The sequence below is a fragment of the Apodemus sylvaticus genome, chromosome 11 (genome assembly GCF_947179515.1).
Source record: "Apodemus sylvaticus chromosome 11, mApoSyl1.1, whole genome shotgun sequence".
In the NCBI taxonomy this organism is placed as follows: Eukaryota; Metazoa; Chordata; class Mammalia; order Rodentia; family Muridae; genus Apodemus; species Apodemus sylvaticus.
This window is the reverse complement of record NC_067482.1, coordinates 46495485-46783842: the sequence shown is the minus strand read 5'-3', so window position 1 is coordinate 46783842 and position 288358 is coordinate 46495485. Positions and strand designations below refer to the sequence as shown.

At 40.3% G+C, this 288358-nt stretch overlaps 2 protein-coding genes across 2 annotated transcripts; one reads left to right on the top strand and one right to left on the bottom strand.

The window, feature by feature from the left end:
• The first annotated feature begins 123612 nt into the window (after positions 1 to 123612).
• On the top strand, positions 123613 to 284584 carry Nwd2 (NACHT and WD repeat domain containing 2). Its single transcript, XM_052199248.1, has 7 exons — positions 123613 to 124621; positions 202545 to 202633; positions 225678 to 225794; positions 267770 to 267973; positions 270485 to 270629; positions 274890 to 275479; positions 279259 to 284584. Exons 1-7 carry the CDS (start codon positions 124471 to 124473, stop codon positions 283189 to 283191), a joined length of 5229 nt encoding a protein of 1742 aa, XP_052055208.1. The 5' UTR covers positions 123613 to 124470; the 3' UTR covers positions 283192 to 284584.
• Positions 284585 to 284774: 190 nt separating this feature from the next.
• LOC127696751 (glyceraldehyde-3-phosphate dehydrogenase-like) lies at positions 284775 to 285805 on the bottom strand. Its single transcript, XM_052199700.1, has 2 exons — positions 285646 to 285805; positions 284775 to 285250 (listed from the first exon to the last, which is right to left on the bottom strand). The coding sequence occupies exons 1-2, from the start codon at positions 285803 to 285805 to the stop codon at positions 284775 to 284777; spliced, it is 636 nt and encodes a 211-aa protein (XP_052055660.1).
• Between the last annotated feature and the right edge of the window lie 2553 nt (positions 285806 to 288358).

Genomic DNA, 288358 nt, shown 5'->3' with positions numbered 1-288358 from the left:
TGCCTGAAAGTTTATAGATGATTATAAAATATCTTCCTTAGAAAATGATGAGTTTCCCACAGCTTAGCCCTCCAAAATTAAGTCAGCATTGGTCCAAGTGAAAGATGTTGCCACCTGATGTGTTACACAAGCCCTCATTTATATCCACCAAAAGAGGTCTGATTTCAGTTATTGCTGAAGAGTTGGAAATGTCTAAGTCTTGAGAGTCAGGAACATGTGCTCCAAAGCTCTTTGTTCTCACATAATTTCTTCATTTTCCTCTCTCTAAATGTGTCTTGGTCCATATAAATCTATTCCTTCATACACATTCTGCAGCATGTCAACAGTTTCTCATAACTGCCAAAAATATTTTACAGTGAAATAAAGAAGTTATCAAATAGATAAATAAACAAATATTTCCCAGTGCAGACCTATCAATCAAACCAAGGCATTTTCACTGATGATCATTTTCTGTGTCAACCATTTATCAAGAAAACTGACCAGCACATGTTGGGTGACTTTTATTTTCCGTGTCAGTATTCACAGACTGAACATTCTCAATGGAAAAAAGCAAGAAGCATGTTCAGCAAAAGAAAATTCTTTAAGATATATCACTTTAGTCTCTCACTTTTTAAAATCTGATTTTTTCCATTACCTAATATGTGATACTCTAGGCTATCCCAATGGTTTGTCAAAAATATTTCTAGTGCAAATGACCCTGAAATGCATATTTTTCCAAAACAGAAATTATGTGACATATCTTCTGAGTGTCATGACTCCTTCCATTTCTACTGGAAAAACAAAGGAATAGCACAGTAACAAGGACAAGCATTTCATGTTCTTTACTAATTTCAGGATAAAGAAGTCATGAGTTACCCTGTAATGTCCCTTGCTCACTGTAGAAAATATATGACACAACAATGCTGTTCCTCAGTAATAGACAAGCCAATATGAATGCTATGTGCTGTCAGGGATAATTTGACACAAGTAAGAAGGAAGAGGAAACTGCTAAATACATCAATCAAAACAAATAAGCAAGCAAAACAAAGGCAAGAGACTGTTTGTCTCCAGAAAAAAATATAAACAGAATCCTGCCTTGCTAGCACCTGCTTGAGGTGTAAACAAGAACTATCAGAACTATCTTTATTTCGTGCATGATAATCTGAGTCCACTGCTTCCTTGCAGTATACACTACAAGGTATTTCTTCAACATTTATTCACCTAGGCTGTATTATACATGCCTAACATTGTGGGGTGGGTGCTAAGCATAGAACTGAATATAAGCATCTTCAAAGATCTTTTGTTTTGACAAAATAGAAAATCACTGCAAAGGTAATTATACCAAAAATACACAGTAAAAAAAAAAAAGAAGTCATTTGTATCATGGAAGGGTGTAATTTGAATAGGACAGGTTAGAGGAGTAAATGGTGACTGGCTAAGAAAGATCTCTTAGAGAAAAATAACATTATCAACCCAGACCTAAAGAATAAAAGAAAACTGACTAGGCAAAGATACAGAGTCAAATGAAAATATCCTAAGAAAAATAAGAACTATATAAGATCTCAAGATAAATTGGCACTACTAATAACATAAGAAAATCAAACACAAATGAATGCAGATAAAAAAGAATGGAAGTTTGATGGTGCTTCAAAGAAATGTGGAAGTTGTTCTAAAGTCCGAGTGTTTAAATACAGCATTTTACAAAGATATTGACATAATTTACTTTGTATTTCATATTATATATGATGAATTGAACTTGTTTAATTAGTTTGTAAGATGACTGCGGGAATGCATTGGTGTAAAAGTAACTTTTATTCACCTGATTTGCTTGTCATCTTGGATGCTTACTGCTGAATAAGCTTACTCTTTATAGCTCTTTCTAAACTCTGGCTGGCTGGTGCAACTTAGCTATTCCGGTTCAAACTCCTTTCTGAGTTGACTGATTCAATATGGCTTCTCTCAGCTTCTCACTGAGTTGCTCTACATGGCCAAATGTTCAACATCCTTAGTCATCAGGGAAATGCAAATTCAAACAACCCTGAGATTTCACCTCACACCAGTCAGAATGGCTAAGATCAAAAACCCAGGAGAAAACAGTTGCTGGCAAAGATGTGGAGAAAGAGGAACACTTCTCCACTGCTGGTGGGGTTACAAGTTAGTACAACCACTGTGGAAATCAGTCTGGCATTTCCTTAGAAAACTGGACATGATATTACCAGAGGACCCCGCTATACCACTCCTGGGCATAAACCCAGAGTATTCCCCAGCATGTAAAAAGGACACATGCTCCACTATGTTCATAGCATCCCTATTTATGATAGCCAGAATCTGGAAAGAACCCAGATGTCTCTCAATGGAGGAATAGATACAGAAAATGTGGTATATTTACACTATGGGATACTACTCAGCTATTAAAAACAATGACTTCATGAAATTCTTAGATAGTGGAACTGGAGAATGCCATCTAAGTGAGGTGACCCAATCACAAAAGAACACACATGATATGCACTCACTGATAAGCAGATATTAGCCCAGAAGCTCAGAATACCCAAGACACAATTCACATATCAAATGATGCCCAAGAAGAAGGAAGGAGAGGCCCCTGGTCCTGGAAAGGCTCAGTGCAGCAGTGTAGGGGAATACCAGGACAGGGAAACAGGAAGGGGTGATTGGGGAACAGGGGGAGGGAAGAGGGCTCATGGGACTTTCAGGGAGGGGGAATCCAGGAAAAGAGAAATCATTTGAAATGTAAATAATGATATATCTAATAGAAAAAAAGAATGAAAGTGTACTCCCTAAAAATATTTGACCAGAGGAAAATCTGAGCCTGGTTGTCTTTGCCACGGCTGAATAACCACTATTTTTTCTTTTATTCATCTTGATATTTCATGCTTTGTAAAAGAAACACAAAAAAGAAAACTCTAAAGCAAGGATGGTATCATTGAGCTGCTTTGCATTTGGAAGAGCACAAGCAGGTGAACACATGATACCTCATTTCTGCAAAACTATAGGCAGAGTCACTTCTTAGCCTGGACATCCTGTGACAGAAGATGAATTCCATCAACCCAGTGGCTCAGCTCTCTTCCAGTGGTACCAACCCAGCTCTTGCTCCTGTGAAGGCCCTATGAAGTAATTTCAAAAATACGTTAAGCAGGAGAAACCCACCTGCCCTGTTGATGTCTTCTGTTCCAATGTAATTGATATTTATGTAGTTGATGAATCTAAAAACTATTGCTTTTGCAAATCAGGAATCTTAAAAGTGAAGAAGAGCTTTGGAAATTATAGGAGAAATCCAAAATATGACTAAAAATATGACTATACAAAATGGAGTTCAAAACTATTCTATCATCCCAAAGTTCAGTTCACAAGAGCCCATGTTGAGAACAGCTATCAAAAAATTCAAAATTCAAAAAGATTGAAACTCAGAATGGCTCTAAAATTGGAAAATTCTACAGCTCTGATAATGTGATGAGTTATAAACACATCATGGACACACTAAAAATCAAGAATTAAATTATGCAAGCTATGTGCATAAAGCCTAGGCCTATAATGAACATAAATTAATTTACTATTGAAAGCTATTTCACAACCCTAAGCTATAACTATAACTATATATATATATACATATATATATGTACATATACCACTATAAAAACTGTGATATTTTTCCTACTAAACATTATGAATACAGGCTTCTCATTTGTAGTTTATTACTTTAAAATAATATGAATAGATGCTTCTCAGTTGGTCATGTATGTAGAAATGTACATGCATACTGGGCTTTATTGAAATGTAGACCCCAAGGCTTGGAATGAGGTCAGAAACTCTGATTACTCACAACTAACTGAATTCAAGGTCATGTCATCATGCTAAATTCAATGTTCATTTCTAATGATCTATCTCACTATTGCCTAATGGCATGAATACTTTGCAACTTTAGATATAGATATAGTTTTAATACACCAGAATTATCAAAAAAGTAATTTTTACAGTACATTATTAATCTGTGAATGTTCAATTATACATGTATTTATCTAAGAATTATCAAAAAAGCAATTTTTACAGCACAATATTAATCTGTGAATATTCAATTATACATGTATTTTATGTAGCATTTCCCATAAAGCCAATTTTATAGTACAAAAACGTTTATTGGGTTGCATCACTATGGTGTCCATAAATGTTTTATTTGATATTCAGCTTGATTTTTTTCAAAGATAAATTCTTAAATTACAAAGTAAAATTTGGTGCTTTTTATATTACTGAATTAATATTTTTATTGTGAATTCATATAAGAAGTATCTTAAATAATAATATGCCCTTGGATTGATAATAAAGGACATAGATAAGCCAGAGGAGACCCGAGACAGAAATATTACAGCTATATAAGAGAAATCACTTTAATAATTGGAAAACACTACTGAAAGCCTCTTCCTTCTGTAAATTGTTGCAGCCACACTCAGTCTGCACTGTGTTTTTGACCTTCTGCCATCCCCAAAACAGCTTTCCAGCAGAAAACCCAACAATCTGTCTTCTCAGTGCCTGCATGCAAGCAGCTGCCCTCCTCCTGAGTAAATCACATCAACAGATTGATTGATGGCACCCTCTATTTATAATTCCCAGTCTCAACTGAGGTCTTGACATCCCTTAAGATCTGGATACATTGTGCAATCACCCCGCCCTTCACACCTCTCAGATGGCTGCTCCTTACTAGTCCTTATTCTCCCTAGTCGATGGCCTTCATTGAGCAAGGCCATGTATTCTGAAGGTAAATAGTCTGCATGTATTTCTTGGCTGTTGTGTGATGTGATTTCTTAATGGTAAAACAGTATTGCCTGTGGAACAAACAGTAAATGAATTAGTACATGCAAATCTTCTAAAATAATACAAGCCATTAATAAGCCATCAATAGAAAATGGCTAGCATTCAATTTATGTTTTCACTATAAAATAGAAGCTATTGAATGAAAATTTCCTTAGCTCCCCAACTGCATATCAACAACTCTGTATTTATATTTCAATCTTTGATTTCAGTCTGCTACACTGTTCTTGGGAAGAGTTCACCTTTCCACATGTGCTCTAGCAGGTGTCAGCAAAGTACGACCCACAGGTCTACTCCCACATGTTTTGTACAGGGTTGATGTAACAGCAACTCTTTCTTGTTTGTACACCTAATATGTACAATTTTCAATGTATATAAATAGTTTTATTAAAATACAGTCACATTTATTCCTTTTTTGAGACAGTGTTTAAGTCCAAGACAGTCTCAAACTTTCAATCCTCCTTCCTCAGCCTTTTTAGTACTGGAATTATAAGTGAGCACCACCATGCATCTACTATATCTCTTGCATTGTACTTGAAGATTACCTAGGAACTACTAAAACTGCAGGCTCATTAAGCAAAATCTATACTGATTCTTCATTCTAGGCAGGGTTCAAGAACAGTCTATTCCATCTTTCTTATAAATATTCAAATTTGCCCAATTTTCCAAAAAGAGAAAGAAAAAAGGAAGGAAGAAAAAAGGAAGCTAGGAGGGAGAGAGAGACAGAGGGAAGGTGAGAGGAAGGGAGGTAAAAAGAAAGGAAAAAAGAGAAGGAAGGAAAGAAAAAGAGCGAGAGGGGAGGAAGGGAGGAAGAGAGGGAGGAAAGGAAGGAAGGAAGGAAGGAAGGAAGGAAGGAAGGAAGGAAGGAAGGAAGGAAGGAAGGAAGGAAGGAAGGAAGGAAGGAAGGAAGGAGGGAAGAAGGAAGACATGGAGGGAGGGAAGGAAGGAAGCAAGCAGGCAAGCAAGCAGACTGTCTCTCCCATTTATGAAGCATGCCTTCAGTCCCAAATCCGAGAAGCAGAAGGTACTCTACAAATGAGGTCAACCTGAGCTACATTGTGAGTTCCAGGCTATCCTAGGCTATATAGCAAGACCACCCCTCAAAAAAGAAAAAGAAAAAAAACAATTAAAAACTTTCATTCTGTTACAACCTTTCTTTCTTGTTCTCTTTAGAAATACAACTCTCAAAGTAAGTTGTGAGGTAACCCAATCACAAAAGAACACACATGGTACGCACTCACTGATAAGTGGGTATTAGCTGAAAAGTTTGGAATACCCAAGATATAATTCACAGACCACATGAAGCTCAAGAAGAAGGAAGATCAAAGTGTCAATACTTCAGTCCTTCTTAGAAGGGGGAATCCATGGGAGGAGATACAGAGACAAAGTGTGGAGCAGAGACTGAAGGAAAGGCCATCCAGAGACTGCCCCACCTGGGGATCCATCCCATATACAGTTACTAAACCCAGACACTATTGTGGATGCCAAGAAGTGCTTACTGATAGGAGCCTGATGTAGCTGTTTCCTGAGAAGCTGCCAGTGCCTGACAAATACAGAGGTGGATCCTCTCAGCCAACTATTGAACTGAGCACAGGGTTTCCAATGGAAGAGCTAGAGAAACAACCCAGGGAGCTGAAGGGGTTTGCAGCCCCATAGAGGAGCAACAATATGAACCAACCAGTCCCCCAGAGCTCCCAGAGACTTAACCACCAACCAAAGAGTACACATGGAGGGACCTATGGCTTCAGCAATATGGGTAGCAGAGGATGGCCTGGTCAGACATCAGTGAGAGGAGAGGTCCCAGTAAAGGCTCTCTACCGCAGGGTAGGGGAATGGCAGGACAGGGAAGCAGGAGTGAGTGAGTTAGTGAGCAGAGGGAAGGGGGACAGGATAGGGGATTTTCAGAGGGGTAATGTGGAAAGGGGATAACATTTGAAATGCAAATAAAGAAAATATCTAATAAAAATAACTGAAAAAAGTTACAAACATGCATACACACACAAATTAGCAAAAGGGACAATATATCTTTAACATTATTAAATGTTCTATCTAGTGCCTTAAAGCAAAATAATAAATGCATAGAGTATTATTATAATTATGAATTTAGAAAAGCCAACCAAGTCAAAAAAGGTGAAAGTAAATGTTAGCTATACACAACACAATTACTTATGCATAAAATGCAATTGAGTCTATAAAAAAAAGATGGAATAAATCATTTTAGCAGAGTGGTAAGATTCAAGAGACATATATACAAAGTTACTAAAGCTAATAATGAATAATCAAAAAATGAAATTGATAAAATAGAATCACTTATAACATCACCTAAAATAGTTGGGGGGCAAATCTGGCAAAAGAGGTGTTAAGACCAAACACTGACACAAGAGACAATTAGAGTGACTTGAAATGTGACTGAAAGAGTAAATTACTTGTCATACAAGCATAAGGACCTGACTTTGGATACATAGAACTCATGTAAAAGTAAAAGCAAGGTTGTAAGTAACTATAATGCCAGGGCTAGGGGACTGGGATGGACCTATCTGGAGGACTTCCTGGACAACCACTCACGCACATGTGTGTGTATGAGAAATTAAAAATATATTCCAACCACACTGAGAAATAGACCACATTCTACTGATTAATATAGTCAACCCAGAGGCATATGTTTTATCAACTGGTTCTAAACCCAAATGAAAATTTATGGGACTAGGAACACTAAATTTTAGGAACATGATTTTAGAAAAAACATTGGAGTACTTATGATTTCAAACTTGATATAAAGACACAGTAATCAGAGAGCTAGTGAAAGCACCCCTGGATTCATGGGACAAAATGGAAACTGTGGATCTTGACAAGGGAATACAGGCAATTTACATATACTTTAAAGCAAATCATTCTGGGATTTGTTACTCCCACTTGTTTCTGATAATTGCATTATATTTTGTCAGTAAAAGTAAAGTGTTGTAGCACAGGGGGAAATTAGGGAAATTAGGTTAATAAACACTGTGGTTAGTTGATTTGATGGCACTATATCAGTGGTTTATATTAAAATAAAAGCCCAAAGCATCTTTAAATTAGAAGAGAGAAGATCAAAAAGAAGAAATATTTGATAAATGTGCAAATCCTCATCAAGAAGGCTGTAGGGGCTCATTTCTGTGTTTTGAGATTCAAAGATTACACGGAATATAGAAGAAGGTGCATGGAATATAGTGCCTGCCCTCAAGGAATGTGCAGTAGACTCAGAGATAGCAGCTAACACACTTTGGATAATAAACAAGCAGATGCAGCAATCTATTGTTGAGGGTGAACATGCTTATTGAAGTCATGTAAATGTGTTGTACTCCTTATTACGCCTATTTGGAGTTTAAGCATGTCTAGTGAATGCCAGTGTGTGTAAGCTACCATGCCACATGCTCTAACTGGTTATTAGTCCTTAATCTGAATTCAGGAGATATGAATTCAGTATTATTATAATCCACATTAAATGCAGTTTAGAAAGACTGAGAGATCATCTTGCCAAAGATCACCCATTTTATGAGTATACATCTTGAGGTCAAATCTCATGGTTTTACCACTTTTCCTGAAGTCTACAGGAAAAACTGATAACTAAAATCACTTTTAGAGTATGGTTATGAAAGAAAGGTTTTGAAGAAAGAAAGAGAATGAATCAAAGTATCTATATTCAATTGAGCTTTTTCTATTTTTTGAAAAATTCATGTGTGTGCATAAATAACGTCTTGATCAAATCCAACCCACTCTCTCTAACAAGCTCACCCATGCCTGCTCTAACTTATCTCCCTCCCAGTTTGTTATAATTCATAGAGTGGACTTTTTTATTATTATATATTTTTATTTTCTATATTCTTTGTTTACATTCCAAATGATTTCCCCTTTCCCAGTTCCCCCCTCCCCATATGTCCAATAAACCTTCTCTCCACCCATTCTCCAATCACCTCTCTCCTTTCTCTCTGTCCTGGTAATCCCCTCCAATGCTAGATCAGGACCCTCTCCTTACTTCTTCATGGGAATCATTTGTTATGCTAATTGTACCTTGGGTATTCAGAACCATTCTAGAATTCTTAACTGCCCTGATCTTTTGCGGATCTTATGAAGGTAACGACAGCTGCTGATGGGCACAAAAGAGCCAGGATAGGCAAGATTTGAGCAAAAAGTATACTGCAAATAAAAATGCCATTTAAATCTATACTAAAGAGTCATTGTAATACAAACAGCATGGTATTGGTACAAGAATAGACAAATAGATCAATGAAACCAAGTAGAAGATGAAGCTGTAGTTGGACACAACTACAGCCACCTGGTCACTGACACCTGGTCACTGACAAATATGTAAAATATATACATTGGAAAAATGACATCTTCGATAACAGGTGTGTGTGTGGATGTGGGGAAAGGAGGATAGATTGCTGGTGGCAATGCAGACTAGTACAGGTACCTTGGAAGAGCATATAGAGCATCTCAAAAAGAACCTAGAAACTGAGCTTTTAGATCTTTAGCACTTTACTGTGTATTTCAGCATTAAGTTGCCAACAACAATCTCTAAAATGAAAATAGTATAAAATGATTATAGTATTTTTCTTTAACCAGTTCAGATAATTTATATGAATTGGCTAAATACATATAGGAGAGTTCAGTCACAATTTAAAAGATATATGTACATAACACACACACACACGTATATATTTTTTCATACCTACATTGACTTCTCAATTAAAAACCACACACACACACACACACACACACACATACACACACACATACACACACACACACACACACATACACACATACACAATGGAGGGTATATGCTTCTTTTATCTGAATATGATTGTGGGTTTCTGTATGGTGTACACACACTATATGAGATAATATGTATAAGAAGTGGCTAGATCAAATTGTAGATGTGTCATGTATATAAAGCCCATGTTTCATAATTTGAAAAAGAGAAGTGAAATTTAAATATATTCTTGATAATTTCTCACAGATCATCTGTTCAAAGAATATTTTGAATATGCTGAGTTAATGCATTAAGGTTGATTTTACCTATTTTATTACATTCTCTAGTAACTACTTGAAAATTTTAAATTGCACATGCATATTATACCTATGACTCATTAGACATTTATTCCACAGTTTGAATGAGGACCATACACATTTTTATTCTTTTATGTGCTGTGCCTGAATTTTCACTCTCATAAACTCAAGATTATCATACATCCTCTATACTGTGGGTTCTCTTGATGTTCTTAGAATGTCTCCTGATGTACTATGAGAGATTTAATGGCTCAAGCCACAGTTTTTTATTAATGAATTTATCAGAAATTGGTCTCATCCCCTGAAAATAACCTGGGTGAATGGGAGTAAGACAGGATTATGTCTGATGAAGTAGAATTAAGCTTAGAGATAATGCAGATGGTGAGCTAATTTAGGGTTTGCTTCTATGGGATAGTACATTGGCAGGCTGCTGATAATAAATGGGATACAATTAAAAATATTAAAAGAAGTCGCAATATAAAACACGTATGGCGATCACAGGATGGCCATGATGAGAACATCCACACTCATGATTTCTATTTCAGAGAACACATTTTGTTCAGAAAAGGTTAGGATCTCTTAGCTCTTGGCATTACAGTCTGAACAATGGCTCTGGTGTCTCCCAGATACCAACCTTTGATTTCTGTGGGCGTTTGATAGAAGAGAGAACTATGGCTGTCACTTCTTTGTAGATGATTATCCAGGGAGATCAAAACTCTGGCCTTCAATATCTCAACACTGAGAGGGGAAGAGTACCAGCAGATGGTAGAACCTTCCGTCATGGTTTTCTTGAGGATAACTGGTAAGTGTCCTATCACTGAGCTACATCTCAAGATCAGTTTCTTATATTGTAAAGGTGAAGTGAACTGAATCCGTGAAACAATGGGGAAATCACTGGGAGAAATATCTCAGGCCACAGTTTATTTCAACAACTTCTATCAGTCCATTGGATTAGTTCATCACTCTCCTATAAATGGGAACAATTAAATTTCCAACTTGGGAGCAGAGTGAGCAAAGGGAAGTGATGACTCTAAAGTCACAGCATTGCCCACCCTCCAGGACAGAATAGATAAGGATCACCTCAGAGTCCTTTTCTCTGAGGAAGTGTAATAGGAATGTCCCTCTTCTCTCAGTTCTGTTCTACACTGGACAATCTTTCTCCCTGTCTTGCCTACCTAATAAAAATGAAAATCTTGGGGGCTGGAGAGATGGCTCAGCAGTTAAGAGCACTGACTGCTCTTCCAGAGGTCCTGAGTTCAATTCCCAGCAACCACATGGTGGCTCACGACGATCTGTAATGGGATCTGATGCTCTCTGCCCTCTTCTAGTCTGTCTGAAGACAGCTACAGTATATTCACATACATAAAATGAGTAAATCAATCTTTTAAAAAAAAGTTATAAAAAATTAACATCTAACAATGTTTTCTATCTCAGGTGATCTTCAAACTCTTACAGCATTTCCATTTTCATCTCACATAGAGTCCTTCCTTAGGAATTCCATCTTTATCACTGACTCCATACAGTAATTCATCCTTACAAAGCCATCTTTACTTTGCACTTGTGTCTGTAACTAGAGTCTTTCCAAAGCTTATACAGTGGCAGGACCAGAAATGGTGTCACCACCTCTAAAACTGTAGCAGTTTTCGTCCTTGGAAACTTACAGAATCATCTATTTTACCTCCTTAATCAAGAAGCTCACAAACAGGCAGAACCTTCCAAAAATGGATCTGTAGCCTCAGGGGGTAATAAGTTTTCCACCATTGGATGGGCTCAAGCAGACAACTACCCTATTCAGTGAGCAAATACTTAATGAGTCCCAACTTTATGCCTGGGGTGGGGTACTGATGGGAAAAAATGAATAAGGCAGGCAAAGTCCTTTAGTCAAGGTGCTGCCAGCCTAATCGAGAAGACGAACACAGAATCAGAGCAGCTTTTTCTCTTTTCCTTGCTACTTTTATTAGTGCTGCACAATCCACAGACAAAAGAGATTCTTCCCCATGTTCAGATAAAAGTCAAAACCTTTGCGTCTTAAAATCTTTTTTTTTCTTTTTTTTTTTTTATTTGATATAATTTATTTACATTTCAAATGATTTCCCCTTTTCTAGCCCCCCCCACTCCCCGAAAGTCCCGTAAGCCCCCTTCTCTTCCCCTGTCCTCCCTCCCACCCCTTCCCAGTTCCCCGTTCTGGTTTTGCCAAATACTGTTTCACTGAGTCTTTCCAGAACCAGGGACCACTCCTGCTTTCTTCTTGTATCTCATTTGATGTGTGGATTATGTTTTGGGTATTCCAGTTTTCTAGGTTAATAACCACTTATTAGTGAGTGCATACCATGATTCACCTTTTGAGTCTGGGTTACCTCACTTAGTATGATGTTCTCTAGCTCCATCCATTTGCCTAAGAATTTCATGAATTCATTGTTTCTAATGGCTGAATAGTACTCCATTGTGTAGATATACCACATTTTTTGTATCCACTCTTCTGTTGAGGGATACCTGGGTTCTTTCCAGCATCTGGCAATTATAAATAGGGCTGCTATGAACATAGTAGAGCATCCTTTGATGCAAATTTCAAATGCTGAGTTAGGTCAATTAGAAAAAAAAAAGATTGATGATACATGCAATCTTTTTTTTTCTAATTGACCTAACTCAGCATTTGAAATTTGCATCAAAGAAAAATGTATTTGCATCAAGTATCAAATAAATATACTGTAAAGATGTTCAGGAAATGCATACCTTATTTAGCCTGGCTTTTATAAAGTAGGCTGGAAGAGGCACCCTAGATAGAAACATTGGCTTTAGTTCCCTCCCTCACCTGCAGCTTAGCTACCCTACTAAATAGAAACACTTCTAGAAAATGAAATAATTTCCTTAGATCTCTAAAAGGCAATAGATCTTCCCAATGAAAAATATGCAAATGAAGCATCATCAGGACAAAAATCAAATTTACCGGGGACCTGCAAATTTGACCATCTAGGAGGCTAACTGGAAACCCAGGTTCTCCTGATTTTACAATCCAGTCCAGGAGAGGGCATGTCTTGCCATCTCAATGCTGGAAGTGCGGGACTATCAAGCAGGAAGTACAAGGTTTTTTTTTTAAATTTACCTACTCATGAGTTGTAGAAACCTAGGAATAGCATCTCACCAAGCAACTCCTGCATGGTACAAAGGACCAAGAGCATCCAGATGTTGAGAGGCCCATTGTGTGATTCTCAGTGAGTAGGGAATTAACTTCTCAAAAGATTTGTTGGCGCAACTTAGATAAGTTTATTACAAAACATAAGGAAAGGGCTGGCAAGATGGCCTAGCTAATATGTCAAGGTGTTTGCTAGAAGGAGATAACTAATTCCACAAATATTCATGTGGCTTCCACATGCATCACCCCCACAGCAATAATAATGAATAAAGATCATTAGGGAAATGCAAATCAAAACAACCCTGAGATTTCACCTTACACCAGTCAGAATGGCTAAGGTCAAAAACTCAGGAGACAGCAGGTATTTGCGAGGATGTGGAGAAAGAGGAACACTCCTCCACTGCTGGTGGGGCTGTAAGATGGTACAACCACTCTGGAAATCAGTCTGGCGGTTCCTCAGAAAACTGGACATGAGACTTCCAGAGGACCCTGCTATACCTTTCCTGGGCATATACCCAAAGGATTCCCTGGCATGCAATAAAGACACATGCTCCATTATGTTCAAAGCAGCCTTATTTATAATAGCCAGAAGCTGGAAAGAATCCAGATGCCCCTCAAAGAAGGAATGGATACAGAAAATGTGCTATATTTACACAATGGAATACTACTCAGCAATTAGAAACAATGAATTCACAAAACTTTTAGGCAAATGGTTTGATCTGGAAAATATCATCCTAAGTGAGGTAACCCAGTCACAAAAGAATACACATGGAATGCAATCTCTGATAAATGGATATTAATTAGCCCAGAAGCCCTGAATACACAAGGCACAAATCGCATAATAAATGACTCCCATGAAGAAGTATGGAGAAGGTCCTGATCCTGGAAAGGATTGATCTAGCATTGGAGGGGAATATAAGGACAGAGAAAAAGGAGGGAGGTGGTTGGAGAATGGATGGAGAGAAGAAGGTTTATGGGACATATGGGGAGGGGGGATCCAGGAAAGGGGAAATCATTTGGAATGTAAACAAAGAATATAGAAAATAAAAATATTTAAAAATAAAAAAATGAATAAAGATATTTAAGGGGGAAGGAATTAGAGAACATACAAAAACCTACCTTGAGGGAAATGATGTATCACTGACCTTCCTTAGAACAAGCTAATCCCCTTGCCACCTCCAGTAACTGAAGGATGAAAATGATGACACAGAGTAAGTGACTTGATCTGCTGTGTTCTAAACAACAGGCTTCTCCTTGGCACTGCCAATTAAGTCACAAGTCCCTGGGTCCAGATGTGGTGAGCACATCTGCATCAGCATTCCTCTTTTATAGAGCTCAAAGCAGAGGCTAACAAGGTAAGTCACTCTTCCTCCTCACACAGCTGATGATGATGACACCAGGAATCCAGACCTGAGTCCAGACAGCTGTGAGTGGCATCAAGAGGCAGCAGTCCTGAGACTGTTTCCACCAGTAGCCTCCAGAACCAGTATGAAGAATGCAGATGCATCCCTGTCCTGGCTCACAGGGCCAGAGTTCATGGCAGTAGACTTCAAGAATCACATTTGAGTTGGATACCTAACATCAATCATGGATATTGAAGGTGGAAAGCCACTCCATTCCCTGAAGATATTAATTGGTTGAAGTAACTGCCCAAGCCCTGTGGGAAGAAGTATGATCTAAAGAAAGAACATCAGCTTTTGTTCCCTTTGAATCAGATTGCTCAGCGCTTCAAAATTGTCAAACTGTTGGAGTTGAAATCTAACTGCTGTGTGCCCCAGAGCCGTTCTCATTAATGCTGGACAGCTCCAATTGCTGGCACCCTGAAGTACCCAGACTGCACCTAGGACAGACTTACAGGGCATGCAGGACTGGTATGGCATTATAATGAAATACAAGGAGAAATATCCATGGGAAAGATTCTGATTCTGCTCTGCACTAACTGCAAAAATGCATGAATCATTTCAAATTCTCTGAGCCTCAGTTTGGGCATTTGTGAACAGGGGTTATTCTTAATACGCAGTGTGTTAATAAAAAGTAGATTGGGATGTATATGAAAGTATACAGATTATGCTTCAGTGGTGCTCAAGAAATGTTGGTGAGGATTTTTACAAAAAGCCTACCAGCTCCCACTGTCTGCCTTGTTTCAGGATGTTAGATAAAGAACCTTGGAATGAAGGTTAGTATTATCTAGAGTGGACCTCTGAGCATGCCTGTGGGGATTATCAGAATTGCATAGAATGATTGCAGAAGACCTGTCTTAACTGTAAGTGGAACTACTGCCTGGGCAGGGAATCCTAGACTGTATAAAATGGAACAAGTGAGTAGATCACAGCTTCATATTCCTCCTTCTGACTGCAAACACCTGCAGGCAGCTGCTTCAAGTCCCTGTCACCGTAATTAATTTCTTACCCCGAAGGACTACCCTTTTAGCTGTAAGACCAAAATAAACACTCTTCCTTTATGTTGCTTCGGCCCAGGTGTTTTAACACAGGTACATGAAAAAGAATCAAAGACACTGGGTTTTACAGTTTATGGGTGCAGGCCCTGGCTGGTACTAGCCACATGACTTTAGGCAAGTCACTCAAGTTCCCTGGCTTCCAGCTCTCTGTTCCTGTGACAGAAAACCTCTACCAGTTTCTTTGAGATGATTTAAGAAACATCTTAAAATAAAGTTTGTAAAGTCCCTGGTACATGCTGCTATTGCTTTTGCTCTTGTTTTAAAGTCATATCACCTTCCTTTATCCACGACCTCAGGAAGCAGTTGTTCTAATATCAATATTAACGTATTCCAATGAATTCTAATTTCTCTCACATCAGTGATATATTTCATGATAATTTACTATATGGAAGAAGTATATTACCCAGAGACTAGATTAACATTTTTTACCAAACTACTTTTCAGTCTTTTCACCCTAAAATTCACTTGGTCAGAGCCCATTCCCTTAGTGACTATCCAGCTCAAGGTGCTTCTTCACCAGGAAAGATGCTGGCAGCCTAGAAAGGTGGCAGTGTTAACAACCAAAAAATCCAGCAGCAAGGAAGAAAAAGAAAGAGCTGGAAGAGGAGATTTGTGAGCAAAGCTATTTTTTTCTTTTTTTTTTAAATTAGGTTTTTTTTAATTGACATTTCAAATGTTATCTCCTTTCCCAGTTCCCCACCACCAGGATCTCTCTATCCCATCCCCCTCCCCCTGCTTCTGTGGGGGTGTTCCCCCACCCACCCACTCCCACCTCCCTACACTGGCATTGACCTACATTTGGCATTGAGCGTTCACAGGACCAAGGGCCTCTCCTCCCCTTTTAAAAATAAGAATTGTTCCTTCTAGAGATATCTGGGGGCAGCATTCATGCTGAACCCAGATGTCTCAGCTGCCAGGGTAGAAAATCTTCCACTACCCTCCATTTCCACAAAATTCAGGGACTCTGAGCCTAATCTCCCTGCAAAAGATTTAGAGTAAGTATAAGAAGGATGAAGGCAATAGCAGGTTTGGCAGATTTCTAAGACAAATTCTCTGTCATCTTTTATAGCTCTCCCTGAATCATGATTCAAGTACTTTCTCTATGTGTTGCACTTCTGTTGAATTCAGTCATTCACTCAAAGCAAAATTAGAGAGCACTTGGCTTCCCCAGACCATGCGCCTGGCCTAAGATAAACAATAAGCAAACTGGGATGGTCTCTGCCAGTCCAACAGAAGTGGATAGAGCATGCAGGATCTTTAGAAAGGGGGGCATGGAAGAATGTGATCATTTCCCTATATGAAAACTTTGGAACTTTTAAAAATACAGTGTGCACTAATGGTAATAAATTCAAAGTTCCCCAATAGGTCATTCACATCTCTTCAAATAGCTTATCTTCTCCAGTCTCCACTTTCAACCTTCTCCCAACTACATACAGTTCCCTAAATATGCCTTTGTCAAGAAGCAGTTCCACACCTTGTATTTTCACATGATTGTGAGATCATGTCGTTTCAACTATTTGGAATACTCAGCTCCTCAACATTGCTGAGTCTTAACAGGTAGGCCAGGCACTTCTGTGAATTAAGGGTGTATTAAAGTAGTTTCCAACGTCAGTATGCCTTATAGATTTTGAGCTCCAGCAAAATGAAAGTATGTCATATTATTGTGGTCTAGTTGGCTAGTAAATACTCACTCATACAATGTGATATATGTGTGTGCATTACCATTATAAGAGGAAAGGGAGGGAGGAGGAATGGGGGAGGGAAAGAGGGAGGAAGAGAAGGAGGAAGAGAGGGGAAGGGAGAGAAAAGGAAGGAGGGATGGAGGAAGGAAGGGGAAGGAGAGAAGGGAGAAACCGTGTTAATAAGATGTTTTTAAAGCCTTAGCAATGTTTCTTTCCCATGTCTCTTCCCATTCCAAGCACAGTCCACCCACCTCACCTCTACCTCCAGTTTGTAACCCGTGACAGAGATGGAAACAAAAATAAAATCTGCTTGAGTCAGGAAGATTCAGACAAACCAGAGATTGACTTTTATAATATCAGGTACTAGACAAATGGCCTGGGCTAAGTATATCAGTCAGCTTGAGCTGTCATAACAAAACACCACAGACAAGATGGATTAAATTGCAAAACTCTTCTTTCTTGTAGTTCAAGATGTCCACAGCCCAAGATGAAATCACTGACTTAGTTAGATTCTAATGAGGATCTCACTCTCAGCCAGCAGCCTTCTTGCTATGTGGCAGAGAAAGCCATGTTATCTCTTTCAATAGTAAGAATACCAGTTCCATCAAATTGGGACACCCCTTTATAACATAATTTAATCTTAATTACCTTTTACAGGACAACTTTCAAATACAGACAGCTTGGGCTCAAGCAAGTCAGGAAGCAGGATCTGATGCCGAGACCATGGAGAGATGTTACTTACTGGCTTGTTTCCCCTGGCTTGCTCAGCCTGCTTTCTCATAGAACCCAGAATTACCAAGCCAGGGATGGCACCATCCACAATGGGCTGGACCCTCCACCTTTGATCACTAATTGAGAAAATGCCTAACAGTTGGATTTCATGGAGGCATTTCCTCAAGGCAAGCTTCTTCGTCTGTGGTAACTCCAACTTTTGTCAAGTTGACATACAAAACCAGCCAGTGAGTGCAATTGACCCCTTGTCAACTTGACACGCAAACACAACACTAGTAAGCATCAACCCTTACTTTCTTATTTATCCCCAAGATCTAAATAACTTTTAAAGTCCCACAGTCTTTACAAATTCTTACATATTAAATTTTCAATCCTTTTAAAATATCCAGTCTCTTGAAATTCAAAGTCCTTTTACAATTCAGTCTCTTAACCGTGGTCTCCACTAAAATACTTTCTTGCTTCAAGATGGAAAAAATATCAGGGCACAATCACAATCAAAAGCAAAATGAAATTCTAACTGTCCAATATGTGGATACACTCATGGTCTTCTGAGCGCCTCCAAAGGGCTGGCATCACTTCTCCAGCTTTGCCCTTTTGTAGCACTCTAAGCTCAGGCTGGTCCATTGCACTGATGCTGCTGTTCTTGGTATCATCCCATGGTACTGGTATTTCCAATAGAGTGGGGTCTTCTCCTACAACTTGGCTTCACTAGCAGCTGCTCATAGACTCTCTTCATGGTGCCAAGTCTTAAATCCTTTGCATAACACCTTTAGTCCTGGGCTGTCAACTGGAACTGAGGCTGTACCTTCATCAATAGCCTTCCATGGCCTCTCACAGTGCTGAGCCTCAGCTGATCTTCATAACCCCTTCATGCCTTCAAAGCAAGTACCACCTGGGTCTTACACAATACCAAGTCCAGCTGCAGCATGAGGTATAACCCTGGCTATCTTTGGAACACAGAATCTTTGTGCTTTCACAAAACATTTCTCAGAAGATATCACCTCAGTGATGCTAGTCTCTCCTTAACCACTGCTAATTTCTTAGCTCCAGCTAACCGACATCAATAGTTCCAATAGCACAAAAGTTTTATTTTATCAAATGGTATCAAGTTAATCACAACTGATTCTTCAGCTGCAGCTAACCAAGACCATAGAAACTTTACAACCAAAAAAACCTATGGTCCTGATAAATGTCTTTAATCTTCCCTCTGAAATTTCATAAGCCAGGTCACTATCATTTGTGCTGTTCTCACCATTATCTTCCAAGCTTCTACTAGGCATCCCACAAAGCTCTTAACAACCAATGGATCTTCTAACCCAAAGTTCCAAAGTCCTTCCAAAGACCTCCCCAAAACACGGTCAGGTTGTCACACGAATACCCCACTTCTGGTACCAATTTGTCTTTGTCAGGGTTTCTATTTCTGCACAAAACAGACCAAGAAGCAAGTTGGGGAAGAAAGGATTTATTCAGCTTATACTCCCACATTGCTGTTCATCACCAGAAGGATTCAGGACTGGAGATTAAGCAGGTAAGGAGGCAGAAGCTGATGCAGAAACCATGAACAGGCATTACTTACTGGTTTGCTTCTCAAGGCTTCCTCAGCTTACTTTCTTATAGCATCTACGTCTACTAGCCCAGGTATGGTACCACCCACAACAGGCTGGGCCCTTCACCCTTGATCACTAATTGAGAAAATACCTTAGAGCTCAGTCTTATAATGGTATTTCCTCAAAGGAGGCTCCTTTCTCTATGATAACTCCAGCTCATGTCAAGTTGACACACAAAACCAGCCAGTACCAGTGCCTTGGTCAAGTAGATATGATATGATGACTTACTCTGAACAGTTTTTCCTTCAAGTGCTGAAATAGCACATACAAACCAATGTTTTTCAGAATGGAATTTTGGAGGCCAGAAGCTGTGCCGCAGTTCAGGAGCACTATGTCTGTTAAAGCACCAATCAGAGATGCGGCATCAGCAGATAACATAGATTATGGGTTACTTCTATGACATGAATAACATCATATGTGCACCATGCCTAACACGTCACAAGAGATATTACAAGTAATCGTAGGGACAAATTAAGCCATCTTTGTAAAGCTGCTGCCTCATAGTTTGCTGTTGGAGAGAAGTCCTCAAGACTAGCAACCAGGAAGGAAAGGGTTAAGCAAAAGTAAATACATGAGCAAAGCTGGAAAGTGCTGATTGACATAGCCTCTGACATACTTAACCAGAGCTTTCTATAGGAGAAGCTGGTCCCAAAGATGGAGAAGTTAAAAGAGCACTCTAGGAAAGAGGCTTCAACAGATCCTCAGAAAATTGGGCATAGTACTACCTTAGGACCCAGCTATAACACTCCTAGCATATACCCAAAAGATACTCCAACATATAACAAGGACACATGCTCCACTGTATTCATAGCAGCCTTATTTATAATAACCAGAAGCTGCAAAGAACCCAGATGTCCCTCAGTAGAGGAATGGATACAGAAAATGTGATACACAATGTTTACACAATGGAGTACACAATGGTTTACACAATGAAGTACACAATGGAGTACTACCCAGCTATTAAAAACAATGAATTGATGAAATTCTTAGGCAAATGGATGGAACTAGAAAATATCATACTGAGTGAGGTAGTCCAGTCACAAAAGAACACAGATGGTATGTACTCACTTATAAGTGGATATTAGGCACAAAGTTGAGAATAACCACAATACAACTCACAGACCATATGAAGCTCAAGAAAAAGGAAGATCAAAGTGTGGGTGCTTCAGTCCTACTTAGAATATTTACAGAGGTATAGGGAAGGAAGGACTTAGGAGGAAGAGAGAAGGGTGAGAAGAAAAAGGGGGCAGGATCAGGTATGGCAGAAGATGGGGAGATGTGCAAAGGGTCAGGAAATTGAACATAAGCGTGTAGCATTGGGGAATGGGGAACTGAAAGTAGCCACCAGAAAATCCCAGATGCCAGGAAAGCAAGAGGCTCCCAGGACTCAATGGGAATTATATTAGCTGAAATACCCAACAAAAGGGAGATAAAACCTGTAGAGACCAGATCCAGAAGTTAGGCATGGGCCCTAGTTGAAGGGTGGGGCCACCCACCCGTCTCAAAACTATTAACCCAGAATTGCTCCTGTCTAAAGGAAATACAGGAACAAGGAGTGGATCAGAGACTGAAGGAAACTCCATCAAGAGACTGCCACACCTGGGGATCCATCCCACATGCAGCCTCCAAACCCAGACACTATTGCTGATGCCAAGAGCCTGAATATTGCTGACAGGAGCCTAATACAGCTGTCTCCTGTGAGACTCTGCCAGAGCCTGACCAATGCAGATGAGGATGCTCTCAGCCAACCACCTGCCTTTGGGAGGGAATGAAGAGAAGGAGGGAGAAATAAAGATAGGGAGGGAAAAGAAAGGAGAGAAAGAAGAGAGGAAGAGGAAGGAAAGAGATCACTTTTTAAAAAATGAATTTGTCTGTGAAGATCTTTCAACAGTTAAAAAAATTTGCCCAGTATGCATGAGGGGCAACTTTCAAATTCCCAGAACACGTATGGGTTCCAATTGGGTTTATCAAACTGCCTGTGACCCAGAACAAGCTCTCTGGTAGACAAACTCTTGAGAGACCATCTGTGTCTCAAAGAATAAGGCAGATGGGTGATCAAGAACAATTCCCATTATCATTCTCAGGCCTCTACATGTTTGTTAATACACATCTGTGTGTACATCTGCACACACAAGTGCATCCACACACCCTCAAAAATGCATAAAGACACATACTATATGCATAATCTCTCTCTCTCTCTCTCTCTCTCTCTCTCTCTCTCTCTCTCTCTCTCTCTCTCTCTCTCTCATAAAAATGAAAAACAATCCAGTTGTTCAACTTTAAGCTAGAACTACACATGTCCTTAGAACAGCTTATTTTAGGGTTAGTAAATTTAATTGTAAAAAGTCATTGATTATGTATCAGTGTGACCTCATAAATCAACCTCAGAGAAATTCTGTTAAATTGTATTTATTTAAGATGTTGGCACTATGTAGAGAACTTTCTTTGGTTTATTGAACAACATAGGCAATCATTCCTTGAATTTAAGGAACAATCTGGAGATATTCAGACCTCCAAACATCCTTGCAGAAGTAATTCTAAATGTTATGATTGTCCTTCATACCATCAAATGCACAATAGGTGTAGTACAACTTCCCATAGAAGCAATCACCTCTAACTTACAGTTACTTATGTCAGAAATATTTAAACTAGGTAATTAGAATAACTAATTAATATATATAGCAGGGTGGTAATAATTAAGACCATGTGCTCTAGACCCAGGCATTGGGTGGATATTTCATTTTACCACCTACTGTCTCTATAGCACTGAGGAATTTGCTTCACTCTTTAGCCTCACTTTTCTTGGATTAAAGTGAGGAAGCTGATATTTCTTTCTATGCAAATCAATGAATATATAGTTTAATGTTTGCAAAGTGTTTTAATTAGTGCTTGCAATGCAATGAGAAGTGTGTGTGTGTGTGTGTGTGTGTGTGCACATATATGTGTAGATTCTTCTCTGTGGTAAGTGTTGTACATTTTTCACCTTATTTGGTCTTCACTGTAATCCCAGAAGGGCCTGTACTATTATCCCAATTTTGATATGATGGAGAAGTCAAATAGAGGTGAAGAATCAGCTCTCAGGTGGCACAGTCTGAAGCAGTGCCCAGAGAAAACCCTAGATGGCTCTGACTCCTAGGCAGATCTCAGTCCACAAGGCCATGGCACCTCCTAAACAGAATCTGAGGTCTCTCAGAGACTACATCTTGAAGGTCTCAAAAGATGAGATTAAATTGACTCAGTCCAGAAATGGAATTAGTCCCTCTCCCTGGGGTGCCAAAGTTCTTGCTGCCACTCATTCTTGACCTAGACCAGATATGAATGCAGAACTCAGAATGAAAGGCTCTGTGAGTTTATTTTGCCCTGAGCTTACACGGTCCCTAGAAACTTCTTTATATAGTTTCAATCAAGGGCTTAGAAAAATTTTTAAAAATAACCTTGCACATACAATTAGAAACTGGCATGTGGGGAATTAAATGTGAGATGAAATTGTCTATGATTATTATGGAGGACTTGAAGGAAGTGCTTTGAAGAAAATACTTTACAGGGGGGTCTGAAATGACTTGCTGATGACAGGATTCACATGCATCCAAGGACAGAGCCTCACAGCCAAAGACCCTCCACTCCCAGTGGGTTAGAGACAAAGACAAAGAACCTAGGCTGGAGAGTCTGAGAAGATGTGGTCGTGTTACAATAGCTATTGTGTTATAAAGATTAAAGTGATCTTACAGAGATCAAACTCAAGAATATTTTAAAGCAAGTATGAATCCTTTTTATATAAGCTATGCATATGAGTATCTATACATAATGGCATTATAATTTTTAAATAGACTTAAATGTATATATTCACTATATATTCAGAGCAGATATTCCTCTGTGTAAAAAGGAAAATGGAGAAAGCATGTGGTGAAGCATTATTCTCTTCAGTTACAAAGACGTAAGAGAAGCCATCTGTAAGTTTCTAAGGGTGTGTGTCTATGTATGTATTTTTATGTCTGCATATTTATGTAAATATTTACATAAATATGCAGACATAAAATACACTTTTCCTGCTGTGATAATTAACTTTAACTAATAATTTGACACAACCTGGAATCACCTGGGAAGAGAGAGTCAAAGAGAGACTGGCTGCCTTGGTTGGTTCATGGGCAATTGTAGAGACTTTTCCTGGTTGCTTTAACTGATGTGAGAAACCTGTCCTAAACTGCTGACACAGTCTACATGGAAAGACATGTCAGAGGGAGAGCATTAGAATTTTGTTCACTGGGACTTCACTCCCACTGGCAAGCACATCTACTCTGGTGTTACCACTGCTAGTTCCTGTGCTGAATCAGAACTCAGCTTCTTTGAGCTTTAACCTGGATTGAAGACCAATAGCTCTCTGATAATCCTCCAAGCCTTAGGTGCTAGATCAGGATTGATGAGGAACCTAACCTTGTGCAACTATCAGGTTCTCAGCCTCACTAGGGTGAGACAGACACTCTTGGACTACTAAGACCTTACCATACAAGCTAATTTACTCTGTCCTCTGAATATATATCCATTCTAATGGCTCAATTCTTCTGAGTAATCCCTGAGTAATTCATTTGACCTTTATGTAACTTTTGTTTCTCTCCATACAACAATCTCATAGTTTCATTTATAATTTGAATACATCAAATCAGAAAATATTATATAAGGCCAAATACATAAATGCCTATACAAGTATGTGGATGATAGGAGGTGAGGGTGTGTTATCCAGTCAATTAGCAGACACACTTTTAATCCTTGTCTATACAGACCTAAATCTGTGCTCATTCTACTACACCTGTGTTAGTAAAGAACTCTAAAATCACAGAACTACTGTTGTCACAGTCTTCCTTGGCAGTGCACTTCTGGCCAACTCAGCCTAAGCATCTCACTCACTCCAGCATGATAGCTATTTCTTTGCAATATTCCATCTGAAGGAGCTATGTGTTTCATGAGCAAGTAACTATGGACACTACAGATAGGGGTCAGGAATGTGGCAGATGCATTTTTCTTGTTCCCATTAGAACATGTTTTGATTATAATGGTTGCTTCAAACAAAAAGCAAACAAAGAAAATGTCATCCCAAAGGCAATGACTTTGGTGTCCGAATCAAGTTTTTGCTCTAAGAGAGATTTGATTTCTAACCAGGAATTCAGGGCCTGATAAGGGCTCATTCTCCTTTCTCCAGTCAATAGTAATGTTCCTGACAAATACTATCAGGAGTATTTCTAGTATACATGAGAGATGATACCCCGGTTTATGATTTATGCTTCAGTTACTTCTGAAAATGGAATCCTGCCACTGGTCTGCTATGTGTTTTCTAAAAGATAGAAGTCAGTTAAAGAAAAAGATATTTAAAGAGCCACAGTTTAGATGTATCTTTCCTAATCAGATATATTTAGATATAGAGGATCCAAAGCTTGCTAATCTCTTATCATCACTGTGGTTAGACTATTAAATTCCATGATCTATGAAGCATAAGAATTCATCATAGGACTCATGGAATTGTAAGAAAATATGGTAGAGGAGAGCTCTGCTTGCAAATGGAGAAACTAGAGACACAGCAAAGGTCATGGGAGCAATATGGGAGGGCTGACACAGTGGACAAAAAAGCATTACTGTATAGGATCAGTCCTCCAGCTTCCAGCCTGACTGCAGCATGGAGCCAACTGCTGCTCACATTGCTTGGAGGGAGGAATTCAAGGGTTCAAGCACTGCCCATAGACTTCAAACACAATGTGAGCCATGGGGCACCCACACTAAGGAAAGAGAGGGTCCTGTCCCCAGACCCATACCTAACCACAAGATCACCTTGACTCTGAGCAACAGCAGTATATCTGAGATGAGTCTCCATGATGGTGCTTCAGAAACCAGAACCCTTGAGCCAGATCAGTGACTCCTTCAAAGAGTATTTGCATGTAAGGCTGTTTGGGTTCTAAAATGCAGTTTTGCATGCACGGTAGTAAGAGGCAGAACTAGAGATGCTACATAGGTGACAGGTGTAAGAGAAGGCTATGATGGGCTGTGAATTTCTTGTTACTGAGTAGGGTTAACAGTGTGGTACGCAGGTTCTGCCTCTAAATGTGATGCCCAGCTGCAAAATCGCCCTGGCTCTGAGCAACAACAGAATGTTCAAGATGGAGAACAATTCATTTTTTTTTATTGAACTTCCTCAAAGAACTGCCACGGTCCATGCCTTGGCCAAAGCCCATGTTGAGGTTCATGATTCCTGCTGTTACAGAGGGCCATGATGATGTCCATGCTCCTGCTGTTGCCCGGGGCCATATTGATGTCTGGGCTCATGTTACCACCAAAGTCCATGCTGATGTTCATGATCTGTGTTGCCAATGAAGGTCATGTTGAGGTCTGTGGTCCATGCTACTGCTGGAAGCCTATGGATGTCCTTGGCCTGTGTTGCCACCAAGGGTCATGATGGTGTCCCTGATCAGGGCTGAGACTGAGAGCTGTGTTGCTGTCCAGGGTCTGCATTGCTGCCATGAGATGTGATCCTGTCCATGGTCTGTACTCTCACTGGAGTCCATATTGATATCTTTGATCCATATTACCACTAAAAACCATGTGGATTTTTGGAGGTCTGTGTTGCCTCCTGTAGCCATGTTCATGACTGTGGGCTGTGCTGCTGAAGGAGACCATAAGGATCTAAGGCCCATGCTGAGGATAATAATGTCCACGTACTATGCTACAGCCAAGGGCTTTTTGATATCTCTAGTCTGTGCTGCCACCAGAGACCAGGCTGGAGTCCTTGGTCTGTGCTGCTGCAGGAAGTGTTGTGGATTTAACAAGAAATCATGTGTAAGTCTATGATATGTCCTGCCATTAAACAACAGGCAAGGAAGCTTCTTTTGCAGTAGTATCGATGACTGCCGACTCACAGTTGAAAATAAGAGATATAGAAGGCTTTTGTGACAACCTCTCACCCCCAGCCCCAACCCTACAAATAAGAAACAGTCTAGACCATAAGCAATAGAAGAGAAGTCCTTTAAAATTGTGATAGGGAGGCTCAGGTGTACTTCTACACAGTTGATGGATTTTGGAGAGGGTGGAGGTGGAAAATGATTCAGTTTTCTTTAAGATGCTAGCCACTGGGAATTGAACCATGTTCCAATGAGTGTATAGACTTGGTATATTTTTTCAGGTTTTATTTTTCTTCTTTTTTATAAAGGAGGTCGCGGGGGTGGAGGGCAGGATCTGGGAGGACTTAGAAGTGAGTGTGATGGGGTACATTATGTGAATTTTTAAAATAATAACAATATTATGTTAGGGAGAAGAATAAGTCCTCAAAGATAAAATGTACATAATCCAACAGCTCATCTATCTAACCCTGCCTCATAGTCAGCCTGTCTAGAGCTTCATTCCCACCTCACTCACCATCATCTTCCTCTGGTCTTTTATTAGGAAATAAAGACAACAAAATATTCTATACTCTGAAATGCTTCACTGTAAATGAAGCCTGTTCAAGAAAGTTAATTGTAGCTTTCACAAAAAGAATGTACTTTAGAAATGTTTGGTGTCTCCAGTTGCCTCAAATAATGTAAAATATCTTGGGGTAGATCTAAGAAGCCAACGAAATAATTCTATGATTAAAAACTTCATGTCTTTGAAGAATATATCAGATAAATCTTCCTTGTTCATGAATCAGTATAATTAACATAGAAAAAAATGTCCGTCCTTTCAAAAGCAATCTACAGATTTGATGGAATCACCAACAAAATTCCAACATGATATTTTACATATGTTGAAAGGACAATTCTCAACTTCATATGGAAGAACAGGAAATCCAAGGTAGGGAAAACTATCCTGAACAATAGAAGAACTGCTGGAAGTCTCACCATTCACAATTTAAAGTTATACTATAGTGCTATATTAATAAAAACCACAAGACACTGGCAAAAACATTCACTTTGATAAATGTAAATGAATTGAACCCCCCCCACACACACACACACATTGGCCCTTAATTTTGTCATAAGAAACTAGAAACTCCATTGTGTAAATGTACCACATTTTCTGTATCCATTCCTCTACTGAGGGACATCTGAGTTCTTTCCAGATTCTGACAATTATAAATAAGACTACTATGAAAATAATGGAGCATGTGTCCTTATGACACATTGAAGCATCTTCTGGGTGTATTCCCAGGAGTGTTATAGCTGGGTCCTCCGGTAGTGGCATGTCCAATTTTCTGAGGAACTGCCATACTGATTTCCAGAGTGGTTTTACCAGTTTGCAATCCCACCAGCAATGGAGGAGTGTTCCTCTTTCTCCTCATCCTCTCCAGCATCTGCTGTTCCCTGAGTTTTTTACCTTAGCCTTTCTGACTGGTGTACTACTCAGCTATTAAAAACAATGATTCATGAAATTCTTAGGCAAATGGATGGAACTATAAAATATCATCCTGAGTGAGGTAACAGAGTCACAAAAGAATACATGTGGTATGCACTCACTGATAAGTGGATATTAGTCCAAAAGCTCAGAATACCCAAGATACAATTCACAGATCACATGAAGCTCAAGAAGAAAAAAAAGACCAAAGTGTAGATTTTTTGTCCTTCTTAAAGGGGAATCATGGCTCACAGCCAACCAATGGACTGAGCATAGGGTCCCCAATGGAGGAGCTAGAGAAAGGACCCAAGGAGCTGAAGAGGTTTGCAGCCCCATAGGAGGAACAATAATATATACCAACCAGCATCCCCAGAGCTCCCAGGAACTACACCATCAACCAAAGAGTACACATAGGAGGACCCATGGCTCCAGCTACAAATGTAGCAGAGGATAGCCTTTTCAGACATCAATGAGAGGAGAGGCCATTTGTCCTGTGAAGGATTAATGCCCTAGTGTAGGGGAATGCCAGGTTAGGAAAATGGGGGATTAGTAAACAGGGAGAGGGGGATGAAATTGGATTTTTGGAAGGGCAACAAGAAAAGGGGCTAACATTTGAAATGTTAATAAAGCAAATATCTAAATATGAAAAAAAGAAAAAAGAAAAAGAAACCAGAAATTCACAATGGAAAAATAGAAAGCACCTTCTTTAAAAAAGAAAGAAAGAAAGAAAGAAAGAAAGAAAGAAAGAAAGAAAGAAAGAAAGAAAGAAAGAAAGAAAGAAAGAAAGAAAGAAAGAAAGAAAGAAAGAAAAAGAACGGTACTGGTCAAACTGGATGTCTGTATATTGAAGAGAGATCCATCTTTACCAACCCCACATCTGACAGATGGCCAATATTTAAAATTTATAAAGAAGTTAAACACCAACAATCCAAAGAACCCAATTTAAAAACAGGGTACAGAGCTAAACATAGAATTCTCAACAGAGGAATCTCTAATGGCCAAGAAACACTTAAAGAAATGTTCAGTTTGCTTAGTCATAAAATGCAAATCAAAACAACTCTGAAGTTCCATCTTATACCCATTGGAATGGATAGGTTCAAAAACTTAAAAGACAGCATGTGCTGTCAAGAATGTTGAGCTAAGGACACTCCTCCATTCCTAGTGGGAATGAGCACTTGTACAATCACTCTAGAAATCAGTTCAGCAGTTTCTCAGAAAACTAGGAATAGTTGTGCCTGACCACCCAGCTATACCAATTCTGAGTACATATCTAAAAGATGCTCTACTATCTCACAATGACACTTGCTCACAGCAGCTTTATTCATAAACTGCTATAAACTATAGCTATAAACTAGAAACAACCTAAATATTCCTCAACTGAAGAATGGAGAAAGCAAATGTGGTTCATTTACAGAATGGAATACTAATCAGCCATTAAAGCAAGGATATCATGAATTTCACAGGCAAATGGATGGAACTAGAAAATATCTTCCTGAGTGAGGTAACTCAGACACAAAAGGATATGTATGGTATGTACACACTAATAAGAGGATATTAGCCATAACATATCAGGTAACCTCACTATAATCAGCAGACCAAAAGAAGCCAAATAACAAGAAGAGCCCAAAGGAAGGATGTTGGAATCTTTCTCAGAAGGGGAAACAAAACAGATATTGGAGGTCAATGGAAAAAGGGAACTGCGTGAGAGGAGTGACGGGGAGTTTAACTCGGTAGAAACAGAGAGTGACTGGATATAGAGAGAACAAGGAAGAAAGAAGAGAAATAGGCAGTTATGGGTAGATGGGGAAATCTCTTAGACTTGCCAGAGATCTGGGATGGGAGGAGGCACCAGATGGCATATGAAGCCAACTCTACCTGAGACTCTTAGCAGTCAAGGATGTAGATCCTGTAGTGACCACTTACTGAAGCCAAGCAGGATTCAAGGTGGAGGAATAAAGACAACAAACCACCCGCAAAACCTTCAACGCAAAATGTGTCCTACATACAAGATGCGCTGGGATAAAGACAGAGCAGAAGCTGAGAGAATAGCGAACCAATGACTGCCCCAAATTGAGGCCCATCCCATGTGCAAGAGCCAATCCCTGACATTATTAATGATACTGTTATGCTTGAAGACAGGAACCTAGCATAACTATTCTCTGAGAAGCTCTACCCAACAGCCAATGGAAAGAGATGCATATACTCATATCCAAACAGTAGTTAGAGATAGAGGCATCTTATGGAAAAGTTGGGAGGACTGAGGGACCTGTAGAGGGCAGGGACTCCACAGAAAGGCCAACAGAGTCAACTAACCTAGACCCTTGGTGGCTGCCAGAGACTGAATCAACAACCAAAGTGTGAATACAGGTTAGATCTAGGCCCTTGAACATGTGTGACAGATGTGTAGTTTGTTCCCCAACAACAGGAGCAGAGGCTGTCCCTAAATCTGTTGCCTACCTACTGTGGATCCTGTTCTCCTAAATAGACTGCCTTGTCTGACAGTGGGAAAGAAGGAGCCTATTCATGCATGGACCTGACATGTGTATTGGGGCAGGGAGTAGTGGAGGTTGTTACCTAGAGGGGACTTTCCTTTCTTAAAAGATAAGTGAAGGGAGAAATTGGAGGGGTCTGCTTGAGGAGGTACTAGGGGGAGAGGGGTGCTGATATTGGGATATAAAATGAATAAACAATCAATTAATCGATCAAGCAATAAATAAATGTATAAATAAAGAAGTCAAGAAACTAGACATCAAAAAGACAAATAACCCAACTAAAAAGTGGGGACAGATATAAACAGAAAAATCTCAATATAGGAAACTGAAGTAGCAGATAAATGCTTGAAGAAATGTTCAACATCTTTAGCCATCAGGGGAGTGAAAATTAAACTGTTTTAATATTCCTCTCAATGTGACTCAGTTAATAACACAAGTGATAACTCATGTTGGTTAAGATGTGAAGCAAGAGGAGCACTCCTCCATTGCAGGTGGGAATGTAAACTTGTACAGCTGCCATTGAAATCAATATGGCAGTTTTTCAGAAATTTGGGAATTGATCTACTTCAAGATCCAGATATACAACTCAGGTATATACCTAAAGGATGCTCACTCTTACCACAAGAACACTTTCTCAGCCATGTTCATTTGAGGCTTTATTCATAATAGCCAGAAACTGGAAACATCCTAGATGAACCTCAACAGAAGAATGGATAAACAAAATGTGGTACATTTATTTTTTTTAAAAAACTCAGCTGTTAAGAAATGAAACCATAAAATTTATTGGCTATCAAGAAAAAATCATCCAGGATGAGATAACCCAGAACCAGAAAGAACAGTATGTTATGTATTTGCTTATAAGTAGTGATTATCTATTAAATAAATGGTATTGATATTTTGTGTATGGTCAATTCATAGACACTGAGAAGTTAGGTGGAAAGGACAGGAATAGTGGGAATGCATGGATCTCCCTTGAAAGGAGAAATACAATAGATTTTTAGGGTATACTGAGGGTGGGTAGGTTCAGGAGTTAGGGGTCAGTAGGGTAGAGGAAGAGAATATGGGAAGAGATGGTTGAAATTAGGAACATTTGGATGATGGTGTAGAAACTTAATGCAAGGGAAACTTCCTGGAATATATGAAGGTGATCCTAATGAGGCCTCCTAGGAATGGCAGATATGGAGTCTCAACTGGTCATCTCTTCTCACTAGACAAGGCTCCCAGTGGTGAAAGCGGGTTGTATTTAATTGAGTTGTTGCCCAAGGGGATCCCATGAAAATCCCCCAAACAACCCAGACTGTTGCTAAGACACAGGATTACTCTCCTAAAAACTGATAGCCAGGCCCCATTGCTGAGGACCCACACAACTCATTGAACATGGAGAAGTTGATCTGATGCCTACAGGGAGCCTTTATCCACCCCCACCTCCAAAACTGTAGTCTCTTTGGTGAGGGGAAGGCACTCTACAGTCTACCTAGAGAGAAACATGACACCAACCCAGCCACTAAATCTTTGACCTACAATCTCTTCAGCCTACAATATATGCTGGAGAAATGGTGACACAAAACTTTGGGAAGTAGCCCATCATTGTCTGTGCCCATTCCGTGAGAAGAACTCCATACAGTAACCAAGAACCAGAGACTAGGTAGCCTAGACACCTAGGGCAAAACCAAATACTACTACTGGTCTAAAATAATAAAAAAGGTATCAAAAACTTATTTTTTCTAGAGCAACCCTGACTTCAGTCTTATTAAATCATTTTTTTATAAAACAGATATGAAGTTATTGGTAGCATCCAGAGAACTTCTTAAAAAAAAAAAAAAAAAAAAAAAAGAGCTTCTGCTTCAGACTCTGTGCTCTACACAAACTTGATTACATTTATAACCTCAGCCTCCTCCCTAACACAGTTCAAAATGATGATCGTTGTTTTTGTATTTTTTAGTTTGGTCTCAAAGCTCTTCTTTTTTGTTGCTTTTAATTTAATTTTCTTACTTATACACTTTCCATGCTGCTCACTGCCCCCATTCCTATCACCTCCTCCCACAATCCTTCTTCTCTAAGTGGGTGGGGCACTCCCTGGGTATTTCCCCAACCCTGACTCTTCAAGTTTCTGCTAGGCTAGGCACTTTGTTTCCCACTGGGGACAGACAAGGCAGCCCAGCTAATAGGACGTATCCCACCTACAGGCAACAGCTTTTGGGATAGCATCATTCCACCTGTTCAGGACCCACATGAAGGCCGAACTGCACATCTCTTACATATGAGCAGAGGAAAGCTTCTTTATAGAGTTTAAGTTCCCTTATTTTATTCAACACTGTATTAAGTAACTTCTGTTCCAGATTGTGCAGAGTTAATAGAAACAAAAATTTATTTATTTGTATTTAATGAAAGAAACATATATTAAGTTGATGGTTTAATTCTCTGAATATAAACACTGTAACTATCCTTTTATCAAGTAGGGACACACGAAATCATCTTTCTAGGCCTCTCTGGGTCCAACACAGAAACTAACAGTACCCAAACTTAAAGCTGGGTTCAGTACTGCCTTTACACTTACATCTGTGTCACCAGACATGCGACATCTCCCAGTGCTTGATCTGCAGTATCCTCTGTTGCTAAGTTCTGAAATTTTTGTCTTCCAAAATTCTTGTGTGGAAATACTAACTCTTTGGCCAGGTAGCAAAGACAAGAGAAAAGAACTCACAAAAGTGAAATTAGTGTCGTTCTATAAGAGACCGCAAAGGGTTCATTCTCCTTCCAATACTGGAAGTAATCAAAAATGTCCATCTTTAAAGCCTTTTACTAATAGCTCTCACCAAACCAATTCTCCAGGTTGTTTTGGGCTTTGACTATTCAGCCTACAGAACTCTGGAAAATACATTTCTATTGCTTGGATGCCATTTGCTCTGTGATGTTTTACTTCACCCACCCAAATGGACTATAATATATTAACAGAATAATGACTTTGATGAAAATATTTTACCTCCATTTGCTGAATGTCATCTCAGTTTTTGACAGACATTAAAAATAAATTTTCACACATGTCTATTATAGTTCAAGTAATTTGAAAGCTGCTTTCAGGACAAACTTATTCTGTCAAAATGAAAAAAAATCTAATACCAATGCCTCAGAGCTGTGATGAGAATGAACTTTGGTAATTATAAAAGCAGTTTCAGCCATGTGTGGCAAATAGTAAGGGCTTGATAAAAGAGCTCTCTGCACTTGTTCCTCTCATAAACCAGGGTACTTGGCTTACCTACTGGGAAATATAAGATCCAAAAAACTTGGAAATATCATCATAAAATAATTATAACATCAATGAAGTCAGAGGACTTCAAAACCAGGTATAAAATGAGTCTCAAAAAGGACTCCTGATTTGTGATACCTACTTTGTAGATTTAAGAACACATACACAGCTGTGAAGCCAATGGAGACTTCATCAGAACTATTTTATAAGTAGTAAAAATGCATTACTCACTCCTGTGGTTTGAATGTATCCTCAATATTCCTACTGGGAAATATCATAAAATCAAAAAAACTTGGAAATATCAATTTCAATGATAAAATCATTATGCCAAATAGGAGCCTTATAATCAATGCAATGGCCATTTGAAGGTCTCTGGTATAGTCTTGGGATGATACATTTCGAGGGTAGAAGGCCATGCCCCAGGCACTTTAAATAAACTACATTGACTCCTGTTTTTTATTAGTTACCAAGTATCCTATATGGAAATATATGAATCAGGAGGCCAAAGAGTAGTTTCATTAAACATTTTAGAGACTCTGTGATTCAGTCCAACATCATCATTAGCTTCTATATGTAGGAAGTATCTGGTTTCCAAAAAATTATGTATTTTCTATTTCCACTTTAAGCTCTTTAGGCCAAAGGTCCTAAGCTCTGAAGTAAATTCTTCTACTAGAAAAAAAGAATTAGGTTCCAGAGAAGCTTTGAGCTATGCTTTCCACCTGGTTCTTCAAAGTATTCCATGCCTAGAGACCTTCAGGCCAGGAAAGGAGTCATTAAATTAGCAGGGCTAGATGTGAACAGCAAGAATGCCATGGGGGCAGAACAGAACACATTGTGTGCATTGGTAAGGCATGGACATAAGAGCACTATCTATGATCTGAGGTAGGCATGGAAATCATGGAACAATGGAGATGTGTGAGAACTTAGAATGTGAGGCAGAAGATGCATACAAGGATGAGAGCCCTGACCTTGAGCCCCAGAGGCAGAAGGAAGAATTAAGTTTATTATACAAACCTTCTGGTAAGGATCCCAAGCCAAAGAGACTTCCTGGAATCTTGGTGGTGCTGATCTAAGAGAGCATAAACTTTCTCAGCAGAGCAAACAATACATCTAAGTAATACCAGGGTGGATAATGTGCTATGTTACCCAGTCCCCAGTCCACCAGGACTGACACTTGTTCGTTGTCACAGAGACTAGAAGAGATCATTGCTAACTTATGTCAGAGGTGACTGTCTTAGGGGATTATCCTTAACAGTGGAATCACCTCACTCAAAATTGCCCCTATTTGCTGTAGGAGCAAGCGGACTCCTGGCTTCAGTTCCATTGCACTATCAGAGCTCTGTGTGGGCGTCTCTCGAAGGCACACATTGAACCCTTCCATCTGCCTGGCTGCGACTACCTCTTTTTCTTATGGATGATATTCCTGAGATCATGTCCCAAACTCCTCCTCCACAAAAACGTTCATCTGGGTACCCGCTTTCCAAGGCTCCTTAATGAAACAATAGCTGGGATATTTGGAATGTCTCTGTGCTGAGTACTTAACACTTGATCGCTCACTAAATTGTCACAAAAAAAAAAATAAATTACCTCAGTATGACAGATAAGAACCTTTAGCTTTCAAGAAGTTAAACCCTTTTCTGTTAAAGTCAACCAATAAATAATAGGAAAAAAAGTTTTACATTACTGCCTACTGTAAACACAAATCAAGATATACAAGATAAACAAAAGCTCAAATATTACCTACCATACAATACGCATCACTATGCATCAGGCTTTTAGTATTTTCCAACCATTTGTATATTTCAAGCCAATTTTTCCAATTACAAAGATTTCTTACTAAATGATCACAGAAGTTGGCATGCATCTTCTAGTGCCAGGATGCTTTATATTTAAAAATTTAGAAATGCCATAACTTTGCAAAAAGCCATTCAGTCATCTCGTTTTTTAACAATGAGGCACATAAATTAATAGTTATCTTAAGAGACTACAACTCATAAATGAGAAACCTAGAATTTAAGTAGATCAAACTACTAAATTATTTTCTGTGCATCTCGATATCTAGATGTCTATGTGAAATGCTTTAGAAAAATATTAGAAATGGGAGGGGTGAAAGTGAAAGTGCTTTCTCCATCCATTCTTTCCTCTCATATAGCAGCTTTACCCTCAGTTATGGAAAATGTGTTCATCTGAAAACATTGGTCAAAATTCAGTGCAGAAACTGATAACGGAAGGCAAACCCTTATAGTAATTTGTGGAATTCAGTACATAGCTCAATAAAACCTTTCTTCTTATCTAGTTACTGCGCATCCTAATCTCTGAACAGCAAGGCAAGGATAGAGAGTAGCTTTTTGTTTTAGTTGTATTTCCTTCTCTCCTTGAAAAGCCAAGGAACTATCAGGTCAATCAATCCACCTTCTGACTGTTCCCTAAAAATCAATAAAAAGAACATTTGCTTGAGTGAAGTTTAGGAATTCATCTACTCTGGAATCTAACATAAATTTGAGTGTACTCTGATGGGCATGGACTGTATTTTGGTTTCCTTTCATGTTTGTGGGTTATATAATTTTCTTTAGTCAGTTCACCATTTCAACAGCAGCACAAGTGGCTGTTAATCCTCCTTCTCAAATGTCAGCCTTTGGAATAACTCAGATGACACAGCTCTGGGTATGCTTGGAGAATATTTCCAGAGGTCAGGAAGCCAAAGATGGAACAGACATCCCACAAGCCATGGTTCCTGAGTGAATTTAAAGGGGAAAAAGAGAAATTGAGTTGAAGAAAAGCAACCTCTCTTCCAGGTTGTAGACACAAAGACACTATATCTCAAACCACCCCAGCATGCTTCTCACACTGTGATGGACTCAGACCATGAACCCAAATAAATCTCTCCCTCAGAGAGGGCCTTTTATGAGATACTTGGAGAGAGCTTTGAGAAAATAATACAGTGATTCTTATAACCATGTTGATAACTCTCTGCTCTTAGAGCATCTCATCTTTTGTGAAATATGTCTTATTCCTACTATTAGTCAAATACATGTCTTACAATTAAAATACATTCATGAAGCTTATCGAACTTTCTCTACAGTTTATAACTTTTAGTTAACTTAATCAAGAAACTTGAAAGAAGAGTGGCAAGGTGCTGTTTGGTTAAAAGTGAAGTTATAAATAATGACTATCAACTATCTGAATTTCTTATTTGACTTATTTCAGATAAAATAGTACTTCCCAGATTCCCAGATGCATCCATGTTGTTGGACTAAGGACAGGAGAGAACAGGAGAGAAGGGGAAGGGAGGGGAGAGGAGAGAGGAAGTAATAGAGGGAGAGATGAGAGAGAGAGAGAGAGAGAAAGAGAGAGAGGGAGGGAGAGGGAGAGGGAGAGGGAGAGAGAGAGAGAAGAGTGGAGAGAGGAGGGAGAAAGCAGAAAAGAAAAAGGAAAGGAGAAGGAAGAGATAGTTGGTTGACAGGCTCATCCCAGAACAGGAGCAGTCAGGGTGTGAGGTAAGATACTTAGGAACTCACATTTTTCTTTCTTTTCCTTCTGTGAGAAGACAGATTAAAATAAGCCAAGGAAAAGAGCCAAAGACCCACCCTGGAATCAGGAATCTAATAACACTTATCAGTTATAATCTGCTAAGAATCCCCTGACCCACGTCAAAGGGGTCGCTGAAGGTACAGGCTGAGAATGTTCTTTAGACTTTGAGGAATGCTGATGGAGAATGACAAAAGTTAGCCCTACAACCCTGAACTCATCTGATGTACTGATTGACAGCTCTGTCTGAAGCCTAAAGAGCAAAAAGAAAGATGGACAGGAGTCATCAGACTGCAGAAAGCATGAAGCTGTCATAAAGAACAAATAAATGACTGACAGCTACCGAGAGAGGGGCTGAGAGCAAACCCTCTGGCTCCTGTGTCTTCTCACCCAAGCGTCACCACCTACAACCATCATTAGCATAGTAACCATCAAAGGATAGAACTGATTTTGTTCACAGAAACCAATCAGTCCCCAGAGCAGAACAGAGGTCGGGTGGAGGAATCACAAGCTATCCAGCAGACCACAGGTGTGGATGCAAACACAAGCAAGCAGGGGCTTAAGCCAGTGGGACTCAGTAATAACACTGATACTTTGTTGCTGATGCTCTTCTGCAAGGGAGATCCTGTCTGTAACGGTTTGGGGTTCCAAAAGGAAATGCAAGCCTATCAATTATAGGAGGCAATCTACTGGCAAAGAGTTTCTAAATTACTACAATTAAATGAGAGCAAGTGTTTCTGATAAATTTTTTATTACCCTAATGCTATATGTCTCCCTATACAATGTTTATGAGCATTATAAAATTCACAAGATGGCCATGGAAACAGATTTACTTTTCATGTGAAAGACATGATATAGAGAACACTTGCCTAGGGTTCATCTATATCCTTGTAAAGACAGGAGAGTTGCAGAGAGAAGTTACCTTTCACCTTGTAGAAGATGCTGGGACTATGAGTCATGGACCATGAAGGACCTGGAGTTTTTTCTAATTCAGTCTCAATAGAAGCAACTTTTCTTCTCAAAGAATACCAAGAACGTGTAGAAATCCCACTGACAAGTCTCATACCTACAATGTCCTCTCACCACCCCAGAACCTGGCTAAAAACTGACTTCAACAGACATTTTGTCATCATATACAATTTTCCTCTTCAAGGGATCTTTTTTCCAACACATCAATAGATGAACATTTTAGCCCAAAGGATTAAGAATAAGAGATCTATTGTCCCCAATGAAATCCTAACACATACTACCCCTGGGAAAGCATGAAGCAGTGAAACATCTTATATTGTGGTATCACAGTAGCTGCCTGGTGCTCCTCTGCACTTCCTGCTCCCCCATCCCTAGTTGTTCCTGCCAGCAGAGGATTGTCTCATTTCTAAAGGAGCAACGTGGAGTGCATTCATTCTGGAGTGACGTTCAAGTTGTTCATCTGGCATTTCTCATTCAGTGACCACAGAAGTTTTTTCCTAAGGTGTTGTGTATCTTTTGTTAATCCCTGAAAGGACATTCAATACTGTATAAAGATATCCACAGCAAAATCTACAGAACCTCAAAACCCAGCCAGAAGTCTTAAACAACTGTCATTCATTCAGGACTCACTGTGGTTTCTACAATATGCCAAACACAGCTCTGCTCCCAGTATGTACTGCGGTATATCACAGATTTAGTCTACCATGAGATAAATGGGTTTAGATAATTGGTGTATGCTATTGGCAAGAAAAAAATTGCAAAAAAACACTAGGCACCTACCTATTTTCAATGCCCTTTTTCTTTCTCAATTCTAATTACAGTAACAATGAATCTAGTAAAAAAAAATAATGCTTGATTTTCCAAATGTCTATGCCTACAGATCTGTGCAATGGGTAAATGATGTTAAGGCAGAGTTTACAGGATGATCACTGTTCTCTGTGTATCTATTTGTCTAGGCTACAGACCCAGCACATTGCCTTGTTATCCTTTCCCATGTCTTCTCAAGTCAAGGAGCACACCAGCATGCACACAACTTCCCTCAACTGATCACGGTGCCATTAAAGAGATAAAAATAATAATATTCTTAATAATATTCTTTTAATATTCAGTGTCTGATATGACACTGAAGAACCCAAGGTATAGTCCCATCACAGAACTTTAGTTCTATAAGGTAAACTGAGATCAATTTAAGTCAATTTGAACAAATACAAATTATGATAGAAGAATATTCCATGTTCTAAAAACCCAAGAGAGGAAGCAAAGAAGGTATTCATTAAGAGTACCAGCATTTAGAATTTGGGCATCTTGCATGTAGAAGGAAAGAAGCTTCAGTAGAGTCTCTACAGTGTGGGAGACTATGCTTCATGAACTTGCAGCACACTGAGTTACTACGGTGGATTTGCATCCATTCAGACATGACAAGTTTATCTCTCTATGCTTCATTTTCTTCTCTCAGAGAAGAAACAAGAAAGCTATTGTACCCACTTCATGACATAGTCATGATAGAGGCGTTATTCACTGGCAATGTGGTTGAATCAGGGCTAGGCATGTCTTGCAACAAATACATATAAGAGCAGAGACAGGACAGCTGTCCCAGTATCACACCCTCAAGGGCTTCAGCTGAACACTGTGCATACCAGCTGCCTTTTATCAAATTTTGAGATAGATCTCTACCGCCAATTAATTCTCTCAGCTTTAAGAAGATTAAAAGATGTCTTTGCTTGAGACTTAATATGTAGTTGAGGATTTCTGTCCCTGTCAGATATGACCATAGATGGATGTCTGAATAGACTGCATGGTCATTGTGGTAATTAATATCACCTATCTTCTGTTACTAGTATCCTTCTCTCAGGTCACTGGATTGATCCCTTTCTGTTCAGTTATTTAATGCACATTACCAAAGGGGTTGCTAACCAATTCAGATATATCACCACCTTCTGAGACTACCCTACTGATATGACCTTATTTGCAAAAAAAAAAAAAACCCAGGAATTTGTTTATATTCAGAGATGCTGAGGCCAAGAAATTAGGAGATAACTTCAATACATATATTTCTAAGAGTAGAGTTTACACACCATGTGCAGTAGATAGTTTTATATATCAACATGATTGGACTAAAGTATGCATAAAATGCTGATAGACACAATTTCTGATGTGAATGTGATGGAAAATATTAACATTCACAACAGTGGGCTATTAGGGTAAATGTCCCCCTCCATGTGGAGGGATCATTTAATCTGGTGAACACCTGATAAAAAGGCTTAAAAGAAAAAAGCGAATCTTGGAACTGGTTATATCTGCTTGAATTGAGATACTTACCATCACCTCCCCTCATCCAATCTGATGTTCTGGAGCCTTTAGAGCCCTGACCCAGTCTACACCACTGTTATCTTTGACCTTAGTATTTAACATATCCTGCTGACTTTTTGATTCTGTAGTTTGCAGACAATAGGTTTTAGACTTAGCTTTATAATTACATGGACCAGTATGGAGCCTTAGCATACTGATGATTGATAGATAGATGGAGAGAGAGAGAGAGAGAGAGAGAGAGAGAGAGAGAGAGAGAGAGAGAGAGATGGATGGATAGATAGATAGATAGATAGATAGATAGATAGATAGATGGATGGATGGATGGATGGATGGATAGATAGATAGATAGATAGATAGATAGATAGATAGATAGAGAAGATTGATAGCTTCTAATATAGTATGCTTCTCTGTATTACTTTGACTGATATGCCACACAGATTAATAATCATATCATGCAAGGCCACAAAAGGAAGCACCAGGCCCAGAGGGGAGGCAAAAGTAGCAAAGAGAAAGGCTGGATATGAGTATTATGTATTTTAATTTAAAGATGATTAAACAGTAAGTCATTTGGGTTTAGTTTTAATTCACATAATTTTGTAGGCTCTGGTTTGTAACAGTGGCCCCTAGTGATATAATTCATGGCGCTGGAAATATTAGGACAGAAAAACATTGTTTCATGCCTTATGAAAGGACGCTGGAGGAACTGGTTCACAGACTGACATCCAGATTAGCTGGTTGGACTAAATAGCATGTGTTCTCAGGCAAGTTGTTTACTAGCAAATAGCTAGTTCTGAGAAGAATATCTCCTCATGGTCAGTGTGACCCCAAGATGTTAAAATGTCACAAAAAAGAAAACATGGAGTTTTGTTGAATATGCTTTTTCTCTTATGTTTATGTGCACATTATACACGTTACATGCATGTATGTATGTGTATTTGCATGTGTATAGGTGCAGATATATGTGCAGTTATGAATGTATGTGTGTGTGTGTGTGTGTAGAACATGAAGTTGCCACATACGCTCTTCCACTATTCCCTACCTTGCTCATTGGGGCAGGATTTCTCAGCTGAACTTTGAGCTCTCCAACATGAGCTAATCCACCTAGTCAGCCATAGATCCTTTGGCTTCACCTTCCAATCACTGGAATCACATTTGGGAGGCAACACCCATGTATATACAGCTTCTGGGGACCCCTACTTTGCTTCTCATGCCTGTGTAGTAGCATGTACTGTAATCTTTGAGACATCTCCCCTGTCCTGATTAAGGTATCAATTGTGCCTGTTTTGAATTTTCTTCTAGGTCATGGTTTTCTTCTAGGTCATTTCTAATAGGCCACACACTATTAAAATATATTTTATTAAGTATAAAACTATTCAAGAATTCTAATGGTTTTGACTAGAATCTTTTGGGGTTCTATTTTCCAGGTAATTGCTGTGATTTTTCCATTCTCCCTGACTCATGAGGAAGAGTTAGTCAAGTATCTCGTTTACACTTAAGCTAAATTATAGTGCCTACATAGTTACTACAATTAGTCTGGTATATATAATTATTTTGTATCATGCCACTACACATTCAAATAGTGATTATCTCATTTCCTACAAATAATAGCATATTTCAAGTCATATTTTAGAGGAAAAATAAAGGTAATTCTAAGATAATCTTTTTTTCCAACAAAATATTGATTTTTAAATTCAATTTTATTTTTAATTTCTGTAAACATAAATATATTCTGTACACAGGAAATATCTCCACCCTATGTATTTATCATGCCCAGAAATTAACTCAAGGTTGGTAAAAGCTCAATAAATATTTTTAAAACAGTAAATAATATAAAACTTATGTGAATTATTGAAACATAAATGTGAATATTTTCCCCGTAAAGAAGAAATTTCTGAATAATTCTGCTACTCAATTAAGCCATTAGTATTTACGTAGCCATTTCCTGTAGTTATAGAAAGATATTTTTAAAAAGCTACATTTACCATATTTCTTATTCTATTATTGGGGTTGGAGGCAGGACCAAGCAGTCCACTGGCCAGCTACTCTATCCAAAACCATGAGCTCCAGATTAGACCATGTCTCAAACCACAAGCTGGAGAAACAACCCAAGTAGACACCTAGCTTTTGTTTCTGGCTTCTACATGACATCATGGGCAAACATATCTGTATAAATGTACATAACACATATGCACACATCAAACAGACAAAAAGAGAATAAAGAAGGAAAGAAAAAAGAAGAAGGAAGAAACAAAGAAACAAAGATAAAATCTGACTCATCTAAAAGTGTAATGGTTAATCTTAACTTTCATTTGGTCAAACCTTATTTTTAATGGTGGTTCTTAAATGATTTAACTTCCCTTTTAGCCCACCACCCACCAGAACTAGTGAGAAGGAAAGGATACAGGGGAAGTGGACCTGTTTAGAAAGGGTCCCTAGAGCAACTCCCAACTGTGTTGTCTGGGAGTCGGCAATTCAGTTCGCAGGTTAGTAGGCTGCAGTTCAATCCACTCACAAACAATTCACAGATATGCCAGCAGTCCAGTTTGGTAGAGTCTGAATAGCAAACAAGAATCAGCAGTAGTAGCACTACCTAGGAGAGACAGCCAGGCCTCAGCTTTAGCACAAGTCAGCAGGAACACCAGGAGAAGTTCTCAGCTACGCCTCTCTCAGGGAAGCAAGATCAGCAAAGATTGGAGACCCAAGCATTACACAGCTGGCTCTATAAGTAAACTGAGCACTCTCTGTCATTCTGTCCAGTCCTATTTATACCCTCCAAACAGCACGTATTCTTCTTGTGGCCTGCCTCAGCAGGAGTATTGCCTCAGCATGTGCATCCAATAAGCCAGAGTCCAAGGAGGCCAGTCAAATGGAGCTCAACTACACAATGTGAACCAATACAAGTGTGTTGTCAGCAAACAATCCTTCATCACATGTCCTTTCACATGCTTGCTTCACTAAAACATCCTCTCTCCTATGTCTGCTTCAGTGAAAATTTCCTTCAGGAGTCTTCCTTAGTCTTTCACCTGTGTCCACTTCAGAAAGACACTCCTTCATGTGTTTGCCCCAGCAAAACACCATCCAACACAATTGACTTTCCAAAGAACCCTTAAGTTTCAACTTCAGATAATATTAATTATCACTAATATAGAATCTAGAATTAATGGAGTGCATGCCTCTGGGCATAGCTGTGGGACATTATCATATTCATGTGAACTAAAATGTGAAGGCCTACCCGTGGTGGGTTCCACTGTTCATTCCCAAGGTGGATTGGGATCCTGGGCATCAGCGTGCATTTGTCTGTTTCTGCTTCTGGACCAAGGATGCAATGGGACCAGCTCCTTCAATCTCCTGCTACTGTAATTTCTCAAGCATGATGAACATTAACCCAAACGTTGGATCTAGAATAAACATCTTCTCCAAAAAGTTGATTTGGTCAAGGTATTTGAAGACAATAAACTAAAAAGAAACTAAGACGTGAAGTGATTAGAAGTTTGAAGTTCATCATTGGGTGACCCTTTATAATATCACACTTGTAAATGTAGTTTCAAAGATGGTATAGGCAGCTAAAATTATACCATGTAATTCATTTATTCTTGCAACCACAACAAAAAAAATGGTTAGGTACTTAAGGCGAAGCAGTCACCAAATGCTTGAATATGATCAGTATGAAACAAATATATATCCTGAACCTTCAGACTGTATCCCATAAAATGTACATAATTGAGTGTTAACTAAAATTAAAAGTAAATTTTCAATTAAGTGAAAAAATGTGATGATGAATCTTCACTGTCAACATGACCAATAAAGACACATCTGTGGGCATATCTGTGAGAGTATTTCTAGAGGGCTTTTTAACTGAGGAAGAAAGACCTTCTCTGAATCTGACATGGTCTAGGCCCCCGGAGGGAATAAAAATCCTTTAAAAATGCAGAGAACATGTGAGCAGTAGCATTGGGCTCCCTTTTCTCTTGAACAGTAGGCAGAGTACAAGCAGCTACCATACCTCCTTCACCATGGTGATCCCCCTGAAATGTGAGCCAAACTCAACTCTTCCTTCCTCCCTTAAGTTGCTTTATGCCAGGTATCTGATCACTTGAGAAAAGAAACTAATAGAAAGGGGAAGATGTTCTCTCTCTATTAAATAACTTCCAAAATGCAGCCAAAGCAGCTGTTCAAGTTCTAGCTGGCTGCCACTACTCAGCCCATTGGTTTGAAGGAAGCCTGTTGGAATTATCACTGCCACAATAGAATTTCTGATTTCAAAATCCTAGAAGTCATTGACATAATTATTTAGGTCTTTTGTGTCTCCACTCTGTCTTTTTAACCTTAAAAGATTCCATTAGCTTCTTTTTACCCTCCAGCTTTTTTGGAAAATAATCTAATAAACGAGATTGCTTCCAGACAGTCCTATGATGATAAATTATTTGGAACTGGCTTTCCAGTAATGACAGTCCTGTTCTGTGGCATTTGCCAGTTTCTGTGATATAAATAGTCCCACCCTGGGCAATTTTGAGGGTAGATGTCTTTAATAAAGGGATAAAATATTCTGGGAAAATACCAATCACTGACTAAATAATGGCCAAAGCTTCATTTATTACCCTCTGCAAGGTGTGAGCATTTACAAAAGCAGGGATGTGCGCAGTTGCTACTGTAAAAAGCATCACACCACCCAGAAGATTGAATCTGAAGATTAAATATACCTGTCTGAACGTATTTTACTGATAATCTCCATGGTACCCAAACCCAGCACATTAGGCAAACAGCTACACTGGAAATCCAATGCTAAGTATGGCTTCTTTCTCCAGCAATTTCAGGCACTGTGAGATATTCTGAAGAATTCATCTATGCCCAAAGAAAATATCAAGCAAATGCAGGAAGGTAGTATGTTCTCTGAGGTTTTTATGTAGTTGTTTCTATTCACTCAATTCTTAAAGTCTAATTTTGAAATACTGAATAATGTCTCTTAACTAAATTCATTGAAAGTTGCTGGGTACCACTTTGGGGACTTTAATCCTGAAGGAAAAACTCTTTAGACTTACACATACTGTATTATCAGTCTCACATTCTAAAATAGATTGGTGATGAGACTATATTCTTTTGCACTGTTTTCTCATTTTAAAATGAGGCTTATTTATTTTAGTTTATGTGTATCTGTGAATGTCTTCAAAGACCATAGAGGATGTCAAATCCTCTGGAGCTGAAGTTACAGGCAGTTGTGAGCTACCTGATGTGAGTGTTCAGAACCAAACAAAGGCCAGGTACAAGAGCAGTAGTAACTGCTGAACCATTTCTCCGAGCCCCATCATATATCTTAAATGTTTTAATTAGTGAGCATGTCTTGATCCTTTCACAGGTAGGATCAATGGAAAGAGTAATTTTTTATATTATTTACAAGGAAGACATGCATAAAAAGAATTCATTTTGTAATAAATTAAAGGCACAAACAGCAAATCTCACATTACAATCTCCAAATTTGTCAGACAGCTTCAAAGAAAAAAGCAACAACATCATAATTAGTAAAATGCCCTAGCAAAGCTCTGACATATCTCCTCTGATTAGGACTAGGATGCCACATGTATTTGATAACTAGATGTGACAGACAGTCTCCATGGCATATCAACTCCAAACTATTCAGATATACAAGGCAGAATAATTTCTCTTTCTGAGTTTAAGGCACTACATTTTCTAAACCAGAAAAAAAAATTAGCTTTCAGAGTCTCCATAAGAATTTCCCCAACAAGAGCAATAGCTCTGAGGTGGAAGTGATATTGATGTCCATACAGTTTCATCTCCTACTTAAATGGGAATTTTCTCTATGCCAACTCCCAAATGAGCTGTCACATTTTCTGCTTGCATGGTTCCTGGGCTGATTTTGCCTGATTCCACTAAGAACAATAGTAGTGAGGTTACTGACTCTCCAACAATCAAAAACAGGAGTCTCAGGCTCCATTTTCGGAATCTTTCACCTTTTACTTTTCTGAATTAAAAATAAAATCATCAAATATTTCTTGATGATCTTTTTGATATTCTTTTTATTGTCAATAACAAAACAGTCCTTTAGCAAGGGGGTTGCACCTCAATACCACATTTGTTTGATATGCACAAGGTTCTGGGATTGATCCCCAGCAACAGAAGGAGAAGAAGGTAAAAAAGAGGAGGAAGGACAGGAGGAGGAAGAAGAGGAAGAGAAGGAGACAGAAATGGAAGGGGAAAGAGAAAAGGGCATCCCAAAGTTGCCAGGGAGGGAAGAAGAGTTATGCAACAATTTAAAAGATAAAAAGTAAAACCCAACTTAACTTGAATGTATGTTGTTTCAGGTACCCTTTCCTCTTTCCTTCCATAATACACTGACTTTTTTATTTTAAAAATAATTCCAACCACTGTTTCTGTTCTAACTGCTCCTTCTCTGGCTATGTGTCACAGGTTGGTACTTTGCAGTAACCCCATTTTGACACGCCTTGCTTTTTGTCTGTTCCTTGGAACTTGGTCATGCTCCCCTCTCCACTGTCTTCTTACTTCTAAGGTGGAGGAGAAGAAGAAGAGGAAAAGCTCTACACTTCCTAAGAAACAAGAATCACAGATGTGATTGACCTCTGACCTCCACATGCACACAGACATGTGAACATATTGTTCTTTTTATGAAACTTTCCGGTACAGTATGCATCCCTGAGGATGATATGACTTGCTGATAATGGTTTATGCCCGAGTGTCTACCTAACCTCCTGATGATTTCACTTCCCCACCTTTACTCCTTTCTGTTTTGGAGAACAAGGGAGAACACTCCTGTGAGGATTTAAAGTGAGATCTGAAATATTTGTTCCTGAGTGGAAAGGGGGAAGAAATCTAGTGATGGGAGCAGCATGTAAATTGTCCTGAAGCAATCATCATAATAACAACATAGGTTTGAAGAAATTGAAGAAAGTTCATAACTCAGAATGTGAGAAACAGAGGGTCTACAATGAGCTACTACTATACAAAGGAAATTATGCTGATCAATATTATGTCAACCTCACCCAAGCTAGAGTCACTGGAGAGAAGGGAGCCTCAGTTGAGAAAATTTCTCCATAAGATCAGGCCATAGACAGACCTGTAGTGCATTTTATTAATTAGGGATTGCTGTGAGAGGATCAGCACATTGTTGATTGGGCCACCCTAGGCAAGGGTTCCAAAAGAAAGCAGGATAGGCAAGTCATAAGGAACAAGCACCATCTCCTGCCTCCAGGTTCCTCCCCTGTTTGAATTCCTGTATTGACTTCCTTTGATGATGAAGAGAGACATAGAAAGTTTAAGCCAAATAAACACTTTCCTCCCCAAAGTTGCTTTGGTTATGATGTTTTATCTCAGCAGTAGTAAACCTAACTATCACAGAGAAAAATGATACTGGGGTTTAAGAATTCTATTTATTAGTAAAACTTTGAATATTCATCATCATCATCGTCACAGCAAAATACCTGAGGTTACTGTGTTATTTATGGTTTCTATGATAAAACACCACCATCAAACACACCTTGTAAAGGAAAGGGTTTCTTTCAGGCTGTAACTCTCACACTTGATCACTGAGGAAATTAGGCACAAGAGCTCAAAACAGGAACCTGGAGGCAGGAACTGAAGCAAAGATCATGGAGAAATTCTGCCTACTGGCTTGCTCTTGATGGATTGTTTGACTTGCTTTCTTATTCCATTGAAGATTTAGAGCCAAGTAGTGGCCCCAGTGGGATATGCCCTCCCACATCAATCATTAATCAAGAAAGTGCCTCACAGAGTTGCCTACAGGCAAGTCTGAAAGAGGCATTTTCTCAATTAATGCTCTCTCTCCCCAAATAATTCAAACTTGCCTCATGCTGACATAAAACAACCAACACAACTGCTAAGTTTACAAAAATAAAAAGGGTTACTTAGCTCCTTCTTAAAGATTCAAGGACATGGCATTTTCCTAGGCCCAGTTCTGGTAATAGATGCCCTGGCTATAATCACATCATATTAAGAGTTTATGTATGTGTGTATGTGTCTGTGTGTGAATACATGAGTTTACATCCTTGAGTGGGAAAATCACACTGAAGCTCCACACTCCTCTTCATTACCACTGATGACCTCAAGACCTTCCCTTAGGCTCCACCTGTGCCCCACTACCCAACAAAATCACCATGGGAACCAAACCAGCAGTCAAAATGGGCACTTGCGGACACAAGCCATGTTCAATTCTGTCACCTGATAAGAATTTGTGCCTAACTCTAAAAACAAGTAGTCTTTAAAAGATTTGAAGTAGACTTTCTTACTTTTAATCAGTTTGATTTTTGATCACAAAATAGATAGGATGAACGGAAATGGGGAAACACAGGAAGAACTAGTGAAAACTAGTAGAGTAATTCAGACAAGATATGAGGATGAGTGTGCACCAGAAAAGTAGTTCTGCAGATGATAGCAAACAAAGAAGGAAATTGCCCAGAGGGAAACTGGAAGACTTGATGAGGACTTTAATGAGGATTCCATATATTATATATTATATATATTATATATAATATATATTATATATATATATTATATATATATAAAGACTTATATATTTATCTTGCACAATAAGGAGGGTAACTATGCATGTATTGAGTAAGTTCAGAGCTGATGCTTTGTAAACAGATGTGGAGGCTAAAAGTACGAAATTTTAAAGTGAAAGTAGAAAATGAAATCCATGCATAGAATTCCTACAGAATATAAAACAGGGAAATAATAACAGCAAACATCTGCCAATAACTTACAAATACACACACATACACACACACACACACACACAGGAAGGAAGGAAATGGTCCCATGTTGGAGCAGTGTTGGATGTCCTTGTGGTTTGGCAAAAGTCACCCTAACCCACCAGCCATTCTTTACCCTGTTTTTAAACCATATTCTTATATTCTCTAGTGGGACAAAAAGATAAAGCCTTTTCAGCTTTAAAAGTTATCTAAAATTTTTATTTTTCATCTTTAAAAGAGTTATTTAAAATGATAATTTTAAATAACTGCAGTATCTGCTAAAGTGTGCTTTCTAAGAGCTTACCCTCAGCTGTACGAGAAGTCTATATCTACACAGGCGATGATCAGTGAGACAAAGCTAGCTGACCTGTGCAACCCTGCAGTACTCTGGATGACTCTTGGCTCCATCTATTGTTCCATAAATAGGCTTACTGGAGATTTATGGAATGCTTATGGAAGAATCTGATGGTTCAGTTTTACTCAAAATCCCCTCACACTTGTTTGTACATGAAAATTTGAATATTGTCTAGAATACTTTTCTAACTTTTACTAAAATACAAGGCCCCATGGAACACACTGTAATTTACATTCTTCTCAGATGTTTTGACACAGACTTGCAATTGCTTCACAAATAGAATTGTCGTGCAGACATGGCATATGATTTTGTATTACATTAGCCTATTTCATGAATTTTCAAATATAAAAGCTTAAGATCAGGATCCTCAGAGTAACACTGTGATGTTAAAGAAGTGAGTAAAATTAGAATATTCAATCTCAAGCACATCCTTCAAAACTTGGAGTTTTGCATCAGCCCTTTCTTTGTGTTAAAAATGGAGAAGCCAGAGTGTAGCTCAGTTGGTAGAGTGTTCTTTTAACATGCTCAAGACCCACACATCTGTCCACAGCACCATATAAGCTTTCCTTGTGGTACTTACCATTAATCCCAGCACTAAGAAAGATATTGGAGAGCCCAGCTGTTAAGGTCATAGTCCATCAGGTCCAGATAGCTCTCTGAGTTATCTCTCAGTGGGCCCTCCTCTTCTCCACCTGTCCTTAACTGGAGAGTGTCTCTAAGTAGAGATGCATGACCTTATTTGGAAGATGACTCTATAGAAAGTTTCCTGCAGGCACTGCTCTACCCTCCCACCTGTATGATTAGGTTCCAGTGTAGGCACTGTATTAAGACCAATCAGCCCTTCCCACCCATATGATTAGGTTCTACCTGTAATCCTAAGAGCGCTTGTATACCTTACCCCTAGAACAATAAAATGGGATGTCTCTCTAAAGCTGACTCCTGGAAGTTCTTTCTATCATACTCATCGCTATCTGAACCATGTCCCCACTTCTGCTCCCTTTGTTCTTTGAGTGCTGGCTGCCAAAAACTCACAAGGAAAAGGGAGACCCACATAAGGGATGCAAGAAAATAGGAAGTTCAAGATAATTCTGGACTATGTAAGAGTCCAAACCCACACTAATCTAAAGATTCTGTCTCAGAAAGAATAAAAATAACATAAACAAAATTACAGAAATTAAAATTCAAGTGAAAATCATGAGATGAATTTATTCTTGTCATTATTATATGTTAAAATGGGTTAGGAAGCTCTTCAGAGGTACAAATACCCTTGTTGATTGCTTCTATAACTAGAAGACAGTGTATTTAAAGTTGGTCCTTCTGCAGAGCCAAGCACTGATAAGCAAAGTCGTTTCCTTGGAAACGTCTAAGCAACATCTGACATTTTGCTGAACATCTAAAATTCACAGTTGATCTTTAGTAGCCGGCACCTAGACAAGCTGACTTATGAGAAGCAAGCAGCAAGCCGAGATGAGGAGACAATTACGAATATTCACTAGCTAGAAAATCCATCCCTTTCAATCTCCCATTAAGACTGCTCTGGTTCATTTTATTATATTGGAATTTGTTCAGTGCCTGAAAGATAATATTTAATATTTATACTAATTTTTTATTTATAAAATTATATTATACTACAACGGATCTATAGTTCTTAACATTACAAATTGCTGGAATGTATTTTCTTTCTATTTCTGGAATAAAAGCCATGATCAAAATCAGCTTGCAGAGGTAAGCGTTTATTTAGCTCATGTGTTCTGATCATAGTCCATCATGAGGGAATATAATCAAGGCAGAAATGTGGAGGCAGGAACTGAAGAAGGGACTGTAAAGGAATGCTGGCTAACGAGTTCTTCTCCATGAGTTTATTTTGCTTTCTTATACTACCCAAGACCACTTGTCCAAGGGTGGCAGCACCAGTGGGCTGACCCCCATATCAATTATTAATCAAAACAGTGCTCCCACAATGTTGCGTACAGGCTGCTTTGATAGAGGCATTTTCTCAACTCAGATTTTCTCTTCCCATCTGACCCTGGCGTTTGTGTCAAGTTGGAAAAGCTAACCAGCTCAAGGCCTAATTCCTTTAAAATGTAGAAGCCAGTCAGAATCCAATCAGAAGAGATTTTGAATACGATTGAAATGGACATTTATCACTGTTACTTAATTTACCTTGTCTGGTTAAAACCAAAGAAACAAACAAACCCCTTAGGCCAGGGAAAGCAAATAAACTCAATATGTGCTGAGGTAAGCACTGTGTCAGCACAGTATTATAAGTAAGCAAAGATGTGTGCTTACCATGTTCATCAAGTGTTCCTCACATGATTTATAACCCACTGTCTATCTTGTCATCAATAATGCTAAGGCTGTGATGGCAAAGTATATCTGCCTTCAGATAGAGCAAAAACAAGACTGAGTGATGGCTTCATGTCTAGCCAAATGGTCAGACACTTGGAAGAGCGGGAGGAGTACTCAGACACTGAGAAACACAATATTATAAATCTTGTTCCAGACCTGTTAAGCCAGGGATTCAGAGGAAGCCTTGGCCATCACGGTTGAACAAGGCCTCTAGAAAATCAGAGACAGACTCAATTCTGAGAGTCCCTATTTTGTAAACAGAAGGTAGTCATTAGGCCTTCCTGAATGCCTTATAGTGATTGAGATTTGGAGCTATTGAGTATCATCTATAGGAGAAGTTGTTCTTCAAATTGGTCACAGTCATTACTGAGCCCTCAGTTCTCAGCATCTAGAAGGCAGGATTTTATGCTCCAATCAAGAGATTGGAGGATTTCACACAGGCAGTTCTAACTATCCAAAGAGAGAAGACTGGCAGTTGATTGAAGGATCCCCAGTGAAGTATCTTTCCCCAGCCAGACACCTCACAATGAAACTCCCCAGGCTGCAGGCACTGTCGTGGTTCCAGATTAGCACACCCCCTCAGTTATCGTGGCAAGGAAAACCATAAACAGTAAAAAATGTAAAACACATCTCTTTTCTTTTTTTAATTATTTTTATTTGTAAAAGTTTGTTTAGTGTTCCTGAAGGTATATTTTATTGTTAATTTTCTTTTTTCTTTTTTTTTTCTTTTTTTAATTAGATATTTTCTTTACATTTCAAATGTTATCCCCTTTCCTGTCCACCCCAAAATCTCCATCCCATCCCCCTCCCCTGCTTCTATGAGGGTGCCCCTCTACCCTCCAACCCACTTCTGCCTCCCTGACTCAAATTCCTCTACAATAGGGCATCAAGCCTTCACAGGACCAAGGGCCTTTCCTCCCATTGATAGCCAACAAGGCCACCCTCTGCTACATATGCGGCTGGAGCCATAAGTCCTTCGATGTGTATTCTTTGGTTGGTGGTTTAGTCTCTAGGAGTTCTGGGGAATCTGGTTGGTTGATATTGTTGTTCTTCCTAAGAGGTTGCAAACACCTTCAGCTCCTTCAGTCTTTTCTCTCTCTAACTCCTACATTGGGAACCAGTGATCAGTCCAATGGTTGGCTGCTAGCATCAACCTGTGTATTTGTCAGGCTCTGGCAGAGCCACTCAGAAGACAGCTATATCAGGCCCCTGTCAGCAAGCACTTGTCGGCATCCACAATAGTGTCTGCAATTGGTGACTGTATATGGAATAGATCCCGAGGTAGAGAAGTCTCTAGATGGCCATTCCTTCAGTCTCTGAGTCTCTGATCCATATATTGTCTCTGTATCTCCTTCCATTGGTATTTTGTTCCCCCTGTGTCTGTCTAGAAAATTGTTCATTTCATCCAGATCTCCCAGTTTTGTTGAGTATAGGCTTCTGTAGTAGGAACTGATGATTTTTTTTTTAATTTTCTTGATTTCTGTTGTTATCTCTCCCCCTTTTCCCCCCTGATTTTGTTAATTTGGATACTGTCTGTGCTCTTTGGTTAGTCTAGCTAAGGGTTTATGTATCTTGTTGATTTTCTCAAAGAACCAGCTCCTGGTTTGGTTGATTCTTTGTATAGTTCTTTTTTTTCTATTTGGTTGTTTGATTATTTGAAACTCCAGCTTGTTTCTTGGGACCATTTGCTTGGAATTGTTTTCCAACCTTTTACTCTAAGGTAGTGTCTGTCTTTGTCACTGAGGTGCTTTTCCTATATGCAGCAAAATGTAGCGTCCTGTTTATGCATCCAGTCTGTTAGTCTATGTCTTTTTATTGGGGAATTGAGTCCATTGATGTTAAGAGATATTAAGGAATAGTGATTGTTGCTTCATGTTATTTTTGTTGTTAGCGGTGGAATTATGTTTGTGTGGCAATCTTCTTTTGGGTTTGTTGAAAGATTACTTTCTTGCCTTTTCTAGGATGTAGTTTCCTTCTTTGTGTTGAAGTTTTCCATCTATCATCCTTTGTAGGGCTGGATTTGTGGAAAGATATTATGTAAATTTGGTTTGTCATGAAGAATCTTGGTTTCTCCATCTATGGTAATTGAGAGTTTTGTTGGGTATAGTAGTCTGGGCTGGCATTTATGTTCTCTTGGGGTCAGTATGAGATCTGCCCAGGATCTTCTCACTTTTATTGTCTCTGGTGAGAAATCTAGTGTAATTCTTATAAGTCTGCCTTTATATGTTACTTGACCTTTTCCCCTAACTACTTTTAATATTCTTTCTTTGTTTTCTACATTTGGTGCTTTGATTATTATGTGGCAGTAGGAATTTTTTTCTGGTCCAGTCTATTTGGGGTTCTGTGGGCTTCTTGTATGTTCATGGAAATCTCTTTCTTTAGGTTAGGGAAGTTTTCTTCTATATTTTGTTGAAGATATTTATTGGCCTTTTAAATTAGGAATCTTCTTTCTCTTCTATACCTATTATTGTTAGGTTTGGTCTTCTTATTGTGTCCTAGAGTTCCTGGTTGTTTTGTGTTAGGAGCTTTTTCCATTTTCTTTGACTGTTGTGTGAATGTTTTCTATAGTATCTTCTGCACCTGAGATTGTCTCTTCTATCTCTTGTATTCTGTTGTTGATGCTGGCATCTATGACTCCTGATTTCTCTCCTAGGTTTTCTTTTTTTTTTTATTCAATATATTCTTTATTTACATTTCAAGTGATTTTCCCTTTCCTGGATGCCCCCTCCCCAAAAGTCCCATAAGCCCTCTTCCCTACTCCTGTTCCCCAATCCACCCCTTCTCACTTCCTTGTCCTTGTATTCCCCTATACTGCTGAACTGAGCCTTTCCAAGACCAGAGGCCACTCCTTCCTTATTCTTGGGCATCATTTGATATGTGAATTGTATTTTGGGTATTCCAAGCTTCTAGGCTAATGTCCGTTTATCAGTGAGTCTATACCATGAGTGTTCTTTTGAAACTGGGTTACCTCACTTAGTATGATGTTCTCCAGTTCTATCCATTTGTCTAAGAATTTCATTAATTCATTGTTTTTAATGGCTGAATAGTACTCCATTGTGTATATATACCACATTTTCTGTATCCATTCTTCCATTGAGGGACATCTGGGTTCTTTTCAGCTTCTGGCTATCATAAATAGGGATGCTATGAACATAGTGGAGCATGTATCCTTATTACATGCTGGGGAATCCTCTGGGTATATGCCCAGGAGTGATATAACAGGGTCCTCTGAAAGTATCATTCCCAGTTTTCTGAGGAACCACCATACTGGTTTCCAGAGTGGTTGTACCAACTTGCAACCCCACCAGCAGTGAAGGAGTGTTCCTCTTTCTCCACATCCTTGCCAGCACCTGTTTTTGATCTTAGCCATTCTGACTGGTGTGAGGTGAAATCTCAGGGTTGTTTTGTTTGCATTTCCCTGATGACTAAGGATGTTGAACATTTCTTTAGGTGCTTCTCAGCCATTCGATATTCCTCAGGTGAAAATTCTTTGTTTAGCTCTGTACCCCATTTTTAAGGGGGATATTTGGCTCTCTGGAGTCTACCTTCTTGAGTTCTTTGTATACCTTGAATATAAGTCCTCTGTCAGATGTAGTGTTGGTAAAGATCTTTTCCTAATTTGTTGGTTGACATTTTATCCTTTTGACAATGTCCTTTGCCTTACAGAAACTTTGTAGTTTTATGAGGTCCCATTTGTCAATTCTTGATCTTAGGTTTATGTTTTCTAGCCCCAGGGTTGCCTCCCTTTGTGATTTCTTTATTGTTTCTATTTCTGTTTTTAGATCCTGGGTGGTTTTGTTCAATTCCTTCAGCTGTTTGGTTGTGTTTTCCTATAATTCTTAAGGGTTTTTTGTGTTTCTTCTTTAAGGGCTTCTACCTATTTACCTGTCTTCTCCTGTATCTCTTTAATCGAGTTATTCATGCCCTTCTGAAAGTCCTCTATCATCATCATGAAAAGGGATTATCAAGCTGAATCTTGCTTTTCCTTTGTGATGGTGTATCCAGAACTTGCTGTGGTGGGAAAACTGAGTTCTGATGATCCCACATAGTCTTGGTTTCTGTTGCTTATGTGCTTGCCTCTTGCCATTTGGTTATCTCTAGAGCTACCTGCCCTTGCTGTCTCTAATGGAGCCTGTCCCTCTTGCGATCCTGGTTGTGTCAGAACTCCTCAGGGTCCAGTTGTTTCTGCGATCTTGTGATTCAGAGATCCTGTGATCCTGAGAGCCTGGGTATGTCAGAGCTCCTGGGAGTCCAGATGCCTCTGGGGTTATGAAATCCTGTGATCCTGAATGTGTTAGAGCACCTGGGTATTGAATTTCCTCTGGATGTTATGGGATGGGATTCAGATCCAGCACCCAAGGTCTGCTCAGGGCACTGGCTCAGACCAGAAGGAACCCTAGATACTTTTCAGAAGAATATAATTCAATTGTTTCTTTTCATGTGATAATTTTCTAGATTTCTTTTTTTTTTTTTTTTTTTTTTTTGCTTGTGAGGAATAATTCACTGAATCACTTTGCCAGAACTTTGCTGATCATTAAGCCCTGTCTATACACATCCTCTAGATCCTTTTCCAAGATATAAACTACTAAATATCTACTTAAACATATACTTTAAATCATTTTTCATCATGTGTATTGTTGCAACATTAACATTTATTGAACAGTAATACTGTCCCCAAATTTTAATATTTACCTTTATCCTGCATTGTATAACAATCCTGCAGTAAGCAGTCCCTAATGTTCCTATTTTTTCTAGTTTTTAGCACAATGGCTGGTACTTACTAAGTTCAAATGAATAAGTGAGTAAAATGAATACAATGAATATTCAGACTTATTTAATCTTTACAGCTCCATAGATGAGTTGTATATTCTGCTAACATTTATTGAACTCTGCTGTAACATCTCATAACACCCTTAGGAGAGACAATGTTATTAGAATTTGTTTTACAAATAAGAATGCAGATGAAGAAAGGTAACATAATCTAAAAAAAAGAATGCAAGGAGTAAAAAGTGAACTGGAATGTGACTGTGACTATCTCCAACTGAAACCTAGAATAATCATGGTAACTCAAGATCTGGAATACTGGTGCCAATATATGAATAAAGATGCTTCTTGCAAAAGACAAAGATCTTTGAAAAACAACGGGTTTGTAACTAACAGACCATAAAATTTACCCCATTTAAAGTATAAAACTAAAGTAAGTAAAGTGTAAAAATGATATTTAACATATTGGTGATGCTGTTTAGCTACCATCTCTACAAAATTCCATAATATTTGTTCAAAATTAGTAAGAATTCTATGCTCAACATCAACCACTTCCCTAGTCCCTTGCAAACACTAATCTAATTCTGTTTTGTATGGATTTTCCAATATGAGTCACTTCATATAAATGGTATCATCCGGTGTGTGGTATTTTGTGCATGGCTTCTTTCACTTAGCAAAACATTTTTCAGGTTCATCTATGTTATAGCACTGCAATGGCTAATCTTGGTTGCCAAGTTGAAAAACTTGAAAGAAGGACCTTCAATTGAGGAATTGCCTCCAACAGACTGGCACATGGCAAAGACAGTGGGGAAATCTCTTGTTTGTTGATTGATGCAGGGGGTCTCAGCCCTCTATAGACAATCTTATTCCTGACTAGACAGACCTGCGCTGCATAAGAAAGGTAAATGAAGAAGCCAGATAAAGGGCTGGAGAGATGGCTCAGTGGTTAAGAGCACTGACTGCTCTTTCAGAGGTCCTAGGTTCAAATCCCAGCAACCATATGGTGGCTCACAACCATCTGATGACCTCTTCAGGTGTTTCTGGTGTGTACAGCTACAGTGTACTTATATAAATAAAGTATATAATAAATAATTCATATATAATAAAATCTTTTTTAAAAAGAAGCCAGATAAAGCAAGAAAGTAATCATCATTCCTCTATGGTCTCTGCTTCATTTTTTAATTCCAAAAGTTTCTGCTTTGAGTTACTATCTTAGTTTTTATGATGTACTATGACATAGAATTATGAGTCAAATAAGCCCTTCCCTTCCCAAGTGGGTTTTGATCTATGTCTGATCATAGCAACAGAAACCAAACTAGGACCACATATATCAATATTTCATGCCTTTTTAAATATAATTAATATCCCATTGTTTAGATATATTGTACCTTGTTTATCTATTTATTGTATATGGTTCTCATATATGGGAAATTATTAATAATTATGTGAAAATTCATGTATAAGACTTTATGTGAACCCACATTTTCAGCCCACTTGTTCATATACATAGAAGTGGAAGTATAGCTCTTATAGTAGCTTTATGCATAATATTGAGGAACTGTCAAATTATTTTCCAAAGCAAGAGTGTCATTTTAGAGCCCTCCCAGCAAGTTGTTATATGTCTTTATTGACAATTAGGATTGCCTATATGTTTTCTGTGGTCATCCCTATGGGTCACGTCACTTCTTTTTAAGCCCTAGTTTTCTCAATTATCATAGAACTATCTGCTTCCTAGATTGGTTGGAACATGCGTAAACATCTGCTATCACAATGCCTAGCAAAATAATGTTTTCAATCTGCCACTATTGTGCCTTTCTTCAGCATTAAAAACAGTTTACAGCAACTCTTAGAACAGATTTATGTCAGGCATGTTTTATTTCTGCTTAGACATAGGAAAATTGACAAAACAGAAATGACATTCCTGTGTAAGGAAATAACTATTGTAGGCAAGTGACTTAAAAGAGTAAAGACATGTTTTATCTGGTGTATTGATTGCTCTATGCCTAAGCTATCAGATTTTAAAGTTACAGAGACAACAATGGACATACATAATCTGCAAGCTCCTTAAGCAAATGAGTTACATTTACTAGAGAGATGCTAATCACCCAACCACAAGACTACTTATACTTTTGTCATTATGATAAACATCATACAAACCTAGAAACCTATAACCATGTGTTCCAAAAGATGGGAGTTGGGATGTAGGTAGCTACCAAGAAATTCAAAGAGAATGGAAATTTCTTTGCCTCAAATGAGTGTTTTTTAGTTAATGGTCTTTGCTATCTTTTTATTTTTTCCACTGCCCTATGTAAAACTGTATAGGCCAAAGATTTGGTCCCCTTCTAAATTACTTCCCCCTTATGCAAGTGATAAATGATTTCAAGAAATTCCATTGCCCCTGTAGCTTCTACAGTTGATTTTTTGCTTGATGAATGCTCTATAAGAGATCTCGCATACTCCTGCTACATTAATAAGACTACAGTTTCTTGATTGCCAAGAGTACTATTTTCTACCACTATACCTTGTTTCTGATCACTGACTATCCTAATCATGTCTTGTTATACCAGAAGCAGCTGACAGATAAAAGGAAATGGGTCCTCAAGAATCAGCATTCAGGCAATGCTTGCTTTGCCTCTCCATCCAAACATCATTTTCCACTCAGCGGGAAAAGAATGGGTCCCAGTGCCTCAGGCAGATGCCTTCACATACTCTCACCCGAAGTGATTTCTTTAAACATCTGGGCAAACCAGCTAGTAGCATAAGCCAACTGTCCCCGTGAGGAATTTCACAGGATGAGTCACTAACAACTATTATCTTCCCTATCATCTGTCCCTGTCATGAGATTCCTTAACTACTAGATAATAAATTCATACTGTTCCTAAAGGCATCTACTTCATTTTTATATAGACTTTATAAAAACTTGCAAATATAAAACTTCTAAACATCAGTTACAGGGGGCTGGAGAGATGGCTCAGCAGTTAAGAGTACTTGTTGTTCTTCCAGAAGACCTGAGTTGGATTCCCAGCATGTCCATAGCGTCTCACAACCACCTTATTTCCAGAAGATCCAATATTGATGTCAGATCTCCATTGATACCAAGAACTCCTTTAGTACATGGGCACACAGTAAGGCAAAGCATTTATGGACATATATTTTTTAACTTTTTGATGAATCTGCCTATTTCTCCACTCCAAAAGATTTTCTAGACATTTTTTAACAGTGTATATTCCTTATAGACTTATAAAATCCTATAATTATAATAAACAGTATCCACCTTCAATAATCTGCTGGCTTGGCATATCATCTCAAAACTGATGTCTACAAGTGTAGGAAGAAGAACTTCACAAATTGAAAAGAACTAGACCAGGCTTATGATAACCTTCCCCCTTGGTGTCCCTTCCTCAGTTCCTTCTCCTGCCTCTAAAGAGTATCACAAGAGAAGCTGACCGGCCCAACAGTTATCCAAGTCAGTATCTTTAATTGAGAGAAGCCAAGAGGGAAAATGGCAAAAGTGGTACTGTGCAAATTCCCACTGAGGTTCTGGGGTTAGCACTTTAGTGAGTGAAAGCAAACTCCTTCTCCAAAGCAAATGTCCATTAGTTACACAAGACTTTTGATAGTAGGAGTAGTACATGATCATTAGGAAAATGTTGAAAACATTGGTAAGAGGAAAAGAGGTCAAGGCAAACATGCAGAGATTCTGGAATAGATTCTTTTGGGGGAAAATGTGTCTACAAGCTTTTCGTTGCATGGAAATATAACTTAGGAATGTGACTTCACTGGTTTAATTCAGTACATAAGATTCTGATTTGTCATTTGTGGGTTTGATTGCTACTGCTGAAATGAATGTCTTTGGGAGTTATCCTTTACAACTCTATTTATTTCTTTATGACAGAATTCTACAAACAAAATGCCTGAATCATGCATAGAACATTTTTGTCTTCTTGATACAGATACACAAACTGCTTTTCAGATCACCTGGCTACCTACCGATCCAGTCAGCATCAAGATTTTCCTTTATAACACTGAATAAAACCAGTTTTAAACTTTTGCCAATTTGACAAATGTAAATATACCTTGCTTACATATTTGCTATCATGATAATTAGTAAATCAAGTATTTTTATAGTAATCCATGTATTATTTCAGCCATGCATTTTAACCTGTTTTAAAGAGTCTTTTTGGGGCCAGAGAGATTGCTCAGTGGTTAAGAGCTCTGTTCTTCCAGAAGTCCTGAGTTCAATTCCCAGCAACCACATGGTGCCTCACAACCATCTGCAATTGGATTGTACGCTTCTTCTGGTGTGTCTGAACACCAGTGTACTTATATAAAATAAAATATATAAATAAATATTAAAAACATTTTTAAAAGAGAGTCTTTTATAGTCTAGCTATTGATTAGCTAGAATTCTGCATATCAATATCAACAGCACTCACACTTATGTATCTCAGCTTATAATTTGTCTCAAATTTAGGTGTTTATGAAATCTGAAGTATCAGGTAACATTACATAAATAAACAAACACATTGATCTACTTAAATAAAATCTCTAATATTTTACAAATATCTTAATTTTAGTTTGGAGGTCTGTTTTTGTGGGGACCTTTTCTGTGTATAAGTTTCCTGAGTGTTGATTGGTTTTGTTTGTTAAAAGAGACAAAAAGAACAAACATAGAGTTGAGGGGGTGGGAAGATGGGAAGAAGCAGAGGATAGGCATGATATATTATATATTACATGGAATATCTTTTAGTGAAAAAGAAGAGAGAAATAAGTTATCATACTCTGTACACACCACTCTTTGGTCTGTTGAATGAGGATGTCTTGGTTATTTCATAAGATATTAATTTGTCATCCGATTAACATAATAAAGTTATCATACTAACTGAAATGTTTGCTTTCTTCATTTATGTTTTCCTTTTTGTGATTTCATGCTAATTTTTGAATAGTACTTCTTTCTGCTCCAATAACATAAAAGTCACCATATCCAAAGGATCTAAAACCATCCAGTGGGAAAAAAGACAGTATTTTCAACAAAAGGTGCTGGTTCAACTGGCAGGAAACATATAGAAGAATGAAAATTGATCCAATCAAAACAGACACATCTTTAAGACAGGCAGGACCTTGGAAGCAATCCAATTGTTATGTTCTAGGTCCCTAGGAGCTACAGATGGAAGAATTTGTAGGGATGGAGGTACTCAAGAGCACAGACACAGGTCCTAGTTAAAAACTGTACAGTGGTATTTCAATATATGGTTTAAAAGACCATGTGCTATGGCAACAGGATGGCTCTCTGTGTGCAGGAGAAAGGCAAGAAGTGGGTATAAGCTTCTTAGTCTATACAGCTTTCTCTGGAAGTGGCTCACTTTTCTTACACCTATTTTGTCACTGAGAATTTAGTAACACAGTTGCAGGTACACACAAATGAAGCTCTGGAATTGCATCTTTACTTGCCATCAATATGCCCCCAACATAATGTGAAGTATATTTTTATTAATGGGAAGAAATATAAATAATAAAGTGAAAGTAATAATAATAATATTATTATGCTTCATGTTTGATAAATTGATGTTTCAAACACAAAAGACAAAGTTCTCCATTTTGTCTATGTGCTATGCACAAAGGCAAAGGAATTATAAAGGAACTGTTGAATTACAGGTCAGAGTAAGTTTTCTGGTGTTTCTTGCATTATGTCCATTTATGCCTCCTTTATGATAACTATTATTGCATCAGTTCAACAAAATCAAGACTCTATGATCACAGTATGTCAGTCAACTTGCACTTTGTTGTTTTATAGGATCACCATGCTCTGGATTTATTTGTACCACCATGCCTTGGAGGGAAAATGAAGTCAACTTTATTTTCATTATTCCACTCCGATGTATAAAGCCGCTTCCCTGCCAAGAAGCCCCTCTTCTGTAAACACAGTTATCATATTCCTTTTCTGAATGTTGTGCATGGCACTAAAGTTCTCTGAAAGTTGTTTTTAGGTGATTTATAACTTTTCGCTGCTTGACTACATTTTTGAAAAATGACATTCTAAGCCTAAAGAGAAAAATACTGAAGTCCAAATGTGCATTCAATTTGTGAAACATCAATTGTATTTCTCAAACCCGGCTCTTCTGGGCAAAATAGTAAAGTGCCAAGCTTTTCATTTGGCCTCAAGTTAACAAATATTCTCCTGCACTGAAGATGACTTCAATAGTGCTAAGGTTAGGAAAGTGTAATGTGATGTGATTATGAACTCTAAGTGTTTGGCTTGAAGCAATTGCTCATTTTTGCATGAGTGAAAGAAACTTTTATTTATCCTGTTGGGAGTTTTCCTTTCTGGACTACTGAGTATGAATTACTTCTGGAGTCCACACATGTCCCTCAGTAAACATTCGTGCATGATTGAGGGCTGATTGGGCCAGCCTGCTCACATTAAGATTATTCTCTGGTGCAAAATTAAGTTTACACTAATAGCTTTTCATGACTCTCTGGATAATTCAAAAGTGAAGGCTTGCAAGTCAAAATAGCAGACTGCTCTCCTGTGCACCTGCAATGCCTACCACACTGGGTGTGGAGGCAGCTGCTCTATTCACCCTCATCAATTCATTCCAAATCCTACTGCCAGAGTCAGTGGTCAGCACATACTAAGGTGACAGGACAAAGTTTATCAATGCAATAGAGTTTTCTTGGCTTCTACCTTATGCAGCCTATGTAGACTACTCTATTTTGACCCTCTTTATCTATTTTGATCCTATACATTTCTGATAGTATAGCTTTGAGATGCAAGAAAATGGCTAAAAGGAAGATGAGTACATAGAGACTTAGGTTAGAAGACTTGGAGAGACTATGCACTATAATATATAGGATAAACTACATACACAAGGTAGTAGATGACACAGGAAACTGGAATTATATGGGACCCAGTGGGGATTCTAAGAATCATGACTCTTAGAAAAAATGTGAGAAGGTATATAAAAGACCTGGGATGCTCTAAAATTACTTTTTATTAGAATTTTGTTGTTGACTCTGATATTGTTCTGGCATTGAAGAGAATGAATTCAGCTTTATGAGTTTTACACCTGTTTTTCCGCAGCACTCTGTTTCAAAATGAAAGGATAGGGCCAATGTTGACATTGTATTTCTCCAATATTTTCAACTCCTAATCTCAGCTTCCATCACTTTTTAATGCACACTTATAAGTGCTTCAGAAAATGGCATGTCAGTTGGTTAATATTATACTTGGTGTTAAAAATCCTAGTCAACCAGTGTGGTCAAAATGGAATCAAAGAAATCTGAGCCCCCATGCTGATGAGCAGAACAGAGATGGCTAAGAAGCAATTCGATCTTGCATGAAATAGTTACGTTTCAATATCTCTGTTCCCCTTAACTATTCCAACTTCATCCTTTTGTTAATATCTGATATTTCTAAAAGCCAAAATGTTCAAGTTACCTTATTTACATAGAGACAGGGTAGCAAGAAAAAAGGTCAAGGGAGTGGGTAGAGAAACGAAATTTGTAGCCATGATGAGCTGAGTTCAAACTGTGTCTTGAGCATTTATTCACATGAACCATTTGACAGTCATGGGGGATAACTCTGAAGGTTAAAGGAGACAGCAGAGGAGAAGATTCAACATAACTCCTGTGTTGGGCAGTTTTTCACCAGTAAGAACATGATATCACAGAGAGTAAAACATTAAGAAAAGAGGTTTCTTTTGTCTTATGGTTCTAGTTAGATGTTGTGGGCAAGTATTTGGTGATGGCTTTATAGAGCCACATAGAAAAAAAAAACAGAAGTGTGCATAAATGCATCTTCTGGGCATGTATGTAGAGACCAGAGCTGCACAGCATGATGGCAGATGATTTCCTCTGTTGCTCTACCAACTATTACCTTAATAAAGAGTTTCCTACTGAGGGAAAAGCTTGGTATTTGGACTAGTGAACTCTGAGTTCTGCCTGTCTCTGTGTCTCCAATTGTAGGATTACAGTATACACAGCCATGCTCTGCTTTTTGAGTGGGTACTGAGGAACAGCTCAAGTAAAGATTCTTGCACAGAAAATGCCCTTACACACTGATCCATCAGGCCAGACCCCCTCTCTCTCATTACAAAGCCATCAGTATGCAATCCTAGGATTACCCAATTACTTCACCTTATCATATCTTACCTCCTGTGAAAAACTGCAGATTTAGCCACTATTGCCAAATGAAGCTTTCATCTTAATAGTTCACAGCAGGAATTAAATTTAACACAAGAAACTTTGTAATATACATTCACAGAACGTTTAAGCCATAGCAAACCCCAGCTTACTTACTTCACTCTTTAAAAATGTACTTAACAAAATAGCATTTTTAAGTGATAAATAAATACTAACCATTATTATGATCATTACCAGAGCCCAGAATTTATTGGGAACACTTATTGTCATAATACACTGTTATCCTCTAATCCTTCTTGCTCCTGTACCTTTACCTTTTAAAAAGCTATTGCAACCCAACCTACTGAGCCCACCATGAGATGCTGTATTTGCCTATGACCTGAACTTATATAACCTCACTTAAAGGCTTTTAAAAAGTTACCCATCTGTGGAGAAAGAGGAACACTCCTCCACTGCTGGTGGGGTTGCAAATTGGTACAACCACTCTGGAAATCAGTCTGGCGGTTCCTCCGAAAACTGGGCACCTCACTTCCAGAAGATCCTGCTATACCACTCCTGGGCATATACCCAGAGGATTCCCCACCATGTAATAAGGATACATGCTCTACTATGTTCATAGAAGCCCTATTTATAATTGCCAGATGCTGGAAAGAACCCAGGTATCCCTGAACAGAAGAGTGGATGCAAAAAATGTGGTATATCTACACAATGGAGTACTATTCAACCATTAGAAACAATGAATTCATGAAATTCTTAGGCAAATGGATGGAGCTAGAGAACATCATACTAAGTGAGGTAACCCTGACTCAAAAGGTGAATCATGGTATTCACTCACTAATAAGTGGATATTAACCTAGAAAACTGGAATACCCAAAACATAATCCACACATCAAATGAGGTACAAGAAGAAAGGAGGAGTGGCCCCTGGTTCTGGAAAGACTCAGTGAAACAGTATTCGGCAAAACCAGAACGGGGAAGTGGGAAGAGGTGGGTGGGAGGACAGGGGAAGAGAAGGGGACTTATGGGACTTTCGGGGAGTGGGGGGCTAGAAAAGGGGAAATCATTTGAAATGTAAATAAATTATATCGAATAAAAAATATAATAATAAAAAAAAAGCTACCCATCAAGTATATATTCTCCTTTACTGACAGATTTTTCCCCATACCATCCTGGAACCTCCATCTAAACTAAACTTGCAGCTCTTTTCTGACACCACTGAGCATCTAACAAACAGATAAAAATTCCAAAAACAAATCAAAGCATTTCCCTGAATACTAACCCAAAGAAACCTTTCCCCAAAGAGGAGGAATGAATTCAAATCCTGTCCTTTGTCCACATCATTTTCTAAGGATTCCTATAAAACCAAGAGTCAGATTTTTCAAGTCAAATATTTTAATGAAGGATCGTTCTGTTTAGAACTTATTTTTTAGAGAATAACTTCAAAAGAACTTTTGTACTCCTGAGAAATGTAGACTATCTTATCTACAGTTATTGTTACTGTTGAGAAAGAAGAAACTCACAAACACACAAGTTCATCACCATTGTCTACATACCCAGCAACCTTGTGAGGCAGATGCTATAATCACCTTTGCACAGATGGGGAAGATAGATTTAAAGAAAGAGGTCATTGGTCCATCCCATCAGAAAGTACTGGGGTACAACAGAAGTATCTGACATTAGAGATCAATGTGGAATAAAATGTGAATTTCAGCAATAGAGTTAACCCAAAGGTTTTTTTCCTTCCCTTACTTGTCCTAACTTCCATAGCACAGTCCCTAAGTATACATTATACCCCCAGAGTGCTATAGACAAAAAAACATTTTTCTTGGGTATTCTGAGTGCATACTGTGTGTATGATTTTGTGATTGGGTTACATCACTCAGGATGATATTTTCTAGTTCCATCTATTTGCCTAAAAATTTCATGACTTTATTCTTTTTAATAGTTGAAAAATACTCCATCATGTAAATGTACCACATTTTCTGTATCCATTCCTCTGTTGAGGGACATCTGGGTTCTTTCCAGCTTCTGACTATTATAAATAAGGCTGATATGAACATAGTGAAGCATGTGTCCTTTTATTACATGTTGGAGCATCTTCTGGGTATATGCCCGGGAGTGGTATACCTAGGTGTTCAAGTAGTACTATGTCTAATTTTCTGAGGAACACCAAGACTGGTTTCTAGAGTGGTTGTACCAGCTTGCAATCCCATCAGCAATGTAGGAGTGTTCCTGTTCCTCCACATCCTCGCCAGAATCTGCTGTTACCTGAGTTTTTGATCTTAGCCATTCTGACTGGTGTAAGGTGGAATCTCAGGGTTGCATTTCCCTGATGATTAAGGTTGTTGAACATTTCTTTAGGTGCTTCTCAGCCATTTGGTATTCCTCAATTGAGAATTCTTTGTTTAGCTCTGTACCCTATTTTTAATAGGTTATTTGGTTCTCTGGAGTCTAATGTCTTGAGTTTTTTGCATACAATTCACAGACTGCATGAAGCTCAAGAAGGAAGATCAAAGTGGGGATACTTTGGTCGATCTTAGAAGGGGCAGCAAAATACCCATGGGAGGAAACAAAGACAAAGTATGGGACAGAGACTGAAGGAAAGACCAATTAGAGACTGCCCCACCTGAGGATCCATCCTATATACAGTTACCAAACCTAGACACTATTGTGAATGCCAAAAAATGCTTGATGACAGGAGCCTGATATAGCTGTCACCTGAGAGGCTCTGCCAGTGCCTGATAAATACAGAGGGGGATGCTCTCAGCCAACTATTGAACTGAGCACAGGGTCCCCAATGGAGGAGCTAGAGGAAGGACCCAAGGAGCTGAAGAGGTTGGCAGCCCTGTAAGAGGAGCAACAATATGAACAAACTAGTACCCCCAGAGTTCCCAGGGACTAAACCACCAACCAAAGAGTACATATACATGGAGAACCAACGGCTCCAACCATATATGTAGCAGAGAATGGCCTCTTTGGACATCAATGAGAGGAGAGGCCCTTGTCCCTATGAAGGCTCGATGCCCCAGTGTAGGGGAATGCTAGGACAGAGAAGCAGGAGTGGGAGGGTTGGTGAGCAGGGAAAAGGGGGATAGGAGAGGGGATTTTTGGAGGAGAAATGAGGAAAGGGGGGAACATTTGAAATGTAAATAAATAAATGTCTGATTAAAAAATGAAAACCATATTTCATTGGATAAAACTGTCACAGTCAGAAGCATTTACCCACTAACATGCCAAAAGCTTTGACATGGAGTCTGCGCAAAAGCCCAGTAAAACCTGGGGTACTGGTTTGGCTCAATTCTATTTACCAAACTCCCAGAGACTTTTTTTAAATCGCTTTACTGGAGTTACAATCATGAGAAAACAAGTTCTACAGAAGGACCTGCTGAGAGGGCAGCTGGAGAGTGTCCTGAGCAATTACATGTCAGCAGCAGCGCTTCCTGTTGCATCTTTAGAATCACAGGAGGTTCAAAGTATGGGGAAAGAAAATCAGAGCTCTCACAGAAAGTAACAAGGGAGTCCATGAGCACTGTTCCAAGTTCCATTACGTCTTGTCTCCCGTGCATCTATCACACTGGCATCCAAATCAATTATTAGTAAAACTCTACTCTGTACCAATATCATATAGGAGAATGGGGAGGGGCAGTATTAGTCACCATGTAAGAACTGGAAAGTCTGAGCTATATATACATTTTATCCTACTCTTCAAAATCTTGCCTGGTCATTTCATCAGTTACATCTCCCCTTTAGTTTTTTAACTGACAGTAATGATCTCTGACGTATGAGACAAATGGGGTACAGAGCTAAACAAAGAATTTTCACCTGAAGAACTTTGGATGGCTGAGAAGCATCTTAAAAAATGCTCAACTTCATTAGTCATTAGGGAAATGCAAATCAAAACAACCCTGAGATTTCACCTTACACCAGTCAGAATGGCTAAGATTAAAAATTCAGGAGACAGCAGGGGTTGGCGAGGATGTGGAGAAACAGGAACACTCCTAAACTGCTAGTGGGATTGCAAACTGGTACAACCACTCTAGAAATCAGTCTGGCGGTTCCTCAGAAAACTGGGCACCTCACTTCTGGATGATCTTGCTATACCACTCCTGGGCATATACCCAGAGCATTCCCCAGCATGTAATAAGGATACGTGCTCCACTATGTTCACAGCAGCCCTATTTATAATAGCCAGAATCTGGAAAGAACCCAGGTATCCCTCAACAGAAGAATGGAATCAAAAAATGTGGTATATATACACAATGGAGTACTATTCAGCCATTAGAAACAATGAATTCATGAAATTCTAAGACAAATGGATGGAGTTGGAGAACATCATACTAAGTGAGGTAACCCAATCTCAAAAGATCAGTCATGGTATGTACTCACTAATAAGTGGATATTAGCCTAGAAAATTGGAATACCCAAAACATAATCCACACATCAAATGAGGTACAAGAAGAATAGAGGAATGGCCCCTGGTTCTGGAAAGACTCAGTGTAACAGTATAGGGCAAAACCAGAACAGGGAAGTAGAAAGGGGTGAATGGGAAAACAGGGGGAGAGAAGGGGCTTACGTGACTTTCGGGAAGTAGGGGGGGCTGAAAAGGGGAAATCATTTGAAATGTAAGTAAAAAATATATTGAATGGGGTGGATGGGAAAACAGGGGGAGGAAAGGGGGGCTTATGTGACTTTCGGGGAGTGGGAAACCAGAAAAGGGGAAATCATTTGAAATGTAAATAAAAAATATATCGAATAAAATTTAAAAAATAAGTTAAATATTTTAAAAAAGAAGTATATGACAATATGGAATTGTCATAAAAGCTTAGAAGCGGTTATGTTGAGCTACTTAAAAACATGTCAGCTCCCTAGAAGATGATCTGAAACCTGATCAGGACCAGCATGGGCAAGAAACAGATTTACTTCATGTGTAACCACTGAGGTTTCTAGGTTATTCATTTATTTTAGCATAAGCAGCCAGTCATCTTGCTACTTTTGGACTTATCTTTCAGCAAGGAGGAACAGTGAACTTCACTGTGATGACTTAAACAAGGGGCCTCTATGACTTGCATCCTATAAAAGCTCAAGGAAGGCAATCATGGGTTGGTAGGAAGACTTGGCAATTTATTCCAAGATCTAATCTCCTTTCATTTTCATTATTCTGCCACCTATGACTGGAGCATTGATTCTCCGGATATCACTGGTGTCTTCTTCAGGAGCTGTATTTATACACGAAGAGGAAGCCAAATTTTCCTGCTTTTCTAACAATGGGATGAGCAAATAGATGGGTTAGTTAGATGATAAAATATTTTTCTTCACAGTTTCACATGTGGAGAAGTCTGCAGAGATGGCGCTGACAGGTCCACTGACTACTGAAGTTCTTCCTGTTTTGCAGATGATTATCCCCATGTGTCAAGTGCAATTATCCTTTTCAGATTTTGTTCTCACAGGAGCATTATTGAGATCAATGAAGGTTCCACCCTCATGAACTAATCACCTCATAAAGATTCACTCCCTAAGGGTATCATATTTTGGATAGGATTTCCACATATGACTTTGGTGGAACACATAAACATTAAGTCTATAAGAAGATGGTCTTTGAAGAATTTTGCCATTATCTCAATAGGAGAATCTGGGGAGACATTTCATTTACTGTTCTCTCCCTCAGAGAATAACATGAAAAAGAATGTTTAAGGGTAGCCTAAATGCTGCTTCTTTAATGATATAATTATCAAGAAAATTGAATCTTTTTCATGTAGTACTTAAATGCAGATTGCTTATAAAAAGCTAGTAGCTCACTACAAACATCAAATACACTACTAATGAAATCATTTCCACTATAAAAATAGTGCATTATCAGGAGACCTGGTATGCACCCAGAGGCAGTCTGGGAGCTCACAGCACAGCTTGCTCCTGTGGCACGGAGCTTAGGTTCCAGTTCTGAGGCCTCTAGCAGGAGCCCTCATATCTCCCCACTTCCGGATCCAGATCAGCCTGGGCGGCAACACCACATCTCCAGGTCCTGCAAGAGGCAAGAGGGACTTCCGGGTGGCTAGTGGGGAGAAGTCAGTGTGCTCCAGTGAATCCAGCGGGCCCCAGCAGGAGCCTTCAGGTGCCTGCTTTGGGATCTGAGCAGCCTGGGCCACAGCACTCAGTCTCCAGTCCACCTGGGAAGGGGCAGCTTGCACTGGTGAGTCCAGCATTGACAAGACCAACTAACACCAGTGAGAACTAGATGGCAAAAGGCAAACACAGGAACGTCACTAACAGAAATCAAGGCAAGATGGCAACATCTGAACCCAATTCTCCTTTACCAGCATGTCCTGGATACCCCATCACACCAGTAAAACAAGATTTGGATTTAAAATCAGTGGTCATGATGCAGGTACAGGAACACATGAAGGACATACTTAAAGACATTCAGGAGAAAATGGATCAAAAGTTAGAAGCCCTTGCAAGGGAAACACAAAAATCATTGAAAGAAATCCAGGAGAATACAAAAGCCAATAATGAGTCAACACAAAAAACACTTAAAGAAATACAGGAGAATTTTGGTCAACAGATTGAGGTCATGAAAGAGGAAACACAAAAATCTCTAAAAGAATTACAGGAAAGCACAAACAAGCACGTGAAGGAGCTAAGCAAAACCATCCAGGATCTAAAATCAGAAGTAGAAACAACTAAGAAAACTCAAAGGGAGATAACTTTGGAGATAGAAAGCCTTGGGAAGAAATCAGGGACAGAGATGCAAATATCAACAACAGAATACAAGAGATAGAAGAAAGAATCTCAGATGCTGAAGATACCATAGAAACCATGGACTCAACAGTTAAAGAAAATGCAAAATGCAAAAAGCTTGTACACAATGAGAAGTCCAAACCTAAGAATTATAGGCATAGATGAGAGTGAAGATTTACAACTTAAAGGGCCAGCAAATATCTTCAATAAAATTATGGAAGAAAACTTCCCTAACCTAAAGAGAGAGATGCCCATGAATATACAAGAAGCCTACAGAACTCCAAACAGACTGGACCAGAACAGAAATACTTCCTGCCACATAATAATCAAAACACCAAATATACTAAACAAAGAAAGAATATTAAAGGCAGTAAGAGAAAAAGGCCAAGTAACATATAAAGGAAGACCTATCAGAATCACAGGAGACTTTACACCTGAGACTATGAAGGCTAGAAGGTCCTGGGAAGATCTCATGCAGACTCTAAGAGAACACAAATGCCAGCCAAAACTACTATATCCAGCAAAACTCTCAATCACCGTAGATGGAGAAACTAAGATATTCCATGACAAAACCAAGTTTACCCAATATCTATCCACAAACCCAGCCCTACAAAGGATAATAGGAGGAAAACACCAATACAAGGAGGGAAACTTCACCCTGGAAAAAGCAAGATAGTAACCTTTCATCAAACCCAAAAGAAGTTAACCAATCAAATTTAAAAAATAACGTCGAGAGGCAGTCTGGGAGCTCACAGCTCAGCTTGCTCTGTGGCGCGGAGCTTGGGTTCCAGTCGTGAGACCTCTGGAGAGAGCACTCAGATCTCTCTGCTCCCGGATACAGATCAGCCTGGGCAGCAACACCACATCTCCAGGCCCTGCAAGAGGCAAGAGGAGCTTCCGGGCGGCCAATGAGGAGAAGTCGGTGTGCTCCAGTGAATCCAGCTGGCCCCAGCAGGAGCCTTCAGGTGTCTGCTTCGGGATCTGAACAGCCTGGGCAACAGCACCCTGTCTCCAGGCAGTGCAGGAGGGAAGCTGTACACCAGAGGCCACTTGGGAAGGGGCAGCTTGCACAGGTGAGTCCAGCATTGACAAGACCAACTAACACCAGTGAGAACTAGATGGCAAAAGGCAAACGCAGGAACGTCACTAACAGAAATCAAGGCAAGATGGCAACATCTGAACCCAATTCTCCTTTACCAGCATGTCCTGGACACCCCATCACACCAGTAAAACAAGATTTGGATTTAAAATCAGTGGTCATGATGCAGGTACAGGAACACATGAAGGACATACTTAAAGACATTCAGGAGAAAATGGATCAAAAGTTAGAAGCCCTTGCAAGGGAAACACAAAAATCATTGAAAGAAATCCAGGAGAATACAAAAGCCAATAATGAGGAAACACAAAAAACACTTAAAGAAATACAGGATAACTTTGGTCAACAGACTGAGGTCATGAAAGAGGAAACACAAAAATCTCTTAAAGAATTACAGGAAAGCACAAACAAGCAAGTGAAGGAGCTAAGCAAAACCATCCAGGATCTAAAATCAGAAGTAGAAACAACCAAGAAATCTCAAAGGAAGACAACTTTGGAGATAGAAAGCCTTGGGAAGAAATCAGGGGACAGAGATGCAAATATCAACAACAGAATACAAGAGATAGACGAAAGAATCTCAGATGCTGAAGATTCCATAGAAACCATGGACTCAACAGTTAAAGAAAATGCAAAATTCAAAAAGCTTGTAACCCAAAATATCCAGGAAATCCAGGACACAATGAGAAGTCCAAACCTAAGGATTATAGGCATAGATGAGAGTGAAGATTTACAACTTAAAGGGCCAGCAAATATCTTCAATAAAATTATGGAAGAAAACTTCCCTAACCTAAAGAGAGAGATGCCCATGAATATACAAGAAGCCTACAGAACTCCAAACAGACTGGACCAGAACTTAATTACTTTAATTACTTTATTACTTCCCGTCACATAATAATCAAAACACCAAATGTACTAAACAAAGAAAGAATATTAAAGGCAGTAAGAGAAAAAGGCCAAGTAACATATAAAGGAAGACCTATCAGAATCACAGCAGACTTTTCACCTGAGACTATGAAGGCTAGAAGGTCCTGGGCAGATCTCATGCAGACTCTAAGAGAACACAAATGCCAGCCAAAACTACTATATCCAGAAAAACTCTCAATCACCGTAGATGGAGAAACTAAGATATTCCATGACAAAACCAAGTTTATCCAATATCTATCCACAAATCTAGCCCTACAAAGGATAATAGAAGGAAAACACCAATACAAGGAGGGAAACATCACCCTGGAAAAAGCAAGATAGTAACCTTTCATCAAACCCAAAAGAAGTTAACCAATCAAATTTTAAAAAATATCGTCAAAAATGACAGGAAGTAACAATCACTATTCCTTAATATCTCTTAACATCAATGGACTTAATGCCCTAATAAAAAGACATCGACTAACTAACTGGATACGTAAACAGGACCCTACATTTTGCTGCTTACAGGAAACACACCTCAGGATCAAAGACAAACACTACCTTACAGTAAACGCTGGAAGACAATTTTACAAGCAAATTGTCTCAGGAAACAAGCTGGAGTAGCAATTTTAATATCAAATAAAATTGACTTTCAACCCAAAGTCATGAAAAGAGACTCTGAGGGACACTTCTTGCTGGTCAAAGGAAAAATACAACAAGAAGAACTCTCAATCCTGAACATCTATGCTCCAAATGCAAGGGCACCCTCTTTTGTAAAAGAAACTTTATTAAAGCTCAAAGCACACATTGCACCTAACAGAATAATTGTGGGTGACTTCAACACTGCACTTTCTTCAATGGACCGATCATGAAAACAGAAACTAAATAGGGACACAATGAAACTAATTGAAGCTTTGGACCAATTAGATTTAACAGATATATATAGAACATTCTATCCTAAAGCAAAAGAATATACCTTTTTCTCAGCACTTCATGGTACCTTCTCCAAAATCGACCACATAATTTGTAACAAGACAGACCTCAACAAATATAAGAAGATCGAACTAATCCCATGCCTCCTATCAGATCATTTTGGAGTAAAAGTGGTCTTCAATAGCAACAAAAACAACAAAAAACCCACATACACGTGGAAACTGAACAATATTCTACTCAATGATACCTTAGTCAAGGAAGAAATAAAGAAAGAAATTAAAGACTTTTTAGAACACAATGAAAATGAAGACACAACATACCCAAACCTATGGGACACAATGAAAGCAGTGCTAAGAGGAAAACTCATAGCCCTGAGTGCCTCCAAAAAGAAAATGGAGAGAGCATATATTACCAGCTCAATGACACACCTGAAAGCCCTGGAACAAAAAGAAGCTATTTCACCCAGGAGGAGGAGAAGGCAGGAAATCATCAAACTCAGGGCCGAAATCAATCAAGTAGAAACAAAGAGAACCATACAAAGAATCGACAAAACCAGGAGCTGGTTCTTTGAGAAAATCAACAAGATAGATAAACCCTTAGCCAGACTGACCAAAGGGCACAGAGAAAGTATCCAAATTAACAAACTTAGAAATGAAAAGGGAGATATAAAAATGGAAACTGAGGAAATCCAAAAAATCATCAGATCCTACTACAAGAGCCTGTACTCAACACAACTGGAGAATCTGGAGGAAATGGACAATTTCCTTGACAGATACCAAATACCAAAATTAAATCAGGACCAAATAGATCATCTAAACAGTCCCATAATGCCTAAAGAAATAGAAGGAGTCATAGAATGTCTTCCAACCAAAAAAAGCACAGGACCAGATGGTTTCAGTGCAGAATTCTATCAGACCTTCAAAGAAGAGTTAACACCAATACTGTTCAAACTATTCCACAAAATAGAAACAGAAGGAACACTACCCAATTCCTTCTGCAAAGCCACAATTATGCTGATAACAAAACCACACAAAGATCCAACAAAGAAAGAGAACTTCAGACCAATTTCCCTTATGAACATCAATGCAAAAATACTCAATAAAATTCTTGCCAACCGAATCCAAGAACACAGGAAAACAATCATCCACCATGATCAAGTAGGCTTTATCCCGGGAATGCAGGGTTGGTTCAATATACGGAAATCCATCAATGTAATCCACTACATAAACAAACTCAAAGAAAAAAAAAAACACATGGTCATTTCATTGGATGCTGAAAAAGCATTTGACACAATTCAACATCCTTTCATGCTTAAAGTCTTGGAAAGAACAGGAATTCAAGGCCCATACCTAAACATAGTAAAAGCAATATACAACAAACCGGTAGCCAGCATCAAACTAAATGGAGAGAAACTTGAAGCAATCCCACTAAAATCAGGGAGTAGATAGGGCTGCCCCCTTTCTCCTTATCTTTTCAATATTGTACTTGAGGTACTAGCTGGAGCAATTCGACAGCATAAGGAGGTCATAGGGATACAAATTGGAAAGGAAGAAGTCAAACTATCATTATTTGCAGATGACATGATAGTCTACCTAAGTGACCCAAAAAACTCCACTAGAGAACTCCTACAGCTGATAAACAACTTCAGCAAAGTGGCAGGTTATAAAATCAACTCAAGCAAATCAGTTGCCTTCCTATACTCAAAGGATAAGCAGGCTGAGAAAGAAATTAGGGAAATGGCCCCCTTCACAATAGCCACAAACAGTATAAAGTATCTTGGTGTGACTCTTACCAAACATGTGAAAGATCTGTATGACAAGAACTTCAAGACTCTGAAGAAGGAAATGGAAGAAGACCTCAAAAATGGGAAAACCTCCCATGCTCATGGATCGGTAGAATCAATATAGTTAAAATGGCCATTTTGCCAAAAGCAATATACAGATTTAATGCAATACCCATCAAAATTCCAACTCAATTCTTCACAGAGTTAGAAAGAGCAATTATCAAATTCATCTGGAATAACAAAAAACCCAGGATAGCTAAAACAATTCTCAGCAACAAAAGAAAGTCTGGGGGAATCAGTATCCCTGACCTCAAGCAATACTACAGAGCAATAGTGTTAAAAACTGCATGGTATTGGTACAGTGACAGGCAGGAGGATCAATGGAACAGGATTGAAGATCCAGAAATGAACCCACACACCTATGGCCACTTGATCCTCGACAAAGAGGCTGAAAAAATCCAATGGAAAAAAGATAGCCTTTTCAACAAATGGTGCTGGTTCAACTGGAGGTCAGCATGCAGAAGAATGCGAATTGATCCATCCTTGTCTCCTTGTACTAAGCTCAACTCCAAATGGATCAAGGACCTCCACATAAAGCCAGACACTCTGAAGCTAATAGAAAAGAAACTGGGGAAGACCCTGGAGGACATCGGTACAGGGAGAAAGTTTCTGAACAGAACACCAATAGCGTATGCTCTAAGGTCAAGAATTGACAAATGGGACCTCATAAAATTACAAAGTTTCTGTAAGGCAAAGGACACCATCAAGAGGACAAATCGGCAACCAACAAATTGGGAAAAGATCTTCACCAATCCTACATCAGATAGAGGGCTAATATCCAATATATATAAAGAACTCAAGAAGTTCCAAACAACTCCAGAAAACCAAACAACCCTATTAAAAAATGGGGTGCAGAATTAAACAAAGAATTCTCACCTGAAGAACTTCGGATGGTGGAGAAGCATCTTAAAAAATGCTCAACTTCATTAGTCATTAGGGAAATGCAAATCAAAACAACCCTGAGATTTCACCTTACACCAGTCAGAATGGCTAAGATTAAAAATTCAGGAGACAGCAGGTGTTGGAGAGGGTGTGGAAAAAGAGGAACACTCCTCCACTGCTGGTGGGGTTGCAAATTGGTACAACCACTCTGGAAATCAGTCTGGCGGTTCCTCCGAAAACTGGGCACCTCACTTCCAGAAGATCCTGTTATACCACTCCTGGGCATATACCCAGAGGATTCCCCACCATGTAATAAGGATACATGCTCTACTATGTTCATAGAAGCCCTATTTATAATTGCCAGATGCTGGAAAGAACCCAGGTATCCCTCAACAGAAGAGTGGATGCAAAAAATGTGGTATATCTACACAATGGAGTACTATTCAGCCAATAGAAACAATGAATCCATGAAATTCTTAGGCAAATGGATGGAGCTAGAGAACATCAAACTAAGTGAGGTAACCCTGACTCAAAAGGGGAATCATGGTATGCATTCACTAATAAGTGGATATTAACCTAGAAAACTGGAATACCCAAAACATAATCCACACATCAAATGAGGTACAAGAAGAAAGGAAGAGTGGCGCCCTGTTCTGGAAAGACTCAGTGAAGCAGTATTCAGCAAAACAGAACAGGGAAGTGGGAAGGCGTGGGTGGGAGGACAGGGGGAGAGAAGGGGGCTTGCGGGACTTTCGGGGAGTGGGGGGCTAGAAAAGGGGAAATCATTTGAAATGTAAATAAAAAATATATCGAGTAAAAAAAAAAAAGAAACAATGAATTCATGAAATTCTTAGGCAAATGGATGGAGCTAGAGAACATCATACTAAGTGAGGTAACCCAGACTCAAAAGGTGAATCATGGTATGCATTCACTAATAAGTGGATATTAACCTAGAAAACTGGAATACCCAAAACATAATCCACACATCAAATGAGGTACAAGAAGAAAGGAGGAGTGGCCCCTTGTTCTGGAAAGACTCAGTGAAGCAGTATTCGGCAAAACCAGAATGGGGAAGTGGGAAGGGGTGGGTGGGAGGACAGGGGGAGAGAAGTGGGCTTACGGGACTTTCGGGGAGTGGGGGGCTAGAAAAGAGGAAATCATTTGAAATGTAAATAAAAAATATATCGAATAAAAAAAAGAAAGCAAAAAAAATAATGCATTATAGCAAAAATGTGTGTACTTTTGCATGGCACAAAATGTATTCACTGTTCTAGACTCAAAGATCATATCACAGAAAAAAAGATTTAACAAAAAAGACTAATTAAAAAAACCTCTGCCTCTCCATCAAGCCATCAACTGGAATTGTCATCGCATATAACTTGAACTTCCTTGAACCTCCAGACACACACTGTCTGATTTCTATGTTAGTTTGAAAGCTTGATATGTCCTTTGAAGGGTTAATATGTGTTCACTTAGCCCACAAATAATTTCTGAGACCTGGTTCTAGAAAGGCAGTTCACTCTGTACTCCTAGGTTTGTGAGAAGTGATGTGCTAAGTATCTATCAGGAACTCACAACCTGGAAACAAAGTAACATGGTACTTATAAAGAATACCTGTGTATCTGAGGATAAAAGACTCCACAAGTGCACAGAAGACAGAGGAAGATTGAAGAACATAGTATTAGAGCTAAGGGTCTAGTGATTGAGCAGAAGCTTCCCCAGCGAGAGTTGAATGAACACATTCTTTCAAGTGAAGAAACAAACATCCAGCATCTTTTACAGCATCACAGAACAGAAAGAGTTCTTGGCTCTATGTGTTTCATGGTGTTGATCTTATACATCTTAGAAACTATATCAGTCACTCAAGTGATGGAAATTTTTATATGCCTAATACAGCTGCATTTCCTTTCACAATAAATTATACAAAACGTCAAGGGAGAAAGAGCAAGTAGACTCTTTGCATGTAAGATACCTTCAAAATTCTCCCCTCTCAAGCATGCAATCAGAACTTGGAAATCTAACATATTTCTGCTGTTACATGTGAATCCATAAAAGAAAGAGAAGACTTCTCTACAGATGTAATAAACGCTTCTGTAGGAGCATGTGATGTCATTGGAAATGTTGATATTTCTTACATGCCTCAGTTTTAAAAGATTCTAACACAACTGAACTCACAACTAAGAACACCCTTTTACATTTTGATACTGATATCTGGAATATGGGGAAAGAAACAGCTACAGAAAATAAAGTGTCAATTTTTCAGCTATAGCAATGAAATCACAAATGATAGAGATGGATAATTTTCCAACAAATATTTAATTCATCCACATCAAATAAAGAGACCTTAATCCTTTTGATAAGCAAAAATATGCAATAAGACAATCTTTACCTCAGTGTCATGAGGACTTGCCATGTTTTATCAGTCAAGTTATCCTAACTAAAACAGTTCACAAATAGATGCGCCATAAAAATTGATGGGCTAGTTGATGAACTGGTTTATAAATGAAAAGACAGAGTATGGGATCCATGATGAAATATCAATGTCATTTATTTCAACTTTTTAATTATAATATATTACAGTTATTCATAAACAAAGAAAACATAACCTGTGCAACAATAGCAACACAGCATTTGTTAAATCAACACATTCCTTCCTTATGAGCTGTGTATGGACTAAGTCATTTATGGTTCTTAGCAAGCGCTCGGAAGTGTCTTTAATTTTAAGTTGAGATTAATTCACCCAAGCACATGTCCAGAAGGAGGAAACTTTAAATTGCCCATGGAAAAATGAGGTCTCTGAGTAATAGATGCTTGGGCAGAAGCCAAACACTGCCCACAGAATGAGTAACATATCCAAGCCTGAGCCTACATCTTCTGCCTCCACTCACTACAGCCTGCAATCCTCTTCCAAGAACAAAGGGCTGTATGATGAGTCACTAATCCAGTCACATGGATTCTCATTCATACAATTAATACTCCATTCAACTGATTTTGTATAGTGGGAATAACATTGTTTCTTTCCATACCTAACAATACAATAAGCAGACACATAGGTATATGGAAACAATAAAATATACACATGGGTCTTGTTGACATTACCCTACATGGCAGAGAGATTTAGGAAAGAATCATTTCACTCACTAGAAGCTTCTTTTCTCTAAGCAACACATGGCAGCTACTCTACTCTGTTAAATATATGTGTGGGAGTAGGTGTACCACAATACTATTGGAAGCATAAAAATATTCTCTTTTGTATTATAAATTGGGGGGAAATGTTTAGTTGTATATAACTACAGGGGCTTAGAAAGTCTCTGAGGAGAAAATCGGCCATGATCCTACATTAAAGCTATCAGAACAGCAGACAGATCACAAGGTATCCCACACAAAGGATTCATCACCAGTTCATCCATCGGACTACATCCTGTGGAGGAGGTAAGACACTCAGGATAAGTCAGCTACAAAGATTTCCTCTCAGCATCAGAAGAAGAGCAGTTCTGCCAGTAATCCTTCATGAGGCTTAGCATCTGCAGGAGAGCTGTCCTAAACTCTAGGAGCAGGAAGCATGGCCCTAGGCCTCCAGGTCTCTGTCCCTCTAGTCCTTAGAAGTTTCTCTCCATTACAAGTCTATTAAAAAAATTTCCTCTTGGTGGAACAAGAAAAAAGGAAAATTAAATTAACAGCCTGTTAGGTAAGCCTCACCTCTCTTTTAAATTTAGGCTCTGTCCCTTCCACAACTATTTTTCAAGGGTCTAGATGTGGGGGACATTTTCTAACACATGAACAAATCACACACACACACACACATTTCTGCCTTTCTAAGACCTATATTGTGGTAAATTTCATGTTCCCATCATATTAGAGAAATAGTAGCCAGAAGAAAAAAAATTGAGCATCTTTACTAAAGTTTTTGAGACACCAACTCAAATTGATAAATACGAGCCTTTATTTTGAGCTATCTTGAACAACTCTCCTACCTCCCCAACCCTGCTTCTCAGAACAGCAAATAACTATACCACAATGGTATTTTGAGAGGTGGAAAACAGCCTCTGACAGGTCTATAAGCATTTCTAAAGATGTTCCTTGAACGTCAGTAACTTCTGACTTGGTTGCGGGAAAAGTTGGAGAACAGAAGAGTACTTGGTCAACGCTATGCCAATGAAAATGAAAACACTTTAGTATAAAATAATTTAGTCACTAAATCTGACTCAAGGTGCTTCAAAGTGAGAAGGATGGGGTCAGAGATTCTCATAAAAATATACCTCCTCCTCCACTAAAGCAAAGTGAATCCCTAATTGTTTCATATAAAAGTAACATGATGGATTTAATATCAGGGCTCACCATCTGTCCATGCTCCTTTCCAGACCTTGTCTAGACGTGGAGAGCTGGTCAATTGTCCAGACCCAAAAGATTCATGCTCCTAATCTAAACAGATGCCTCATCATGCATGATAATTAAGCATAATCAAGGAAGGAACTAGCCAAATGATTCAGTCATTTACAATAAACAGAAGGGCTTTCTCTTGAAACACCTACACGCAGGACCTGAAATTTGGGCACAGTTGACTAATGACCACATTGATAATCACAAGAGGAAGGGAGAGAAATGATCCTTAATTCCTATAAAATCAAAGGATAAGGTCTACTATATGTCTTCAACAGAGCAACAACATGGTAGCACAAAATTTGCTTAGAAGAGTCATCCAGATAGAATAAGCAGTACAATTTATCCAAATAAGGAAAAATTGCCTCCATCCAAAAATAACCCATAAAGTAAGAAATGAAAGAAAACTCAACATTTACCAAGTGATTCTTTTTCAGAAACTTTATACTCAGTTCTCTGGTATCTAGCACCAAAAAGAGACTTGAGGCTCAGAGAGGGAAATGAACCTATGAAATTTACCCTTGGCCACAATGGGAAAGAGAGTGGATTGTATCTAAGATTAAATCAAATCTTAGTTCTCCATGTTCTACTATAAAGAAAACTGTTCCCTGATGTCAGGGCTACCCCAAAAGGATAACAGCTATAATCCTGTGTTTGATGGATTTATGGCTCCAGCAAAGAGACAGAACATTCAGATATACAAGATAATGTTATGGGACTATTCACAGATATATGCAATTATTGTTTCCAAGATGTACCTACTTATGTTTATATATATATACATATATGTGTGTGTGTGTGTGTGTGTGTGTGTGTGTGTGTTTACATATATACATGTATAATTTCAGGAAGGAAATAGTTCCATTCTTTGCTTAATATTTGATATTTGACAGAGATTGACCTTTTGACTTGACTACAATATATTATACAGTCTAAATTACCAACCTAGACAATTTGTTCCTAAGTACTGACAAAAGTAAGAACATACTAGATACACAGACTTTTCTGAAGACATCTATCAATGAATAAAATAAAATGATTAAATGGATATCATTTTATGAGTGTGCAGACAAATAACTTAAGGTTTGGAAAATTCTGAAGAGAAAAGTAGACTCAGAATGGATCTCCCAAAGCTTTCGGTTGACATTTCTGAAGATTTAAAAGTTTTCTCAATAGCAATAATCTACCTCCTAATGGTTCCATAACTTCCCCCAAAAAGTGCTATCAATTGGACATCAAGTATTTAAATACCCAAGCCTATAGAGTACATTTCTCATTCAAACCATCACAGATACCCAACCAAGACTGAAGAGAAAACAAGTGACAGAGTTGATGAGTATAAAAAAAATTTCAGGAAAGGCCAAAGTCTCAAGTTTTTTACAGTGGAAGCTATTGGAGTAGATGACAATATCCACTAAGGATTTCTGGTCTTACTCTGGATGAGACTTTTACCAAAAATCACCTATTTAGTTTCCAACAATAACCATATAAGGTTATTGGATAGAGAGGATTATTTTTTGGTTTTGTTTTTGTTTTATTCGATGTATTCTTTATTTACATTTCAAATGATTTCCCCTTTTCTGGGTCCCCAATCCCCGCAAGTCCCATAAGCCTGCTTCCCTACTCCCTGTTCCTCCATCTACTTCTTCCCATTTCCCTGTTCTGGTATTCCCCTATACTGTTGCATTGAGTCTTTCCAGAACCAGGGGCCACTCCTCTGTTCTTTTTGGACATCATTTAATATGTGGATTATTTCCTGGGTATTCCAAGTTTCTAGGTTAATATCCACTTATTAGTGATTGCATACCATGATTGATCTTTTGAGACTGGGTTACCTCACTTAGTATGATGTTCTCCAGCTCCATTTATTTGTCTATGAATTTCATGAATTCATTGTTTCTAATGGCTGAATAGTACTCCATTGTGTAAATATACCACATTTTTTGTATCCATTCCTCCATTGAGGGACACCTGGGTTGTTTCCACCTTCTGGCTACTACAAATAGGGCTGCTATGAACATAGTTGAGCATGTGTCCTTATTACATGCTGGGGAATCCTCTGGGTATATGCCCAGGAGTGGTAGAGCAGGGTCCTCCAGAAGTGCCATGCCCAGTTTTCTGAAAAACCTCCAGACTGATTTCCAAAGTGGTTGCACCATCTTACAATCCCACCAGCAGTGGAGAAGTGTTTCTCTTTCTCCACATCCTCGCCAGTATCTGCTGTCTCCTGAGTTTTTGACCTTAGCCATTCTGATTGGTGTGAGGTGAAATCTCAGGGTTGTTTTGATTTGCATTTCCCTAATGATTAATGATGTTGAACATTTCTTAAGGTGTTTCTCAGCCCGCTGAAGGTCTTCATGTGAAAAGTCTTTGTTTAGCTCGGTACCCCACTTTTTAATGGGGTTATTTGGCTCTCTAGGTTCTACCTTCTTGAGTTCTCTGTATATATTAGATATTAGCCCTCTGTCGGATTTAGGGTTGGTGAAGATCCTTTCCCAATCTGTTGGTTGACATTTTGTCCTTTTGACAGTGTCCTTTGCCTTACAGAAACTTTGTAGTTTAATGAGGTCCCATTTGTCAATTCTTGATCTTAGAGCATAAGCTATTGGTGTTCTATTCAGGAACTTTTCCCTTGTGCCCATGTCCTCAAGGGTCTTCCCCAGTTTCTTTTCTATTAGTTTCAGTGTGTCAGGTTTTATGTGGAGGCCCTTGATCCATTTGGAGTTGAGCTTAGTACAAGGAGATAAGAATGGATCGATTCTCATTCTTCTGCATGCTGACCTCCAATTGAACCAGCACCATTTGTTGAAAAGACTATCTTTTTTCCACTGGATGCTTTCAGCTCCTTTGTCGAAGATCAAGTGACCATAGGTGTGTGGGTTCATTTCTGGGTCTTCAATCCTATTCCATTGATCCGCTTGCCTGACATTGTACCAATACCATGCAGTTTTTATCACTATTGCTCTGTAGTAAAGTTTGAGGTCTGGGATGCTGAATCCCCCTGAAGTTCTTTTACTGTTGAGAATAGTTTTAGCTATCCTGAGTTTTTTTGCTATTCCAGATGAATTTGAGCATTGCTTTTTCTAGCTCTATGAAGAACTGTGTTGGAATTTTGATGGGCATTGCATTGAATCTGTAGATTGCCTTTGGCAAGATGGCCATTTTAACTATATTAATTCTGCCAATCCATGAGCATGGAAGATTTTTCCATTTTCTGAGATCTTCTTCGATTTCCTTCTTCAGAGATCTGAAGTTCTTGTCATATAGGTCTTTCACTTGTTTGGATAGAGTCACACCATGATACTTCATGCTGTTTGTTGCTATGGTGAAGGGTATCATTTCCCTAATTTCTTTCTCAGTCTGCTTATCCTTTGAGTATATAAAGTCTACTGATTTGCTTGCATTGATTTTGTAGCCAGCCACTTTGCTGAAGTTGTTTATCAGCTGTAGGAGTTCTCTAATAGAGTTTTTGGGGTCACTTAAGTATACTATCATATCATCTGCAAATAGTGATACTTTGACTTCTTCCTTTCCAATTTGTATCCCTTTGACCTCCTTATGTTGCCTAATTGTTCTAGCTAGGACTTCAAGAACTATATTGAAAAGATATGGAGAGAGGGGGCAGCCTTGTCTAGTCCCTGATTTAATGGGATTGCTTCAAGTGTCTCTCCATTTAGTTTTATGTTGGCTACCGGTTTGCTGTATATTGCTTTTACTCTGTTTAGATATGGGCCTTGAATTCCTGTCCTTTCCAAGACTTTTAGCATGAAAGGGTGCTGATACAGGCCCCACGACTGACTGGCTTGCAGATAAACCGCCTATGTTCTCAGGTCCTGAGCGCAGGCAGACCCCTGGAGATTTTCACCCCCAGAGATCTTAAGCTCAGGATAATACAGTACCTAGTGATGTTTTTCTGCCCTGGCAGGCCACAAAGATGGCCATTGGAGTTGCTCCTTCTGCTGTTCTCTGCGAAGGATACAGGCCGTAAGACCTCCCAGCTGGGAGATGAACCACCTGTGTGCTCAGGTCCTGGGCGCAGGCAGACCTCTGGAAGTTTGCACCCCCAGAGATCTAAAGCTCGTGGTGATACAGTACCTAGTGAAGCTCTTCTGCTCTTGAAGGCAGCAAATATGGCCTCAGGAATTCTCTCCCTCTGCTGGTCTCCAGGCAGAACACAGGCCCCATGCCCGGCGGACTGGCAGACAAACCGCCTATGTGCTCTGATCTTGGGTGCATGCAGACCCCTGGTGATTTGCACCCCCAGAGATCTAAAGCTTGGGGTGATACAGTACCTAGTGAAGCTCTTCTGCCCAGGCCAGCAGTGGCCGCGGAGATTCTCTCCCTGTGCTGGTCTCCAGGCAGGACACCAATAGAGAAGATTATTAATATTTTTATAGGCAGGCAGCCTTCAGCCTTCTGGTAGCAAAACTATGGCTTTATTCAAAGCACTGGAAGGTTGAAGAACCTATTCTCATCCCAAGAAAGAAGAAGATGAAAGAGAAGATTGAGGGTATTGTGTGTGTAGAAATCCAAAACCATTAGGCCATGAAATTGCTAATCAGGAATCTTGAGTTGTGACTCTACAGTGTCCTATTACATTTGAGAACATTTTAAACGTTTTCTTGACTTGATTTCAATATTTGTAAAATTAGATTACTGCTACTTCCTATTCTGGTTGATCACCTTTGCACCTTCAGGAGCAGACAGGCACACTGCCATCAATTATGACCAGAGGTACCTGCCTGGCTTTCAGGGGTAGAAAGAAGGGAGAATAATAGCTCCCTTTCATCTCTGCAAGTATTTCAGATATTGCTATTACTTGAAGAGGGATTTAATTGCTAGAAATCTTGAGCTCTCTAAAGACAAGACAGTTACTTGTCTTTAGACAGAAGTAGGCTGCTCTTCCTCCAGCTTCTAAACTTACTACAGCATTTCTCTCAAAGTTTGTATTATTGTCAAATACACTTTCCAACTTACATAAAAAGCAGCTTTGGGAAGGAAAAAAGCAGGCTCCTACAAACAAGGATAGGCATGTCAAAGAGAAGGTCTTTCTAATTGGCATTCAACCAGCTAGTATGTAGCTTGAATCTAGGTCTTCCCCAGAAATCAAAACAGTCCAAGTGAAATACAAATGGCCTTGCCTCGGAGAACATCAATTTAACACAATTTGTCTCCCCAGCATTGAACTTGATTATTTTAGTTGAAAGAAACATCTGTTGAGGCACTTGGCTTTGGTGAGAAAAATTAATCTAAAGATGTGGGAATCTTCAATTTCTCAGCAAACCATCTTTTAACTAAATTGACATGTATATACCTACTCAATAACTCCAACAATCCTGTACTAGCTAGGGACTCTTAAATCCAAGGAGAAAAATAAAAATTTAGACCATCAGTCTCAGGAAACATTGAAATTTTTTATTCTATGTGTACAACTACACTCCTTTCTTCTTCCTCTGCTCTGGTGGTCTAAAATTATCCCTCGGTGACTTACCGCTTTTTGTTCTAAACTTATTTGCTAGAACGAATTGCAATATATGCTGTGGCTTAGAGTAATATATCAACTTTGGGGAAGAAGCATATAATAGACATAGCAATTTCTGCTCTTGTTTTTGGAAGCATGGGTAATCTGTGGAAGGCCGATGTGGCCCACTCTGATATCCTATTAGACTTTTCTTTTCCATGGGTTGCTGTGTATAAAGAAATTTTAAAATTGGAAAAGCAATTTACAAACAGGTGGTGTTCACATCAGGGAGGGAAGGAAGGATCTTGGAGGGAAAGGGGATGTGGGAGGAGAGGGGAACCTGATCTGGTATTGGGTGGGGGAAAAGGACTGAAGCCCTGAGGGCCAGCAGAAAGAATATAAACAGGCAAATTCAGGACGTAGGAGGTTGAGGGGACCCTCAAGAATGTACCAGAGACCTGGGAGGTGAGAGACTCTCAGGACACAAAGGGAGGACCTTAGATGAAATGCCCTACAATGGTGAGATGGAACTTGTAGAGCCCACTTCCAGCAGAAAGAGACAGGGCATCAAGTGAGAGATGGGGTGGACATCCTACAGTCAAAACTCTGACCCATAATTGTTCCCGTCTGAAAAAAAAATGCAGTAATGAAAATGGAGAGGAAACTGAAGAAAAGAAGGTCCAGAGATAGGCCCAAAGTGGGATCCAGCTCAAGGGGAGGCCCCAAGACCTGACACTATTACTGAAGCTATGGAGCACTCACAAAAAGGGACCTATCATGACTGCCCTCAGAAAGACCCAACAAGCAACTCAAAGAGTCGGATTTGCACCCAATCAATGAACAGAAGCAGCTGAACCCTGTGGTTGAATTGGGGGAAAGCTGGAAGCTGAGGAGGAGGACGACCCTGTAGAAAGACCAGCTGTCTCAATTAACCTGGATCCCTGAGATCTCTCCAATATAACCAACCAGGCAGCATACACCAGCTGATATGATGCCCCCCAACAAATATACAGCAGAGGACTGCCAGGTTCACGTTTAGTCAGAGACAATGCACCTACCCCTCAAGAGACTGGATTCCCCAGGGAGTTTAGGGGTCTGGTGAGATGGGGGTGGGGTTAGGGGAGGTATGGGATGTGGAACAGTCAGAGAGTAGACTGGGAGAGGAATAAAATCTGGAGTTTAAAATAAATAAATAAATAAATAAATAAATAAATAAATAATTATTAAAAACAGTGAAAAATCATAAAAAATTGAATGACAGTTGAAAATTTGCTGCATTGTGTAATGTATTGATATAAATTATAAAAGCAAACAAATCTGAGCATTTTGACAAGAAGTTAAAAACATCAGGAGATGGGGAACACAATTTGTCATCGAAACATAATTGCTTGACTTAGTTCTAAAGGCTAAAGTAAACTACATCTAGCAAACATTAGTGAAATTGCTGTCTTTCACAGGCCAATTTTTATGACATGTTTTTTAAACGAGGGTTAAATTTACCTTTGAAAATCTGTTTATCATTACCTATATTCAAAACCATTTAAAACTGTCAAGTACACTCTGTCCCAATGCCCAACGGACTTGAGGCTATTAAAGCCAAAATATTCTACTTCATGACTTCAGTGGTTTGGTTCTGGTTGACTCTGGGACTGGGTTGTTGAAGGGCAAGTGAGAAGCTTAGCCTAGACTCCATAGGTAAAACCACTGGGGTCCATTAGTGATGTCTGCCTCAGATACTTTATCAGGAGGAAAAAGCGAAACAAACCAAACACTTCTCCCATCTTAACTTTCAAAAGCACTGTTAAGACATCAAGAAGTGAATAGTTATGGGAATTCTTGTGCCTGACTCTTAGCTTACATGGGAAACAATTGGTGGGTTGGAGAGAACACAGATGCTCAAAATGATTTGCACAGGTTGCAACGGTCTTTTCAAAAGTGCTCCCAAAGTGGCGGGCATGCATTTAGACACAGATGCATTGCCTTCACAAGCTGCTCCATTGGAAATTACTTGAGACAGAGAAATAGATGTTCATCCCAAATGGACGAAGGAAGAGAAACCTACTAAAGAGATGTTATGTAAAACTTGGTGTAATGGAGTAAAATTCTAGCTCTTTTTTTTTTCACTAAAATGGAAAGTTTATCTCACAGAAAGATTAGGAAGTCTAGATTTTATTTAAAAAAACAAAAACAAAAGACAAAAATAAACACTGAACTCTGCCCTCATTGGGATTAAATAAATGCAGCTTTAGATAACAAATTATATACCTAGTATATTAATCACTGGTTTCTGCATTTAGGATAATGACTTCAAACAAAGAAGATATATATATGCTTCAAAACTGTGTGGGTTCATATACATACAATGAACATTACACAAATTGAGAAGGATTTATTTACATGCTTAGAACTAACAACTAATGAAAAAAGAAGCCATAATTTTGAAAGAGAGCGTGGAAAATGTTATAAGAAAGTTTGGAGGGAGAAAAGGAAAGAAGAAAGTAATATAATAATAAAGAAAACATAGGTTTATTGAAATTAAAGAGTCCTAAAGAGGGGAAAGGAGTGTGAATTTATAAAACCCTGCAGTAAAGGATGCCTCTCAAGCCTAGTTTGAGTGCAGACACCAAGAGGAAGCCTCTGATGCAGCGTCTGGGTGGACAGTTACCCTCCTTCCATGGATAAACTAGCTGGTTTGATTCTAGCAACAGATGTGCTAGGTGTATAACAGGACAGATGTGCTAGGTGTATAACAGGTAAAGGAGGTGATAACAGCTGAACTGTTTTTGCTTGAAATATATTAATAGTAGACAAAACCAGATAGTATGGGTCAAATGAACTTCCTTTCATTGTTTGGTAACTTTATAAGTAAATTCTGTTGAGCTGAATTGGGACTTTGAAAATATTTTCATGGTCCCCAGATAGCCTCCAACTGCCCCAGTTTCTCATTCTTAGACTTGCCTGTAGTCTCAGAATAGCTGTAGAATGTGCTGGAAGTGCACTATCTTGAGATTAGAGACATGCTGCAGGAAGCATTCTAAGCCTTATTCCTGTCCCTCCTAAAAAATATGGCACCTTAAGTTAAAGGTCAGCAGGACAGCCCAGACTTCCTTCCACACCTCTCCTGGAAGCCGGCTATTCATCATTTTACCCCATGATCATTTTGTCCTTTGCTACACATCCCTGAAGTCTGATTTGTGGTCCCTTTCAGGAACTATAAAATGGGGGCACACATAGCCAATACTCCAACCACCTCCCACCTCAGGCAATTACCCTAAGCAGTGGAGGGGCAGCCCATAAAGACTTTAGGACTCTTGTTCAGTCTGCATCTCTATAAGTAATCTGTATCATGCAACTAGTTGCCAAGGAGTATGTCTATTCACCAGTCTCAGACAACTAGTCAAACTGTAGTCCTGGATGCGGTGGGTGAAAGTGTGTGAACTCTACTTCTGGCAGTTGGCATAGAGATGAGCTTTGCTCTTTCACACAGTAGAAAATGGCCCTTAGCACGCCTGCTCCCCACACTGTTCAAAAATAAAGGCAAATCTTATTTTCCAAACCACTTACTGCATGTAGCATCTTAGAGATTTTTTGTGTGTATGTTGACTTGACATTCTTTTTTAATATTATAGCATACAACATAAAATATAAAGTAATAAACCTAAAGTGTGTTCCCTTCTCAAATACACTCAGAGCTGCATTCTTACAGTGGGTTCTGCTTTTTGCAATTACATTGCCAGACTCGTTGTTCTTCTCGACCTTAAGGGGGCTTTTTGAAATCAATTACCTATTAGACTTATTAGATTTCACTTTTATTCTAAATGAAATTTAATTTCATGTTAGAATTTTATTTTACAGAGTATTGTGGAATTCGTAGTCTCTTGCAAAATCTCTGTTTTTAATTATCTATTATAAACAGGATGATGACCTTAAAATTAGTAAACACAGCATGAAATCTTTTAGCTTTTAGAAACAAAACTTATCTAAAATTTTCTGTTTAAAACTTGCCATCAGACAAAGCACTACTCTTAAATGCTTGTTTCTAGAAAAATCCTCAGTAATTCTGCTTTTGTGCTATCATAAATCCCTGAGGTTCTGCAAGTAACATGCTTCATCTTGTGCTGCACTTGAATTTTTGTGAGTAGTTTGGTTTGACCTGGTTTTGGTCCAACATTAATTTTACAGCCGGCTCCACAACTGCCCCTTATGTCCTTGATATTCACAAGTGGAGATGTGTGTGTTCATGTGTATATTTAGAGCTGTAAGCCTTTTTTTCATATGTCAACCAAATATCTAAAACAGTATCATCATCCACATATCCAAAAAGCTAACAAGACCCAAGGCTTGGATGCAGAGCTACAGGAGCTATGCTAAAGTAGGTCTTACATCACAAGCCATCAGTGCCCACCTCTCAACTTCCATTTATAACAGTGCAGCCTCTTCTCATACTCCCTTTGCCCAGACCCATCTGGCTCCTACTCCTTTAAGGTTACAGTTTAATCTGTTGTTAGCTTCAATTACTCACATACACAGGCTCTATAAGGTGCCTTACTTACTAAGTGTTTTCTCTTGTATATCCTTCACCACTACTCTAATTCCACTGACCTCACAGTATCTTCTCATCTGTTAGGAAAAGAGAGAGAAGACATTAATACCTATCAAACCCAAAATACAGAACCATTCAATAGGTTTGATCTTGAAACAAGCAACTTCCCACTCTAAAACCAATGATAAATAGCATGGGTTATCCAACGGGGATGTGGTCATTTATCATCACCCATTAGTAAACCTCTATTGTAAGAGTTATCGTGAAAGGTTCCAATAATGAGGAGAAGCAATTCTTCCCAGCTACTCTCTGCTGTGATTCTGAGCTACAAGGGGCTACTTACCAATTAGCAAAGCAAATCATGGTCTGGAATATGTGAGTGAACTATAAACTGGGCTGAATGCCCAGAAATAAAGCTTCTCTGACCTGCTATAACTAATGTTACCACTATTACCTCTTTCTTTCAATTATTTAGGCTTCCTTGGTGCACAGACGTGATTCCTGCCGACAGTGATGAGGAGCTCACTCATTAATCATTTTCCTGTCATTGTTCTCTGGAGGCCGTGGGGGAGGGAATGCTCACTACCAAGAATAGACTGTTCCTTCTCTCTCTGATAAATAGGAGGAAACTCTGTTATGAACATGTAAGCTTATCGTGGGCAATTCCTTCTGTGATTTTGAGAAGTAGTACTAATGTTGGTCATGTACCACTATACCTCAGAGGCTGAAGATTTAAATAAATGCTGAAGTAAAAATGTGTGCTTTAAATATAACTACCTTACCAAAATTCTTTGTTATGCTAATTATTGAGTCATGAGGCACTGAATTACGTAGGCAATAAGTGGAAGTCATTTTATGTGAAGACTGACACCTGAGTATCATGTATACAAATGAAAAAAAAAAACTAACAGGCAAATAATATCATTCACTTGCATGTATACACACAGGAAAAAAATATTTCCTTACATGTGCTTGCAAATGTTATCACTGCTGAATTGCAACTCTTACCGATTTCTCTAAGAATGGCATTGAGTCCAAATTTAAAACGGTGATAATGTCATGAAGCATCATTGAAGACTACTCAGCTTCCTGTCATTATTATATAACTATGTGTTTGATGCTCAAATATATTATCGAAGAGGCCAGAAGACCTTTCTGACCCATGCTGTAATGTGAGTTGTGTCTATCTCCCAGACCTTTGTGACGGTCTACCCATATTTCTAGCCTGCCTTGCTGCATGTATTCTGGGCTATGTGAGGAAGTAAGAGTAGTAAAGTGGCCATTTTAATTCCTGTTCTACTGTCCTAACACTTAGTGAAGGAGTGCTGTGTCGGGGAAGGAAATTAAAGAAGCCCAGTTAGCTGTGGAGATCACAAGCTAATGTTTAGAGACAATACGGTTTGCTGCAGGACATCTAACATCCTGAAGAAAGCAGCACTGTTATTCCTAAATGTCAAATGTAACTTCATTTCTCTCCTCTCACATTGACCAACTGTGCATTTGTTGTATATAGATGATGGTGTTCATCTTCATACAGATATCAGATAGGGCTGAAATGAAGAAGAGAACCAGGACTCTGACTAATTGATTTCCCCATTTAAAATACTATCCCAAATGTCCTGCAACATCTCCCTGGAGGTCCCAGAGAAGCTTTCTGGATCTCTAAGCATAGTGGGTGGACAATTCTACAAACATTCGCTTTTTCATTTCTCCAATCGCTACCTCTAAACTCTGCAAAATAATTCAATGAAAACAGCCCTTATGTTTTCCAGCATATCTATCTTCAGATCAAAGGCATCCATGTTTCAGTCATTTTATATATGCAAAGTGAAAATGGCTGCAGGGATACAGCCCCTGGACCAGTATCACACAAGAGAGTGATGACGGAAACATCAGACAAACACTTGGTACCAGCTCCTCTGCATGTTGGTTTCCTGCTGTGCTCCTACTTTCATTTATCCTTCCACTCATATTCTGTTAATACTTTTTTTCTGTCATCCAGTGTTCAATATAAGAAAGCCAAAAGCTAATTATTTCAATGAGTCTAAAATGGTGGCTCAGCAGTGAGGAATACATGCTGTTCTTGCAAAGGATCCAGGACCCAACACAGGCTTCCATATAAGGCAGCTCACAAACAAGACCTGGAGACTCATTGCCCTCTTCTTGACTTCCATGGGCAACTGTAAACACACACATACACAGAGAGAGAGAGACAGACAGACAGACAGACAGACAGACAGACAGACAGACATGCATAATATCAAAATAAATCTTCAAAACCTATTTTTTTAATTTCCCTTTCATACGGCCTAAGTGAACAATTCCCCAATAGATCCACAGGGCTGTGTCTAATATGTGGCTCTCCACAAAATAAGAAAGCTGTAGGCTACTGTATTAGTCAGGGTTCGCTAGAGAAACAGAACTGACAGAATGAATATATTTTGAGGATTTTTTTAAATTGGCTTACATGATAGTGTCCAAATAGTTCAGCAAAGGTGATCCGACATCAAAGTGGCCAAGAACTCTGTAGTTTCTCAGTCCACAGGGTTTGGACTCAAAAATCTCCTTCTGTCTCTGGAGGCCTGGTGGATTTCTTATGTGCCACTAGTCTTTGTTCTACATCAGAACTACAAAGAAGCCAGTTCTAATGTCAGAGAAGAAGTCAGAAAAAGCAGAAAAAGACAGGTGAGCCAAATAGTGAATATTTCTCTCCTCTGCATCCTTTAACCTAGGCTACTGTCAAATGGGGCTGCTAACATTTTTTGGTGGGTCTTTCCACATCAGTTAAGACAATCAAGACATAACCACAAGCCAACCCAATGTAGATTACTTTTCATTAAAACCTCCTTCTCAACTATTCAAGTTTCTATAAAATCAACAACTAAAGCTAAGCATCACAGATATACAGATTAACCAGTTCTCTGAGATGATTTATTCATTTATGAAGCATAATCATCATTATTGAGAGACACAAATTTGAAGGATCTTACAAAACTGGAAAGTTTCTTACAAATGTAATTCTTTTTAACATTATTAGATTTTAATTCACTTCCTTCCCTTTTTCCACATGACAAGATATGGTCAATAGCCATGGTTCTATTATGCAGCTATATGACTTGAATATTCAAACATCGTCCTTTAAGGTAACCCCATATAGGAAATTTTGCCAACGTAAGGAAAAATTTGACAAATTTGACACAAGGACCAAAATGTTAATAAAGCAAATCACCTCAATTTGTAACTCAATTCACATCTCAGCTAATCAGTATGGAAAGATAATCTGCTTGCAGAATGGAAGTGGAGATTAAGGAAAAAAATAGACCCAAGTGTAAAATGTGTTTAGAAAGTTTATCTACCATCCCACCCTATCTAAACTCTAAGTAAAATTCATAGCCCTCTAGGTTTTACCTGCCCATCAATATACCAAACCACACTGGATATCCTTATCTCTGTGTCTTTATCTGATTGACTATGGAGCAGAGTGAGAAATTATGTTCTACTTCCTGCTGTCCAATCTGCCTGAGCTCAGAAGATCTAGCCCTGGGCTGTCACCGGCAGTGAGTTCAGTCATTTGTCAAGATCAGAGTGTATTTACTGTGTAGAGTTTCCATGAAGTTTCTCTTGGCATCATCTTCAAGGCGTTTACAATCTTTTGATAAAAAAAAATACTTTGGAATAGGAGCATATCACGAAATGCAAAGGTGGCACATCTTTCTGAGAGAACAACAGGTGCAAGGTGAAACAGCAGAAGATGCAAACTGTGAATGCAGAGGGTAAGGCAGCACTTGAAAAGAGATGGGCAAGAATAATGAAGATAATGACACGTACTCCTAGAATGACTTTCATGATGAATTTTGGGAAATGTCTGTTTTTCAGTGGCATATTCTGACTCTCACAAGAAAGTTCAAATCCCTATGTAAAGTAAATCCCTGGGGAAAAGACAAGGAACAAATACTTTCTATATTTAGCTCCTTCTCCAGGCCTCTATACAAACCCACCCATCTAAAGTTCTTCCGCAGTTTTCCTCCTATGTCGCTTTACTCAGCCAGGAATGGCTTTCTCCATCCTTTGAAACCCTGCTCCAGAGCTTCTCACAATGGCCCTTTGCTGACCCTGGGGGGGGGGGGGGAAGAAACTACCAAGGCCCTTTGACTAATTTCTCATAACCATATAGATGACAATCAAAATGTCAAGGAATTCATTGAGTAGTATCCCATAAATGGATGTAAAGTGTGCTCTGCAGGCATACCCAACACCAAACAATAAAGTGTTTTACACTTCCAGTTATAGCTTCCAGTTAAAGGTACCCCCAAGGGTCATACACTGAGACTTAGTCACCAATCAGTGCTATTAATGAGAATAAAGAAAATTTTAGAGGTTAAATCTCCTAAAGGGAAATCAAATCATTAGGTGACTGTTCTTGAGGAGGCTATCAGGATATTTCTCTCTAGTTCCTGGATACTATGAGGTGAACAACCTTCTTATCTATACATCCACACTCCTTCATCATGAAAGCCTAGAAGCACCTGGACCAACCAACCTTATAATGGAAATTCCAAAACTACTATTCCCAAACTATCATTTTCTTTTGTAGCTTTAACTCAAGGACATGTTAGAAGAACACAAAGTTGAATTATACTATCTCTTTTGTGCCTAGGGTGCCTGTGTCACAGATGTGTCCTGATGGAGAGTTGAATCAGCAAAGCTAATGCCCATAGAGTTACCGACAGTGAAGGAGGGGGAAGAAATCACTGAAATGAGCACAAACGAATGAGCCTTGTGTTGTATTCACAATCTACACGTGAATCCACATGTAAAATGAGTGCTCCTTATTAATCAATGGATTGCTCAAAGTCTTCACACAGACAGCATTTTTTTGCTCTAGGGCACATCATTCCTCAGGCACAGCCCTAAGAGGAAGACATAGGTCAGTGCTAATCATTGGAACACATATCCCTTTCTTTGTGTGGCCTAAGGGAATCTACATCTTAAATTCCAAAGAGAAAGAACCCCATTAAAGAGACATTATCTGTCATGGATCGGCAGAATCAATATAGTTAAAATGGCCATTTTGCCTAAAGCACTATACAGATTCAATGCAATACCCATCAAAATCCCAACTCAATTCTTCACAGAGCTAGAAAGAGCAATTATCAAATTCATCTGGAACAACAAAAAACCCAGGATAGCTAAAACTATTCTCAGCAACAAAAGGAAATCTGGGGGAATCAGTATCCCTGACCTCAAGCAATACTACAGAGCAATAGTGTTAAAAACTGCATGGTATTGGTACAGTGACAGACAGGAGGATCAATGGAACAGGATTGAAGATCCAGAAATGAACCCACACACCTATGGCCACTTGATCCTCGACAAAGAGGCTGAAAACATCCAATGGAAAAAAGATAGCCTTTTCAACAAATGGTGCTGGTTCAACTGGAGGTCAGCATGCAGAAGAATGCGAATTGATCCATCCTTGTCTCCTTGTACTAAGCTCAAATCCAAATGGATCAAGGACCTCCACATAAAGCCAGACACTCTGAAGCTAATAGAAAAAAAACTGGGGAAGACCCTTGAGGACATCGGTACAGGGAGAAAGTTTCTGAACAGAACACCAATAGCGTATGCTCTAAGAGCAAGAATTGACAAATGGGACCTCATAAAATTACAAAGTTTCTGTAAGGCAAAGGACACCATCAAGAGGACAAATCGGCAACCAACAAATTGGGAAAAGATCTTCACCAATCCTACATCAGATAGAGGGCTAATATCCAATATATATAAAGAACTCAAGAAGTTAGACTCCAGAAAACCAAACAACCCTATTAAAAAATGGGGTACAGAGTTAAACAAAGAATTCTCACCTGAAGAACTTCGGATGGCGGAGAAGCATCTTAAAAAATGCTCAACTTCATTAGTCATTAGGGAAATGCAAATCAAAACAACCCTAAGATTTCATCTTACACCAGTCAGAATGGCTAAGATTAAAAATTCAGGAGACAGCAGGTGTTGGAGAGGGTGTGGAGAAAGAGGAACACTCCTCCACTGCTGGTGGGGTTGCAAATTGGTACAACCACTCTGGAAATCAGTCTGGCGGTTCCTCCGAAAACTGGGCTCCTTACTTCCAGAAGATCCTGCTATACCACTCCTGGGCATATACCCAGAAGACTCCCCACCATGTAATAAGGATACATGTTCTACTATGTTCATAGCAGCCCTATTTGTAATTGCCAGATGCTGGAAAGAACCCAGGTATCCCTCAACAGAAGAGTGGATGCAAAAAATGTGGTATATCTACACAATGGAGTACTATTCAGCCATTAGAAACAATGAATTCATGAAATTCTTAGGCAAATGGATGGAGCTAGAGAATATCATACTAAGTGAGGTAACCCAGACTCAAAAGGTGAATCATGGTATGCACTCACTAATAAGTGGATATTAACCTAGAAAACTGGAATACCCAAAACATAATCCACACATCAAATGAGGTACGAGAAGAAAGGAGGAGTGGCCCCTGGTTCTGGAAAGACTCAGTGAAACAGTATTCAGCAAAACCAGAACGGGGAAGTGGGAAGGGGTGGGTGGGAGGACAGGGGAAGAGAAGGGGGCTTGCGGGACTTTCGGGGAGTGGGGGGGCTAGAAAAGGGGAAATCATTTGAAATGTAAATAAATTATATCGAATAATAATAAAAAAAAAAAAAAAAAAAAAAAAAAAAAAAAAAAAAAAAAAAAAGAGACATTATCTGCATTTACGATTCAGATTTATTAGACTTTTTCAACTTGATCTTGAGAGGCATCTATTTTAAAACAATGAATAATTAAAATTCATATTCAAAGGATATGTCATGTTGGAGGACTGCCTCAATTTTCTACTCTAATATTTCCTTGTAATTTACAGCGTGTAGCTATTCTGAACCGTAGGAATTGAAATCCAATGGTAACATTAAGCTCTCATTACTTACTACACTTCCTAACAAGAGATAATTGGCAATGGGTTTTTCCCACTCAATTTTGTATGTGTGTGATTTCCAATTGTAGTGAGGAAAGTGCCTATAAATACTGCCAATGAGTCAGAAACTGCACAACCCAACTGAGGAGCCAAAAACTCAGTGATCATAACCATTTTCAAATTAAGTCTAAAACTGTGATTCCTGGTTTTCATTCTGAACTGCCCATTGGACCAGAAACCTGTTCAAACTCACTCACAGTTGATTTTTTTCCAGAAGAATTACATTAAGCATGTGGTTTGGATCTCGTGTTCTGTTTTATAATTTGATGTCTGTAGATAAGCCTGAAACAGAAATATTTTTAAAGCCACAACCCTCAACTTTGATGAGGTCTCTTCTCCCTTATATTATCAACCTTACAACAACATTTCATTGAAGAAGGGAGTGACTGGTGTGTAGGGTAGGTGACAAACGGATCTAGTCTTTTGGAAACAAAAAAGTTAACAATCATTAGTCACCTTTTGGCATCTGTGAAACATGGCACAGTGGATTAGAAGCTGTATGATGGCTAATAATCCAGAAACATATCCCACAAGAGCCCTTGTGTTGTATCTGGCTTTGGTACCTCTGAACCCTGGTTGTACTTTTGAAGCCACGTCTACTGGTTTTGGAATGCACATGTCTCTGGGGCTGTCCTCATTGCAATGGGCTCTTCTTGACATCTGCTGTGTTCTATTACTGCCTTCCAAATCTACAACTTACATGTGACTGTGTGATTGACAGTAGTTATAGTGCATATTTATGCCATAATTTCAAATAACTTCCATTGGAATATTCACAAACTTAAAGTAAGGAGCTCCTTGAAGTTCTAGACTGCCGGGGAAGATAGCAAATATGCCCCTACTAGGCCCTTGGCAGGGCTGGGCTGCTCATATGCTGACTAGGCTGCAGTGCCAGCTGATGTCGTAGTTCAGACAGAGAGAAGGGAGTCACGGAAATATCTGAGTGATCTCTTGCTCTTTGTTTTGCTTTAGAAGCTGAGTGTCCTGGAGCAGATTACTCAGTCTCTCCAGTTCAAAACATCAATCTGCCTGGAGTCCTTGATTCCCTTCCTGCTTGCCAATAACTCATGTCTACAGGTCAGCCAGCCTCTGCTTTTTTATAACACAAATTTGATGATGTAATCGGGGCTTTGAATCCCTCCAATAATTGCCAAAACAGGTTACCACAGCCAGCTTCAGCCTGTAGGATTTCCTCCTCGCCTGGATGCTTTTCACAGGCACCTCTAAGCCCGCCCTCCCCACTATTGGTTGTTCTTCATTTCAACAGGCACTCTAGCATAGTTAGGATTGTCTTGGCCCAGAACTCCAGCATTGACTGTCTGGAGTGTCCTTCCCCCAACCACATAAATTCTGAGTTCTTGTCAATAGTCTTGTTTCTGAACAGCAGTGACTTTCCCATACCTTCCCTGACCACCCTATCTAGATTAGACACTACTGAAAATCTTTTCATAATTATCCTCCTTTTAAAAACAATATCAGTCCTCATTAATGTCTAAATTACCTCATTGGTTTACCCACCAAGCTATTGTCTTCTGTCTGCTCCACTGAAAAATGGGGGATGCATGCTGACCTTTATACCCATGCAGAGTTTAGAGCTACTCCCAGACCATCCATCAGCTTCATAAGCTGGGAGCCAAACTCCTGAGCTTCTGGCTCAAGTCTTTCTGTCTTCTGCCTAATTCCAGGTTTCCCTTTGCCCCACTTCCTTGTAATTTGAGTTCCTTGTCATGTGTTTGAGCAGATGGGACCTCCCACTTCCCTGAAACAGATGGCATCTTGCACGTCTAGTGTAGGCAGAGCACGGCTACCCTGCAAGCTGAGCACAGGATCAGAGTCTCCAGAGCGATGAAGTGCAGGAGAAAGCGAGTGGGAGAATGGGCAGAGGAAAGGTCTGACACATCCAGTATGCAAGAAGTCAAGTGAAGAAAGATAGAACAAAGGTGGCTGTGGATGAAAACAAGCCAGTCAGTCAATCCTCTGTCTCCTGAGCAGCTCACCCCAGCTGCCACTTTGAGAGCATCCCCCAAAAAAGTCTTGTTACAATTGAGATTCCTTTTGACTTTTAGCTAAAATGACTTTATTCAGTCAAAGTGAGGATACCCTCAAATCCCTCAGCACAGCCCTTGAACTGAGCGCACTTATAGGGTAGGTAGTGATCTTCTGTCTACTTTGCCTCTAATTGCATAAACTATCTAGATTACATTTGGCATTTCACTCTGCTAATGGAGACACGGTTATGGTCCTGTGAGCTATGGTCTAGAATAGATTCAGTCCTTTATCCTCGAAGTACCTGTCACCATGGACTTTCTACTGACCACGCAAGAAAACTAACCCTCCTGACCTGGTTTATTTCAATCCTGATGTAGAGAAAAATATCTTTTTCTTGATTCAATAAAGAAGTATAGGTGACAGGTGACCTACCATCTTATCAAAGGACTCTGAAGGTCCCAGGACTGACTGATGAAGATCAGATGATGTCAGTGGGTGGGGAGGTGGTGGTGAACTCCATAATCCTTCCACTCTGCTCTTAAGTCTCTGTAATTGATGACCTGTACTCTTCTTTCTCCAAATCCCTCCCCTCTCTAACACACATACACACACACACACACACACACACACACACCACACAAACACTTCAGGTAGTGGTATATAATCTCTCCACCATGAGAACAGGAGAAATGTAATTCTTTTTTTCATGCAGGCCAAAGATTCAATTATTGTTCTGCTTTAAGATGAGCTGCTGGAGAGGGACAACCCCCACCCTCTCATAGATCAAGTGAGAGATAATGCTCAGAAATTACCAGATTACTGCTTGGAGATATGGCACTAATATAATTGCAAATAATAAAAATGTTCTGAGCTGCTTAAGCAAATAAGGAAGGTTCATTAGATAGAAAATAAATGTTTGTTTTTTTTATGAAGCCAACAGACATCAGAAAGAACCTGTAACTGGGGTAATATCTGGGCCTGACTGCTCCTGTTTCTTGTCTTATGTTAGCCATATCTAGATTTTCCTCATAGTGTCACTGGTTTGCAACTAGCTCTTTGTCTGCTTCTTAACCCAACTCAAACTTTCTTGGTAGATCAACTTCCTCTGTTTCTCATGTACATCTGAAAGAAACATGACCAATGAACGCCCAACTATTCATTATCCCAGAGCAAAAATTTGACAACTCCAGCTTTGAACTGAGCAGTGGAGGACAATTAGTCTGAAATTCAGATAACCAGCCCTGTAATGATACTCTGCTATATTTGCAGTCACCTAGCATAACTTCCCTCTGAAAGACTCCACCCAGTAACTGACTGAAACAGATCCAGAGAGCAGTGGATTGAGGGCTCCAAAAGGGACAGGAATTTCACAGTAAGTCTAACATAATTAACTAACTTGGACCCTTGGGAGCTCCCAGAATCTGAACAACCAACCAAAGAACAGACATGGACTGGACCTAGGCCTCCTGCACATATGTAGCAGATGTGTTGCTCAGTCTTCATGCACATCCTGACAACTGGAGTAGGAGCTATCCCAAAAGCTGTTGTTTGTCTGTGGAATACATTCTCCTAACTGGGCTGCCTTGTCTGGGAGGGAATGTGTCCAGCCCTGCAGAGACTTGGTTTGTCAGGATTGGAGGATACCCAAAGGGAGCCTCCATCCTCTCAGAGGAGAAGAGGATGGGGAGATGGTGGGAGGGTCTGTGTGAGGAGGGCTTGGGAGGGGTGGCAGTGATCAGGATGCAAAGTGAATAAACTAAAAAAAAGGGGTGGAGCTGTCATGAGGTGACTGAGCAAGAGACAAAAAATAAGTACCACTTGCGATCTTGATCTACTTAGAAGTCAGAACAAAATATCTTCTTAATTTATGAGTAAATTTATGTATATCATACCAGTTGCCTGGTGGGTTGCATCCCTTCTTGATAACAAAGAATAACATTAGTACCACAGAAATAGTTGAAACCCTTCTATCTATATAATAGAGACGTTGCTATGAGCTCTACTTAACTAAATACAGAAAATTGCTTGTACCATTTTACTTATGTGAAATATCTTGGTACTCAATGTGCTTACCCACGAGATTAAGTGTTTTGTTCTTCATTTTTAGCAGATAGGGAGTCCTTTTCATGTACTAGAACTCTGACGTCACCAAGCCAGATGGGAATAAAGGAATTAGAATAACAATACATAAAGTAAATATCAATTGCTAGTTAGCTAATTGCTTTCCAAGGCTATTTTTAGGATAAAAATCATAGTATTTTCTTGCTGACTCCCCATCTCTGCTCCCTCGGGTATTTGTTTCAATAATTCCCATCCTGTATCAACATGGATGATACTCACAGCACAAAGGGTGGACCACTGAAGGTGTTCTCACTAAAAGGAAGACACACTAGGGAAATGCATCTGCCTAAGAAGTAAAGAGCATGGAGCTCACCTTGCCAATTGTGTCTGGTGGAGCGAATGAATAGGAGGAGGTGAAACCTTAATTGTGTGTCAGTGCACATCAGAAGGCCTTTCTGAACAGTTCTCAAGTTTTGGTCATTATTGCATTTCCATTTCAGGGATCTGAACTTTTTCTTTCCTTTTTTTTTTAAGCATACTTTTTTTTTCCGGGACTAGCAATAGGTGTGGTTCCCTTAAGAAAAGCCCTAAAAAATTCTCTGTTCCATATATGGCAATCTTCCAGTCTTCTCTCTCTCTCTCTCTCTCTCTCTCTCTCTCTCTCTCTCTCTCTCTCTCTCTCTCTCTCTCTCTCTCTCTCTCTCCCTCCCTCTCTCCTCTCCTCTCCTCTCCTCTCCTCTCCTCTCCTCTCCTCTCCTCTCCTCTCCTCTCCTCTCCTCTCCTCTCCTCTCCTCACCTCCCCCTCTATGTCTGTGTCTGTGTGTTTACCACAAAAGCTTGAAAGTTATTCAGAACTTGTTCCAGGAATGTTCGAAGGGAGGTGGATCCTTTCTTTCTGCAAGTATCCTTAAGTGTCTTTTCAGGGTCAGCTATACAACTGTGATAAATAATAATATAAAGGAAATGTTCATGAAAAGGAATTTTTTCCTTTTCACTATTTGTAGACATACTATATGTTTTCAAAATAGTAATCATAATATAAATTTTAATTTCTGATCTGTTGGCTGTTCCTGTTTCTATGTTTCCCCTCTCTTTGTTAGTCTTATTCTCCTGTTTCTTCTGCAGGCTTGACAGCAGTTTGGAAAACTCCATGCCTTTGGAGTTTCTTCTCCCGAATGAGATTTTCATCTATTTGGGAATATGTGTCTACTATTTCTCTTTCTTTGCTGATGCTTCCATTCAAATCCTTACTGTTCTCTTCTGGTGATAGAAATAAATGAATGAGATTGACTGAAATTTCTAATGGCCTTCTTTTAATGGGGTGCTTTTATGCTAATTGGCTCACTGTTCTATGTTTACCATTGTCTGTAAAGCAGTAGTGACAGTGACGGGCTGTGCAGTTAATCTGATCACTCTCACAGCCACTACTGGAAATGGACACATAAAAGGTTTATTGAGGGAAAGTACTTTTCTGAAGAACTGAAATTGATAATGACATAGGTCAAAGAATATGACAGAAATTGAGGTTTTGATTTCTGCTAGCTCACACAGTGGGAAATCCTTGCTTTAAAGTCCACATAGAATGAATGAATTAGCTGGGCTTTGAAACCATTCTTAGATCTCTTTTTAATGTAAGAACCTTTCATGACATAATATAACTCTGTGTGTATAACCATTCCATCTAATGAGCTGCTGGAGAGAAGGGGGTCTCTATTAAATCACATCAATCAAACTCTGAATTCAGAAGAACATGGGGTTTATCTCCAGACTGCCTCTTACAGCCTTATGTTCAGCAGCTCCACACTATGGAGAAGCTTTTACTGCCTAACAGATTCTGAATACAAAGCGAGTCATGTCTTTCATCCTAGGGAATCTAACATATTTACACAGTTACATTTTACATTCTGGATTTACAAAGGGAAATTCAGCATGCTTAGATGATTCCAGGTCTTATTTTTTTTCTGCCCTCATTAAGCTTGCAAAGTTCTGCCCAAGCCATATCTGGAAGGAAAACAAACTGTGACACAGATCACACCATCCATCTGGGTCACTGCAGCAGTTCTCCGGGATCCATCTGTGCTGATATGAAACATAGGGGCTAGGGATGCCTGCTACCTTGCTGTTGACACTCCGGTTCACCTTGATCTCTTTTCTGAGCTCCCTGAACGCTTAGTTCGAATTCTAACCAGGCTCTCCATCATTCACTGCTCCATGCTCTGATTCCTTGTTGTTGTTGTTGTTGTTGTTGTTGTTGTTGTTGTTGTCGTTGTTGTTGTTGCTCACTTATTCCACTAGCTCACAATTCTGAAACATTTACTATGAGGCAAACACTAGCCTAGACCAGTGTAGGCATCTTTCCCTACTTTTGCATCAGCTCTTCCTCTTACTTGAAATAGAAAAGAACAAGAACCTGAAGCCATCTAATTGGACTTAGGGCCCATCCTATAGGATGGTATTTATGCCTGGAGCTGGACCTCTGGCCAACTACTTATGGTGTGGCCATGCACCCTAAAGGACAACCTATTACTGCCACCTATGCCTGCATAATTCCTAATTGCATTCTAACTACTCATCCTTGTGCCCAAAGATAAAGTATAGCTCTCACCTCTTATCAAAGAAGTTTCTGTTTGCAGTAGAGGGAAGCCACAACTGGTCAAAATGCAGAGAACACCTGATCATGACATGCCCAGACTCAATTAATACATCTACAACACAACCCCATACCTACCTAAGGTTTAGGGAACGTTGTGGAAGAGAAGTTGAAAAAGCTGTAAGATCCAGAGGACCGTGATGCCTGCAGTGAGATAGTGCCTTCTGCATATAACAGGGAAAAGTGCACCATGAAATCTTAATAATATGAATGACCTGGCCAGTGACAACACCTTTTGACATGCCAAAGTAAATGAGAAATCTGACAAAATCCCATTCCTAGGTGAAGCACTGTAAGGAATTAATGACTGCTGAGAGAGAAAGTATCAGTTTTCCCAAAGGATGAATGCCTTAGTGGATTATATAATATCAAGTGGTGATTGCTAAATGTACATACACACACACACATACACACACACACACACACACATATCTATCTATATATATGTTTATATAAATATATATAAACAGCACTGAATTGACTTAGTAGGTTGTATTTATATATTTATATGCATATGTATATAATAACCATAACTGAAGATATCAGTAATTTTAGAGGGGCTCATGGGAGGACCTAGAGGGAAAGGAGAAGGGGAAATGATGTAAATGTGTAACTCATGGATCAAACTCAAAAAAAATCAAATATGGGTGAATGAAATGTACTCGGTTTTCTGTTGCAGGAAAGAAATATGGAATTTCTACTCTGTGCAAGTGAAATCTAGAAGGCCAAATGTGCGGTATTTCTGGTGTGGTAGGCTTCAGTCCTACACATAGAATTATAGGCAATGGAGCAAAGCTGGGAGGAGTGGAAGAGGGCACCAATTGCTTATCTATTGCTAAATGACCAGCCCTAAAACATGCATAAAACTACATTACATGAAATCAATATATAAGAATATACATGAATATGAAAAAAACATATATGCATGCAATAACAATTTATGAAAAAAAAAAGAGGCCATGAATTTGAAGGAGAGTAGGGAGAGAATATTTGGAAGGCTTTTGAGAGAGGAAATGGAAAGGAGAAATACCGTGGTTAAATTCCAATCTCAAAAGGAAAAGAATTTCTTAAAAAAAATATATAGTATTTATTAGGATTCTACAACTATTCCAGTTCTTCTCCAGATAAATAGTAAATTTTGAATTATCCACATTCCCTGAGCTTGAATGTGGCCAGGACTTCTTTGGACCACTGAATATGAATTAAAGCTGTGTATACTGCTTTCATTGGAGTATTTTTTCAAAGTCAATAGGCAATTGGCCCATATACTTTTTGCCCTAAAAGTGATCATAACGTGTGTAACTAACATAGATCTTCTATCACCTGGGGCCACTGAGAACCCACTAGAAGCAAGGATCCTCTCCTACCCTTCACTGTATATGGATCTTGAGAAATAGACCTATTTACCACTGCAATTTTTAAATCATTACTGCCACCAATTCTCAATAAAGAATAAACACATAACATCTCTTGTTCAGCAAGCACATTTTGATGGACACAGCACTTAACAAAGTTAGGTAACAACCACCACAACCCAGTTTCAAACATCTTCTCCAGGACATCATTTAGTAGATTTTCATCAAAGAGAAATCTGTAGCCCTCAGCAGTCATTCTCTGTCCCACTCTTATGCCCCAGCCTCTAGCAAACACTGATATTCTTCTGTCTTTATTAATTTCTCAAGGCCAGATATTTCCCACAGAACTCACTCAATATGTGGTCCTGTGCAGCTGCCTTCTGTCACCAAACAGAGTGTTTGTGAAGTTATTCTTGCCACAGCATCCCTCACTGTATTCGCTCTTGCTTGAGGACTATGTCATGATAGGGACATTGCAGCATGTATAAATGACTTACCTAGCATAACTTTGGGATACCTATGAATATTGCTGACACAAATATTTGTGTCATGTTACAGCAGGAGTAAGGATTTTCCTTCTCCTTGGAATGGCTCTAGGAATAGAACTGCTGGATGTTTTGTTAGCTGCTTTAACAGTTTGGGGAGCTGGCAAACTATTTCCCAAAGTGACTAAATCATCTTGCATTCCCAATGTGTGAATGTAACAGTGTTAGGTGGTTTTAGTCTTTTTACATCCCCACTAACAATTTTCAAGAATTTTTTATTGTGTTTCATTTTTTTATAGTAGTCTTTCAAATGCATACAAAATAGTGTCTTACTGTGGTTTTAATTTGCATTTCCCTAATGGATTATGAATTATTCTTTCATGTAGTTATTTGTCATTTGTAAATACCTTAGAGAAATGTCTACTAAAATTCTTTGATCACTTTATGGCTGCATTGTTTGTCTTATTATTGAAATAAATATATATATATAGCCAGGCGTGGTGGCGCATGCCCGAAATCCCAGTACTTGGGAGGCAGAGGCAGGCAGATTTCTGAGTTCAAGGCCAGCCTGGTCTACAGAGTAAGTTCTAAGACAGCCAAGGCTACACAGAGAAACCCTGTCTCAAACCACCTCCCCCCATATATATATATATCAAGTATTTTCCCATTCTGAATACTATATTTTCACTTTACTAATACAATGAAAACTATTACTCTATTTTTTATGTGTTTGTGTGCATGTTGTGTGCATGGATAAAGGTATGTTTACACATCTATGGGTGCCCATGCACATATGTACAAGTGCTTGTGAGTGTGGAGGCCCAAATTTGATGGTGGTAATCTTCATTATTCACTTCCTAATTCATTGAAGTACAACCTCTAGATTGAACCCAGAGCTTTCCTCTACAGCTGGCCCTCCACACGAGCTTGCCCTGTGGATCCTCTGTCTCTGCCTCCTCGGAAATAGAATCACAAGCACACCAACACATCCACTCAGCATATCTCCTGGTTTGGGGCATCTGAACTCTGTTTGTCACACTTGTTGTCACACTTGTATGGCAAGCCCTTTCCCACTGACCACGCTCCCACCTTTACCCCCTAGCTTTGTTTTATACTTGTACTTTCAGTGCTAGAGTTAAGAAAGTATAGACTAAGGCATGATCCATAAGATCTACCTCTACAGCTTCTTCCAAGAGTGCTCAACTTTTGCTTACATTTGGGTCTCTCACCACTTCTCAGTACTTTTGCCATGTGGTGTTGTAGTTATCACTTACTATATTTTATCTAGGCTGCTCTTAATTCCAATTGGCCAGTCCTCAGGGCCACGGTTTGATGGCTCACTGCTTTAGGTTCATAGTGGCTCTCCTTCTTCTCCTGCCTTCTTTTTTTTTTTTTTTATGTCTACCATTTTATTTGTACAATTTTTTTGTGAAAAATTTGGATTTTTTTTAATTTTTTTTTATTTTCTATATTCTTTATTTACATTCTGAATGCTTTCCCTTTCCCGGTTCCCCTCTCCCCATCCATCTCATAAGCCCACTTCCCTCTGCCCATTTCCCAATCATCCCCCTCCCATTTCTCTGTTCTGGTACTCCCCTACAGTGCTAGATTAAGTCTTTTCAGAACCAGGGGCCTTTCCTTCCTTCTTCTTGGGTATCATTTGATATGCTAATTATGTCTTGAGAATTCAGAGCTTCCTGGCTAATATCCACTTATCAGTGATTGCATTCCATGTGTGTTCTTTTGTGATTGGGTTACCTCACTTAGGATGATATTTTTCCAGTTCCAACCATTTGCCTAAGAATTTCAGGAATTCGTTGTTTTTAATTGCTGAGTAGTATTCCACGTGGTTCCTTTCTCATCACCAAGCCTAGGAAACCTAAACCACACCTATGTCTCTTCTGCCCAACTATTGGCTGTTGGCATCTTTATTTATCAATCAGAAATAACTTAGGGCCAAGGTGTACATGTGGACTCTCTGGAACAAGCAGGTCTTGGGAGCCCACACTTAGCATTACAATAGATAACAAAAGACCAAACCTCAACCGTATGGTGTGAGCACAGCCCCCAAGTCAATTCTTTCTGGTTACTCCAGAAAAACTTGCAGAGAATATTCCTGGTTTTTCCTTTGAATTATGTTGGTGTCCCTGTACATAATCAGTGTAAGGTAAACACGAGTCTATTTCTGGGATTTTAATCCCATCCTCTCTATTTTTCCTACACATGCCTATCCACATGTTTGTGCCATACTGTATTAATAACTGTGGCTTTGTTGGAAGTTTGTAATCTGATAGTGCCAGCCTCCACATGGTCATTCTTCTTGCAATTTATTTGACCAGTCTGTGCTTTTGTGTTTCCAACTGAAATTTTATGGTCAATTGCTTAATTGATTTAATATTAATATGTCATTTCAATGAGGATGATGTGACCTCTGCTGCACAGTTTGAGGAGTGTAAGGAGTACCACACAACTCACAGAGGTTTCTACCCCTCTGGGATAAGAATCTTTTCCCTTTACTTAATTTTTTCCAACTTGAGGAGTGTAAGGAGTACCACACAACACACAGAGGTTTCTAACCCTCTGGGATAAGAATCTTTTCCCTTAATTTTTTTTCCAACTGCCCTTTACTTTGGGGTGTACAATACTTGTGACTTTCTACTGATGTTTTATCCCTAAGCCTAGTATTTCTGATACTACTGTGAATAAAATTTCCACCTTAATTTCTTGTCTGTGTTACTCACTTTCCAAATACAAAACTATAATTGATACACAATTTAATATAAAACTGCATCTCTGAAACTTGCATGTTGTGACACTGCCAAGATCTTTTATTATGTCTGGTAATTTTTCAGACTCATTGAGAATTTCTACATGGAAGCTTGTGTTTTCAAATAAACAGAGTTAACCAATCTAGTGCATTTGCTGTAGAAGGCCTTTATTTCTCTCCCTGTTTCCACCCCTGTTTCTTTAGCTGGAACCTAAAATGTAATGCCTAAAGGATGAACTCCTACAGCTCAAGCTGATATAAACCTACCTGTGTATCAGTCATTGAAATATTAAGAAAATTAAAGTGAAGATGGCTCCTATTTCTCTCACTGACAAAAATTAATTAAGAGTTTTGGGGGTGTAATATACACTGAGTAAGTATGAAATGTTAGAAATGAAGCCATTTAGTATGAAAACATACAATGTTGAATTACATATCCAGACTTCATCGAAGGAACTTTTAAAGAAGAGTAGAAGAGGAGATCAAAGTGTGATTCAGTGGTAAAGTACTTGTCAAACATGGGCAAACACAAAACAAAACAGAATAGAAAATAGAGTTCTAAATGGCCATTTCTAGTCACCAAAAGAAGCTTCCATTATTGGGACCAGGTTGCACTGAATTGACTAGTTGACCAAAGGGGTCTCATGGAAATCCTCAAACAATTCAGGCTCTTGTCAAGACAATACGTTGCTCTTCACAAAATGACAGCAAGACCACATTGCTGAAGATAACACACACAATCCAATGTACATGGAGAGATTGTCTGGTGCTTACAGAGAACCCTCATCCCCAAGTTCTGGTATCTTTGGCAGGTATTCCATAGAGGAAAAAACCATAAACATCAACCTAGCCACAAAACCTCTGATCTATAACACTGTCCTGCCTGAAAAATATGCTAGGGCAAAGCTTATAGAAGCTATCAACTGATATCTGATTTGCCTGAAGATTCACTCCATGAGATAGAACCCATACCTGACACTGCTTGAATAACCAATAACCAGAGACTAGGTAACCCAGGGACCTAGAGTAAAACCAAGTACCCACTGCCAGACATTATACAGAGGAGGGGCCTTAGAACACACATCTCTAAATGGGGTGTCTCCATCAAATCCCTCCTCTCAGAGCTCAGAGACCAAGGAAAAAGAAGCAGAAAGAGTTTAAGACCCATAGGGGACAGAGGACACAGGGAGAATAAGGCTCTCTAAATCAACTGAGAAAAGCTCATATGAATTCACAGAGACTTAATCAACAAGCACAATCAACAAGCAATAGCGGTCTGCATCAGGTCCTCTGAGTATATATTGTAGCTTTCAGTCTAGTGTTTTTATGGGACTGCTGAGTGTGTGAACTAGTGGGTCTCTGAATTCTTGTGCCTTCTCTGGCTCTTTTCTTTCTGTTGATTTGCCTTATCTAACTTCAATGTGATGCTTTTCACTTTATCTTATTATATTGTATTTTATTAGATTTTGTTGTTATCTCTTAGAAACCTGCTGTTTTCTAATAAGAGACAAAAGGGGCATGGATCCAAATTGGAGAGGAGGTAAGGAAAAACTGAGAGGAGTAGAAGGAAGGAAAACAATAATTGGGATATATTGTAAGAGAAAAGAATCTCTTTTCAATAAAAGTTAAAAAAGGAAAATAGAAGTTAGGAACGAACATTTGCAGACGGCATACTGGGGAGTTGAAATGGAGGTAGATCAATCAAGATGGTCTTGGAAGCACCTACAAAAGAAATAGCAAGTGGCAGAGCCTGGAAGGAACTGCTGTTGCTTGTTACCAGCCTCCTCCACTGTTTAGAGTTTCAACAATCCATATACTCCAGTGTCCAAGACTTCCAAAGCTTGGGCTCCAAGCCAGAAAGAATGTCCTCACTGCTGAGCACGAAGCTGTAAGCCTTCCTCGCAGCCTCACTTTGATCTTGGGCAGTGTGTTTCCCGGCTTTCCTTTTTAAGAGTGCCTTCAGTACTCTTCCATCTCTTCCTCTTTGCCATAACTCCAATTTGCTTCTCCCACCATTTCTGAACAGCTCTCAATTATTTAGTATTTACTGCTTACCCATTTCCCATTTTGGCTAAAAAGTCTACAAAACAAATGCCAGTATCCTCATCTCCTTCCAACAATCTATGACCACTGCTATCCTCAAATAAGCAGTCCTAGATCACTGAGTGGAACAGTGTGAGTGTGTGTGTGTGTGTGTGTGTCTGTGTGTGTGTGTCTGTGTGTCTGTGTGTGTGAGTGTTTGAGTGTATGTTTGGATGTGTATATGTCTGTGCTTGTGTGTCTTTGTTTACATGTGTGACTATGTGTATTTGTGTGTCTGGGTCTATGTGTGTGTATGTAGGTGACTATGTGTATGTGTGTCTGTGTGTGTATGTGACTGTATATAGGTGCCTGTGTGTATGTGTCTATGTATATGTGTGTGTCTGTGCCTATGTGTCTGTGTATGTATGTGTGTGTGTTTATGTATGTGTGAGTGTATGTATGAATGTGTGAGTCTTGCTGTGTGTATGTGTGTGTCTGTGTGTGGAGCTCTGCTCTCATGTTTCTTGAATCATTGCTGTAAGGAATTGTTTCTTATTTCTAGCAGCATAGTTCATAATAACAGCCTTTTACCCACTTTTAAATCAGTTTTTCAAATCAGTTGTCAACCGGAAAAGGCCAAGTTGTTTGAATTGTGTGCTCACACACAGAGGAGGTGGGTTTTTCCTGCCACCTGAGTCTGAAAGACACAGAGGTTCATTGTTTCTAACTTAGAATGCAAAAATAATTTAATTCATCTTTTTTATGGTATCAAATATTCTGGGAGGCATGAGAAAAAAGATAATGTGTTGTACGTTTGCTTGAAGCATGTGTGTGAGTCTTGATAGTTTAACGTTTACAATTGCTTCTCCTCTTAAGAAGATTCATGAACCATCTAACGCTTGGTGGATTAAGAGCTTCCACTTTCCCAGGTTTCCTGAGCCTGCAAACCACAGTTAAGGAATTACTGAGGCAACAGCACTGACCTTACTCTGTGTGTGCCCATGGCAATGGTGCCCAAGAGAGTATACAGCATGAGGTAGTTCCTGAGCACATTGTGGTGTTCAGGATTTATCAGTGGGTACAGGAAAGCTGCCCTGAGCTCTGTCTCCACCAAGTTATCTTGGCTGAGTTCAGTCTCTGACCCCTTTTGGTCCACTCACATTTTTCTAACCTCGGGTCTTCAGACCTCCCAATAATCCTGTTACAAACTGATAGTTTCCATTGCATTGTCTATCAACTTAAGTAACCAATCAAAACTAGACAAAACTCTGAGTAGACAGGCTCACGGTTGCTTATCTATTTCCTATTTGTTTTCAAAGAGTCTTTACTCACTCATTGAATTAATTTCATTTTCATCCTCATTATCACAATTGTTCAGAGAAAGTGAGAAACTGTTTTGACTTAGCACTTCCTGTGTATGCTTGCTACCTGTATTAGTAACTTTTCGGTTACTTTGATAAAGCACCATGATCAAAAGTAATTTGTGGAAGAAAGTTTATGTGGGCTTTATGGTTCCTGAGAGATTAGAGTTCATTAAGACCAAGAGGCATAGTCATAAGTGACAGGCAACATGGTGAAAAAAGGAAGCTGAGAGATTATATCCTCAACAACAAACTCTAAGCAGAATGGGAGAACCAGAAATGGGTAAGACTACAAACTCACAATCCCCACATTCATTGCCACATCCCCTCCTGCAAGGCCCCACCTCCTCAACTTCCACAAACAGCACCATTATCTGGGGACTGAGTGTTCAAATACAATAAGCCTATAAGGGGCATATTTTATCACTCAAACTACCGTACTACCTAAGCATTTTAAAACCTTGAAAGCCATTTAAATTGTTTTGAAATAAGCACTCAATACTGGTTACGTTTCATGTTCTTCTACCAGAATACAAAACCAGCTCAAGGAAGAAAAGGCTTCTTTAAGCATAGACTTTCTGTGATTTTCATCCACCATGGCAGAGTGCAATTCATGGCCACAATATTGTGTCTGGAATCTTGTGCCCTGTCACAGAGCAGTAGAGAAAACAGAGACATCAGGCCATTACATGAAATGAGTACCACCTTCAAAGGCCTGCCATTAGTGATCTTTGGACCATTAAGCCCCAATTTTAAAGATTTTTGTGGACATCAAAATAATACCCATTAAGCACCCACATTAAGTAGACTTCAAAACTTGAGCACAAACTTGGAGACGGGCATTGAAAACACACGCATATTGAGGGATTTTGGATTCAAATCATGACAGGTGTGATAATGAAAAATTTAAAGGAGTATTCCTAAGGCACAGCCAACTCAGAGGAACAAACCTTATGATGTTCTTAGTGATAGGAAGTTCACAGCAAGTATGTTTACATAAAAGGGAGGCAATTAGATAATTTTGTACTGCTGCCTAAAAAAAAAAAAAAGGCTATTGTAAATTTGACTTAAGTGTTTGTGTCCTGTGAAGGAGCTTCCCAGGAGTTTGGAAGAATACAAACATTTCTGCAATACTAACATAAAATATATTTATTCAATTACTTTACTGTGTACTAGAGCTGCTCAGTCTTTCCTTGTGGCCTGAGCTATTGTGTCTATTACATCATGAGTATTAAATATGAGAGACTAGAGAAAAATGGACCTCCAAGATGCTGGAACAGATCCAGAAGTGAGGAAATATAAAAATACAACTATCTCTTTTTCTGGAGGACATTCCCAGTTCCTGTCTCCAGCTTTTCTAAACACTCAGTTCCATTTTATATTCTTGGGTTTATAGACTCTTGAGCTCCTTTTTGGTTTTAGTGTTCTATGAATTAAAAATTTTGGCCTATGCAGAAGCAGATCAATATTTAGTGTCTTTAATAATGTTGTCCATGGTTTACCAAGATGACTCAGCTAGAAAAGGTGTTTGATCACAATGCTGACAACAAGAGTTCAATCTTTGGGTCCTACTTAATGGAAGGAAAGATCTGATTCAGCAAGCTGCCTTCTGCTCTCTACACATGCACACCAGGCATGCATATGCAACCTCTAAACACATACATACATACTACATACATATATACATGCATGCATACATACATACATACATACATACTGTATTAACAATATATACATTATATTTTATATTAAAACATAAAATAGTTCTTTTAGTATAGGCTTTTTATAATGAAAAGATATACTGTATTAATTTGGGAAGAGAAAAACAAATCTAAATTTTAGTTTGTCCCATGGAATAGTAGAATGACTTTTCCTATATTTATCAAATGACAAGAGTTGAAAATCTAAACACCCGATGTTTAATCATTTCATTATATTTCTTAACACTCCAAAGTAATTATAACTGGCTGCCTAGTCCCTTCTTCAAAGAGTAGATGTCCTAATAATTTTTGAGTTGGGTTTTCTAAATTTCGGCCATAGGATAATCTGCATTAATGAAAGCAGACCCAGGAATACACACCGCACCACCCCATCACTAATTCAGACTAAAACATATGATGGGCTTATTATTTTGAGAAGTCAATGTTATTAAATAATAAATATGAAACAGGATAAAAATATGGGAGAAAAAGAAGATGATTAACTGGTTTCTGTTTGTTTCTTTTCAGAAAATAGAACTCACAGAATTATAGTAAGAGAGATTTGCAGAATGGTCGCCCATATCCATCTTGTTAAAAAGACCAACGGTCCAGGTCAGCTCACACAGGTTTCAGTCCACAGTTGTGCCTCTGGCTTTGTAGCCTCCAGCGAGGCAGCACATCACGGTGAGCTTTTTATTCAGTAGCGTACATTGGAGGTATCTACTCAGATCCTGGCAGCACAGTAGTGGACATTGATGGAGTTCCTGCTTTTCATCCATAGCCTGCTGCTTAGATGAACTGCTCATTCCATACTTTGTTGTGACTTTCACAATTTTTGGAGAGACGATATTGTAGTAAGCTACGGCAGAAGAGATGAGGAAAGAGACAAAAACAGACTATATTGGGGAACAGCCAAGAAAAAACACTGTCCCGTCACAGTGGTTTTTGTACATAAAAGTAACTTCAGTGGATAGTGTAGGTGAACACGATTCTAATTACATACACAGAAGCATTTAAACATGAGAAAAAAAGAATGTGCATAGGTGACCTGAGCAATGTATTTCAAACACGTGGGGCTGTGCCAGTATGAATCCACTTAAAAGGAAGAGTTTCATGCATTTTCTTGTGGACTTGGCATTGCGTAATGAAAAGATAACATGTCCTGGAATGGTGAATTTAACCTGGACCACATTCCTGCCTTGAACTCACTAGTTATCTGCACTTAGACAAATCTTATTGACTCAACCTCTTGTACTCACTGTTCCTACTTCAGTTTTAAGAGTCTCACAAACAACTATGTGGTAAAGGTTTGGTCCCCACTTTCTTCAATGTGGTAAACACCTTAAGAGATGGAACCATGGTGGAGGAGCTGGTGGAAGGACTGAAGGAGTGGGGAAGGATTGCAGCCCCATAGGAAAAACAATGTTGGCTGGCCAGACCCAGTGTTCCCAGTGTTCCCAGGGACTAGACCGCCAAGCAAGGCATGTAGAGAGAAGGGTCCATGGCTCCAGATACACAGGTAGCAGAGGATGGCCTTGTCTGACATCAGTGGGAGTTGAGGTCCGGGGTCCTGTAGGAGTTTGATGCCCCAGTGCAGGGGGATGTTAGAATGGTAGGGTGGAAGTGTGTGTGTGTGTGTGTGTGTGTGTGTGTGTGTGTGTGTGTGTATGTGTGTAGGAACACCTTCATAGAGGCAAAGGGGAGGGGGAGAGAGGAGATGAGGGAAGGGGGTTGTGGAGGGGTAACCAGGAAGCAGGAAATCATTTGAGGCATAAACAAATAAAATAATTAATAAAAGAGGGGGTAGAGCCTGGGGAGGTTCTATTTCATCGGGGTGATGCCCTGGCAGGGGGTGCTATTTTCTTTTGTATCAGGTTATAAAGTGAGCATCTGTGCCCTGCTATATATTCCCCATGCCCTGCCATCTTGTACATGTTTCATCATGAGGCCTGAAACTTCCAAACTGAGTCAGACAAACTTTGCCATTCACTTCAGGTATTTGTCACACTAAAGGAAAGCTAAAACACTCTCCTACCAAAGCAAGTTCTTAGTAGGACCCAAGGATGTGGATCCTTAGAAGCTGTTTGTTTAATCATCTGACACCTATTTGGAGGACTTTCTTTCTTTAACTGACATCTGATCCATTAATAAAATAAAATAAAATAAAATAAAATAAAATAAAAGGCAGTGGTAGTATAAATAGATTATTAGTAAGCGCTGCCACCTAAGGAGAGCAATTTATACTCCATGTAGCTTAGTTTGAAGAATCATGTACATGAATTTCATACTGCCAACAAATGGATCTTATCAGTTGGTAACAAGGTAATACATTAACATTGATGTGTGGCTTGTGTCCATGAATCTGCCTATTAAATTGGTGACGCTGTTAATGTTTCCTGAGCTTTTTTTCCATACAAAAATTGAGATGTGAAATGGCTACTGTAGATCTTACCTCACTGGGGTTAGAAATACAGTGACTTGGCATATATAAAACAATTCAAGAAAGAAAGAAAGAAAGAAAGAAAGAAAGAAAGAAAGAAAGAAAGAAAGAAAGAAAGAAAGAAAGAAAGAAAGAAAGAAAGAAAGAAAGAAAGAAAGAAAGAAAGAGAGAGAGAGAAAGGAAGGAAGAAAAAGAAAGGAAGGAAGGGAGGAAGGAAGGAAGGAAGGAAGAAAGAAAGAAAGAAAGAAAGAAAGAAAGATCTCAAAATAGGTGTTAGATGATAAAATAAAGTTTCTAAGGTGCATATTTGAGATTGTTGTTGAGAAAACATAGCAGCTATAAAGTAAAAATAAAACTTTTAATTTAGAAATATGAAATAATGGATGTATTTTTATCTCAAAACTTACTTTCTTCCACTTTGGGTGGTATGTATAGTGCTCTTGTTGCAATGTGTTTAGAGGTTGTAAAGAGACTGATCAAAAAATATATTAAGCAGATTTGGAAGGGGTGGGTATAAAGTTAGAATTTCTGAGTCATGAAAACATCAGCTAGCGCTTCCTGAAAGGTGTAACTTTATTTAAAACTCAGCTGCTGCATTTTCTCTCATGCTGCAGACACCTCTGAATCAACCCTCTATGTTGACAAATTGTTATGCTGATGAATTCCCACATCTACTGAAAGTTTCCATTTTGTAAACAAGTAAGTGGATTCTTGATGGTCTAGCTCACATCCTGAGCTGGAACTCTGGGAGTTCTTGGCTAGAGTCTTGGCTTGAGTGACCATTTATTATTCATTTTTCACATTAGCAAAGACAATCAAATATTTATCACGGAATCAGAAAGCCATTGAGAGCATGAATGTAATATTGTATCTGAGATCTTGCCTCAGGCTTGGGAAACACGGTGTGTGTCTGGCTCCAATGGTTTGATTCCCTGAAAGGGACTGGAAATCTGTGTTTGTTTGGCTTTCTTCATCACATTGTGGGCATTAAAACTGCCCCCACCCATTAACAGCACAAACTCAAAACAGCAAACCTGTTTTCTGGTCAGGATATTTTATGTACACAGACATGAGTGTACAAGTAGACACGCATGTTGGGGTCAGAGCCAGCCATGTAAGCTCTGACTCTGGAATTTCCATGGTAGTTCTTATCAGAAATGCAAAAGAAATGTCTCTGTGAATACTACTCTGCTATTAAAAACAATGAATTCATGAAATCCTTAGGTAAATGGATGGAACTGGAAAATGTCATCCTGAGTGAGGGAACCCAATCACAAAAGAACACGCATGGTATTCACTCACTGATAAGTGGATATTAGCCCAGACGCTCAGAATACCCAAGACACAATTCACATATCAAATGATGCCCAAGAAGAAGGAAGGAGAGGTCTCTAGTCCTGGAAAGGCTAGATGCAGCAGTGTAGAGGAATACCAGGACAGAGAAATGGGAGAAGGTTGATTGGGGAACAGGGGTAGGGGAGAGGGTTTATGAGACTTTAGGGGAGGGAGGAACCAGGAAAGGGGAAATCATTTGAAATGTAAATAAAGAATATATCTAGAAGAAGAAAGAAAAGTCCCTGTGGCAAAGCCCAAAACTGGATGGAAACCACCAGCCATCGTCACATCAAAGGAAGTGGGTGAGGTATGTTTGTATATTACAGACTCCTCATAAGAATCATGGACAAAAAAAGTATCAAACACAAAAAACCCTTCTTTCTTTGGTCAGGGTAGTCCAAGTGACTCCCAAGATATAAACTATTACTGTTGCCTTTGGTTGCTTCTCGGTGACTGAGGATAAGCCCGTATTGCAGAAGACTCCATACATTAGCAATACAGGGCTTGTATTATTTAAGATGGATCTAGCCTGAAAACTCCCCATTCCACCCCACCCCTGCAGTCTAACATCCTTGGAATCAGAAAATACTACACAAACTGCCAATATAGGGAGCCAATCAACAGTCCATTTGTTTGTTTGTTTGTTTCTGAGACAGGGTTTCTCTGTGTAGCCCTAGCTGTCCTGGAACTCACTTTGTAGACCAGGCTGGCCTCAAACTCAGAAATCCGCCTCAGAAATCTACTTCCCAAGTGCTGGGATTAAAGGCATGCACCACCACCACCCCAATCAATAGTCCTACACAGCTGCAACACCTAATAACTACAACAATGTCCAGCATGTCAATCTCTCCCTAAATGTACAATAAGTGGCCCTCACATGTTGATGGTAAATAACAGCTGTGCAACTGGTCCACTCAACAGGAGGGAAATCTTGCCTAGTACTAGAAACCTCCCCAGCTTCCCAGGGCTAGCAAGGTCATGTATCTTAGAACAGAATACTATATCATTCTTAAGGACATTCTAAATCTTATGCTTATACCCAAAGTTAAGTATAGTTACAGCCCCCCGATCAAAGAAGCTTATCTTTACAGCAAAAGGAAACCATAACACATTTCTACAAGTAGATGCAGTGCAGAGATAACAGATGATGGGGAGCCCAGCCCCAGTGAACAGATCTTTATCATAACTCTTGTGTTTATGGCTCAGGGACTATGAGGGAAGAGGAGTGGAAAGACAAAGTCTCCTCTGAGACAGTTTCTCCTAAAAATGGCTGCCTAAGCAAGATCAGAACAAATGCCAACATCAGTAGACATGCTAATGGGACATAAAACATGGGAAATTTCATGGTGTCCCACCTACACAAAGAATGACAGGTGTCTTAGTCAGGGTTTCTATCCCTGCACCAATGTCATGACCAAGAAGCAAGTTGGGGAGGAAAGGGTTTATTCAGCTCACCCTTCCACACTGCTGTTCATCACCAAAGAAAGTTCTAGTCCTGACTAGAATTCAAGCAGGTCAGGAAGCAGGAGCTGATGCAGAGGACATGGAGGGACGTTTTTTTACTGGCTTGCTTCCCCTGTCTTGCTCAGCTTGCTTTTTTATAGAACCCAAGACTACCATCCCAGAAATGATACAACCCACAAGGGGTCCTCCCCCCCTTGATCACTGAGAAAATGCCTTACAGCTGGGAGCTTCTTTCTCTGTGATAACTCCAGCTTGTCTCAAGTTGACACAAAACCGCCAGTACAACAGGCAACGAATGTCTGCTGAGCCTATCCCAGGAATTAGGCCAATACAAAGTAGTCAGCCCTGAAATCATATACACAATGATAGGAAAAATGGACTCAGTGGGCTGTATTTAAATATTTATATATAATTAAACATACATTTATATGTAACAATAGTGAGAAAAAGGCTATCAGTTTGAGAGGGAGGGCATGGAAGAAGTTGACAGTGTGCTTAAAAGAGGTTGAAGAAAGGAAAGCGAGAGGGAAAGCAGTGTAATTATGTTTTAACTCTAAATGTATTAAAATAAAAAGTAACAATTTTAAAAAGGGTATACAGAGACGATAGTCTAAGATGGGATGCTAAACTGGAGATTGGACATGCTAGACCAAGACCCTTAATGCAATACAATTAAGTAAGATACTAATTAAAGCTTAAAACGGTGTGTATCAAACAGGGAATGCTCAGTAAAGCAGTATCACTTGATAATGGCTTAATGGAATTACGATTTATTTCAGGGTCATTAACTTCGCTATCAAGAAGAATAGAATCTATAAGCAAATGACTATTTCTAGCCCAGTGAGTGGAAGGACCCTAACAGTGATGTCGCCTTCCCACAGGTCAGTATTATAAAGGGTTGGCACCATTATTTACAAGGGCTTCTAGCCTGCTAGCTAGGGTGAGTGAGACAAGGAAAGGGAGTGGCTCAGAAGCATGGTCTTGGACCCGTTCCTCATGACTCCTCTCCCTTCCCATTTCTAGGTGCTTTAAATTCCCCTGCCTGTTACTGGAATGATATTGATTTCCCTATGGAATTGTAATGAAAAACCAAAAATATTAAAAAAAAACAACAACAAAAAAAAAAAAAAAAAAAAAAAAAAACAGAGGAAGGACCTATGTGATCTTTCCAGGAAGAAGAAGGGTCAGCCAGTTTTCCATATCTGTCCCCTAAGTCTGTGCAGCCATAGTCTTGGCTGTTAAAAATTTCAACCAAGACCAGATATAGATTTATTATGTTGCAAAAAATCTTTGACAGGAGCATTAATTCCTGGATCGTGGCTCTACTGTAGATTAGCTTTATGACCTTGTATTAGTAATTTCTGGTATATTTTTTTTCCAACCTTGTTCTCCCATATGCAAAAATGCAATAAAACTATTAAGTAAATAAAACTTCAATAAATACTGAAGAAGACAAAAAAATTTGAAACTAAGACAAAAAGTAAAGTAGCCTCCAAAATCTGAACTTTCTAGCTCTCTAGTGAGCAATCCGTAATCTAATTCATCAAGCTGGAAAAATCATAGGAATTGACACTAAAATCTTACCACGATGGGATGGGTGACCTTCTCTGTTGTGCTGTCTGCATGCTGAGAAATCAGTCTTTGTTTTCAGACTGTTAAAAAGAGATAGACTGGGAGAGTGTAAGGGAGGGGGCTGGGTGGAGGTAACTCTGTATCTTTAAGCAGATCCCTCCCCAATATTCAAATCATGCTTAGCTTTACCTCCAGCAAAGGTGGTGGTGCAGACTATGCTATGAACAGGGGCAAATCTCTCCTCTGCAGGCTTGGTCTGCAGTGACACAGGCAGATGCTAAACTTCAGGCTGTCTAGAAGTTAATTAGGTTACAAGGGCTGCCAAAAAACCCCAAAGTCATTCAAAGAAAATTCAACACCACACCGAAGCAAGATCTGAAGGAAAGGTCATAAAACACAAACACTAATCTTGAGTCTAAGAACAGAGATGTAAATAAGAGGGGGTAGGGAGAGTCAGGCAGGTGACAATCTGTAAACTTTTTATCCATATTTTATAACATCTGGGAGGTGAGGCATAATGTAGTCCTGACTCTTTCCCTGTGATAGATATTGTATCTTCATAAAGGCTGGAGCCTAGCCAACACTCTGATCCATTACCTGTTACAGAATTCTCAGTACATAACCAAGGGGCGTGGAGGGCGAGAATCTTTGGATTCCACTCCCGATTGTCTTCTCACTTGGAAATAATGATTTTGAAAAGCTGTTTCGCTAGAGTGAATTAATTGACTAGATGCCTGGGTTATCCGCAGGACTTCTTTCCGTGAAATCGTCACACACAGTAACAAGTGTTGTCTGCTTCAGGCTCTCAGGAGTAGCTGGAGCCTTAAAAACCTAGAGATCCAGTTCTTCCAAAGAGGTTAGCCCAGAATGCGCTAGGTTGGGTGTGGGGTGCTCTAAGACTGTAAACAGCACTACACAGGACTTCACTGCCACCCGCAGGACCCAGAGGAAGTGCAGGCGACGGGGATACCAGGAGATGCCCAGTAGAGGAGTCTTTAGGTGAGAAGGTAAACATGCCACCACGAAGCCACTATCTATCTTTTCCTTTTGTTTTATTTGAGACAGGGTCTCACACTGTAGTCCAGGCTGGCCTGTCCTGGCACTAGCAGTAATCCTACTACCTCAGTTTCTAGGAACTGGTTTATTAGAAACATGAGCCACCAACTAAGCTCTGTACCCACCCATCCTCTTCCCAGTCTTGAGAGCAGGGTGGGATGGACTGTATTTTCCTCTCTAAAAGATGGGTGGTCCAGCTCCAACCTCAAGAGTGAGAGATCTGAAGGTCAGGCTTCAATCAAATGTTCCCTTCTTTCCTACTTCCCCACTCAACAGAATCACACACCTATTTCCTCTCCCGGAGTTTGTAGGGTTTCAGAGGGTGACAGAAATTTTACAACTGGACTTCTTTGTATCTCATGCAGCTTGGGATCCGGCGAAGTTCAGACTCTGGCCCCAGTGTGCAAAGTCTGGGGCCAGCTGGATACCCCGCCCCCGCCCCCGCCCCACACCAAAGTAAGCGACTCAGACTCTGCCATCGACTTGGTTAAGCAGTTTAAGCCAGCCTACCAACAACCTTGAGCCAACTTTGCCACCTAGACCCCCAAACTAAGGCTCTTGCACTTTGCCAGAATTGGGGCGTGGCAGAGTCTCCTTCTCTGTAGTTGTATCCCTCCCTTGGGACCAGGGCTCACACCCACCACTGCATGGGGCGCCCAAAGCCCTGGAAGCTGCCTGGCTCCTGAGCCCGCAGGAGGGCGAACAGCCAGGAAAGGCATCTCGGCAGGAGCAGGGAGGCTCCCTGGGTCCTTTAAAGGTCTAGGGAGAACTGCCCGCAGAGATTCGCTTCCCGAGGGGGTCCGCGACCACGCGGGGAGGGCCACGTGAGCATCGTGGCATAGCTATAAAAATCCCCCGATTGCACGAGCTGCATGAGCGTGGGGAGAGAGCGCTGAGGCGAGACGCGGCCTCCCACGCCACGAGCGGCAGGGAGAATCTGGTACTCCCTTCTCAATGCCCGGAGCTCTGATGCTCCAGCCCCTCGCGTAGGGTGTGGAGGAGCGTTGAACTTTGGGGGACTTGGCAAAGGCTTGCAGACGCCCGCGCGGCTGGATTCCCGCAAACGCACAGAGCTGGTTTGACCTTTAGGGGAGTTGTAGGGAGGATAGCAGGAATCTCTGGCAGATCGATCTCCTGTCCTTCACTGAGGGAGCAGCCTGGGGTTCTGAAGCGTGTCCTCCTAGGAAACCAAGAGGTCCCCGAGCTGCCCCCAGCCCGCGCATCTGCACCGCAGCCGCCTCGCGAGGCGCGTTATTTCTGAGAGTCCCGACAGACTCCCGCCGCCTTCTCCTAAACTTTGACCTGCTCTGGTCCCCCGCCAGGTCTCCGACGCCCGGCTGCCCCCTCCTCCCTCGGTGGAGTCGGGTGGGGACATGGCTACAGGCTCCAGCAGTGGAGAGGGCTCTTCTCGGCGCAACCTGGCACCGCCCGCGTAGCACCCTCCTCGCTGACCTCCCGCGCTGCGGCGCCGAGCCTCCGGCGGGAGTCAAGGCAGTCCTCAGGGGTGTAGGAGGCGACAACAACTGGGGACCCGAGGGTCCCTATGGCCGCTGCTCGCGGGCGGCTGCTGAGCGCTGTGGAGCTCGCCGGCTGCGCTCAGAGATCCGAGCGACTCTGAGCTGCTTCGCCTGCGGACATCGCCCTCGCGGGACCGCGGAGGGTCAAGGACCCAAGGAGCAGAGACCGTGGTGGCGGTTGATCTTCCCTCCCACAGGGCGATGTGGCCGGCCGGCGCGGGCACCAAGCTGCCCTGTCCCCGGGACTCCGCGCTCCGGCGGGCGGCGTTCTCCGGCAATCTCACCGCCCTGCCTTCTCACCTCGTACCCGCCGGCCGCAGCGTCCGGGTCTTCATTAGTGCCAACCCTGAAGGTAAGACCCTTGGCCCTATAAATCGGTTCCTTCGATCAGCGCGGGTCCGAAAGTGTATGGGGCCCGCACAGCCCGGTACACCCTGCGTCCCCTGCGCTCCCTGCCTCCCGCTGCAGCCCCAAGCGCGTGGGAATTTTATTCCAATCCCTTAATTTTCTTGAACTCATCCGCTCCCCTGCTGACTACTAGGACACACTTGGCTTCCTGGAGTCAATCTAAGATTTAGCCAAGGCGTCCTTAGTAGGCTCTTTCTAAAAGATCCATGCCTCTACCACTCAGTCCCCTACACCTCTTTCATGGGTTTCTTTTGCCTAGTACACAAACAGTAGCTATCCTCTGGTGGCCTGTGACTGAAAGGAGGTTCCCTGCTGTCACTTGTTCTCACCCAGGTGCCAAATATGTTCCTTGAAACTCTGGTCCTGCAGGTAGGAAGGCCTCCAGGGAGCACAGGCTCTTGATAGGCCCAGGACAGAGAGAGCAGTCCCCAACCCAGAGCGGAATTATTAGTTCTGGACCACTCAGAGGAGCTCATCTTAGTTGGGTGCTGGGTGCTGGGACTTGGTCTCTTCCTGAGTAGGTCAAGCTCGGTTAAGCACCACCGGATAGATGCTCCATGGAGCAGATCTTGGTTCATGGTGGGAAAAGAGAGAGAGAAGAGAGAGAGAGAGAGAGAGAGAGAGAGAGAGAGAGAGAGAGAAGTTTATACATGCCTGTTGTGAAACATTCAAGAATTAACTTTTTCTGTACCTCAGCAAACCTCTGACCAATTGGAAAAAAAAAAAAAACAATAAGTTTGCATTCAAATAATCACTGAAGAGTTCCAACCATTAAACATTCAAGGCTCTATTTTGTTACTGCAGGACAGAAATGGTAACTTTCTGGAAGCAATCACTTCTAAAAGGAAGGGATGCACTACTGAAAGTTTCTAGTAAAGTGTGGTCACAATGGAATGGGGAAATAATCAAATAAACAACACACTGTAATTAAGGAGAGTTCTATGCCTGGAGAGAGGAGGGCCCTACTGCCCTCCCCTGGGCTTACAACTCACTTTCCCAGACCCTAATAAAGGTGTTTTTAGGAAGATCTGGTGACATTAAGAAACATTCCATATCAAGTATACCATCCAGGACTTGGACATGGAATACGCATAAATAAACATAAAAATGGGCAACCTTGTTAAAGTTAGGGTTCAGGAAATCTGAACCCTAACTTTCCATTCTCAGCATAATGACTGAAAGAATTATGCTAGATGATTTCTAGTCTTGCAATGTTCAATTATCCAAGGTTTTCTTAAATGCCACTCGAATTGTTTGCTCTGCTGTAAAGCTAACTAAAACTCTTATCTTGTCCTTTAAGAAAACTGCTTCTAAAATAGTGTGAGTGTTCTGTGTTAATTTGTTTCTTGCTTTAAATGTGCCTTTTAAGGGATTGCATGATAATGAATTGATGCTGCCAGCTTGTGTGGAAACTGAAACACAATATAATTTTTTGTTACACCTGCACCTGCATGGTATTCTTCAAACTCTCAACTTAGTTGCACTAAAAACTTAAACACACACACTAAGCAAAGGAAAGCAAAATCAAGCCACCCCTATTGGTCGACTGATTTTGCTGGATGACTTCCAAGCTGGTTTTAAAGGACCAGAAATGTGAAGCTTGCTTGAGAAGTTTTAGTAGAGACAGGACTCTGAATTTTATCCAGCTTGAAGAGCCAAGGGCACATTGAAAATAGGCAGAGATAGGCATTTTTAATGCTCTCAACCTGAAGCCTTAAAACTCCGGGAAATGCTCCATCCAAGCAGCACTTTACCACGGCATCTTTATGGATGCAATTTAGAAAGCGATGCTGTGATTCTGTAGCATCCAATATTAGATTCTTGGACAATACTAAAGATGAAGAGCCTTTCCACTGTCAAATTAAGACAAAGGACATTATCTCATGCTTCCTTTAGAAACAGAAACCCAATTTGTGCTCTGAATAAAAGCTGGTTTGTGTTGAAGACATAGTAGTTTTTGTTGTTTTTTTTCATTTTGGGAAAGCCAACAAGACTCTTGCTGAGGGGGTTGGTTTTTAATAGGTATTGCTTTATGAAACTAGTGTGGAATTGGAATTGTTCTCTCTGCGATGACGGCAATATGTGTCTTCAGAATGGATAATTAGTTTCCCATGCATTAGCTCAGTCAATTCTTATTTCATCCTCAAACAGCCCCTCTAAAAGTGGTGGATAAAGGAATTCTTCCTATTCTACAGGTGAGATAACTAAGGCTTTATGCGTGAAGCTACTTTTCCAGATTCATAAAGAAGAGTGAAATAAACAGATCCCATAGAAAACTGAAAATCCTTACATTGCTGTTCTTTGCCAGTCTAGGCAGCATCCAAATCTCTGTAAATGTCTCACATCTACATGGCCAAATAGGGGTTCGTGCTGCTCACAGTTGTCTAGCTCTAAGAATATGAACAACTAAAAGGGAACATAGCCGATCCAACCCACTTCTTCCCACAGAGAGGGAGTCATGGGACATGCAAGAGAATTTCGGATTGTAAAGGACTTGTACTTCTCCAAAAGTGTATTCACATCTTACCTGTCCCTTTACTTCATAGATGATTCTGGATCCTCCCTAGGGGGAGGCAATCACATTATCCAGACTTGATTGGTTGAATGGACTTCACCTAGTCTCACTCTCAGTCATCTGTGGCATATTTCTTAATTCTTAGAGTTTTCTTGTCATGGAGCCACTGCTTTTCTGCCGGAACAACATTTATACTTCTGTGAAAAAAATGTTTTCAAGACACAGACAAAATTATCTACTGTGATTAGCTTAACCAGCCCAAGCAGATGGAAAGGAAAGGATCCTGCATGAGCCTCCCAGAGATTAGAATATTCCGTGCATCTATACTGAACCATTCTAGGGTAAATTAAATAAAACCTTCATTCAGAAGATAAGACATTGTATTTATTATTGACAAAGGATGATTCAAGCCCATGGTCCTTTACCCTATGATCTCCTGGAATAAATATGAGTTGGTAATCTCTGCTGTCTCTCCCAATAAAATGAGTATTTTCTGTTCAATATGTGGACTCAGGACTGTTAGACATGCCACATGTGTCTATAAGAACACTTCGTTTTAGTAGATTTTGTGTAGAGCCTTCCCTAAATGCTAGAAATGTCTGTCTGATGGCATTAGTCATAGCTGATGGCTGAGTACTGAATAGTATGACTAAGAATTTCATTAATTTTGATAAATTTAATGATATAAACATTGCTTCACTTAATGAACTTAATTACATATACATGAGGCCACTGACTTGAAACTTTAAGTGGTTCTCAACCTGTGGTCATGACCCCTTTGAAAGTCATATATCAGATATCTGCATATCAGGTATTTACATTATAATTCATAACAATAGCAAAATTATAGTTATGTAGTAGCAACAAAATAATTCTTTGATTAGGAATCGGTCATCACAATGTAAGGAACTGTATTAAAAGGGCACAGCATTAGGAAGATTGAAAACTGCCACTCTAAATGAATAAAGGCAATAAGCAGTTTCATGTCAAATCAAGTTTCAGGCTATGTCATCACACAAACTGAGGCCAGTCTGTTGTTCACTAAGGCTTGGGGATTTTGATACTGCAGCTAATAGATATGGACTTTATTGGAGAATTCAATTTAGAGTATGCAAAGTCAGATTCCCAAAATCAAATCCGCAGCAACAGCTCCCAGCCAAGGAGCAGATAATTGAGTCTCTTCCCCAGGACAGAGTTGACCCTCTTCAAAGTAAAACATGGGTGAGAAGAGGAATTGAAGCGCTCCTGGAAATACTAAAATGCATTTCCAAGCTTCTGTGCTTAGATTTTCTTTCCAAATGAAGCCATCCAATGAGTACAGAGTAGATCATAGCATTGTGTGTTCAGGGCTACTATGCTAGTATGACTCACTATATATGTGAGAAGAAATCAGGAATGAAGAAAAAAGTGTCCATCGTTATATACTTTCACTTAGATTTTCAAGCTAGACATCTTTTAGTGTTGTATACTCACGCCTAGTTTTGATGACTCAGACCGTTCCCATTTACTTTTCTTCAGTCATGTGACTTTATATCTTCCCAGACTCTAATTCATGCCTTAAGATCTTCAGTTGGAAATTGTATTCTCCATTTTAATGGAAGCCACAAAAGAGATGACATCCTGTCTCATGACCCACACAGGTTCAGTGTCCAAAACCTCTGGCCACTTCCATTAATTTGCATTTCTACCTAATACAAAGAAAAATCTGCATCAAGATTCTCAAGATATCTAAAAAAAATTTATCCTTACCTTTCTATCACACTAAGCATCCATGGCTCCCTTTTCTACTATCTTTATGTATTCCCAAGGGGAAAAAAAACTATAGCCAATGCATATGTATGTACCCATGTGTATATATATATATATATATATATAATCAAGAATCTTAAAGAAGAATATGCCAACTTTGCCACTTCATCATAAGCATACACGAGGCATTCGTAATACACAGACACTAAGTCTATCAGTTGTGTCTCCTTGGTCCTTAGGAAGACATTACTGGAGAAAGTGAGAGTATTAGTTACCAATAGACTTAAATAGACTTTTGAGTCAAGCTTTCTGGGCTTGAATTTTCTATCTGCTATTTAATACTACTTTTGAATCAGTTCAGCTCCTTTGTTCCCAGTTTCCTAATGCATAAAAGAAGATAACAGCAGTAGCTGGCTAAGCTAAAAGACACAAACCACTTGCACAAGTGTTGGCCACATAGAAAACAATAAAGCCTGGTTTTTTTATCACTGTATTACTTTTCCATGATATCCAGGCACTGTGTAGTTGTATATCTATGACAGGAATGAGGAATCTATCAGTCATTAGTTAGAACTTGGCTACAAAAAAGAAACCTTTCTTCTCTAGGCATTTCATAGAATTGGACATATTCAAAATTCACTGCAAAGCTTTCAGAACAAAATCAGGATACCACTAAGCATTTAGGTCCCATTGCAAAAGCATCCACCCAGAAGACAGAAAGCTGTAGAAGTGCCCATGGATACCAAACAGCCAGCAGCCTCTGGAAAATGACATGTTTGCTAAAAATCACATGTCAGATGCTATAAGCAATAGGAGAAGAATTTCTCCATTGCCTTCCATTTAGATGCCATGCACCTCCAGGGAGGGATAGCATTCTGATCCAGGGCTACAGTTATCTGCACATTGTTCTCCAAATGTAGAGAGACATATGGATGGAGAAAATGATATTCATGATTTTTTCACTGTGTATTTTCACTTACAAAACTGTACTCATCATCTTCAAGAGTTATATTCTCATGCCTGGCTTGGATAGGCCAGAAATGCAAATGGGCCCTTGCAACTGATAAGTCTAAGAACTTCCATGCTTCCAGCCCATATTCTGCAATGGAGAGGAGGGGAAGAATTTGTAAGGGATCCTTAGCACCAAGAAACAATGTGGAGCCCAGAAGGAAGCAGACACATGAATTACTTCAACCAAGGGTGCTCCTGAACATTCAGTTCTAGGTGGATGCCATGCTGGTATGTAAAACACAGCAGTCACCATACAGACCACGTCTCTGCTCTGATGGAGCTTACCCATATCCCATAATGTATGTGATGTGTGTCATACCAAAGACATGATAAAGATAAAGATAAAGATAAAGATAAAGATAAAGATAAAGATAAAGGTAAAGGTAACGGTAACGGTAGCGGTAAAGGTAAAGACTAAAGGTAAAGAGTAAAGAGAGAGAGCAGAGGAGCGGCCAAGAAGCACCAGGGAGAGTTGTATACTCCAACTTGGGGTGGGGGTCAGAGTGAGGATCAGGGAACCTCCCCACAGGATGGAATAGAGCCAATGTATGGGACATGTTGTATATGATAACCAAATATGAGACAAGGTGATGATGAGATCCCCTCAGGGAGCAGAAAGAAACAGTCTTTGTTACTCAGCTTCCAGCTCTTTGACTGGGAGCAGAACTGATATCTCTGAGAACCCTTAAAAGCATGGCTTGGACCATAGAGGTACACTAGATACGCAGATGCCTATCCATCTGGCCTCATGGTTAACTGTACCAGCTACAAATCTCTCAACACTGTTTCTAGAGAATGGCATTGCCCTCTCATTTTCTCTTTTAGAAGATGTCTACAGGTTTGGAGTCTGTTTCAAATGTCTGTTGCTATTACCCAACCCACTCCAAGATGTAAATACTTAAAACAACAATTTACCACTTTTCCTACTTCTGTGATTGGGAACTCAGACAAGACTCGCTGTTCCATGCCTGTTAGCCTGTGGTCTGACCCATGAAATATTAGTTTGAAGAAGAAAGTAATATATGCTCCTGGGGCACAGGTCAGCTTCCAAAGGGCAGGAGTATGCTGGTGAGCCAGCTTGTCTGCATTACTCTTACCAGGGTTTGCAGTTAGTTGTGGAGAAGGGAAGTGAGGGAATGCAGAGAGCTGAGGAGACTTCTGCTCCAGAAGAGACCTTCCTTGGGTCACAGAACAGACTCCACTTCCCAAAGTCTTTATCTGTTTTCTTTTGAACTTTCACATATAGAGAAATCTATCAATTACCTAAGACAAATTATGATTAGAGCTACAGTTTTAAATGGTACAAATTAGACAATGTGGTAAGATGTATAGCAGAAGAGCTGGGGTATAGTTCGGTGGCATGGTACTTTCCTTGCAAAATGCATCCTAGAATTCAAGCCACAGCAGAGGAAAGTTAATATAATGACAATGAGCCATTAAAAATGTAAGGTAATAACACCAAGAACTACCAACATCAGAAGATGTCTATAAACTGGGAGCCAGGCATGGCCTTGAGAATAGCGCTACATCTCTTGAACTGAAAAATAAAATTTGTAAAATCTCACAAACTTCTTCTCAATGGTAAATGTGAGAAAGTCTACACAATAATAGGAATTAGTTTAATTTAGTACAGTAACCCTGAAGGCTCATTTGTTTTAAATCAAGATGAGAATATTAGTATTTATTGAAATGCTGGAAAATGCACTTTGTTAGGAAATTTCTAGCAAGAACTCACACAACAGTATGTATTTCACTGTCTCAATGAGAAGATGTTCACAAGTAATCATCTTTGTGTGTAACCATTGCATGAACTCAAATCCAAGTCATCCCAGAAGAACTGTTGTGTAGGCACTTGGACATCAAAGATTATCTATTATCAAGCATGGACCATGAATAATAAGTGATCCAGCTTTCTAATAAAATTCTCTTTTACATTTTTCTCATGTGATCATGTGACTTAAATAGATATGAAGCTTGTAGGTTTGTTCAAAAATCAAGAAAGTGCTACATTGTAAAATATGTCTATAAGAAACTGACATTTTGTATTGGTTCTCCAGACCTTTACCTGTCCTCACAGTTCTGTTGAAGCTGAAGATTAATTGTTCAGATTAAAATGTGTTGCGTGGCGCATAATTGGCTAAAGGAGTTTTGTGATAGAAACATAATAAAAAGATCAGAAACTACATCACAAAAGAACGATAATATTCCCTTCTAATTAAGTGCTTCCTTAAAGCCTCATTTGAAATCAAAACAATTTCAAAGACTCTGAGATGGACCCTCTAACCAGAGCAAAGCCAGGGTGACGGGATCTCACTCCTTTAGGGACCACAGGAACAAAACTACAAAGTAGAAGGAGTACCCTTCACAATGCTGCTATTACAACAGTGTCTTTCAGAGAGATTCTTGCCACAAAATCTATATCTTTATAATGTCCTTCCAAGTATCAGATACAATGTTTTCTAGATTCCTACTGGGTCCCTTGAACTCCTAATTAGCTGACATGGATGGGCACAAAGGAAGGAGGAGCTACAAACTGCTGCCTCCATTCTTTTTAGAGTCATACATCTCAGACACAGGGCAAGTGCAACTGTCCAAAATTCTAAACATTGCCAAAATTATAAACATGCCAGCGTGTTAAATACATGCTTCCATAAAGAGGCTGAGTAGCATGGCTGGACTTAAGTGGCTGCATCCCATGTCCTCATCAAACATGTGCCACTCAGACTGGCTCAAGAACTGGCTGAAGGCTAAAGAACGGACAGTGGGAAAATGTTATGAGAATGTGGCTGCAGGTTATGAGAACAAATCTAGATAAAGAAAGAAGAGTTTGAATACAAAGTATTTGGTATCACAAAGTCCAATAGAATCTAAAGGCCATCAGCGAGTGAGGAAGATACATGATAAAATGTGCTAATTTTCCTAAGTGTGAGAAGAGTAACCTCAGATTTTACTACGATCTCTAGGACTAGAAACTAGCTATCAGGGTTGCAGGTGAATGAGAATAACTTGAATAATATCTTCACTGTTATCATTGTTGTTGTTGTTGTTGTTGTTGTTGTTGTTGTTGCATACAATGGGCTTTGGGCATATATAAATTGTGAAGATCTTGGGACTCTGGTGCTCAACTCCCATGATGAAGTGAGGACAGCAGAAAGGAGCAAAATCAGTAGGAGCCCAGGCTGCAGTATCCTAGTAACAAAAGAGGACAATGGGGACCCACATCCATGAAGACCCTAACTGCTCCTGAGCAACGTGACCTGAGTGAGTCACAGAGAGCTGGGAATGAAACAGCACTAGGAACTTCCTGGCTAACTTTATGTTTGGAACAGTGTCCTAGGGTAGCCCCCATACACACTGGGGCTGGTTTCCAGGTATGTCAGGGTGGATGCAGAAGGTGCTCCTTGCGAGTTGTTACTCAGTAAAAACAATAAAATAAAATAAAATAATAAGAGATTAATGTGAAGAGAGATAAAAGAGAAATAAGAAGGGCCTAATTAATATCTATCTCTGAAAAGTAGGAAATATATATATATATATATATATACCCCAGAAGTGAGGTATGCTTCATTTCTGAGTCAACAAAGATATGGGTCCATATTAAAGATGAGTGAAAAATAAAGCAATGGGTTGATTAGTAATGCATGCTGTGAAATGAAGATTAGCATTTACTGCTATACTATACTATATAGTATATTTTTTAATATAAACACAGTGGAGTCAGGGGGAGGTGATAAGAGCAGGAGAGAGAGAGAGAGAGAGAGAGAGAGAGAGAGAGAGAGAGAGAGAGAGAGTTAGTTTAATTCTGTCCTCTGACCAAAGCAGAGAAAGCAGGCAGACAGCAGGAGAAATTATACTGGTGAAAATAACTGGGAAGGCATTCTAGCTCAAATGACAAAACTGATAGAATCACAGCTTTCAGATGGGAGAGAGATGTGTTGAAACTGTTAAATATGCTGAAAATACACTTGCGTCAAGCAGAACCTGCATGCCAGTCTGTTGCTAGGCAGAGTGGCTTCAGCAAAAGATCATACTTAGTGGATGGCATTGTAGAAAATGCTAACTAAAATAAGATCCAGAAGTTATTGAGGCCACTGTGTGATAAAAAGAAAAAGCTCCAAATGATGCAAAAAATCCTTTGTAAGAAAGAACTTCTAAGATAGCCTCAAAGCTATGAAAATATGGAGTCAATTTTTAAGGCCATATGCCCTACTCACAAACTGGAATAATCCATTATTTTAGTCCATTTTCTATCGATACAACAAAGTACCCCAGGCTAGGGAGTTTCAATTCATAGATCGGAAGACAAGTAAACATTTCATCCACATTTGTTTGGCTCAGGTGAGGGTCTTCTGTCCTCATCACTCATGACCAGTCCATTCATGGCAGAAACTTAAGCAAGATGGAGACATCACACAGCAAAATAAGAAAGCACGGTGGCCGGGTGGTGGTGGTGCACGCCTATAATCCCAGCACTCTGGGAGGCAGAGGCAGGCGGATTTCTGAGTTCAAGGCCAGTCTGGGCTACAGAGTGAGTTCCAGGACAGCCAGAGCTACACAGAGAAACCCTGTCTCGGAAAAAGAAAAAAAAGAAAAAAAAAAAAAGAAGTGATTCAGTTTGGGGGTTTGCTCACTTTATAATGACCTGTTCTCTCGCAACCCATTAATTTCTTCTGAGGGTGACATCGAAGTGACATAATTGCCTGCTGTAAGCGCCCACCTCTGCAGAGTACTGATGTCTCACCACTTTGTACAAAAGCAATTTCAATAATAATATTGGTATTACATAAGACAAAAGAACATGATACAGACCCATTTTCTCAGGAAAGTATTTTCTAGTTTTCTTCCCTGCTGCGATGAGAAGCATCATAATCAAAAGCATCTTGAGGAAGAAAGGATTTGTTTCTGCCTTTGGGTTACTTGAGCAAGAACATGGAGCAGAAACCCTGGAGCGCTGTGGTCACCTGGTTGCTTTCTTGCTCAGATTCATTTACATTTCATATAAGCTTAGACCCACCCAACTAGGGACAGCATTACCCACAGTGGCTGATTCTTGCTCCATCTAGCAAGAATATGTCCCATGCACATGCCCTCAGGCTGGTCTCATGGAGGCAGCTCTTCAGTTGAGGTTCATCTTCCCATATGGGTTGACAACCAAAATTAGCTCTCCGAAGTCCACCCTCGTCGACATAACATCCAAACACATTAAAATTAAACCGCACCATTTCCTTGCTTCAAGGTCTCCTGCTCACTTTAAAAGTCTCATAGTCTTTAAAAGTTCCACACTTTATAGCTCCAAGGTCTCCTTAAAGGTTAAGCCTTTCACCCATGGCCACCTGTAATAGCAAAACCAGTTCATGTCTTTTCTTGATCCAAGAGGGAAGGACCAGGGTATGATTGAAATCAGATCAAAGTAAAACTAAAATTCAAAAGTATCTATCAATGTCCAACATTTCCGACTTAATCATGATTGTCTGTCTCCAAAGTGCTTAGATTGTGCCTCTTCACCTTCTCTGCCCCTGGAAACACATGTAGCTTGTCCTAAGACTCAGGGTCACTCCACACCTGCAACATCCAGGGTGGACATGCCACGCTCCTGGCACCTCCAATATCTTGAGTCTCCAGCAATTGAGAGTGCATCTTCACTCAGGGCCCCTCTTTAGGGACTCTGACCCTGCCACATGGTGCCAGGCCTCAACTACTCTGCATGATCCCTCAATCTTCTCTCTCTCTCTCTCTCTCTCTCTCTCTCTCTCTCTCTCTCTCTCTCTCATGTCTTTAAAACCAGGTAGCTTAATATCTATGTAGCTTTGGTCCCTGCCAGCCTCCATGTGTTGACTTGATGGGAATTCTTCCCTAAATGATTTCACCTTGGTGATATTGATCTTTTATCAGTTACACCCTGGTAGTTCAACTGTAGCTGAAGAACATGCATTGCCCCAGGAAAGCTGGGAGGTTTCCCTTCCACAGCATCTTTTTCAAAATTATCCTACAAATGGCTCTTATAGAGGCTTTGCTTCTTCCCACCTGAAACTTTGCAAGCCAGGCCTCCAGGGTCTGAATATATCTCCACATTTTTGTTTACCAAACTCCTATAAAATAGCCCACTAAGCTCTGATGGCTTTTCTTGAAAAAATGCTATTGCAGGTGTGGAGTAAGCCTGAGCCTTAGGACAAGCTACGTGTGTTTCTGGTGGCAGAGAAGGTGAAGAGGCACAATCTAAGCACTTTGGAGCCAGACAGTCATGATTAAGTCCGAGATGTTGGACATTGATAGCTACTGTTGAATTTTAGTTTTACTTTGATCTGATTGCAATCATACCCTGGTCCTTCCCTCTCAGATCAAGAAAAGACATGAACTGGTTTCCATCCCCAAGATCTAAATGCTTCTATGAGCTTTCAAATTAATTGATTAATTAATTAATTAAGCCATTCATTCATTAATCATCATGATCAGGTTCATGAAGCAACAACCTCTTCCACTTTCTGTTGTAGTCTGTTTTGCTTATTTGTTTGAATAGTTGATTTTATTTATTTCATTTTGTTTTTCTGCTATAATTAAAAAAAAAAGCAACCTGGGGAAGAAATAATTTAATTCAGCTTGCAGGTAACAGTCAGAATAATTATGGGAAATGACCAGTGTTTAAAAGCCTAGCCCCAGATACTTGTTCTGTGCTTTTTCTATGTTCTAGCTGATGGTACAGTCAACAAAATCTGTATTCAAAAAAATTGAAGCAAGATTCATAGACTTCACCTCTTTTATATTTCTAGAGAAATCTGGTTAGGACCCTGCAGGAGAAACAAGGGAGGGAGGTTGCTTCCTGAGATGCTCTCTGGCTTTTTCCTGAGATTAATCTGTCTTTCCTATTCAGCCAGGCCCACCTGCCCACAGGGAGCTGCGCCCTTTAACATCAATTACCAGTCAAAAAAGTGCCCCCAATAGAAATACCAACAGGCCAATCCATCTGATACAGACGATTCTTCACTTGATGTGAAAAGTTGACAACCAAGACTAACTATCCAAGCCACCATTTTCAGACATCCTCTTCAAGGTCATGAGAGAAAGAGCAGTCTTAAATTAGGCAGATTTATAACTTGAAAACTGCCGCACACGACATTTTACAAACTGTCATGAGCTTTGCAAACAAGGCACATAAAGAGGTGAAGTCTATGAATCTTTTGATTCAGTTCTTTTGAATCTAGATTCCATTGACTCTTCTATCAGATCAGACATAGAAGAGGCACAAAGCCAGTACCTGACCATTTCCATGATTCTGAAACAACCATTCTTGGAATCCCAGACCCATGGTCTGTAACACACTACCCAGTGCAGAAACTTCAATAGAGAATCACTAATAACCAATCCCACCTCACTCACAAGAAGTATGTGCTATGGTTGGTAGTGGCTCTGGATCCCAAGGCACAATGACTGATGACATCTGGGGAAAAACTAGCCCTCCATCTCAGCCCTCTGCAAACTGCAGATTCAGGAAGAGAATGACAGTAATTGTTCTAGGCCGCTGATTTTAAGTTGTTACATTGTAGCATATAAATGAGAGTAATTAAAATAAATCAAATGCATGTACTGGCTAATAATAAAGAACTGGTGGGGAGACAAGGTCCTGGTTTAAAATTCTAGGTTTGTTACAAACTTGCGTATGGTGTTTGGTCTCTTCCTGTTGTACTTCTCTTCTGAAAATTGGAGACAGTAGTTAACCTTAAAAGGCTGTTGTAGGAAAGAAATGGATACTGTATACAGCATCTAAAGCAGTTCCCAAAACAAGGCAAGGACTCAGAAATTATATAGCAGAGTTTGTTAAGAGCCCTAGAAGACAGCTAAATGGACTGCAATTGAATGAAATTTATTTGAATAAATTCTTTTCCCAACTTCTTTTAAATTGCAGCATGAAAAAGGCTATTAACTCCAAGTTGCCTGGCCTCTGAAATCATGAATGCTTTTAGCTGGAAGAGACCACTTAAAGGCATCATACATTTGAAATATTGGTTTGAAACATAAATATGATGCCAGCTCTAACTGGGAGATATTAAGGTAATAAGTTACTTCTCTACTAGAGCAGAAATTACCAAGTCCTTTAAAAAAAACTGGCTCCTTTAAAAAAAAAGATATGAGTCTTTGAAATGATAGCAGACAGAGATCAATAGAACTGCATTCAAAGAGAATAAAAAGTTAGCACTGCTACTTTTTAAAGGAAGATGTGCTAATCTAAAAGTTATTATTTCTTTTACATGTAAAAAAGGTCCCTTTAATGTGGCTTTAAGTCTACATAAAGACTTTTCTGACTTTTGTTAAACTTTTAAACCTTACTGCACAGTTTGATTACCACAGATGTTTTAAAGCTATATTTCATGTGGGAACGGCTATGTCAAAGAAAGAGAGGAGAGAGAGAGAGAGAGAAAGAGAGAGAGAGAGAGAATAAGGAAGCCATGTTTTTCTGAGAAATTTTTATGCAAATCTAGTGCAATATTGAAAAGCTATAATATGGCTGTCCTCTGAAAGGCTCTACCTAGCAGCTGACTGAGACAGATGCAGATACAGCCAAGTATTGGATGGAAGTCAGGGATCCCTATGGAAGAGGAAGAGAAAGGATTGAAGGAGCTGACAGCATTGGTAATCCCACAGGAAGACCAACAGTGTCGACTAACCTGGAGCACTGGAAGTTCCCAGAGACTGAGCCATCAACCAAAGAGCACACATGGGTTGAACCAAGGACCCCCAGCACATATGTACCAGAGAGCTACCTTGTCTGGCCTCAGTGGGAAAGGATATAACTAATCCTATAGAGACTTGATGCCCCCAGAGGGGTGATACCCAGGGAGCTATCCTATCAGAGGAGGAGAGAGGGGCAGAATTCTGCAAGAGAGAATGGGGGTCAGCATTCAAGGTGTAAATAAAATAAATAATTTGAAAATGTAAAAAAAAAGAAAAGAAAAAAAAGAAAGAAAAGCTAAAAAATGCTCAACTTCATTAGTCATTAGGGAAATGCAAATCAAAACAACCCTGAGATTTCACCTTACACCAGTCAGAATGGCTAAGATTAAAAATTCAGGAGACAGCAGGTGTTGGCGAGGATGTGGAGAAAGAGGAACATTCCTCCACTGCTGGTGGGGTTGCAAATTGGTACAACCACTCTGGAAATCAGTCTGGCGGTTCCTCCGAAAACTGGGCACCTCACTTCCAGAAGATCCTGCTATACCACTCCTGGGCATATACCCAAAAGATTCCCCAGCATGTAATAAGGATACATGTTCCACTATGTTCATAGCAGCCCTATTTATAATTGCCAGAAGTTGGAAAGAACCCAGGTATCCCTCAACAGAAGAGTGGATGCAAAAAATGTGGTATATATACACAATGGAGTACTATTCAGCCATTAGAAACAATGAATTCATGAAATTCTTAGGCAAATGGATGGAGCTGGAGAACATCATACTAAGTGAGGTAACCCAGACTCAAAAGATGAATCATTGTATGCACTCACTAATATTTCACTAAAAAAAGATATTAACCTAGAAAACTGGAAGACCCAAAACATAATCCACACATCAAATGAGGTACAAGAAGAACGGAGGAGTGGCCCCTTGTTCTGGAAAGACTCAGTGAAGCAGTATAGAGCAAAATCAGAACAGGGAAGTGGGAAGGGTTGGGTGGGAAATCAGGGGGAGGGAAGGGGACTGATGGGACTTTCGGGGAGTGGGGGTCCATAAAAGGGGAAATCATTTGAAATGTAAATAAATATATCAATAAATTAAAAAAGAATAAATAAATAAACAAATAAATAAATAAAAATTTTAAAAAAAAGAAAAGCTAAGTTAATTCCAAGTAGTTACTATTTCAAACATAGCCTAGTCAGTTCTTAATGTAAATGGTATCCTATGCCTCTGATGGCTAATTTAAGCCCTTATTTTTGAAAAAAAAAAAAAAAGACGTCACTTTTGCCATGTTTGAGCGGGCATGAGCAGGTAATGGAGTGACAGTTGATAGTTGAATCTGGCAAGGTGCTCAAGCACCTGACCACAATTCTGCCTTGCAAAGCACTGGGTGAGTGGAATGAGGGAGACACAGGCATTCTGGCATTCGGAAGCATGGAGCGCTCTGGTTTCAGCTTTGGGACTCAGTGTATTTTCAAACACTAGAATTTGAAGTCATCTGGCTGTTCTTATAGGCAGGCAGTCACACCAATGGGTCATGAGATCAGTGCCCTGTGTATATATGGGATAGGCAAGGGAAAGGAAATTTAGACCTTAGCCAGGTGTGTTAGCTTTTACTGAGTTTCTTAAAGCTATTTGAAACTCATTAACTGGTTCTTTGTCCTGTTCTTTGTCATTCTGTAATGTCCTTATTCTTCACCTGCTTCCTTCTGGGACACGAATGAGTCTATCTCAACCGAGAAGACCTTGCCTTTTACTGATCACATAAGTGGGATAAGACAGACCCCTGCTCAGGAGGCAGCTGCAATGGTACAGACACAGGTGACCCTATGAATAAAATATGTGGATTTCCTCTCTGCTACTGCCCGCATGTAAAGAATGCCAGGGAATGGATTTCATCTGATATCAGAGTATCCTAAGGAGCCCTAAGAGTCTAGATTCAGTGTTTATCAGCTACATGGCCTAAAGCAGGTGCTACAATATTCCTCAACGGCAAAACCCAAACCAAGTACAACATCTTTCCTGTTGCTGTGTTCGAATGCCCAGACAAGAAGAGCTTACTGGACACTGAGTTTATTCTGGCTCACAGTCAGGTGTAGTCCTCTGTGCTGGCGAAGCTAAGGCTGCAGGAACTTGAAGTACTTAGCCACATTGCATCCGTGGTCAAAAAGAAGACGGCGATGAATGTGTGCACTCAGCTCACATTTCCCTATTTTAAAAAAATTTAAATACCTTTCAAGATATTAGATATCACTATGACATTTTCAAACAAAACATGCTATAGGATATTCCACTTACCCCTCATTTCCTTTTCATATTGTCCTAAGTTCAAACCCTGGGAATGGGACCACACATTAATAGGCATATTAATTGACTAATTAATTAGTTAATTCCCATTAACTAAGTAATCAAGATAAAACCCTACAGAAACTCCCAGAAGCTAACCTAACCTAGATAATCATTTATGGTTGATTCCTGGGTGGTCTAGATGTTTTCAGGTCGACAGTTACCACTAACCATCAAGTTTATGCTGGCTATCTGAGAGAATTCTGAAAAATAAAACTGAATATAATAATAGCTCTGAACATTAGATAGAAACAAAATAGGACCTTTTGCTTAACATTCTTCCAAATTCATAGTACTTAAACCCCTAAAAATAACCCTAACTAATTATCATGTAACTAATAAACTAATATCTATACACAAAATAGAAGCATAGAAGTGGTCAATGGATTTTGAGAACTTTAAAAAGTAAGAAGGAGGAAGAGGATGAAAACGCTTCCTTGGGACCTTCTTCGCAGGAATTCCTGCAGGCCTGGTGCATAGGACCAGCTCTAGCTAGAATATCAGCTCCCAACCACATTCATGCCTGAGAAGTTCCCCTGTCACTTTGCCTTAGGATGTTGAGCATTAGTGTTTGAAAGTTTCTGTAGATGTCATTTTTTGAAAGCCTGGTCCTTAACAGATGTTTCTGGAAATTTTAGGTGTCGATGCCTTATTAGAGGAAGTAGGTGTTTTTGAAGGGTTTCTATTTTTAAGGGTTTTGAAGGGTTTTCTATTGCTGTGACAAAACACCACGACCAAGGCAACTTAAAAAAGAAATGACTTAGTTGAGCTTATGGTTTCAGTGGATTAGAGTCCAGAAAGGCTAAAGGATAGTGTCAGGAACAACTGAGAGTCCACATCCTGATCCACATGAAGGAGGCAAAGAGAACACAATGAGAATGAGAGGCATCTTCTAAAACCTTAAATTCTGCCTCCAGCCATAAGGCTCCTCCCACAAGACCACACCTCCTGGTCCTTCCCAAAGAGTCCTACCAGCCAGGGACCAATTATTCAAACATGAGCAAATAGGGGTCATTCTCAGAACAAAGGGTCTCTTGTCTCAATCCCCTTGCTTCCTCTCTTTACTTCCTAGGTGTAATAAAATAGGCTACTTCTCTCTATCACACATTTTTGCCACTAGAAGGTTTTGCCCCCCAACCCAAGCCCACAGCCATCAAGCAAGCTGATGACTAAATCTCCGAAATGATGAGTAAGAATTAAATATGTGTGTGTGGTGTGTGAGTGTATGTATGTGTATATGTGTATATGTATATAAGTATACATATGTATGTATGTATGTATGTATGTATGTATGTATGTATCTCCCATTACTCTGTTCTCAGGTGTTTTTCACAAAGATTAAAAACAAATCTTATTAACTAGGTTCCTAAGAAATAACCAGGGATACTTAACCTGAGAATCTCATCTCTCTAACACAGAGATAATTATTCCCAGACAGACACATTCCATGGATGGAACTCTCCAGTGTTCTGGCATGGCCACAAGAAGAAGGGGACAATAGAAAACAAAGTATGTTTTTGTACCATCCAGGAAAGCAGAGACTGAGAAATGAAGTGCTTATAAAATTATGCAATCATAGTGAATATTAAATCCAATGAATTCCTCACCAAAACAGGGAGAATTCAAGAGCTTCTGGTAAGCAGCCTGATGACTTTGGGGACCAGTTGGGAACTTCACTGCTCCCTGTATCATTATTAGTAAGGAACACATCATTCTACATTCCATTTAAATCATGCACAATTGGGACAAAGTTGAAGAGACAATGGCAATTATTTTCTAGAAAGCTTTTCCCATCTTTTCTCATAGCACCTGTACAGGTTTTATCATATTTGAATCATGAAGTGGATGAGGCATGAAACAAATGACTTATGCTTCTGGCTTAAGCATTAGCTCTAAACCTATGGGCATTCTCTCTGCAATGGTTTTCTACATTTGCAGAATGGAAGGGTTGAAAAGTGGAATCTCTGGGGCATCTTCCAACGGCAATGTTGCATGACTCTGCTTCTGTGACAGCAGGGATGGCAGTTTTCTTTTATGTAGAGAAGAGGGGCAGCCTACCTAACTCTACAATACACTGCTACATTAGCTAAAGGTAGTACCAATATCACCTTCCCCCTCCTGCCTCAGATGTTCTGCCTGGTTCCAGGAGATACTACAGAGACTGCCCAACAATGCGAAGTAAGACTGAGTTAGTGGGAAACGTGGTGGGGGAGCTTTCTGAAATTTCCTGTGAAAACTTTAAAATTAAGAGTGGGGAACATATACACAGACAGTCCTTTCATTAGGCTGATGGCTGAGCCTTTCACTGGGACATGGAGTAAGTTAGTTCATTATAAACTCCAGGATAGAAGAGATTGTGAGATGTAATCCATTACGAGTGAGCATGCAATACTCAAGACATAAAGACTAGAGTATACAAGGGCTAGGGCCCAGACATGGGGTGGAAATGAGGTTGGAGATCTTGTTCCATGTCTTCTCTGATACTGGAGCCTAAGGAAAATCACTTACCTCCTTGAGTCCCCATGATCTTTATCCTCAAAACTGAAAATGTCATAGGCTTCCTGTGAAGTTTAAATGACTTGAAGCTTGTGACAGGGTGACCACAGTAAGATTCCCCTAAGCATTAACTAGATGACTAAGCATTAACAGATACAATGCTGCTGTGGGTCCCTTTCCTAGGACATGCTAAACTAAAGCTCAGGCAGAAAAAGATGCCAAGTTTAACCAAGCAATAGGCTTGACATAGCCAGGCATTGTCTAGAAGTATCTTTTTGCCCTGATCCATTAGAAAGAGAAAGGCACGTGGCATAATAACACTTCTACAGAATATTTCTATTTTGATTTTGCAACACAAAAGAATGTTTATTGTCAACTATCTGTCAAGGATGACATCTTTTTTTCATGACCTATTTTCTATTGGATATTTTATTTATTTACATTTCAAATGTTATCCCCTTTCCAAGTTTCCCCACAGCAAACCCCTTATCCCACTCCCCCTCCCCTGCTTCTATGAGGGTGCTCCCCTACCTACCCACCGTCCTGCCTCACCTCCCTAGCATTCCCCTATATTGGGGCATCAAGCCTTCACAGAGCCAATGATGCCAGATAAGGCCATCCTCTGCTACATATGCAGCTGGAGCCATGGGTCCCTCCATGTGTACTCTTTGGTTGGTGGTTTAGTCCCTAGGAGCTCTAGAGGGGTCTTGTTGGTTGATATTATTGTTCTTCCTATGGGTTTTCAGACCCTTCAGTCCTTTCTCTGACTCCTCCATTGGGGTCCCCATGCTCAGTCCGATGGTTAGATGCAAGCATCCTCATCTGTATTGGTCAGGCTTTGGCAGAGCCTCTCAGAAGACTTATCAGGCTCCTGTCAGCAAGCACTTCTTAGCATCAGAAACAGTCTCTGGGTTTGGTGGCTGCATATGGGAGGGAATCCCCATGTGGGGCAGTCTCTTGATGACCTTTCCTTCAGTCTCTGCTACACACTTTGCTCCCATATCCTTTAGACAGGACCAATTCTGGGTTAAAATTTTGTAGATGAGTGGGGTGGTCCCATGGTCAACCAGGGACCATGCCTATCCTCTGGATATGGTCCCTACAGATTCTCCCTCCCCTTTATTGGGCATTTCAGCTAATGTAAAAGGATGGCATCTTTAAGAAGCTTCTTTTATTTGTTTGTTTGTATGTTTGTTTATTCATTTGTTTTTATGTCTAGCATGCTTTGAAACATCACCAAAAGAAGTAAGTTATAAGCCACTGAAACACGTTATAAACCATGTTCTCTTCCTCCACATTAAGAACCAAATTTTAGCAAAACATTTGCAAGAGTCATTCAACAAGTATTTATTGAAGGCTTTCTACATGCAAATTACTACTCCAGACAGCTGGGGACTACCATTCATAACAGTTCTTTGTGTGTTTAAAAATGACTAAAAGAGTTTAATGGTTCACAGAGAGAACACGTGTTTAAGTGGATGGAAATGATTTCAGCATTAACACCAGGACCTTGATTTCAACATAGGTGTAAAACCATCGTGTTCTATCTTATAAATGCACAGTTGCTATGTGTAAGTTTTTAAGTGCCGCCATTAAAACACTTGGTGGTATAGAATGTTAGTGTGTAAATGGCTATGTCACTAAATCTGTCTAGCTCCTACCTTCACTGTGCTCACTGTTTGCTGAGTGATTAGTTTTTAATATTATCAAGAAATGTAGTGAATTGTGGAGCACTTTTAAAGTTTTTGGAAGCAGTGGTAAGCACAATAAAGAGAATTGGAATACAGGTAAGGGCAAATGGTGATGGGAAATTACTCTCCCCTCCTGTTAGGAAGTCAGAGAAGGTCTGTTTGATGAGATGAAATTTTAACAAAGAGGTTAACAGTGAGAAAAAGAGCAAGACAGAAGAAGCAAAAGGCAAACATTTCTACCAAGGGGACAAGTGAGTCCAAAGCAGAGTTTAAGAGCCATGTTTCAGAGTGTAGCCAAGGATGTTCAATGAACAGCCAGATCAAACAGAGTAGATGCTAAGTGGAGAGGTGGGTGGTTTTCAAAAACTTTAATATCCTCTAAGGGCAGACGTCAGCCAGCCATAAGAGATGCTATCTATGAGCGTCCGGGAAGCTCTATTTGTACACATCTGCCAGGTATCAGCTGAGATAGGAAATAAGATCAAGGGACTAGGGGAGGGCGGGTCATGTGAGGCCAGGATGCTATCTCACCATAATTATTGGACATAGGTCCAACAGCCAACTTTATTCACAAAGGATAAGGAGTCTTTCTTTTTATAGAAAATACATTCATTCACTAATTCAACTCAATTCTTTAAAGTGATTTTAAAGTGATTCTAAGACAATAACTAAACCAATTCTCCCTAATACTTATGTTTTCTAATAATGAAGCCATCCTAATAGATGTTCAGTGATAACCCACTGTCTTTTTGTCTTTTACTTATGATAAGCCCCAACAGATTGTGAATGTTCATGCACACACACACCAGAAGTTAAGCACTTCACTTCACTGGGTGGCCTTATAGCAGTTGCTATTTACCTTTTCCTGTAGATGTCAACCCTTATGAGCTCAAACAAAGCTGCATAAATTATATTGAGCTTTATTTTTTCAAGAAAGCAACAAGAAAGCTTCCCAAAACCTCAAGACCTATGCTGGAGTGATTGCTCAGTGGTTAAGAACACATAGTGCTATTGAACAGGACCCTGATTTGGTTCCCCACACTTATGTTGGATGGCTTACCATCATCAGTTTCTCATGATAATTAGTGAGATGTGAAAAGTTCCTAGCACTGTCCTGGCATACAGATAATTATTGTCATCTCAGAATTAATATTATTGAGGTTAAGAGAAAGAATAGAGTGATCTGGGAAATATCTTATTCTTTATAATCTTTAAAGCCAAAGATCTAATTTATAGTCAAGAGAACCATAGACTGGAATTGTCCCTTAATTATGGAAGGAAGGGAAATGATTAAATGCTATTAACACCATAACTACAGAGAACCAACTGAAGGGAACTGGCTGTTACCTTCTTTCTTGAGCACTGACATAGCACCTGTGATGCTGATGCAGAGCCTGCAAACAGTGAGGTGAATACTTCTTGCACATCTCTGATTCAAGATAGCAATTAGCAAAAGCACTAAGATGTGTGTGGTAGTTACTCAGATGCAGATTCCAGTCACTGGCAGTAAATAGATGCTCCATGCATTCTGTATTAAACCAGAAACTCACTTAAGCCAATGAAGACTTAGTACATAGAGTCTGTTAATTATTTGTTCAATCCCAATTGAACAGTTAAATGTCAGCTTAACTCAGTGCCTGGATGAACTCAAATGGATGGGTGATGTTTTAAAGTCAGATCCTTCCTATGCATTAGAAAGGTGTGAGAAAGTTGAGTGGATTTCTAAAGGCTTAATAAGAAGAATAGGCCTCTGTTTTAAAAGAGGTTGCCCTACTGCCAATGGGCATATCCTTTCCATCCCAGCATTCCCTTGGTGAGAGGATGTTTCTCTATTTCCTTCCAGCTGAAGTTGTTCTGCTTATGATTTGAATTTTTATAACCAGCTGACCTTTTTCCCTAAATAGGTCATTCTATTGCATAGCCAGTAAACTGGCTGTTCTGGAGATTTTTTTGCCTGAGGAAGTTAGATGTATTTATATCTGGATATGTCCATATGTCAAACAAATATCTCAATCTGTATTTGAAAGCCATTGAGGGTATAGAACTCTGTGAAATTCCCTGCTTCATAAAGTCAAATAAAGAACAATGGTCTTGACATGTCACTGGATATTTCCAAAAGATCAAAAGTTTAAAGCTGGAGTTTTTTCTTATAAATAAAATCAGACATAAAATATCAGCCAGAGTTTTTCATCAACTGCTTATATTACAGTAATTTGTTTATATTATAAATATAATACTTAATATATACATAATAATACATAAATATATAAATACTTTCCACTTAAGCTCTATAAAGAAATACTATCATATTTTAGGGAAATTTTATTTTTTAAAAATAGCTTAACACAATAGCATTTTCTTGTCAAAATGACAACAATAAACTAGACAAACAAAAATATAATATTTTCCCTTTGCAAACTTTTGCAATATTCAATTACGTTATTCAGATGTTCTGAAGAGTGCTTAGTTCTGAACATGGAGGGGCCTGACCATTTAATGCATAAATTGTCATAAATTTCAATATTGAAAATAGATCATAGGAAATTATTACTGTATATCAAACCCAACTCCAACCAGTGCTGTGACTTGATTGAGGACACGATCATATTGTGAGACAGGAATTCTGAGACAAGTCATTTTGAAAGAGTGCCACAATTGTAGAGGGAAAGAAATAATACTTCATGATGATAATGACAGCTGTGCATAATTATTTTAATAAAAAGCACCTGGAGATATAGATGTGATGATGTGCAGCCTTGTCAGTTAACAAGGATATGTTCTGACAGGATTAATGAGACAATTTTGTCATTGTATGAAAATGAGTGTGTGATTAATACAAGCTAAGATGGCTGAGTGCTGCTAAGCCATGCATTCTTACGGGACCAGCATCATCTATACATTCTATCACTGGAGAAACAGCCTTCCATTTGCATAGTTACAGTTAGTGTGATGAATAGCTGTAGACAAAGAAAAGTAGGTTATTTCGCTCACAGATTTGGAGACTCAAAGCTAGAATGCATTGTGCTGGCCCTGGGAACCCAATTACACCACTACATCACATGGAGGAGAAAAAATTAGGTGAGGACATAATTATATTGTGAGACAAAAATCACAAGATGACTCATTCTAGCAAGAGCTATCTCAGAGTCCTACAGGAACTACCTATCAAGGGCTAAACTCCCTTCAAGACCAGATGATCTCCCACAACACTGCATATCGGAAAGATCTTACCACCTTTTGACAAGGCCACACTAAAAACCAAGCTTCCAATACATGAACCACTGGTAGACAAATCATACCAAACTGTAGCAGGTATTACAGGACACATGATGGTAGCTTTAATGACATAACCCTAAATAAGCCAAAAAGCTGGTAGGATTCAGTAAGTTTGTACTACACAATCTTGATATAAAAACACATAGAAATATGAAAAATGAGATTTATGCCCAGGAGCCTGTAGTAGGATTGTTGACATTCACATCTGCAAGGTTACAAAGCTAATTAATGAAACTAATAATAAACCACAATGAATAATTTGCACTAGTTTCTGCTAACTATGACTGGTTGCTAAAAGTTCAGCAGTTTACAATATAAAGGTGTGTCCTTGGGGAGGCCAGCATTCTGTTGGACTGCTGCAAACTCAATGACTGAGCTGCATCATCTCTAGGAGATATAAACAGCTTGGTGCTGCTGCTTTGTCTGTCGTCTAGACTCTGTCTGCATGGCTTAGCTCATGACTGCTTCCTCTGCCTTCAAAGCCAGCAGCGTATCACCTGCCACATTCCTCCCTGTGACCTCTGTCCATGCTGTCAGTCTCCTCTGATTCTGCTTTCATGATTATACCTCATGCTCTCACTCTGACCATTTTACATCTGCCAGATAATTCCAAATAGTTTTTCTTCCATATATGCATCAAGTCTTAGTTGAGTCTGCCAAGTCACATAATATTCTGGAATTTTAGAAATGAGGTTTGGGCCAATAGTTAGGCTTCCAAAACGCTGGAGCCTTTAAGAAAAAAAATGAGAGAATTTTTTTCCGCTTCAGACTCAGGATCTTGTAAAGATGGCCCAGACTTTCTCCTGTTCACCTGCATTCCCTACCCGTCTTCTGAGTCCATTCTTTCTGGCAACAATGTCCCACTTTGCTGCCTCTGCTCATGAAACGTCACATTTCAGAATACTATCTCTCTTTTAAACCCAATCTCAAAGAATGTGTTCTCTAGTAAGTGAATTTCATGAATATTGGGATTAGTTAGCTTCCCTGTTTCTGTCTTAGTTAGGGTTTTTTATTTCTGTGACGCGGCACCATGATCATGACAACTCTTATAAAGGAAAATATTTAATTGGGGCTTGGTTACAGTGTCAGAGGTTTAGCCCATCGTTGTCATGATGGGAAAGATGACACCAAACACACAGACATGGTCTTGCAGAAGAAGCTGAGAATTCTTCAGCTTGATCCACAGGCAGCAAAAGGAGACCGCGTGTCAAACTGGGCACAGCCTGAACACAGGAAACCTTAAAGCCCTCTCCCTCCTACAGAGACACACTTCTTCCAACGAGGCCACACCTCCTAACAGTGCCACTCCTTATAAGCCAAGTATTCAAACACTGGAGTCTATGGGGGCCATAACTATTTAAAGTAGCACATACTCTGACCAAAAGCAACTAAAGAAGGAAGTTATTTGGCTTCTAGATATCGGCCCTTCACTGGGGGGATACCAAGCTCAGGCAGGAACTGGAGCATAAACACAGAGGAATGCTGCTTCTGGCTATCCCTGGCTTTCTCAGCTACCTTTCTTTCTCTTTTACTTTCTTTCTATCTATCTTTTAAAATTCTTTAAATTTTATTAGTGACTTTAAATTAGATGCAAATTTACCTATTGCTTAACCCATTACATTTGTGGTTTTAGTTATGTAAACAGGATGGGTTTTTTTTGATAGCAAACACATATTTCAAACACATGTTAAATAACCAAACCATTGAGCCTGTGCTGCTTTCCATGAGTTCAGTAGTCTACTAGTCTCCATCTCTTTTTTTCTTTCTTTCTTTCTTTATTCACTTTGCATCTCAATATCAGCCCCCTTTTCTTCCCAGTACCCCTCACATAGATCTTCCCCCCATTCCGCCTCCCCTTTTCATCTGAGAAGAGGGATTCCCTCTGGGTATCACCCCACACAGCACACTCCCACCCACCCCTGTCACACATACACACACACACACACACACACACACACATACACACCAGCATACATCAACTCACTGCAGGACTAGGCATGTCCTCTCCCGCTGTGGCCCAGTTAGAGGAGTGGGATCCACAGCCAGGCAATGGATTCAGGAACAGCCCCTGCTCCACTTGTTGTGGGACCTGCATGAAGATCAGCTGCACATCTGTTACATATATGGGGGTTGGTCCAGCCCTTGCTCACTCCTTAGCTGGTGGCTCAGTCTCTGGGAGCCCCATGAGATCAGATTATTGACACTGTTGGTTTTCCTGTGGAGTTCTTGTCCTCTCTAGGTAGCTGAATCCTCCCACCTCTTCCATAAGACTCCCAGAGCTTCATCTAATGTTTGGCTGCGGGGCTCTACATCTCTTTCCATTGGCTGCGGGGTGAGGCCTCTCAGAGGACAGTTATGTTTGTCTCCTGTCTGCAAACATAACAGAGTATCATTAATAGTTTCAGGTTGGTTCTTGCCTATGGGATGCATCTCAGTTTGGATCAGACATTGGTTGGTCATCCCCTCAGTCCCTGTGCTAGCTGGTAGGCAGGACATATTTTGAGTTGAAGGTTTTGTGGCTGGGTTGCTGTCCTTATTCCTCCACTGAGAGTCCTGCCTGGCTACAGGAAGTGGTCACTACAGGATCCATATCCCCCACTGCCAGGAGTCTCCACTAAAGTTTTCCCCATAGACACTGGGAAGACTACCCCCCATCCCAAGTCTCTGGCACATCCTAGAGGTTACCCCCCTACTGCCAATTTCTGTCCTCTCTTCCATGCTTTCTCTACACCTGATCCCCACTCAGTCCCACTCCCCTCCCCATACCCTCTCCCACTCAGTTCCCACCCTCCACCAACCTCCAATATGTTCTTTATTTCTCTGAGAAAGATTGAACCATTCTCCTGTGGGCCCTCCTTGTTATTTGGCTTGTGTCTGTAGATTATAGTGTCATCACTAACCTGGGACCCATGTGACTTTCAAGTCTCATGGTAGACATGCCTGCTTGGTTTCAGATGATGAAAACTCTAATATCACACACTTAGACAAAGAATTTGAGACTTTGTTAACTCAAGAGGTTCAATGGTAAAGGACAGACATGGCATCTGAAACAGCTTCAGTCAGAAACTTGAAGGGTCTCACTATTGTTTCTACTTTCTTGAGAAAACCTACCAAGGTCTCTCAGGCAGGCACTTAAGCAAAAGTGGATGTAGCCAGAGATCATTCCAAGGTCGCAGTTTTACAGATTTTAATGAAATATAAAGCTGGAACTTGAAGAAAATTCAGAAGAAAAAACTTTGGACTAGATCTATCCATTGGAACTCCATCAATCCGCTGATCTCTACATTGTATCTAGCTGTGGTTTTACGTGATGGCCTCAATTTTCTATAAAGAGTAGCATCTTTGATAAGGGATGGTAGTTATATTAAACTATTGGGCAAACGGTTAAGATTTATAATCTAGTAACGAATTGTACCAGTCTAACAAATTGGTAGTTGTAAATTATTTACTGATCTATGACATCACTAGCTTCTGGAAGTTGGCTAGGTTTCTAGTACAAGTCATGATTTCCATCCTTCTGAGTGGCCCTTGACTTCAATTAGACAGCTGTTGGTTACCACTGACCTCTGAGTGTCACTTCTTCTACCTTTATGCATTACAGCTCTTTCAGTCTCTGGCTCAGAGATCCACATGGAAGAGGAGACAGAGAGATGATAAGAGCCAGACTACAAGAAAATCTGCTGTGAGATTGTGTCTTTTAGAAATGCATGCATAAACAAAACCAGACCAATAGCAATATTGTTGGGATGATAACATGGAAGGGGAAATTTTAGGGGTCCCACCCTTGAAAAAAATCACAAGCAACTATTAACTAGTGGAAGGAGACGTAACCTCTCTCAGGTATGAGACCCTAAATCTTAGTCCAATGAAGAACCGTCAACATTGCAACCACAAACACATAAACAACAAAAACAGATTCAGCATGTTCTATTTTGTATATACACGAGTGTGTGTATCTGTGTGTGTGTGTGTGTTTTTGTAACAAATATTATCAATGAAAAAGAGGTTATCAATATCAATCTGAAAGCAAGGGGGATGAAAGTGTTTGAGGGAGGGTAACTGAAAGGGACTAAAGGGAGGAAAGGGAGGGGTGAAATGATAAAAAACCTATTTCAATTAAAATCATTAAAAAAAAAACAAAAGAACTTTAGCCAGCTGACTTCACATGTCCAAAGCATCATTCATCATGGCCAGATAATGATGTATAGTAGCTAGAGAAGAGAAATGGGAAGCAACATTTATTAGGAAGACAGGAGCTCTATGACATTAAAAAACCATCTGTAACTACCAACTGGTGTGACTTTTCAGAGGATCATCAAATTTATGGTGATCTTAATTTGTACCATCATTTACTATATCATATATATTTAATATTTTCTTTTTTTGATGACATTAGTTGTATTTCTCTTTGTTTCATTCTACTGACATTCTGAGTTCCTAAAAGATCTGCTTATATCTGTTTTCACTTTCCCACTTTTCCCATCCAGCACCTTGTACTGTGCTGCAAAGATAGTAAAAATACAGCAAATGTGTTAAATTAGGTTGAAAAGAATATTTTAGCCCAAGAGATATCTCAAGGCAGCGCAAGGTTAATTAAAGTAAGCGTTAAAAAATCAGAGGAATTAGATGCATTATGAAGTTTAATGAGTTGAGAAGATTTTATAGCTTAAGCTGGCACTTGAAAGATGAGTTGAATTTAGGTAGAAAGGAAAGAAAGCATAGGTAATGGTGTGCTATAAAACCCACGAGGCAATAAAGGAAACAGAAGGAACAGAAAAACTGTAGTCTTGGTTGAAGTGGCTTCCATTCTGGGATCTCTTCTATGACTCTATTACTAGAAGTCATAAATATTTCATGTTCACATTAATTAAAAATTGTCATAGCAGAATAGCCAATTTTCCATATTTTTCAGTGATTCATTCAGTCATTCATTCACTTATTGGGAGCTTACTGTGATTGTTCATGCAAATTAAGTTATATGACTCATGTTGGATAGCTGATTTAAAGAGGAAAAGGCAGAGAGATAAGAGAACAGAAAGCTGAGGCAGAAAGCAACACTACCCTAGCCATATAGTTACACCAGAACCAGCAGCTTTTAAGAATGCATAAGAGCCTAGAGCTTATCAGTCAGAACACAAGAAGCAGCTTCCACCTCTGGTGCAGACATTTAGGGCTATACTCATTATCTGAACTGCTCCTTGTCCAAGAAAAATAGCATCTGTATTACAAGTCCTTCAGTTAAGGACTTAAGGATGAAACTTGCAGCATTCTATATATTATTAAAATGATGGGCTATTATTTCAAAATGAAATTTTGAAATAATAAAAGTCCTATGATCAGGATGGGTCCTGCAATGTTTCTGGTACTTAAAGCAAACATAAGTGTGAGTGCGTGTGGAGTGCAAGAAGTTGATATTCATATTGTGATGACTGATTGTAGCTGATACAACCCTAGCAATATAAAAAAGACTCTATGTTCTGGGACCGCTTGTCTGATTAGGGAGACAAACACAGAAGCAGAACATTTCAACCAGAGGTGACTAATATTATAGAGCTTTGGTCCTGCTTATAGAGAACTCCTGGTACCACCTCCAGGCCTCATTCTTCAAACCTCGCCTGCTGCTTTCCCATCACTCTCCTTCCCAGTTCCAGCCACCTATTGACTGTCCATGGCCATTTCTCAATAGGAAAGATTGATTTGTATTTTTTTAAAGTTCATATTCTCCTTCTCAACCCAGAATATCTCAGTACCCTTATCACCTGAGGGATAAACTCAAGAGTCTGATGTGCCAAGCCCTTCATCATTTGGCTTTATCCAGCCAGATAGATGAGTTCTTTGTACCTGCCTCCAAATATTCATCAAATTAAGCCTTTATGTTTTCAGCCTCTGCTTATGTGTTCTCCCTACTCACTACTCATCAAAACCCGTGAATTTCTTTTTGCATTTCTAAGATCTACTTCCTGCCAGAAACCATCCTCATTTAGCTATGAAAATCACTGCATAAGTACTGATTCTTAAACATCAGCCTTTCACTCTATTTTTCCCTCTACATGCAATGTGTATGCCTTGTTTCCAAATTCAGTAACTAATAAAGAGCCAGGGCTCCACCACATTCATTTATAGATGATCAGCACCATGGATAGAGCCCTGCCAGCAATACTCCATAAATATGCAGTGCCTTTGGCAGCCAAGCCTGAATGTTGATGAGACAATTACACATACAGATTCAAATATGGCACCTTTGTGCAGTAAGATTACTTATTGGCATTTAGCGATGTGCTCTGTAATTACTGAGAACCTTAAAGGACAGTTTTTGCAATATTTACAGGAGAAAAAAAGCAAATAGTTTTCATGAACAAATTAATGCTTTAAGAATATTACTCTGGCACCCATGTATAGAGTGGGATGAGACCTTGAGTGAATGAAAAGGCTAGAAAATAAGACATAAGGCAGATACAGTGAATCAGACATGACAGGTAGGTGATTGAGTTGGGGCTCTCTTGAACACCTACATAGCCTATTGGCATCAGAAAATATTTAAGTATTGCTAAAGCTCATTTGACAAGTGGAAATAAATCATCAGGCCATGTTTCAGTAATTGATCACAGTTCAATACAATTAAGGAAGATTTCAAAGAAAGAATTTTAGATTCCTAGCCCTTAAGGAATCCCTTTGTTATTGTGAGTTTTGTTTTCATTAGTATTAGGTAGATGTGTTTAACAATTAAATGTACAAAATTAAATGTGATAGCCTGTATCCTTGTCTACAATAAAGAAGGCATAATTGAACTGCAATCACCAGAAAGTTTCTTAAATAAAAACCAAAATGATTAAAAATGGCACCAGTCACAACTGGTCTGATTCAGAATGTCCATATGTTTGTCTCTACCCATACTGCTTTCCATGGCTCCTTGTAATTTACTTCAGGTTGATGCAAGATTTATGTCTATATTAATGAATAATATAATGTTAATCCATAGCCTCATAACTAACAATCCTTTTATAAAAATAGAATAAGGATATGTATGATTTGTGACCTTTGAGAATATATTCACTTGAGTAATCAAACTCCATTAATGGTGTTGACTACTTCCATCATCCACTCACTGCCCAAGAAACCTACACTTGCCTGGTCATTTTCATGTAAGTTCCACTCTTCACATTTCTACTCACATTGCTAGCTGTGGCTTTAAACTTCATTAAACAGAATGTTGCAATCAATATTCTTGTCTCAATTCTGTCATAAAATTTTCAAGATTTACTTTTTATGCAATATGTTTCAAGGGTTCAATCTTTTCAACACTGTGTATTATTCCTTATAAACACACTGAAAACTTTATACATATCCTTTTAATTAAATTTTAGATTATTTCTAGTTTGAGTTTTCTGAACCTTTTCAAAAAAGTCAAATTTTTATTTTTGTTGATTAAATGATGTTGATTAAATGACTCTGAGTGAAATTGTTGGCTTAATTATTTAACCTTGAACCTGTCATTTTCCAAAACTCATTTGTCATCTGATAGTTCCATTGAGATATATAAGAAATTCCTAAGCTTTGCATCATAAAGTGACAACCAGTCTTCAAGTGGGCAATCCCCTAATTACCCACTACAATCTCTAAAAATGGTACAGATGTTATGTATCTTGTCAGGTGCTTATCAACCAATCATCTATGTTTTATGTGAGGCTATAGTCAATAATTTTAACTCATTTTGAATTAGATCAATTATCTGAATTACTAAATGGTAAATTTACTATGTTATTAATGGGTGGAGTGTTGGTCCATAGTCTCATAACTAACAATCTTTTATAAAACAATAAAAAGCATAAATGTGTGATTTGGTGAGTTTTGAGAATATACTATAGATATAAGTCCTGTGTCATACATGCATATCAATATGTTTATACCCTTTTCATTTTCTAAGTGATGTCTTTTGAGGAAAAGAAGAAAATTTTACCTTTGAAATATGACTTTGACTGGAGGCCCACTTCCACTTTGAAATAGAATTATTCTCTTCTACTGTCTCCTGACTTCACTTTTGCTTAGTTGATTAAGGTCTAAGGCAGAGATTGGGATTCACATTTCTTCATGTTAACCCATCTGTGTCCATGGGTTAACATGAAGAAATGTGAATACACCCCAAAACTGTTTTGATATCTTCATTGGAGGTCTCTTCACTGTGAATCTATGCTTTTTTTCTCTGGATTTCACCCTCTCCTTTGATAACCTTGTCTTTACTCGTGCCACACTGCCTTGATTACTACTGTTGTACTAGTTCATATTGACCTTAAAGAATTTTTGTATTTCTTAAGAAGATAGTTTTAATAGGATAGACTTCTTGATTTATAGGAGGTTTCTTTTTAATTGCTTTCTTTATTTTGCTGATAATATTCCACTGCCTTCTGTCCTCCATTGCCTCTAAAGAGAAGTCAGTAATAATATTGCTGTGATCTAGGAGATTACTGGCTTTTCCTTCTCTATTCAGTGTTTTCTTTCTTTGTTTTCTGACTTTTGCTATGATTAATCAAATTAATAATTTGTTTCCATTTATCTTACATCTTGTTAAATATCATGAATCCATAATTAGTATTTTTATCTGTTGTGGGAAATATTTTTTTTAAAAACTTGTACCTCTTCCCAGGCAGCCTGGCCAGCCATGCACTTACAGACAACTGCCAACCTGTATTTGTCTCATGGAGATTCTGACTCTGAAGGCTACAATCTCTCCACCCAGTGCACTAGGTTCCCACTGGCAGGTCGTTACCACACCAGCCCTGTGCTTCAAATCCTCCGTGGCCTTTATGGTGAACATCTGGCAAACCTACACTTTGCCACCTACCCTTCTCTCTTGAACCCAGACACAATACAAACTTAGTTCAGAAGCAATAGTAACTCAGTCTCTGGGTGCAACAACTAAAACCTAATCTTGTAAGCCTTGCTAAAAGCTGATTCCTCCAGTGGTGAATCCTTGTGGATCCACCATGATACCAGGAAACTCTAGCAGCTACATCTTATCCCTCTGCTGTCCCCATTCCAAAAGGACCTAACCCCTCAGGCTTCCTCTCTTCCTTCGTCCAACCCGGAAGTCCTGCCTACTCTCCCAGTGATTGGCTCTTTTATACATTAGGGGATTAGTTCACAAGAACAGCACCAGGCCCATCCACAACACTTCTCACTTTCTGTTCTAATTAAAAAACCTTCTATCAAATATAAATAAAGCATAACTATTACCATTTTGTAATAAGATAGACCTAACACCCAGTCCATTATTTATGTCATTAAGATAGATCATTGTCATCTATACCAAATTAAAAGACTTATGATTCTACCTTTACTTATGTCCTAGCTTTAGATAGTATGCCATCTGAAAATCATCCTCTCAAATCTATTCTCTCAAAGTAAATAGCCTTGGTTGGCTATGAGATTATAAGTAGTTTTTCAACCCTGTCAGAAATCTGAGAATGACCGACATTAAATGAAAATATATAGGAAGCCTAACACAACTTCCAGAACTGATACAAGTTGTAGAGACACATGCCTACCTGTACAGCTCCAGTAAGTCAGGAAGATGGCCCAGGATCATCTGATAGACCTAGAGAAATAAGATATTAAAAACTAGCCTACTCTGTCCCGGCAGAATCAAGCTGTCCTATACCTGTAATTGTGTCCTTTCTTTGGACAGCATTATGTTTGTACATGAAAAGAAGCAATTCTTGCCTAGTGGCTGTCTGACTACAAATGGAGTAGCTCATAGATACTCAGTTTCTTCTTTGAATCCAAGACAGGGAAAGTTGTCAGGAGCTGACTAGTCTCAACAACAAGTGAATAAATGACATTAAATGTCACATTCTGTGGATTTATGATGTGGAAAACCAACTATCTACATAAAGTAATCTGAACTGTTCTCCATTAATTACTCTCAACTATTTCCAATTAAAATCTCCGAAAACCTAACATAAACTCAGAGCTATTTGGCCCTTAACTCATAGGTTTAATCATCTCAGATCAGTTTATAATAACAGTTATAGAAGGACTGGGTCTAAGTTCTGTACTTGTAAAAATTTTTTGTATCAATAGAAAAAATTTATACTGATGAAAACCTTGATTTTTGCATCAAAATAAATTCTGTACCAAAATAAGAAATTATGACTTCAACTTAATAACATTAAAAAGATTTCTACCAAATGAAATTATGGCTATGAAGTCAATTCTAGCTATTCTTCTGTATTCCAATTATGACCATTTCCACATTCTCTAGAAAGGAAATCTATAATAACCACCCCCAGTCCCAAAGCCCAGAGAACTGTGGCGACAACTTTTCATAACTTCTTCAAGCTGAATATGGGCATTGAGATATTTTGAATCGGGGGAGGAGGGTAGGGAAAATAGGTGAGTTATTTGGACTTAAGAAGGCCACACCAGCAATTGATTTAGTGTCCTGACTAGATCCAGCTGAAAGTCCAAGACGTCGGGAATTCAAGCAGGTCAGTTCAGCATGTCTGATGATGAGACTCACCAACACTGTATATTCTGTAATATACAAATCTCAAGACAAAATTTTAGTATCATCAAGATAACCTTTTTGTTTGATTCTCTGGGATCTAGTTCTTCAGGGGGTCTCCCTCTTTCAAATCTGATCCATATTACTCTGGAAAGTGTATAGACACTAATCACCTTTTCTAAAAACACAAAGACAAAACCGTTCTCCCATATCCTTGAGCCAATAACCAGAAAAACCTTTATTTTGACCTCTCTCCCAAAGAAATAATATAACCACAAATCTCAGCATCACACCCATTTAAAAGTTAAAACAATCCAAAGCAAATGTAGTAAACTAAGATTCTGTATATGTCTATACTAGGCATTTCCTATCCTGCCAAACAAGACACTCAAGATTCCCGTGGAGCCCATGTTGTCAGAATATGAGCTTCCTGTGGCTGGTTAAACAATCTATATCATCTTTCCATTTGGCTCTCTGGCCAGAGTCACAAACATATTTTATTAATACCTGTCTGATATCTATGTCTGGAGCCACAGAGATAGATAATTAATACCTGCTCAAAGCAGGCAATGATTATCACTGCACTCTCTACTCTGGTGTCAGTGACTAATATTCCCTATCCTCATTCAAATTAAGACAATCCAAAACAAATGAAGTAAACTAAAATCTTGCATGTCCCTATACTTGGGCCTTTCCTATGTTACCAAGAGGATAAAAAACCCAGCATTCTCGTGGAGCCCACGTAGACAGAACATGAGTATCCTGTGAGGCAAGCAACCTTACACCATCTTATAGTTCAGCTCTCTGACTAGAGCACTCAACTTGTTATACCACCTGGAGCCAGACATTTACTTTATTAATACCTGTTCACTGCCCTCTCTACTTGAAATCACTGACTAATTTTCCCTATCTTAGTTCCGAACCACAGTCAAAATTTGCTTTATGGTTTCCTGGTTCCATATTCCTGTTGTGTTTCCTTTCTCTTTTAGCCATTAGTGCTTTTAGAAGCCAAAATAAACAGATGTGGAGCAGAGCTTTGTTTTTAAAATACTGCCTCACCAAATGGAAAGGTTGGTTCATGAACAACGATACAGTTCTGTGATGGTAAGTCTAGATGTGAAAAAAATAAAACAAAACCAACATGATAGCTCGCTATTTGCAATTATAAATCACAGTAACCTCTCAACAAATCAGAACTGAATTGTGAGTTTTGTAGTATAAGATCAGGAGTATAGTGCAAGAAATTTACTTAGGAGTAAATTTACTATATCAGGAGTGTTCAGTGCTCAAATGTAAAATTATCTCTATTTTATTGACATCATCCTGAAAATATATACAGTGTATATATCAGCAAGCACACACACACACACACACACACACACACACACACACACACACACATTGTAAACATAAGAATTCCTGAAGGAGAAGAATGAATAAAGGAGTCTTTATAGGTTCAAAATTCTAAGGGTTTTTAAGAACTTAAGGGAAAGCTTGTGGGGACTAAGTGGACAAAAGAGCAGGGGAAAATGTTCTGCATTCTCCCATGTGATTTCATGACCATTGGAAAGAAGGGACCCTCCATCATCACAGGTGATATACAGTGAGTCTCAGCATTGTTTCAAGCTAAAAGCAATGTAATTAAATAGCCCCAAAAGATACAAATTTAAAAGTATTTGCATTTCTTTATACAATTTTTTCAATTATAGCACATCTACTCATCGTGGTTATTATGAAAATACGTAATGAATTTATGGATATAAAAATTATAAATATTTTAAACACCATTTTACACAAATATATTATCATTCTAGTATCTAAAGCAAGGTAGGGCTGAGAAGACAGTCCAATGGACAAAGTGATTGCTGTAGAAGTAGGGGGACTAAAGTCAGCTCCCCAGAGATGACACAAAACCCTAGCAGGCATGGTTGCCTACTTGTATCCCCAGTGCTCAGGAGGAAGAGACAGTGAGACCCCACAGCAAGCTGGCTGGCTATGCTAGAGCTCCAGGCTCAGCAAGAAGCCCTGCCTTCATCAACAAAGTTGACAGCACTCAAAGTAGATGCCAACACACGTATGTACACACACGGACATACATGCCAGCATACATGTGAAAACACATAAACACATGTATATTCACTCACACACACACACACACACACACATACTTACACTGTAGAATAAGAATGAATAAGTAAAGGAATGTGCCCTAACTGAAATAAAATTCATAGAACCTCCAAGACCATTTTGACTCCCCAGAGAAGAAAGAACAAGGTGTTTTCAAAATGAACCTTGTCTTCCCTACAATGCATACAGTTTTGTTTATCTCAGCTAAAAATTTTTAGGAATTGTGCATTAATCCTCAATATTCGACAGTGGTGCTAACCTCATCATTTAAAATTACACCATCTTTTCATAAAAACAATTGTTCTTTCGATGGAAAGTTATTGAAAATTAAAAATCAAAACACATACTGACAATCTCTTAAGCATAGGGTGTATATTCTGGTACAATTAAAGAAAAAATCTTGTCAGAATGATTACATTATACCTGCATCTTATTTCCATGTAAAATATATATATTCCATGTAAAAATATATATATATGGTATAGAACAATTTGTTGTTGTCTTCTGAGTCTGTTTTCACTTCCCAACATTGGAAAAAATGAAGCTTCTTGAAAAGCATTTGGAACTGTTAACCTTCAGTTATATCATTTCTTCCACAATGAACACAACTTGTAGCTATTTAAAAAAAAAGTCTCCAGGTAAACACCAGTAAATCGTTAAGTCCAACCATTTACCTTCTAATTGATCACAATCTGCATAGAGTTGAAAAAATCTCAAGTTCAGCTCTGTGATTATTTTTGTTCATCGTTGGTATGGCACTGGGATCTGGCTGTTATAGTGGGGCATGTTCGTATAGCCTGTCACTGGTTTTGAGCCATTAGATTCTGAGGCTGTCCCCCATGGGTGTCCTTGGAGAGTTTACTCAGCCCCTCTCTATCCCCCTTTCCACAAATGTCAGTTACATTGTAGCTCTTCCCTCTAGAGTCATTGAGAGATGAATCGAAGCCATCTGTCACTTAGATACAGGATGCATCCTGAAGAATGAATAATTATGCAGTTCTATCATAGAGAGCACAATGACGTAAACAAACTTACACACAGTGGCATTAAATCACACAGCAGAAAACAATGCAATCAAGGCAGTTAATAGCAAGATGTCTGAGGCTGCGCCACATGACAGGGCATACTGCCTTGCAGCAAACTCTGCTGTGTGAAACATAAATATATAATTCAGTGACTTGAGCACTAATAGTCCTTATTAAGTGTTACGTACTGTACATAATTGTTTGCGGGCTTCTAAAGGAATATCCATGCTCTTTGAACATGCCAGCATCACCACAAACATGTGAGGAATGTGCTACCACAATAGCACATTGTCCCAATGTTCATAGTGCCAGCCAAATTCTTCAGCTTTGTTAGCATCCAGGGGACCACATAACAAAGCAGTGTGCGTGGATGACTGTAATTTATAGATGTGAATAATCTGTATTATTTAATATGCACCCAGGACCTTGTATAATTATTGCTATTCGTAGATTAGTCAGAATGCATAATTCTTAGCCTTGTTTTGCTGATGTGAGTACTGAAGCTTCTGGGTGTAGTGGTGCTGGGACTCACATTCTTTCTCTCCTGACATCCTGACACCCAGACACTAGAGCTCCCAGCCAACTCAAAGGTCCTGCAGCATTATCTCCTATCATTAGTGAGATGCTTCCTCCCACCCAAAATGGGGAAAAGGACAGTACCCACATTGGCAATATTTTATTATATTTTACCTAATTGTAGAGGAACAGTAGGCTCAATACATAATGGGTATAAAAGCAATCAAGCTTTTAGACACACAAATAATAATATTCTCTTCACTGTGAAAATTAGCTGGGAAGTCAAAGATAAAAGTACTCACAGATTTGGTGTCTGGTGACAGGCCCTGTTTTACTTCCTCCATGGCTGTCTTTATATTATACCCTCATATGATAAAGGGACAAGTGATCTCCTGAGGTCTCTAATATAAGGACAATCCCATGCAAAAGAATTCTATATTCATGCCTTAATAATCTCCTAAAGGTTCTAACTCCTAATACCATCACCTTCTGAGTTAGCATTTCTGCATATTAACTTCAGAAGAGCATGAACATTCAGACTTACATATCCGGTCTAAGTTCATAGCATCCCACTACTACCCTCAGGACCCCATATATCTGATTGTGCTGTCTACAGCCCATGTGCAAGAAACTTCTTTAGCATTAGTTACAAAAAAAAGCTGAGGGGAGAAGGAAGACAGTTCAGTTTGGATGAATAAAGCAAAGGTAGGGCCCCCAACCTCCATGCTGATCTGTAAGGGGATGATTCTAACAGGGTGGTGATTTGAATTAGAATGGCCACCATAGTCTCATAGATTTGAATTTTTGATCATTAGGAAGTGGTGCTACTTTACAGAGTAATCCTTGTTGGAGGAAGTGTGTCACTTTGGGGGTGGACTTTGGGGTTTCAAATGCTCAAACTAGGTGCAGAGTCTCTTTCTGTTGCAGATGTAGATGCAGATGTAGACCCAGAGGCAGAATTCTCAACCACCCCTCCATCACCATGTCTACCTGTGGACCACCATACTCCCCTCCATGATGATAATGGACTAAGCCTTGGAAGCTGTAGCCCAGCCCCAATTAAATGCTTCCCTTTATAAGAGTGGCTGTGGCTATGCTGTGTCCTCACAGCAGTCGGTCAATGACTAACACAGAGAGCATTACTGAAGCCATTTTGGATAGCTGTCCCCCTAAAGCCAAGGCTGCACTCCTGTACTGTTACAGCTACGTGTTATCATGTGTCCCTTCAGTGGAAGCTGGAAGTGATATCAGAGAGCTTCTGATACCACTTCTGGGATCATATCATAATCATAAATAATCATCATATCATAAATTCTGGGATAAGATGGAAGGGCCCATCACCTATTTGTCTTTGGAGAGGGCACTATCAGTATTATCTCACCAGTGAACTGCCCCTCTCAGCCTAACTCCACAGACACACATTAACCTCCATGTTGAAGGGTAGGTAGGACTGATCAAAATCTGAAAACTGTTAACAACTTTGAGTATCGGACAACTTTAACCCTCCTTTTTAAACTCCACCCTCCCCTAATTTTGTGGTGAGGGACTAAAGCCTACTAGACACAGTAGCTACTGTCAGAGCTTAAACTTGATTCACACAACCCTTACCCAGATGAACCCTTACCCAGCTTAGTATGTAATATTAATTGAAAGAGACTATTTTGCAAATTATCTCTGCCATGTGTTTCCCGGACTCAAACAACTTTTAGCTGTTTTCTCGTAACTCCTGAATTGTTAGAAGAAACAGTAAGCCTGAAAAACCATATTTGTAAATAATTATCCCAAATTTCATATATATTTTGAAGTTAAGTGATCCTGGTAAAATTTTACAAACATACATATATATATGTAAATATGTATATGTATATGATATGATATATATGATAAAAAGAATTTACTACTACTACCTGACCAATTATTTTTCTATTTATCCAATAATACCCACTAGGAATTGTTCTCAAGAATTATATTCTCGTTTTACTCAATTAAGTGCTTTCTATCAACATGAAAGATGAAGCCGTGCATGGTTGTGCACGCCTTTAATCCCAGCACTTGGGAGGCAGAGGCAGACGGATTTCTGAGTTCAAGGCCAGCCTGGTCTACAAAGTAAGTTCCAGGACAGCCAGGGCTACACAGAGAAACCCTGTCTTGAAAAAAACCAAAAAAATAAAATAAAATAAAATAAAATAAAATAAAATAAAAAAAGAAAGAAAGAAAGAAAGATACTAGTTCCTAATATTTACTTAATTTTCTTTGAGAAACCCTGTACATTTTTGTTCATTTGTAGTGATAATATATTCTCAGTGATCTTGGGTTAACAATGTATTTTTACTTCATTTGGGGTCCTGATTACAGTTCTGTATACTTTATCTTCACATGGTTATGTTGAAACTTTATATACAAAAGATTATAATAGCTAGACTTTTTGATTGTACATGTATTTCTGATTACTGGTATATATTTGTTATATAAAATAACAGAATTCATTATAACATTTTCATGCAGGTATATTATGTGCTTTAGTTGTATTCACCACTAATGCCTTCTCTTGCAACTCTCCCCATAAAGCAATCTTTCAGTGTCCCAAATAATCTCTCTCCTATTCAAATTTCTTATATATACGTATTTTATACACAATTTTATTCACAAATATTTTTAAATCTAGATTATGTATGTAGAAGAAAATTAGATATTTATGTTTCTGAATTGGGCTTATTTCACTTCACAGGATAATGTCCAGTTTAATTTGTTTTCCTGCAAATAATAAGTTGCTATTCTTGTGGCTGTATAAAACTCAATTTTATACAGACACCACATTTTCTTCATCTATACACTTGTTTATAAACATCTAGACTGAATTCATGACAGAACATGATCTTTTATATAAAACCATTTAGACTTCCCATTGCTGTGACAAAGTGTGTGAGGGGACAGCAGCTTGAGGGGGAAGGACACACACTGACCCACCATCTCAGATAAGTCAGTCTACAGTCCTCGGTTCCACTAACTCTGGGTCCTATAAGACAGAACATCACAGCAGGGAGAGCATGTGCTGGAGGCTATGAAATGATGATATCGTGATATGATTGTGATAGACAGGAAACAGAGAAAGGGCCCTGCCTGAGACAAGACATAACTATTTATAAGTTCTGAGTGACCATCTTCCTTAGTTAGACCTCACTCCCTGAAGTGTCCAGGATCTCCCACAGTAACACCTCCACGGGAGGAGGGTGGGCAGAAGGAGAGCGGAGTAAGGCCTGGTGGAGTTCATGGGGCAGCTTCATACCCAAACCATAAGACAACATAAAAGGTCTCCCTTTGATTTTTCATCTAGGAATCCTATTTAACATAGTAAGAGTTTATGCTATTCAATCATCCTTTAAACTGCTATAGTATCATATATAAGAGAATAATTTCACCCTGAATGTTTTTAAAGACTCATCAGAAACATGAGGCTGGGGAAGAAGCATCTTGGTTTCAAAATAGCAGCATTGACAAACTGTATGGATATAAGTACCTTGAAAGTTCCAACAATAGAAACCTACACAATTATCTTCTTAGTGGATAGCACAAATATTTTAACATTGCAGAGTATGGCCTTAACATGCATAATGGTTATTTTCAAATAAATTCCTATGGCCATCTGTAAAAAGAACTCAATTCTCTAGTGTGACTGGGTAGATGAGTCATTTTTATGTGACATCACATGTTGTCTACAATCATCCTTTTCTTTTTTCTTTTTTTTTTTTTTTTTTTTTTTTTTTTTTTTTTGGTTTATTCAAGACAGGGTTTCTCTGTATAGCCCTGGCTGTCCTGGAACTCACTCTGTAGACCAGGCTGGCCTCGAACTCAGAAATCTGCCTGCCTCTGCCTCCGAAGTACTGGGATTAAAGGCGTGCGCCACCACTGCCCTGCAATCTACCGTCATCCTTAGACACTATTTGGGACCATCAGAGTCAGCTCAAGACAACCCAAGACCGAGTTCTCAGCACAGAAGAGATTTATTTACCCCACAGGGACAAAGGGCAAATAAGAAGGGGACAATGGGGACAAGGGAGAGGGGATAAAGGAGTAAGAGATGGGGAGAGGTATTCGTACTAGGGCAAGCAGACTAAGGACTGCCTCTGGATAGAGAGGAGACAGAAGAGGAACACAGGCAAATGGTGGTTTATGGAGGTAAGTGGGGAAAGCCCTAGTTAAGATAAAATATTTCATTTTAATTGGACATGTTAGTTAGGTCAGCTAAAGAGGGCTTTTGATTGTTGGACTTCAATACTTTCATATCTGGATCTTGGTAGTCAACCTCAGAAAGAGGAAGCAGTCAAATAAGGGAATAAGCCTTGGTGACTAGCTTTAGGAATGTAATCTAATGGTTTTTAGCAAGGCAGAGGGATTGGTAGAAAACATAAGACCTGCCAAAGCCATGCCCACCGCTCTCCAGCTGGCCAGAGTCCCCTCAGTCATCTTTAGTTATCAGCCTTATTAATGATAATAGCGGTGATGGTGAGATTCCCAAGATAGCGTAGAGTGGAACGACACCCAAATTGCCCTTGTATTGTTGAGTCAGGATTCCCATAGCACCTGAATTGACTTGGAGAAGAACAATCACTGCTTTGCATCACTGCATTACAATGAATGGGGCATCTCCGTCCTAAAACTAAGACTACCTTCACAAGACACTGACTTTAGATACTCATCAGGCAGAGGTCCAGTGTTCACACACAGTACACAGGAACAAGGATAAATTACAGGAGGCAATAAAAGGGTAAAGAATTAAGATCACAGCAGAGAGTGGTAGAAAGATTGGGAGTACACCTCGCAGATTAAATCAAGAACAGAGTAGCAGCAACATTTGTAAGCTTGGACAAGCTACTGAGTCACCACTATTCCTCATGGGTAAAAGGAAGCACACTGGATCCCTTTCACACCACCATTGTAAGAGGTAGTGAGCCCGACAATGTGTGTGAAGATGCTTGGAAGAGCAGTAGATGAGGTTTTAAACATTAACTATGAATCTTTATACACAGACAAATGTTGAATATGGTCATTATTCTCACAAACCTTGACTTAGTGACCTTAAAAGAAAAAGAAAATCCATATGAGAAGGATAGACGGTGTTCTAGTGTGAAATGTTTTATGTGGAGCTTTTATGTCAACAGGAATAAAGCCAGAACAAGGAAAATGAATTTCACACTTTGGCCTTCTGCAAATGCCTCCTGTTCCAGGAGCACTTTAGCCGGTATCACTTAACCCCAAGGTGAAAATGAATATGGCAAGAGAGAGAGAAACAGTTGTTAAATTTATTACAGTAGCCAAGCTATCAAATTAAACTTGTTATTTATAGTGTTTCTAATTGTCAGCCTAATTTATGTATTAATATTTCAGGATAGTGTGTGCAGAAGTTTAATCAGCAGACCATCATTTCCTTTGAGGTTTAGAGGTTGTATTCTAGAATCTCTGCTGCCTGATCTCTCAGGGGTCACATGCACAAGGAGGGGAACTGTAAAGGGGGTGACACAACCTCAAGTTACCCATTTGCCTCCATTGTACTTCCTGAACAGAATAACTGAGTAGTCGGTAGCTGGTGGATTTTCAGTGAAGTGACTGCGTCCCAGTGTGTTTAATCACATGTAGAAATAAGCCATTTACCCTAAACAATCATTTGAAAACAATCAAAGCTAGAATTTAGAGCATTTACCTAGCAAGTTTAAGGCCCTGGGTTCCATTCTCAGCTCCAAGTAGCAGGGTGTGTGTGTGTGTGTGTGTGTGTGTGTGTGTGTGTGTGTGTTTGTGTGTGTGTGCAAGCATGCATGCCTGCATGTGTGTGTGCATGTGCACGTGCATGTGTGTGCATGCATGCGTGTGTGTGTGTGTGTGTGTGTGTGTGTGTGTGTGTGTGTGTGTGTGTTACTAACTCCAAAACCATGACAGGACACAAAGCTAAGCTCTAAGCAAAACAGCAGAAACCTTGTAATTTGTGAGGAATGACTTCTCTTTACTTTTCTTTATTAATTCCATAGATGGTTTACACAAACTATTTTAACTTTAACTTAGTTTCTTTTCGAGCCCTGGGTTATCTGTGATTTCACAGCCACTGTGACTTCTTACAGCTTAAATCCTGTTGGAGTTTGGGACAAATCTCCACCTTAGTGACAGTATTCAATGTTTACTACCCCAGATGTTTGTGTCATCTGGAATGCTGTAGGTTGGGAATTTCCACATAACTTCTGCATTTTCCCACAAGTCAACAGCAGCAGCTCTTTTGAAATGGACGCAGTCAACCTGTTTGCCCAGAGGCGTTATTTTGTCAAAAGTAAGCAATTTTGCTATTTAATAAAGCCAAAGTGTTACTCTGCGCCAGCACCTGTAGCACGGATAGATGAGCATTATTTCCAAATCTTCTCCACGGTATTGTTTAACATAAAGTAGTACATCAGTTTATTGGGTATATTTTTTTTATTTTTGATAACTCCTATCTCCTTTCATTGCCTGCCCTTAGGTGCATTTTAGAAGACTCTGTATTGTCTGTTGTGAATTAATGCCATTGGTACTCTCAAATTAATTTATTGGCTTTTTTTCTTTAGTTGTGTGAATTTTTAGTTTATAACCACTTTGAAAAATACACAGAAAAAGTCCACCACCTAAATTTGATAACTGTTTTGCCATAGTTGCTTTAGGGTTTGGGTTTTGCTTTATTTTTGGTTTTGTTTCTAAGAAGGCATTGTACACAATCCCAACTACCTCTCTCTCTCTCCTAGAGGGTGCAGGCATTGTGTACAGGGCATTCAGCTGCAACACAGAACTGCTCTGCTCCTTGCAGCTAGTACATTCTGCCAGGGCAAACTGAACCACTAGGTGAGAAAGCCAAAGATGTCGATTCTGCTTTGGAATGCACGTTAATATGAGATCACCAACTGAAAGCTGTCTCTGCTAAAGAGGCTATGCCAGAAATGATCATCCTTCATTCCAGTGCCCAGTGCCACCATTCACTAAGAGCTAACAAATGATATTATTCCCTCAGAAGAAAAGTCTTGAATCTTGAGACAAAATTTCAACCTTGTCTGTTGCTGATTCCTGCAACTTCTGATGCTAAGCCTGCCCACTGCCACTTTCCCATCCTTGAAATTATGATGAAAATCTACATTCCTAAAACATTAGTCTTGCTATAGTCTTTTGTTTCTGTTACTTTTTAAAGATTTGTTTTACATGTGTGTATGTGTATGTGTGTGGGTGTGTGGGTATGGGTGTGGGTGTGGGTGTGTTCCCACATGGGTGAAGTTGCCTTTGAAGGGTAGAAGAGAGGGCATCAGATAACACTGAAGATATATGTGGTTGTGAGCTGCCCAGTGTGGGTTTGGGAACTGAACTGGAGACCTCTGTAAAAGCAATAAAAGTTCTAAACCACACAGTCTCTCCAAGAGCTCATGCCTTTGAGACATGAGTTTACTTTGCAAATGTAAATGTAACCCTAAACTAGCCTTTAACCCATGATCTTCAGCCTCAGCCTCCTGAGTTCTGAAGGCTGTAGTCCTGCAACACCACACATGACTCTGGGCTAATGTGCTGAGAGCAGTTTCTATACATTCTAGTAATTCTATAAACATTTACTGAATTAATGAATTAACCCATCAATAATAGATAATAGGACTTTCCTTATTATTCTGACACTTTTAGAATCAGTTAATTGTATCCTTTCATTCATAATTGAAACTCCTGAGTGTAGCTGAGGAAGAAGAACTCAGCTCTTAGCCGTTGGGTGCTAATGTAGCTCCATCTAAATGAGGCCAGGCAATTGCTTTTTTATAACGTTTTGTGTTGAAGCTTTTCCAACATCCATTAATGTTGAAAGAAATTTCCAGAAAACACTTACATAACCTACTAACCAATTTGATAATTAACATTTTACATATTTGTTTTATCATACACTTTTCCCTCAATCCAATTTCTTTTTATTAATGCATTTCCAAGTAAATTGCAATTATCACTACCCACCACATTAACCTTTCCATAAGCTTATCAGTAGAATTTTAAGTGCATCCATGATTCTTTTTGTTTGTTAGGTCAAATTTACATACAATGAAGTCTGCAATTTCTAAATATAAAAGATTTTGCCAAATGCTTGCATCGGCATAACCCAAAAGAGAATAGCCCACAGCTAAGCATAGAACATTCTAATTGACCTCAAATTCCTTCTGGTTCATTTTTACCAATGTCTATTAGTTTCAAAATACTAGCTTTCGGTTAGTGATTTTTCCATGGAGTGGTTGATTGTATTGGTGCACTCTGAGAGTATCTTGCCTAAAGACAGAGCAAATAACCCATTTTGCTTTTTTATAGTTTAAAATTTTTTGTTTCATACATGAGCGCCATATTTATAACATTTGTACTTCTTCCTCTTCCCCTTGCAACTTTTCTCACATAGTCCTCAATACCTCTCCAACATATACTCTCTTAGTCTTTGATTATCACTGCTATATAAAACTATCTGTCTGTCTGTCTGTCTGTCTGTGTGTGTGTGTGTGTAAAACCAACTCACTCTACTTAGCGTTGCTCACAGGAAAGTTAGTCTAAGGATGACCGCTTGGGATTGAATAACCTATCAGAGGTCTTATTCTTGGAGAAAAGGGATTCTCTCTCTCTCTCTCTCTCTCTCTCTCTCTCTCTCTCTCTCTCTCTCTCTCTCTCTCTCTCTCTGTGTGTGTGTGTGTGTGTGTGTGTGTGTGTGTGTGTGTGTGTCTGTGTGTCTGTGTGTCTGTGTGTCTGTGTGTCTGTGTGTCTGTGTTTCTGTGTCTATGTGTGTTGCAGCCACTGATTGCCTGTTAGCTCTTCAATTTAAAAGTGGAACCTTGTGATATTTCTACCATCCATTTTGGGATATCAACTGGGTTTGTCATTATGACAGTCTTGTTAGCTAAACCAATTGTTAAGATTTCATGGGTGTGGCTTCCTGTTATGTCTAAAAGGCACTGTAGCATTGGGCAGGCATCCTGGACCTCTGCTACAATCTTTCAACTTCTTCCTCAATGTTTCTTCAATGTAGAAGTTACATTGTAAATGTATGGATTGGAGCTGGACACACCCTCATGATCATTTATTATCTATATTTTTGACAATTGTATATATCTGTAATAGTCTCATTCCATTGCAAAAAGAAATGTTGTTGATGATGAATGAGAGCTACGCATTCCTGTGAGTGTAAGGATAAGTATTTACAAATGTAGTTAGAAGTCATATCAGTTTAAGAAAACAGCAGGTCTTCAACACCAAGCATTAATTGCCTCCTATCATATAGGTCTTAAGTGCAATTAGGCAGTTGCCAGTTAACACCAAGATAAAAGTGACCCTACTGTCCCATTAGAGATAGATTGTCACATTCATCATTCCTGTGGTTCACAGGTTTTACAACTGGGTAGGGCCATTGATGGCTTTTATCCCCTTGGCAGCTTGCATAGCACCTTCAGACACAATGAGAGTTAGTCCTCAGGTAGGAGGCTTACAGATCAATTTCATCTCAATTCCTCCGCATCCTGTATTAGAAGTGTGTGGTGACACTCCTCCATTGCTGGAGGGACTAAAAGATGGTAAAACCACTCTGGAAATCAGTTTGGTGTTTCCTCAGAAAATTGGACCCAGCTATACCACTCCTGGGCATATACCCAGAAGATGCTTCCACATGTAATAAGGAGAGATGCTCTACTATGTTCATAGCAGCCTTATTTATAATAGCCAGAAGCTGGAAAGAATCCAGATGTCCTTCAACTGAAGAATGGATACAAAAATTGTGGTACATTTACACAACGGAGTACTACTCAGCTATTAAAAACAATGAATGGATGGAACTAGAAAATATCATCCTGAGTAAGGTAACCCAATCACAAAAGAACACACATGGTATGGATTTGCTGATAAGTGGATAGTAGCCCAAAAGCCCCCCTCCCCCAGAATACCCAAGATACAATTCACAAACCACATGAAGCTCAAGAAGAAGGAAGACCAAAGTATGGATTCTTTGGTCCTTCTTAGAAGGGGAATCAAAATACCCATGGCTCACAGCCAACCAATGTGCTGAATGAACATAGGGTCCCCAATGGAGCAGCTAGAGAAAGGACCCGAGGAGCTGCGGAGGTTTGCAGCCCCATAGGAGGAACAATAACATGTACCAACCAGCATCCTCAGTATTGGGGTACCCACCAACCAAAGAGTACACATGGAGGGAACCATGGCTCCAGCTACAAATGTAGCAGAGGATGGCCTTTTCAGACATCAATGAGAGGAGAGGCCATTGGTCCTGTGAAGGATCTATGCGCCCCAGTGTAGGGGAATGCCAGTCAGGAAATGGGGAGGGGAGGAGGTTGGTAAGCAGCAGAAGGGGATGGAATGGGGGGTTTTTGGAGGGGTAATGAGGAAAGGGCATAACATTTGAAATGTAAATAATGCAAATATCGGATTTAAAAGGGGGGGGGGGAAGAAGTATGTGATATATTCAGTAACAGGCTCTTACCTTCATTTCCTGGGAAGGCAATGGGAGTAGTTTATACTTTTTGGAAGTGTCTTGAACAATCCTGGACCAACAACTTGAATGTAGGTGTAAATGTCACTTTTATTCTCTCAGAGAAGGGATGAAATGAGAGCTGTGCTCAAGCTAAGAGAATACAGAGCTTGGGCTGAGGCCAAAGCACTTCTTCTCTGTTCTAAGTATTCCTGGGACTAGACCTGGGAGCCTCTGGACTCCGGACAACCTGCTCTTCCAAGATGACTTTCAATCAGCCTTCTCTTGGCTTCTGGCTGAATTTCTCTGCTTGGCCTTACACTAACTTAGACAATGTGTTCTAATATTCTGGCTTCTTCTCATTCTCTGGATCATTCTTTCTTCACCCATGTCCAGCTGGTTCTCTCTATAACCTGTCTTTGTAAAACTGTCCCAGGAAAATGCCATGCACACATACCACCAACTCACCTTTCTCTCCCACTGCTCTTAAGTAGCCTCTCTTCCTCTGCTGTTCTCATGTAAATTGGTTGTATCTTATATTTGACTCATTCTGTCAAATCTTTTTGTGATTTATCACTTTGTCTGCCCTTTAATTAAAGTTCACTTTCAGATTAGTTGCTTCCTTCTACAAACTAACTTTACCTTCATTGTTAGGGATTGTTAGGCATGTACTAAGGATGTCTCTGCATTCTGGCCAGATCATATATTTAGATGTGATCCCTTGTCAGAGTAGCCATGTTGCTGGATTAAAATTCCTCTACAAATAGGTTTTCCATGCCTACCACTGAAATTTGGAACATATAGTATATGGCCCTTTCAGGAAGCATTTTCACCTTATGTGTTAAAACTCCATTTAAACTATACACACACGCGTGCGTGCACACACACACATACACACATACACACACACACACACACACTAAAATCAAAGAAATATAAAATAAAGGTGGCCAAATTTATTCTTATCTTGAATCTCTTAATTTTTAAAATAATCTGTGATAAAATTCTTGAGTAACCCAAACAAAAATAATAGCCTGAAGAACTCTCCTGGGATTTATAAAATAGAAAACTTAAAAGTAAGTTGTGTTTATTCCAGATAGGATTATCTGAGGAAAATCCACAGTGATCCAGCCACAGCACCCACTGCTGACATAAGCGCCATTACTTTTTTGGAAACGTACATTTTAATTACATCAGTCTAGTGGTCTCCATGTAGATATTTACTTTTAGCATAATGGATTTTTAAGGAAAAAATGTTCCATGAAAGCATTGAGTGTTGAATATTTTATTTGAAAGCAAATGCTAAAAGTATTTTTATATCATTCAATATTGATACATTGGCGAAGGTAGGGTGAAAGTATCCTGTGATGGATTAAAAGGAGACCTTTGCAACCTTTAGCTGTGAGTAGAATTTAGAAGTTGACACTGATAATAATAATGTATTATTCATAAATGCATTAGAGCAGAGAGCTTTACCAAAAATTGTGTTTGCTTTCGCTATTTTCTTTTGGGCAGACCTGGACCAGTGTTCTTACATGATATGTGTTATGCATCGGGTGACTCGCTCTTTCTGGGTTGAAAACATCTATATGCATGAGAAAAAAGGACTTAAGCTTATCCTAAACATTGAAATTAAGACACCACAGCTTTATCTCATACCTTCCATACTAATTTTAAAAATAAAACAGTTTAAAAAAAAAACAATGTTAAGGCACCATTCTCTTGTCCCACTGGGGTAGGACACTCCTTGAGGTCTCCTGCAGTTTATGCCATCTGTGAAGACATGAATAAGATGGAAAGTGAGCAGACTCCTCAGACCAGAACAGTTCTCTGAGAGAAAAGAATTTGATTGGCTAAATGTCTGAGTTATCACATAGATTTCGGGCTTTGTTTTTAATGGTGCTAAAGCCAAATTTAGTGATCCTTAGATATGATTGGCTCGCCTTCGACTTCAATGAAGCTCCACATAGTCCCACCTGCGAGCATCTTCCCTCAGTAGATAACACCACCAGGAACTGCCAGCCCTCAACTCCCGTGCAGGAATTAAAGCCGGTGACTCTAGTGTGACTGTTAAATGCCCCAAATCCACACACTGAGACTTAAATCACCACTATGACAGTGACAAAAGGTAGGATATGAATAAGACATAAAGCCACTAGTAACCTTATAAAAGTTTTAAGAAAGTGCTTGGCCTCACCGACCTCATCTGTGTGATCATGTAAAGGCAGCTTAAGTGTGAAACAGAGAACGGGTCCTTACTGGTCGCTAAGTCTATTGTCACTTTGATGATGGACTTCCTAGTCTTCAGACTATGAGAAGTAACTTTCTAAAACTAGGGATACGGTCCCGTGTGCAAAAAGCATTTGTCATTCAAGCTTGAGGCCCTGAGTTTGCATTCCCAGTATCCTCATGAAAGCTAGGTGCATCTGTCAGTAATCCCAGTACTCTTGGGGGAGGTGGAAGGCAGAGACAGAAAGATCCCTGGATGCATACAGCCTATCTATCCTGGCATAAACAGCAGTAAACAGAGAGACCCTGTCCCAAACAAGGGGGGAGACAAGGACTGATACCTTCGGTTGTCCTCTGCCCTTCACACGTGTGTCATGGCACACATACATCTGCACTCACACACATGAACCTGTCTGTACTTGCATGCACACACACCTACACACACACACACACACACACATGCTATATATTAGCAAGTTATTTATTTTTCAGAATAGTGTGTGTGTGCATGCATGCACACATGCAAGTGTGATGCAGTGTGGTGTGTAGGAGGTGTGCATGGAAGTGTGCAGATGTTAGTGTTGTGTAGGCCCATGCATAAGCCAGAGCAGGACACTGAGTGCATTCCTACATTGCTGTTCACCTTATTCTCTCAAGACAGAATCCCTCACTGGGGAAGCTCACAGTTTCCGCGTCACCAAGATGGTTTCTTTCTTACTCCTGCACCCGGCTTATGGACACTTGCAGCCGTGCTTGGCTTTCTAGTGGATGCCGTGGATTTAAACTCAGATCCTTAAGCTTGCTTCATGCCCTCACTCACAGATCATCTTCCCAGCCCCTACAGTTCAAATTTTACTAAAGGGGATTTTTTTCCCATTAAATTTTTCCATTGAGTCAGTTTCAACCTGTCTCTCTCCATTAAAAAACAAAACAAACACACAACTTTTGACACGGTGTGCTTCCTACCATTATACCCATGTGTTGTTGTCTGCCTGCACGTGAGATGCTTCTCAGACTGGCTCTAATGATGAGGCAGATCTCTTGCACCTCAGCTCTGCTGGCCAGGACTCTGGATGTGCTAAGCATGAAAACAACAATTGCTAATAATCTTATCTGACAAATTAAAGCCATAGTTGTTCCCCAAAGCAGTTGTTATAGAAACTAGTTCAATGTCTATTTGTATCTTCTTCAGAACTAATTTTTTTTTCGGAACAGGAATGCCAAGTTTCATATAATCTCATTTGCCAATTTGTTAAAAAGCATTAACTGTGACATATGGACATCTACTATGTCAGAATGCATATTGCCAAAATGAATTAATTTCCTTTCCTCTAACTAGTGCAATGTTTTACATAAATTTCTTTAAAGTGCATCTCAAAGTGATCTACACGCTCAGATTTCTTTGTAACTGATGGTGGGTGAATTGTTTAATTGGATGATTGTATTGCCAGTGTGTAGTGAAATGAATTTATATAGAAAATGAATATTTGCCTTCAATAATGTTAATGTTTTAAAGTGCTTTCTTATTTTGTGTGGAAAAGTCATCCAACTTTTATTATTCCTACAAGCTACTGTAAACCATTTAGTATTCTAAAGAAATGTTAATAAACTCAAGAGATAGTCTATATGTTAAGCAAAATTGGGCCTCAGCTCATTCCTCCCTATTGTTGAATATGTACTGAGCATTCTTTCCTGTTCTGAACTCAGAAAAAAGCAATGCATTTTAGAAAAATGATAGAAAACAAATCAAAACTATTGCACAAAGTTTGTAGGTTGCTCCAGCCCCACCCACACACCTTCGGAAGAGGATGCTTTCTGGATGTCGAATGGCAGAAGACAAACAGAGTCGATGCGGTGTGACAGATGTGAGCATTCCCAATGTAGTGGTAGCTGTCTCTATTGTCACTTGGGCTTCCCACCACCACCACCAGAAAAGCATTTGTGCAATGGCTTGAGGATTGACATTTGTTCCCTTAACAATGTTGTCTTCTGGTATGCCACTAATCACCAGTGGAAGCTGGCTTCGTTTAACAAAATCATTACAACAAGGCCAAGCAACACAGTTCAGCACCTTCTGTACATGCCTGGAAACCTGGTGAGCCCTATCACCTGTGCACATGTGCACAGGCACACATGTACATACACACCAACAACAGCAATAATAATACTAGTAGTAATAGTACTAGTAATTATAGCAATAATTTACTTTAATTCCTAGAACAAAGAACATAGTCTACTAGGGAGTTCTACAATTAGGTTTTTCAAAAATTCCATCCTAAAGCTCCAGTTGCTTACTTATAGAAGTTGTCCTTATAGAACTGGATGCAGCTCCCACTGGAGTCGCTGAGGAGTCATAGTCCTAAGTGTCCATCCACCTCCCACCTCTTGCCCACCAATGGGATACTAGGAGGAGAAGGGTGGGGCACATTGCAGCTCTGGTCTTCTTTTGTTCCAGACACTGTAGTAGAATTAACTTTGGTTTTTGTCTAGATAAATTTTAGATAGAAACTACAGGATTTTAATAATCTTGACTATTATCTCATTCTTTATTTTGTTTGTGTTTTGCATGCATGCATGTCTGTGCACCACATACATGTAGTGACTATGGAGTCTAAAAAGGTTACTAGATCTCCTGGGCCTGGTGTTAACCGACAGTGGTGAGCGGCCATGTAGGTGCCGGGAATAGATTTCAAGTCCTCTGGAAAAGCAGCTAGTACTCTTAACTGCTAAGCCATCTTGCCAGCACTAGTCCTAACTTTTTAAAGGACAACTTGAAAAGTGCTTCTACAGAGATGAACTATATCAGAAGAATTTGTTAAGGCACCCAAGTAAAGGGTCATTAAAAATTAAACAAATGTCAGAACGATCATGAAGCTAAATATTCCTTAAATGCTTAGATTCCAGCAAAGAACCTTATACCCCACAACATAATGCCTTTCTGGGCAACAGAGTCACACAAAGGGACGCAACTATCTGAAAAGCTTTTACTGTGGCACATTTTCCTCCCATTTCAGTTGGGGTTACCTCATGGAGAACCATGTGATATTGCCCCTCAGCTCCACACAAGTGCTTCTACTCCACATCAAGATGGAGGTAGGTCATCCTGTGATCTGTGCCCGGTTTATTAGCTTTGACTCTGCCCTTCTTCCTTGACCTAAACCTTGTTTGTATTATGGGTTGGACATAACATCCAGATTTCCCTGCACCCTGTTCATGAATCAGTGAGCTGCATCATTACCAGTAAACCCAGCAACTTCTATTATACTGGCTTGGTCTTCCCCAACTCCAAAACTTTCAGATAATCTCCAAGGCCCTTCTGGGGCAAACTTTCAAATCTATAACTTTATTTCAATAGTATAGTTTTTCCTCCCAGGACAACCCCTGTGCTCAGAGATTAAATTTTATTATACTATTAAGTTTTTAGTCTTCCAGGTTGAAAAAATATGTTCTTAAGCTTTTAATCATAAAGTTAATCTTCACAATTCATGGATTTTATACTTGTGAATTTGTATCTGTAAAGAAAAGTAACAGAGGATTGAAGAGATGGCTCAGTGGGTAAGAGAGTTTGTTGCTCTTATGAGAGAGGACCCGCACTTCAGTTTCTAGTACCCCTGTCAAGCAGCTGACAAAAACCTAGCCCTTCAACTCTTTGAGACACAGAAGGTATCCACACATGCACATGTAGACACACATACTCAGAGGTGTAAAGTGAATTTTTCTGTGTGCATTTGTAACACCCAAATCAATATTGAACAAATACTTCAGTATCAATGCTGATGCTTTCCTAGTTAGCCACAAGCCTGCTCCAGAGCACTGGAGAATGTTGGCCTCCTGGCATGTGAGTCCCCAGCTGCCATGGGGATGTGGCTCTGCTGTGCTTGATGTTCTTCGTGTCATTTTTAAAATATTTTCATGCTGGCAAGTCTGTGGTTTGCACACTGTGCTACAGGCTTACGTAGTGTCTCTAAATGAGAGAAGGCTTCGGTATTCCTTTAGGAGGAAACCAATTATTAAATACATTTTATTTCAGACATCAATTACAAGCGACAATGGTTATGTGAAGCAGCACCCCTCCATGGCCTTTGCATCAGCTCCTGCAACCAGGTCCTTTCCCTGTTTGAGTTTCTGTCCTGACTCCCTTGGATAATGAACTGTGATGTGGAAGCATAAGTCAAATAAACCCTTTCCTCCCCAGCTTGATTTGATGACTGTCAGTACCAGGACCTCTGAAACCTGAGACATCACATAGGCGACAGTGCGACCTATACACCTGTTGCCAAGGCAACAGCCACCATATTCCCAGATCCATTGGACTTACCTTTACTGGCAACCAAGTCACCATCCTTGCATATATAAGAGGAGCATCACCCCTCCCTCTTCCCCTCTTCTCTTTCCACCATCATCTTTGGCCTTTCCCCTCTCAATAAACCTCACATGGAACTGTTTGGCCTGATGTGGTCTTTCTGGAGCCACCACTGCTGGACAACCCCAACAATGACCATATTTTATCACAGCAATAGTAAAACTGACTAAGACATCTCACCAGCCACATCACACCATCTCTTTCTTCTGTCTCTGATCTAACACTGTTGTGGATAGCCCTGGGTTTGTATTTTGATGCTAATTTCACTCCTGGGAGGGGCTGCAGACAAGGAGTTAATCAGTATACAGGTGCCTTGTGAACCTTCTCCCCACCCTAACTTTTCAAATAAAGGCTATAGCCAATGACTGGGCAGAGGGAGGGAAGGAGGAGCTGAGAGGTTTTGAGGGGAGAAGAAAGGATCAAAGGAGGAGAGAGGATCAAAGATCAAGGGAGGAGGTAGAAGGAGGATGCAGAGAGGCACATGGCCTGGAACAAGGCTGCATGGATTGACATAGATGGGAGGAGAGTGGTGTGGTGGGACGCCTGCCCGTGTAGCTTGTATTGATATTGATTGAGTTGTGAGTTCTTTTACCAAGTAATTGGGTTAGAAATTTATACCACAGAAATGTATATCACTCTTTCAACTTTGAACTCAGTTTGCTTTCTTTTTAATACCTCCCAAGATGTACACCTACATTACTGATTCTACATTTTATATTTCTGGTATAGTCCAAAGTTCTAATATTTATTTTCTGACCATCATTTTCTCTGTCTTTCATAACTTTTGATGCATACTTCCATTTCACCAAGTTCAAAATGTGGAGCTTATCTCTTGCATCTCTCTTTGACGTGTGGATAATAACATTATTTTTCAAGTTTATTGGCATATAAATATAAGAAGTGTTTCTGATTTCCAACTTCCAAGAGTCGGAACTGTTAATTTCTTATGTAATTATGCTTGGAGGATGTGCTTTCTGTGATTTCAGTACTGTTACACTGGTGAGGCTTGTTTGTGCTGTAGCATATGGCCCTCGTGGGAATGATCGGTGCGTGCCAGACAGGAATACTCTGTCTTTGAGCATCTTCTGGGTCACATGAGTGCCAGTTGCTTCATGCGTGTCTACAGATGTCAGGTCACATTTCTGGATAGAATGACATTAATCTTCTCTAGCCATGTTGATTTTTAATTCAGCTTGTTTCACCAAGTATTAAGAGTCAGCCATTGTTCTTAGCAAGATAACAGGCTGTTATCAGAACACTTATTTCTTCTTTTAATTCTTCAAATTTTTTGCTTTATACTTTTAATAGTTTTAATTCATGTTTAGTATACACACAAACACACATACAAATACATATGTTCCCACCACAGCATGTGTGTGTGGAGATCAGAGGTCAACTCTACAGAGTCAATTTCCTTCCTATATTAGAATATCAACTTCAGGTCAGCTGACTTGGCCGCAAGCCCCTTTACCTACTGAGCCTAGTTTCTACAGTTAATATTTTTTAGAATTCTCTCTTTGAATGTATATAAACAATGATTGCTATGTCAGAGACACTTTTATCTCTAGTAGTATTTATCAAAGACTGTTTTAATGGTCCATGCAGGCTTAGATTTTTTCAAAACTTACTTTATTTGGGGGAGCAGTATTTCATTTATTTACATTTTGAATATTATCCCCCTCCCAAGTTTCCCTTCCTCAAACCCCCTATCCCATTTCCCCTCTCCCCTTCTTCCATGAGGGTGCTCCCTCACCCACCCACTCCCATCTCACCACCCTACCATTCCCCCATGCTGGGGCAGTGAGCCTACACAGGACCAAGGTCCTCCTCTCCCACTGATGCCAGATAGGGCAATCCTCTACAACTTTAATAAGGATTCTTAAATGCTTCAACTTCACTTCTAGCCCTCCAACCAAAGGTAGGTGAGAAAGATAGTTAATATGATAAAGGGGATGTGGATCTATTTATAAGTGGTTCTTTGGGGCAATTATAATCTTCATTGTCAGGATATCAACAGTTTAGTACAAAGCATCAAACACAAATCAGTAGTGGCAGTCCAGTCCAACTGGCAAACACCAAACATGAATCAGCAGTGGCACTCCAGTCCAATTGGCAAACACCAAACATGAATCAGTAGCAGGAACTCAAGCCAGCAGAAACCATGAGGCTCCGCCAAATTGTCACACATCCACAGAAGCCACAAAAAGCAGTTGGAATTCCTCGGGAAGTTCTTTGGTGCATCTCTCTAACAAAGTCACAACAAGTGAAGATCAGTGAAGACCAGAAAAACACTGCAAGGCAAACCAATGCAAGAGCATTGACAGAAAAGACCAGCAAAGCATTGAGTTCTACTTTTACTCTTTCCAAACATCACACACCCTCTCAAGTGTCTACCTAAGCAAAACATACACAAGACAGCTTCCAGAAAAATATCACAGGATACAACTGAGTCTCCAAGGAAACTAGAGATTTCCACATCAGGTCCAGATATCCAGTCTGCTTTTTAGATACTGAATATTGCATCTTTTCCATTTAGCTTTATTTTGAACTTGTGTATTTGAACCAAAAATGTATCTCTTATAGACATCAAGAAGTTGTAAGTTATATTAATAAGTTTTCAGTTGGGAACCAAACCAACTTTTACACATGAAACTGTGTTAAAATACTGCCTAAAACACAGCAATTCTAAATTCATTAAAACATAGAAGCTTACTTCATCTGAATTCTTTTTTTTTTATTCGATATAATTTATTTACATTTCAAATGATTTCCCCTTTTCTAGCCCCCCCCACTCCCCGAAAGTCCCGTAAGCCCCCTTCTCTTCCCCTGTCCTCCCTCCCACCCCTTCCCAGTTCCCCGTTCTGGTTTTGCCAAATACTGTTTCACTGAGTCTTTCCAGAACCAGGGACCACTCCTGCTTTCTTCTTGTATCTCATTTGATGTGTGGATTATGTTTTGGGTATTCCAGTTTTCTAGGTTAATAACCACTTATTAGTGAGTGCATACCATGATTCACCTTTTGAGTCTGGGTTACCTCACTTAGTATGATGTTCTCTAGCTCCATCCATTTGCCTAAGAATTTCATGAATTCATTGTTTCTAATGGCTGAATAGTACTCCATTGTGTAGATATACCACATTTTTTGTATCCACTCTTCTGTTGAGGGATACCTGGGTTCTTTCCAGCATCTGGCAATTATAAATAGGGCTGCTATGAACATAGTAGAGCATGTATCCTTATTACATGGTGGGGAATCCTCTGGGTATATGCCCAGGAGTGGTATAGCAGGATCTTCTGGAAGTGAGGTGCCCAGTTTTCGGAGGAACCGCCAGACTGATTTCCAGAGTGGTTGTACCAATTTGCAACCCCACCAGCAGTGGAGGAGTGTTCCTCTTTCTCCGCACCCTCTCCAACACCTGCTGTCTCCTGAATTTTTAATCTTAGCCATTCTGACTGGTGTAAGATGAAATCTTAGGGTTGTTTTGATTTGCATTTCCCTAATGACTAATGAAGTTGAGCATTTTTTAAGATGCTTCTCCGCCATCCGAAGTTCTTCAGGTGAGAATTCTTTGTTTAACTCTGTACCCCATTTTTTAATAGGGTTGTTCGGTTTTCTGGAGTCTAACTTCTTGAGTTCTTTATATATATTGGATATTAGCCCTCTATCTGATGTAGGATTGGTGAAGATCTTTTCCCAATTTGTTGGTTGCCGATCTGTCCTCTTGATGGTGTCCTTTGCCTTACAGAAACTCTGTAACCTTATGAGGTCCCATTTGTCAATTCTTGCTCTTAGAGCATACGCTATTGGTGTTCTGTTCAGAAACTTTCTCCCTGTACCGATGTCCTCAAGAGTCTTCCCCAGTTTCTTTTCTATTAGCTTCAGAGTGTCTGGCTTTATGTGGAGGTCCTTGATCCATTTGGATTTGAGCTTAGTACAAGGAGACAAGGATGGATCAATTCGCATTCTTCTGCATGCTGACCTCCAGTTGAACCAGCACCATTTGTTGAAAAGGCTATCTTTTTTCCATTGGATGTTTTCGGCCTCTTTGTCGAGGATCAAGTGGCCATTGGTGTGTGGGTTCATTTCTGGATCTTCAATCCTGTTCCATTGATCCTCCTGCCTGTCACTGTACCAATACCATGCAGTTTTTAACACTATTGCTCTGTAGTATTGCTTGAGGTCAGGGATACTGATTCCCCCAGATTTTCTTTTGTTGCTGAGAATAGTTTTAGCTATCCTGGGTTTTTTGTTGTTCCAGATGAATTTGATAATTGCTCTTTCTAACTCTGTGAAAAATTGAGTTGGGATTTTGATGGGTATTGCATTGAATCTGTATAGTGCTTTAGGCAAAATGGCCATTTTAACTATATTGATTCTACCGATCCATGAGCATGGGAGGTTTTCCCATTTTTTGAGGTCTTCTTCCATTTCCTTCTTCAGAGTCTTGAAGTTCTTGTCATACAGATCTTTCGCATGTTTGGTAAGAGTCACCCCAAGATACTTTATACTGTTTGTGGCTATTGTGAAGGGGGTCATTTCCCTAATTTCTTTCTCAGCCTGCTTATCCTTTGAGTATAGGAAGGCCACTGATTTGCTTGAGTTGATTTTGTAACCTGCCACTTTGCTGAAGTTGTTTATCAGCTGTAGGAGCTCTCTAGTGGAGTTCTTTGGGTCACTTAGGTAGACGATCATGTCGTCTGCAAATAATGATAGTTTGACTTCCTCCTTTCCAATTTGTATCCCTTTGACCTCCTTATGTTGTCGAATTGCCCGAGCTAGTACCTCAAGTACAATATTGAAAAGATAAGGAGAAAGGGGGCAGCCTTGTCTGGTCCCTGATTTCAGTGGGATTGCTTCAAGTTTCTCTCCGTTTAGTTTGATGCTGGCTACCGGTTTGCTGTATATTGCTTTTACTATGTTAAGGTATGGGCCTTGAATTCCTGTTCTCTCCAAGACTTTAAGCATGAAAGGATGCTGAATTTTGTCAAATGCTTTTTCAGCATCCAATGAAATGACCATGTGGTTTTGTTCTTTGAGTTTGTTTATGTAGTGGATTGTATTGATGGATTTCCGTATATTGAACCAACCCTGCATTCCCGGGATAAAGCCTACTTGATCATGGTGGATGATCGTTTTGATGTGTTCTTGGATTCGGTTGGCAAGAATTTTATTGAGTATTTTTGCATCGATGTTCATAAGGGAAATTGGTCTGAAGTTCTCTTTCTTTGTTGGATCTTTGTGTGGCTTTGGTATCAGCGTAATTGTGGCTTCGTAGAAGGAATTGGGTAGTGTTCCTTCTGTTTCTATTTTGTGGAATAGTTTGAAGAGTATTGGTGTTAACTCTTCTTTGAAGGTCTGGTAGAATTCTGCACTGAAACCATCTTGTCCTGTGCTTTTTTTGGTTGGAAGACTTTCTATGACTCCTTCTATTTCTTTAGGCTTTATGGGACTGTTTAGATGGTCTAGTTGGTCCTGATTTAATTTTGGTATTTGGTATCTGTCAAGGAAATTGTCCATTTCCTCCAGATTCTCCAGTTGTGTTGAGTACAGGCTCTTGTAGTAGGATCTGATGATTTTTTGGATTTCCTCAGTTTCCGTTGTTATGTCTCCCTTTTCATTTCTAAGTTTGTTAATTTGGATACTTTCTCTGTGCCCTTTGGTCAGTCTGGCTAAGGGTTTATCTATCTTGTTGATTTTCTCAAAGAACCAGCTCCTGGTTTTGTTGATTTTTTGTATGGTTCTCTTTGTTTCTTCTTGATTGATTTCGGCCCTGAGTTTGATGATTTCCTGCCTTCTACTCCTCCTGGGTGAAATAGCTTCTTTTTGTTCTAGGGCTTTCAGGTGTGTCATTAAGTTGGTAATGTATGCTCTCTCCATTTTCTTTTTGGAGGCACTCAGGGCTATGAGTTTTCCTCTTAGCACTGCTTTCATTGTGTCCCATAGATTTGGGTATGTTGTGTTTTCATTTTCATTGTGTTCTAAAAAGTCTTTAATTTCTTTCTTTATTTCTTCCTTGACCAAGGTGTCATTGAGTAGAGTATTGTTAAATTTCCACGTGTATGTGGGTTTTCTGTTGTTTCTGTTGCTATTGAAGACCACTTTTATTCCATAGTGATCAGAAAGGAGGCATGGGATTAGTTCTATCTTCTTATATTTGTTGAGGTCTGTCTTGTGACCAATTATATGGTCGATTTTGGAGAAGGTACCATGAGGTGCTGAAAAAAAGGTATATTCTTTTGTTTTAGGATAGAATGTTCTATATATATCAGTTAAATCTAATTGGTCCAAAGCTTCAATTAGTTTCATTGTGTCCTTGTTTAGTTTCTGTTTTCCTGATCGGTCCATTGAGGAAAGTGCAGTGTTGAAGTCACCCACAATTATTGTGTTAGGTGCAATGTGTGCTTTGAGTTTTAATAAAGTTTCTTTTATGAAAGAGGGTGCCCTTGCATTTGGAGCATAGATGTTCAGGATTGAGAGTTCTTCTTGTTGTATTTTTCCTTTGACCAGCAAGAAGTGTCCCTCAGAGTCTCTTTTGATGAATTTGGGTTGAAAGTCAATTTTATCTGATATTAAAATGGCTACTCCAGCTTGTTTCCTGAGACCATTTGCTTGTAAAATTGTCTTCCAGCCTTTTACTCTAAGGTAGTGTTTGTCTTTGACCCTGAGGTGTGTTTCCTGTAAGCAGCAAAATGTAGGGTCCTGTTTACGTATCCAGTCAGTTAGTCTGTGTCTTTTTATTGGGGCATTGAGTCCATTGATGTTAAGAGATATTAAGGAATAGTGATTGTTACTTCCTATCATTTTTGACGTTATTTTTTAAATTTGATTGCTTAACTTCTTTTGGGTTTGATGAAAGGTTACTATCTTGCTTTTTTCAGGGTGAAGTTTCCCTCCTTGTATTGGTGTTGTTCTCCTATTATCCTTTTTAGGGCTGGGTTTGTGGATAGATATTGGGTAAACTTGGTTTTGTCATGAAATATCTTAGTTTCTCCATCTATGGTGATTGAGAGTTTTGCTGGATATAGTAGTTTTGGTTGGCATTTGTGTTCTCTTAGAGTCTGCATGAGATCTGCCCAGGACCTTCTAGCCTTCATAGTCTCAGGTGAAAAGTCTGCTGTGATTCTGATAGGTCTTCCTTTATATGTTACTTGGCCTTTTTCTCTTACTGCCTTTAATATTCTTTCTTTGTTTAGAACATTTGGTGTTTTGATTATTATGTGACGGGAAGTATTTCTGTTCTGGTCCAGTCTGTTTGGAGTTCTGTAGGCTTCTTGTATATTCATGGGCATCTCTCTCTTTAGGTTAGGGAAGTTTTCTTCCATAATTTTATTGAAGATATTTGCTGGCCCTTTAAGTTGTAAATCTTCACTCTCATCTATGCCTATAATCCTTAGGTTTGGTCTTCTCATTGTGTCCTGGATTTCCTGGATATTTTGGGTTACAAGCTTTTTGCATTTTGCATTTTCTTTAACTGTTGAGTCCATGGTTTCTATGGAATCTTCAGCATCTGAGATTCTTTCTTCTATTTCTTGTATTCTGTTGTTGATATTTGCATCTCTGTCCCCTGATTTCTTCCCAAGGCTTTCTATCTCCAAAGTTGTCTCCTTTTGAGTTTTCTTAGTTGTTTCTACTTCTGTTTTTAGATCCTGGATGGTTTTGCTTAGCTCCTTCACTTGCTTGTTTGTGCTTTCCTGTAATTCTTTAAGAGATTTTTGTGTTTTTTCTTTCATGACCTCAGCCTGTTGACCAAAGTTCTCCTGTATTTCTTTAAGAGATTTTTGTGTTTCGTCTTTCATGACCTCAGCCTGTTGACCAAAGTTCTCCTGTATTTCTTTAAGTGTTTTTTGCATTTCCTCCTTGTTGGCTTTTGTATTCTCCTGGATTTCTTTCAATGATTTTTGTGTTTCCCTTGCAAGGGCTTCTAACTTTTGATCCATTTTCTCCTGAATGTCCTTCATGTGTTCCTGTACCAGCATCATGACCAGTGATTTTAAATCCAAATCTTTTTTACTGGTGTGATGGGGTATCCAGGACTTGCTGGTAGAGGAGAATTTGGTTCAGATGTTGCCATATTGCCTTGATTTCTGTTAGTGACGTTCCTGCGTTTGCCTTTTGCCATCTAGCTCTCACTGGTGTTACTTGGTCTTGTCAGTGCTGGACTCACCAGTGCAAGCTGCCCCTTCCCCGTTGGCCTCTGGTGCACAGCTTACACTCTGCACTGCCTGTAGACAGGGTGCTGTTGTCCAGGCTGTTCAGATCCCGAAGCAGGCACCTGAAGGCTCCCGCTGGGGCCCACAGGATTTATTGGAGCACACCGACTTCTCCCAGCTGGCCGCCCGGAAGCCCCCACTAGCCTCTTGAGGGACCTGGAGATGTGGCGGCCACCCAGGCTGATCTGAAGCTGAGAGAGTTGAGCTGGGGGCTTCTGCCTGAGGCCTTGCCCCAGATTGTGTCTGTGGACCAGGTGGAACCCGTGTGCACCCCCAGGGAGCTCCGAAGGTGAATGTTGCTGTGACCTCCCCTGTGCTCTGCTCACTCCGCTGGGTAGCCGATTTCCCCAACCGGGCTGGCGCACACTAGGTTAGCCTTGTCGCACGGGCCCTGAGTCCAGGCAAACGCCTGGGAGGCCAAGGTCCGAGCAAAGTTCCCCTAGGGCTATGACTGTTATTTGGGTCTGCCAGGTGACCCGGATGGCGGGCGTGCGCGTCCGCGCTCCCCGAAAGCCCCGGGAGAGTCTGTTGTGCTAATAACCTCCTGGGCGGGTTGACACACAGATGGCCCACCAAGCCGCCCAGTTCTTGGGGTCAGTCCTGTGCCTTTTGGGGCCTAGACCCCCGTTTTGTTAGCCTCAGGCTACGCTTGTTAGCAGTCTCTGCCCTCCCGAGCACTCTGGCTCCTGTAGGCAAAATGGCGGCGCGTGCGCCGGCCAGGGCAAAAAAAACTCCTGGCTGGGTTGGCGCCCCTATGGCCACTCGAACAGCCCAGGGCCTGGGTGCAGGCCAACGCCCGTCAGGCTCAGACCCCTGCGGTGTTGGGCCTAGGATTATGTTTGTGTACCTCAGTCTGACCGATCTCTGGAGCCCGGGATCAAGATGGAGGTGAGTCTCTCCTGACTGGCGGGAAGCCGAGTTCTGAAGTGGCTTCCGTGCAGCGAAAGGCTCCGCAGAACCGCAGTTGCTTGCTGCCCGGCTGGTCAGCGAAGGTCAGTGGTCGTGGGCGCAGGGCCTAACTGGACCCTGTGTCGCCTTGGTTCCACCGCTGATGGCCCTTCAGCTGGAGCAGCCACTGCTCACTTCATCTGAATTCTATATACAGATTCATACTTGTGCCTAATGTTGCTTCCTTTCAGTTTGTTGCTTCTTTAGGTGAATTACTAAATTTTACATTGTTTTTGATAACTCTGTCAAGTGTAATTAACAATTATTAGAAAGAGAACCCCTGTTCTCCTCATGGAGTCAAATCAGCATCTACTTTGTCATATCAGTCCAGTTTCACAAATGATTAATGATATTATCAATGTAACCTGCTATTAATTAGAAATAATGTGGGATTTTGATATATGATAAATTTCCAAAAAATTAATTTGCTTTAATATTCTTATTATAATAGAATCTATTTGTGCAATCATTTATCAAATATTGATTATCTTTGGAACCTGCTTTAATTTCCATAATGCCAGTATGTATGAGAAATTCCCTGCCTTTGAATTCACAGTTTAATAGAGGAATTAACTAAAAATATTAATTATAATTAATTATAAGAGATCGGTAAGTGATATCATACAGGGGTGAGCAGAGTGGGTGTCTTGGGGAAGGTCTTTCTGACTCTTGCAAGAAGTAACAAAGTGTGTTGTCTTCACTCATGAGAGCCACACAAAGGGTGTGTACAATAGATCCCCACTCCTGAGTGGAGAAAGCTGCTTTTGGGAGGTCAGAACTCAGGGTCAAGTAGCATGAAAATGTATCTAGAAGACACATGGTAATTTATAACAGAAGATAGAATGCAATCAGAAGACGTGTTTCCAACTGCTAAGCATCTGATTCTTCTACCTCTAGACCACTGATGATCAACCAGGTCTTTGATGATCGAATTACTGTTTGCTCTTTTCCTCTTGAACTTTAACTCTGGTTGCTGGACACTGCATCAGAAAGTGGTATATGAAAGGCAGGTGACAGTTTAAACAAAAAGGAGGCTTTGGACTCTTCAGGTTGAAAGAGAGAAAAAAATGGAACAAATTCAAAAGACATTTATAGTACAGAACTGACATGACGTGTTAACAGTGAGACAAGAAAGGCTGAATGACTGGTTGGGTACAGAAGATTTGTCAAGGAGAACCAGCACTTGAGAAAGCTAGTGCATAAGAAATTAAATAGTAGATCCAGCAGTTAAGTAAAATTATCCAGAGTCACCAGCTAAAAAGCTTGGATACAGTAGACAATTCAGGTGGCAACCCATGGACAGAAAGCTTAGAGCTAGGAAAGTATTAGTGGTGCAATGATAGAATCTTCCTCACCGAGAGATCTGGCAGCGGCGGCAGCGGCAGCGGCGGCGGCGGCAGCAGTGGCAGTGCAGCAGTGGCTGGTCCAGCTGAAGGGCCATCAGCAGTGGAACCAAGGCAACACAGGGTCCAGTTAGGCCCCTGCGCCCATGGCCACTGACCTTCGCTGACCAGCCGGGCTGCAAGCAGCTGCGGTTTTGCGGCGCCTTTCGCTGCACAGACGCCACTTCAGAACTCGGACTCCCGCCAGTCAGGAGAGGCTCACCTCCATCTTGGTTTCAGACTCCAGAGAGATCGGATAGACTGAGGTACACAAACATAATCCTAGGCCAACACCGTTAGCCTGCACCCAGGCCCTGGGCTGTTCCGGGGGCCATCGGGGTGCCAACCCAGCCAGGAGGCTTTTTGCCCTGGTCTGCGCGCGCGCGCCGCAATTTTGCCTACAGGATGACAGAGAGCTCTGGCGGACAGAGCCGTAACAGGCATTGCCTGAGGCTAACAAAGCAGGGGACTAGACCCCAAAAAGCCCAGGACTGACCCCAAGAATTGGGCGGCTTGGTGGGCCATCTGTGTGTCAACCCGCCCAGGAGGTTGTTAGCACAGCAGACTCTCCCAGCGCTTTCGGGGAGCATGAGGACGCACACACGCCATCCTGGTCACCTGGCAGACCCAATTAACAGTCATAGCCCTAGGGGAACCTTGGCCTCCCAGGCTTTTGCCTGGACTCAGGGCCTGGGCGGCCAGGCTAACCTTGTGTGCGCCAGCCCGGTTGGGGGATCGGCTGCCCAGGGGAGTGATCAGAACACAGGGGAGGTCCCGGCAGCATACACCCTCGGCGCTCCCTGGGGGTACACACGGGCTCCATCTGGTCCACAGACACAATCTGGGGCAAGGCCTCAGGCGGGAGCCCTCAGCTCAACTCTCTCCGCTTCTGGATCCAGATCAGCCTGAGCTGCAGCACCACATCTCCAGGTCCTGCAAGAGGCTAGAGGGGCTTCCGGGCGGCCAGCTGGGAGAAGTCGGTGTGCTCTGGTGAATCCAGCGGGCCCCAGCTGGAGCCTTCGGGTGCCTGCTTCGGGATCTGAATAGCCTGGGCAGCAGCACCCTGTCTATAGACAGTGCAGGAGGTAAGCTGTGCACCAGAGGCCAACTGAGAAGGGGCAGCTTGCACTGGTGAGACCAGCACTGACAAGACAAACTAACACCAGTGAGAACTAGATGGCAAAAGGTAAATGCAGGAACATCACTAACAGAAATCAAGGCAATATGGCAATATCTGAACCCAATTCTCCTCTACCAACATGTCCTGGATACCCCATCACACCAGTAAAACAAGATTTGGATTTAAAATCACTGGTCATGATGCTGGTACAGGAACACATGAAGGACATACTTAAAGAAATTCAGGAGAAAATGGATCAAAAGTTAGAAGCCCTTGCAAGGGAAACACAAAAATCATTGAAAGAAATCCAGGCGAATACAAAAGCCAACAATGAGGAAACACAAAAAAACACTTGAAGAAATACAGGAGAACTTTGGTCAACAGGCTGAGGTCATGAAAGAGGAAACACAAAAATCTCTTAAAGAATTACAGGAAAGCACAAACAAGCAAGTGAAGGAGCTAAGCAAAACCATCCAGGATCTAAAATCAGAAGTAGAAACAACTAAGAAAACTCAAAGGGAGACAACTTTGGAGATAGAAAGCCTTGGAAAGAAATCAGGGGACAGAGATGCAAATATCAACAACAGAATACAAGAGATAGAAGAAAGAATCTCAGATGCTGAAGATTCCATAGAAATCATGGACTCAACAGTTAAAGAAAATGCAAAATGCAAAAAGCTTGTAACCCAAAATATCCAGGAAATCCAGGACACAATGAGAAGACCAAACCTAAGGATTATAGGCATAGATGAGAGTGAAGATTTACAAGTTAAAGGGCCAGCAAATATCTTCAATAAAATTATGGAAGAAAACTTCCCTAACCTAAAGAGAGAGAGATGCCCATGAATATACAAGAAGCCTACAGAACTCCAAACAGACTGGACCAGAACAGAAATACTTCCCGTCACATAATAATCAAAACACCAAATGTTCTAAACAAAGAAAGAATATTAAAGGCAGTAAGAGAAAAAGGCCAAGTAACATATATAGGAAGACCTATCAGAATCACAGGAGACTTTTCACCTGAGACTATGAAGGCTAGAAGGTCCTGGGCAGATCTCATGCAGACTCTAAGAGAACACAAATGCCAACCAAAACTACTATATCCAGCAAAACTCTCAATCAACATAGATGGAGAAACTAAGATATTTCATGACAAAACCAAGTTTACCCAATATCTATCCACAAACCCAGCCCTACAAAGGATAATAGGAGGAAAACACCAATACAAGGAGGGAAACTTCACCCTGGAAAAAGCAAGATAGTAACCTTTCATCAAACCCAAAAGAAGTTAAGCCATCAAATTTAAAAAATAACGTCAAAAATGATAGGAAGTAACAATCACTATTCCTTAATATCTCTTAACATCAATGGACTCAATGCCCCAATAAAAAGACACAGACTAACTGACTGGATAAGCAAACAGGACCCTACATTTTGCTGCTTACAGGAAACACACCTCAGGGTCAAAGACAAACACTACCTTAGAGTAAAAGGCTGGAAGACAATTTTACAAGCAAATGGTCTCAGGAAACAAGCTGGAGTAGCCATTTTAATATCAGATAAAATTGACTTTCAACCCAAAGTCATCAAAAGAGATTCTGAGGGACACTTCTTGCTGGTCAAAGGAAAAATACAACAAGAAGAACTCTCAATCCTGAACATCTATGCTCCAAATGCAAGGGCACCCTCTTTCGTAAAAGAAACTTTATTAAAACTCAAAGCACACATTACACCTAACACAATAATTGTGGGTGACTTCAACACTGCACTTTCCTCAATGGACCGATCAGGAAAACAGAAACTAAACAGGAACACAATGAAACTAATTGAAGCTTTGGACCAATTAGATTTAACAGATATATAGAGAGCATTCTATCCTAAAGCAAAAGAATATACCTTTTTCTCAGCACCTCATGGTACCTTCTCCAAAATCGACCATATAATTGGTCACAAGACAGACCTCAACAAATATAAGAAGATAGAACTAATCCCATGCCACCTATCAGATCACTATGGAGTAAAAGTGGTCTTCAATAGCAACAAAAACAACAGAAAACCCACATACATGTGGAAACTGAACAATATTTTACTCAATGATACCTTGGTCAAGGAAGAAATAAATAAAGAAATTATAGACTTTTTAGAACACAATGAAAATGAAAACACAACATACCCAAATCTATGGGACACAATGAAAGCAGTGCTAAGAGGAAAACTCATAGCCCTGAGTGCCTCCAAAAAGAAAATGGAGAGAGCATACATTACCAGCTTAATGACACACCTGAAAGCCCTGGAACAAAAAGAAGCTATTTCACCCAGGAGGAGTAGAAGGCAGGAAATCATCAAACTCAGGGCCGAAATCAATCAAGTAGAAACAAAGAGAAACATACAAAAAAATCAACAAAACCAGGAGCTGGTTCTTTGAAAAAATCAACAAGATAGATAAACCCTTAGCCAGACTGACCAAAGGGCACAGAGAAAGTATCCAAATTAACAAACTTAGAAATGAAAAGGGAGATATAACATCAGAAACTGAGGAAATCCAAAAAAATTATCAGATCCTACTACAAGAGACTGTACTCAACACAACTGGAGAATCTGGAGGAAATGGACAATTTCCTTGACAGATACCAAATACCAAAATTAAATCAGGACCAACTAGACCATCTAAACAGTCCCATAATGCCTAAAGAAATAGAAGGAGTCATAGAAAGTCTTCCAACCAAAAAAAGCACAGGACCAGATGGTTTCAGTGCAGAATTCTATCAGACCTTCAAAGAAGAGTTAACACCAATACTCTTCAAACTATTCCACAAAATAAAAACAGAAGGAACACTACCCAATTCCTTCTACGAAGCCACAATTACGCTGATACCAAAGCCACACAAAGATTCAACAAAGAAAGAGAACTTCAGACCAATTTCCCTTATGAACATCGATGCAAAAATACTCAATAAAATTCTTGCCAACCGAATCCAAGAACACATCAAAACGATCATCCACCATGATCAAGTAGGCTTTATCCCGGGAATGCAGGGTTGGTACAATATACGGAAATCCATCAATACAATCCACTACATAAACAAACTCAAAGAACAAAACCACATGGTCATTTCATTGGATGCTGAAAAAGCATTTGACAAAATTCATCATCCTTTCATGCTTAAAGTCTTGGAGAGAACAGGAATTCAAGGCCCATACCTAAACATAGTAAAAGCAATATACAGCAAACCAGTAGCCAGCATCAAACTAAATGGAGAGAAACTTGAAGCAATCCCACTGAAATCAGGGACCAGACAAGGCTGCCCCCTTTCTCCTTATCTTTTCAATATTGTACTTGAGGTACTAGCTCGGGCAATTCAACAACATAAGGAGGTCAAAGGGATACAAATTGGAAAGGAAGAAGTCAAACTATCATTATTTGCAGACGACATGATAGTCTACCTAAGTGACCCAAAAAACTCCACTAGAGAGCTCCTACAGCTGATAAACAACTTCAGCAAAGTGGCAGGTTATAAAATCAACACAAGCAAATCAGTGGCCTTCCTATACTCAAAGGATAAGCAGGCTGAGAAAGAAATTAGGGAAATGACCCCCTTCACAATAGCCACAAACAGTATAAAGTATCTTGGGGTGACTCTTACCAAACATGTGAAAGATCTGTATGACGAGAACTTCAAAACTCTGAAGAAGGAAATGGAAGAAGACATCAAAAAATGGGAAAACCTCCCATGCTCATGGATCGGTAGAATCAATATAGTTAAAATGGCCATTTTGCCAAAAGCAATCTACAGATTCAATGCAATACCCATCAAAATCCCAACTCAATTCTTCAAAGAGTTAGAAAGAGCAATTATCAAATTCATCTGGAACAATAAAAAACCCAGGATAGCTTAAACTATTCTCAGCAACAAAAGAAAATCTGCGGGAATCAGTATCCCTGACCTCAAGCAATACTACAGAGCAATAGTGTTAAAAACTGCATGGTATTGGTACAGTGACAGGCAGGAGGATCAATGGAACAGGATTGAAGATCCAGAAATGAACCCACACACCTATGGCCACTTGATCCTCTAAAAAAGAGACTGAAAACATCCAATGGAAAAAAGATAGCCTTTTCAACAAATGGTGCTGGTTCAACTGGAGGTCAGCATGCAGAAGAATGCGAATCGATCCATCCTTGTCTCCTTGTACTAAGCTCAAATCCAAATGGATCAAGGACCTCCACATAAAGCCAGACACTCTGATGCTAATAGAAAAGAAACTGGGGAAGATCCTTGAGGACATCGGTACAGGGAGAAAGTTTCTGAACAGAACACCAATAGCGTATGCTCTAAGAGCAAGAATTGACAAATGGGACCTCATAAAATTACAAAGTTTCTGTAAGGCAAAGGACACCATCAAGAGGAAAAATCGGCAACCAACAAATTGGGAAAAGATCTTCACCAATCCTACGTCAGATAGAGGGCTAATATCCAATATATATATAAAGAACTCAAGAAGTTAGACTCCAGAAAACCGAACAACCCTATTAAAAAATGGGGTACACAGTTAAACAAAGAATTCTCACCTGAAGAACTTCGGATGGTGGAGAAGCATCTTAAAAAAATGCTCAACTTCATTAGTCATTAGGGAAATGCAAATCAAAACAACCCTGAGATTTCATCTTACACCAGTCAGAATGGCTAAGATTAAAAATTCAGGAGACAGCAGGTGTTGGAGAGGGTGTGGAGAAAGAGGAACACTCCTCCACTGCTGGTGGGGTTGCAAATTGGTACAACCACCCTGGAAATCAGTCTGGCGGTTCCTCAGAAAACTGGGCACCTCACTTCCAGAAGATCCTGCTATACCACTCCTGGGCATATACCCAGAGGATTCCCCACCATGTAATAAGGATACATGCTCTACTATGTTCATAGCAGCCCTATTTATAATTGCCAGATGCTGGAAAGAACCCAGGTATTTCTCAACAGAAGAGTGGATGCAAAAAATGTGGTATATCTACACAATGGAGTACTATTCGGCCATTAGAAACAATGAATTCATGAAATTCTTAGGCAAATTGATGGAGCTAGAGAACATCATACTAAGTGAGGTAACCCAGACTCAAAAGGTGAATCATGGTATGCACTCACTAATAAGTGGATATTAACCTAGAAAACTGGAATACCCAAAACATAATCCACACATCAAATGAGGTACAAGAAGAAAGGAGGAGCGGCCCCTGGTTCTGGAAAGACTCAGTGAAGCAGTATTCGGCAAAACCAGAACGGGGAAGTGGGAAGGGGTAGGTGGGAGGACAGGGGAAGAGAAGGGGGCTTACGGGACTTTCGGGGAGTGGGGGGCTAGAAAAGGGGAAATCATTTGAAATGTAAATAAATTATATCGAATAAAAAAATTAAAAAAAAAAAAAAGAATCTTCCTCACCTGCCAGAAATGTCAGAGCCACTGTATGGTGCCCAGTTTGTGTGGTGCATCTTAAACAGGCTGACTCTGGCAGCGTTGGAAAAATAATTTGACCTAATGCCCTTAGACTCAAGCCTGGGTGAAGCAGGAGCTGTATGAAGTTCCCACAAGCATGGTCTTTTCAGCATTCCAACCTTGGAATTAATCTCATCTCTTGTTGGGATAAAAATCAACAAGTTCCAAAGATTATAAACTTGACTAAAAATTCTTACCACTAATGTACTTCCTGTGGGTAATTCAGACACTGCACATAAGTATCCATTAGCTCCCAAATTACCCAGAAACTATTTAGAAAGCAGATTCTCAAATCCTAATAGTTATTGGAGACATAGTATAAATGTAGCTTTTCAGAGATTTTAGGATCTGAGCAGAGGTGTCGCAAACCCAATGACAATGTGTGAAAATTTAAATCATAAAGCACCTTGCCTCTTTGAGGTCCCTTCTAATATATAATAGTCTGTGAGTTCATTTTTTCCTGTCTGTGATATTCAAATAATTCTAATTACTAAACTTCCAGATTTGCTGTTGGTGTGAATCAGGACTTTTTTATCTAATTAAGCCAGCTTATCTATTGAAACTCATAATTAATCCATTCTATCTTAATTACATTTCAGTTTTGAGATTCAGTCATCATATATTAACATAAATGTAGGAAAAATTGAGTCATTTTGTGATAGAATGATGTGGAATGTCTGTTAGATACAGTCACATGCTTCCTTCACATATTTAGAAAGGTTCAAAATAACTTAGTGAAAATTCATTCATATCCCACGAGAAATTCACAAATCAAAAAGGAAGTCAGTATTTCAATTTGTTCATTTGACCGACATCAACTGCTTAAACTCTACCACATATTTTTCATAATTTCATATTCTCTTGCTTTTACATTTGTCCAGTGAAGAACTGTAAAGCAGTATCTCTAGGAAGCTGTTCTGCTTCTGGGGATAATTGCAGGGTCACAGTGCTCACCAGCTTACTCTTCTCCTGGTGCATAGTGGATCTTTTCTTCACTCATAATCACTGAAGACATAGGGGGGGGAGCAAATGAAAGCCCCTGGAGCATGCATTCTTACAGGAGCACAGACTGTAGCAGGAACCAGCACTGGGCAAATAAGTATGCAATGGTAGAAGATGCCTTCGTGACTTCTGTAGTCAGTGCTCCTCTCTGAGGGGATAGAATTGAAGCTGGCACTTAAATGACACTATGAGGTCATGAGCTGATCATAGGATCGGGCATTTCAGGACACGATGGAAGCAAAGACCCGGTGTAGAAGTCTAACCCTCAACAGAAGAATGGATGCAAAAAATGTGGTATATATACACAATGGAGTACTATTCAGCCATTAGAAACAATGAATTCATGAAATTCTTAGGCAAATGGATGGAGCTGGAGAACATCATACTAAGTGAGGTAACCCAGTCTCAAAAGATCAATCATGGTATGCACTCACTGATAACTGGATATTAACCTAGAAAACTGGAATACCCAAAACATAATCCACACATCAAATGAGGTACAAGAAGAACGGAGGAGTGGCCCCTGGTTCTGGAAAGACTCAGTGTAGCAGTATAGGGCAAAACCAGAACAGGGAAGTGGAAAGGGGTGGGTGGGAGAACACGGGGAGGGAAAGGGGCTTATGTGATTTTCAGGGAGTGGGGAACCAGAAAAGGGGAAATCATTTAAAATGTAAATAAAAAATATATCGAATAAAATAAAAATACATCGAAAAACAAAAGAAGTCTAACTCAGGGACAGTGATTGCCAGTGTAGGGAGTGAAACACACAGAGAAAGTATTGAGAGATAAACTTATGGCAAGAGACAATGTTCAACCAAGAGAGTGTAGATTCCTATACTCCTAGACATGTAGTCTGAGCTACACTTGGAAAAATCAGTCTGAGGAGTCTGTGGTAAATGGATTGGAGGATTCCAATATGGAACTGGGCACGGTCCAAATGAGGAAGACCTTGAGTTCTGTTCAAATGAGGAAGACCTCGAGTTCTATCCTAAAGGCAAAAGAACTTTTTATTCTTTCCCAATCCTTTCCCAAATCCAATTTGATCATTGTCCCTGCCATTGTCCTCTCCTCCCTCTCCCTTTCTTTCTCTCATCAAACCCCTTCTTTTTCTCAAGTTCCATTCCTGCTTTCATTGCTTTTTGATTTGTTTATGGCCCACTGTGTTTGATTAGGGTTACCTTCCTGAGTGAGGGTATAGGAGGTTGTTTTCTTGATCAAGGGAAGCTTAACAATGGCAGATGGCTACTTCTCTCTCTCTCTCTCTCTCTCTCTCTCTCTCTCTCTCTCTCTCTCTCTCTCTCTCTCTCTCTCTCCTCTCTCTCTTTCTCTCTCCCTATCTCTCTCCTCTTTCTCTCTCCCTATCTCTCTCTCCTCTCTCTCTCTCTCACTCTCTGCTCTCTCTCTTTCTCTCTCCCTATCTCTCTCCTCTCTCTTTCTCTCTCCCTATCTCTCTCCTCCCCCCCCTCTCTCTCTCTTACACACACACACACACACACACACACACACATAACCATTATCTGCTTAAAGTTTCTTGGGTGCGTAGAAACTCATGAGTCCCTCCCCAATCTATGACAGAATATTGTGCGGCCCAGTCCTTTTTATATATCTGAATATGCTGCCTACAAATCTGTATGTGAACCATATATGTGCATGGTGCCCACGGGGGTCAGAAAAGGTCACTGGATCCCCTAGAAATTGAGCTATGGACAGTTGTGAGCTACCATGTAAATCCTGGATGCCAAACCCAGGAGCTCTACAAGACTGACAAATGCTCTTAACCACTGAGACATCACTCTAGTCCCAGATGGGCAGGTAGATACTGGCACTGTGATTTCATAGGTGCAACAGTCATATCATGCCAAGAAAAAAATCATTTCATGTCCCCCCTTCCTGCACTCTGAGTCTTACACTCTTTCTGCCCTCTCTGATGTTCCCCAAATCTTATAGAAGATGATAAAGAGATGCTATTGAGGACTGAAAACTCAACAACCACTTATTCCCAGCACTTTCACCAGTAAGAAATCTCTGCACTAACTAATTTGCACTTGAAAAAGAAGCTTCTCTGACCAAGGATGAGAGCTGCAGTAATCAATGTGTATAAACAGAAATTTTTAGATGGCAGATTGATATCGTGTCTATATACCAAGACAACAGTGACAGAGTCTTCCCTAGGCTAGTGATATGCAGGCTGTTGGAAGAAAAAAGTCATTAACAGTCCTACCAAACTCTAAAAAGCTTGTATGTTGTAACACCAACATGTCAAGCAAGATGTATCCACTGGTGTCATAGTGGTATAATAGCCAACCACTTTCTGGTTGGATTTAGGCCTGTTGACTCCTGAGGAAAAAGTAGTCCTATAAACTTGATATTGTTTACTGCTGTTCTTGGAGGGACTGAGGATGAAACCAGGGCCTTATTCATGCCAAGAAAGACCTCTATACTTTAGTAGTTTTTATTTCACACATCCCTTACCTTAGAATAAATTATTGCATACACTATATTCACAGTTTTCACATGTGTCTATTTCTGCTGTTGTAGTAAACTAATTCCTGGTGTGGCTACCTGAATTCAAGTCTAAACTTAGCTCTTAGAGGCATCTAACCTGTAGTACCTTTCTCAACACTTCTACCGTTTGTATTCTTTTAATTAAATACAGGAAAATATACATATAAGGTTACTTTTTCATAGAGTCCTCATTAGAAATTACTTAAACTAATGCACACGGAAGTACTTGATATGCTAACAGACTGTCATAAACACTAAAGAAATGTTAATGAGTAGGTGCTACACTGCTCTTTTCCTCCTGGCTATTGTATATTAAAATCTTAGCACCGAATAATAAGAATTAGCAATAAGAATGTGTTATGTTCCTCATATTATACCATAGTTATTTCTGTGTATCAAGCATCAATTTTCAAATTTTAATGGCAATGATTCCTATTTAACATAACTCCACATTTGGATTTGGAGGTACAGCATCTTTCTTTGTCATCCTGGGTGTCCTGGAGCTCACTGTGTAGAAAGTTCATGCAGGCCCTGGGCTCACAGAGGTCCATTCACCTCTGCCTCTCCAGGGCAGGGATTACAGGCATAGGCCACCATGCCCAGCTAGAATTTATTTTTCAAATGACCTTTCAGTGCTTTGATTTTTAAAATATGCTAACTTTTTTTTAGAGATATTGACTATTATCAGCTCTATTATAAAGTTAATGTTTTCAGCTTTTAAAATAGGTCAAGGGAGAGTGGCTATCTGATCCCAAGATTATATAAATCATACAGAAGCTTAATATGCTGCCACTAGCAATGCTGTGCCACCACCAGGCTTGTTCGGCATGGCCCTCCTGCATTCTTCTCCCATTAGGCTCTGGACCACATTGCCTCTAAGGTGGGAAAAGACTAATTTCCCAGGTCACAAATTATCTGAAATCCTTGTATTCCTCGCTTCTGGCTTCCCTGTAAACACCAGCTTTGTACCATGCTGCAGAGCTACAGCTGCATTCTCGTCCCGTGATGGGTTATTTGCTTCTCAAAATAGGCTTGAGAACAGTGGGAAAATAGGGTAGGTCAGCACAACATATGGCTGAATTTTCATGGACAGATGTGCTGGAGAATAACAAGGATATTTTTTAAGTTATTATCTTTGTTATAAATGAGATGTGCAGATATTTTATATTATAGCTGGAATTAAGGTACGTTCAGAAAATATACTTTTCATGAGATAACACATTAACCTAGTTCTTGAATACTGTCGCTCTCGTGTTTCCTAAAATCAGGTAGACAACAGATTCTTGGCAGCCAGAATCTCAAGAATGTCACCACTAATGGCAGAATTTTGGCATTCAGCAACACAGAAAGCTTTGATGCTCCCCCCTCTTCAAATGTTTAAAATTAAATACATGATGCTTCTCGAGTTCTATTTCAGGTTCTCTGCTACTTCTTGCATTTTCAAATAACTGGGAATAAAAAATATTTTATTTCAGAATTCTTATGTGATAAAGCATTTATAGAAACAGTTCCAGCCTCTGATATACAACGTGGCATCCCTGAGCCCAGGGTGGAAGATGTCATGTGTGAAACCACTGCTCCACTGACTCTATGGACAGTGGAATCTGATAGCTGTGAATAGTGGTTTCCATGATTGTTTTAATAATTTTAATAATCATTCCTATTTATTGTGCTGAGTGTGTGGTTGCCGCATTTCACTTTGTAAAAAACGGGATTATTCCTGAACATTATAGGAAATAATAGTATAGTCCAGATAGATGTGTATCTATAATTAAACCAATCAAACTGTATGTTTTTTTTAATGCTTGTGGTATCTGAAGCTCAAATATTTGATAGGCCCAAGTGCTTCCTTCTCCTTCCTCCAAAGAGGGTAGAGCATGGATGTTGGAAAGTTTGGTATAAATACCTGCCTGGATATAAACCATCAGTTCTAAGTTCTCAGCCTCACTGGCCACACCCATCTGACAGTTGGGGTTGTCATTCATCCATTGGATTAACTCTTTTGCATAGGCCTAGAGGATGGATCCCTATGGAATTAGCCTAGCAGCCAAGGATCACATCAGTTCACAACTGAGCATCCCACTTTGATTACATTTATATGATTAGTTATAGTCAGTAATTTTCTAAGATATGTGTGTGTGTGTGTGTGTGTGTGTGTGTGTGTGTGTGTGTGTATTGGCATACTCACTTGACATGTGATTGTTTTCTGTTATAGATACAGGAGCAGAACGGCAGGCACTAAGAGAAACCGTGTATCCGAAACTGCGAGAATTCTGCAGAGAAAACTATGGGTTGGAATTTCAGGTAATATTCACCTTGTTTTCCATCATGATCTGAATAGGAAGTTTGCTTCTCAGTACAGTGTGGGTGCTACAAAAGACAAATTTTAAGCTCCATATTTTTTTTATGTCTTTAAATATGGGAAAACAAATGCATGGAAAATGCAGATAACTTAGTTAATTTTGACAATTTCATATTTATGCTTCTGTTTCTTGGACTCTGCCTGGTGTTGGGAATATTTTTCTTCAAACCATATTTATTTTAATTTCCTTAGTCTCTATTCTTACCAAAATGCTGAAAGTTGATGAAGCTTCAGCCTTAAGCTATTGCCAACAGGAATTTATTACAACAGGACCAGATTTTTACAATACTTCCTTTCAGAAGGTGGAAAACCCTCCTCTTATCCTATCTGTAAGTCTGTACCTATGTGTGGAATGTCATCTTCCCTAAGGACTTCAGTACTGTACCTTTCCCAAACCTCACCCCCTCTGTGTGTGTGTGTGTGTGTGTGTGTGTGTGTGTGTGTGTGTGTGTGTACCTATGTGTGGAATGTCATCTTCCCTAAGAACTTCAGTACTGTACCTTTCCCAAACCTCACCCCCCTGTGTGTGTGTGTGTGTGTGTGTGTGTGTGTGTGTGTGTGTGTGTGTGTGTATGTGCTGGTCCTTCAAAGACAGTAAGCACACACATCGTTACTAAAGTTCACCAACTCCAGCAATTTTACTTATTTTGCCACATGATAGAAAAAAATTGCTATATGTATCTTGGACATCCAAAATCTAAAGTTGGCAGCTTCCAAAGGAAATAGTATTATTTATTCAGAACTTTTCAGCCTCATTTACCATGAAAATCTTAACTGTCAGGTGTTCTGAACTCCGTGTTTATGTGTCAGGTGATGAATATGTAATTAGGCTTCAAGGTAGAATAGTGCATCACTCACATTGTGAGAGGAAGAAAATTTCACCCTCCATTTGTTGCATCCTGGATAAATAGTTTATCTCAGTACACCTCATGATGATTTCAAATATGGCTTAGGAAGTAATCACCTCTAAATGGCTTCAATCTTGATACACATTGTCAGTCAGCAGTGGGCCATTATGAAACACACGCTGAGCAGTTACTCATAAGTCACCATTTACTTGATAAATGGGAACCTAAATTAAATCCTTCGACATGACTTCAGCAGTGCCTTCTCTGGGGATCCTGGCTGCACTGATAACAGCTCCCCAATTGTTACAAACTCCCAACCTGTCAAGATTCCCAAGGACTTGGACATTCCTTGGAGACTCAATTACCATAGGGAGAGGAAAGTGTCTCGCAATGTTAATCGTGCCTTTAAGTTCATTGTGCATCATTTCTGTCAGCAGAGGGAGGGAGGTGTTGAGTACAGAACACCTGTCACAAAACGAGGCATCAGCTGAGATTAGCAAAGGAAGGAAATAGAAGGGATAAAAGTGGTTTTTGTAAATTAAAGGTAACCATGGGTGAGGACTCAAATAGCCAAAGAAACACTCCAAAAGGACCCACAGAGTAACCTGATGGCTGGGGTCAGTGTAGACGAGAGTGCTAGAGGTGAGGTGGCAGCACACACAAAAATGAGCACAGAAACATACGTGATCCTAGATGCCTTCCCCTACCCTTGCTAAAGGGCAGCATCTAAACCAACCATGGGAATGGGGTTCATGTGAGATGGTGCTGAGATTAAAGCAAAATGTGCCAAGCTGCATTTGCTCGCCAGCTGCTAGCATAGCAGAAGCCCAAATGCACGTTATCGGAATCTTCCAAGAATGTACCTTGTGGCGCAGCTCTCTGTGGGCAGTTAATTATACATCTTTTCCTGGAAGATAGGTTTTCTAGGGAACAGTTCTCTTTCCTCAACTGCAACAAGATGTGTTCCCAGGGGCTTGGTAAGAAACAAGTTCATCCGCAGTGCTCCAGATTACATCCTCAGTGAGGCATTGAACCCATAGGAAACAAAGCTTGGCACCCTTCCCCACCCCCATGCCCACCCCCACCACACCCCCCACCCTACCCCCACCTCCGCCCCTCCCCCCAGAATGAAAGCCTTCTTTGCCTCTAGCAGGCCTTTGTTTAGGATGCTGTTTTCTTGAACTCTGACTCCCTCCCAACTATACTTTTTTCTTGGCTGGTTCTTCCCACCATTGCCTTCTGGAGTCATCTCATTCTCAGGACTCCTTTCATCTAATCTCAGATCTCTATCCATCTATCAATCTATGCACCTATCTATCTATCTATCTATCTATCTATCTGTGACTATAAGTGTCACTTTTAGTTCTTAAACCTTGAACCCTGCCCCCCTTAAGTTCCTTACCACGACTACTGACTCCTTCCTCTTCAGGGGACTATTTTCTAACCATTCCAATGCTCTCCACTTCCTAGGGGCATGTACCTTGGGACCTAAAGTCAACCCCACATGCCCCTTTAATGTCACATTATTTTAGCTTTTTGGATTGTGTGTGCCACTGTTGGATGTTTTTTCTTGTTTTGTTATAGATTGCCTTTCTTACCTCTTCCCACTAGAATCTAAACTTCACAATATGAAGCACTAGCCTTCCCCCCTGGCAGCTACATCTCTCCTCCTAGGGTGGTGCCTGTTATCAGTGAGACTTAGTAGGAACTTTCAGCATAAAAGTGAATGGAAGAAGAGATGATGTAAACTTGCCACCTTAAGAAAAAATTTTCTGATCACCAGACCCTGACAGGATATGACACATATCCTCCCCTGCAATCTTCTAAAAACCTTTTCACAATAACCGTACATTGAATTCATTCAATGAGAGTCTATAGAACACTGGACTAACACTGACTAACATCCTAAGTGCTAGAAACATGGGAACAGAGCAGACAATCCCTTTTTCATAAAGGGACTAATACTGTTGAGGGAGGCAGGTGATAAGCAAATTCTAAGGATGATAAATGCATCTTACTGAGTGAAAACTTCATGAGAAATAAATCTGGCTTTGGGAAGTTAGGGGAGACCAGGTGGCCAGGAAGGATTTGCTGACAAGATGATATTTAAACAAATATCTTCAGACAGTGACAAAGCAAATCACGCAGATGTCTGGAGGAGGAGTCCAGACATGAGGAACAAGAAGGAAGTCCCAAGAAGGGAAAGAGAATGTTTAGAATACTCCATGATCAGTGAGGACACATATGCATAGAGGGGGTAAGGGACTAATTCTAGAAGACATCAAAGTTGATCACGCAGGATCCTATAAAGCAGGAACAAGGATTTGGAATTTTAGAGTGGTTCAGAGAGATGCCTCAGTGGGTACAGGTACCTACACCATCAAGGCTGACAACCGAGTCGCATCCCCAGAAACTACATAATGGAAGGAAAGGAATCATTTCTACAAGTTGTCCTCTGACGACTGCATATGCATGTGGCATGTGTGCAGCCACGCCCACACATACAAATACATATATAAAATGTAAATAATGAAAGTAATAAAGGGTGTGAAACTGAGTTACTTTTAAAGCTATGCTCTGAAGTAAAGAGATTGGCAAAGGGAGGGTCTGTCTGCCTCTGCCCTGCGATGGTGAGGTTATAGGCACACATGCTTGGCTTTTATCTGTGTGCTTGGTATTAAAACCCAAGTCCTCTCACTTTCACAGTAGATGCCCTTAGCCTCTCTCCAGCCCAATATTTATTCTTTAAGAAACAGAAAGCTTGGCCGGGCGGTGGTGGCGCACACATTTAATCCCAGCACTTGGGAGGCAGAGGCAGGTGAATTTCTGAGTTTGGGCCAGCCTGGTCTACAAAGTGAGGTCTAGGACAGCCAGGGCTACACAGAGAAACCCTATCTTGGAAGGAAGGAAAGAAAGAAAGAAAGAAAGAAAGAAAGAAAGAAAGAAAGAAAGAAAGAAAGAAAGAAAGAAAGAAAGAAAGAAAGAAAGAAAGAAAGAAAGAAAGAAAGAAAGAAAGAAAGAAAGAAAGAAAGAAAGGAAAGGAAAGGAAAGGAAAGGAAAGGAAAGGAAAGGAAAGGAAAGGAAAGGAAAGGAAAGGAAAGGAAAGGAAAGGAAAGGAAAGGAAAGGAAAGGAAAGGAAAGGAAAGGAAAGGAAAGGAAAGGAAAGGAAAGGAAAGGAAGGAGAAGAAAGCTCTTCCTTAAGGGTACATAGTGCCTCATTCCTGGTCTTTACCAGCATGTAGCATCTAACACTTTAATCACTTTTAATTTCTCTCCTCCACTAAGTGAAAGCTCTCAAAAGCCAGCAACTATGTTATTATATCTTTCTATTATCAGCATCTCTCATAATATCTGCCACATAGTGGATGTAAAATAAATGCTGGTTGGTTGAACTGAATATATTGAGTCAAAAAATAAATGAGATTCTGTAGAATCTCTGGAGAGCTATAGAAAACAGCAGTCACCCATGCAAGTCATACCTACGGCTGCAAAATTCTCCATAATCCTGATAATGATTTAATATTACACTTGAAGCCAATATATCCAAAACATGCCATCAATGTAAAAAATGTTTATAGTGTATTTTACATACTGTTTTCATCTTAAGTGTCAAATCCTAATGTATACTTTACATGGCAAACACATCCAAATGTGAACTAACCTCTTTTGAGCCACTGGGCAGATACATATGGACGGTAGAGCTTCCAGGCAGTGCAGAGCAGTTCTAGATGGTAATGAGCTCCTGGTGGGATCATCCTGATGGGAAGAAGCCTGGCCTTCCAGGGACAGGCTTTCCGCTGACAGCAGCAAAGAAAGCAATTAGCTAGATGAGCAAAAAGGAATGGAGTTCATTTATGCATGTTAAGTACCCAGAAAAATATAAAGAAAATAATTGTTCACCAGCCAAAATAGTAATTTAAAATTTCCTCATTCTTCTTGGTCATTGAATTGATAGAATATGTCATCTGAAGTGGTTGATGTAGTTAATTCAACTTTCTTTTTTATTTATTAATCATTTTAATATTTCAAAGGTGCTGTTCTGTCTTGAATCAGTGGCTATGGAATGGGAGGCAAAAAGATTAGGTCTTAGCCAATCAGAGCTCTGAGGATTAATGCTTAAGTTTTCTCAAGCCAAAAGATGCACCTGATGGCCACCCTAGCCTCTCTTATTTCTATATCTTAGGCTAATATCCCCTGTCTATTATCCTATCCTTTGCACTTTTACTAAATATCTCTGTCAAAGTAATTTTCCCCATGCCTTTGCCGTCAGGAGCCCTGATTTGTTGTCCCAGTGAGAACGCCTCCCAGAATGCTAGCTCCAGCCTGTCTTCATTCTCTAAAACCAACTGGCTTCCCAGGAGAGCTGGGAACTAGTAATAGGGGAACCAGCTTCTGCCAGCAAGGAGTTCTTGCTGGGTGTCTCCGCACCTGTGTTTCCCCCTAGATGACGTTGTGCTAACATGCAAAGACACAAATTAAACGGATGCTCATCCCTGGTGGTTCCATCGCTCCAGGATGCCTCTGGAGCCTCTGGTCTATCTAGATCTGTCTTCTTGGTGTCCTTCCTTCCTCACGAAGCAGTTCAGACCTTATCTGCTTAAGTTTCTGTCAGGATGGCATGTTCTTTCCATGTTCTGCTTTGAATGTTAGTGTCCTAAAACAGAACTCATACTTTTTTCTTTACCTCGGTTTCCAGCTGCTACTATTTCCCATTCTTTAAAACACAAGCTCATGACTCACAGTGAGTCCACTCCTCCACCCTTCCAAGCCCAGGTCCAAGACGCCAGTGCTCCCTCTGAGTCATCTGCCGTGGTGCTCCTAGAAGCTGATCTTCTTTCCGTTTCACAAGTCTCTGCCTTGCTTGGATGTGAACGTCTAACAGAGCTTTTTGTTCTGACCTTTCTCTGTCTTTCCATCTTGTTGTTTTGTCTAGACTCCTCACTGCGGCTGAAACAAAATTCTTTGAAACAATACTTACCAGATTTCATTGATTCTCAGATGCAGGGCTTTGCACTTTTATTACATTTGAAATTAGAATTGAAGACAAAAATAAAAGGTGTGGCATCTTTGAACTGACAGCACATTTTTTTATTGTTGTTGAGACACAATACCAAAATAGCCCGCATTGATGCCACTGTGCACCGCGGCCTGTGACATCATTTACAAAGTATAGTAGCAACAGCATGAGTTTTTAGTGCATATATACAAAAGTTGAAATGTCAAATCTGCAGTACAGGGCAAAATCCAGCCCTGTACTCTGGACATTGCTTGACATATAACCTGTGGCTGAGTCTTGCATGGGTCAGTGTCTAATTTCCAGAACAACTATGTGAATTAAATGGAAAAAAACAGATAAAGTCCTTCTGTTTGTTTGTTTGTTTGTTTGTTTTCTTTTGAGTAGAGCTTAAAATCTTGGCTCTTACTGTGATAGAACCCAAAATAAGAACAATTTTTAGACATTGCAGTTCATTGTAATAAGGCTGTACTTCAATATCCCTCACATCCCCAAAGGATTTTACCTCCATAGTAGCTAAGCTAAGAGTTGACAGTTCTGCTGCACCAAGGAATGAATTGTAGGCATGATTATTTGGATACAGATTTACTGCTATGGTCAAAGCTATTTGGCTTGAGTGATTGTCATCATTCTCAGCCCACAGGGAACAGGTTATATTCATTTAAGAAACAGATTGAATCATTAACTACTAGAAACACCTTTGATTGTAGTAGGAGGCAGAAATGTTCTAATCACATTCATTTTTTACATTTTAAAATGTAGATTGCTTAAGAACTATGAATTCCAACCTATTCGTATAAAACAGACAAGTATATATATAAAACTGAAAAAGACTTGATAGATAAATAATACTTTTAAATGAATAAAATATGCTACCATTGTGATACAAGTTAATACATAATATTTTGTCCATATTGCTATTATTGTTCCTTATTGTATTTGATTTATCCTAAAATGTATTTCATAGTTCATTCTTTTCTCTAAAGCTTAAAATGTCAGGACAGTAAAAAGAAATTTGGAACAATATTTGTAATTAATGAAAATTATATACAAAATTTTTTTAAAAAGGAAATCAGATAAACAAGGTAAAGAAGTGGGGAAAACAGAGCACTGGCCCATCATGACACTTGAGCAATGCTAACTTCCTTGTCTTTCACAGTCTTCATTCTTCTTCCTCACCAGGAACCAAGTATCAAGAAAGGGCGTACGCTCTTTTCCTGGCTTTCTGAGTATCATAAAAGATCTTTGAACTAGCAGTCCCAAGGTATCTGTTCCTCTAAGGCAGTAGTTCTCTACCTTCTTAATGCTGTAATCTGTAATACAGCTCCTCGTGTTGTGGTGATCCCCAACCACAAAATTATTTTTGTTGTTATTTCATAACTGTAATTGTGCTACTATTGTGACTCACCATAAACATATCTGTCTTTTCTGGTGGTGTGGGTGACCCCTGTGAAAGGTTTGTTCAACTGCCACTGAAGGGAACGTAGGCCACAGGTTGAGATTGGGTTACCTCACTCAGGATGACACTTTTGCTTTAAGAAGTGTGTTAGTTACATCAGTTATGGAATGAGTGCTGCCTTCAGAAAGCATTCATTACATCACATACAAGAAAAGATGATGCAGCAAGACAAAGACTATGGTAGTCTGTGCTCATGTAACAGAATACCTGAGACTCATTTGTTAAAATATAGAAATTTTTCTTCACAGTTGTAATCATCTGGAAAGGAAAAATCAAGATGGTAACAGGTTTGGTTCCTTGTCAGGGTGCAGCCTCTGTCTCCAACATGGCACCTTGGTGTCTGTATCCATGTACTTCATGGTGGGCAGTAGAAGGGCAGAGAGGCCACCTTCCCCTTCTGCCAGTGACCTTTAAAGCTTTAATTTACCCATAGCAGTGAAAGCCTTGTGACCTCCACACCTCTCAAAACTCCACTCCCTCCAGCAGCCGCAGTGGGGATAAGTTTCCTACACTCAAACTTTAGACATTTGTTTCAATTCCCCTGATTATTTCTTCAGCACGTTGGCTACTCCTGTGGGATTCTACCTCTCTCTGGAGCTCTACTTTATATATATATAGAGAGAGAGATGAGGGTGTTTTTTGTTATTTTGCTTTAAGAAGACAGAGCTAGGACCTACCCCAATGTGGCTGCTAAAAGGATGGGAGGAGGTGGGGACAGAGTTCAGCAGACTTGCCCCCATTTCCTTTCTTTGAGCTCTGCTTCAGAGGTGAGGGGGTCTAAGTGAGATAAGTGAAACTAAGCAGGTAGATAATAATTCTCAGGCATGCTTGCTCTCTTCTCTACAAAGGACACTCGAAGGAGGTTACCTCATAACACTCTGCACCTACAACTGGTATACCCACTTCTTAGTCAACATGACAAGAAGTTTGACTATAGAGTCAAACTCAGTCCATATAGATGCCCTCTAACTATCATATCAAATCATATCATATCATATCATATCATCTATCACCATTGAAAGCTACTACCGATGCTTTGGGGAGGAATATGGACCCCACAAAAGACCTGGGGTGAATAAGATGACTAGGGCACAAGGAGCAATAAGGGAGACAGTGTGGAGGCTCTTTATCCAGAGCAAGGGAAGAGAAAGGTGGCCAGCCATCAAGGAGACAGGAAAAGGCCAGTTCATGGTTTCCCCTTGCCAGGAGCCTCCCCTCCAGGGGGGGGGGACTGGTGGAGTCACAGAGTAGGACTCTCGAATGGCTTGAAAATCTGAGGGTCTCGGACTGTCTAGCTCTCTAACTGTACTGAAATGATGGTGATGACTTTTTAAAAGTCCTAAAAACTTTCTTGCTCTTTCTGAGGGTAAAAGACTGTTGGCTTAGGCGATTAACACCTGTAGCCTAACAGTAGGAGGATTAAGCCATACAGCCTTTGTTCTATCTCAGCAGGAACTGTGCTGCTCTAACTTTTAGCCTGCTAGTCAGAAGTCCCAGGAAGAAAATGGGACACTTAGAAAGGTGGTTATAGTACTACCTGAGGACCCAGCTATACCACTCCTGGGCATATACCCAGAAGATGCTCCTACATGTAATAAAGACACATGCTCCACTTGTTCATAGTTGCCTTATTTATAATAGCCAGAAGCTGGAAAGAACCCAGATGTCCTACAACAGAGGAACAGAAACTGTGGTATATATACACAATGGAGTACTAGTCTGCTATTAAAAACAATGAATTCATGAAATTCTTAGGCAAATGGATGGAACTAGAAAGTGTCATCCTGAGTGAGGTAACCCAATCACAAAAGAATGCACATGGTGTACACTCACTGATAAGTAGGTGTTAGCCCAAAAGCTCAAAATAAACAAGTTACAATTCACCAGCACAGGAAGCTCAAGAAGAAGGAGGACATAAGTGAGGGTATTTTGGTTCCTCTGAGAAAGGGAACAAAATAGTCACAGGAGCAATTAGGGAGACAATGTGTGGAGCAGAGAGGCCACCCAGAGACTGCCCTACCTGGGGATTCATCCTATAAACAGTCACCAAACCCAGACACTGCTATGGATGACAAGAAGTGTATACCAAAAGGAGCATGCCATGGTTGTCTCTGGAGGGGCCCTACCAGAACCTTACAAATACAGAGGCAGATGCTAGCAGCTAACCATTGGTCTGGGCGTGGGGTCCCCAATGGAGGAGCTGGAGGGTGGTCTGGAGAAGCTGAAGGGGTTTACAGCGCCATGGGAAGAACAATGGTATCAGCCACTCAGATGCTCCAGGACTCCCAGGGGCTAAACCATCAACCAAAGGGTACACATGGTTCCAGCCAAAAATGTGGCAGAGGAATGCCTTGTTGGGCATTAGTGGGAGGAGTGGTCCTTGACCAGGTGAAGACTCAATAGATGCCCCCAACAAAGGGAAATCGAAGGAGGGAAAGTGGGAGTGGGTTGGGTAGAAGGGCATATACGTGGAGGCAGAGGGTGGGAGGAGGGGTTGGGGGTTTGGGGGAGAGGGCAAATCAGGAAAGGTTTTACCATTGGATATGTAAATGAAGATTATATTCAATAAATTTAAAAAAAGAAAAGTGATTATAGAGTTTATTACTAAGTTGTAAAAAGTTTCCTAAGAAAGCTATCTAAGGGGAAAATAGGAGAGACCCTAAGCTGGAAAAGGGAAATTTCTTCTAGGGAGGGGGAAAAAGGAACTTATACATCTTTCAGAATACATGATCACATGTTACAATGTTCATCACAAGTTCACACACACAAAAAAGTCAAATCACAAATTGAAATAGAAGTTTACAACATCGAATGTTTACATGCATATCCATTAGGCATAATTATCTGGCTAAACGTCCATCACCTGTCTTACCTCCACAGGTTCACTGAAGATTTAAAACCATAACTAAGTTATTAGTGAAGTTTTGTATAAATAAATCCAATCAATATTTTATCTTCTGTTCTAGCACCTATTATTAGTTCCCTTTTTATGACCTTTGGCTAATTGTTTTACAACATCTTGGAATGTGCTCTGAATAGGAGACAGTCTGGTTACCATCTAAGAGCAATTAACTGGTGACACTTGAAAGACTGGCAGAGTTCTCATTGCAACTTTGACTATCAGAAAAGGACCTATTAGAAGTCCCACTATAAAAGAGCTTAATAATCACAGATATAATTTTAGGAATTCTTTTAGGATCATCATTAAGACTTAAGTCATCTATTTGTCTATATAGCATCACAAGACTTTGTGGATCTGCAGAGATGTGCTCCAAAGGGGTGTGATATTACTTAGTGATTGTAATGTATGTTAATAATAACAGAAAAAGCATATTATCACTTCTCGGCCTTTTGGCTAAGATCAAGTGTAGGAAAAACATATTAATAGCAGGAATCTTTCCTAAAATGAATTCCTTATAGCCTTGTCTAATAAGGGCTCACCTGTCGCAAGTTATATAATAATTATTAGTTTGTTCCATTATGGTTCTTGATATCCTCTCCCCCAAACACAGCCCTGACTGTCTACAGCAAGCTTGCTTGCAAGAGCATAGATTCCTGTGTTGCTTCTCATGCACTTGGCATTCAAGAACTCCCATTTTCCCCTTCAGTATGTGGGGTCATCTTATTAAACAGTGAGAAAGCCAAGACTTGCCACAAAGGCTCCATAATATATCACTCTTAACTAAAGGTTAGCTTAACTAATAGCCCTTTTTATCCTGCTAAGCGGGGGATGGAAATTTTGGTTTAAGCAAAAACAATTAGGCTATGTATATGCATAGTTATATACATCGTAGTCGCAGACTGGGTTAAATTTTGTGAAGGTCAGATTAGCATGGCCTTGCAGATGCTTACTGTTTTCCTCTACATTGTCTCACCAAAGGTCTCATACTCCATCAAGCCAGTCTCTTCTGTACCTCTTTTCTTGATTTCTTTTAATTATAGAAGTATATGCTTGACTTTTTTTTAAATCCACATATAATATTTTTTCGATCTGTCTTGGTCATATCTCCCTCTCCCCCTCTCTCTCCACCCTTACCCCCCCCACACACATTATCTATCTCCTTCCCAACTTCATGTCTTTTGTAAATAACCCACTACATACAGCTCATGCTGCCCATATGCTAGTGTGTGTGGATCCAGGCACTGAATCATAGGAAACGTACCAATGGCCAGCAGGAAGGACTCCCCAGTCCATCCAAGACTTATTTCTCTATGTCCTACAACAATGGTGGGTGGTGTCCTTAGCAATAAGGTTGTATCTAGTTACAGAGCAAGAGCAGAAGCCTGTCTTGTTTGGGGTAACAACTTCATACAGTAATGTATGTCTTCTGGGAGCAGCATTGTTTACCCATGCAGGATATCTCTGCTGAAACTTCTTTCCTTGGCTGTAATTGGCTTAACGACTCGGGGTTTCACAAGGCTTCTTAATACCTCCTTAATGCTGTGTATCTACTCCCACCCTCTGACTTCCCTCACCTTCTGTTCCCATCTCCACTTAAAACCTTAGTTCCCAATATCCCCACCCTTGTTCTCTCATTTCATTTATGTTCTACTAACCCCTTTTACTGTATTTCATATTTTTTACTTTGGTTGCAAGAGCATAGGTTCCCAGGTTTGTTTCTTCACGAGCTCTTCATTTCTGCCTGCTCAGGCATCCCAAGATGTGTTTTGTCCCCCTGAGTTACCAACATACCTTGCAGGCTTTGTAACTGACACACTCTGTTATGCTGCCCTTGGTCTCGCCTGCACCTTGTCAACTAATCACCTTCCTCTCTTTTCTATTTATCTAATGGATGCCTCTGTCTACCGGGAAATGCACAGCTCTTCATTGAATCGCATCACTTCACTCGAGCCAGAGGTCTAATTTGTTTAGTCACTTCACATTTCAGTGCTGTCCATCAGAGCCTAGCCAGGCCTTCCCAAGCTGATACTCCCTGGGAGTATAAACGTGTTACATCATCCATCTCCCATCCTTGTGAGAGAGCCAGGTTATGAGAGTGAAAATAAATGAAGAGGACAGCAGGCAAGGGAGAAGGAGAGTGTGGACATGACCTTCATTGTTTTGATTTAATCACAATCTCTGCACCATGCAGTGGTTCCTCTGAATAGCCAAGTCTGACTTCAGACACGATATTATTATTCCTCACTTTAGTTTGTACTCGGGGGGGGGGGGGGGGGGCGATCTTCTAAATATTTCTCCAAAATATAGAGTGGAAGCCTTGGGGGAGATTCAGGATTTAGTAAAGCATTATTCTTTGCTAAGCCTTCATTTCCGCTAACTGTGACTGTCTCAATTATCCCCAGCAGTGGAAACCACCCAAGAGAATTTGTCCTTCAGTAAGCAGAATGAGAAATAGTCCCCAATTTTCAGGTGACATTTAAGTGTCTTGGTTGAATACACTCACCACAAAGCCTTCTGTAAATCCTAAACTCACAGTACTTAAGTTTTTCCCCGATTACTTTTCCTGTTTTTTTTTTTTTTCAGGATGAAGGGAGGAACGTTTTAACAAATATTCACAGACTAAAGGGTAGCTTGTACGAAAGATTTGCTTTGTCCATGATTAGGTAGAGATCACTGAGAAGTAGTTAACTCGTTCACTTACCTAGAGTAAAGCATTTCTTCTACCTGGTCCTCAAGTCCTTCTGACCATAGAAGTTTATATCATAATCTTAGTGTCTATCCAGAAGCAGGATACAGCACAGTTCTTTGCTTCACTTTCACGTGTATTATAAAGTCTGTCCAACCCTCTTTGGAGGAGAGGCTCTGTAGCTGTCTTTTAAGGCCAATCACAGGTATCTCTGTAGCACCTCCTCACCAGTGTCTACTCTTCATCTTATGTATCAGGCTTGTTTGGTAGCCTCAGAGCCCTGTCCACACGTCTTCTGATAGCTACCAGATGACCAATATTGTTCAAATCAATAAACTGAAAAAAAATCTAAAAATCTTTGGAAGACAAATCTCTGGACATGTCTGTGAAGGATAAGCTAAACTGGGTAAATCGACATGAGAAGGTCCACCTTCACTGTGGGCGGACCCATCCTCTACGCTGGAGTCAAAGAGAACAAAAAGGAGAAAGCCTGCTGAGCCCCAGTCTTCATCTCTGTGCTTGCTATGTAACTGTGAGCAGCGGCCTCAAGCTCCTGCTGCCATGACATTGCTGCCGTGATGGATTCCCCCACCCTTGAATTGGAAGTCAATTAAACCCTGTCTTCCTTGAATGGCTTTGGGCAGTTTTGTTTGCTTGCTTGCTTGTTATCACAGCAACAAGACAAGTAACTGAGGCATTTTGTAATTGCATATTGCCTCAGGAATAGTTATGATACTAGCAACACCAGGGTTGAATAGGCCCTGGCCCAAGGTCGCTGAGTCTCACAGGGTATGTAGTCATGAGCTGGCACTGACCCATGTGATACTCACTGCCAAGGATGCACAGGTGCTGTGGGCATGCATCATGGAGGCAGGGGGCGGGACTGGGGGAAGAGGTCAGTGGTCTTACTGTCTTGAACTTTCAGAAAGGCTTGCTTAAGCTGAATCCTTAAAAGAAAATGGGTAGAGAAAGTTGATCTGCTGGAAAAAAAATATGTATTACAGGAAAAAGAAACATTCTCATGGGCAAATTTGGAGAACTTGAAAATTATGCAGAGTTTACTGTTAATTTGCTTAATCCTTGCTATGAGCCTAGGATATGAATTCCATCTTTCTTATTTGGGGGTGATGTGCCCACCCAGCTTCCTTCTGTTAGATTCCCGTGGCTGGATCTTGCTCTCGTTCTGTATTCAATGTTTGAGGAGCCTCCACACTGATTGCCAGGCTGGTGGTACACGATTTAAATCCCAAAGACAGTGCACACACAGTCCCCTTTGCTCACACCCTCTCTTGCATTTACCACTGGTTTCTTTGATGACAGGCATAGTTTATTGATCATTTTCATCTCTCTTTTTGAGAACAATCTGCTTCTTTTAGTCATTCACTGGTAGGATGATCTATAGAGTCCAAGGATCAGTTTTCCAAGACTTTACAGACTCAAGATCATCCCCCATCTGATGTACAGGTGGCAATGGTTTTCTCCTATTCTCTGCACTGTCTGTTCACTCTGCTGTTTGTTTCCTCTGCTGGGCAGAAGGTTTTTTAACTCTGTGTGCTCCCATTTGCTAATTTCTGTAATTATTTCCTGAGGTGGCAATGGTTTTCTCCTATTCTCTGCACTGTCTGTTCACTCTGCTGTTTGTTTCCTCTGCTGGGCAGAAGGTTTTTTAACTCTGTGTGCTCCCATTTGCTAATTTCTGTAATTATTTCCTGAGGTGGCAATGGTTTTTTCCTAATCTCTGCACTGTCTGTTCACTCTGCTGTTTGTTTCCTCTGCTGGGCAGAAGGTTTTTAACTCTGTGTGCTCCCATTTGCTAATTTCTGTAATTATTTCCTGAGCTATTAGAGTTCTTAAAAAGATATCCCTAAAAACTGGAGTTTTTTAATGTGTGTATAAAAGCAAAGAAAGCTAGAGAAATCTATTTTTAAAAAATCCAAGCTAACTATAATGTGATAAGATTATTTTTAAGCGCAAAAGGAGATCATTCCCTAGGAGGAAATGTCTTAATAAATAAAGACCCACTACACTAACAACAGCTCTCACTTCAGGATAGGATTTGTTTAAATAAATAAATAAATAAATAAATAAAATGTAGGGTGAGAACAATGGCTCAGTGGGTAAGTTAAAGCATTAAGACTTGAGTTAAACCTGGCAATGGTGATGCATGCCTTTAATCTCAGCACTTGGGAAGCAGAGGCAGGAGGATTTCTTACTTCAAGACCAGCCTGATCCACAGAGTGAGTTCCAGGACGGCCAGGGCTACACAGAGAAACCGTGTCTCAAAAAAACAAAACAGCAACAACATCAAAAGGCCTGACTTAAGATACCAGCACCCAGCACCCAGAACCCAGCACCCAAACAAAAGCTGAGTGTCGTTAGAAACATGCCTATAATTCCTGGGCTGTGATCAGCAGAGACAGGAAAATAAGTAGGGCTTACCAGCTGTCAGCCATCAGTCACCCTAGCCTCCAAGTTCAGTGTGACCTTGTCCCAAGGGATTAAGCCAAGAAGAGTCCTCCACTGGCCTCTAGCCATGCACAGGCATGTGCACCCACACTTGCAAAGTTGTGCACACTGCACGCTCATTCACCACCATAATCAAATTATATCAGACATATACTCTCCGACTTTCATGTTTTATATCCAGATAAGGTTCTGACACTGAAACTAATAGAAAAGAAACTGGGGAAGACTCTTGAGGACATGGGCACAGGGGAAAATTTCCTCAACAGAACACCAATAGTTTATGCTCTAAGATCAAGGATTGTCAAATGGGACCTTATAAAACTACAAAGTTTCTGTAAGGCAAAGGACACTGTCAAAGGGACAAAACAGCAACCAACAAATTGGGAAAAGATCTTTACCAATACTACATCTGACAGAGGGCTTATATCCAAGATATACAAAGAACTTAAGAAGGTAGACTCCAGAGAGCCAAATATCCCCCTTAAAAAATGGGGTACAAGAGCTAAACAAAGAATTTTCACCTGAGGAATATCAAATGGCTGAGAAGCACCTAAAGAAATCTTCAACATCTTTAGTCATCAGGGAAATGCAAATCAAAACAACCCTGAGATTTCACCTCACACCAGTCCAAACAGCTAAGATCAAAAATTCAGGAGAAAACAGGTGCTGGCGAGGATGTGGAGAAAGAGGAACACTCCTCCACTGCTGGTGGGGTTGCAAGCTGGTACAACAACTCTGGAAATCAGTCTGGCGATTCCTCAGAAAACTTGGAATTATACTTCCAGCGGACCCCGCTATACCACTCCTGGGCATATACCCAGAGGATTCCCCAGCATGTAATAAGGACACATGCTCCACTATGTTCATAGCAGCCCTATTTATAATAGCCAGAAGCTGGAAAGAACCCAGATGTCCCTCAACAGAGGAATGGATGCAAAAAATGTGGTATATATACACAATGAAGTAGTATTCAACCATTAGAAACAATGAATTCATGAAATTCTTAGACAAATGGATGGAACTGGAGAACATCATCCTCAGTGGGGATGTTCTCCAGTCTCAAAAGAACACTCATGGTATGCACTCACTGATAAATGGATATTAGCCTAGAAACTTGGAATACCCAAGACACAATGCACATATCAAATGGTGCCCAAGAAGAAGAAAGGAGTGGCCCCCGGTCCTGGAAAATCTCAGTGCAGCCGTGTCGGGGAATACCAGGACAGGGAATGGGAAGGGGTGGATTGGGGAACAGGGGGAGGGAAGAGAGCTTATGGGACTTTCGGGGAGGGGGGATCCAGGAAAGGGAAAATCACTTGAAATGTAAATAAAGAATATATCGAATAAAAAGAGAGAGATCTATAAAACAAAAAAAAAAGAAAGAAAGAAAATTTGTTTTATTACCTTTCACTTCTGTGGTGCCAGGTATTAATTGCAATTCTTCGTGTACAGGACGCAATGGTCACTCTGCCATTAAGCTACATCACCAGCCACTTGTGATTTCTTTTTATTTGTTTTTTAGTCTTTTTTTTATTCACTCCACATTCTGATCATTGTCCCCCTTCCCAGTCACCCCCTCCCACAGTCCCCCCCTCCCCCAAAGCTCTCTTCAAATAAGCGACAGTATTAGGGCATTATAAATTCAAATTTGATTTTTTTGGAAGGTAGATGGCAGTGAAACACTAGGTTACTATTTCTTACAAGTTGCTTGATAGCTTTATATAATGCTGGCATTTAAAAAGGAATTTTGCCTGATTTCTGGGGAGGATTTATTAAGGCTTTCTTGTTTGATTATTTTGTTTTCAGATCAATTGAGTATATTATAATTAGCAGGATAAATCAGCATCCCTAAGAACTTAAAAAAAAAAAAACAAATGAGATGGTTTTAAGTAAAAAAAGATAAATGTCAAATTGCTTCACTAAGCTTTCTCCTTAAATGATGCAATAAATAAAGGCATATAAAGTGTGTTGTTGACGGGGTCGTAGTCCAACAAATAGCCCAGAGCATCATGGGAGTCGCAATGCCCAGGCATTACACTCAGAGCTAAACTTAATTTTTTTAAGTGGATAATAAATCTTGTCTTGTTGAGCACTTTCGTTCCAAGCGGTTTTTACCAGCTATTGATCATGTAAATAGATGGTACATCTATTTGCCCAAATGGAGTTTTATATTGCGTAAGTTCAATGCTTCGTGTATTTATTCCGTTCCTGTCTTTGAGGTTGCTTGATTTTATCTTTTCTCATCATTTAATTCCCATAAAGATAAACAGAAAAGAACAGTTTAATGGAGAAAAATTAGGGGCAGGAGAATATTTAAACAAAGCTACTGAAGTGTGAAAAAAAAAAGAAAGGCGTTTATGAAGAAGGCCCAGAAGAGGGTACCAGTAATCAAGAAGAGGGTGAGAGGGTACCAAAGTGTAAGAGTAAGAGATGCAAACAGTGAGACAAAACAGTGTAGCAGGTAAGTCATTGGATACTCTGCCTTCTGCGATGCCTGTGACGAATGAAAGAGCCCTGTTGGAAATGTTTATCATAGCCAGGCGGGCGGTGGTGACGCACGCCTTTAATCCCAGCACTTGGGAGGCAGAGGCAGGCGGATTTCTGAGTTTGAGGCCAGCCTGGTCTACAGAGTGAGTTCCAGGAGGCTACACAGAGAAACCCTATCTTGAAAAACACCAAAAAGAAAAAAATAAGGAAATGATCATCATGGTCATTTCATCTGCATCTACTTAGTTAGATCTTAATGGTTGCCTTTAATATTCTAGTACTCGGTTTAAATAAACATCTGTTATTCTTGCACCCATGTACTCTATGTGCAGGTAATATAAGAACATTAAAAAATCATAATATAAATAGATGTACAGAGAATCCTTTTGAAACAGCTTTATTAAGATTCGGTCTTAAGCTGTGTGACTCAATGGGAATTTTTTTGGTATATTCACAGTTATGTGGTAATTAGAAAAATCAAATTGAGAACATTTTTTCACCCCAAAAGAAACCCTGTGCCTGTAATAGAGGCCCACCTCTTCCCCTTCCCACTTGCGCTAAGGAACCCCACTATTTTATGTTCTATCATTATGTTCCGACTGCTCATATCAGGAGAATTGTATAACCTTCAGCTCTTTGTAACTGGCCTCTTTTAGTTAAGGCTTGCAACGTTTACCTGCATTGTAGCCTGTAACTGTATCTCATTACCTCGCTGGTTGCCTAATGATCTCATGGTAGAATGCTGGGTTACCCCTGCATTCTGGCAGCTATGAATAATAAATGTCCTTATGAGCATCCAAGCACAAGTTCTCGTGTGGACACATGTGGTCATTATTCTTGGGCTTGTTTCTCTGGATAGTATTTCCGGGTCATATGTGAACCCTGTTTGAGCACTTCAGTAGCTGCTAGACCCTTCATGGTGTTTGAGCCACCCAGAACACATGGAGTTCCCAACCTCTCCTCTTCTCCGATCTTTTCTGTTACAGACACCCTGGTGGATACATAATTGTGATCTTACCTTGGCTTTGACTTGTGTTTCTCTGATAATGAATAATGCCAAGTATCTTTTTTTATGATTGTGGGAAATGTGTATACACTCTTTGAGGAGCTACTTAGATACTCTGCCCATATTTGTTTTTTTGTTTTATTTTGTTTTGTTTTTGAGACAGGGTTTCTCTGTATAGCCCTGGCTGTCCTGGAACTCACTCTGTAGACCAGGCTGGCCTTGAACTCAGAAATCTGCCTGCCTCTGCCTCCCAGAGTGCTGGGATTACAGGTGTGTGCCACCACCGCCTGGCCTCTGCCCATATTTAATTATTATTTTTCTATTGTTATGGAGTCGTCCACATCGTCTATGGAATCTTGATGTTCTGATTTATAACTTCCTTCCACTGTGTTGTTATTTCCATGTCCTTGCTGTCTATCCTTGTTTTCATTGGCATATATTTGCTGTACCCAGCATTGAGTTTCCTAAGGATAGTATTACCATGCAACCACATGATATATTTGAACTTACTCCCCGTATGCTCCCATCCTCCCCTTCACTCCCATCCCTACCCCCAACAGTCCTCTCCACACACACCCCCAAAATAGCTTTGCTCCTACTTTCATGTCAGATATACAGAATGTGATTTTCTGTATCTATAACGATAATCAAGTGGTCAGCAAGATGGCTCAGCAGGGAGAGGCACTTGCTGGGCGAGCTTGGCAACCTGCCTTAGATCTCTGGACCCACATAGAGGTGGCAGGAGAGACTCCATAGATTTTTTCCTTGATTCTCCACACAAATACCATGGTATGCCCATACCCATAGCCACCTTCACATTTTAGCAGATTTCTCAGTGTTTTATTATACAAAAGTATGGTCTGTGTGTGTGTGTGTGTGTGTGTGTGTGTGTGTGTGTGTGTGTGTGTGTGTCTATTTCTTTTCTAACTATCCTGCTCGAATCTCCAATACAGAGCTGAACAGAAGTATGTTCCACCTGGTTGAGAGAATGTCTGTTTCTGTTTCTACATTTTTAGGTATTTTTATCATGGGATAGGGTTCAGTTTTGTCAGTTTTCTCTGCCTGTTGAGATGATCAGGTAAATGTTGCCCTTCACTGTTAGTATAACGTATTATATTCGCCAGTTTGTCTAACATTTTAGCCAACCTTGAATTCCAAGCAAATCTCACTTGGTTGTCTTGTATGATTCTGTTTCTATATTTCTACACAACCAGATTGGGCTTTCTAATATTTCAATGAGGATTTTTGCCTTACGATCATTAAAAATATTAATCTATAATTTCCTTATTATTTTTTGTATAGTTTCTGTATACTGTAGCATGTGACTTCTGGTGTTAGTGGTTTGAGTCTCCTTCCTTTAATTTTGATTTCCACTAAAATGTCATTTTGTTAACCTTTTCAATAATTCTTTGTTTTGTTGGTTCCCTCTATTTTTCTAGCTTATACATTTCCATGATGAGCTATTATTTCTCTCTTTTTGATTGGTTATACTGTTCTTGATTGCTCTTCTTTTTTTTCTCAGTACCTTAAAAGGGGCACTCAGTCATTGATTTTAGATTTTTTAACATAGTTCTTTTTAACTACAATGTTCTTCTCTGGATGCTACTTTGACTGCCTCCCATAACTTTAGCATGCTGTATCTCCATTTCCATTTGTCTAAATTTTTATTTCCCTTCTGACTCCTTTCTTGACCTATGCACAGTTTCCAGATCCTGCCCTTTCTCATTTGTCACCATTTTTGAGGGTTTTCTTACTAGTTATTTTATGACATTTCTTACTCATTATCTTTATGTGGCCTGTCATTCACTGTAACGGTGTCCCACAGAACATGATTTCACATCCATGCAGTATCAGCAAAGAAGAGAAAGACGAGTTCTCTGTGTGTGACTGTTCTCTTGTACAGTATTCAAGCAAGAGTGTCGTTCACACCATGATGGATTTGAATGTGCTTGATGCTTTATTGACTGAGGGCTGAAAATGTCCTGTTTTAGGGGCTGAAGAGTTGGCTCAACAATTAAGAGCACTTGTTGGTCTTGCAGAGAACCCGAGTTCAATTTCCACACCCACATTGACAGCTCACAAGCATCTGCGAACTCTAATCCCAAGGAATCTCGCAATCTCTTCTGAGCTCAGTGGGCACCAGACATGTATGTGGTGTACAAACATATGGAGGCAGAACACTCATACACATAAAATAATAAAAGAAATAAATTTTTAAAAGAAATAAATTGTTTAAATATCTCTTTTAACATTTATATTATTATATATTATATATAAGTTTTTGGCCAACAAATCAAAATATCTAAATAAGAGGCATTTTCTAAATCACACAGAAAGAATATGATAAAAGTACGTACCAAATTACTAATTTCACAGCCCTTTCTGTCCAATTTTATTCATAGATGACTTCTGCGCCTTCCTGAAACTCAGTAGCATGTAGCTCTGGTCTCTAGAATTCAGTGACAGGCATATGCTGTTTCAACGTTGTCCATCCTAAGAGTCAGCAGTTGCAGGAGCCGGGGAGGCCGTGGGAAACTAAACATTGAATCTTTGTTTATTCATCATTAATTTTAAATAGTTCCAGCTAGAGATTCTCCAGTTGATCAGTGGAGTTCTCACATCCTTGCCAGATATCCCTCCTTAACAATATGTGGCTAAACCTTACAATGTAGTTTAAATAGAGGCATTCCTCAAGTCAATGAGAGAGTTTCAGATATGCCGGAAGTCCTGGCATGGACTGTGGAAATAGTTCTTAGAGATTTATTGTCTATGCGGGCTTTGGAAATGGAGTTATAGATGCGGTGGCCCACCATCATAGATTCTGTGATCCTCACAATTGAACAGCAAGCACTCTTCACCAATGAACCATCTCTCCTGATCACTCCCCGTCCTTTCCTCACGGAAATAGTTTTTAGAGATATACTGTCATAGGCCTAAAACCTCAGATTCAAGGTGTCAGATATGTAATAGAAATGCAACCAATGTGGGAACCACAGGCAAAAATCAGGGAGCACACAAAGTCCCTGGAATCTACCTGTGTCGCAGGGGACTCCCCTTCTGGTTGCGTCTCACCCAAACTCATGTCAGGGCCTAGAAGAGAGACAGGAAGTTTCTCTTTCCTGATGTGAGAAACTAGGAAAGAAAAAGCAGAGACCTTCAAAGCCTCAGGCAGAAGCAGTTTCTTTAGACAGAAGCCCATCTGAGTTTAAAATTTGGAGATGAGTGGGTGGAGCACCCTCAGAGAAGCAGGGGGAAGGGAGATGGGATGAGGGGGTTCTGGAGGGGAAACTGGGAAAGGGGATAACATTTGAAATGTAAATACATAAAATATCCAGCTCAAAAAAAAAAAAAGGAAACAGTCGCTTTGTGCAGATAGTGCTGAGCAAAGGAACAGACTCCAGCCACTGATGAGCCGACTTCTGAAAGTTGTGACAGACTTACAGAATCTTCCCAAGGAGTGTTTGAAGTCAGGAGATAGAGGCTCCCATTATTTCTCTCTCAGTAAGGCACACCTTTCTGTTTTCCGACAAGGTTCTTCAGATATATATTGATGAAAGCCAAATTGTTTCCAGATAAAACAAATGTAGTCAAAATATCTATGCTCTGGAATGAAGTGTGATATTAACAGAAAGGGAGGTGTTTTGTTTGTTTTCTTTTTTCTTACCTAAAGAAATATAGGTATTTAATGACTGATCCGTAACTCTTCTTATATTAGTATATACAGAACATAATAATGTACAGTGTGATTCTTTCACAAGTAATGTGTTAAATTATCCCAGATACATTCATTTTTGCTAGTTTAATGTAATTAAAAGCTATCCTCCAGAACCTTCAACATTTAGCCTTTCCTTTTCTCTGGGCGTGTCTGATGACTATATCAGAAATAGAATAAGAAATCCAGTGCTCATTCCCAAACCGTCATAAGGCAAAAACATGTCTCTTTAGATAGAACTTGAAAATCAGTACTCACCCCCTTGCCCCTCTACCAAGGGCACGCATGCTGCTGAGAGAAAAGTGGACAGTCGCATTAGCCCGGCATTGTGAACAAGATTGAAGTCCACAGGGAAATCGAATTCCCGCAATGGGGAATTAACACTGCTTCATCCATTTGTCTGCAGGTCATAGATCTGTACTGGGGAGTGGCGGAAGATGAATGGGACAGCCCCGAGCTGCAGAAGATGCGAATGAAGTTCCTGGAGGAGTGCTTGAAAACCTCTGCAGGTCCATGCTTTGTTGTGGGTATAAAAACACTAATGCTTTCTATTCGGTCACGAGAATGTGAGAGCATGTGCTCCTTGGTGGGGATTAGGATTGTGGGTTTTGTTTTGTTGTTGTTTGTTTGTTTGTTTGTTTGTTTGTTTTTGTTCCAAGAGGAAGCTTTCACTGGGCAGTGGAGGTGCATGCCTTTAATTCCAGTACCTGGGAGGCAGAGGCAGACGGATTTCTGAGTTCGAAGCCAGCCTGGTCTACAGAGTGAGTTCCAGGACAGCTGGAGCTATACAGAGAAACCCTGTCTCGAAAAAAAAAAAATAAATAAAAATAAAACAAAGAACAACAAGAAAAAAGTGCATTGGTGGTTCAGTGGTAGAATCCTCACCTGCCAAGAGGAAGCTTTCTTGAGTATTCACTTTAAAGAATTTTAACTGTCTTCTTATCCACAGGTGTAAATGAAAAAAAAATCTCTCTAGCTTTTCACAAGGAATGTTACAAATTAATGGTAGTATTTTTTAAAATGTTCATGGGTAGAATGCCTGGAGCTGGCCAGGTATCCAGCTTGCAGTCAGCAGTAAGGATGGCTCTTTTGGTCCTGCCGTAAGTAACACAGCTTCCCTCATCCAGCTGCATGATTTACTCCATCACAGTATCTTTTTATTCCCCCAATATTTCTTTAAATACATCAGCTGAAAGACTTCATCAAGTCAAACCCAGCAGGAAACGGTACCTCATGAGTTTGCATCTATGGTGATACCCAGACTGAGGCCCACTATAAGCGTCAAACATGTCAACATGGTCTTTTCAAAAAGAACATCACTATTAGGTAGGTGTGCTGTTCTGACAATGGCAAGAACAGTGGCAGTTGTGTAAGAGAATCGGTTCTGTAGTGGGTGAACGTGTAAAATCACTTGCGCACCTTGCATAAGAAAGCCATACCTTGAATCCAAAACATTCCTAGCCATGCACTAGAGCTGAAACAGGATGCTCTCAGGCATGACCATCATGGTGGGCATAAATACTGCAGCAGGAAGGCAGACAGACATACTCTGGAGAAGTAGCTGGGAGCTTACACATTGAGATGATAACCACAAGGCAGAGTCAGAGACAAATACAGAATGAATGGGGTTTTGAAACTCCAAAAAGTATACCTCTCGTGGGGGGAAGGGCAGTGACACACTTCCTGCAGCAAAGCTACACCCCTTTCAAAATGCCACACCTCCTCCAAAAAGCCACACCTCTTAATCCTTCCCAAACTGTTACACCAGCTGAAACCAAGCATTCAAATATATGAACCTATGAGGACCATCCTCACTCAAACTACCACAGTAGCATATTTGTATAAGAGAGTTTTTAATATTAGTTTGCCTATCCTTACACACTCAAATACACATATGAGATCCTACAACAGTGATTTCAGACCTGACTGGCTAGTTGGAAAGTTCTTACCAAAGACAATAAATTGAATCAAGATCTGTATGTTCCAGGCACTGTTGTTAGTGATGGGCATCTACCAGGGTAGTGTCATCTGGGTAGTCTTGATTCAAACTTAGCAATGAGCTAAGACAAATAAATCTCCCTACCCTCTTGAAGCATGTATCCTTATGTGGTTAAAAGTGGAAAGGGGCAAGCAAAAAAACTAAACAGTATTTTTACTCTGTCAGATAGTGATCAGCACAATGGAGGAAATATTCAGAAAGAAGATAGACTATGACATTGATGTGTTACCATGGAAGATAAAAGGAATGGGAAGAGAAATGGGCGATAAAGAAGCAGGCTGATATGGTAGATCAGTGATCTTCATCCACTCAGGCATGTCCTTGGCAGGTTCAGGGCACAGCCAGCAGGCCACTGTACCTGGAAGAGTGGGAGCAAAGGAGGAAGATGAAGGATTGAGGGATGCCTCTTGAGACTTTAGAATTTATTTTTAAAAGTGTTGTACGTCATTGTGCTCAGTATAGTTAGGAACTGTCAATCTTGTAAAGAAAACTGTATTAAGAGAATAAATATTTCACTTTTACTCTGAGTGACAAAGGAAGTCGAAGAAATGTGTTGAACAACAAGGTGAAAAATGATCCTACTGATCTCTTAAGAACCATCTTGCTGCCGAGCAGTGGTGGCACATGCCTTTAGTCCCAGCACTCGGGTGGCAGAGACAGGCAGATTTCTGGGTTCGAGGCCAGCCTGGTCTACAGAGTGAGTTCCAGGATAGCCAGGGATACACAGAGAAACCCTGTCTAGAAAAATAAAATAAAAATAATAACCATCTTGCTGTGGGTCCATAGTGGAGCTGGGACACACAGACCTTAGAGAGTGTTGCAATACTACACAAGAGAAACATACCTGGTTTAGGGATTTGAAGAATAGATGTGTGATAACAGTGACCTAAGTTTGGGGAAAAGGTACGTCTGGAGTGTATCACCAGCTACACCATTGTTGTGGTTTGAATGAGAAGTGCTCCCCCGCAAGACTCCCATGGTCCCCAATTGGTTGTACAATTTGGGGTTGACATCCAACTCTTAGATGGAGGTTTACTAAAGGAAATACGTCACTAGGTTCAAGCTTTGAGGGTTTACAGCCTTGACCAACTTCCAGGTCACTGTTTCAGTGTGTGGACAAGATGAAGGCCCACAGCTTCCTTCTTCAGTTGTCATGTCTGCTGCCCACAGCTGTGTCCCCCACCATGATAGACTCTCATCTTTCTGAAACCAGACATCAAAGTAAACTCTTTCTTCCATAAGTTGCTTTTGGTCTTGGTGTTTTTCACAATAGTGAAGTACCTACTATAGCAATCCTCAAAGTAAATAATACAAAATAATAATACACTAAAGCAAGGGAGATGGGAGAGAAATCCAAGCTCCCACACACAGGTCCGATCAAATCCTTTCATACCCAGGAGGCTAGACTGGAAAAGTCCACCACCGTACAAATATCATGGCAACTCAGGTGCCATGTTCTCAGCAGCTCTGTCTAAATCCAGCCTAGGAAATTCAGAAATACAGACATTCACCCCATTTCATTAATCTCTAGAATGATGTGCCTAAACCAAAATTACTTGTATCTATTAATTTCAATAACTTGTTAGTGGAAGAATGAATAATCTGAAGGTAATGGGTTCTAAGAGTAAAGGTTGACTAGCAGGACATCAAGAACAACTTACCTGAGTCTGAACCAATCGTTGACCCTTCCTTCATCCCCTTCTTACACATTTAGCCTCATAGCAGCTGTGAGGAAACCCAGCAGTTAGGTAAAGGATAATTTACCTTAACGGTCCTAAATTACACATGGCTAGCCTTGGTATTTATAGGAGAGATTACATCTCGTAGCTTTCCCTGTTGTAGCTATGGTAACTACGATGGCAACAGCTCACTTGTGTCACTCATGAGCGACATTCTCCTTGCCTCGTTCTCCTTTTAGATATTTACACAAATGCTGGTTCCCCTGTGGGACACAAAGCTTAACATGATAGTTCCCTGAATGCTAAAGACTTTAGCAAGAAAATTTGCCATTGTTGAATGAAGACAGATACTAGCTTTCATTAAATACAGAAAAATCAGGGCCAGGCAAAGCTTTCATTTGAAACAAGCAGGAGTCCCAGGGGGCCGTGGACAGAAACAATAAATGTGCTTGACTCCTTAAATTTTATGTTCATTGACATGCAGGCTATGCTGCTAATAGTAGATAGTTACTTTTTACAGTTTTTTTATTACAAATATTACGAGAGGCTAGAATTGGGGTGCTGATCCTGACCTCAGAGATTAGCTCAGGAAACACAGTAGAGAACAGACATCAGTGCGGAAGCAGGAGGAATCTGCATATCGAGTAAAGGGGGGAACCAGCTCCCAGAGCCCCCGTGGTCTCATTTCTGGCTCAGAGGGGTGAGCAGAGGCCTCACTATGCTCGGTTATCTCCATAAAGATGAGGAGAGAATGGCAGAAAGAACCAACTTCAAAGTTTTAGTACAAGACTCAATCTGCTAATGCATGTCTGAGTTTTTGCAAAGTATAAAGTTTCACAATCTCTATTATCAACCCGTGATTTTATACATAGTAAACAATGACATTATACTGAACATTTTTCTCGTTAAAGATGTTACTGACAAAAGACATTCTTATTCCTATGCTGAGTGTGTATGTAGTTCACAATGTCGGTGATAAATCATTACATCATAAAAGCAAAACATAAATAAATAAATAAATAAACAAACAAACAAACAAAAGTTACGTAGAAAAAACGAATGGCAAAGAAATTATACCAAACCAAAAGTTTCTGCACAGCAAAAGAAAACAACTCAGAAAAGAGACTATTACAGAATAGGAGAAACATATTTCCCTGCTATTAATCTGATGCAGGATTATCAGTCAGAATTTGGTTTAAAAATAAAGATAACCCAAATAAAATGTTAAATGATCTCAAAAGATATTTCTTTCAGAAAAGTTCCCATGAGTAATAAATATATAAAATGTTCAACATTTTATCCACCTGTGTTGTACAAATCAAATCTACAATAACATTTCATCCTATTTAGGTTAAAATGTCTATTGTCAAAAGTAAATTTAAAAATTATCAAAGCTGGCATCAGTGTGGAGGGGAAGGACACGTAAACACTGTTGGTGGGAAAGTGAGTAGTCCCAGCTCCTGTGGAAAACAGCAAGAGAGTTCAATTGCAGATACCAGCCAGGAGGGTCCTTAACTACTGACAGAGCTTTCATAGCATCTGGCCATGCTTGGATAAACATCTACGTGAAGGAGACTCCACATACAAAAGACAAACTTATTAAAGACCAGCAAGATGTGTACACTATAGCTGGCACGTGGGGTCATGTCATCTCTATCTGTCATCAAAGCTCTTGCTGCACATGTCTGACTCCACAGAATTGTCCCCTGGCATCATGCTGTGTGTGTACCCACACACATAGATCATGCACATGTATATACAATGGACTATTTGTTGTAGTAATTTTCTTAATCTCAATCAGGGGTTTCTACCTGCCTTTGATCATCCAGTTCCCAGATAAAAGACAGGAAACTTCTATATTTATGATAAGCCTTAACCAGCACTAGAGCTGAGCAGATATCTACCCTTTCTGCTATTATGTCTACCTCCTTGCCACTAACCCTGAAATATGGCTTGCCATATACCATCTGGGTGACTCCTACTCAAACTGGCCAATTCTCATGATCATTGACCCCAGGGTGCCTCTCTTCTCTCCAACTTTCATCTCTTCTCTTGGGATCTTCCTCAGACGCCAAACTTGGGAACTGAAACACCACCCAGACAGCTATAGGCTGCCAGCATCTTGTCCCCAAGGGACCTTGGGGGCCAACATTTACATTCCAATACATAGTAATAGAACAAAGCTTTAACAACTATTATTCAGTCACAGAATAGGAATCTTGCCAGTTGCACTTAGATGAATAAACTCTCTGGATATTGTATTAAGTGAACTAAGCTAGATGCAGAGAAACAAACCTCACTTGGTTTTATTCACAAAATAATTTTAAAATGCAAGGAAAGGTGAAGGGAGAGCACTTGACAATAGAAAGGTTTCATTACTGCTCTTGAAGGAGAAAACTAGGAGCATAGCATAAAAGAATATACAATATAATTATCTTACTATGTAGGTGTGTGGAAATGTCAGGGCAACTTCCAACAATTTATAGTTCACATATGTAAATTATCATCATAAAAATATGGCTCATCAGGTAGTGTCAGGATGTCTCAACAGGTAAATGTGGTTATCATCAACCTGAGCTTCTTCCCAGGAGCCACGTGGCAGAAGGAGATATCCAAGTCCTGCAAGTTGGCCTGGGTTCCCACATGCCAGCTCTAGTGTACACATACACAGTAAACAAATGGTGTGGATGGCGTTTTTCCCTCTCTGTTGGAAAATTGTAAAATATAAGTAGTAGATGTTACTTTGCTAGGCATAATTTCACCAGATTCTTTTAAATTTATTTATTTTAAACTGCCCATCAAATCCCAAGGAGTCTCCTGTTTCTCCTGAGCAGGACTGAGATTCCGGGTGTGTCATCACCACTTGCAGTGTGCTGGCTCATTTCATGTCCACCTGACACGAGCCATAGTCATTTCAGGTGAGGGAATCTCCATTGAGAAAGAGCCCCACTGGATTGGCCTGGAGGCCCAAATGTGGTGCAAAACTCACTGTGGGCAGTGCCACCCCTGGGCTGCTGGTCCTGGGTGCTATAAGAAAGCAGGCAGAGTAAGCTTTGAGGTGCAAACCAGTAAGCAGCACACCTCCATGGCCTCTGCTTCTGTCCCTGCCTCCAGGTTTCTGTCGTGCTAGGGTGCATATGGACTGTTGCCTGGAAATGTAAGACAAAACAAACCCTTTCGTCTCCACCTCATTTTGGTGCATGGTATTTATCACAGTAGAACCCTGACTAAGACACTCAACTTATATGTGGGCTCTGGAGTCATACTCCTGGCCTCATATTTGCACAACAGGCACTTATCAATTTAGCTATCTCCCCAGTTCCCACAACCTAAGTCTCTTTATTTGTGTGTGTGTGTGTGTGTGTGTGTGTGTGTGTATTTGCATACACACTTGTATATGGGGCCACATGTGTTCAGGTGTGTGTGCACACAGAAACCTGAACGAGGCTGTTGCCGTGAATCTTTCATCATCACTATCCACCTTATTCTTTGAAACACCATCTTTGACTGAACCCAGAATTACAGGTGGGCCTCTGTACTGGCTGGTTTTGTGTGTCAACTTGACACAAGCTAGAGTTATCACAGAGAAAGGAGTCTCCCTTGAGGAAATGTCTCCATGAGATCCAGCTGTAAAGCATTTTCTCAATTAGGGATCAAGGGGTGCGGAGGGCCCACTGTGGGTGGTGCCTCTCTGGGCTTCTTATAAGAAGTCTTGGGTTCTTACAAGAAAGCAGGCTGAGCAAGCCAGGGGAAACAACCCAGTAAGCAGCATCCCTCCAGGGCTTCTGCATCACCTTCTGTCTCCAGGTATGAGTTCCAGTCCTGACTTCCTTTGGTGATGAACAGCAATGTAGAAGTGGAAGCTGAATAAACCCTTTCCTCCCCAACTTGCTTCTCTGTCATGATGATTTGTGGAGGAATAGAAACCCTGGCTATGACAGCTTCCAGGCTTAACATTTGCATGGGATCTGAATATTCAAATTCCAGACTTCATGCTTTCTAGGCAAGCATCTTAACCACTGGGCCATTTTCCTAGTCTCTTTAATGCCGAAGCCCACATCTTCCTACTCCAAGTTCCTAATGACTTAATGAGAGTCTGTTTACGTTCATAGCCCACGTCCACTCCCAGCAATCTGCTGCTTCTTCCTCTACAGATGTGTAGGAAATTTATCATACTGTCCTGTCTTGGCTTCCTCCATGGTGTTCTCTTCCAGATAATTGAATGTTTCAGACAATATAATCACTAGTCTGAAAAAACATACCTTTCTCTAGTAGAAATTGGAGCTATGTTGAACATGGCTTTATTAAGTTTGTCTAAGTCAACCATTATATTTCATAATAAACTTAGATGTTTCCATCTAATTTCCCTGGGCAGAGACACCTGAAGCTTCAAAACCCTATACTAGACACTGCCAGGAACTTGAATTACAAAAACATAGTGAAGATTTCTTATCTATGCCCTTCCCCCCTATAGCACTTCCATGGTATCTCCTTGCAATACATAAGTCAACCAACCAGAGGTCTATATATGATTCTTGAAAAACACAGTTGGTCATGCAAAAAGACCCTGCCAAGTTCTCTGATCTAAAAGTCAGTAGCCGACTACTTAAGTCCTCTTCAGCATTGGCTAACTGTGGAGGGAGCCATGCACGGAAGTTAGTGGAATACTGCAGCTTTACACTAATGCTATAATAAAAGGTAGAGACAAAAATAAAATGTGTTCTGACTCCTAACTCAGAGGATTCCCTGGAGGAACCCAGTCCTTGCTGTGATACTGAAAAGATTAAGAGCAAAGTCCAGATATGGAACAGAAGAAAGGAGGTATTGACTCTCCAGAGACCAGAAGTTTCTGGATAGAGGCAGAATACATAGCAGTTTGGAACATGAGACAAGAAACATAGTTTCAGGCCACTGGCCAGGTATTGGTTATTTTTCTGTTGTTTTGATAAAACCCTATGATTGAAGCAATTTACAGAAGAAAGAATGTATTGGGCTTAGGCTCCAGAAGGATAAGAACCTGTCATGGCAGGAAGTCATTACAGAAAGGGACAGGCATGGCAACTGAGAGATCACACCCTCCGACAGCAAACAGGAAGCAGGAAGAGTGTACCAAGAGTAGGGTGAGGCTATGAACTCTCAAAGCCTACTCCCAGTGACATACTTCCTTCAACAAGGCCACATCTCCTAACCTTCTCCTGACAGTGTCACCCACTGGTAACATAGAATTCAAATGCCTGAGCCTGTAGGGACATTTCTCATCCACACTGGCACTCCTCCTAAGGAAATTTCAACATCAATCTGTGAGCAGTCCAGAGTATATCAATAAAGTGGAGAAGCTGGAGGTCCTGACTGGGAACGTGTCTAAAGTCCTAAGCCAAGGGGAAGATCACGTGGAATGGCATGAGCTGAAGTTGAGAGGCAGGCACAGATGAGAGACACTTCCAGAGACAACCAGGGAGAATCTAAACCTGGGGTTTAGAAGCTAAGGTTGAGTCAGGTGAGTATGCTCACGTCTTGGTGAGCAGGGCTTTCTTCCTTCCCCTCATCACAAGGCTTGAAACCACACCAAAGCATGTGTGATGTCATACATTCTTTGAAAATGTGTATAATATAATCATTTGCTGGGATCATGGATGCTCAGAAAGGATTGTATCTCTGTCTTTTATTCCCCAGACCAAGACTACATCTTGAACCACAGTAGACACATAGGTCTACTGGACAGGGTACAGTATTGGTTTTCACTGTTCTTTAAAACTCCAGGGAGGGAATAATTTTGTCCATCTATGCCAAGGGTTCAGTGTTAAGAAAATGCTGAAGATGGATTCAGAGCAAGCAGCCTTCACCCCAAGAAGTGTGTGCAGACAGCAGGGGTGGGGCTTGTGAGGCTTCCCTACTCTACAGCCCTTTACTCACAGCTGTCTGTAATAAAGCCCCAAAGAACCAAGAAGTCTCTCTTATCTTCCTGATTCTTTTCTAACTTCTTTCGCTAGCACACTGGTTGTGCAGATGTAACTGTAGAAATGCAAATCGCTCCCCATTTCTTTCTAGATTCCATGGGAGATGTCCTGAGGCACCTGCACAGTCACACTGCGGATCTGAGCTGAACAGTTCAAAGCAATTTGAATTTTTGAATATTTCTAATTTTTTACCCCAAATTACACCAGGCTCATAGATTTTTATCAGCCTTAAAAGAGGTAGCTGAATAAGCACTTGGAAGAGTCTGGATTATGTTCATGTGAAAATAGACATTAATTGGCTCCCAACTTGAATCAGTTATAAATACAGAGGTGACCCTGATTAACCGACAGCAGGGAAGCAATTGTATCTTAATTGACTGTGGCAGTCTCAGTGAAGTACTGGTCTCAGCTTCCTCCATAATGTAGCAGATGAGATAAGCTTTAAAGGAGTCTCTATTAGTCATCATATCTGTCCCCATACCTCATTTCTTCAAGACAGAAGGAATAATGAGGCCAAAGCCCAACTATAAAAATTTCAAGCTTACTTTAGTTTTAATTTAGTTTTTATAACTACATTATCTGGAATGAACCTACTACTGATTGAATTCAAAAGCTAACCTATTTTAGTCCACCAGTCTTTAATGGTGGGCACTATACAGTGTAAGCCATACTCAAGGTCTTGATAACACACAGTTCTGTCTACATACCCACTACACAATGTAGTAGAATAACCCAGAAGCCCAAATTTAGTGAAGACAAATGATCACACACGACACACACAAGACACACACACACACACATGAGACACACACACACACACACCATTGTAATCAATAAGTACAGCTTTACTTTTTATTAATTTATTTTCGAATCTTATCTGAAATATAACCAGTAGGCTAACTGGTTGATTTAATAAAGGTCCAAAGCCAGAAGGCTATTCCCGTGAATTTCATCTGACACAGTGTACAACCCTACCCTTATTCTAATTAACTGTTGAAGTTTCTCAGGAAGTCAAGGAAAGAGTGGGGCTCCTTAGCAACCCATGTCTAGGGTGGCACGAGGAGGCCCATGTGTCTGTGTGGTACCAAGCAGCTCCGCCTATGTTTCTGCGCAGTACCAAGCAGCAACACTTGCCTCTCATTTTGATATCACAGAAGGATGGAAAGAATTTAGTGTTATCTGCTTCATTGCTCCAGTAGATAAAATGTAAAGTGCATATTCAATTTCTCTGAGTTTCCCTGCAGTTCAGAATAATATTGTAGAATAATATTGAATTAAAAGTTTTTGCGGGGCAAAGAAATAAATTCTCACAATAGCGAGGTTTTTTTTTATTTTAAGTCTTTCCTTTTATAGTTAAATAGATTAGTAATCATGGTATGATATTCACAAAGGAAGAAAAAATATTGCACATAAACTATAGCAGATCCAACGGGTCATTTCTGCTTCTTGAAATAGTATGCATTTTAATAAGGCAATTAGGAATGTCATTTTATATAGAGTATACTAAAATATGAAACTATGGAATCTTAAAACCGCTGTTAGATTAAATTAAAATAAGTTTTGTCTGGATAATTGTACATTTAAATAGCTTTTCATTTATATCTTATTTTACTTAATACATTAACATCATATAGTGTTACACCTCAACACTATATGAAAACTAAGCACACTTAATTCCTCTGACTCATCTATTTAAAAGAAATGCCAGCTTCTTATGTTTGAAGTTTTGAGAATTTTTATATGTTTTTGCATTTAAAAAAAATGAATGGAACACTTATTTGGACTATATTATGAATATTTATGTTGGTTAATTCATTTATTCCAATAACTTTTGAGCAAGTTACTGTTGTAATAGCTAGCATTGAAATAAAGTAACTGTGGAGTGATAAAGAATCTCTGACTCTTGTCAGTACACTGAGCTAATAAGGATTAGTTCAAGACATGAACCACCCAGGTAGTATGCTGCAGGGGTTTACTGAGTCACGTGCTATAATGCTGCTGGATTAAGATGCACTTATTTCAACATTTGGAGGTCTCTGAGTCAAGTGTCTTGATTTTTTTTCTTTAAACATAGGTGTGTGTACTATATATACTATAGTACACACTATAAGCAACATATATAGAATGGTTTCTCTCATGCATATCAAGACCAACGATACAGAGACTAGACATCAGGAGGTTTCTTGATATGCAGAAAGAAGTGGAAAAAAAGACATGTAAACATAACAGAAATGCAAGCCTAGGGTTGTCAGTTAATTCTACTGAAGAAAGAAAAACACAGTGGTCAGAAGCAGTTATCAAAGATACAGGGCCAGCAAGATGGCAGGCATAGCGATAACACCACCTGACACAGAACTTATGACATGAGTTCGGTCCCCTGGGCTTATAGTAGAATATAACTGACTTTCACAAATAGTTTTCTGTTCTTCATATCATACACACATGTCTGCACATGCACGCACATGCGCATGCGCGTGCACACACATACACAACTAAATTCTATAAAAGTAATTTTTAAGATACATAGAGAAAGAAATTTAGACAATTTTTCAATAATAATAAAATGTTATTGAAGAATCTAAAAAATAGAAGATGCCATATAAGCAAAATTGTAGGTAAAGGGTGACTTAAACAAAGCTAAAGAGATTACACCAATAACATGTGTACCAATGATCATGCATTGTGTATCTAAAATATGTAGAATTTGAAACGTCTAATATGGTAGTTTTGAAAATTAGGAGAAAATACATAGAAGACTCCATGCTGACCAAGTTTCTACGCCAAACGGTATAGTTGCTTTTCTGAAAAAAATAAAATAAAAAAGATAATTATCAAAGTCAGTTCAAGAAAATTTGGATAAATTGATATTTGTAAAGAAAAGAAATGAAGTGTCATCAAAGCATAGGCTTGAAAATTTAGCTTTCTTCTGTTTCCAAAACATGGGCAAAAGGATTTTCCCATGTACATTCTTCATGTAGAAGACATCTGGAGATGTCTGAGCAGTAGAGCGTAAACACTGTTCTTACAAACGTTCCACTGCTGGGACATATCACATAACTCATAACCAGCTGTAACTCCAGTTCCGGAGAATCTGGTGACTTCCAGCCTCTTCAGATACTCGCATACTTGTGGGGCACATACACATTTATTTTGTTAAATAAATAACTCAAACGAACACAAAATGCACAAGAATCAGTCTCCAGGTGATCAGGTGCTGATGTTTCCAGATACAGCTCCATGCTTTCCTGCCACTTCCTGGGAATCTACACAGAGCTCTGTGTGTGCTTGTCATGGCCCTGTGAGGGATTGGGAACTCTCAGAAGGAATTATATTTCTGTGCTTTATTCCCTGGACCAAGAATAAAGGTTAAACGGTATGAGATGGTTGCGTCTGCTGTAGTTGGGCTGAGAGTGGACATATTCAACTTCCAGAAGACAATTTGTAATGTGAACTGGGACTCCATTTTAGCCTCCAAAACATTGTCCTTTTCCTGTTGTAGAATTTGCCCTATTATCTTACTTCAGATTTTTCACATAGAAGCATTCAAATTTAGGTTCTTTTTTAAGGTACTGTTTTTATTTACTTGTGTGTGTGTGTGTGTGAGAGAGAGAGAGAGACAGAGACAGAGAGACAGAGACAGAGAAAGACGGAGACAGAGAGAGACACAGAGAGAGAGAGACAGAGAGAGACACACACAGAGAGGGGGGATCACGATGAGCATGTAGAGGTTTCAGAAGCCAGTTCTCCCCTTCCACCATGTTGGTGCCGGGGATCAAACTCAGGTCATCATCAGCCTTGGCAGAGCTTTTACCCACTGAGCCTATCAATTTATAAATGAGATTTTCAGAGGGTTTGGTTTTTTGTTTTTTGTTTTTTGTTTTTTTTTTTTTTTTTGGTACTCGGTCAAGTGTTCACAGATAGAAATGCTGGAGCTGGGCAGTGAGTCCCTGCAGATGAAACTCAGAGCTTTGGCAACATTCTTCATCAAATCTCACAAATGAGTTCGGACAGATAATCTCTCTAGTGGAACCCAGAAATCAAGGGCTCAGGGAGGAGAAAGCCCATGCTCATCAGGCTTGAACTCAAAACCAGCTCAGAGGCAGGTGCAGACGTCGGGGAGGTGGAGATTAAACTGCCACCTTTTCCATGATAAAGCTGTTGAAGAAAATGGCTTAGAGCCGACCCCAATCTAAAGCACTAAATCAAAGAGAGAGAATGGCCTACCCACACCCATCCTAGCCCCGCAGCCCTCCAGAGCTAGAAACCTGTAACATGCCCTGTACAGGATGTGAGCTGAATGAACCCTGGGCAGGCAACAAGACCCAGAGAAAAGATGGCTGAAGACAGGTCTCATCTCCTCTGTCAAACATCTCCAGTCAGGTGGTTGAGTGAGTTCAATTCACCTACATGTATGAACAAAGGGAGAAAAGTAGGGGTTGTTCTGCGGAGTGCCTCCAGACAGGAACACCCCAACTCATACCCTTGAACTCATCCTCTATACCTGACATAGTACCATGGAGATTTAGGGAGCTAATTTTTTTAATCTTAATTTTCAAATACACAGATGTGAAGTCACTTACCCTGAATTTTAATATAACAAAGATGAAACACTGCCTCCCTGAACCTGTGACTGTTGAAGGCTGAGGACCAGTTCTGTGTGAAAGTTTTCTCTTTTAGGAAGATGTGAGTGAATTTCTTCAGTGTTTAACCTAATCCTTGATTTCTTTCTTTTTCTAATGTTCACGAGACTAACTCTGTTAACTAAATCTGGGAGACATTTTCCTCCCAAACCAAATAACTGGTCTTCTAAGATACCTCTTTAGATGTCACCATGAGAGAACTGCCCAGGTAAGAAATAGATGTGTTTAACAGGTCAGCCACTTCTCAAACAAGCATTTCTCAGCTAAGAAGCCCACCTGCATAGCGCTCTCCTGTCAGGGAGGTGTGGCACCTGAGACTGGTTCCAACACTGTCCTGTCTGTCCACAGACCACATTCCCCCTCTGCCTTGTCTTAGAGTTCTGATCTTATAAATTCTTTGAACAAAACCCTCAGAGACTAAAAGGAAGCACTTGCATGCCACCTAATGTGTGTCTATCACTTGACTTCATTAAACATCTCATCCAATATGACTCTAGTAATTCTATTCTGACACAACACATCAGAATATGGGTGTGTGTGGCCTTCAAGCATTTTTTTAAATGTCTGCAGAACTTTTCTGGATTCTGGCATCCTTTGGAGGAGCGATTCCAGGTTTTCTGTGATCTTACCTTCTGTTCTAGATTATGTCTCATCAGCCCAGGACAAGTTTTCTAGTGGAACACTAGTTAAGGGCCTTCCTCACATTGCCAAGATTCCTTTTAGGAGCAGGAGAATCTTTACTTAAGCTCATCTTCCATGTTTCACTTCTGTCTCTTCTGGCCTTCAGAGATTTCACATCTATCATAATCTGTCTTCTAAGATCTCAACCTGTCTCTCATGGAGACTTTTCTTTGCCTGCAGGTTTTCATAAGTGTACCTTTGTTATTTGTTTTCTATCTTTGCCTGCTCCTTGTGCAGCTGTTAAATGAAAGCACTTTCTTCAACTGCCTTGAGTTTTTCCTTCAATCCCTAATTCCTAATGGTAGGATGATGCACTGACAATATTGTAGCAAATTTCACTCTAGCTCAACACAAGAAGATGTGGTATGCTATTCATAATACACATGTTTATATTACCATTTTCAGTCAGTATGTGCCCTCTCCAGGGGTGAATGTCCAGATACAAAATTACACAAAATTCTACAGTTACAACAAGTTACTATGTTAATTCCATGTTCTGCCCTAAATGTGGATCATGGATTTTGAACAATCAAAAATAGCGCTGCCTTCTTAGGCTTGGTCCTGGGTCTGTTATGCTAACATTAGAAGACTGTACATGGAACTTGGCAAAACCTGCTTTGCAACAGGCAGAGCTGACAAACAATGGGGACAGTCGCCAGCTCGCTTGCTATCTAAAAGGCCTTTACCCAAAAGTATTCTGGAGTTTGTTTTGCACATCATGGACTCCGTTTCAGTATTCTTCTAAGGCAGATGGCTGAAGTCCTGCCTGCTCCTAGTTGGAAAGACGTGGCCACTGACTTGTAGGCAAAGCCATCATCAATCAGAGGAAAAATCTCACAGGTTTCCCACTTGCCAGAGACTGACAACTGCTCAGACACACCCATTAAAAGCTAATAGCAATCCCATAGAGCAGTGATTCTCAACCTTCCTAATACTGTGACCTTTTAATACAGTTCACCTTGTTTTGGTGATACCCCTCCCACACACACCCTAAAATTATTTTGTTGCTACTTCATAACTACAATTTTGCTACTGTTATGAATTTTAATGAAAATACTTGTGTTTTGCAATGGTCTTAGGTGACCCTTGTGAAAGGGTGCTAAGACCCCAAAGGGGTCGAGAGCCACAGGTTGAGAAGCCAAGGCTTTAGAGATTGATTCCTCCACTTTGAAGACAATTGATTGAAAGGTATCAAAAGGGCTAGAGATGGCTCTGTAATTGAGAACACTGGCTACTCATCCAGAGATCGGGGTTCAGGTCCCAGCACCTGTGTGAGGGCTCATAATCACCTGTAACTACAATGATGCAAGACAAGATGCCCTCTTCTGGCCTCTCCAGGCACTGCACTCATGAGGTGCATAGCCATAGAGGTATACAAAACATCCAGATGCATAAAATTAAAATTAATAAAATCTCAAACATGTTTTAAGAAAAAATAAACTGAAGAAACTAGAAGTATTAAAGTGGGTTCCCTCCACATGGAAACAACAGAAAGAAAATTCCCATCACTAAGTAAAGGAGCATAACCATATGAAACTGTGTGTGTGTGTGTGTGTGTGTGTGTGTGTGTGTGTGTGTGTGTGTGTTGTGAGATCAAAGGTGAGACACAGGGGAATCAGCTCTGATACAATGTTGCCAATGACATATTGATCTATTAGAAACTAACCAGAGAAAGTGTGGGGGGAAATATCTGATTTTATTTAAAATGTTGACAACTATCAGAATAGCTTCAGAGTTAAGAATACATTGAGAAAGAAGAGATAATAGTCTATACACTTGTATTGTTCTTCACAAAGTTGGAAGAAGGGACACTAACACACACACACACACACACACACATAGACACAAACACACACAGGCTACCAAGTGTGTGCCACATGCCCGGAACACTCAGTGCATTCACTAACATAAACGTGCCTGACCACACAATGCAAGCCTCAGCCACATGACACCTGCCAGTGTGGTCTTAAAACAGAATCCTATTAAGAAACACTTAATTGGGGATTAAATGAGTTTTTTAAAATCTGTGGAAACTTCCACTTGTCTCCTCTTTGGCCCATCTGGGTGGTCGCCACAGAGATTGCCACACTGGATTTCAGGAGGTTTCTCTCTTCTCCTGACGTCTGACATGAAGGGATTTCCTGAGATTTAAGTGTGTCACTTGCTCGTCATGCTCAGTCTTGTCATCTTCTGTATGAAGAAAGCTTTCCAGGGATTTTCTGCAGCTTAGCTGTGCTGTTTATATAGAAGGGGAAGAGCGATCCTAAGAGAGGATTGAAATAAAATGGGGTTCACATGCAAGAAACAGTAAAACACATGAATTTCACAAAGAAATACTTTGATATAAACTTACAGGCTTTTCCCCAGATCAATAATTGAACATGTGGTTTCTGAAACATCTGAAACCCTTTTTGCCTTACTTCTGAGTGGGGCCCTTAGGGTTTAACCTCAATCCCTCAGGCTTTCTAGAGTCTCCTCATCTTCTAAGGCTGTTGTTCTCAGCATGGGCATGCCACTTGAGCATGCTGTCCCGGCTCACAGCTGCTTTGGTCTGTCTCTGCTTGGATATGCTGCAAGCATCTCCAACGTTGCCCATCCTGACCAGAACCTTTATTTTCATCCTTAGACACTCGTTTTCCCTGTCTTTCCCAATTCAGTGAGTGAATTATCATTGACTATTTTATTCAAGCAAGAACCAGCACATTATCCTAACTCTGCCCAGTCAACAGAAAAAATGACAATGGTGCACACAAGACATTCATATGCTTTTGAGAGGACACATTTTAAAAGGATGTAATTAATTTAACACTATTTAGACACCTCCCCACTCAAAAAAAATCTGCCACTATTACAAACAGGTAAAAATTGAGGATCAGTGAGATAGCTCAGTGGGTGAACATGCTAGCCTCTAAACCTGAGTTCAGTCCCCAGGAACTGTGTGTTGGGAAAAGAGAACTGCGTTTTCTCCTCTGGCCTCCGTATACATGCCTGTCAAGCCATGCACACATGCACGCACATAAATAAATAAATAACAAATGTAATAAAAATGTGTTTACTTGTTTTACACACATGTTTTGCCTGCAAACGTGTTTTCGGACCATGTGCATGCATTGTCTGTGAAGGCCAGGAGCATTGAATCCTCTTGAAACTGGAATTACAGAGGGTTCTGACCCACCATGTGTGTGCTCTGGGAAAGCAGCCAGTTCTCTTATCTGCCAAGCCGTCTCTCTAATGAAAACTATTCAACAGAGATGATTTACCTTTCTCTATATGGAGTCTTAGCATCCACAACATATCTAGGTTGAACAGCACAGTCTCAATTCATGAACATGGATAGAAATGGTATGACAAATGATCAAGACATCCCTCACTGAGCAAGAGATGCGTGACCAAGAGAGGGACTGAAGTGACTGTGTGGCCCTTTACCACTGTGCCCTTTCCATGTTGAGTCCCTGGGGGGGCGGGGGGGGGGGTGACCTTCCACTTTAAATGAAAAAAAAAAAATCTCATAAAAGCCATGATCTCAAGCCTCTTTGTCTCTTTCTTCTCCTACGTTTCTTTTCTTTTTCTTTAATGTTCATATTTTAAATCTTACACATGTGGGAATGATAAAAGATGTGTTCACTTTCTACATACTTATTCATATTCATATGATGAGCCTTCACTCTTAGACATGACTAGAAGCCAGAGCCCAACGCATTGGGATTTTAAGTTCTGCTTCCATCTTTTTGGAACTTGGTGATTAGATTTGAGGTCCATCTTCCACTCTGCCACCTCCACAGTGACAATGTCTACCCTTTTCCAGGTACTTCACATTTTACACAACCTTCCTGGGCCTCAGTTTCCTCAGATAGAAAAAGGATGTAATGCTTGCCTGATGTGTGGTAGTGGAGTCAGAGAAGAACCAGCCAGGCAAGTGTTCGCTACTCTTCCCAAGATCCTCTTCTTTCCAAAGGCCATGTGCTTTTTCATGTAGCACAAATGGCTCCTTGTCTGGACGTAAAATTAACGCTGAATCAGACACATGTTTGATTTTATGGAGTTCAGACTTTAGACTTCCACTTTCATTCCTCAAATGTGAGGGCGCCATCTCGTGGCCAACACACAGAACAGAGTCTGTGGATAAGTCGTACTTTTCAATTTGTGGGTCATGAATTTAAATGTGGGGTGGAAGGTGAAGGGAGGGGAAGTGAGAGAAGGAGGGGGAAGGAGGGATAGAAAGAGACAGATTCCATAAGAAGATTTTATTGAAATATCATACTAAATGCATGTTAGTACAGTGGAAGTGGTATAAGGTTTGTTTTGAGAGTGGGTAATCTTGGAAACACAGCATTGCTGTTCTGAAAAGCTCATTGCAGGCACTGGGCTTCATCTGAGCAGAACATTAGCATTCCCAGACCCATTTGGCCCCTCCTCCAAAGATTCTGGTTTGTGTCATGGTTTTAGAGTCTACTCAGATAATTATCTGTGTCACTGTGTCCTAAAGCCACCAACACTTAGAAGCAGGAAAGACCTTAGAGGTGATGGCTGTTTCACAGTTTAAATCCCACCTTAGAAATCTTACTGGTCATCAATGGAAAATCTTCATGAATGACTTTGATGATCATTTCAAAACCTGTCAGTACACATTTAGATGCCACACATATGTCATCTCGTTAGGTGGAAAGCACTTTTGAAAGGACGGGAGCACGCTACTGTGTGGTGACAGTCTGACCTAACCTCTGAGCCAGTGATAGGTCCTCTTTTGTATTTGAGTGAAGGAATTTTATGGAACTGAGTAGGTAGGTTCTTCACTCGCAGTTAATTAAACTCAGACTCTGTGCAAGCAGCACTGACTCTTGTTTGTCTATTTTCCCAGTGTATAGTTTGGAGACGTTCACTATTCCATCCCTGAGTACAATGAGGTCACTGTAAACAACGTTACTTATTCCATCACAAGCTGCATCTGTGCATTGTCACTTGCCAACAACTAGGAAAACATTTGTAAGGCCCATTCAAAAGCCCACAGCCTAAAAACATGATAATTAAGCATCACAGTATCCATGCTGAAGGACTCTGCTGTCTTCTAAGTGGGAAATGAGTGTAGTTTCACAATGGAAAGAAAAACAAAAAAAAAAAAACAAAACAACAAGCAATAGCACAGCCAGAGCATCGACAATGCACAGTAACACACACACACACACACACACACACACACTTGCCCATGGTTCTGGGGATTTGGTTACCAGCAGCCCACCACAGGTGGAAAATATTAATACCCATCCTGGTTCTTTGAAGAAAGAGGCCGCTCTCATGTAACTCTGATTACAGTGTATTCTTATAACCATCTTATCTGATGCTTTTTTCCTTGTTGTGCCTAATTTTCAAGTTACACTTTATCATGGGTCTGTGTGCACATGAAGGAGCAGCACACAAAAGAGGCTGGTTCCCCCAGGCCTTCAGGCACCCCCCTTGTTTCTGTTACTCTGACTAAAACACCCACCGTAGGAGAAGCAACTTGGGAGGGAGATGGTTTATTTTTTAGTATGCATGTCCAGGCTATGGGCCATCCCTGAAGAGAGTTGAGGCAGCAGAAACCTGAAGGAACTGGTCATATCCACAGTCTAGAGCACAGTGAACATGCCTGGTTAGTTTCTTTTCTTTTCTTTTCTTTTCTTTTCTTTTCTTTTCTTTTCTTTTCTTTTCTTTTCTTTTCTTTTCTTTCTTTATTTTTTGGCTAGTTTCTTAAGTCATGAGGAGGGAGCGAGACGGCAGCAGGCCCAGCCAGCTGTGTTCTTCTAGACCCTGACCAGACCGTGATGTGAGCTCTGCACAGCTGGAGTTTAGCTTTCACATCAATTGCTTTCCAAGAGTGTGGTGCTCAGGAGGGTGCTCAGAGAGGAGCCCTCCATAGCAGGCAGCTTACTTACCTGGGCCTTGTCTGACTGATTGTCTCCACCAGGCACAGCTGTCCGATACTTCTTTTGTTGTTGTTTTGCTTTTGTTTGGGAAAGAGTCTCACTGTTTAGACCAGGCTGACCTTGAACTCATACAGATCCCCCTGCCTCTGGCTCCCAAGTGCTGGGATCTAAGGAGTGCACAAATACTCCTAGCTCTTTCTAGTCTTCTTAAAGCTAAAGGAACTGGTCTCACTCTTGAAGAACCAAGACAGTATCTTTCCCTCTCCCCCTTCCCCTCCCCTCCCCCTCTCATTCCCCTCCCACTCCCAGTCCCCCTCCCACTCCCACTCCCACTCCCCCTCTCCCTCTCCCTCTCTCCCTCCCCCTCTCCCTCTCCTCTTCCCTCTCCTCTTCCCTCTCCTCTTCTCTCCCTCCCTCTCCCCCCACCTGGGCTGGCTGTGAACTTGTGGACTCATCCACATCATCCTGACTCCACTCTCACTCTGTTATAAAAGTATCTGCAGCCATCCTTAAGAAACAATTAACTGACCAGGCCAAGATGTCAGGCATTGGTTTCTTTCTGGAACGGTTGGCAGCAGCCCACAGAACCATCAAAAGAGAAAAAGGCTGACCAAGAATGTTGGCCTTGTTTCTTAGAAAACAAAAGGGCCACTGCAGACTTGAAGCAAACATCCTGGAACAGGAACACTGACCTTGAGTATGATCAACTAAGATGGGATTCACAGAAAACTGCCTTCCGGGCAGTGAGTAATTTTCATTGCGCTGGCCTTTTGTTATAACATTTCTATCAGAAATTCTACAAAGGACACTGCCAGCCAGGAAGCAAAATTTCAGGACCCTTCCTCCAGGAATTTCAGCCATCTTAATTTTTTTAAATCAAAGCCTTCTGTTATTTCCTGAACTCTGTATTATCCAAAAAAATAACTTTGTCAAACAATAGAGAAACATTTTTCAATAGAGGTTATAACATGAAAATGCCCAGAGAAGATAATGCCAGCATAAAAAAAAACACAAAATGGATGTGAATACCACCCCAGAGGTGAGACAGGCTCTTAGAGGGGACGAATGCATTTTAGTCTCTTTATTAAAAAGACGTTATAAAAAAGCTGAATTCTAAAAAGCAGCTTCAACAGCTTGAGTCTGGGGTGCTGGCTCCCTAACTTCCCTTTGTCTATACGCCTCACAGCTCCTAGCATTGCCAGGACTGTGGGAGCTCCTACTCCTTCTGTGGTTTTCCTCTATTCCAACATCTGGCTCTCAAGTCAGGTCTATGTCTCCATAAAGGTCAGACCCATGCCTGGGGCTACTTTGAACTAATGTGATGCCTTTGTTCCTTTAGGCAGACATTAATTCATTACTTTGGGAAAGAACTGTGAAAAGACCAGTTCTTCAAACATGAGTATTATTCCTTTCAAGCATCCTCTGATGAAAAACAAATAAATAAATGAATGTGGCATGAGAGGGAGAGGCCTGCTGTGCTATCGTGGAAGCCTTTGCAGTGAGTTCTAATCCTCCCAACACTATCTGTCCTTCCACCTACACCACTTGAGTGAGTGTATGGTCTCTTCTCGTTGTTATTGAGTCAGGATCCATCTTCATTGTGAGACTCTGCCTTACAAATATTTCCCTTCTCCTATGCCTTATTTCCATGTGATTAAACGAGACGTCACGATAGGGAGAGCAAACACGCTGCAAGAGAAAGAGTAAAACTACTTAATAGCTAGCAGGTTCAGTATGTATGCTAGACATACAAATTCAGTTAGAATATACAATGCTTAAAATTTTATGATTTGATCAGAATGTAGACATCCTGATTATCTTCATGTATTATTTATTAGAAAGGTATTATCGTAAGTAAATCATGCATATTCTTTGCAGGTATAATACAAATGTGGCCCTTGCATGTGACTTTAGTTTTCTCTTCTTACTTTCTTTGTATATTTTATGTGTACCAATGAAATATAAAATAAAGACTATGTGTATATTTTAATAGATTAAAAAATTCAGTTAGACACATACAAGCTGGTAAAGCATCTCTATGGCAGAAATAAGCTTTTTTTTTTTTTTTTAAAGAATAGTCATAACCCCGGGTATGTTTCTCCCATTTAATTAACAGCAGGGCCCTGTACTATTCAGAGCACTATACCGAGTGTTCCGCAGTCACCACCAATGCATTTTTCCCCTTCCCTTACCTGAAAGCTAATCCTGGGAATGCCACGGCTGCCTTGATGGCCTCATTTCCTCAAAACATGATGCAGAGCAGCCTGGGCTCCTCCCTTGAATCCTCCACTTTAGTTCTTCCCAGACTCTACCTCCTTTTCCTGGCCTTTGTAGACAGAGATAAAATTTGCCCGTGACTGTCAGGGTGATGGACGACCAATAAGGAACCCTAGGGGAGCTCTTTTTTTTTTTAATTTGTTTAACCAGCATGCTGATGGAGGTCAGTCTGCCTAGGACATGTAAGGGCTGGAGTGGATTTGCATCATTACCTATAAACATACTTCACTGGGCTCCTTTCCTTCCCTGACGTTAGCATCTCTCTCACAGAAGTCCTGCCAGGACCTGCTTCTTCTATGTACCAGAAAGTCCAGGCTCATCTTAATCAAATCATCATCCCTGACATCCACATGAAAGCTGTCTCTCCTAGGTACAGGCTCTCAAATCTACCCTAGTAAATAGGCCTGGTCAATTTTTAGGCTACCCTCTGTGGTTTTTTACCCAATTCCTGGACTGCAGACCCTCAATGCTGCTTCTACTGCCTTCAGATCAACCAAAGAGAGAGGGAAGAGGAGGGAGGGAAAGGAGCAGACATTTAAGATTCTTAGGCAATCACCTGCCCTCTTGTACTCATCCTATTGGAAGTCTCCATTTTGACAAAAGCACTATTCTCTATTGTCTTCATTGAGACTTGTACCCCAAGTCCACTCTTCTACCCTACCGCTCACCTCATTTTCATTCACTGATAGACTCCCCAGCCCTGGCAGCCTTCGGTAGAGAACATCTGTCATGATTTGTATATGCTTGGGCCAGGGAGTGGCACTGTTAGGAGGTGTGGCCTTGTTGGAGTAGGTGTGTCACTATGGGTGTGGGTTTTAATTCCCTAGTAGTCCTAGCTGCCTGGACATGAGTCTTCCACTAGCAGCCTTCAGATGAAGATGTAGAACTCTCAGTTCCTCCTGTACCATGCCTGCCTAGATGCTGCCATGCTCCCACCTTAATGGTAATGGACTGAACCTCTGAACCTGTAAGCCAGCCCCAATTAAATGTTGTCCTTTATAAGAGTTGCCTTGGTCATGGTGTCTCTTCACAGCAGTAAAACTCTCACTAAGACAAAGTCCCATCAAAACCACTGGAAATGGAGGACTAGAGCTAGAGCTCAGAGGTACAGCACTTGAGCAGCATGTGCAACCCTGGGGTCCATCCCTAGTCCCAAGCATGCTTTGGCTGGTTCTTGGGGGTTTCTCACTCTTTCTCTTAAGGTCCCCTCCCCACCATGTGGCTGCCTGTCTGCTATGGAGCTGACCTCCATCCCTTTTTAACTCAAATGACAGAGCTTTTTCTATCATATCCCTTCTTTGGACAGCTGTCAAGATTTATAGCTTCCTGACTTGGGATTTTTCTTTAAAACTCTAATAAAATTGTCAAAAAAAAAATTTTAAGTGCCTAGTAAAGGGCTTTTTGTCAGAGCAATTTGTCTGAATATTCAATACGTAAGCCCATGGGGAGCCTACACCTCCCTTGTCCCTTACCATGCAGGTCACCAGTCACCAGATCACTGAGTGTGCAAGTGCTTACCAGGCCACGCCCTGAGTCACAGGCCCTTCTAGAGCTCCTAGGGCTATGTATATATATCCCATTTTTTTCCCTCAGGGGAACCTTGTGGATCTTCCAAAGACTTCTTTCTCGGCCCAGTGTAGCCACTGTTGCTTACCTCAGGCAGTCAACAGATTCCATCCATCATGAGCGATATCCATTTATTGTAACCTGGAGTGTTTTTTGGGACTTGGTGAATGCATCAGAGCTGCCTCAGGGTAACAGCGCATAGAAAGGAGAAGAACTTTATACAGCCACAATCACTGTCCATCTGACTGTGCAAGGAGTCTCCAAGGTGCCCTCCCCAAATTGGGAATTAAATCTATCATGCTCAGCCCCAGGATTTCCTCTGGTGCCACCCAGACCTCTTTGGGCACAGGAGTAAAGTATCTGGTAGTAAAGAGAGTGATTTCAGAGACCATATTAGCAGTTCCCCAACATTTGAAGCGTTCCTCGTGCTGCCTGTGGCTCACTGTAAGTGCAGAGCATTTTCATTAACTGTTGTTCAAAGAAACTGTGGTTCTCCAGCATGCTTTGCCACATGCTGGTCCCTAGCCACCTGTTATGCCAGGAGCAGAGTCTACGCTCCCACTATCCTGCATATTCCTGCTGCTCTCTTGTCCTCTGCCTCTGGGTTGTCTATCAGTCACACTGTGAGCATAGAAGGGCCTCATCACCAACATCCATTTGGTGGAAGCATAGATTCCCAATTAATCCCTAATTGAAGACAGACTTCTTCTGCCCCAAAGCACAGCCTACGATGGAAGCACTCCTACGTTTAATTCCATAATTGAGCAAGTGGCACAGTTCCATCGCCACCTTTTCTAAGTAAAAGAGTTCACGTTTACTAAATGTTTGCTATGAGCAAGGAAGGCACCGTCTGGCCTACTCCATTCAAAGGACTTAGTAATCCTCATAAACCTTGAAAGATTAGTGAGGCGCTAAAGCCACTGCTGGTAAAACCTGGCACCAAGAGAGGCTGAGACCAGCCAGGGTTACCCAGCTACGGTCACCCGGCCACTGTGGACAGGCTTCTGGTTCTAGCAATTTGTTCCCCAAACCCATGTTCTTGACCATGGCACGTCACCTTCCCAAAAGGACATTGCATCTGGAGATTTACTATGTCTTCTTAGCCTGTTCTTCTACATTCTTCAAGATTTTATTTATTTATTTTTTTTTACTAATTGACACTAAAATAGGCAAAATCTTATCAGCTAAGCCACAAGATGCTAAAGGCAAAGCACTGTCTCAGAAATGCATTCAAGTGATGTGCTTCAACAAGAGCAGAAAGTCTGCCCCGGGGCGTCCTGGGTGTCGGGAAGGAGAAAAACTAGTAAATTTACTATCTTTCATCACATAATAAAAAGGAATCTTGGTACTTTGCAGTGGGAAGTGGCTAAACTGTCAAAGGAATTTGCTTTTTGTTTTTGTTTTTGTTTTTAAATGCTGTGCTTTTCAGATGTGGGTTTAGAAACAATGTAGATGTCACCTTTGAAAACTCAATGGAAAGGTTGTGTCTTTAATAAGTCTCCCACCCACCCCACTCATGAAATACTCAAAGACTCACACAAGTCTTTACTCATGAGTCACGTTTTGATTTTCTGGGTGACTGAAGCTGTGGGGCCAGTTGATTAAGCATCCCCGGCCATCTTCAATTCTGGGAACACGGTAGAAGATCTGAATTCAGTCAGCCATGCACTCCTTAATGGCATATTGTTTTTAAAATTCCCAATATCTCTGTCAAGTTAAAAATAATTTTTATTAACTCAATTTGTTTTTAAACATTTTCCACATGTAAGGAATGTGTACTAACCATTCCCACCCCTACCTTCCACACCCTGTCAATCCCCTTGTCCTCCCCCCACCCTCCACCCACCCCCGCCGCCCTCTCTTTCATGCTCATGGTTCATGCATAATCTTATTGTTTGGTACCTACTGAAATTAGCCAGAGATCTCTGTATAACCATGTGTTTGATGATATACATTGGAGCCTAGTGGGCTCAGTAGTGGTTACACAATAAAAGACAGAAGGTGTGTGAGCCCTCCTCATTCCTGGATTTATTGTGGAGAGTTCTAGTCTTGTGTGGGCCCAGGAGAGGTAACTTTAGTTGTTGTAAGATAGATAGATAGATATAGATGATAGATAGATAGATAGATAGATAGATAGATAGATAGATAGATAGACAGATGATAGATAGATAGATAGATAGATAGATGATAGATAGATAGATCTTGTCTTTAAGAAGCAAATAATTAAAATGTTTTTGCCTGTTTAAAGACCTGTGTTCAGTAAATTTTTTAATTAAATTTACCTTTGAAAAATATACAAAGATTTCTCTTTGAGATTCCCTATTTGAAAAATTCATCACTAAACTTAATGGTCAAACATGCCTCTTGTCCCTTACTTTAAAGGAACCTCCTTCCAATTTCAGAATCTCCCTCTGCCTCTGCCTAGTCCTGATAGGCAGGGATTTCCAACCCAATCTGGAGTGGACAACATCCATTATAAACATGTCTGTCCATCCCTGGAGTAGTTGAGCTCAGAACTATGTGAACAAAGAATTGCTGAAGGGTAGTAATACACAGGACGAAACCAGAGAAGTTATGTACAGCCAGATAACCATCTACGTGAGACCTGAGTCTCCAAACTCCCCTCCCCCAAGCGGGAGTTTATCTATCTATCATGCTCAATTCTGGGTTTCCTCTACTATCACCCAGATGCACTAAGAATAAATGTAATTCCTTTAGTTGTTCACTATGGTCTGTAGCATACATTCTTGCTTACAAGTGTAGCTTCCCTTGCTTAGAAGTGAAGAGACCCTGGACCTACCCTTAAGCTATGGAGTCAAATGCCATTGGCTGGGTGGGATCTAGAGGACAGCTGTGCCAGAGATGCCAAGGTAGGACCTACTTTGAACATGCCTGCCCCAGGGTTAACACTCTCTCACTTCAGGACACCCTTTTTTGGTCCCTCCTGCCTTTTAAATCTGCAGGAAATGGGTTAGCTGAAACCAAGCCTGGTAATAGAATCTATATCTTCAATCATCTCAAGACTAGAAGCCTTGGAAATTGAGTCTAAACATACACAGGTGGGCACATTGCTTCTCGTGAAGGTCTTTATTGGTTTGCTTCCCTTGTATTCTAATATTCCTGGTGTTCATCTCCCAACATGTTGCTATCTTCCCTGCACATTGTAAGAAATGAAGAAACCCAAAGCTAATAGCTCAATTTCCCTGGCAGTCCTTTCCATGGGAGCATGAAGGGAAATGCCCTTTCTGGGTTGTGTTTTGGGGCTTCAGGTTCATTCAGTGCAGATTTTTTTCCACTCTCCTTTGGCCGTTAACCAACCCTTGGTGGGAAGGAATTGCTCATCCATAATCAGAAAATTGGAGGGGTGGCATTTATTTTCTTCCAAATGGAAGAGACTTCTCCATCATCATCAATTCACTCGGCAGGACCATTTCTTTCAATGAACAGTCCAGATGCTTTCCAAGGTTTGAGAAGTTAGCCAAGAATTCTCAATCACTTCAGCTAATGTCCTTGTGTGCTTGCTTTTGACAAATGGGCATTTCATAGAAGCCTCCATGGAGTGTTTTCCTTTTTGGCCATTAAAGCATTATAAAACTTATGGGCTTCACATACAGTTAATCACAATTCTTGAAATGAGAATTATAAGAAGTATGCCTTCCCCTGAAGAGCAATAGTTCTAGGTTGGTTTTGGTATTGTTCTGGTTTCCTATAGTTACGCTTAAAAGTGTGATCATACGAGCCTTCCATGTCAGGAGCCTGAAGGAGCCAGTGACCTGTTCCCTCAGTGGCTGACTTGTATATAATCATCAAAAGATGAGCATCACACCTTTCAAGAGCAGTTGTCCTCACAATCCAAACACCTCTCAGAGGTTCCTCCATCTCTCGGTGCTCTTACACTAGAAACCATCATTCAACATAAGTTTTAATGAAGACAAACCACGTTCACTTCACCCATACCAGCAAGGGGGTTGTTTTCCCTCTTTACTGAGGAAGGAGAGAAGTGGCTACCATCTCCTCATCTCCTATTTATCTCCACTTGAGGAAATCTTACCACCTTCATTGAACCCAGTTTTTTGACAGTCTTAATGCTGGGAAAAGCATAGACATGCGCCAAAGATTCCACCTCAGCCTTGAATACTGCTGTGATTTGCTGAGAAAAATCAGCGTGTTGTCATTTTGCCAGGTTTCTAGCTGTTTATTAAAGGCACCTCCCATTTCTCAACTGTGAAGTTTTGCGAGGCTACTGACTTCACCTAAAAGGTCTGTCTCCATTCTAACCCCACCTGGTGGAGTTCACTTAGTTGGGACCCCTTCAACTTCTGCTTTCTTCCCCACCCTTCCTTCTGTCGAGTTCATTTCCTCAAAGACAGTGTGGCACCTCACTGACTCCAGCGTGCTCTTAGTCTCCTGTGGCTGTCTATGTGACTCTCTTCTTTCCCACCAAACCTGCATCCCCGTAGGTGACTGTAATTATTCACAAATAAATGTATGACATCCTGTCCACAGTGTGAAGCCTTCTGGGGGCCTCTTGCTCAGATCAATGGCCCTCTACCTCCCATGAGTCCTTCCCAGTGCACTTACTTACCTGTGTGGCTGGGATCAGAGGGGCTCTAGACTGCAGCATACAGAATTGTAAGGGAAAAACAATTTTAGCAGAGTGACTATAGACATCTTTAAGAGGTTTGTTTTTTGAAAGATTACACATTTTTGAACATGAAATCTTTTTTATACAGCACAGGCCAGTTCATTTTGCAGTCTAATAGGGGATCACTCTAACCTAATAGATTGCTCTTTATTTAATTAAAATATAATTGCAGGCTGGAGAACATGGCTCAGCAGTTAAGAACACTGACTGCTTTTCTAGAAGTCCTGAGTTCAAGACCCAATAACCACATGGTGGCTCACAACGAACAATATTGGGATCTGATGTCCCCTTCTGGTGTGTCTCAAGACAGCTACAGTGTACTCATATACATAAAATAAATAATTATTTAAAAAATATTTATAATTATATCATGTTCACCTTCTATGTCCTCCATCCTACCCTTGTCTTGCCACCTAATTCTCCCAAAAGTTCATGCCCTTTTCTTCTTTAACATTGCTGTTATCTATACACATACATACATACATACATACATACATACATACATACATACAACCTGTTGAGTCCATTCAGGTTTACCCCCACATATATGTTTCAAGGACTGACCACTTGATATTGACTAACCATTTAGGGTGACTATCCCTGGGAAGGCAAATCCTCCCTCTCTTGGCCATTGTTAATTACTTTTAGCTCTTCAGCAAGGGATGGGACCCTGTCACATTTCCCCCACTTATGTTGAAATTTTTTGAAATAGGATAGAACAGAACAGAACAAAACAGAAAAGCATGCCAATAGCAGAGAACACAGTTCATCTCTCAGAGAAACTGATTGCTGGATTTCTGCCCTCCAGACTTGTAGAACTTTTGATTCTACAAGCCTAGAGTGGAGACCAACACTTTCCCTTCTTATGTGGATGTATTTATGTGTTTGAGTGTGTATATGAACATGGTCACAACCCAAAATGAGTTCTATTCTATAGCTCTGGTTCCAGTGAGTGGGCTATTGCTCTACCTCATAGATTGTAGTGTGAGGTCTACCGAGGACCTTGGTGTTCTGACAGCCTTCCTCTCAGAATAATTTAGCATCCTTGTTGTGATCATAAAAAAAGAAAGTTGCGTAAAAATGTGTTCTATAGGCATGTGGTGAGGTGTGGGGGAAGGGGGTGCCCCAGCAGGCCCATGCTGAGGCATCCCTTCCCCCAAGGCATCACACACACGATGGTTTAGTGGCGAATAGAGTTTATTTAGGGCATGGGGAGGGGAGGTAAGAGGATAGTAGAGGCAGAGAAAGGTAGAGATAGGGAGAGAATAGAGAAGTAGAGGCCAACCATGACCACGTGGACAGAGAGGGGAAGGGAATGGACAAAGAGGAGAACCCAAGAGGGCAAAAGGCAAGAAAGAAAGACAAGAGAATAAGAGGATAAGAGACGGGAGAGAGAGAGAGAGAGAGAGAGAGAGAGAGAGGAGCGGGCAAGCAGCTACTTTTATAGTGGGCCAGGCCTGCCTGGCTATTGCCAGGTAACTGTGGAGTGGAGCTTAGACAGACAATCCTAACAATCCTGTCAGGTTGGCGAGCATATACCATAGTTATGTCATCACTGATGGACTGAGAGATTGAGAAAGAGACACAACAAACACCGTTGAGCAGACTGATTCAACAGAAGACATGGGTAGACTGCACCTGATCCAGAGCCAGAACCCAGATTCTAAATTCCATTGTGATTTCTTCCCTAATTAAATAAATGGTTTCCAGGCCACTTAGTCCATCCTAAGGGTTATCAAAATACTCCAAATTTTATAAATTTGTAAATAGAATTTATATGATCTCTTAGTGCTCTTATACTGCAAATATACTGTGGAGGTTGTCTTAACCCCAAAATAAGACATAGCTACCCCAGGAGAAAAAGATTGAAAATGATTCTTGGGTTCAGAATGAATTTTGGTAGAAAATTATCTCCCAGCCCAAAGAAAACAGTGAGTTGAGATCATTTCATCAGTGATGGGAAATCCATCACAGGCTTGCAGCTGGTGCCCACTGCAAATGGTGAACATAACTTGTGTGAGTCAGGAATACCTATATGCTTCAGAGTTAATACAATGGGAAAATACAGTCTCAACAAAACTTAGCCCAGCCAGGTCCAGTGGCATAAGCCTGAACTGACTGCTATGGAAGGTTGAAGCAGAAGGATTGCAATTTCAAGGCCTGCCTGGGATTGAGTAGAGAAAGCCTAGCTGAGTAAAGTAAAGCTGTCAGTCTCTGAGTGTCAAACGAAGAAGATACTTGAAAACAGGATTGGCCGGATCTATGAGGGAAAGCCTGGGGTAACCACGTCTCTCAACGTAGGGATTCAGGAGAGATGGCTAAAGAGAAATCAAAAGGCCCCAGCCCTAGAGGTTCCACCGCAGTAGGCCTGCATGGAGCTTGAGGAGAAATGTGCATTCCTGCCAAATCCCCCAAGAGATGCCGGTCCTACTGGCCTTCACTGTGGAGAAACACGTCGGCAAGACCTTCTGCTTCTCTAGCCAACCAGGGATGTGAGAGGGAGGGCAGAAAGGCAAAGCCAGTGAACACAAGAGACATGCAAACAGGGTGGGCTATGACAACTTGCTCTGGGTCTCAAGGATCTGGTGAAATCTAAATATGACCTGACTGTGAAATTTGATTAGGTTCTGATAGTTGGTTCTGTTGAGTACAAGAATATATCATTAAGCACTTCTTTTTTTTTCTATATTCTTTGTTTACATTCCAAATGCTTTCCCCTTTCCCGGTTCCCCCCTCCCCCATATGTCCCATAAGCCCTCTTCTCTCCACCCAATTCCCCAATCACCTCCCTTCCATTTCTCTGTCCTAGTACTCCCCTACAATGCTGGATCAAGCCTTTCCAGGCCCAGGGCCCTCTCCTTCCTTCTTCTTGGGAATCATTTGATATGTTAATTGTGTCTTAAGTATTCAGAGCTTCTGGGCTAATTAATATCCACTTATCAGTGATTGCATTCCATGTGTATTCTTTTGTGATTGGATTACCTCACTTAGGATGATATTTTCCAGTTCCAACCATTTGCCTAACATTAAGTGCTTCTTAAAGTTAGAAATTCCTGCTGAGGTGTGTTTTATCAAGTTACATTGTCCTAACGATTGGGAGAAACAGACCAGAGCATTGCTAGATGAACCATCTTGCTAGCCCATACCAGATTTTCCCATAAGTTCTAGGGACTGAACTCAAATCCTCATTCTTACACAGCAAGCACTGTACCAACCAAGCCATCTCCCCAACCAGCCTCCTAACTTTATACAGAATAACATTATCATCTGATGATAAACCTTTTAACAGCTACCACCCTTTAAAAGATTATATATAAATATTTATATAAGTTTTAAAAAGGGTCTGTGACTAAGTGCTTGCAAACATGAGGACATGAGAATGAATCCTCAGAACCCACTATATATATAAAAAAAACCTCACACATACAACAAGGATAAATTACCCCTAAATGACTTATTCATTTTCATTGTACATGATGATGGTGTTGGACCCTCTGGAGTTACAGACAGCCATGAGCTGCTATGAGGGTACTGGGACTTGAACCTGGGCCCTCTGAAAGAACAGACAGTGGCTTAGCTGCTAAGCCATCTCTCGAGCCTCTATATTCTAGTGGTAACTATACTAGAGCCCTGAATTTCACCTTCTCAAGTTTCTATTCACTCTCAATTTCCAACTCTATGAGAGCTGGTATGTTGAGGTTCCGAGGACCTGTTTGATCTTATAATGGAAGACTGCTAGAAGCCAATGCAAAGACACTGGTGGGGGGGGATAGTGGCAGCTCACAGCTTGACATTTACAGAACAACAGAACAAAAGCAACATACAAAAGAACTGAATCAACATATTATACAATGCTAAATTGTTGACTGATTCATCAATAATACAAAACAGCCAAGCCCTACAGAGTATTTGAGTGTCAGCCTTAACTCCGAGTCTCTTATTTGTATCAACACAGCTGATAAACATGAGGACCCATAGCCTGGCTCTGCTACAACCAGCACATTGCATTGCATTGTCTAAAGCCACTTTGCAAAGAGCTTTTGCTTTAACCACTGTTGGTACCACCTTATTTGTGAGATGACCTATACCCAATGTCTACTACTTAAGAGACATCCCATATATAGTTACCAAACCCAGACACTATTGTGGATGCCAACAAGTGCTTGCTGACAGGAGCCTGATATAGCTGTCTCCTGAGAGGCTCTGCCAGTACCTGACAAATACAGAGGGGGATGCTCTCAGCCAACCACTGAACTGAGCACAGGGTTCCCAATGGAGGAGCTAGAGAAAGGACCCAAGGACCTGAAGGGGTTTACATCCCCATAGGAAGAAAAACAATATGAACCAACCAGCACCCCCAGAGCTCCCAGGGACTAAACCACCAACCAAAGCGGAGGGACCCATGGCTCCAGCCATATATGGGTAGCAGAGGATGGCCTGGTCAGACATCAATGAGAGGAGAGGCCCTTGGACCTGTGAAGGCTCATTGCTCCAGGGTAGGGGAATGCCAGGTCAGGGAAGCAGGACTGGGTGTGGGGATTGGATAGCGGGTTTTCAGAGGGGAAATGAGGAAAGGGGGATAGCATTTGAAATGTAAATAAAGAAAATATCTAATAAAAAAGGTAAAAAGAAAAGACAGTATAAGTTCAGCATAAAAGACAACTTTGAATATATATTCACCAATTTCCTATCAACCATGATCCATGGTAGCCGCTCCTGCCCGCTATGTCCTGAGTGGTGTAGACAGACTATGGTATACCTCTCAACATACTATGGTTTCTCCAGTCTGTTCCTGGGGTCTCAGGATCCCATTAGGGTGCTGTACCACTCTCTACATTCTGCCATGTTCTTCCAGGAGTTTTGATAGATCCCTTGTTCCACAAGGTAATAGCTCGGGTAAGGATATGATGCATTCTAATAGCATGGGTAGGGATATGATACTCCCTAATTTGATCTTTCACCTTTAAGGTCTCTACCCCTCCTCTGCAGCTGGGCCCATGAGTTGCAGAGGCTCTATCCTCAGCTCAGCAATCCTTGTTTTCTTGTGGTCCTGTTGGATGGGGGAGGGGTGGCTATCAGAAATCATTTGGTTTCAGATTTCCCAAGCCTTTTCTGGAGTTTTTTTGCTGTTTGTTGTAACTTAGTTCAGTTGCTGATTTAGTTTTCCAGCAACAGGGTGAATTCTCTCTCCTAGGTTCTCCAGATGTGCCTGGTGCTTAGAGCAAGTCAGAGCACTCCACCAGTAGATGCATTTGTGTGTTTATCCCTTCTTCTGTCTTTGTACAAACTTGTCTTCTTTACGCGAATAAAATTCATACATACATACATACATATATATATATATATATATAGGCACAATGTAGAGAAAAGTGCAGCATCCTAATGGGATCTTCAGACCCCAAGAACAGAACTGAAGAAAGCATAGTATGCTGAGAGAGTATCAACACACTACTCAGGCCATAGCTGGGGTGTGTGTGTGTGTGTGTGTGTGTGTGTGTGTATGTGTGTGTGGTTTATTATGCTGATACTTGTATACTATATATACATATATACATATATACATACATATATACATATATACACAAGGCTAACCTAGGTTACTTGAGACTGTAATATATCCTATATATCCCAACAAAACAGCTTATTTCATTCAAAATCAGAATTATATTTGTAATTATACTTGTGGAAAGTCATATTATCAGGAGTTCAAGGCAGTTATCACACTGCATCCATAGTCAGGAAACCGATAGGAACAAATTAACACACACATTCTTGTGCTCCACTCATTTTATTTACTCTTTTACAATTCAGGCTTCCCCTGCCTAGGGAATAGTGCCACGGTGGGTGGGTTTCAACTAAAAAAATCAAATTAGTCCCCAACAGACACACCCACAGGCCAACTTGATTTGGTGATTCCTCACTGAGACACTTCCCAGAGTTGTGTCAACAATTCAAATCAACCATCACAAAGACCCTATTCCTCAACTTTTAACATTTTTTTGTTTGTTTTCATTTTTAAAAAAATCATTTGAATATGCTACAAGATGTTGAATTGACAAACTGGTCTATGGAGACACAGTCAATCTATTCATTCATTTGTATTGTTGTCTTTCTATTGTTTTGGTTTTCTCGTTCTTTGTTTCTTTATTGTTTAATTTCCCACAAATTAGAAAACTACAAAATTCTGTCCCGCTAACTCTATGACTTGTAATTACAGTGAGCAATTTATTCCCAGTTTTCTCATTACGAACGTGGGTAGGAAATCAAAGCTCTCAGAGAGTAAAGCCATGACATAAGCTAACAATGGTCTAATGTTTTTGTGTACAAATCTATATGCAACAAGCAGTAAGATGAATTTCCAGAAGTAGAAATGTATCGTGCCTGCCACATTACATGCTCAGTGTGGCTGTACTCATTTTCATTAGCACTCTCTCTTTATGTGCCCCCTTTCTTGTTGCCTGGAAACCTCTAGGTATCCTTGCTATGTTCTTCAGTAGATGTGATCATCAAAATGATTCTATCTTACCAGTATTGTTATTTGCAGTAGTCACAACCACAGTTGTGACTATGGGTGATCAGTATTCTTTTTCTCACTCTCTGGAATTTTGTTTTGCTTACATGAGTGGCCTCCTTATAGCACAGATCCATTTTTCTTTTTCTTTATTAAAATTCTGCCCTAATTTTTTTCTAGTAGTCATTTCTTCTCTTGTGTCTTCTATGAGACCATTCCACTCTTCCTCTGTGCCTACCATAGAAATTGCTGCCTCTGGGACCTGTATGCTGTTATCCCCCTGACATGACCATGGGCTCCCTAATCTGTGTACATATTAATATTGCAAAAGGAGAGGGATCATGGCAGTCATGTTAGCATGGCCAGCTGCCCTGATGTACCAGGATCTAAACAGGATCCTCAGACTTCTCTGTTAAGATTAAGGATCCCTGAGAAAACCAAAACAATTGAAAACCTCCAAGATAAATTGCACCTTCAGTTAATATTTTTTGAATTACTGCTTTCTGACTACCAAGACTACTTTTATAGCCAGATTCCTCGTCTTACCCACATGTCCACATTCCTAGCTGCTTCCTGGGTACACTTGAATACACACAGACGTCTGACATGCCCCCCTCCCTCCCTCTCAAAAACCCAGCTCCTGGTTTACACCCATCATCTTTCTCTGGACTTCAGAGTTTCAGTCATCCTTACAAATTCCACAGATCTCAATGGCTAAGGTTAGGGCTGTGATCTGTACTGTAGCACTACGAACTTTGTCTTGGCTCCACCCCACATGGTTCAAGAACTGGCTAAGTTCTTCCACCGTGTGGCCACTGCCCTTGTTCTGATGCTCTTAAGAGTAAGGACTGTTTTCAGCACTTTCCAATTAATGAGGCTCCCTTTCTGACAAAAGCACCCTGCAAAAGGGAAGACATAGCAGAATTATTACTGATAAAAATTGTTCAGGAGTCAGCTAAAGTATGTAAATTTAATAATCATAATTAAATGATAAATGTCAGCTTCAAGAAAGAGGGCTATGGTGTGATTCTAAGAAAGCTAAGAATTGTTAGTTGTCAAAGAACCTTTTGTGAAGCATTATTTTTAATTATTCAGCTCTGTCAAATGTGTTGGCAAATCATTTAGTCTTTGTCTTCACTCCAATCATGTTGTAGTATCAAACACGTCTCATCTCACGTTGATACTTTCCGGTTCATTGTGTGCTTTATGCCTGCATTGCTCGTAGAACAAAATTTCTTTGTTTCTATATCTTATTTCAGGTAACTGCATTTGATACATGAAGTTATAGGCTCATTCTGTAAAAATTATGAGAAGTGAATTTTTTACTATAGTGACAGCAAATATCTAATCATTATAACTTTCAAGAACATCGTAAATTTTCAGTTATCTGGATGACTGGATACTTTGAAATAAAAACTTTGTAAATTCATATATTAAAATGTATCTAGTACCACCCATTCTCAATGCAGTTCATCTTCATTACCAGCCTGAAAGGATTTAGAAGCAAATCCTCTTGGTATGTCTCTAAGAGCTTCAAAGAGGTTTTACTGAGGAGCCAAGGCACAATCTGAATGTGGTGACACCATCCCATGGGCTGGCCTTCTAAACCAAATGGAAAAGGGGTCAGAGGAAGATGAACTGAGCACCAGTGTCTTAGTCAGGGTTTCTATTCCTGCACACACATCACGGCCAAGAAGCAATCTGGAGAGGAAAGGGTTGATTCAGTTACGTTGCTGGTCATCGCCAAAGGAAGTCAGGACTGGAATTCAAGGAGCTCAGGAAGCAGGAGCTGATGCAGAGGCCATGGAGGAATGTTTCTTACTGGCTAGCATCTCCTGGCTTGCTCAGCTTGCTTTCCTAAGACTGCCAGCCCAGAGATGGCACCACCTACAAGGGGCCCTCCCCCCCCATCACTAATTGAGAAAATGCCCCACAGCTGGATCTCATGGAGGCACTTCCCCAACTGAAGCTCTGTTCTCTGTGATAACTCCACTGCATCAAGTTGACAAACAAAACCAGCCAGTACAACCAGCATTCAACTCTTTCTACTTCCTAACTAAACATAATGTGAGCAAATGTCCCCAAGCTCTCCTGGACTCATAGTCAGAGCCATCTTCACTGACATACCCTGACTGCCATACGGACTATGTCCTCAAACCATGAGCCAAAATAAACTCTTCTTCCTTAAATGGCTTTAGAAAGGCATTTTGCTATACTTATAAAAATATATAGTACATTTCTATATGTGAAATGTATATCTCCAGGGAACTTAGAGGTATGGTCAGCCATTAAGGGTTTGTACTGCCCTTGCAAAGAACCCACAAATGGCTTCCAGAACCTATGTCAGGCAGTTCACAACAGCTCCAGGAAATCTGATACCTCTGGCCTCTGCTAACACCTGCACTCACAACACATAATCCCATACAAACATATATGCCTATACATAATTAAAAACAAATCTATAAAATGAATGTTTTTAATAACAGAGCTATAGACAACATTCAAGATGTTTTTTCCTTACATCAGTTGGTACCTGTGGTGGTTTGAATCCTAATGACATTGGTCAGCTCATATATTTGTATATTTTATCCCTAGCTGGTGAAACTTTTCAGGAAGGATTAAGAGATAAGGTCTTGTTGGAAGAGGTATGTCACTAGGGGAGGACTTTGAGTTTTCAAAAGCCAACACCATCCGCAGTTAGCTTTCCCTGCCTACTGCTTGTGTCTAAAGATACAAGCTCTCAGTTTGTGCTCCAGCAATGATCCCTACCTGTGACAATGCTCCCAGCCTGGATGGTCATGGACTCTAAACCTCTTGAGCTATAAGCCTCAAGTTAAATGTGTACTTTTATAAGTTGCCTTAATCATATTGTTTTAGCATGGCAATAGAGAAATAATATAGACTGTGATGACAATTTGATCTTTTAATTAGGTTACATTTAGATTGTCTTTAATGTGGACATGGTTAAGTTTGTAAGGAATTTTAATGACTTGTTATTACTTACCAATTCATTACCACTTTCCCACAAACCTGTACTAGTCACAATTCTCAGGAGAAGCAATGAACTGTGTGTGTGTGTGTGTGTGTGTGTGTGTGTTCTGTTCATCGTTCATCAAGCTTTAGCTGTGTTCTCCCTTCTCAGAATGGAATTGTTAAATTAAAAGTCCCCTGTGCAAGTACTGATGCTACCATGTCTTCCTAGAGAAAAGGCCTGGGGCAGACAAATTGAGTTCTGTAAACCCTGGGGATCCTTTTCAGCATCTCTACCTAGATTATAGGATCAAGCACTGATGAGACCACCTGGAAGCAAAGTCATACTTAAAGTGAGAATTTTTCTTCTAATAAGGAAAAAAGGAGCTTATGGGGTGGGGGAGTGTCTTACCAATGAATTGAGTCTCGGAATAGGGCATTTATAGAGTATGTGTTTCTGCCAGCACTGGGATAGGGGTGGTCTAGCGACCTTTCTTCTCTGTTCTAGTTGCTCCCATGACTGATGGCTCATAAACAACAACCCAGAGAACATCAGCTCCCTCCCTATAAAGAATGATACCCCTTACATCATAATGAGTCCAGTTCCAGACACTCAGTTCATCAAACCCATCAAGGATACTTCAGTCATTCTACTGTCAGCTACAGTAAAATTCTGTATGCCCTCACACCAGGCCCATCCCAGAAAGTGCTCAAGCCCAGACAGACCTAACTGTACACACAGAGCCGGGGGAGGGGAGATCAATATTTGCCCAACGGACCAGAAAAATCAATGGAATGGAAAGAAAATGTTATCTCTAAGCCTTTGAAAGCAGTGGCTTAGATGTGCCTGTACCAGCAGGCACAGAAGGAACGAGAGGAAGAAACGCAGAGACTTTGTGCATTGAGGCTCATACTTAGGAAGAGCTCAGTATCTGGGAATCACTTCTTTCTTTTTTTTTATACCTGTAATGATATTCACATAGCATAAAACAAACCAGTCCGGGGAGCTGGAGAGATGGCTCGGCAGTTAGGAGCACTTGCTACTCTCTAGAGGATCCAAGTTCAGCACCCAGCACTCACATGGTGACTCACAGGCACCTATAATTTCATTTAAAGGGGAAACAAAGCCTCTTCTGGCCTCCACTAGAACCAGAAACACATGTGATGCACATACACACATGCAGGCAAAAAAAAACATACTTGAGTGTATATATAGATACCCACTCTAGTATGTAAGAGAGAAATATTTTCAAGGAGCCATTGTAAAGGAAATAATCTAATGGCATCTGATACATTACAGTGCTGTGTAATCACTCTTTCTAACAAGTGCCAACGCATCAAGAGTGCTTCTTACACTAGAATCGTTTCGTGCCAAAACTACACCTACAACACATGCTCACTTCTTTGTTACACTTTTCCTCATCCTTGACTCTCTAAACCGTATTTGAGCAATCAAATTCTTGCTTCCCACCTACCTTATAAAGTTACCTTCAGGGTGTTTACCTTCCACATGTGGTGAGGTGGGGAGAGAGGGGTGATTATGAAGTTCTACGTGCAATAAAAATCCGTGTCTATGTTCCCATTTATAAGGATGGACTGCTTAAGAAACTCGGTGAAAAATTAAAACTTATTTTGTTCCTATGCACTTCTTCTACCGAGGGTTCTAGGCACATTCTTCTGTAATAAAAATGCAAAATGACACGAAGTCCCTCAATTCCTCAGCAAATGTTTATGTAGACAAAGCAAGCTTGGTGTTTGCAGCCAGAAGGATGTAGAAAATCTGTTTCTCTTTTGGTGGTGAAAGGAGACAGTGGGCAGACAGCCGTCATAGTGTCTGCACCCACCTCAAGGTCGTTCATGCCTATTGTCAATGCTGTTCAATCCAGGAACAGTCTACTGAGACTCCATCTTGCCATATGGAGTCCTACAAGGCTCAGGATGCAGTGTGGTTTCCTTGTCCTGCTCTGACCTATTGATCACTAGTTAGACTTGGCAAATGTCGGGTTGATACTCTCTAAACCAAAGTGTACAAACAACATGTATGTTACATGAGAAGTATAAATACAATGAACCCAAAAAAATCTTCCTCAAAAATTTGTTATCAGCAAAATTTCTTCTTTACCATCTCTCAAATAATAAGACTAAGGTAGACTCTTATCTTAGATTCTCGCAAAATAACTGAGTCGTGATTTATGACTGCTCTGTCTAAAGGAAGAATCAGTGAGTGAGAGGGATAAGGGAGAACAATCCAATAAATAGCTTTAGACCTCTCCAGCGTGCTGCTTCATAAAGTTCTATGTTACCACCATGCAGTAGGTGCCCAATAAATGCTTATTATTTGAACTGAATTAGGAGATTTTTCCTTTAGTCATCTTTACGGCATGTATAGCCTTACTACATCGATCAAATAACTATATCCTTTGGTGCCAGGTGCTCGGCTCACAGAAACAATTATTTTTAAATAGATTTCGATTTTGGTAATGATCCATTCTGCTCCCATCTCTTCTGCTTCCCTGCCTGCCAAGCATTGTGCACAAGACCATTAATATCCACAGTGCACACAAGCACAGCTTCTTGGAACTGAGATTCACTTGAAACCTCACTTTAAAATGCAAGTTGTAGACAGGCTATCTCGGGAAACCTGCATCTACTCTAGGGTGTGTGCTGCCGTCCTCATCCATATCCCTCTCCCCCTCTTACTGCCTGTGCTTAAATTTAAATCCACTTTAGTCTCCTCTTAATAAACTCTAGCCTTGCTTTAACAGCTATTATTAATTATTATTATTATTATTATTATTATTATTATTATTATTATAAAATGCATATTCCTGACCTTTCTTCCATATTCCTATGCAATGTTTTAAGTCTGAGTAGGGACTTAGGAATCTACATTTTAACAAGTATTCTGGATAACAGTATACACTGTGATGGACCAATCTCTAGTCTTATGGGCAAGTCTCAGAGGACAGAGAAATAGTGTCTTATTTTACCTGTCCATTTGCACCATGTGGTTATTATTGCCTTGCCTTCATAGAGCACTAAGATTTTTTTGTTTTGTTTTTTGTGTTTTGGGGTTTGGGGGGGTTGTTTTTTGGTTTGTTTGTTTGTTTGTTTGGGTTTTTTTTTTTTTTTTTTGGTTTGGTTTGGTTTGGTTTGGTTTTGATTTGATTTGTTTTTTTCCTTGCTTTTCTGTGGAGCTTTTTGCCAATTTAATCGGAGCCAGTTTTCTGTTTGCATACCTCAATTGTTTCAGTGGGGTTAGTACAAGTGCTGTGCCAGCCACGTTGTCTTCTGTCCTCCCAGTTGTGTGGATCTGGGGCTTAGAGTCATACCATCGTTCTGGGCAGAGCAATTCCTGTGCTGGAGACTTTGCGTGTTTAGAATTTTGTAAGGTTCAGCATTTTTCTTTGCCAGAAACAAATCACAGAGTAGAACAGCTCTTGTTTCGCTATATAAACTCTGAAGGATTTGAATTTGTCATCTCTGACAGAGTATGTAAACTAATTTCTCAGTATAGTGAGTAATTATAGTTGGTCTAATTTTACTTATGAAATCAAGTAGACACTGTGATGATAAGAAAGAATTGGCCTAACAATGTGTCTGGCTGTTTACTAATAGTTACTGGGTGTCACCATGCTGTAGGTATAAAATGAACTTTCTGGTTGATACACAGGGGCTCTTAGGAGAAAAATATGGCAACATTCGAATCCCTGGGGAAGTTGAAGCTTCAGAGTTTGAAATGATTTTAGATGCTGCCGTCGAGGCAAAACTAGAGACCAAGTTACTGGAAGATTGGTACTGTCGGGATGAGAACTCTGTGCCAGCAGCCTATTACCTCAGACCCAGGCTGGAGGTGCCAAGAAGCAACAAAAACTCAGTAAGTCTGCCTTCTCCGACTTTCCCTCTAAGGTGATTTTCCTTCTCTCTGGGGTAGATTGTAAATCACACTAATGAGAGTCATCAGTTACAAACACTCTCAGGGGATCTGAAGACATGACTTCGTTAGCTCTGGCTGGCATATGCCAATCACATTATACACCTGTAATGTGTAAATTCACATATCCTAGTAATTCTCAAAGTCATTCCGCCATTGTCTTACCAATGTATCTTCTGCTAACTCCTGTCCTGGTTAGTTCTCATTGTCAACCTTGAATCAACCTAATGACACTTGGAAAGAAGGAATCTCGATGAAAGAAGAGCCTCCAACAGATTGACCTATGTGCATGTCTGTATAGCGTTGTTTGAACTGCTAGCTGGTGCAGGAGGGCCCAGCACACTGTGAGCATTACCATCCTAGGATGTATGAGCAAGTGATCCCAGGATCTATAAGAAAGCTAGCTGAGCATAAACCAGGGAGCAAGTCAATAAGCAGCATTCCTCCACGCGGTCCGCTTCAGTTCCCACTTACACTTCACCTTCACTTCCCTCAATACCGGGTTGTAATCTGGACCTAGAAGCCAAAGAAACCCTTTCCTCCCCTGCGTTGCTTTGGTCACAGTGTTTATCACAGCAACAGGAAGCAAACTGTAGCACTTCAGATTTCCCTATTGGTTCCTCAATCAAATTTCCACCAGACAGTCTCAGTGTCTCCATTCTTCCCCCACAGTATCAATGTTCTCTCCTCTCTTCCATAAAAGTACTTCAGGTCTTTATTCCAGTTCACTGATGTTTTCTTCAGCTGTTTCTACTCTGTTACTATGCTGATATCCAAATCCAACAGTTACATTTCTAGTTTATGAAAGTTTTGTGCGTGTGTGTTGTTTATATTATTTGTGCATTCGTCTCATGAATCCTTTTTAAAATATGCTTCCCTTCTTTAAGGACTCTTTATTATACATTTTAGTGCACATTTGATAGTTCTCCCTGAACACTTTCAATGGTTTATGTAATCATAGAGTAAATTGGTTTATGCCTCTCCTGACCAATTTGGCTCCTAAGTATTTCTATAATATGCCTTTTAAAACTTAGTGAAGGAGAAAGGGGGCAGAGTGGTTCTGGTTGATCATCTGAATGTTTAGATGGATTTTCAGAAGACTGATATCCATCTGTCTTTCAAAGACAGCATCCTTGATATAGCTGGTACCCAGGCAGCTTTGACAGGAGAATGATGATAGATTAGCCATGGTCTTTGTTCTTACATGCTTGTCTTTCTGATATCGTCTTCATCCTGATGAGATCATGTCAAAGTCATTGATTTCCTCATATACACACCACCGTTACTTAACATATCTATAGCAATAATGTTCTTTTGAATAGGGCTGTTAGAGTAAACCCAAAGCATCCCAGGGTTGAATATCTAAGAGTAAATGTAAATAGGATAGAAGGTGAAACCACAAAACTGTTTCACACAGTGGCCTGGAGACACTTGCTCCTATGTGACTATTTGTTTGCTTGCTTTGTCTCCATTTATTTCTGGGATCCTCCAGGGAAATGTAAATCATTCTCAAAACGTCCAAAGCTATTTAAGTATAAATCATTCACAATCAGTGTTAAATAAATAAATGAATGAGTAAGACTTTATAAATGTTCCAAGACTATATAAATATTTCCTTCCTGTTAAACAATTTCACCACTTTCTTTCTTAGACAATTACAAAAAAAGAAGTAAAACTCCCAAAGTTATATGATGACACACAAATGCTTCCCCTTTAGCTTTCTTCTTGTTTTTTTTCCAGAGGATACTATAAAGATTATATTGTTATGATATTTAAAGTCAAAATGCAAGAGGGGAAGCTATAGTAAATAATAAAACATTTCTGAGTCCCATTGACTGCTACTATAACAAAGAACACAAATGCCTGGGTGCTTTCTAAGGAAAGAATTTCCTTTAGCTAACAGTTTGGGGCTTTGAAAAACCAAGGTGGGTATCTCCATCCCCTCTGGCCCTAATAAGAACCTTCTTGGCCATATTATGACAGTAGGAACTCATGCAGAAGAAGTCTCATAGTGAGATAAAAAGCCAGAGAGTTTCAAAGGCCGGGGTGATCCTTTTCATCAGAACCTAGTTCATCAAGAACTACCTGGGGCTCAATAAAAATGACATTAGCATCTTCCAAGGATGGCATTTTGGTGACTACCTTCTATTACATCTCATGTCCCAACATTGCCAGAAGAACTGGGAATCAAACTCCTGGCAGATAAATAACCAATAGGAACTATAGCCAAGCCTAGGAAACAAACATGGTCTGGGTCACACTGTCATGTAACCAGGGCAAGTTCATGTAGTATGGAGGCGATTTTTTACTTCAGGATTATTGGAGAAAAGAGGATAAAGTGAGGCACTGGAGAGACCAGCTTTCATAGCATTGGCGTATTCCAATCTTACTCTTAAATACTGATTTATCCTTCATGATTTTGAGACTAACTCCCCACTTTCGCCTTTTTCCTAGACACAGCCTTCTGCCAGCAGTGAGCCCGAGAGGCCGTGGCAAGAAATATCGGATGAAATCAAAACAATATTTAAAGCCGCTGTCAAACTGCTACATGAACAGGGGAAGATGAAGCACAGCCAGGCTAAGAGGTACCTGTTCTCAGGTAATTTCCACAGTCTTCAGAAAATTGAGAAATGGATGAAAACCAGAAGCTTGCACAGCGTCCCTGTGGGGAGTCTTTAAATTTCATCCCATTTGGTACCAAGCAAATTTAAATTGATAAATGCTTCCACATCCCAGAAAGACAAATGTCAGCTCACAGAAAAGTCCTTTTCTTACCGTGAAGGCTTCTCTAGCAAATGTGATTTTAGAAGAAGTTCAGAGATGGCTGGGTTTAATAGCCCTTGAAGACTCTGCCATTGTTTCTCAGCTGAGCCAACCATTCCCTCTTCGTCTCCCATTTGCTATGGGTGGGGACCTATCCCTATACTAGTCAACTCTGAGGCAAGCTCTGGGGAGACAGTAGTGGATAAGGGAGGTCTCTGCTCTGTTTTCAAGGAGGCAAACAAATGATGATCAAAAAATAAATGAGCAAGATTGTTTCAGAAATTAAATAACTTATAACTTGAATAAAACATAATTATAAAGAAAATAGTGACAGAGGAGGGATATTGGGGTTCTTGTATTGATAGGGTGAGCTTAATTGCTGATTTTTTTAATTGACTATGAAAAGAATCAGAGTTAGCAGTACCATGACTCTCTAAGGTGGAGATGACAGGCAGTGGAAGCAACTGGTTAGACTCCCTCAGAGGGAATAGACTGGGTATCACTGATGGGCACAGCTCTCAGCGAAGGAAATAGGGGTTTATTCTGGAGCCAAACACAAATCACTATAGCCTGGGACCACAGGTTCTGATTACTTCAAAGACTATGTAAAACGTGGCAGCAGTTTCCTGAAGCTTTTATAGTTAAAAAAGAAAGCAATAGATCTTGGCATTTTCAAATACCTTGATAGAAACATCAAGTAGGTGGGTTACAGCACAGTAGGGAATTCCCTGCTATAGGCATTGAATGTTGCCTGACAACATTCTTCGACTATAAATCAATGGAACCTCAGGGTAGGTGTGTGTGTGCATTCCAGAAAAGATCTTCCCTGATAGCTGAAAAGATGCTTGGACAAAGACAAGGTAGACAGTAAGTGGCATTTATGGAGCTAAAGGTAATCTAAGATAGTTTGACTCTGGACCTGCAACATGCCAGTTCTCCAAAATCACAGCATCCTAACCCATCAATCAGCCTCTTAGAAAGCTCAACACAGGCAAGGCTTTCTTCTGGGAACTTCATGAACATTTTCTTTAAAATGTGCTGGACTACAACAGGGGCCCATAGGAAAGCTTTGCTCTTCTGTATGTAAAAATCAGCAGGTTTATAATCGAACAGCTCCAGCATTTGAGAACCTCACTGGAAAGCACTCGATCAAGGTCTCTATTCTAGAGAACTGTCACTGGGCTTGGTGGCACACACCTGTAATCCCAGCTCTCAGAAGTCTGGGGAAGGAAGACTGTGAGTTCAAGGCCAGCCTGGACTACTTAGTGTGACTCTGGGAAACATAAAAATGTCTGGGGGTCTGTTCCTAAGTTCCCTTCCCTGAGTGCCTAGGAAACTGAAGGCCACTGAAGCAAGCACAAAGACAGAATGTACAAACAGTGCCCAGTAAGAAAGAGGAAAGTTGAAAAGTTTTGCAAACATATCAGGAATTCTATTATCCAACTTTCTGTTAGGATCACTGAAAATTATTTATTTTGGTTTTGTTTTGGAGCCTCTAGGTCATGGTCAATCAGTTGGTTCCACTGCCTTTGGGCCTGTTGTGAAGCCACACACCATTGCAGTAGTTTATGGCAAAACCATGCCCCTCATAGTGAGGAATAAAAATGAGAGACAGGAAGAGCCCAGGGTCCCAGAAATCCCTTCAAAGACACACTCTTGCAACCTGAGACCTCTGCCTGGACCACACCCACCTCTTAAAAGTTCACCCACATCCCAGTGATGGACTCTTTTACCACACTGCATTCGAGGGGAATCCCAGAGCTAAACTACAGCAGAAATTATGAACACAGGTTCCCCCTCAAATTACAACGGTGTGCATTGCCTCCATGACATAGAGAGTGGACTTTGTGTCACATTGCTCATTAATTCAGGTTCATTTATCCCACTGCAGGCACTCAGGGCACAGCCTGCTTTCCTCCCCCGAGCCACGCCTAGATGGATTTTTTTTTTATACTGTGATTTATCAGCATCCCCTCTTATGGTCAGAAATTCCCTGTTAGCACTCTCTTCCCACAGATTCACCAGTAATACCAGATAATACCAGTTACAGTGATCTTTTTCTCTTAAAGTCCAAGTGACCATGTACATCTCTGGGAATCGGTGATACACTGTCTATGGAGAGCACAGGTAGATCTCTCCCTTTTTCTTCCTGATCATGTTAGCACCCAGTGACTGAATCCAAAGTGCTCACCAACACTTTCCCCAGGGGCTGGAAGACAGATGGGCCAGAAGCTGCTTCCTCTGTAGCCCTAATGTCCAAGCTCCTAACAACGTCTCTCATCTATCTCCTATAAAAGGAAATTAGACATATGTCGTATAAGCTCAGTAGCCTGCTCCCCTAACCATGGTGGCTGGCTCGAGCACTGTGTACCCCAAGCTCATAGCTCACTCTACAGAAACCCCGTGGCCATAACCTTATCTACTTTTGCTAAAGTCAAAACTGATTGCTCTCATTGTGGGAAAGCTATTATCACAAGAATCCCAGAAAAAGCCATAATTTAGGAAAAGGCCCCTAACTTCCAACTTCTATGGTAGTTACAGGCTCACCAGACTCTGTCTCTCTCCACCTTCTTTCTCTCGACCTGCACTGAACACAGGTGGCAGGATGAATAGTGCTTAATAGTTGCCCAAGAAAGCTCGGTTTATAAAAGAAAGAGTGACGATTGTTGGAAGGAAGGGAAAGAGGGAAGGAGGGAGGGAAGGGAGGGAAGAAAGAAGGGAAGAAGAAGGGAGGAGAGGAAGAGGGAGGAAAGGAGGAAGGGAGGAGAGAGAGGAAAGGGGAGATTTTTGTTTGTTTTTCTATTGCTATGATAAATGCCATAATCAAAGGCAATTTGGGGAGCAAAGGATTCCTTTCATCTTCCACACTCTGCTAAGAGCTCATCACAGAGGAAAGTTCAGTCAGGAGCTCAAGGCAGGAACCTGGAATCAGGAGCTGATGCAGAAGCCATGGAGGGGTGCTGCCTACTAAGTAGTTCCCCTGGCTTCCTTGCTCCCGTTCTTTCTTTCTTGAATGTGCATCTCAGTGTCTTGCATTGGGACATATTTGTCTCTGTGAGGGTGTCGGATCCCCTAGAACTAGAGTTATAGACAGTTTTAAGTTGCCATGTAGTTGCTAGGAATTGAACCCAGGTCCTCTGAAAGAGTAGTCAGTGCTTTTAACCGCTAAGCCATCTTTCCAAACTCACCCTCCTTGGCCTGCTTTTATACACCAGCCAGAACCACCTGCCTAAGGGTGTCTCCACCCACAGTGGGCTGGGTCCTAGCACATCAATCATTAAATAGAATGATTTGTCTACAGGCCAGTTGGATGGAGGTATTTTCTCCATTGACTTCCCTCTTGCCATGAGGCTTGTGTCTAGCTGATAAAAAGTCTAACCAGGATGGGAAGGAGGGAGGGAAGGAGAGAGGGAAGGAGGAAGGGAAGGAAGGAGGGATTATGTTGCATACTTACTTCTCTGTACCTCTATGTACTTTATATAAGACATACATGGTTTAGTTCAGAAGAAATGATGTCCTATACTAAGTTATTTTCTATACCTTTTCTGAGCCCATGGAATCAAGCAGATTGTTAAGAATTCAGAGCATAGTTATATTTTATTTTAAGAATATGTGCTTTTTCATTTCTATTTCAGCCCGCTTGTTTAGGCTAAAATACACCTCAAACTAAAGGATGGCCTGGCAAGGGACTGGGACTCTACTAGCTATGTCACCTAGTGGCCTTCATGTTTTCTGGCCCCACGGAGACCCAGATGATTCCACATTTAAAAGTCCTGAAGCTGGCTAGGGAGGGAAATTAAACTTAACATCTTAAAAATCATCACCATGAGCCCAGAATGCATGCCTTATCCAGCTGGTTTTTAGCTTTTCCTTCCCATTGGGAGGGAAATAAAATAATTTATGAAAAAAATCTATTCTTCTAGGTTCTACATGTTTAAGAAAAGACTAATGCTAACTTAAGAAATGACTCCACAGGTTGCATCACTACAAATTATAAGCCAAATAGACTCCTCAAAGTGACTAAGAGGTAATTTTAGGAATCTGGACACATGGTTCCTTTGTTCAAGGTAATAAACCCTGTCTTATCTTCTTCCAGCTATTGAGGATGAGTTTGACTTTGCTCTAGGCAAGCAAACTCCAGCATTCCTGAAGAAGTGTGTATGCTACATCAGGAAGATTGCTAACATCGAACGCTTCGTGAAAATCCCAGAAATGGGAAAATACATGGATATAACCGGAACAGACCCAAGAATCATCCGTGACCCAGAAGCTCAAGAGAAGCTGATAAAACTCAGGGATGAATTCATTCCTACCATCGTCGCATCCTCTAATCTGAGAGTGTACACGTCTGTCACTCACTGTGACATGAAACTGGGCTATTCCCAAGAGATAGAAAACCATTACATAGAAGGACTTGGTAAGCAATTTTATGAGGACATGATTGATATAATTCAGGCAACAGTACAGCAGAACTTTGACACAGAGACTGATACGCTGTATGATGAAATCCTACAGCACTCCTCACTATGTAAGACATACGCCTCCTTCTATGAATACAAATGTGAATCGCTAAACATCTTGCATAAATACATCCTTCCAAGCAAAACCGGGCATATCAATCCGCTCGTTGTGTATGGGGGACCATGCACTGGGAAGACTCTACTGCTAGCTGAAGTAGCAAAAAAGGTAAAAATAAATAAATAAAAATAAAAGATAAATTTACACTTTCCCTTCTGTTCGTAGAAATATCTCCCCACTTGGGGAAAATAATAACTTGATCAAATTCAATTTTCTGTGCTTGCTATCTGAATTATAACTAGACTTTCTGGAATGGCTGCTTCTGTGTTTCTTTTCTGCCAGTGTAACAGATGCTGTAAGAACAGGATGCATGGGACATGACTATAAAACTACTTTTTATTGTGACTACCACCTCATTAGGATAAAAGGGAGACGCAATTCTTGAAAATCCCTCTCATCCCTGTCATGCAAAACCTCGTCTTCCAGTTTCTCTAGTCATTAATTCGTCTCAATCCAACAATAAGCATATTCTGTCTACAGTGATAATTAACCCTTTTGTCTATATTTTTCTCCTTCATCTGAGGCCTACCACAGTCAAGCACCCTATTGTGGGAATGAGAGCATGAATATCTTTATTGACATAGCATTTTTTTCCTCCCACTTTTCCTAAGCCCAACCACATTTATAATCTCTCCTGAGTTGTAGTGTGGAGGGTCTAGGAAGGTGAAGCACCCAGGAAGTTATCACATGACCCACCCTGCTGTGAGTGAGCACCAAACTTTTAGGAAACACTAAAAGCTGTCTCCATCTCTTCTGAGTCCTTCTCATCATTTCCAGAAGTTTCTTCTCCTCTTGCACGTCCAAGCCTGGGCCCACTTAATCGTATCTCACCACAGCTCCCTAAATGCAGGGCATTGTATCTTTTCCTTGCTCACTGTTTTATCACTTCTTAGACATTCATTAGCAAACTTCTATAGTCTTCAGGGTAAGATCATCTCCGTGGGCCAGCAAATTCCTCAGCCAAGACCAGGGACAAGAAAAGCACCAAGCCCTACCTTCTCCCTCTTCTTGAAGCTTCACATTGGGTTCATAGACAATACCCAGGTACTCTTTGGCCCTCAGAACCCTAGACCAAAAGATCCAGGCCAAGATAATAGTTCTGCCTGTGACATCAGTGAGCATGACAGTAGATCCTTATTTTGGTCCATGACACCGTGACCTTCTTCTGCTTCTTGGAGCTTCACATTGGGTTCATGGGAAATACCCAGGTATTCTTTGGCCCTCAGAACCCTAAACCAAAAGACCCAGCCTGGGATAACAATTCTGTGACCTCATTTTAAAATATAACATCTATTATCTTGCCAGGATAGCCTAAACTGTACTAAACCAGATCCATTTTAATTTCCTTTACACTTGGCATTAAAGTAGAACAGTTTCTCAAGTCTGATGGTCACTTAGAACTGTTATGTCGTTCTTCTGTACACTGACTAGCAGAGCCTCCTCTAACTCTCTGAATAGTCCTGTAGTCTGTCATGTGTTGCACAATATCAAACTGGTCATCATGAGTACACAAACAGGGTAGGCTACATTGTACTTCTTGTGGGGATTTGGTGCCAGAGCAGATGAGACTCAGGTATAATTCTTAATCTAATTGGCCATGTTTTAGTTCATTATGTCCAGCTGCTTTCCATGCTTGTGTTAGAAGATGCAACCACTTCTTTAGTTAAGCACAAGATAAAGTAGAGACCTGACCTTAGGCATCATGTCCTATCAGAATAAATTTAGGGGAAGGTGGCGAGAAAGAGAGAGAATTTAAACTCTGGTTTGACTAGTCCATATCTTCAAACCTCAGGATCATTTCTCGCAAGCACACTGATGACACAGTGAGGGACACAGAAGAAGTTTGATGGGGATTTCCTTCCTGTTTCAAGGAGCAAATATTGTTGAACTGATAGAGCAGAAGAACCATGCAGTGTGTCTTCATGTGTATGCCAGGTCATAGATTGCATGAGACAGGTTTATGTGTCCATACAGAGAAGAATCTCTACTCTGCAGGATGCTAGTCATGCAAGGTTGATCTTACTGATGACTGGGCTCTCTTCTGGCAATCTGGTTCAGTTGTACGTATCTGGATACACATAGTCAGGGTTTTGCTTACCTGTTTATTTTCCCCCTTCTCACCGTTTGTCTCTACTGGAGAATGACTAGCTATGCGTCAGCAACAAGTTTCACTGTCTAGTGTTCTTGTTTCCAGTAGGCATCTCATGCTTGTCTCACGTGCTATAGGGCAATCCCCAAAGAGAACACAGACAGCAACCTCAGCATGTGAGCCATCAACGTCAAGCCAAACAGACTGTGTCTGGGTTCTGATCAGCTATCAGTGAGCCATGGCATTGCTGTCGTCTCTAAAAGCAGCTTCCAACATCAGAACTAAGTAGCGGGAAACTCTTTGTGCTATGCCATTTATCCAACTCATATCCACCCATAGACCTTGAATCTTACTTTTTTCTTACTCTGAACTATCTCAGAGATCCAAGCTTCCTAATTTGTAGAAAAGGTCTACATATAGTAAATAATAGAGTTCATGGGCCATTCTCTTATTTTCTAAAGAGCATTCTTGGTCATAGAACAGCTGAAAGCTTTGTATCTCTAAAATACTCCATGGGGACTCTTTTGCACTTTGATCATTTTCCTTCTCCACTTTGACTCTTCAGTCATAAGAAAAAACAAGTAGTGAATTGTGCGGGTCCATATATGCTTTATTCCCTTAGTTCTACAAGGAAGGGAGGGAAAAGAGAAAGGAGGGGGAGGAAGGGAGGGAGGAAAGGAGGGAAGGAGGGAGGGAGGGAAGGAGGGAGAGAGGGAGGGAGGGAGGGAGGGAGGGAGGGAGGGAGAGAGGGAGAGAGGGAGGGAGGGAGGGAGGGAGGGAGGGAGGGAGGGAGGGAGGGAGAGGAAGGGCATGTAGAATGACATGGCTTCTGCTCCAGTTTTGCTTCTAATGACCATTCCACTTGAAGCAGTTTAGTGATCTAGCTTGAGCTTCAGTTTCCTCTCTTATTACACATCACTGTCAATCCACATGCCCTTCAGAGAGATCATATTAAATGATGGCCACCTGTCTATACAGTGGACTATTGGAAAGCACAGCAATTACCTAACCTCTTACAACCAGAATTATGTGGCTTTTAATGATTTATTTTTATTCTTAATTATGTGTATTGTGCACGGGTATGAGAATTTGAGTGCAAATATCCTTAGAGGCCAAACGGGTACCAGTCTCCTGGAGCTGGAGTCCCAGATGGTTGTGAGCCAGCTGATGTGGGTCCTACAAACTGAGAGTAGTCACTCTTAACTGAGAGTCTCCCTCTCATCTCAAATTATACTGATTTTTATGATGGAAATAATTACCACAACGATGATCCAGTAGAATCACAAAAATACCACTCAGTTATAAAGATTCTCTTCAATATAATGCTGGTGGTGAATATTTTGTTACATTCCAATTCACTAAAAATTAGCCATCTACATATGGAATGATATGCTCTCAATTAATAAGACCATTTATGCAATTTATAAATCATTACTTAAGTTAAAGAAACACTAAGTATATAATGTGTGCTAACAACTACCAAAAGTTAGGGATTTAGATGAAAAAAATTATCAGACTTTGCACTCGGATTTATGGTAATTGAACACTCTGGGTTTTAGAATTGAAACAAATATTTTCTTGTGGTTAAGAAATACTATTGCTGCCTGTGAGCCTGACCTACAGATCTGTGCACGAGTTTTATAGCAGCACTTTGGCCTTCCCAGGTGGCTTGTGCATTTATTGGATCAGGGCTTGTTATCTGCAAGGATAGCATTACTCTGAGCTCTAGAGGGGAACCTCATTGATTATCGCTGCGTAAAGGCACAGCACTGTTCTAAACTCTACTTGTATGTTTTAGGCTTATGGCTGGCTACATGAAGACACAGGGCCAGACTCTGACCCAGTTGTCATTGTGAGATTTCTAGGAACAACAGACATGAGTATTGATCTGAGGACCCTTCTTCTAAGTGTCTGTGAACAACTGGCAGTCAACTACCGGTGTTTGGTTCAAAGCTTTCCTAAGAAGATCCATGACCTTCGTGACTTGTTCATAAACCTGTTGAATGAGTCTTCACTGCAGAGACCCCTGGTGATTATATTTGACGCCCTAGAGCAGCTGTCGGAGACCGACGAGGCTAGGAAGCTCTGGTGGCTGCCTGCTCATCTTCCCCGGTTCGTTCGGATCGTCCTCTCCACACTGCCTAACAAACATGGGATCCTGCAGAAGCTAAGGTGTCTTATCCATGAGGAAGACAACTACATCGAGCTGATTCCCCGGGACAGAAAGATGTGCAGTCAGGTCCTCAAACACCAGCTGCTAAGGGTCAAGAGGAAGGTGACATCAGGCCAGCAGATTTATGTCAACAATGCATTCTCCAAGTGCACACTGCCTATGTTTGTGAACCTAACTTTCAGAGAGGTGAGACACTGGAGATCTCACAAGGACGTCGATGAATCCTCCCTCTGTGTGACCGTCCATGAAAGTATAGAGCAGTTATTCTGGTCCTTGGAGAAGAAGTGTGGACAGAAACTGGTCTCCAGAGCTCTGGGTTACATCACCATGGCCAAAATGGGTTTGAGTGAAATGGAATTAGAGGATGTGTTAGCGCTGGACAACAGCGTTATGAATGAACTCAATGAGAACACCAGACCCAGCAATCCCCTGAGAGTTCCTTACCTGTATATTGCCAGGCTCAAGGAGGGTCTCAATGGGTACTTAATAGAACGACATGTGAAGAACGTCACACTCTTGGTCTGGGCCAATCGACACCTGCATCTCATAGCTCAGAAGCTCTATCTGCAGGAAGACAGCAACCTTCGAGAGATGCACACAATCCTAGCAGATTACTTTCTAGGGGTGTGGTCAGGAGGCAGGAGGAAAGCTCTCTGCCTGGAAGACCCCTACTTGAATGGCTGTCTCGACTTAGAGAACAGAAGTCTGCTTGAGGAAGAGAAACACTTCATGGAACAAGCCTCCTTCGACAGGCAGGCCCCAGACCAGCCCTGGGTTTTCCAGTGTAACCCACTAGAGCCTGACATCTTTTTTGTCAACCACCGGAAAATGTCTGAGCTCTTGTATCATCTGACCAGGTGTGGGAAAACCGACGACCTCCTTTATGGAATCATCATGAACTTCAGCTGGCTTTACACCATGATCAAAATCGGCCAGTTTGACAAAGTGCTGGCCGACATAGACCTGGCTTACAACTACTCACAAGAAAAGGAGCTGAAGTTCCTGGCCGGCACACTCCGCGCCATCAGAAACAAGGTCATCGCCTTCCCAGGCTCTCTTTCAGCAGAGCTTCAGCAAAGGCTGCTGCCTGTTGTGAGTTCCCTGCCCAAACTTAGACACCTTCTTTTAGAATGTGACAAAGATGGACCCAAATACTGCTCCATTGTTCCTCTCCATTCATCCATGGACGTGACATACAGCCCTGAGCGTCTCCCCTTAGCATCCAGTCACCTGCACGTCACAGAGATCCTCCCCACCTGCAACCCCAGCACTGTCCTCACAGCTCTAGAAAATGGTTCCATCAGCACCTGGGATGTAGAAACTCGCCAGCTACTCCGGCAAATCACAACCGCCCAGTCCGTTATCCTAGGCATGAAGCTCACCAGTGATGAGAAGTACCTCGTGGTTGCGACAACGAACAACACCTTGCTGATTTATGACAATGTCAATTCCTGTCTCCTGTCTGAGGTGGAAATCAAAGGCACCAAGCACGGAAGCGGCTCCACCTACATCAATGGATTCACACTCTCTGTCAATCATGCCCTTGCGTGGCTAGAGGCCAGCAAAGATGTCACTGTCATTGATCTGCTCTATGGATGGCCCCTTTATCAGTTCCACTGCTGGTATGAGGTGACATGTGTCCAATGTTCCCTGGATGGGGTGTATGCTTTCTGTGGCCAGTACCTCAACAATACCACCATTTTCCACTTAGGGAGTGGAGAGAAGATATGTACCGTGACTTCAGAATTTTCTGGTGGTTTTGTAAAGTTTCTTCTCATCTTGGACACAGCTCAAGAGATGGTCATGGTAGACAGTGAGGGAAGCCTCTCCGTTTGGAATACGGAGGACATCTCCAGCCCCCAGCTGACTGAAGACTTCGACTGTCGAAAGGAAGACAGCGAAGTGGTGAGCATTGAGCTCTCAGAGGACCAAAGTGCGATTCTGATCTGTAAAGCTCTCAGCATTGAGCTCTTAGACACTGGCATGTGGAAGGTAGCTGAAAAATTCCGAGCCAGGCACAATGAACGCTTTATATCTGCCGTGCTATCCAAAAACGGAGACTGTATCATCGCAACCATGGAAAATACCCCAGCAGTATTCTTCTGGAGGCGGGACACAGGACAGTGCATGGCAAGTTTGCAGGAAATCTCGGGTACCATAGTTAAGTTGGTAAAATCTAGTCACCACAACATGCTACTGTCTCTGTCAACCAGTGGCGTTCTTTCCATCTGGGATATAGACATAATCACAGCTATGTCCAATATCGATAAAACTGGAAAACCCATCCAGAGTCTGGTGTTGCCTGCCAGGGGGGAAATCATTTACTCTCTCGATGGCTCTGATTGTGTTCATAAGTGGAACTTCAGCAGTGGGTTCATTGAAGCGGTATTTAAGCATGAAGGGATAGTCGAACACTGTGTGTTAACATCCACTGGGGACATAATGGTGACGTCAGATGACAAAAGCAGCCAGTATGTCTGGCACACCAGCAGCGGGGAAAACCTCTTCCGAATAAATGGGCAGAGGATATCTCAGCTGCTGATCACCCACAACGACCAGTTTGTGGTCTCTCTTTGTGAAGAAAATGCCTCCAGGGTTTGGAGGCTGGCCACAGGCCACAGGGTCTGCAACATCTTGACCACTTTGCAAAATGCCTTCATTACCTCCGCAAACACCTTCGTGGTGGGAATGACGAAAAGCAAAGTGCTGGCAGTCAGTCTCTGGACCGGAAGTATCACCAAGAAATTCTGCTGTGAAGACGGGATCACCATTGTGAATTTTAAGTTGATCCCCGACTGCCCTGACGTCATCGTGTTTATCACGTCAGCTGAGACCGTGAACCTCTGGAGCCTGACTGATGAAGTGATCTGTCGACGTGTGCAGCTTCCAAGCAACTTCTTGAAAAACCTGGAAGATTTTGAAATTTCTCCCAATGGGAAGCTAGGCATTTTATCCCGGGGAGATGAAAATATCAATGTACTGGATTTACACAGTGGAAAACTACGGGTGGTTCACGCCTCTGGAGTCATCTGGAGGCAGAGGCTCTCTCGAGATGGTCGCTACCTGGTGTATATTTGTTTCCGGAATGGGGAGGAGGAGGAGGAAAACGATGCGATATCTAGCTTAATTGTAATGAGATTGGCTGATGGCAAAAACATCGGTGCTTGCTCCCTTTACAAAACACCAACTTTTCTTGCACTTTCTCAGAGACACCTGCACATCATCGTTGGCTTTGATGATGGAAGTATAGGGATATACACAGTTGTGGATCGCGTAGATGCTGCACTGAAGATCAAAATTGCCACATCGAATAGCAGACAGATTTTCAACAATGCAACGCAGATGTCCAGGCCAAAGTCTAACAGTTACTCTTTTAAAGTGTCTGTGGATTGCTTATGGCGAGAGTCCACTGAGGTCTTTGCAAGAGACAGCCCCATTACCGTGAGTGACTCCTCTGAGTCCAATGAGGCAACACCTTCCAAGAAACATAACTCCTGTTATGACCGAGTGTGTGCTGCCCTAGAATCCAGGAGCCACAGCTACACACCAGATAAATGACACGATGTTTATCCTATTCAACCAAAATACATAATCCGTTGTATGACAGAAGAAAAAAAGCAAAGGGCATCCTCTGCACACAAATGAGGAGTTGCTCATTTCTTAAAAGCAGAAAAGATGCCGGAAATCTCAGTTTACTAATATCCTCATGAAAGGAACAGAACTATGAGGCTCAACTTGGGTACCATCTTTTTGTCCAAATGTATTAGCAAAATAGAGAACTTCCAGAAGTGATGGTGAAAAGAGAGTGAATAAAGCCTTTTAAATTTGCTGTGTAATAAGAATCAGCACAATTCACTACATGATTCAGATGAAAGAAGCTAGAGTTATAGGTAGACCAGCTGGACTAAAATTAGTTCTACAGAAGTCAGTTGAAATCATGATGGCAGAGGACCGTTTGACTCTGAATGGGGGTGTGACAGCAAAATGCAGCCTTAATATCTCTTTATGTTTCTCGATCCTGACAACTGTGTAAACACAAGAGGTCTAATGGTGCAAAATTGTGTAAGAAGGATGTCCAGATGTGTTTCAGTTTCCCAGGACCGCACACAAAACATGTGAGATGGTGAACAGACCAGGACAAGAACTAATTACCACTATCATAGGGCTACAGAACATGGAGAGTCAGTCTTCATTAAAACACATTCACAATGACTGCATGCAAGGGTGTCTGTGCAGTGGGATGTATAATTTTTAAACTGTTTCTTTCGTGGATTGCAAAAGAACCTTGCTTAATAAGAAACCACAATCTTTTCACGCCTTTTCTTGAGATGCGTATTTGTGCTGAGTATAAAGAATTCTGGAAAGGGCATTGCAAGTTTGATCAAAGCATCTGTTCATTTCTTTCATTGTACTATCAAGAGTCCATACTCTTCAGTCAGTTGTTAGGAAACCTAATGTTTTCCAGACCCCTGCAGTATCTTAACAGACACAAGCTTTTTAAACACGCCGTCTCTGAAACACTGGTGACATTGCCTTACTCTCATTGCACCTCTCTCCTGTGTAAAACGCAGATAAATGACCAAATACTCTGAGACAAACTGAATATGCCTGTCTCCGTGCTAAAATATTCCATTTATCTTAAGGGTGTCCAAAGGTTCTTATCCCTGTTTGTAATTACTTTCTTACTCCCACACACCATATGTACACTTCTCTACATGGTCCACTTCCAGACTGAGGACTTTCCCAGTCTTACCGTTTCAAAGCCGAAACTACGGAATGGCATATGTTAAAAAAAAAATGACTTCACCAATTTGAAGGAAAAGATATTTCAGACGGTGAAGGTGATGTTCTTCCACCCGAGTGCTCCACATGGCATGTCCTGGAAGACCTCTCAAGGGGGTCAGTGAGAGTAATTGGTTTGATTTTCTTTCTTTCTTTCTTTTTGTGTGTGTGTGGGGGGGTGTGGGGGTGCAGCAGAACTTTATTGATGGTATTCAAGAGAGTAGGGAGGGTTCACTAGGCCCCTCCTGTTATTATGGGAGTTTGGGATGGAAATTGTGAGGGAGATGCTCAGTGTTGGGGGCCAAGTTGGGAGGGATGGGGACTCCTCAGCAAACGAGGGTCTCTCTCTTGCTCTCTTGCTAGGGTGGGCGGTCCAGGGCTTCTGACTCCTTGGAGGCCATGGAGGCCATGAGGTCCACCACCCTGTTGCTGTAGCCATATTCGTTGTCATAGCAGGAAATGAGCTTTACAAAGTTGTCATTAAAAGCAATGCCAGCCCCAGCATCAAAGGTGGAAGAATGGGAGGTGCTGTTGAAGTCACAGGAGACAACCTGGTCCTCAGTGTAGCCCAGGATGCCCTTTAGTAGGCCTTCTGATGCCTGCTTCACCACCTTCTTGATGTCATCATACTTGGTGGGTTTCTCCAGACAGCATGTCAGATCCACAACAGACACATTGTGGGTAGGAACACAGAAGGCTATGCCAGTGAGCTTCCCATTCAACTCTGGGATGATCTTGCCCACAGTCTTAGCAGCACCAGTGGATGCAGGGATGATGTTCTGGGCAGCCCCATGGTCATCACACACAGCTTCCCAGAGGGGCCATCCACAGTCTTCTGAGTGGCAGTGATGGCATGGACAGTGGTCATGAGCCCTTCCACAATGCCAAAGTTGTCATAGATGACCTTGGCCAGGGCGGGCTAAGCAGTTGGAGGTGCAGGATGCATTGCTGACAATCTTGAGTGACTTGTTGTATCTCTTGTGGTTCACATCTACCACAAACATGGGGGCATTGGCAGAAAGGGCAGAGATGATGACCCTCTTGGCCCCACCCTTTAAGTGGGCCCTGCCCTTCTCCTTGATGGTGAAGACTCCAGTAGACTCCACAACATACTCAGCACCAGCATCACCCATTTGATGTTAGCAGGATCTCGCTCCTGGAAGATGGTGATGGGCTTCCCATTGATGACAAGCTTCCCATTCTCAGCCTTGACTGTGCTGTTGAATTTGCCATGGGTGGAGTCATACTGAACCATGTAGGCCATGTAGTTGAGGTCAACGAAGGAGTCACTGATGGCAACAATCTCCACTTTGCCAGATGTAGAGCAGAAGGCAGCCCTGGCAACCAGGCACCCAATACAGTCAAATCCATTCACACTGACCTTCGCCATTTTGTCTACAGGAGGAGGCTGGCGCTGCACAAACAGATGCAGCCATCTCTAGAACAGGGAGGAACAGAGAGCCTTGATTTTCTTCCAAAGTGGAACCTTCTTAAATTGGAACAAAGAACCAGCTTATTTACCTCCTGGTCCTTCTTGGGACTCAGCATGTACCTGTAGTTTGACCTCTAGCCTCACCAAGTGTATTGCTTTTGTGGACTACAAAATGAAGAAGGTGATAGGTTCTGCTATAGCCTGTAAACCTGGTGGGGATGCCAGGGAATAATATGAGAAAAAAATGCACATTTTGTGCCATTTTGATTGCTGACACGGAAAAAAGAAAATTATCTAAACCTATAGAGAATCCAATTGCATTCCACTGGTGGAAGGATTTAACATGTAAGCCTTCGAAGGTGGTGTTCAGATGTCAACACCCTTCTCCATGGTGAAACACCTTTTTTCAGTGTGTTCCTCCTGGTTTAGCTATCAGTCAGTAGGTGAAAGCCCTTGGAGGGTTAAGATCTATATACACATGACCTGGAGTCCATACTTTTAGCTCTTCAGCCAACACATTCTTATTCCTGTCCTAATCAGTTGAACATCCATGCCATACATTTCTAAGAATTAAATGCCTAGATGGATTACATGTAGTGTGTGAGTGTTCTGTGTAAAAAAAAAAAATAGAGTGTAACAAGTGACTTGAATGATTTTTCTTTCCTAACATGTTTGCAACTGATAGTTCATGTTGAATGTTTTTATGTAAACTTTGTATTGTTGGGATGAATTACCCAATCAGAGATTTATATTTTCATAAATGTTGCATTTAGTTAAAATTTTGTTACAGAGTTGTTACACTAGAAAATTATTTCAGTGTTCAGACAATATACCAGTCTTGTGTATGTATCATTTGTATGAATAAAAAATGAGCTACTTCAACTCAGTGCTACTGATTTTTTTTTTTAACCACTGAAATTGGCCAAATGTAGAAGACCTTACTTACCAGTAATTATTCAAAATGACCTGGTGGTGAAGGGGCCCTAGAACTATTCCGGGAACTTTCTAGACACAATCCATTGCATCTACACAACAGCCTCGGGAGTTTGGTACTGTAATTATTCCACATTTATAGGTGAAAAGCTGGGAAGTAAAGACCATGGACATAATTCCAGTACCTCACCAACATCTTGGTTAGCTTTCTCAGAGCACATCAAAATAAAGAATTCAGGGCCCAGTCGTCAGTTGGTGATAGTAACTTATAAGATCTTTCCTAGTTTGCAGTTGAGAGGTTCAGCTAGTTTTCTAAAGATCACTGAACATTACTAGAGTTTAGTTTTGTATTTTTTTTCCTTCTCTCCAATATACAGAAGTAGCTGATGAATTCAGACAACAAGAATTTACCCAGTCATGCATTCCACCAAGAACACAGAAGTAAATGAAAAGGCTCTTCCTTTCTAGAATTCCAAACTGGTATCAAAATAGGAAGAAAATAAGTTCCCTGTGTACCTGTGCAAGGGCACTACCCTTGTGACTGGAGCAGGAAATGGCCAAAGACTAGTGGCCATTTTCTCACGTATTCACAGGTAAATGAGCAAGGCCTTGGAGAACCTCTCCAGACACACACACACACACACACACACACACACATCTTTGCTCTGAGAACTCCCATATACACCACACACACACACACATACACACACATCTTTGCTCTGAGAACTCTCATATATACCACACACACACACAAACACACACAACAATATCTTTAAACATGGTAGCGTTGGAAAGCTTCGGTGATATCATAAACAACAGTCAGATGAAATTGTGTGTGTGGTTCTCAACAAAACAACTACTTTAAAAAAAAACTTTTAAAATCCAAGATTTAAAAACACTAAAGGCATTATCAAGTTTCTTACTTCATTGTGACTAAGACAAACCTCAAAGTTTTTCCCCACTGACTCTTCTCAAGACAAATTCTAAAGTCTTTTTTGATCAGAAAAAAACCTTATTCATATATAAATGAGCCAGTATCTCATAAAATTTCCGAGAAGGCTAGAAATCGAACCTGAGAGTCATTTATTGTGACAAAACACTTTTTCTTCAAATCAATAAATGACATTCAACAACATTTAATTTCCCTCGTAAATCTACATTTGAAAGTGCAAAGCTATTTTAGCACTAAAAAGGACCGGAAACCGCTGAGTGTTCTCCCATAGAGCGTGGTAAATGCCTGTGACGACAGTGGAGATGTCCAACTCAAAATACTCTGGAGAAAATTAGGGCCTTAGGTCTTTGGGATGGTCCTCCCAGTTGCTTCTCCAGTTGCTTCTCTGGTTTTGCCTTTTAATCCTCTCACTGCAAGCCTTGAGCATGGAGAGGAATGAGCGTAAGCTAGATGGCGCAATTGCTCAACACATTTTACTGGCATGCTCCAAGGTTTCTGGGCCAGGTGGACCGAAGACCAAAATCTTAAACTGAATTTCAGGATTTAAGGCACCGGTTTCCCCACCCCTCGTAGCTAAAGTGTGTTAGGTGACGTGTTCCACGTCCTGACACTCCAAGGGTCTGGAA

Bases quoted from the DNA above. Each gene is read 5' to 3' on its own strand.
- LOC127696751 (XM_052199700.1), bottom strand. From the start codon at position 285,805: ATGGCGAAGGTCAGTGTGAATGGATTTGACTGTATTGGGTGCCTGGTT. The intron at 285,251-285,645 runs GCAAATTCAACA...ACTGCCACTCAG, and splicing joins TCAGTATGACTCCACCCATG to AAGACTGTGGATGGCCCCTC.
- Nwd2 (XM_052199248.1), top strand. From the start codon at position 124,471: ATGTGGCCGGCCGGCGCGGGCACCAAGCTGCCCTGTCCCCGGGACTCC. The intron at 225,795-267,769 runs GTGGGTATAAAA...GTTGATACACAG, and splicing joins CTGCAGGTCCATGCTTTGTT to GGGCTCTTAGGAGAAAAATA. The intron at 275,480-279,258 runs GTAAAAATAAAT...TGTATGTTTTAG, and splicing joins TAGCTGAAGTAGCAAAAAAG to GCTTATGGCTGGCTACATGA.